General features: G+C 38.9%; 3 protein-coding genes, 1 long non-coding RNA gene, 1 other non-coding gene and 1 pseudogene across 11 annotated transcripts; 4 read left to right on the plus strand and 2 right to left on the minus strand.

Moving 5' to 3' along the window:
• The first annotated feature begins 32540 nt into the window (after nt 1–32540).
• FBXO40 (F-box protein 40) lies at nt 32541–56229 on the plus strand. 2 transcript variants are annotated; one of them, XM_032334824.1, is made up of 6 exons: nt 32541–32747; nt 32860–32967; nt 48755–48787; nt 49650–51563; nt 51877–51983; nt 54106–54284. In XM_032334824.1, the coding sequence occupies exons 3-6, from the start codon at nt 48785–48787 to the stop codon at nt 54182–54184; spliced, it is 2103 nt and encodes a 700-aa protein (XP_032190715.1). In that variant the 5' UTR covers nt 32541–32747; nt 32860–32967; nt 48755–48784; the 3' UTR covers nt 54185–54284. The 2 variants fall into 2 exon arrangements, with proteins under 2 accessions (XP_032190715.1, XP_032190705.1); XM_032334814.1 differs by lacking the exon at nt 51877–51983 and having other exon boundaries at nt 32543–32747; nt 54106–56229.
• A 2123-nt stretch (nt 56230–58352) lies between these two features.
• On the minus strand, nt 58353–84546 carry HCLS1 (hematopoietic cell-specific Lyn substrate 1). The gene is made up of 14 exons (XM_032334828.1): nt 84407–84546; nt 81426–81509; nt 80743–80816; nt 69453–69582; nt 67109–67219; nt 65350–65404; nt 62782–62892; nt 62050–62105; nt 61428–61497; nt 60599–60810; nt 60088–60192; nt 59356–59566; nt 59148–59216; nt 58353–58945 (listed from the first exon to the last, which is right to left on the minus strand). The coding sequence occupies exons 2-14, from the start codon at nt 81507–81509 to the stop codon at nt 58809–58811; spliced, it is 1425 nt and encodes a 474-aa protein (XP_032190719.1). The 5' UTR covers nt 84407–84546; the 3' UTR covers nt 58353–58808.
• A 2340-nt stretch (nt 84547–86886) lies between these two features.
• Nucleotides 86887–207197, minus strand: GOLGB1 (golgin B1). 6 transcript variants are annotated; one of them, XM_032334831.1, is made up of 22 exons: nt 206993–207197; nt 186100–186194; nt 185192–185344; nt 184830–184982; nt 171804–171932; nt 169066–169191; nt 166755–166877; nt 165566–165679; nt 145526–145928; nt 144185–144294; nt 128188–128296; nt 125280–125353; nt 117227–122415; nt 114466–116380; nt 104737–104915; nt 98113–98278; nt 97775–97912; nt 91908–92051; nt 90701–90798; nt 90062–90196; nt 88563–88668; nt 86887–88289 (listed from the first exon to the last, which is right to left on the minus strand). In XM_032334831.1, exons 2-22 carry the CDS (start codon nt 186190–186192, stop codon nt 88155–88157), a joined length of 9792 nt encoding a protein of 3263 aa, XP_032190722.1. In that variant the 5' UTR covers nt 186193–186194; nt 206993–207197; the 3' UTR covers nt 86887–88154. The 6 variants fall into 6 exon arrangements, with proteins under 6 accessions (XP_032190722.1, XP_032190720.1, XP_032190724.1 ...); XM_032334829.1 differs by lacking the exon at nt 206993–207197 and adding an exon at nt 206442–206956; XM_032334833.1 differs by lacking the exons at nt 171804–171932; nt 206993–207197 and adding an exon at nt 206442–206956.
• LOC116585513 lies at nt 92047–101859 on the plus strand. Its single transcript, XR_004283675.1, has 3 exons — nt 92047–92315; nt 92800–92942; nt 101489–101859. It is a non-coding gene; the product is annotated as an uncharacterized LOC116585513 (long non-coding RNA).
• LOC116581738 lies at nt 153904–154037 on the plus strand. The gene has a single exon (XR_004282206.1). It is a non-coding gene; the product is annotated as a small nucleolar RNA SNORA70 (small nucleolar RNA).
• Nucleotides 154002–154463, plus strand: LOC116585496 (annotated as a pseudogene).
• Nucleotides 207198–224016: the final 16819 nt, after the last annotated feature.

A 224016-nucleotide genomic window follows, 5' to 3' on the forward strand; every position in this document is an offset into this window, starting at 1 on the left:
TGTTAAATTGATCTTTAGGTATTTTTTAAATTGCATTTGGTTAACATACAGTGCAATATTGGCTTTAGTGTAGAATTCAGTGATTTATCACTTAGAATACCCAGTGCTCGGGGCGCCTGGGTGGCTCAGTGGGTTAAGCCACTGCCTTCGGCTCAGGTCGTGATCTCAGGGTCCTGGGATCGAGTCCCACATCGGGCTCTCTGCTCGGCGGGGAGCCTGCTTCCCTCTCTCTCTCTCTCTCTCTGCCAGCCTCTCTACCTACCTGTGATCTCTCTCTGTCAAATAAATAAATAGAATCTTAAAAAAAAAAAAATACCCAGTGCTCATCACAAGTGTTTTCCTTAATACTCATCATTCATTAGCCCACCCCCCACCGACCTCCCTCCATCAACTCTCAGTTTATTCTCTATTGTTCAGAGTTTCTCACAGCTTGTTTTCCTCCTTTTTCTCTTTTTCCCCTCCCATATATTTGTTTTCTTTCTTAAATTCAACATAGGAGTGAAATCAAATGGTATTGTTTTTCTGACTTTTTTACTTAGCATAATACACTCTAGCTCCATCCATGTCATTGCAAATGGTAAAATTTCATTTTTTTAAGACTAAGTAATATTCCATTGCAAATACATACCACCTCTTCTTTATCCATTCATCAGTGGAAGGACACTTGGGCTCTATCTTTATTTTTGAAACAGCACTATTAGTTTTATCATCGATTTACTATCTCTGATATGGTTAGGCTATTTCTCAGCCTAACCAACTCAAAATAACTTGTTAGATTTACATTCCTCTTTTTCCCTTAAATCCTTAACTACTGAGTTTTTTGCACTTCTTTGCAATTCTAACACCTCCTAGGAAGTTCGGCAAGAAGTGTGCTTGGGCAAGGAGCGCCTAGGGCACAGATTATGGAAATAGCTGGGGGACTAAAATGACTTCTCCAATCCCCAAATCTTCCTCTTATCTTTCTTTTTCCTAAGACCCCCTAACTCTTTCTGCTTACAAAATGTATTATTTGTTTACATTTTTATAGAACGATCTCCTTACCAGAATGTAAGCTTAATGAGGGCAGGAACTTAGCCATCTTCTCTGTTTATTTCCAGCATTTTGTGCAATGTGTGACACATAGTAAACACTCAAAATATTTGTGGAATAGATGAATGACAAGTATGTCAAGCATTTTGCTGCATTCTGAAATATAGTAATGAAAGAAAGACATGGTCTCCTCTCTTTCACATCTTAATTCATCACTCTCTTCTCTGAAATTTTTCAGTTTTGTTATTTGCTTTGGAAAATAGAGGTTTCATCTCAGGAAGCCTTTATTGAATGTGCTATATTCTTTGAGAGGTAAATATTAACTGCTCATAGAAAGGACATCAATTGTAGCATTTGAGAAGGATTCTTAAACTTTGAATCTCCTGGAGTTTGATAGGTTTGATCCTACTCTCTCTTCAGTCTGCTTTTCCTTCTTCTTCCTCCCTGGCATGAGGAAGGGAATTACTATGAAGACCTTTAAGAAGCCTCCATCAAGTGAGAAGGGGGTAATCAATCAATTAATAAGAGCTATTATTTATTATTTTATCTGTCTCCTTCCAGACCTACTCTCTTCGTGGGGCATCGAGTGCTCCTCTGAGGTAGCCACTACTTTAATTATTCTGTTTAATTGTTTGGTGACATTAATTGCTTTTTTAAAAAGGTTTGTTATTTAAATTCAATTTAATTAACATATACTATATTATCAGTTTCAGAGGTAGAATTCAGTTATTCATCAGTTGCATACAACTTTAAGCTAAGAACCACTCTGAGAGGTAAGCAACTTGCCCCATGGAGCCTAGATGCGTACATTCTGGCCCTTTTCTATATTTTCACTCTCTTTTTCCTTCTTTATCTGCAGCCCCCCAACTTATTAATTTTGGGTAATTTTGATTCCTGGAGGAAATGCCAAAATTCTTTTTACATCTTTGCCTTCTATTATTTCTCTGTGCTTGAACAAGGACTTGTCAAGTAAGACTTGACAGGGAAGAGTCTTAGATCTCTGCCCAGCCCAAGAAGAGAAAGAGCAAAAATAAAGCCTTCTTGGGACTGAGGAAGAATGAGCCATTGAGATTTTCCCAAACAGGACCTACTCAGGGGATAAGGTTGTAACCCCAGGTACCAGACAATTTCACATTCTCTCAACACATGCTTTGTGCTTCCACCCCTGCCAACCATTTTCCTCTTGCTAACTTCTGAAACTTCTTACTAACTTGCTAACTTTCTGAAAAAATTTTGCCATGATTCTGTAGGGCCTCAGCACCCAGCACATCCTTTTCCCCTCAGTGCTATAGCGCAACCCTAAAGTCCTACTTCTACATAGATTGGCCTCTGTCTGCAGTGGAAATATCTGTATTTTTCCTATCTGGCCAAGAAAGGGGGGCAGAGCAAAGGAAGAAGGAGCTGTCTGAGGGCTTGGATGGTCCCAGCTCCGGGTCCACTCAAGATAAAGCCCAGAAAGAGCCAGGCAGACTGGAAATGGGAGAGAAGTGGAAAAATAGGAGAAATTTTGAGTGTGGTGTTTGGATAAATTGTGAGATTTCTCTGTACTGTGTTCTTTTTAGAACATCTGTCAATTGTTTTCCCTTTTCCTAAATCTTTTCCTTCCTATTGTCCATTGTTTCTTTTTTGTGCTTTACTTAGGGTGTGTTTCTTTTGTCATATGGTGAGTTTCCATCTTCTTTCTTCATTAGGATGCAGAAGGTGAATCTTGTCTTTTATTTCTAAATCTATGGTTAGGCTAAGACCTATGCTCTCTGGGCTAGCTGATGGGAGGGGTGGGAAGGGTCAGGTCAATAATACTATATTACATATTTTAAAAGTTGCTATGAGAGTAAATCTTAAAGTTGTCACCACAAGAACAAAATTGTTACTATTTATGGTGATAGATATTAACTAGATTTAATATGCAATATGTACAAATATCAAATCATTATTTCATAAACCTGAAGCTAATATTATAGGTCAATGATAACTCAACAAAATAAATAAATAAATTGGGGAGGGAGTTAATGATAGATGGGTGAATAAAAGAATAAGCGGATGAATGAATAAGACTTCACTCCATTTAAGGAAGATGGTGGTGGGGTGGGTAGATTAAACACCACAGAGAAAACAAATTAAGGGTCAATAAAAACATCAGCCAGAGTGATAAAATATATATATATATATAAAGATTTTAGCATTGTAGCTAAACAAGCTACAGTTCAGAAAGTTAAGGAAGATAACAACAGTTGAAAAACTGTAAAGAACAGAATGAAGTCCAATATAAATCTAATGAAAATTCGCAAAGAGGCTAGTAGAGATAGAGGAAGAAAGACAACATGCAAAGATATCATTGAAAAAAAAGGGACTATGCAAAGAGATAATGGCTCAGAACTCTCCATACTTGAAGAAATTCAATGTGTTTAGATTGAAAACTTATAGCAAGACATGGACAATATAAATAAAAACAAACCTTACCTAGGCACTGAGAGGTAAACACATAGACTATGGACAAAGCACAAATCTTTTTAAAGCAACTAGAGAGTAGAGAAAGATCACCTATAAAGGAATAAAAATTTGACTGCCAGTGGACTTCTCAAATAAATGAGTTTAGACTCACCTAACTTATCATGCAGGATTGACGATGATATTTTCAGTCCGAGAACATTTGAAAATGTTTACAATTAATAGACCACCACTAAAAAACTTACTAATGACTGTACTTCAGGAAGAATAAAACTGTGTCCAAGAGAACAATGGAGGATGAAAGAAGCAATGGTGACCAACGAACATGATAAACATGTGGGTAAATCTAAATAAGTATTTATGACAAAAAATAATGATGACTACTTTCAGGGGCAATAAAAAATTTGACCAAAAATAGAAAAAATAACATGAAAGATTGAAGGTATGGGATTCATTGTCAAAAATCGAAAGAGCATCATATTTGGGAGCCGTACAGAGAAACGAATTAATTTTGAATTTTTAAAATCAAGTATGTATGTGAATGAATTAATGGTTACTTTAAACCTTACATGTAATTACATACCATTTTAAGAAGGGGGGAGGGAAGAAAGTGTAACCATGTCAACAGAAGGCAGGAAAAACGAAAAAACAACAACAAAAAAACACAAAGATAAGGAAGCAGAAACCAGTCCAAACATGTTACACATCATGATCCTATCAAATGTAAGCAGATTTAGTCCACATTAAAATTCTCAGATTCAGATTGCTGTATTAAAGAGATACAACTGTCCTTTTAAACAAGGAAATAAGGAAGTATAAAAGAAAAGAGATGGTGGTATTAAAAGAACCCAGGAGTCAAAAGTAGAGAGTTTACGTATAAAAAGAATAATGACTATTTCCAGCAACAATTATATTAGTCTCTAAGCACACTATTATTGAATGAATAAATGACTAAATAAATGAATGAGAGGTGGGAGCTTAGAGTTATATGGGTGGTGCAAGGGTCTGATTGTATCAAAAATTACATTTAATTTCATCATGAGGACACACTAAAAAAATTCAATTTCCAGAGAGAGCATCAAGCCGGCTTGAAAATGGGCTCTCCAAAGGAATTCATGATAGGTAAGCAGGGGAATGGAAGGAAGAACGAACACTAGGATCCAGAATGTGGGGTTTAACTGGTTCAGAAGGATTCAAAAGATCAAAGGAGAAAGATTAAAGGTTGCAAATCCCTCAGCCCCATTCCCATTGGAGGGAGATAACAGAGAGAAGGTTGTAAATTGAGAGCAGAAGTCAGATCAGGAGGTCTGATGACCTCATGAAGTCAGTGGGTGAATGTAAAAGATTCCTGTGACCGAGGGTATCTGCTTTCGCAGGGCTCCCATCCTTTCCTGAGCTAGGCTGGCCTGGCTTTTGCAAATCCTCATGAGAATATCCATCACAACAAGCTGCATCATGACAGCAATTTTGGTGTTTTGTTCACTACAGAATCACCAGACTTAGACAATGACCACTTGTAGGGGACAGGTAATAAATATTTGCTGAGTATATGCAGTGCCCCGCTAGCACATCTTTTTTGTGCTCTCCATAGCCCTGACCTGGGAAAACACCTGAGTCCTTTTGAAATATACACTTCTTTGTTTAATACACTAGTTTAAGGGACGCCTGGGTGGCTCAGTTGGTTAAGCAGCTGCCTTCGGCTCAGGTCATGATCCCAGTGTCCTGGGATCGAGTCCCACATCGGGCTCCTTGCTCCGCAGGGAGCCTGCTTCTCCCTCTGACTCTGCCTGCCATTCTGCCTGTGCTCGCTCTTGCTCTCTCTCTCTCTCTCTCTGACAAATAAATAAATAAAATCTTAAAAAAAAAATACACTAGTTTAAGCTATAGATTTCTCAATGCCTTTCCAGGAACAGTGGGCAGGGGTTTAAATGGTGGATATGGGAGTTGGGAAGACCCGATTCACTCCCAGTTATGCTGCTTTAGCTGGTAAAACTTTAAGACCCTAATTCTCTTCATTTATAAGAAGATGTTAACAATTGTATTTTACCCCCATGTGTTTGTTTAGAATTCAGTGAATCACACATATGAAGCACTTAAACATCTGATACACAGAAAGCATCTCCAAATGTTATTACCATTTTTATGACATTATATTGAATAACAGTCTAATGTTATTATTGCATGTTACTGCCTAATTGTATTACTGCATTTACTCTGAGGATTATATTAAAGAACTGATGCTTAGCTAAGTTTAATTTCCCTTCAATTAAATGTCAGTCTTCAGCCCATCCTCTATTATTGCTTTTCAAACATTTAGTGCCAAACTCTTTACATTCTCAAAAATTATTGAGGACTCCAAAGAGTTTTCGTTGCTGTAGGTTATATCTACAAGACATTTACCACTTTAGAAATTAAACTGAGAAATTAAAAAATACTAATTTCAGAATAAAATGATAAGCAAATTACAAGTTATATTTTCCACAAAAAAAAGTAAGAAGAATGTTATTGTTTTACATTATAGTAACTTTGGCTAAATAGAAGACAGAATTCTCTTCTGCTTTTTTCTATTTTTTGAAATATAGTTCACATACAATGTTATATTAGTTTTAGGTGTACAACATAGTGATTCAACAGTTCTATGCATTGCTTATTGCTCACTGCAATAAGTGTAGTCACCATACAATGTTATTACAATGTAATTGACTATATTCCCTATGTTGTACTTTTCATGTTCATGAAGTTTATACTTCTTAATTTCCTTCACCTTTTTTGCCCATCCCCCCACCCACTTCCCCTCTGACAACCACCAACTCTCTGATGCTTTTGCATTTACCTTTTATGACATATTGTTTTGTTGAAACTAACTCTATGTACATCATTTTGAAATCTGGCTTTATGCAGTTATGTTAGAAAAGAAAGAAGTATTCTAAAAATCTTGGTAATTATTGTAGATATTCTTCGAAACTACCAGACAATCTCAACAAGTGGTAAGTGGTAAATTTTTTAAAAAAATAGTTACTATGTGATACTTGAAATTGTATCATTGAAGTTTGCATAACCTATCATAGTAAAATCCATTGGTCTGCACTGTCATTTGAATGGATCTGTTACCCATGCATGTTTTTGTAACAGCACATACTGGTTATTTGTAAAATATTGGTTTACAAATAATCAGAGTTATGAAGTTCTCCTATTTTATATGTATGTATCTTTTTTTTTTTTTTTTTGAGAGAGAGAGAGAGAGAGTAGGTGGTGGGGGCAGAACAAGAGGGAGAGGATCTTTCATTTATTATTTTTTCAGTGTTCCAAGATTCATTGTTTATGTACCACACCCAGTGCTCCATACAATAGATGCCCTCCTTAATACCCACCCCCAGGCTCAAGTAAGCCCCTATCCCATCCCTCCAAAACCCTCTGTTTCTCAGAGTCCACAGTCTCTCATGATTTGTCTCCTTCTCTGATTGGAGGAAATCAGAGGAGAGGGAAAGAATCTTAAACAGGCTTCATGCCCAATGCAGAACCCCATGCAGAGCTCCATCTCATGACCTGATCCAGATCAAGAGTCAGACACTTAATGGATTAAGCCACCCAGACACCCCAAATATAAGGTTGTTTTTTGATTGGGGGCAGGGGCAGAAGGAGAGGAAAAAGTCTTAAGCAGGTCTCCATGCCCATCCCTGAGATCACAACCATGTGAGCCCCAGCTCACAAGCCTGAGATCATGACTTGAGCTGAAATCAAGAGTCAGATGTTTAACTGACTGAGCCACCCAGGTGGCTTCTTCACCCAGGTGAAGTTCTTCTAAATGTATCCCACTGTACATTTGTGATAAAATGGCAGTTAAAAAGAAAAGTTAATATTTGTTTATTTAATTTATTAAAATTAATTAGATAAGTAAAATAAAGATTAATTAATTGAATATTTAATATTTAATAAAATCTTAATATTATTATATTGTTTAATCTTGGGAACCCCCTGAAAAGATCTCAGGGATGCCCACAAGCCTTCAGAACACGCTGGGAACTGTTGCCCTAGGTTATCCAACCTTTCATAGTAACTGCCTCTCTCTCTTACTCCATCTCTCCCTCCTCCCTTCCTTCCCTCTTTTGTAAACCCCTTCCAAGCAAAAGCAAAATTAATCTGTATTCTCTTCCCACTGACACATCACCTCCTCATAGCCAATTGTTTCCAAAGGTGAAATAAAGGGACAATAAAGCAGGAATGGCAAAATAAATGGGTAAATAAAATCGTAATTGCTTTTAAAAAGAAAAGCACATAGTACTAAGAAAGAGCTAAGGGAATACCATGAGGATGTTTGTTAAGAGAAATCAGCTTCTACATGTTCCTGTTATTTAAACTGAGAAACGACAGGCAGTGGGTTATGAGTTGGTGTTAAGTAGGAGATAATGGTGAGATGAGCAGGTATAAACACCTGGAAACAGGCAGCTCATGACTTACTCAAAGAGTTGGAGGAAACCTAAGGTGTCCAGAACACAGCAAAGAAGGGGGGGAACTCAGCAGGTACCATTTTCAAGGCCAAGACAAGAATACGAATGGAGACCCACATAACACATATCTAAGTATTTAAAAATTGTAAATTGAACTATCAAACTGTTAGGTAAAATATGGTCTACTTGCCCACCTTGACAGATATATCTTCCTGGAAGTTGAGATTCAAATTCTGAATTCTTGAGTTCTCCGAAATTCCACAGAACATGGCAGTGGAAGGAGAGGTAGCCCCACCCCCTCCACCCTTATACTCCATCCTGCACCTCTGTCTGCATGTCTAGGTCCAGGCTCTGTTGATACCCCTTGGGCCAGGGAGGGGTGCACATTGACAGCATGTTCTCCCCTAAGGGGAATGAATTCAGGGAAGGGGCTGTGCAGGCTCAAGGCCAGGTGTTAGAAAATCACATGGTCCTTAGTACATGGAGTATGATTTAGGAGTGGGCATATATTTTAGATGGTCATGACACTTTTGAATTGCAGACTCTATGCCCAGTGGGGGAGCACATACAAAAAAACAAAAGAGAGGTCCATTTAGAGGCTTGCTAAGTCTTATTTACATACCAGTAATATCCGCATCATCTGGGAGCTTGTTAGAAATGCAGGATCTGGGGCACCTGGGTGGCTCAGTAGGTTAAGACGCTGCCTTCGACTCAGGTCATGATCTCGGGGTCCTGGGATCGAGTCCCGCATCGGGCTCTCTACTCAGCAGGGAGCCTGCTTCCTCCTCTCTCTCTCTCTGCCTGCCTCTCTGCCTACTTGTGATCTCTCTCTGTCAAATAAATAAATAAAATCTTTAAAAAAAAAAAAAAAGGAAAGAAATGCAGGATCTTAAGCCTTACCCCAAATCTGTTGAATCAGAATCTGTATTTTAACAAGATCCCTGGGTGATTGTATGCCTATGAAAGTTTGAGAGGTGCAGAATTCAATGAAGGAACTCAAGACAAGGGCTGGTTTTTTTTGTTTTGCTTTGTTTTGTTTTTACCAGAACTACAAGAGGCACTGCCCATTCCTTAAGTCTCCCTAGGCCAGGCCACTGAGGATGTGGGATTTGTCCCACCTGTACTGGGGAGTCGTAGAAGAGTTCTAGCAGTACAGTTACATAGTCTGAACTACTTTTCTAAATAATAGCAATTCTCATTTCTTGAGCATTCCATTGCAACAAGCTTTGTAGTTTACAGATAAACTTTTAGTGACTCTTCACCACAGCCTTATGAGGTAGATGTTATTATTATATTTCAATTGGTGAAACAGGCTTAGGCACGTGAAGTCATTTATCTTTAAATTCACAGAGGTAGGTGAGTGACCTGGGATTGAGCCCAGTGGCCTTCAATATACTGCATCCCAAGAAGTGAATGAGTTCATTACTTTCTACTCCCTGATTAACTGTATTCCACAAACTTAACAATTCAGCCCTCTGGTGCCCAGATGAACAGAGGAAGCCCTGTTCCCAGACCCACCCTTTTTATCTACATGAATGATTACAGCACTGACATGATAGTGCAAGCAAAGTTAATCACAGTGACTCTTCCTTCCAGGCTGACCCCCTTTCCTGGGGGCCCACAGCAGTCCTCGAAGTAGGGATAGTTCCAACAGCCAAAAGAATCCCAAGTGCTTCCGGCTCAAGCTGAATCCCATTGTCCAGGATGGATTAACTAATAACACACAAAAATAGGATGCATTAATCTGGGTCCTCTAAGAAGCACAGGTAGGGTTAAACCTGCGAGGATTTTATTAAGGGAAATGTCTGTGGGATAAAATGGGGAAAGTTGGAAGAGCTGTCAGACCACAACACAAATCTAGTGAAGGAGAAGGGAAGACTGGGTAGAAGCATCATAGACCACCCACCATGCAGTCTAAATTGAGTAATGTTGTTGGTGAAATCTGAGAAAGCTTTATGTATTGTACCAATGTCATTTTCCTGGTATTGATAGTGTACTGCCATTATGCAAGCGTCACCATTGGGAGAGGTTGGATGAAAGATAAACAGGACTACCTTGTACATGTTTTGTTTGTTGTTGTTGTTGTTTGCAACTTCTGTGCTCCTGAAATAATTTCAAAATTAAAAATTAAAAAAGGGGCGCCTGGGTGGCTCAGTGGGTTAAAGCCTCTGCCTTCGGCTCAGGTCATGATCCCAGAGTCCTGGGATCGAGCCCCGCATCGGGCTCTCTGCTCCTCGGGGAGCCTGATTCCCCCTCTCTCTCTCTGCCTGCCTCTCTGCCTACTTGTGATCTCTGTCTGTCAAATAAGTAAATAAAATATTTTTTAAAAAAAACACTAGAAAATATGATAATTTTTTTATTTCAGTATTTGTATGTATTTTGAATAACTTAAGAAGAGAAAATTAATCTATTATATTTAACCAGATATTTACCATTTCTGTGGCCCCTCCTTCATTCCTGAAGTTCCAATGTTCCCTTTGTACCATTTCCCTTCAGTCTGAAGAACTTCCTTTAACAGGACTACCGGCCAGAGTCTCATATTTCCCTTGATCTGAGAAGGTCCTCATTTTACCTTTGTTCTTTTTTTTTTTTTTAAGATTTTATTTATTTATTTTTCAGGGGGAGAGAGAGAGAGAGCGAACATTCAAGCACATAACCAGGCAGAGGGAGAAGCAGGCTCCCTGTTGAGCAAGGAAACTGACGCAGGACATGATCTCAGGACCCTGGGATCAAGGCCTGAGCCAAAGGCAGACACTTAATTGACTGAGCCACCCAGGCATCCCTAAAATAAATTTTTATGTAAAATATTCAATAGTGTGAAAAATACGGCAAAAATTTGAAGTTCTTCTTCAAACTCAAGTCCCATACTCTTCCCTAGAGAGTACTGTTAAACTACAGCACAAAAGTGTTTGAAGGCCTTTTCTGTATAGTTTATTGTGTTGTTCAAACTTTTTTCATAATTGCCCCTTCAGAGACATCTGTAGTACAAACACATCTGTAGTACTTTTCTGTGATATACAATGTAAATCGCTTTCCAGCTGAGGTAGAATCTCCTGGGGTTAACCTCATTTGTAAGAGATTGTCAGCACAAACCCAAGTCCCTTGAAAACATTGTTTCCTGGGGAATGAATTACTTCATCAGTATCCCTTTTCTCATATAGGTTTTCCTTCTCAGATGTCAGCACTCCTGATAAACAGAATGGCCTCCAAAATCCCCAGGCAGACCCTTTTATCAACATGAACGATTCCAGCATGAACTTGATACTACCAGACACAGGTGGTCCCAGTGACTGTAATCCTCCCTTGCCCTCCCTCCTCCACTGTTGCTCACTTCACATGGGGCCTATAGCTGTATTTTACATTTGTTTTAAAACAGCCACCAGCGTGGCTCAGTCCATTAAGCATCTGCCTTAGCTCAAGTCATGATCTTGAGGTCTTGGGATCTAGCCCTGCATTGGGCTCCCCACTGAACAGGGAGTCTACTTCTCCCTCTCCCTCTATTCCTCCCTCAACCCCACTCATGTGCGCTCTCTCTCTCAAATAAATAAATAAAATCTTTAAAATATGTGTGTGTGTGTGTGTGTGTGTAAAATGCAGCCACTCATTGTTATTCTTCTTTTCAAAAACCTATTCAAAAACATCTCCATTGTGTAAGAGAAAGTTATAAATTTCATAATCAAGGTCAAGGGTCTTTAGCCCACACTTGACTAAATTAGGATAGATAAACCAAAAACACAAGATACAGAACAAGTGGGAATGTTTTTCTAGGAGAGGGACCAATGCAGAAAAGGACTGAAAGCCCCTTTTCTAAAACAGAGTATGACTCTGACATCAATTCTTATGGGTGGGAAAAACCATGTCAAGAAATTCTCCAGACACCAGATGGGCCTCCTACAATTCATTCTCTACCCAAAGACAGTATCACTCAGATTCCACAAATTAAGGGCTCAACCTCACAAGACTGCCCCTACTTCAGATGCCAGTCAAAAGTCCAGGTTATCACCCCTCCTTTGAACAACTGACTCCAAGTCAGAGGTTCCTATGACTACCTCTTGGGATTCAATTAATTTGCTAGAGTGGTTCCCAGAACTCAGGAAACCAGTTGACTCACAAGATTATTACCACTTAATTACAAAGGATATTAAAGGATACAAATTAATAGCCAGATGACAAGATATATAGGGCAAGGTTCCAAACAGAGGAGCTTCTGTCTGCTTGGAATCTATATGGGCCTGGCTCAGCATCATGTTATTGCATCTGGTTCACCAACCTGGAGGCTATCCAAATGTTGTACTTTTGGTTTTTATGGAGACCTCATTACATAGGCATGATTGATCAAAACATTGCCCACAGGTGATTAATTCAACCTCCAACTCCTCTCCCATCTCCCCAGATCAAGGGTAGGCTGAAACTTCTAACCCTCTAAGCAGGATTGGTTCCCTTGTCAAGCACACCTGTCTCCATTTTAGGTGATTTCCAACAGGTACCTTATTAACATAAATTCAATTACGGTTGAAAGGGGCGTTTATAAATATCAAGACACCCATTTCACCCTTATGACTGCAGAAATTTCAATAACTGAGGACAAAAGACCAAATAACTATAACAAAAGATGTTCCCATCACTCTTATTAATTAGGAAATTCCAAGGGCTTGGGGATCTGTGAGCCAGGCACCATGGGCAAAGGCTAAAATATATATTTATTATAAATCACAATATCACACAGGAATATTGTGGTCCACCATTGTGGGCAAATGTGAAAAAAACTCATTTACAGAGTGGTAGTATATTAATATAAAGAGACTTCTTTTTCATAAGTTGTATCTTACTGAATTCTGAAATCTGTATTTGTTGTATTTTTTTTTAATTTTTAATTTTTTTTTTTAATTGTTGATGCAATAGCATTTACTTTATTTTTTTTTAATTTTTAATTTCCAGCATAACAGTATTCATTATTTTTGCACCACACCCCGTGCTCCATGCAATCCGTGCCCTCTATAATACCCACCACCTGGTACCCCAACCTCCCATCCCCCGTCCCTTCAAAACCCTCAGATTGTTTTTCAGAGTCCATAGTCTCTCATGGTTCACCTCCCCTTCCAATTTCCCCCAACTCCCTTCTCCACTCTAAGTCCCCATGTCCTCCATGCTATTTATTATGCTCCACAAATAAGTGAAACCATATGATAGTTGACTCTCTCTGCTTGACTTATTTCACTCAGCATAATCTCTTCCAGTCCCGTCCATGTTGCTACAAAAGTTGGGTATTCATCCTTTCTGATGGAGGCATAATACTCTATCCCCAGGGGTACAGGTCTGTGAATCACCAGGTTTACACACTTCACAGCACTCACCAAAGCACATACCCTCCCCAATGTCCATAATCCCACCCCCTTCTCCCAAACCCCCTCCCCCCAGCAACCCTCAGTTTGTTTTGTGAGATTAAGAGTCACTTATGGTTTGTCTCCCTCCCAATCCCATCTTGTTTCATTGATTCTTCTCCTACCCACTTAAGCCCCCATGTTGCATCACCACTTCCTCATATCAGGGAGATCATATGATAGTTGTCTTTCTCTGCTTGACTTATTTCGCTAAGCATGATACGCTCTAGTTCCATCCATGTTGTCGCAAATGGCAAGATTTCATTTCTTTTGATGGCTGCATAGTATTCCATTGTGTATATATACCACTTCTTCTTGATCCATTCATCTGTTGATGGACATCTAGGTTCTTTCCATAGTTTGGCTATTGTGGACATTGCTGCTATAAACATTCGGGTGCATGTGCCCCTTTGGATCACTACGTTTGTATCCTTAGGGTAAATACCCAATAGTGCAATTGCTGGGTCATAGGGCAGTTCTATTTTCAACATTTTGAGGAACCTCCATGCTGTTTTCCAGAGTGGCTGCACCAGCTTGCATTCCCACCAACAGTGTAGGAGGGTTCCCCTTTCTCCGCATCCTCGCCAGCATCTGTCATTTCCTGACTTGTTGATTTTAGCCATTCTGACTGGTGTGAGGTGATATCTCATTGTGGTTTTGATTTGTATTTCCCTGATGCTGAGTGATATGGAGCACTTTTTCATGTGTCTGTTGGCCATCTGGATGTCTTCTTTGCAGAAATGTCTGTTCATGTCCTCTGCCCATTTCTTGATTGGATTATTTGTTCCTTGGGTGTTGAGTTTGCTAAGTTCTTTATAAATTCTGGACACTAGTCCTTTATCTGATAGGTTGCTTGCAAATATCTTCTCCCATTCTGTCAGTTGTCTTTTGATTTTGTTAACTGTTTCCTTTGCTGTGCAAAAGCTTTTGATCTTGATGAAATCCCAATAGTTCATTTTTGCCCTTGCTTCCCTTGCCTTTTGCGTTGTTCCTAGGAAGATGTTGCTGCGGTTGAGGTCAAAGAGGTTGCTGCCTGTGTTCTCCTCAAGGATTTTGATGGATTCCTTTCGCACATTGAGGTCCTTCATCCATTTTGAGTCTATTTTTGTGTGTGGTGTAAGGAAATGGTCCAATTTCATTTTTCTGCATGTGGCTGTCCAATTTTCCCAGCACCATTTATTGAAGAGGCTGTCTTTTTGCCATTGGACATTCTTTCCTGCTTTGTCGAAGATTAGTTGACCATAGAGTTGAGGGTCTATTTCTGGGCTCTCTATTCTGTTCCATTGATCTATGTGTCTGTTTTTGTGCCAGTACCATGCTGTCTTGATGACGACAGCTTTGTAATAGAGCTTGAAGTCCGGAATTGTGATGCCACCAACGTTGGCTTTCTTTTTCAATATCCCTTTGGCTATTCGAGGTCTTTTCTGGTTCCATATAAATTTTAGAATTATTTGTTCCATTTCTTTTAAAAACATGGATGGTACTTTGATAGGAATTGCATTAAATGTGTAGATTGCTTTAGGTAGCATAGACATTTTCACAATATTTATTCTTCCAATCCAGGAGCATGGAACATTTTTCCATTTCGTTGTGTCTTCCTCAATTTCTTTCATGAGTACTTTATAGTTTTCTGAGTATAGATTCTGTGTCTCTTTGGTTAGGTTTATTCCTAGGTATCTTATGGTTTTGGGTGCAATTGTAAATGGGATTGACTCCTTAATCTCTCTTTCTTCTGTCTTGCTGTTGGTGTAGAGAAATGCAACTGATTTCTGTGCATTGATTTTATATCCTGACACTTTACTGAATTCCTGTATAAGTTCTAGCAGTTTTGGAGTGGAGTCTTTTGGGTTTTCCACATATAGTATCATATCATCTGCGAAGAGTGATAATTTGACTTCTTCTTTGCCGATTTGGATGCCTTTAATTTCCTTTTGTTGTCTGATTGCTGAGGCTAGGACCTCTAGTACTATGTTGAATAGCAGTGGTGATAATGGACATCCCTGCCGTGTTCCTGACCTTAGCGGAAAAGCTTTCAGTTTTTCTCCATTGAGAATGATATTTGCGGTGGGTTTTTCATAGATGGCTTTGATGATATTGAGGTATGTGCCCTCTATCCCTACACTTTGAAGAGTTTTGATCAGGAAGGGATGCTGTACTTTGTCAAATGCTTTTTCAGCATCTATTGAGAGTATCATATGGTTCTTGTTCTTTCTTTTATTGATGTGTTGCATCACATTGACTGATTTGCGGATGTTGAACCAACCTTGCAGCCCTGGAATAAATCCCACTTGGTCGTGGTGAATAATCTTTTTAATGTACTGTTGAATCCTATTGGCTAGTATTTTGTTGAGTATTTTCGCATCTGTGTTCATCAAGGATATCGGTCTATAGCTCTCTTTTTTGGTGGGATCCTTGTCTGGTTTTAGGATCAAGGTGATGCTGGCCTCATAAAATGAGTTTGGAAGTTTTCCTTCCATTTCTATTTTTTGGAACAGTTTCAGGAGAATAGGAATTAGTTCTTCTTTAAATGTTTGGTAGAATTCCCCCGGGAAGCCGTCTGGCCCTGGGCTTTTGTTCGTTTGGAGATTTTTAATGACTGTTTCAATCTCCTTACTGGTTATGGGTCTGTTCAGGCTTTCTATTTCTTCCTGGTTCAGTTGTGGTAGTTTATATGTTTCTAGGAATGCATCCATTTCTTCCAGATTGTCAAATTTGTTGGCGTAGAGTTGCTCATAGTATGTTCTTATAATAGTTTGTATTTCTTTGGTGTTAGTTGTGATCTCTCCTCTTTCATTCATGATTTTATTTATTTGGGTCCTTTCTCTTTTCTTTTTGATAAGTCTGGCCAGGGGTTTATCAATTTTATTAATTCTTTCAAAGAACCAGCTCCTAGTTTTGTTGATTTGTTCTATTGTTTTTTTGGTTTCTATTTCATTGATTTCTGCTCTGATCTTTATGATTTCTTTTCTCCTGCTGGGCTTAGGGTTTCTTTCTTGTTCTTTCTCCAGCTCCTTTAGGTGTAGGGTTAGGTTGTGTACCTGAGACCTTTCTTGTTTCTTGAGAAAGGCTTGTACCGCTATATATTTTCCTCTCAGGACTGCCTTTGTTGTGTCCCACAGATTTTGAACCGTTGTATTTTCATTATCATTTGTTTCCATGATTTTTTTCAATTCTTCTTTAATTTCCCGGTTGACCCATTCATTCTTTAGAAGGATGCTGTTTAGTCTCCATGTATTTGGGTTCTTTCCAAACTTCCTTTTGTGGTTGAGTTCTAGCTTTAGAGCATTGTGGTCTGAAAATATGCAGGGAATGATCCCAATCTTTTGATACCGGTTGAGTCCTGATTTAGGACCGAGGATGTGATCTATTCTGGAGAATGTTCCATGTGCACTAGAGAAGAATGTGTATTCTGTTGCTTTGGGATGAAATATTCTGAATATATCTGTGATGTCCATCTGGTCCAGTGTGTCGTTTAAGGCCTTTATTTCCTTGCTGATCTTTTGCTTGGATGATCTGTCCATTTCAGTGAGGGGAGTGTTAAAGTCCCCTACTATTATTGTATTATTGTTGATGTGTTTCTTTGATTTTGTTATTAATTGGTTTATATAGTTGGCTGCTCCCACGTTGGGGGCATAGATATTTAAAATTGTTAAATCTTCTTGTTGGACAGACCCTTTGAGTATGATGTAGTGTCCTTCCTCATCTCTTATTATAGCCTTTGGCTTAAAATCTAATTGATCTGATATAAGGATTGCCACTCCTGCTTTCTTCTGATGTCCATTAGCATGGTAAATTCTTTTCCACCCCCTCACTTTAAATCTGGAGGTGTCTTCGGGCTTAAAATGAGTTTCTTGGAGGCAACATATAGATGGGTTTTGTTTTTTTATCCATTCTGATACCCTGTGTCTTTTGATAGGGGCATTTAGCCCATTAACATCAGGGTAACTATTGAGAGATATGAATTTAGTGCCATTGTATTGCCTGTAAGTTGACTGTTACTGTATATGGTCTCTGTTCCTTTCTGATCTACCACTTGTAGGCTCTCTCTTTGCTTAGAGGACCCCTTTCAATATTTCCTGTAGAGCTGGTTTGGTATTTGCAAATTCTTTCAGTTTTTGTTTGTCCTGGAAGCTTTTAATCTCTCCTTCTATTTTCAATGATAGCCTAGCTGGATATAGTATTCTTGGCTGCATGTTTTTCTCGTTTAGTGCTCTGAAAATATCATGCCAGCTCTTTCTGGCCTGCCAGGTCTCTGTGGATAAGTCAGCTGCCAATCTAATATTTTTACCATTGTATGTTACAGACTTCTTTTCCCAGGCTGCTTTCAGGATTTTCTCTTTGTCACTGAGACTTGTAAATTTTACTATTAGGTGACGGGGTGTGGGCCTATTCCTATTGATTTTGAGGGGCGTTCTCTGAACCTCCTGAATTTTGATGCTCGTTCCCTTTGCCATATTGGGGAAATTCTCCCCAATAATTCTCTCCAGTATACCTTCTGCTCCCCTCTCTCTTTCTTCTTCTTCTGGAATCCCAATTATTCTAATGTTGTTTCGTCTTATGGTGTCACTTATCTCTCGAATTCTCCCCTCGTGGTCCAGTAGCTGTTTGTCCCTCTTTTGCTCAGCTTCTTTATTCTCTGTCATTTGGTCTTCTAGATCACTAATTCTTTCTTCTGCCTCATTTATCCTAGCAGTGAGAGCCTCCATTTTTTATTGCACTTCATTAATAGCTTTTTTTATTTCAACTTGGTTAGATTTTAGTTCTTTTATTTCTCCAGAAAGGGCTTTTATATCTCTCGAGAGGGTTTCTCTCATATCTTCCATGCCTTTTTCGAGCCCGGCTAGAACCTTGAGAATTGTCATTCTGAACTCTAGATCTGACATATTACCAATGTCTGTATTGATTAGGTCCCTAGCCTTCAGTACTGCCTCTTGTTCTTTTTTTTGTGTTGAATTTTTCCGTCTTGTCATTTTGTCCAGATAAGAGTATATGAAGGGGCAAGTAAAATACTAAAAGGGTGGCAACAACCCCAGGAAAAAATGCTTTAACCAAATTAGAAGAGATCCAAAATCGTGAGGGGGGAGAAAGGGGATAAAAAGAGGTTCAAAAAGGAAGAAAGAAAAAAAAAGAAAAAAAAAAGAAAAAAGAAAAGAATTTTAAAAAAAAGGAAAACACCTAAGAAAAATGTAAAAAAGAAAAAATATATATATTAGATAAACTAGTAAAAAATCGTTAAAAAAGAAAAAGGTAACAGTTAAAAAAAAAAAAAATTTTACCCGAAGGCGAGAAAAGAAAAAAACAAAAAAATGAAAAAGAAAAAAATTAAATTAACTGCAAGACTAAAAAAAAAATCACAGGGAAAAAGCCATGAGTTCCGTGCTTGGCTTTCTCCTCCTCTGGAATTCTGCTGCTCTCCTTGGTATTGAAACCGCACTCCTTGGTAGGTGAACTTGGTCTTGGCTGGATTTCTTGTTGATCTTCTGGGGGAGGGGCCTGTTGTAGTGATTCTCAAGTGTCTTTGCCCCAGGCGGAATTACACCGCCCTTACCCGGGGCCGGGGTGAGTAATCCGCTCGGGTTTGCTTTCAGGAGCTTTTGTCCCCCGAGCGCTTTCCGTAGAGTTCCGGAGGATGGGAATACAAATGGCGGCCTCCTGGTCTCCGGCCGGAGGAGCCGAGAGCCCAGGGCCGCACTCCTCAGTGCGCCCTCAGAGAACAGCGCCCAGTTACTCCCGTCTGCCTGACCTCCGGCCGCGCTCCGAGCTTGCGACCAGTTCAAGGTAACACCGAGCTGTGAGCTTACTGTCGGCTCTGTCTCTGTAGCCGGCTTTCCCGTTCCAATACCCGCAAGGTCTGCGACACTCAGACACCCCTGATCCTTCTGTGACCCTGCGGGACCTGAGGCCACGCTAAACCCGCGTGGGCTTCGCCCCGGTTTAGCCTCTGGAGCGATGTCCCTCAGCGGAACAGACTTTTAAAAGTCCTGATTTTGTGGACCGTTGCTCCGCCGCTTGCCGGGAGCCGGCCCCTCCCCCCGGGGTCTATCTTCCCGTCGCTTTGGATTTACTTCTCCGCCGGTCCTACCTTTCAAAAAGTGGTTGTTTTTCTGTTTCCAGAATTGCTGTTCTTCTTCTCTTCGATCTGCCGATGGATTTTCAGGTGTTTGCAATCTTTAGATGAGCTATCTAGCTGATCTCCAGCTAGCTGAAGCAGTCTCAGCCTGCTACTTCTCCGCCATCTTGACTCCTCCTCTATTTTTTAATTTTTTATAAACATATAATATATTTTTATCCCCAGGGGTACAGGTCTGTGAATCACCAGGTTTACACACTTCACAGCACTCACATAGCACATACCCTCCCCAATGTCCATAACCCCACCCCCCTCCCCCCAGCAACCCTCAGTTTGTTTTGTGAGATTAAGAGTCACTTATGGTTTGTCTCCCTCCCAATCCCATCTTGTTTCATTTATTCTTCTCCTACCCACTTAAGCCCCCATGTTGCATCACCACTTCCTCATATCAGGGAGATCATATGATAGTTGTCTTTCTCTGCTTGACTTATTTCGCTAAGCATGATACACTCTAGTTCCATTCACGTTGTCGCAAATGGCAAGATTTCATTTCTTTTGATGGCTGCATAGTATTCCATTGTGTATATATACCACTTCTTCTTGATCCATTCATCTGTTGATGGACATCTAGGCTCTTTCCATAGTTTGGCTATTGTGGACATTGCTGCTATAAACATTCAGGTGCACGTGCCCTTTCGGATCACTACGTTTGTATCTTTAGGGTAAATATCCAGTAGTGCAATTGCTGGGTCATACGGCAGTTCTATTTTCAACATTTTGAGGAACCTCCATGCTGTTTTCCAGAGTGGTTGCACCAGCTTGCATTCCCACCAGTGGAGGAGGGTTCCCCTTTCTCCACATCCTCTCCAGCATCTGTCATTTCCTGACTTGTTAATTTTAGCCATTCTGACTGGTGTGAGGTGATATCTCATTGTGGTTTTGATTTGTATTTCCCTGATGCCGAGTGATATGGAGCACTTTTTCATGTGTCTGTTGGCCATCTGGATGTCTTCTTTGCAGAAATGTCTGTTCATGTCCTCTGCCCACTTCTTGATTGGATTATTTGTTCCTTGGGTGTTGAGTTTGCTAAGTTCTTTATAGATTTTGGACACTAGTCCTTTATCTGATAGGTTGCTTGCAAATATCTTCTCCCATTCTGTCAGTTGTCTTTTGGTTTTGTTAACTGTTTCCTTTGCTGTGCAAAAGCTTTTGATCTTGATAAAATCCCAATAGTTCATTTTTGCCCTTGCTTCCCTTGCCTTTGGCGATGTTCCTAGGAAGATGTTGCTGTGGCTGAGGTCGAAGACGTTGCTGCCTGTGTTCTCCTCAAGGATTTTGATGGATTCCTTTCTCACACTGAGGTCCTGCATCCATTTTGAGTCTATTTTTGTGTATGGTGTAAGGAAAAGGTCCAATTTCATTTTTTTGCATGTGGCTGTCCAATTTTCCCAACACCACTTATTGAACATGCTGTCTTTTTTCCATTGGACATTCTTTCCTGCTTTGTCGAAGGTTAGTTGACCATAGAGTTGAGGGTCTATTTCTGGGCTCTCTATTCTGTTCCATTGATCTATGTGTCTGTTTTTGTGCCAGTACCATGCTGCCTTGATGATGACAGCTTTGTAATAGAGCTTAAAGTCCGGAATTGTGATGCCACCAACTTTGGCTTTCTATTTCAATATCCCTTTGGCTATTCGAGGTCTTTTCTGGTTCCATATAAATTTTAGAATTATTTGTTCCATTTCTTTTAAAAACATGGATGGTTCTTTGATAGGAATTGCATTAAATGTGTAGACTGCTTTAGGTAGCATAGACATTTTCACAATATTTATTCTTCCAATCCAGGAGCATGGAACATTTTTCCATTTCTTTGTGTCTTCCTCAATTTCTTTCATGAGTACTTTATAGTTTTCTGAGTATAGATTCTGTGCCTCTTTGGTTAGGTTTATTCCTAGGTATCGTATGGTTTGGGGTGCAATTGTAAATGGGATTGACTCCTTAATCTCTCTTTCTTCTGTCTTGTTGTTGGTGTAGAGAAATGCAACTGATTTCAGTGCATTGATTTTATATCCTGACACTTTACTGAATTCCTATACAAGTTCTAGCAGTTTTGGAGTGGAGTCTTTTGGGTTTTCCACATATAGTATCGTATCATCTGCGAAGAGTGATACTTTGACTTCTTCTTTGTCGATTTGGATGCCTTTAATTTCCTTTTGTTGCCTGATTGCTGAGGCTAGGACTTCTAGTACTATGTTGAATAGCAGTGGTGATAATGGACATCCCTGCCGTGTTCCTGACCTTAGCGGAAAAGCTTTCAGTTTTTCTCCATTGAGAATGGTATTTGCAGTGGGTTTTTCATAAATGGTAATATGAGGTATATGCTATATATTGATAATATTGAGGTATGTGCCCTCTATCCCTACACTTTGAAGAGTTTTGATCAGGAAGGGATGCTGTACTTTGTCAAATGCTTTTTCAGCATCTATTGAGAGTATCATATGGTTCTTGTTCTTTCTTTTATTGATGTGTTGTATCACATTGACTGATTTGCGGATGTTGAACCAACCTTGAAGCCCTGGAATAAATCCCACTTGGTCTTGGTGAAGAATCCTTTTAATGTACTGTTGAATCCTATTGGCTAGTATTTTGTTGAGTATTTTCGCATCTGTGTTCATCAAGGATATTGGTCTATAGCTCTCTTTTTTGATGGGATCCTTGTCTGGTTTTGGGATCAAGGTGATGCTGGCCTCATAAAATGAGTTTGGAAGTTCTCCTTCCATTTCTATTTTTTGGAACAGTTTCAGGAGAATAGGAATTAGTTCTTCTTTAAATGTTTGGTAGAATTCCCCTGGGAAGCCGTCAGGCCCTGGGCTTTTGTTTGTTTGGAGATTTTTAATGACTGTTTCAGTCTCCTTACTGGTTATGGGTCTGTTCAGGCTTTCTATTTCTTCCTGGTTCAGTTGTGGTAGTTTAAATGTTTCTAGGAATGCATCCATTTCTTCCAGATTGTCAAATTTGTTGGCGTAGAGTTGCTCATAGTATGTTCTTATAATAGTTTGTATTTCTTTGGTGTTAGTTGTGATCTCTCCTCTTTCATTCATGATTTTATTTATTTGGGTCCTTTCTCTTTTCTTCTTGATAAGTCTGGCCAGGGGTTTATCAATTTTATTAATTCTTTCAAAGAACCAGCTCCTAGTTTTGTTGATTTGTTCTATTGTTTTTTTGGTTTCTATTTCATTGATTTCTGCTCTGATCTTTATGATTTCTCTTCTCCTGCTGGGCTTAGGGTTTCTTTCTTGTTCTTTCTCCAGCTTCTTTAGGTGTAGGTACCAGTCCTACCTTTCAGAAAGTGGTTGTTTTTCTGTTTCTAGAATTGCTGTTCTTCTTTTCGATCTGCTGATGGATTTTCAGGTGTTTGCAATCTTTAGATAAGCTATCTAGCTGATTTCCTGCTAGCTGAAGTAGTCTCAGCCTGCTACTTCTCCGCCATCTTGACTCCTCTCCCCTGTATTTGTTTTTATTCAGTAAAGTATCCTAAAGATTTTTTTGTATTCATAATATCTACCTTTTAAAAAATATGACTGTACAAAAATTATTTGAGTTTCTATATACAATGAACAATATGAAAAGGAAATTTAGGAAAATAATTCCACTTACAATAGCATCAAGAAGGATAAAATACTAAGGAATAAACTTAACCAAGGAAGCAAAAGACTTGTAAATTAAAAACTACAAAATGTTGCTGAAAGAGATTAGAGTACATAAATACATGGAAAGAAATCCTGTGAGCATGGGTTAGAAGGCTTCATATTGTTAAGATATCGATACTACCCAAACAAACCTACAAATTTAATGCAATCCCTATCAAAAGTCCAAAGTATGTTTTTCAGAAATATAAAAATCCATCCTAAAACTCATCTGGACTCCCAAGAGACCATAAATAGCCAATACAATCTTGAAAAAGAACAAAGTTGAAGGACAAAGTCTCAGATTCCCTGAGTTCTTTCTTTCTCTTTTTTCTTCCAAGTTTTTATTTAAATTTAAGTTAGTTAACATATAGTGTAGTATGGGTTTCAGGAGTAGAATTTTGTGATTCATCACTCACTTATAACACCCAGTGTTCATAACAACAAGTGCTGTCCTTAACGCATATCACCCATTTAGTCCACTCCCCCTTCCACCTCCCCTCCACCAAACTTCAGTTCATTCTCTATAGTTGAGTCTCCTATGATTTGCCTCCCTCTGTTTTTGTCTTACTTTATTTTTCCTTCCCTTCCCCTATGTTCATCTTAAATTTCTTAAATTCCACATAAGAGTGAAATCGTACAGCTTCAAAACAAAATACAATGATCAAAACAGTGTGGTACTGACATAAAGACAGATATACCCCAATAAAAAAGAATAGAAAGCCTAGAAATTTGGTCTCACATGTATATGGTCAGCTGATTTTTGACAAGAATGCCAAGACTACTGACTGGGGAAAGCACAGTCTCTTCGATAAATGATGCTGAGAAAAGTGGATAGCCATTTGCAAAAGAATGAATGTGGACTCTTACCTTACCATATATAAAAATTAACTCAAAATGGATCAAAGATCTATATGTAAGAGGTAAAACTATAATGAAAACTAAATGAAAAACTGTGAACCAAATGACAGAATCAAAGTAAAAGGGCAATCTATGGAATTGGTGAAGATATTTGCAAATCATATCTCTAGTAAGAGGTTAATATCCAGAATATGTAAAGAACTCCTACAACTCAACAACAACAATAGCAACAACAGCAAAATCTGATAATAAAAGAACATTTCTCCAAAAAGATATATTAATGGCCAACCAGCAAATGAAAAGTATTCTCAACATAGCTAATCATTAGGCAAATGCAAATCAAAACCACAAGATACCACCTCATACCAATTAGGATGGCAACTATCAAAAAACAAAGGAAAAATAACAAGTGCTGACAAGGATGTGGAGAAATTGGAAACTTTGTATACTGTTGGTGGGAATGTAAAATGGTGCAGCCACTATAGGAAACAGTATGGTTATATCTCAAAAATTAAAAATAGAATTACCATATGATCCAGAAATTCTACCCAAAAGAATTGAAAATGGGGTTACAAAGAGCTATTTGCACACCCATGTTCATAGCAGAATTATCCACAATAGCCAAAAAGTAGAAGCAACCCAAGTTTCCATCAGTAGATAAATGGATTTTTTTAAATGTGGTATATACATATAATGAAATATTATTTAGTCTTAGAAAGAAGGAAATTCTGATACATGCTATAACATGGATGAAATGTGAAGACATTATGCTACATGAAATATACCAGTCACAAAAATACAAATGCTATATGATTTCACTTATATGAAGTATAGAAGTATATAGAGTAGTCAGATTCATACAAACAGAATATAGAATAATGGCTGTCAAGAGCTGGGGGAGGGACAAATGGGGAGTTGTTATTTAATGGTTCCAAGTTTCAGTTTTATAAGATGAAAACAGTCTGGAGATTGGTTTCACCACAGTATGAATGTATTTAACACTCTGTACACTAAAAAATTATTATGATAGAAAATTATATATTATGTATATTTCACCACAATTTAAAAAATGTAAATGATTGGGTACTATTCAAAGTTATGGATATACAGAAGAATATTTCACCAGTCTTCTATTGATGAAGATTTTCAATTCCTGGTGGTAAATTTCTGGGCTTAATGGTATAAAATATATTAAAATGAAAGCTAAATTACTAAATTTCTTTTCAAATTTTGTACCACTTTACACTTCCACTAATAATAAATAATGGCATGCATTTTCTCACTTATCAATAAAGCATGACACATAGTTAAAAGTTTTGCCAGTCTTTTGGGAGAAAAATTAATTCATTATTGTGTTAATTTACACATTATGAATCACTCAGTAAAGTTGAACATTTGTCACCATTTTAAACATTTTTACTTTTCTTTCTAGACATTATTTTTTCATAAATTTGACCCAAATTTATAAAGGAATTTGTGGTTTTTTCTCATTATTTTTGAACAACTTTTTTTTTTTTAGAAAGGGAAGATAGCTGGAGAAAGGCAAAGAGGAAGAGAGAGAATCTTAAGCAGGCTCCACATCCAACGTGTAGCCCAACTCAGGACTTGATCTCAGAACCCTGAGATCATGACCTCAGCTGAAATCAAGAGTCTGTCGCTTAACCTGTTGAGCCACCCAGGAGGCATTTTTTTTAAATAGGTATATGAATCCTTCCACATATATTACAACTCTCTCTAGTCTGGTGCAATTTATTTTAACCATTTAAGGTTTTTGTTCTTTTATTATTTCAGTATAAACCTTAAGAAATAAACTTGAATCTGTCTGTAATTGCTTTCAAGTTTCATGAGTTAGAATGTAATTTAATTTCTTGTGGTCAATTGTTCTATTCCTACTGCCTGGAAATGCCATCTTTCCATCTATGTTAGTGTTTTTTCTCTATACTCTATTCTGTTGTAGTGCTAAATTAGATTTTTTGGCACCAATACTGCTCCATTCCATATATTACATATTTAGAGTATGTTAAATGACCATCTAGCCCATTCTGCTTCCTTTTAAAAATAAAAATTAGAAGAAATTTCTCAGATACCTTTAGATAATTTTTTTTAAGATTTTATTTACTTATTTGACAGAGATCACAACTAGGCAGAGAGGCAGGCATTGAGAGAGAGGGAAGCAGGCTCCCCACAGAGCAGAGAGCCCAACACAGGGCTCGATCCCAGAACCCTGAGATCAGGGTCCAAGCCAAAGGCAGAGGACCAACACACTGAGCCACCCAGACATCCCTCTTTAGATATTTCTGTTCTCAATTTTGAAACCATCTTATCAAGCTCCATAAAAAATTTTTTTCTTTTTTTCTTTTTAAAGATTTTATTTATTTAATTGACAGAGAGAGAAATCACAAGTACACAGAGAGGCAGGCAGAGAGAGAGACAGGAGGAAGCAGGCTCCCTGCTAAGCAGAGAGCCCAATGCAGGACTCGATCCCATAACCTGGGGATCATGACCTAAGTCGAAGGCAGAGGCTTTAACCCACTGAGCCACTCAGGTGCCCCTCCATAAAAATTTCTATTAAGATGTTGATTAGGGGGTGCCTGGGTGGCTCAGTTGGTTAAGGAACTGACTCTCCATTTTGGCTCAGGTCTGTGATCTCAGGATTGTGGGATCCAGCCCATGAGGAGCTCCACACTCAGCAGGGAGTCTGCTTGAAATTTTCTCTCCCTTTCCTCTGCCCCTCCCCTGCCCCCTAAAATAAATAAATATTAAAAAAGAAAAAAATATGTTGATTAGGGACCTTTCCTGGGTATGCTCCAAGCCAGCAGTTCTCCACTCACGCTGGCATCCAGTGAGGTGTGCCACACAGTGGTGCCAATGGAACAGACCTGGGCAGCCATGTTGGCCAGGCTAGGACTGGGGTTGCTGCTTCTGGCACTGCTCCTGCCCACCCAGATTTATTCAAATCAAACAACTGTTGTAACACTTTCAAGTAACTCCTCCCAGAATATCTGGACTGCCCCAAATCCAGCTAATACCACTACCATAGCAACTGGTGGTACTCTTCAATCAACAGCTAGTCTCTTGTGATCTCATTCACCCTTCTACATCTCTACTTTTAAGAGACTCAGGACAAGAACATCTATACTTCCCCATCTTCTAATCCCAATCCAAATGGCATCTAGATATCCAGTGTGATAAGGAAAACACAAGTCTTCACTGAATCTGCTAATTCTACTCCTTATTTTATTGACACAGAAAATGTTGAGGAACCCAAATTCGATTGGTTCGGAGAACATGTGAAGGGTCTACTGTCTAGATGATAAGTGTCTATTAAATCTACCATAGTTTCATGTACACAATTAAGAGACAACATCCAAGATTAGTTAAGACATGATTTCTTTAAATGTGGCTTAAAAAGTATGGACACATTGGGCCCCTGGGTGGTTCAATCAGTTAAGCATTTGCCTTCAGCTCAGGTCATGATCCCAGGGTCCTGGGATGGAGCCCCACATCGGGCTCTCTGCTCAGCGGGGAGTCTGCTTTGCCTTCTCACTCTCCCTCTGTGTTCTCCCTCCTTCTCTCTCAAATAAATAAAAATCTTCCAAAAGAAAAAACCATTGACATGTAAAATTCTACCTTGAAAATAAGAATAGAGTTCACCTTACCTAGATATAAAGGATGGGATATAAACAGATTCAGTTTTCATTTGGTTCATTAAATCTTTAAAACCATAAAACAGATAACACAAAAAGCTTCCATGATTCTATTTATACATATATTAGAAGGAACTTCCAGGTGTTACTGTAAATCCTCAGTGTGTTGTTTCAGCAGTCCTAGCTTAATAACCTATGTACTCTAGATAAAGTTTTACATTGTTAAGCTATCCCTGTTTCTTAGGACTGAAGTCTTTCTTCTGAGGCTTTGGATTTAACATAGCACTTGATTTTTTATTTTTATTTTTTTATTTTATTTTTTTTAAAGATTTTATTTCTTTATTTGTCCGAGAGAAAGAGAAGGAGAACACAAGCAGGCAGAGTGGCAGGCAAAGGCAAAGAGAAGCAGGCTCTCCACTGAACAGAGAGCCTGATGTGGGACTCGATCCTAGGACCCTGGGATAATGACCTGAGCTGAAGGCAGCGGCTTAACCAACTGAGCCACCCAGGTGTCCCTTGGTTTTTTATATAGTAATTGATATGTGCCAGGGCAATGATGGATTGGAATCTATACCAGACTGAAGCATTATGAGTAGATTTTGCTTATATACTTATCACCTATTCTTACTCAACTAGAGTGCGAGATTCATTTAGCTAAACTGAGAGTAGAACCACATAGACCTCAGCTAATTTCAAAATCCTCTTTATTTCCACAAATGTTAAATACTTTTCACAGTTTAAAAAACTATCTTTTTTGGGGCACCTATGTGGTTCAGTTGGTTAAGGGTCTGCCTTCAGCTCAGGTCATGAACCCATGGTCCCAAGATCTAGCCCCACATTAGGCTTCCTGCTCAGCTAGAGCCCGTTTCTCCTTCTCCTCCCCACTTGTAATCTCTTACTATCCCTCTCTCTCTCTTTCTCAAATAAATAAAATATTTTTAAAAAATAAAAATGAAAAATGATCTGTTTTGAATGTAAAGTTGACAAATCTTGAAATTAAAAAGGCAAAATACGTATAGGAGCCAAAATTGTAAATAAAATATTTGGGAAGTGAAGACTAGAAGCTTACCTTAAGTTCAAAAAATCTTTTATATTCTTTCTGCAAATACTTTAAAAACAAACAAACAAACAAAAACCTGGTTCAGAATTGTCATATTTGGACACTTTCTATTAGTATTTTTAGATAGTTAGAACCCAGTCCTAAGCCTAAAGTGGGCTTGAGTCGGAAAAGTAAATACTTTCACAACTGCCTAGATACATAGAAAGCTTTTTAAAACTAGACATTCTCAGTCTTTTGTTCACATGGCCATACACTAATGCATAGATGTTCCAATATTTAATATAGCCACAGTAGTCTTGATAACCAAAGTCATTTTTTCCCATCTTTAGGAACCTATACTGGAACAACCATATTCAGCAAATTTCTAGCTACTGTGTGTGTGAATGAATATTCTATTAGATTTCATTCCTGAATGCTATACACCTATTTTAGATTGTATATTGTGTTTGTGTATTTATGCTTGGGTTCATTGTAATTTCTCATGTTTTGGAATTGACTTGATTTGAACACAAACTGTAAATAAAAAGAAATGGTTGAAAGAGCAAAAAAGGATGTTGAGAGAAGGGGGGTGGGGTTATGGACATTGGGGAGGGTATGTGCTTTGGTGAGTGCTGTGAAGTGTGTAAACCTGGCGATTCACAGACCTGTACCCCTGGCGATAAAAATATATGTTTATAAAAAATAAAAAATTATTTAAAAAAAGGATTAACTGAAGTTGTACAGTTATTTGGAAGGGGAGATTAACATTTTTCTAGTATTTAGTAATTTATCTCAAGAATAAAATATGCTTTCCTTTTTTAATTAAATTTTAGTTAACATATAGTGTAACATTAGTTTTGGAAGTAGAATTTACTGACTCATCACTTATATATAACACCCACCATCCCTGGCAACAAGTGCCCTCCTTAATTCCCATCAACCATTTAACTCATCCTTCCGCCCACCTCCCCTCCAGCAAAACCTCAGTTTTTTTCTCTATAGTTAAGACTTTGTTTTCTGGTTTGCCTCTCTCTCTCTTCTTCCCCCTATGTTCATCTGTTTCGCATTCTGTATATTTTCAGGATCTTATACATAGGATCTTTTAAAATGCAATGTTGACATTTCATTTCTTATTTACTTTAAAACACATTTAATGGTTGCATCTTAATCTTATATTCTTCCAGCATACTGAAATGGTTTAAACAATGTTTTTTTTTCCAGTGGATTTTTCAAAATGTACTTTTTTCTTTTTTACAAATGACACTTTTTTTTTTTGTTATACTACTTATTTTTTATTCATATTTTGTTCCATTTGCTAAGTACAACAGTACAATGTTGCACAGTACCTATGTTAGAGGACATTTTTGCCTTTATTTACTTTAATAGCTATGCTCTTACTGTCTTTTCATTAAGTATTTATCCTTTTTGAAGCAGAGCTCTTTCGGTCAATGAAATACCTTCTATTCATACCTTGACCAAAGTTTTATCAGAAATGACTGTTGGAATGCAAGTTGGCGCAGCCACTTTGGAAAATAGTGTGGAGGTTCCTCAAAAAATCAAAATAGAGCTAACCTATGATCCAGCAATTACACTACTGGGTATTTACCCCAAAGATACAGATGTACTGAAAAGAAGGGCCATATGCACCCCAGTCTTCATAGTAGCAATGTCCATAATAGCCAAACTCTGGAAAGAGCCCAGATGCCCTTCAACAGACAAATGGATAAAGAAGATGTGGTCCATAGGTACAATGGAATATTACTCAGCCACAAGAAAGGAAAAATCCCAGTTTTTGCATCAACATGGATGGGACTGGAAGAGATTATGCTGAGTGAAATAAGTCAAGCAGAGAAAGTCAGTTACATATGGTTTCACTTACTTGCAGAACATAAGAAAGAGCATGGAGGACATTAAGAGAAGGAAGTGAAAAATGAAGGAGGGGGGAAATCGGAGGAGAACAACCATGAGAAACTGTAGACGCTGAGAAACAAATTAAGGGTTTTAGAGGGGAGGCATGTGGGGTGATGGGTTGGCCCAATGATAGGTATTAAGGAGGGCACAGACTGCATGGAACACTGGGTGTTACACGTAAACGGTGAATCTTGGAACACTACATCAAAAACTAATGACGTACTGTATGGTGACTAAAATAACATAATAAAAAATAATTTTAAAATATCAACAGCACCATTTACTACTAATAAAAATAAGACTACCAAATCCTTTCAAAAAAAGAAAGAAAAGAAATGACTGTTTAATTTTTTAAATTTTCTGTCATATTTTGATCATGAAAATTTTCTGTTAATGTAGCTGATTATCTTAATAAAATCCTATTCTTTAAAACACCGAAAAGAGGGGCACCTGGGTGGCTCAGTGGGTTAAGCTTCTGCCTTTGGCTCAGGTCATGATCTCAGGGTCCTGGGATGGAGCCCAACATCAGGCTTTCTGCTCAGTGGGGGGCCTGCTTCCCCCTCTCTGCCTGCCTCTCTGCCTACTTGTGATCTCTCTGTCAAATAAATAAATAAAATCTTTTTAAAAAATACAGAAAAGAACAATGAATACTGTAACAAATGCCCATAAGGTCACTGCAAAAAAAACAAAACAAAACAAAAACAAAACAAAACAAAAAAAAACCTTTTAACATATTAACACATTTTTCCAGGTGCTTTTTCCAACTTTATGCTCCAAGTAAATCACACAAGAAATATCTCTGTTCACAGATGGCATGATTTTATATATAGAAAATCCTAAGGAATCCATTAAAAAAAACCTATTAGAACTAATAAAGAAGCTCAGCAAAGTTTCAGGACACAAGATCAACATGTAAAATTTTTATAATTTTCCATTGCTAGTTGCTCACCTCAAATAAGCTTACCTACATAGACATATATGCATGGAAGAATCTGGGAAAAAGGGAATTCAGTGTTTGTTAACTGCTCTAGAATTCAGTACCTGTTTTCAGGACACAGGTGCATATATTCAAATAACAACACTGGTGAACACTTGGTATGTGCTGGGCACCATTCGTGTGCTTTCCATGTATTAAAGCATTAATGTGTTAGCTTATCAACACATAGTCACAGAGAGTATTATCATTCCCTTCTCACAACTGAGAAAACTGAGGTAGAGAGTAGTTAAGTAACTTGGTCACATACATAGATAGGCAAAGCCAAGATTATGTATTTTCTTTCCTCAAAAGAGAGCTGAAAGAGTTTCTTTGAAGAGGAGGTAAGGAAGAGCACCAGACTCAGAGCTACAAGAACCGAGTCAGGTGCTTGGGTGGTGCAGTCGGTTAAGCATGAGACTGTTGGTTTCCACGCAGGTTGCAAGTGTCAGGGTTCTGAGACCTGGTACTGGTATTGGCTCTGTGCTCAGCAGGGAATCTGCTTGGGATTCTCTCTCTCCCTCTGCCTGCCCTCCACTCTCTCTCCCTGTCTCTTTTTCTCTCTCTCCCTGTCTCTGAAATAAATAAATCTTAAGAAGGAAAGAAAGAAAGAAAGATAGATAGAAAGAAAGAAGAGATAAATAACTGAGTCTTTCCTCTCGCTCCTCCCCTAGCTAGCTGTGTGACCTTGGATGGACAATTTATTTCTCTAAAACTCTGGCTCTTCATCTACTGAAAGAAAAAAAAAAAAAAAAAAAGGAAGTTGGACTAAGTGAAAGCTAAGGCTCCCACTAGTTCTTATTCTCTTACACCGGACTTACGTTGTGCCTGATTTCTGATTTACAAATCTTTCCTCTTTCCCAGACACGAGGGGAAAGAAGAGGGCCCGGAGAGGACAGCCACTTACTTGTCATGACAAGAAATAGGAGAAACAGAAACAGGACCGCATGTCGCTTGCACAAGTTGCTGCTTCAGCCAGTGATGGGTTTAGGTGAAAAGCACGGTTATAATTAGAGCAGCCTGAATGCTCCACCAGCCACAGTGAGCACAGCTGGATCTGCTGACTGCACGCACACGAGTCTGAGAGGCCACTCTGGCCTTGAAAATGATCCTTTTTAAATGGATTTTCCCCCTTCCTCAAGGGAGAGACAGCCTATTGATATAAAAGCTCACTTCCCTTCCAGCTTCCTCCTGCTAAACGCTGCCCCAATGGAGACCAAGTGTTGATAAATAGGGGGGAAAGAAAAAAAAATCGTAAGCTGAGCCTGGTCACATTGCCCCCTTGTGATATAGTTTTATTTTTAACTTCGAAACACTTGAACTATTTCTGCTGAAGTTTTCTCTGCTTCCCCTGCTTCCTCAACAGAACTCTGTCCTCTGCTGCAGCAGATGCACCCCAGCCACTTCCTGCGATCCCAGCCACACAGTCAAGGGACAAGGTGCAGCAGATGCTGACTCAGCCCGTGCAATCAAGGTAAGCTTTTCAAAGGGGAACAGGTGAACCAAGGGGGCGTTTGGAGTGGTGAACATGGAGATAGAGGCTGGGCTGTGCATCACCTTTTTGCTCTGAGCAAGAAGATGGTTAAGCAAATTAGTTACCTGTGGTGGGGAAAGCGGTTGGCTCTGAGAATAAGACCCAGCCATATGGAAACTCTTGTTTTAAATCTAAAATGTTGGAGCAGGAAAAAATTACCTGCTTTCAGGCAGCTTACGTTCTTTCTTTTACAACCAACAGAACGGGGCTATGTGAGAACTCTAAAGCTACACAGTAGTAATGGGGGCTTGGGGAGGGCAGAGGAGGTGGTGAGGAGGTAGGTGGAAAGGCTAGAACCCAGGATTTCTATTTTTTAAACTCCAAATGCTGTGATCTTTTCATGGATATGCATTGACTGTGTTAACTGCAAGTCATTCTTGCGTGCACACCATTTTATGTCCCTTAAATTCCAACCCCCGTGTCACGCTTCTGGTTAACGGGGCACAGTTATATTCACTGCATGCACTGTTTACACTTAGTCTGTAGAGCATAAGATCTGTTTTTCTCTAACAATATTCCCTAAATGCGGTTCTCTCCTTCCCAAATCTCTGGACTCCAAAAGGCACCCAGAGAATAGAAGTGCAAATATTTTACAAATTGAAAAACTTACACAGGCTTTTGCATGAAAACCAAAAATTATTACAGGCTTGAAGCTTGTACATCCAGAGGGAAAAAAAGAAAATGATTAATGATACTTGAGGTATTGAAAGCTTTAAAATGTAGGTTATTTCTAGTTTTTAAAATAACTGCATAGTGTTGCATGCACAAATAAATTGTCAGGGATAAGTGAGCAGTATTTATTTTCTTGTTTTCCTTTGGGCCTCGCTTTAATGTTTATAGTTCAGCTAAGGACATCCTAGGAAGTAGCCTTTGCAGCAAAAGGGATTCTGTACACTCTGAACTTTGCGGTCTACAAGCCACCAATGCCAAGTAAAAGGAGACCTACCCAGATACCCTAACTCCTGGATTCCTTCCTTCCTGCCTCTATAACCTCCAGACATATCCCATAACTGTGCTGTAGATGTCTAGGTTATACTTAGGCTGGTTTGCTAGGCACAGTTCATTAGGTATAATTGCCTAACTTCATTTAATTTTGTCAGGGTTTCCATGGCACCAAGGTCTTCAAGGTATATGCTGGGATGCTGTCCTAGTGAGACTGGGGCATGTTGATTTAGGAGAGCCAAGCAGACAGGCTGACTCACAGCTACCCCTAGACAATCTGGCTAATTAGCACTTTCTTGGCCAATACAAAATATTAATTTAAAATACTGATACTAATAACAGAAGCACCATATATGAGAATTAACTAGGATATAATGAAAATGTTGGAATCATTGCCTAGAAGCCCAAGATTATGGACCCAGATGTGGAAATTATCATCAGCCAACTGCTTGTATTAAAATCTCGAGCAAAGGGATTGTTTTAGTATTTTACTTTATACATTTTCTTTCCTTAGAACTAAATATCATCATAGCAGGGGAACAATTTAACAATATATAATTAAAGTAACTAATTAATTGGCTGGGAAACAGATTAAGAGCTAAAGAATATCTCTGATCTTTAACTTTTGACCTTGTCACTTCCACTGAAGTTAAAGCTCAGGAATAAATAATTATCACCAGGGCCAACCACATGAGGAGGCAAAATAGTTAGTTGCTGACATCATGTGAAGGTTACTGAAAGGGTCCCTTGCCTAAAAATATCTCCCTGACATCAATCCTGTTTGCCTACTAATTTTAAAATTATAGTAAAGAATGTTAAAGCTATTATCTGTTAATCCCATTCTCTTTTGCTTGTGTCAGTGATTTAAATATATTTGCTATATGCCTTCTCATGACCTTGTTGGCCAGTGACACTCAGGCTCCACCTCTTCCTCATTCTTCCAGGCTCTGCCCTATTTTGCCCTTGGTACCATCTAAGCTGCCCCCCATGCCCTTGGCCACCACCCCTACACAGGTAGCTCTGTGTGGCATGTGGTTTCCAAAGAATTCTCACTATTACATCAAGGTGAGAAGCAAAGGCAAGACACTTTACCTATCTGCGCCTCAGTTTCTCTTGCAGTAAATGAAGAGGTTAAACTAGACACTTTCCTTTCCAAGGGAGGTCCTTTGACCATCAACTCTGCCTGGAGCGTGTTATGGATGGGAAGACTCTCAGACCACACTCCCATTCTGCCAGATTAGAATCTGCATTTTAAAGAGATTGCCCAGGTGATTCCTATATATACATTGAAGATTCAGGAGCTCCAGAGCAGAGGATCTGTGGTTATGCACCTGACCCAGACTTCTGATTAATGACTGCAAGCGTTTCGAACAAGTGCTATAACCTCCTGAAAACAATTCTGTCTATAATAGACAATTATAACTTGAACCCGAAGAAGTCTTTTCCATTCAGTTACTGCTCCATTCACCTAATAACATGGAAAACATTTCTCTTTCTTCCTTAAAAAAAAAAAAAAAAAAAAAAAGCCCAGGGGGTTGCCTAGGTGGTTCAGTGGGTTAAGGTTTGGAGTCCTGATTTCTACTCAGGTCATGATATCAGGGTCATAGGATTGAGCCCCACGTCCAGGTCCAGCTCATGCTGAGCATGAAGCCTACTTGGGATTCTCTCTCTCCTTCTCCCTCTACCCACCCAACCACACTCGAATGCATGTGCTTTCTCTCTCTCTAAAAAAAAAAAAAGCTCCAAATTAGCATACATTTGACATCATTACACTTTCCTCCTAAATTTGTTTCAAACTGGTCTCACAGCTCTCTCAAAATGCTTCTTTCTTTAGGGTTCTATTCAGTTTCATTCATTTCCATGCTATTGAATAAACATTCAGTGCTAGGAGCACCTTAGATATACTCACTCTCTCAGTCTCTCAGAAACTATTTTGTACATTCTTTGGGGAGCATTTTTGTTCTCCCTTGATATTCCAGTCAGATCTCTTTTCCTGCCTGAACACACTCTCCTGGCTGGGTAATTTCTGCTTCATTTATGGCCTTCATCCCTGAGCATACCATCCCAGCAACTTCTCTTTGGAGGAACTGATTCTGCAGCCCATCACAAAAAAGAAGCCAATTTCAACCGACACCTTCTTTTTTTTTCCTTAATGAACAGAATAATGTATGTAGGGAAACAATAAAAATGACAAATCTGCACCTAGGAAACAAAGATGCCTCAATCTGCCTCTGTGGCATCTGAAGGATCCTCCAGCCTGGATGCAGTACTATTTGAGTTCCTGGGAGCTGAAGGAATGAATGTGGTGAATACAAGGTGCCCAAGGGGGTGAGTTCAGGGGGACTCACACTCTTAAAGGAGTAATAATTTTCTTAAATGGGGTTTAAAGATTATTAACCTGGCAGTGGAATATAAGATACAATGGAGTGAGGGAGAACTGGACATGGAAAGGCCAGCCCAAACCTGCATGAGTGATGCAATGGGAAGACAAAAAGACTCGGACGTGGAAGTGACCATGAGAATGACCTTCCTCTTAGGGGAAGGATGAACAACTGAGTGACCCTTTCCCTACTTTGTCTCATTTGTCATAATCCTATGGGTTGTTATGAACTGCACTTCATGGATGAATAAATTAGCTCTAGGGAGATTAACTTGTCCAAAATTACATAGCTAACACATGAGAGTGTTCGTTAGTTTACTTTATATTGGAAGAGTCAGATAAGGTCTCTTATGGAGGTAACGTATCAGCTGAAATCTGAAGAGCAAGAAGGAGCCCGTAACACAAAAAGGAAGGGGTGAATTTTGGTAGAAAGAACAAGCATAAAGGCCCTACACAGGAATAAGTGACAATGCTGGAGCAAAGTGCTCAAGGGTAAGGTGAGGTAGAGGAGGCCAGCAGTGGACCACATCGGAGGGGACACTCATGCAGGGCCTTGTGGACCAAGATAAGGAGTCAGAGTTTATTCCTTGTGATGGGAATCCACTGGAGATTCTAAGTGGGAATAGTGACCTCGTGTTAAAATTGTGGAACTCTTTCTCAAACTCCACATATGACTGGAATCATAGGGCATTTGTCTTTTTCTGACTGACTTATTTTGCTTAGCATAATACAATCTAACTCCATCCACCTATTTCATATGGCAGGATTTCATTTTTTGATGACTGAGTAATATTCCATTGTGTATATATATTTACCACATCTTCTTTACCCAATTATAAGTTGATGGACATTTGAGCTCTAAAGGAGAAAAAAAAAAAAGGAGAGAAGGAAACAAGCCGTAAGAGACTCTTAATGATAGAGAATAAACCGAGGGTTGATGGTGGGAAGTGGATAGGGGATGGACTAGATAGATGGGTGATGGGTATTAAAGAGGGCACTTGTTTTGATGAGCACTGGGTGTTGTATATAAATGATGAATCACTGAACTCTACTCCTGAAACCAATATTGCACTGTATGTTAACTAAAATTTTTTTTTAAAAAGTTATTGAAATCACTCCTTCTTCTGGTAAATATAGATTACAGAGCATCAGATGGGAGGGGTGAGACTAATTATAGTCTTTTGCACCAGAGTGGATAAGGAATGATGGTGCTTGGACGCAGGCAGTGGTGGTAGAGATGGAAAGAAATGGACAGAAGTGCCCAATGCCCTTTTGGAACTTACCCCAAGGCCTTCCTACCTAACTTATTCCAATGTAGGGCCCTGTGCTAGTTCTTTTGTGATTGGGAGCACGAAATCGACCAGCTTCTAGCTCAGTGGTTCTTAAACTTGAGTTTATGACAGCATCAGTTGGATGTAGTTGTTCTGATTCAATAGCTCTGATTTGGTAGGGCCCAATAATTTATATTTCTAACCCAGTTCCTGGGTAATACTGACATTGTGGGTCAGGTTACCACACTTTAAAGGCCATTGTTCTAGCTGACTCTCCTTTTCATATTAACTTACTCCTTTCTGAGTGATCAACAGAGCACCACAACCTGCATCAAATGTTCCTCCTTTGCCAGGTTCTTAATTATCCTCTATTTCTGTAAAGAAATATCCATCCTTTAAAGTCATGTACCTGGTCTTTCCATCTATTCATATTCCACTTAAACTGCATCCAGTGCAACCAGTAAAATCTAGGTCTATGTAGATTTTTTTTTAATGCTGAAGTCTAAATTATATTATTTTGACTGCTATCTCCTCCATTCAGGGAAGCTTTAAGACATATTTTGGGGAGAGTGTTTTACAGGTTTTGACCATAGACTTGGTTGAAGTTGATTTTTAAGAGGAGGGGATATATTGCCTTTTCAGACAGGAAGTAAGAATTTAAAGATGAACATAGGAGCAAAGAAACTAAAGGAGGAAATAGCACCTGGATAAAAATATATGGTTTCAGGCATAGAATTTTGTCAACTTTTTCCACAGTGAAGAATTTCTATAATGTACATGCTTTAATTTAATAGATTTTCCAGTTTAAACTTCAGAATATGTATTATATTATAGATTTTAATCCTAAAAACTTCACTTTCATATGGGTACTACCTCCAACGCAAAGCCATGGGATCTGGATACTTTTCATATTTCCTCTATCCAGATGGGGCACAATATGGGATGTGGCCCAGAGGAGAACAACAACAAAAAAAATCATCATGGGGATGAAGGTGCTTTCTGTGAATTTCCTATGAATGAAGAATATCTAGCTCCTCTATAATCTTGAAATATTATAGATGTATATACCTTTCTGTGCCCAGCTGGAGGAAGAGAAGCTCTCCTCTGATGGGCTCTAGTCACGGGCTTGCTTTCTTCCCAAATCACAGGGATAGACCACATGTCTCTGTGGGTCTCTGAGGGATGCAGCATGATATACCAAAGAGTACAGGGTTTTAAACCAGATAAACTTGGGCATCTTTGTGTTCCACTGTAAATGGAAAGGCTAATAGCCAGGTCTCATGGCCATCATGAGGATTAAATGAGATGTTATGTAAAGAACACGGTAGGAACTAAAATCTTACTACTCTTTCTCCCTGACATCCAAAATGTATAAAAATCACTCAATCTAGGACAGTCAGACAAACACTGTGGAGGATAAGGATCCAGTCCTTACACTGAAGTGGAGATTAGGAGAACAAGGCATCCTGTGTCACAAGATAACTGTAATTTGATCATCTTGGAGCAAGACCAAGTGGCTACAACCTAATATGATCAACCAAGTATCTATGTTTGTGTGGGACTAAGAGGTTTCCTGGGATCTGGAACTTTCAGAACTAAAACTAAGAGAGTCCCAGGCAAACCAGAACGATGGCCATACTGCTTACTCAGCAATAATTAGACAATAAAGAATTTGGATTGTCCTTTATCTCAGTGGGAACAAATTCCTGTGGATATACAACAGAAGGTTCAGATATGAGTCTTTATGCCTCCTAAGAGTGGTCTCCACTTACCGTGTCTTTCTGCTCAGCACATGTCCTCTCTCAAAGTCACTTATTTGATGTATCTCCAGAGCCTGGCAGAAGATCTTTAAATAGCATCATTAAAAACAAACAAACGTAAGAAACAGCATCTTTGTTGCCTATGTGCATTGTTTTTCTTTTCTCTTAAAGGAATATTTTCAAATAACTTCGAAGATGTGGAGAGCAACAGGGCTCCACCACAAATGTTTCCAACTTCAATAGCACTGTTCACAAGAACCTTTCTTTGTAATGCTGAAGGATAAGAACTGATTGGTCTTGGAGTTCTTCACCACTGTCCCTCAAGCCAGACATATCCCTGCAGCTGGGACAGAGTTCTCTCTACACAAACAGAACACACAGAACTAGCTAGACCTGCTTTTCCCTTCCCAGAAACTATCTCAACTTTGTGGCAGAACCAGGCTGGCAAATAAGAAGTTGGACTTTCCTGCTGCTGGTAGCTTCTTTCATGTAGCCGTATTCTATTTGCAACCTAACTCTTCTTTCTCACTTAAAACCCAGTGCGGGGGTATGCCTGGGTGGCTCAGTGGATTAAGGCCTCTGCCTTTGGCTCAGGTCATGATCTCAGGGTCCTGGGATTGAGCCCCAAATTGGGCTCTCTGCTCAGCAGGGAGCCTGCTTCCCTTCTCTCTCTCTGCCTGCCTGTTTGTGATCTCTCTCTCTCTCTTTCTCTCTGTCTGTGAAATAAATAAATAAAATATTAAAAACAAAACAAAACCAGTAGGGGAGTCTGAATCATCCAGAATCCATCTTTATTCATGAATGTCTTTTATGCATAGAAAGCAGATGAGCACATTCTCCCAGCCAGGGCACAGGCCCTGCTAATATTGGAACATGTGTTTAATGGCTTTCCTCTCCCCTCTAAGCAAATACCACATTTTGAATGGCAAGTGTCCCATTGCACAACTAAAATGCCACATTTGTTCTGACAAGAGCTCTTTGGGAAACTGCCATGAGCAATGGCATTGTTAGCATTGTTCTTAATCTTGAGGCAGCATTCAAGGTTATTGCTCACCCTTTCCATTACATCAGGACACATGGTCCTGACTCTTCACTCTCTGGTCTCTCCTTCTCTGGCTTTACTTCTCCTTACTGTCATAGTGGTCATATTCAGCTATGTACTTCATGGCTCAGATGCCTATTCCATGTTCTTCTTTCCCCGGTTATGGCTTCCTCTCTCACTTTTAAGTGACTCATTCTCAAATCTGCATCTTCCCATTCTACCCGCCTCTTTCCATCCACATGATCTGTCATCACCTTAAGCAAACTTGTATTAAACTTATGGGGCTCATCTCCCCCCCTAAAAAAACTGATTCCTTCTTCTGACTTCTATTTTTCTCAGAACTAAATGATTCAAAATCTTGGCATCAAATCTGACTCCTCTTTTTTTTTGCCATATCCAGCTGGAAAAAAAAAAATTCTGTGAGTCCCTTGCCATGCCTGCCCCCGGCCTCATCCTGCATAGCTCCACTACCATCAGTCCAACCCGCGCAGCTTCATTGCACTCTCCACGAAGCAGTTTCTTGCTCTGTCCTTCCATGCCATCACTCCACAGTATTAAATGGTCCTTTATTGAGCACCAAATAATTCCATATGTGTTAGCCTCATATTTACAAATTTTCACAGCAAGTCCTCAGTGGACTTTTCCTCCCACGTGTGATCAATCTGGGATATAGCAGAAGCCTAACTGAATGTTCAGTTTTATGTTAGAAGGTCCAGGAGCTAGACTCCTGCGTCCAAAAGATGTCATCTTTCCCTATCTTATTCTGCTCTGTCTCAGTACTGCCCTCACAGCCCTCCCCTCTGCCCAATTCCCTCTCTGGATTTAACACCTTCATTTATCTTTTCCCGGGCCCTGAATCTGCTTGTTGTTCTCTCTTGTAACTTCTTACGTGCCTCCTGATTCAAGCTCTTAGGGATGTAGGGCTATCTGCCACAATCCCTCTTTCACACTCAGTAGTTCCAGTACGTAAGAATCAGTTGGGTAATGTGTTAAGGACATGAATTCCAGACATCCCTCATGCAGAGATGCAGTCAGCCTAGCAGTGCTGTCGGATAGAACTTTCTATGCAGATGGAAATGCTCTATGCGTGTTGTCCAATAGAGTAGCTACTAACCATATGTGACACCTGAAACTTGAAAGGTAGCTAGTATGACCAAGAAACTGAATTATTAATTTATTTCATTTTTATTAAATTTAAATAGCCATAGTGGCTGCCATTTTTATAGTGCAGATTTATAGATTTAACACACATGACAGCTGATTCTACTGAGCACAGGTGTTTAAGAACTACTTAAATAAGCAGTCCAGGTGATGTTTATTCTCCCTTACTAGCACACTGCAGATAGTCAGCAAATGTTTGTTGAAGGAATGGGTGAACAAACGAATACAAGAACAAATCAGAATATGATTTCCTTGAGACATAAGGCTGTCTCTTCTGGAAAAAGTAGTTGAGGGGACTTTTCCAAATTGAAAGAGTTTAAGAAGACTTACCAACCAAATGTAATAAATTGACATTAAATGTATTCTGGCTCAAAAGTTAAAATTTTTTTTAAAAATATAAAAGACTCATATGGATTTAGGAAGGACAAGATGGCGGGGAAGTAGGAGGAGGCACCTTTTCAACCTGTACCCTAAAGTGAGCTGATTACCTACCAAAGAACTCTGATCACCCATGAAATCAGCCTGAGATCAGAATTATACGCGTCTGGATCTCTACAGGGGCAGGAGACGCCAGTGGGCAGGTAAAGCAGAGTGGGAACGTCAAACTGATATCAGAAGATAAACAAAAGGGGGAGGGAGCCACCAGAGGCGACTGATTGGAAAGTAATACCCCTAATACAAGAGGGCCCTGCATCTGGGGACCAGCATTAACTTGGAGACTGGTTGAAAGCACTCCAAAAGAGCAAAGGATCAGGATCGCGGGGGGGGGGGGGGGGGGGGGGGGGTGGCTAGGGACAGGGGCTTAAGTCCCCAGACCCAGGACAGCCTCCCCTGGCACTGAGCCAGAGAGAGTGCATTGGAGAAACCAGGTCTTGGTCCCTGAGCCGCCAGCATGCCCAAGAACACATGGGGTCCAGCTCCTGTGAGGGGCTGGGAGCCTCACGAGAGGGCAGAACGCCCAGCCGTGATAACAGAGCCTGAGATGCGCATGCTCCTCACCCTCCCCTGAGAGAGGAGCTCGAAGGCCCAGCCTGGTGCTCTAGGACCCAAGCCACTGTATCAGAGCCTGAGACACACGCACGACCCACACTCTCCCCTGGGAGAGGTGCGTGCAAGCCTGGCGCTCTTAGACGCAGAAAGACCAGGCACTCCCAGCCCGGTCCAGCGGGAAAATCTCAGTGTGCAGTCACTGCTTGGAACCTCTCTGGCAGTCTGGAGCTGCCCAGACAGCATCTGCTGCCATGGTTTTAGGTACAAGCAGAAGATCCTGCATCTCCAGGGTCCCCGACTCAGAACCTGCTCTGCCAGTGGCCAAGGGGGAATTTATATGGGCTCTGCAGCACCCATAGGAGAGCAGACTGAGGCTTCTCTCTGAAAGAGAGGTCAGAGTGCAGTTTGATTTCCTCTAAACCTACAAAAACCATCAAAAGCAGTCAAGGCGAGAGGAAAAAAAAAATGTGAACATGAAAACCTCCAGAGAACAAAAGCCTGAAAAAATCGGTTTCTTCAGAGCCCACCCCCTTGAGGGGGGCAGGAGGACTTAACTCAGGGAACATCATTGACTGAAAACCCATCTGGCAGGCCCCTCCCCAAGAAAACTAACCAGGAAAGAAAAAAAAAGACTACAAGAGAACAACCACCACTACTTCATAGGAAAATCTTTATTTTTAACTCGTTCCCACTGGTTCAATTTTAACTCGTTCCCATTCTGGTTCTTTCTTTCTTTATTTATTTATATAGATAATTTTTTAACCTATTTACCATCACAGTGAGATGTCCAGTACATCAAATTCCATAATAACCTTCTAACCTGAACTTTTTGATACATACACCTGTGTTTTTCTTTTCCATTTCTATTTAAAAAAATTTTTTTTTAATTTTAGTTTAGTTTAGTTTATTCCTTTTTTATTTTTATTTTCTAATATTCATATAGCGTTAAACTTCAAGGTAATCCCCTTTCCCCAATCAATGCTACGCCTATAGGTAAACCAATTTTTAATCCCCCTTTATCTTAGGAAAGTTGAGTCCTTTAACAAAGATATCAAGATACATCCAGGAAGAATCAAAACAACCTTCCTCACCCACACTGAGAATTTATAACCACCCTCCCATCTTTTTCTTTCACCAGTGTTTCTGTTTTTGTGTTCGTCCTGATAGTATATAAATCTTACACTTGGGGTTCTTTTTGATGAGGTTCTTCCTTTATTTGCTTATATATTTATTTTTTCTCTTGTCATATACTTTTATCAGTCTTTTTGTTTGTCTGGTTTTGTTTGTATACTTCATAAATCTTACCTTGGGGCCCATTTGGGCTGAACCTTCTCTTTTATCTTCCCTTTTTTTCCCCTGTATCTCTCTCTCTCTTTTTTTCTTTTCCTTTTCTTTTTTCTCTCATTTGGGTGGGGAATCCTGATTGCTCAGAAGCATTCCAGGGAACACCTTGACTGCACCATGGTTGATACATCCAGCTACATCCGTTCAGTCATCTCTCACCAAAATGACTAGGAGGAGGAATGCCCAACAGAAGGAAAATACAGAGGATGGGCCTTCTGCAACAGAGCTAACGGCTATCAACATAGACAATATGTCGGAAAGAAAATTCAGGCTAACAATTATCCAGGCAATAGCTAGGTTGGAGAAAGCCATGGATGACCAAACAGAATTGATTAGGGTAGAACTGAAAGCTACCAGGGATGAGGTTCACAATGCTCTCAATGAGTTCCAATCTAATCTAAATTCTCTCAAAGCTAGGGTAACTGAGACAGAAGATAGAATTAGTGATCTGGAGGACAAACAGATAGAGAGAAAGGATCAGGAGGAAGCCTGGAACAAACAGCTTAGAAGCCATGAAAACAGAATCAGAGAAATAAATGATGCCATGAAACGTTCCAATGTCAGAATTATTGGAATCCCTGAAGGGGAGGAGAAAGAAAGAAGTCTAGAAGATATAGTGGAACAAGTTCTTCATGAAAATTTTCACAATCTCGCAAATGGAACCAGCGTTCATGTGCTAAAGGCTGAATGGTCTCCACCCAAGATTATAGATTCCAAAAAAACATCAAGGCACCTGATTGTCAAATTGAGTAATCATAATTGTAGATACAATCTCTTGAAAGCCGCTAGGACAAAGAGGCTCCTTACTTACAGAGGAAAGCCCATCAGAATAACATCAGACCTGTCCACAGAGACCTGGCAAGCCAGAAAGGGCTGGCAAGATATATTCAGGGCACTAAATGAGAAGAACATGCAGCCAAGAATACTTTATCCAGCAAGACTGACATTCAAAATGGATGGAGAGATAAAGAGTTTCCCAGACTGACAAGGCTTAAAAGACTATGCAACCACCAAGGCAACACTGCAGGAAATATTAAGGGGGGTTCTATAAAAGAGGAAATACCCAAAGAATAGCATTGAACAGAAATATAGAGACAATCTACAGAAAGAAAGACTTCAAAGGTAACACGATGTCAATAAAAACGTATCTATCAATAATCACTCTCAATGTGAATGACCTAAACGTGCCCATAAAACGACAGGGCCCATCCATATGTTGTCTACAAGAGACCTATTTTGAACCTAAAGATACACCCAGACTGAAAGTGAAAGGATGGAGAAGCATCTTTCATGCCAATGGGCCTCAAAAGAAGGCTGGGGTAGCAATTCTCATATCAGATAAATTAGATTTTAAACTAAAGACTGTAGTCAGAGATACAGAAGGACACTACATCATTCTTAAAGGGACTATCCACCAAGATGACCTAACAATTGTAAATATCTATGCCTCCAATATGGGAGCAGCCAATTACATAAGAAAACTGTTAATCAAGATAAAGAGTCATATTGATTTGAATACATTAATAATAGGAGATCTTAATCTTAACATGCCCCTCTCAGAAATAGACAGATCATCAAAGCAGAAAATCAATAAAGAAACAAGAGCATTGAATGACACATTGGACCAGATGGACCGCATAGATATATACAGAACATTCCACCTAAAACAACAGAATACTCATTCTTCTCAGGTGCACATGGAACCTTTTCAAGAATAGACCACATACTGGGTCACAAATCAGGACTCAACCGATACCAAAAGACTGAGATTATTCCCTGCATATTCTCAGATCACAATGCTTTGAAACTGGAGCTCAATCACAAGGAAAAGTTCAGAAGGAACTCAAACACCTGGAAGCTAAACGCCACCTTGCTTAAGAATGCTTGGATCAACCAGGAGATCAAAGAAGAACTGAAACAATTCATGGAAACCAATGAGAATGAAGACACTTCAGTCCAAAACCTATGGGATACAGCAAAGGCGGTCCTAAGGGGGAAATATATAGCCATCCAAGCCTCCCTCAAAAAATTGAAAAATCCAGAACACAGCAGCTGTCTTTACACCTTGAAGAACTGGAGAATCAGCAACAAATCAAACCAACCCCACACATAAGAAGGGAAATAATCAAGATTAGAGCAGAGATCAATGAGGTAGAAACCAGAGATACAGTAGAACGTATCAATGAAACTAGAAGCTGGTTTTTTGAAAGAATCGATAAGATCGATAAACCATTGGCCACACTAATCCAAAAGAAAAGAGAGAAAGCCCAAATTCATAGAATTATGAATGAAAAGGGAGAGATCACAACGAACACCAAGGAAGTAGAAACAATCATCAGAAGTTATTATCAACAGTTATATGCCAATAAACTAAGCAACCTAGATGAAATGGATGCATTCCTGGAAAACTATAAACTCCCAAAATTGAACCAGGAAGAAATTGACAACTTGAATAGACCGATATCTAGTAACGAGATTGAAGCAGTGATCAAAAACCTCCCAAAAAACAAGATCCCAGGACCTGACAGATTCCCTTGGGAATTCTATCAAACTTTCAAAGAAGAAATAATGCCTATTCTCCTGAAGCTGTTTCAAAAAATTGAAGCTGAAGGAAAACTTTCAGACTCTTTCTATTTAGCCAGCATTACCCTGATCCCCAAACCAGGCAAAGACCCTACCAAAAAGGAGAATTTCAGACCAATATCCCTGATGAATATGGATGCTAAGATTCTCAACAAGATCCTAGCAAACAGGATCCAACAGCACATTAAAAAGATTATCCACCATGACCAGGTGGGATTCATCCCTGGGCTATAAGGATGGTTCAACATTTGCAAATCAATCAATGTGATAGAACAAATTAATAAGAGAAGAGAGAAGCCTCTCAATCGATGCAGAAAAAGCATTTGACAAAATCCAGCATCCGTTCCTGATTAAAATGCTTCAAAGTATAGGGATAGAGGGAACATTCCTGAACTGCATAAAATCTATCTATAAAAGACCCACAGCAAATATCATCCTCAATGGGAAAAAGCTGACAGCCTTCCCCTTGAGATCAGGAACACAACAAGGATGCCCACTCTCACCACTCTTGTTCAACATAGTATTACAAGTCCTAAAAATATAAAATAATTTTTTGGCATTTTGGGGACAATTCGATAAATTTGAACACAGGTAGCATATTATACAATATTAGGAAATATCTTTTAGTTTTCCTAGGTGAGATAATGTTATTGAGGTTACAAAGGAAAATGTCTTTAATCTTAGGAAATACATGCTGAAATACTTAGGGATGAGGTGTCATTATAACAGCAACTTATTTTTAAGTGGTTTGACAAAAACTCTGTGTGCGTGCACGTGTGTGTGTGTGTGTGTGTGTGTGTGCGTGTGTGTAGAAAGAGGGAGAGAGAGAAATCAAAAGTGGCAAAATGTTAACTTTTGGATCTAGGTAGGATACATGGGTATTCATTGTATACATTCTTTCACCTTTCTTATGTATTAAAAATTCTTTAGAAAGTTGAAGGAAAAATCATCCACAATGAACGGACAGATTCTAAAGTAAAATAAAATAAAATTTCAAAATACTGCATTTTCTGACTTTTGGGTGCTCACACCAGCTCACCCAGCCACCCCACCCCTCTCCATCCCAGACTGACACAAGGCTGACCTTATGCTACAAATTCCCTAGACCAGGTGATGCATGCTGGCAAGCTACACAGATCCTATGTAACTTGCGTACATGTTTTTCCTTGGCTCAAATAGAGGGTTTTCTTTAGAAAAATTAAGTTAGTTGCCAACTTGAAAATTCCAAGAATTTCTATGTTGAGACATTATATAACAAAAATTTTGCAATATAATTAAATATAAAATACTTATTTCATAATAGCAAACATGCATAGGTGATGTTTATAAGACAAGTACCATTGTAAGAGTTTCAGGTATATAAATCATTTACTCCTCACAACAGCACTATGAGATAAGTATTATTATTGTAATCTGTTTACAGATGAGGAAAATGATGAACAAGGGCATTAAGGAACTTTTTCAGTTTTACAACTACTGATTCCTAGTGCTGGGTTAAATCTTATATAATCTGCCTCCTAACCACTATACTATATGACCACTCACAAAACTCTGCATCTCCAGTTTCTCTGGAAAAATCAGATGATCTGGTAACATATTCCCACATGGGACCAAATGACCAGAGCCAAGGAGCTAGATTCTCCTGAAGGCAGGGCAACTTCTCTTCTGCTTGCTAGAATCCCATCCGGCCCTCTTCTGGGTCCTTGAGGTCTGACCCCTGCTCTAGCCATGGCACACCTAAATTTACCATGTTGAAGGACAGATGGTAGATATATCACAGATACTTGTACACTGCCCCAGACCAACCTGGATATCAGGTTGTAGGCATGAAGCTCTAGTGGGAGAGAAAGCTAGAAGGTTAACCTGGGCCAGAAGAGCATGTGGCAGTGATAGGATGTATGGATGGGTGGAATGTCAGGATAAGTGTTGATAAACAATGGAGAATATTACAAGAAACAGAAGGTACATATCCCATGACTGTTAAGATGCCCATCAGAAGGCAGTGTAGGTCAGTGAGAAGAGTGTGGGCTAGCACGGCCCAGGATCCCATTGCTTAGCAGCTCTATCACCTTGGACAAGTTACTTAACTTCTCCAGCTTCCATTTTCTGGACTATAAAGTGGGGCAATGACATTTTATCTCCAGGTGGTGAAAGGATTTAAATAAGAGTATGCAAAGTCTCTATGACTCCTGTTCATATATATAACAAAAATACTTTTCTTAGTAATCATTAATATTTTCATGTTTTTCCCTAGATTTACAAAGCAAGAAGAAACTAGGAAGCTATGGTAAGTACCAGGTGATTATTGGATCTTCATCTTTCAAGGGTCCAGATATGGCTGGCTTCATCTGACCTGTAGCCCAAACAGCTGGCAAATTTGCCCTTATGGTTGATGATATTTATTGACTTTGGGCCAAACCAGAGATGATAGAGCAGAATCTAGAAGAAATTGACATGGAGTAGGGGAAAACCAGGGAGCTGAGAAAGATTTGTGAGCAAAGATTTTTAGTAAAACTTTAAAAATGAAAAGCCCAAATATCTAGCAATACACAAGTGGCTGACAATTCCTTCCTTCAGCAAACTGAGTACCTATGATGGTCCAGGTGCTGGGGATGCAGATGTGAACAAAACTAGACATGGCCCATGTCTTCCCAGCACTGGATAGATAGCTGGTTAAATGAATGACAGCACACTCACTCTGGAATGTTACGCTATCATTAAGAAGACGGTTTGCAAACAATCGATAAAACAGTGTGATCTCATGTTATAATAGAGAGTTACAAAGCAGGGTGCAGAACTGTATTTATAGTATTAACTGGGTCATATAAATCACCCCTAATCTATAACTCAAAACAATTATCAACAGTGTAGTCCATTATATTCAGGTTTTTCTTTTTCTATTCTAAACACATCTACTATATTTATAGAATAAACTATTAGAAAATGAAGAGTGTTGGTAGTTGTTATTCTTGGGTTGTGGGATTATGAGTGCTTTTTGCTTTCTTCTCTATGATTTTCTAGATTGTCCAAGGTTTCTATAACAAGGATGTATAAAGAGGAAATAAGTCAATTAAAACACAGTCACAGTCATGCATAGGACTTCTCTTCCGCATTTATTTTCTCTTTCTCCTTGCTGTTGGTTTCTCTAGGGCAGGGCACGCAGGCCTCTACCTGGGCAGCACAGACATTGTGAGAAATGCTTCAACCGTCACTGCCACATTCCTGTGGAGCCTGATGTCTCCTGTCTGGTGATAAACTGTCACCTGTCCTGTGGTGCCACCTTCCACATGTGCAAAGAGGCAGAGCATGAGCTCCTCTGCCCTCTGGAGGAGGTTCCATGCCTCAACTCTGAATATGGCTGTCCGCTTTCCATGTCTCGCCATAAGCTGGCCAAGCACTTACAAGTGTGCCCCGCCAGTGTGGTCTGCTGCTCCATGGAGTGGAATCGCTGGCCGAATGTGGACTCTGAAACAATCCTTCATGAGAACATCATGAAAGAGACCCCCAGTGAGGAGTGTTTGGACACAGCTCTTGCCCTCCAGGACCAGAAGGTCCTCTTTAGATCTTTGAAAATGGTAGAACTTTTCCCAGAAACTAGAGAGCCCACTGAAGAGGAGCCTACTATGAATGGTGAAGCTAACTGGGAGGAAATGGGAGGAGCAGTGGGTGGAGCAGAAGCCAGTTTGGTACCACATGGAGGCCTATCAGCAACTAATGGAGAGATGGTAGAACTGAGTCAAGAAGAACGAGAGGTGTTAGCCAAAACCAAAGAAGGGATGGACCTGGCCAAGTTTGACAAGTGGGAAAATATATTCAGCAAAGAGCATGCAGCCTCTGCTTTAACAAGCTCATCAGTAGGCTGTGAGAGTAAGAATGGGCACAACCCAGGGAAAGAACAGTTTTCTAGCGACAATAACATGGGAGGAGAGGAGACTTTCAAAGAGAAAGAACCACAGGAAAAACAGAAGCAGCAGGACTTTCATGCAGCTCTGGAAACAACAGGGCTCGCGCCTTGGCAAGATGGTGTTCTGGAAAGACTGAAAACAGCTGTGGATGCAAAGGACTACAATATGTACCTGGTGCACAATGGGAGGATGCTTATTCACTTTGGTCAGATGCCTGCTTGCACGCCTAAGGAGAGAGACTTTGTTTATGGCAACCTTGAGGCTCAGGAAGTGAAGACTGTTTACACCTTCAAAGTTCCTGTGAGCTACTGTGGGAAGCGGGCTCGTGTTGGAGATGCCATGTCGAGTTGTAAGCCAAGTGAACACAAGGCAGTAGACACTTCAGATTTAGGGATCACGGTGGAGGACCTACCCAAATCAGATCTCATTAAGACCACCCTCTTGTGTGCTTTAGAAAGAGAACTTAAAGGTCATGTCATCTCTGAATCCAGGAGCATTGATGGACTGTTCATGGATTTTGCTACACAGACATACAATTTTGAGCCAGAACAATTTTCCTCTGGGACAGTGCTGGCTGACCTCCTAACCAATGCCAACCCAGGAGGGCTCCATGTGGAACTCCACAGTGAGTGTGTGACCAGGAGACACAACAAGAGCAGCTCTGCCTTCACTTTCACTTGCAACAAATTCTTCAGGAGGGATGAATTCCCCCTACATTTCAAGAATGTCCACACAGACATTCAATCATGTCTCAATGGCTGGTTCCAGCATCGATGCCCTCTTGCCTACTTGGGGTGTACTTTTATTCAAAACCATTTCCGTCCCCCTGGGCAAAAGGCAAAAGTGATCTATAGTCAGGAGCTTAAGACCTTTGCCATCAAGCCAGAGGTTGCCTCAGAGCTGAGTGAGAGAAAGAAGAACAACCATCTCTCAGGTCATGGAGGAAAAAGCCAGAATTGTCTAACCAGTCTGCCCCTGGAGGTTTTGCAGTACATTGCTGGGTTCTTGGACAGCATCAGCCTGTCCCAGCTTTCCCAGGTGTCTGTGCTGATGAGAAATATCTGTGCTACTTTGTTACAAGAGAGAGGGATGGTCCTCCTGCAGTGGAAGAAGAAGAGGTATTCTCATGGAGGCACCTCCTGGAGAGTCCACAGAGAGGCAAGTAAACCCTCATTCATTCATTCATTGAACAACTATTTAGTAAGAGGAAAATAAGTTTGTCTCAAATGATATTTGAGCCAAATATCATTTCTGTGTGGCAAGCAATGTACTAGGCACTGGCATTGCACTAGGTTCCTGGGAAGAAGACATAATCCTTGAACTCAAGGAGGTCATTCTGATGGAGAAGATAGACCTATAGACATATAAATGACAATACAGATAGTCATACCTGTTTATCTTTGTGTATATGTCCTGGGTAACTTCTGTTTGCTCACGTGATTCATTCTCCAGCCCTGTCCACTATGATCAGTCCCCCAGGAGTGATTTCTACAGACTGCCTCAATCAACAACCTTGCCCTCCAGCTTCCAGCTGGGCAAATCTACTGCGAGTGTGTCATTGGAAATGGAGGGAGAAGAGTGAGTTGACAAATCTATTCTTCTGGCTTCCTCCCTGCATGCATTCTCCCCTCCTCCCCTCCATGACGCTAGCACTGGCCATGTCCCTCTACTGAAGATGACTACATCGAGTGACTCTCTCCACACAATTACTCATTCTTGGTTCCAATGACCTCCTTTCTTCTTCCCTTTCAGGCCCAGGGTGTTACACTCTAGATTGTTACTAGCCTGGGTACTGCATTATATCTGTGGCTTACCCACACCCTGCCCAGACATTTGCATATCGTTATTTTTTTTAATTTTCTTCAATTTACCCAATTTAAGTGTGCCATCTGTTTCCTGCCTTGGAGTCTGATACAGTATGCCAACAAATTCTCCATAGTCCCGTATCAACTAATTTAAAAAACAACAAACTGTTTTTGCCTTTGTTAAAGACATTTTGAAATTCTAAAATAATCTGGTCCACCTGGTTCAAATATCTATTTACTTTCTCAAAAATCTCTGCTATATAAATCAAAGAGTCATTCTCTTTGGAAAAATCTTATTCCTTTTTCCTAATCTTACTGAACTGCATCATAACTTCTATCAGCTTATATCATACAAAAGTGAAACTCCTAATTCATTACTTATGAGATGCCCTTGGCATCTTTCCCATGGTAAATATGTGGTAATATGAGATACAAATTGATGATACCCATTTAGATCAATAATTCCATAATCACACTATAGAATTTCTTCCCAAAATGTGGGTGTGTGCAGAATGGCACTGGAGAGTTAGAGTTGTTTACACCTATTTTCACTGATTATGTCTAAAACATCTTATATGTTTTCCATTATTTATTCCCTGAGCAATCTTCTTCAAAAAATAATTGTCAGACTCTCCTTCATGTAGCCAGGCCTGCATCCATGTGTTAAACACTGACTGCCACCCATCCACATGTTAGGGATAAACATGAATAAGACTGAGATCCTGCCCTCAGGAACTGTATGGTCTAGAACTATCTAATATCTTCCTCTATAAAATCAGATGCAAATAATTTACATATTAGAAATTTCATTATTTTTTGGCTCATGTTTGTTCCCTATTCAGTAATTGCTGACCACTCCTGAATATCATTTGAGACAAACTAATTTTCCTTTAGAAAGGAAAAAAGAAGAAGAAAAAAAAAAAAAAGAAAGGAAAAAAGAGAATTTTAGTTGGAGCTCAAGAATGCTTATATTAAAATGCCTTTTTTTTTTTTAAGTGAAAACAGAAATAGTTCTAAGATCCCTGGAAACACTTTTCTTATATTGGAACAATTATAATAAACTGAGGGTAAAGTGTCAAGTTGAAAGGGTATCAAGTTATGTCTACCCTGACAGCCGGATTTTAAGATTAGTGACTTTGCCACCACATCCTAGGTGGAAGGGCAAAAAGGGGTTTTTGTACCAGACACTTGGATTTCTCCTGAGGTTTCTGTTCTAGTGTGGCTCTTCTTAGTTAGGATACTTTTAGTTTTAAGCAACAGAAAACCAACTTAAAACAGCATCAATAATAAAGGGAACTGTCGTCCAAAGGCAATGACTCAGGTAAAGTTTGATCTGGCAGCTCAAAAATGCCCCCAAATGACCTATTTATTTTCTATTTCTTACCTCTACTTCCTCTCTTACGGCTCCATTCTAAAACACAGCTCTCCCTTGGTGGTCCCTGGGGGCTGCCAGCAGCTCCTAAGACTGAAGTTCCCCAGCTGAAGTAGAGAGGGGAAAAAGGGAACCCACTTCTTGATATCTCTAGCAAAAGTCCTAGGGTAGGGCGCCTGGGTGGCTCAGTTGGTTAAGCGACTGCCTTTGACTCATGTCTTGATTTGAACCATGTGTCTTTGTAGAGCAGATAGCTGTCCCTGTTGGGAGGGGGTGGGTGTGGGTCTACAGCAGAGTGCTGTAGGCATTCCCACATAATTATATGGCTGGCTGGGAAGATAATCAATTGGAAGGGTGATCTAGGACTTGGATATTGACGAAAGAGTTAGCAAATGTCTGCAGCAGCTAAACCCTCTCTGGAAGCTAAGAACGTGAAGAACTGAAGGTCTGACACTCTTTAGATAAAGCCAGCCTAAGGGTATTGCCCCAGTGTTCACTTTTGAACTTCCATATTTCCTAACAGATCTGGCAATTCAGCAGCCTCTTCTCCAAAATCAAGAGCTGGGAGTTTAATGAAGTTGCCTCCATGGCTGAACACCTGAAGGCCTGTCCTTTCAACGTTGTAGAGCATAAGACGGACCCAATTCTTTTGACCAGCATGTGTCAGCTCCAGGAGCAGGCCCGAGAGAGCTTAGTTACCACCTTTAGAGACAGACCACGAGGTAGACACACCTGCTAAAGATTCAGATGCCACCGTTCTTGGATTTACTGAAAGTAGGACAGAGTGATTTTGAGGACTTCCTTCTGTAAACTGCATATGTGCTTACCTAGGTGTGTTGAAGCATGCACTGCCCTAAACCTGAGCAAGTGCACAAGGTCTGAGAATTTCTGAAGCCACGGCTTGTACACTTGCTATAAGAGCCATACTGATAACTTATTTCCTCCCCCCACCCCTTTCTTTCCCCTATAACAAATCAGTTTGAGGAGAAAATAGGTAACTTGAGGCCATTTGAAAGATGAGCCCAAGTCTTAGGAAATGAGAGAGCAGTGAAATTCCAGAACCAGCATGGGCCTGTGCTTTTGTGGAGAACATTTTAGTTGATGAGCACTTTCAAATTTAGAGGGTAGGCTATGCAGGGGTGGAAGCTGAGGTGCATCCCAGGGCACCCAGGGTGAAAGGCACACGTTTGACGGTTCTGGAGCTGGGGTTATCTTGACAGTTAAGTCCAGGTATTCTTTTTGTCACTCCACCAGCCCAGGAAGTCCAAGCACAGCACAGCCCAATAAAATGGAGACCTTGGCTGAGCACAACAGCATCAAGGGCACCGCAGGCCAAAGAATGAGAGGCAGAAATGAGGTCACGGAGTTCACTGTGGAGAATCTTGGCAATATACAGGAGAGCCTTGCAAAATGAGGAAGAGTTCAAAGGAGACACTGTATTAATGGAGAAAATTAGCACTAAAAGCCACAAGCCTACTTTTAAACATGTCAAAAGTGAACTAAGAGTCCAGGTTATTTTCTTCTTAGGATTATACTCTAGGTCTGGATTTGGGATAGCATAGGCACCAGCCTGAGCTAGCCGAGATGACCGCAAGACACTAATACCAATTCCAGTGTCAGACAAGAGTGCATGCCCAGAGAGACCTCTCCTTTGGCAAAGTCCAGACAAGGCCCACTACAGTTCCTGTGGCACCAGACACCCGGTCCCAGACACCCAGTCCCAGACACCACTCAAGTACCTGGTCAGGGGCCATGGGAAGGAACACAGCTGAACATAGTAGATCCCTGTAATTGCTCCTACCTATTGTTGTTCATGACTCTAGTCTATCAGAAATGGGTGATAACATTGGTCTTGGGTAACAGTGAATACTCATGAAAACAAGAGTAAAATACATAATAGAATCTGCCATCCCCTAAAGCAGGGTTTCTCAGAACTACTGACACTTTGAACTGAATAATTCTTTGTTGTAAGGGACTGTCCTGTGTGTTGTAGAATATTTAGCAGCATCCTTGGCCTCTCTCCAATAGATACTTGTAGCACCCGCACTGCTGTAAAAACCAAAAGTGCTTCCGGACATTGCCAAATATTCTCTGGGAGCGAAACCACTCTGGGTTGAAAGTCACCCTAAACAATGTCATACCAGTGCCAATAACTTAGGGTAATATTTTTGGCACAGTAAAACTTTACATAATGATCTACAGTGGTTGTGATTTTATGTAGCTCTTCTTTATTTACTAGATAAGTTTTAGACAGATGTGACTTTAAGCTGGGAACTAGATGGAGCTGATTGATTGGTGTGCCTTTATGTCCTTAAGTCATGTACAAAAAACATATCCTTTCAGCTTTCTCCAGATGTAGCAGAAACAGGGCATATTGAACTATTTATCTTGGGTTTCTTTCCCTCTCACCTGAATCAGCGCCATTTTCCCAGCGGTCCTGAAGAAAGTGAGAAAGAGGGGAAAGGAGGACAGATATTATGGGGAAGCAGAGAACAAAGAATTTCGATAACAAAAAGAGTCTAGTCAATCTGGATGCTTATTGTTGACTGGGTCTCTCTCTCTCTCTGAACATGGAACAGAGCTGGTATAGATGAAGTAGAGGACACTTGTGAGAAGAGTCACAAGCAAGTCTGAGCAAGTCTCAGAGTAGAAACCTGCTCATCTTTTCATTATCATGCACCACAACTTACTAGTTGGTAATGTAACTCTATGTTTCTTAATCCATTTTGCTTGGTTTATATTTCATATCTGTATATAAGTCACCATTTTCTAAAAATACAACTACAGTGTGAGTTATGATTTTATTCAGTAAAGATGAGTAACTTAAAACAACTGAACACTGAAGTGGAAAAAGGGAAAAGTTCTTCAGGTATCAGTTCCATGTGTTTTGAATCTAGCTCCTTCCTATCTGGAGAAAGAAAGCTCCTATAGTCCACTCTGGGTTTCTTCTTTTATTAGACAAAGAGAGAAAGGGGAGCTATTGACCAAGGGAGATGAAAATCAGGGGCTGCTCTTGGGCAGATGAGAATTAAAGAGAAAGGAAGAGAGTAGAGTATTTTCCTTTACAACCTGGGCAGGTCCCACAGAACAGCCAGGAGACTGCCCGTATGGCTCTGTGGGCTGCTCACTTGCAGTTCATCTTTATTTTCCTAGTTGTTGCCTTTGGAGCAATATTGATCAACATCATCAAACACATTTGTTAAGATATTTAATTGAATATGTTGCAGGAAACCAGGATACTACAAGTGTCGACGGGTCTACACAAACAAGCACATTTTATGGTGAGAAGGCAGTGGGAGCAAAAAGGAAGCCTCTTAGAGAGACTGTAGATCAGACAGAAAAATGACTGGATTCACGAGATGAGGCCGTGGTGAGTAGCATGCGTGCCAGAACTACCTGACAGAGGCAAGACAGCTAGACATGGCCTCAGATTAAGAAGAAGCTGAGGGGAGTGAAAAGGAATAGGGATAGGAGATTGGACAGGGTGGTGTCTATGAACAGACCCTTAATGAGTAGCGCCACAAAGAATGTAATCCAGAGTAGAGATCAGCCAGATGTGGAGGGCGAAGTCTGTAGCACTGAAACAGAAAGGATGTTTCTGTCTTCTAATGAAAGGAAAATTGAAAAGCAATGTGGGGCTTGGAGATGTAGCCAGAAAACCACTTTGAGAGTCTGGTCTCTGTGTGATATCAAGTCAAACTGAAGTGAAGAATGAGATTGTGAATATCTCTGAAGACTTGCCTCTGGATGCTGGAAATCCCAATGTCTCTAGAAGCAGAAATAAAAGCTGTTTTGCAATCTAGATGGCTACCTGGGTGAGTCTTGTAAGTTAGGTCTGAAGACAGATTTGTGAATCCCTGGCACACAGGTCATTGTGGAAACAAAGGAGTGTGTATCCTGAAGAAAAACCAAGAACCAGACTGAGGGATGCAGTGCTCTAGTCATGTGAGGAGCTCACCAACTTTACAAAGTCCTAGAGCAAGTCTGGATCTCAATCACTAATCCTAGCTCCCCCTGGATTCCACTGTTTTCTTTATCTTTGCTCCAAATCCCTGACTTTTATTCTGATTTTGCCCGTGATCTCCTATCAGACCTTGCTGAACCCAGTAGGCTGGGGCCTCTCATTCTTTCTCAACCCCATCATTTGTTTGGTGATTTGCTTTTTGTCTACCACTAGCTATCCAAACGGATTCATCCTTTTTCTTATCAGCCTTGGCTCTGGACCATATAGAATGTTCTTAAGTTTCCTCTGTCTGCCTTCTATTTGGTTATCAGTTTCAGTCAACTAGCTACAAGGGAGCCTGAATGTTCTCTAGTAGAAGCCACTGTCTCTGACCCTAAATCCTCTTAACACCTTATTGGAGTCTGTGGTCCTTTAGCTTTAGTCTCTTTTTATTGGCCAAATCTCCCTTTTCCTCCTTTCAATCCCACAATTTGGGTTTCTTCCTCAAGAGTCATGTCCTAAAAGAATATAGTCATTATTCCCAGGAAGAAAGTGGAGAGCCTCTTATAACTGCTAAAGCCAAAAAAGTTGAACTGCTTTACTGTGGACTCTTCTTGGCCCCCTGGCATCCTATCTTACTGCCATTTTCCAGGTCATTGTGTTTTGGATTGGGTTTAAATACAGTCTAAGGAAAAGGCCCAACCCTTGATATCCAGGGTACAGGGCAGATAAGAGAAAGCCTTATAGATATGCCTGAAAGAGGGAAGAATTGGAGCCATGAGAGTAGAGGCACAGAGGGCTGCATAAAAAGTACTATTTACCTCATCAAAGAAATGAATCATAGTCCCATTTTATTTCTGATTTAAGACTGAACAGAGAGAAGATTTAAAAAAAAAAAATCTCTGCAGAAACATAGAGTGGGTTAATAGCACAGCCAGGCAAACCAGGCAATTTAGATGTACCTTCCCATGTAAGCAAACCAGGAGGCTCAGAGCTCACAAACAGAGCAAGGAAACACTTGGGGTACTGGAGGAAGCATTCACGGGGAAGGAGGAAGGACCACAAGATAAACATCCATGAGTCCATCTCAGGTAGCAAGGACACTGAGTGGAAGGAGACCCCTTCCTCACACTGTCTCTGCCGCAACCCCTAGTGGAGAGGGAGAGGAAAGTCTGTCTAAAATATCAGGCAACTCATGACTCTTGCAGGAGGAATGGGGCATGAGTGGAGGCAGAACCATTTTGGCCATGGGAAGTCACAGTGCAGAAGACAGGGAGGGCCAGTTACTGAAGGAGCTTGACATAGTTTGCAGGAAAGAGTCCAAAGTGGCCATGGCAACGTCCCCGCCACCAGCCCTCGTCCACCATCTCAATGTCAGTGATGATATCATCAGGATCAAAGGAAATCTCGTCACTTCCCTCTGGGGAGGCAATTGATGGAATATTAGTATGGTCAAACAGTAATCCTTCCATTCCTGTGCCCACTATAAACCTCAGGGAGGGAAAGGGTTGTTCTTCTTGATGCCAAGGCTGGTCCCTTACTGACCCCCAGAATCCATCTCCCTCTCTCCTACCTAGAAAGGGCCTCCAGGCATAAGACCCCTGAGTCAACTCCAAACTTACCTCCTTGGTAATCATACAAGGCAATAGCTGAGATCCCTGCTCCAGTCCCAGCTGGGTGGCTAGATGATTCTGCATAATGAGAAATATAAACATGGTCTCACCAACATGGAGAAGGAAAACAGGTCCTTCCAGAGAATGGGGCAATTCTTCCTCTTGCCCTACCCCAGACTAGACCCAATTCAGGAGCTGTTTCTCCCCCACCACTCACCAGCCAGAGTGGAGGGACAAGAAGGATTCTCAATTTCAAGCACATCTTCATAGTCCCCATCTGGTTCACCATCCTGCTCCTGTCTATCCATTTCTCCAACATCCTCATAGTCATTTTCAGGCTCAGGCTCAGGCTCTGCTTCATACACTGGCTCTTCTTCCACCTGCAGGCCTTCCAGAGTCCTGGGAGGCAACGCTGGGGGCTCTTCTTCCTGAGAAGAGAGGGTGTGGATCAAAGCAACTTCCACCCACCAGGAGCTGCCTCTCTAAAACCTCCAGTGGAGGACTGCTAACTAAGGCTTCCATGTATCACCATCCTACCACTTCTACCCTCTATCCTTACCTCCATCTAATAACCTCTCCTAGAAAACCCAGTCTTTTATCCATCTTCATTCCTTGACCTCCTCCCATACCCACCTACTCAAAACACCTACCAAGAGGTGACAGGAGGAAAATGTAAAAGGAGTGAGGAGAAGGAAATGGAAAACAAGTCTGATTCGTTGAACGATCAGGAAAAAATTGAAGCAAAAATACATTTTGGGGAATACCACAGGCAGGATGCCCAACTGTCCTGGTCTGGCCGGGGCTGCATGACCCCCAGAATGCAAGACTTTCCGTGCTAAGACCAGGATGGTACCAGACAAACCAGGATGGTTGGTCACTTCATATGGCCCACCTTCCTAGGACACGAGGAGATGGGAAAGGAGCAGACAATCTTTGGGAGTCCACTTACCTCTGGGGGATTCTGCCTCAAGGGCGGGGCAGGCACTGGGTGTTCCTTACTGGTTCTCACAGGCCCAGGCTCTGATGATGGACAGCTCCCTGCTGGAGGCCAGGCCTGGGGAGAATAAAGCATCTCTCTTGTAAGTATCTAAACCTCCCTCTTTTATCTTATATTGACCAGGAACACCTCTTCCTGTCTCTGCCAATCCAAATCAACCACCCCCCAAGGTGGGCTCCAATCTGAAGTGATAGCTCCTTCCTCTTGTTCCTGCAACAATGACAAGCTGCACAGTCAAATATGCAAATCTTGATGTATGTAAATCTGGGATTTTCCTCCCCTAACATTTTGGTATATATGAGGCCCAATCATTCAGACTGAAATCTTCCTGAAGACACAAAGATTTTAGACTGCCTGACACCAGGGAGGCCTGTGCCTTATTTTCCATCAATGATTTGGACTCCTTAGGCTCACATCTGGGCAAGGAATCCTGGATGTGAATCCCAGAAGGCCAAGCACTCACCTCTGAAGAGATTTTCTTGGGCACCGGGGCTGGCACTTCTGGCTCTCCCACAGTGTCCACTGGCTGCTTGGCCTCATGGCTCATCTTTATCAGGGCCTTTCTCTCCTGTTGCTGCCTGGCTATCTGCTGTGCCTTTTCTTCTTCCTCCCGCTTCCTCTTCTCCTCAGCCATAGACTCAAATTTTGCCTTCAACCCACGGGCACCACTAGAAGCTGCAGACACGGGCAAGAAGAATTAGGATTGTCTTGGGTCACAGGTAGGGGTGGGGGTTGGCACTCAAAGGAAGAAAGGGAATTGGTTAAATATCCAAGCAGAGAGCAGATGGAGAGGAACTCATGAGAGGAAAGGTAAAGAGGTACTAATGGGGGAACAAGGGGATTACAGAAGGAGGATGGAGCCCTGAAGCCCAAATTTCCATGTAGTCAGGCCATGCAATCTCAGACTATTGTCCTTTCTAAGTTATAAACCTTGCTCCCCTAACTACCATCATTTCCTCTCTACGTTCCTTAAATGTGTATGCCTTCTGACAACCAGCCACCCTCTCTTGCCATATCCCAAGCTCTTGTCCTTCTGTATTCTTCCCAAATGGCTCCCTATCCCTCCCTCCCTGTGATCTCTGCTTACAATTCCTTTCCAATGTCACTCTGTCTCTCTATACACTTAACCTGTTTTGTTTTTTTTTTTTTAGGAGTATGAATCTGGAAATATATGGGCAGGCTCAAGTCTATCTCAGCTAGTCTAGGCATGGGAGGAGGTAGTCTAGGCATAAGAAAGAATGAGAAGGGAGAGGTGGTTGAGGAACACAGAGAAAAGAATTGTTAAGACTCACCAGCTTCAATGGGTGTCGTCTTTTTATAAGCTGTGGTTGGAGCCTCCATTTCATTGAAGCCAACAGCGCTCTGCAGGGAGGAGAAGAGTATCCATGGTGTGGGGAGGAGAAGGGAATGGTAACGACCCAAATCAGTATTGGGGTTTGGGGCCTCCATAGGAGGTATCCCTGACCATTTGATGCTCAGTAGTTAAATAGGGTATGATGATATTGTTATTTTGTGGCAGAGAGCAGGATAAAGAAGTTCTAAACCGGTGGGCTCAGCTCCCCTTTTTGAAAGGTCAGTGTACCTTGAGTCTCACAACTCTAAGTCCAGTTGCCTAGAATGCAGCAGGGCCCCAGCCAGTGCATGGAGAAGAACTGATGTGAATGGAGTGAAGAGAGATTATAGATTGAATTAAGCAATGCCTAGCAATAAATGAAATTTCAAACATCACCTAGCCCTGAAGTTTATGTGTTTGTCTCTCTCTGACCCCCTCCATTCTCCTTAGTTAAAGCTCAGGCTGCAGAAGACTTGTCCATGAGATGCTGAAGGCAGTCAGTGGGGAGTATAGGAAGACAGCTCAGGACACTTAGCAGTTTAGGGACCTATTCTCAAGACATTGGTGTGCTGGTGCTTTACCTTATCCACTCGGTCCTTCTGGATTCCATACTGACCACCAAAGCCCTTGGCATAATCTACAGGACAAAAGTTTTGAGAGTCACAAGAAGAGTTAAAATGCTAGGGATGTGTAGGTAGAGGAATCATGGGAAGAAAGACCAGAAGACAGAAATGTGGAAAACAGATGGATGAGGAGGTATGAGAATCAGAGGACAGACAGAGGCATGGATGGGAAGCGGCAGAAAAGGATTGAGAGAGAATGGACGGGAGGGAGATGTGAAGAGCAAAAGAGAAAAAGAGAGAAGTGACAGAAAAGGAAGGAGTATAAAGGAAGAAATGGGAAAAAAACAATGAGAGCCCTTCAGCCATCCCCTATGTGTCCCAGGGAAGAGAGAGACCTCTCTGTCCTTGTGAGGCTGAGTGGCCCATGAGACACATAGCCATATCACCCCCGTGTCATTACCCATCCTGTCTGTCTTTACCCTTTACTCAATAATTCCTTCTCTTTGGTTTCCTCTGTCCCGCTCCTAATCTTGCTGTTTTCCCCTCTACCTTCCTGGTTTCTCCCCACCCCCTCACATATATATACTTACCCGTTATCCCACCCCCTCACATATATATACTTACCCGTTATCCCACCACCTCCACTGCACGTCTGTACCTCTGTATTCTGGGTCCTCTGTGCCAGCTTTCAGAAAGGAAGGAGAGCTCTCTGCTACTGTGTGATCTCCTTCCTCTCCAACTGCAACTCACCTCTCTGAGACTCGTGTTTCTCTGTTTCTCCTTTGTAGTCATATCCCACAGCGGCCTTGTCCTTCTTGTCCTTCTCTATCCCATAGCGGCCTCCAAAGCCATGAGAGTAATCTATGGTGGAAAGAGTAGTCATGAGAGCCCACTCTCATCCCACAGGAAGGTGTGGAAGAGGAAGGAATGGGCGCAGAGGGATAGGGGCCTGGGAAGGCAGAAGGCTAGAATCTAGGTGGATTAAAGAGAAAGTATCCTAAGCCATCTTTTGTAAACTTTAATTCAACATTGTTCACTCCTTTCCTCTCCTTTACTTCCATCCCAAGAAGAGGAGACCATTTCAATTTTCTCCCTTCTTCAAGGAAGGGGAAGGTATAGAGAATGTAAGGACAGATTTTTAGGCGGAAAAAGGAAGATACATACAAAATTTATGCTTATCCCTACTCCCATATAAACACTTAGAAATGTCTGCTAAAATAGAACAATCTTTCTTTTTGTTAATAGTGAAGCTCAAGAGACAAGAAAAAAAAAAAAATCCTGGCTCCAGAAGTAGAGATGAGGGTAATTACGAGCTGACTCAGAAAACCCAGGGGTGTTTTAAGTCCCAAATTTATTGTCTGTGGATTAGGAAATAGGGTCATGTGCTCTTACACAAAAACAGGGGGCTGGAGAATAAGAAATGGCAGTCTACCCATTCTTATAAAAGAGTTCTAGAAAAATTCTACTCATTTGTGTGGGGAAATGGTGAGGGGGGTTGTAGTCTGTTAAGCATTTGGTAGGGGGAGATTTTATCAATGAGACTCAGAAACTCCAGACCTACCCTGAGTAGGTAGAATGCAAATATCCAGTTTATACCACTTATATTTCACAGGAATTCTAAGCTGAGAAATTAATTCTGATCTAGAAAAATACATACCACAGAAAGAATATGTAACAGAAAGATGGCAGGAATATGAGACAGAGTAGACCTCAATATAAAATGCATTGTAAGAGACAAGAGAGATATAACACAATAAGAGAACAAATCACCATTAATGAGGGATATGTATGCTGATATAACCTATTAACAGAATCACAACTCATGAAACAAAAACTGACAGAAACAGGAAGAGAAATAGAAAAATCTGAGATCCTAGATAAAAAATTTTGATACTCCTCTTACATTAATTGATAGAATGTTGAGACAAAAAGAATCTAAAATTATATAAGGCCCAGACAACATTAGCAACTAACAAGACCTAAATGACATTTACAGAACATTATATCCCCAAACTGCAGAATATCTTTTTTTTCGTGCACATAGAACATTCACCAAGATAGTCCATATGGTTGGGGCACCTGGATAACTGAGCTGGTTAAGCATCTAACAATGGATTTCAGCTCAGGTCATGATTCTTAGGATCATGATATCAGGCCCTGCAACTGGCTCTGTACTGGGCATGGAGCCTACTTACTACACTCTCTCCCTTTCCCTCTGCCCCTTACCCCTGCACTCTCTTGCTGAAATCAATCAATCTTTTAAAAAATCAAAATAAAAAATAGAGAGACATCCAAATGAGAATGAGAATTTCCAATATAACACCATAATGTGTTCTAGAAGAAGGAATAAAAGACAGAAGAGGAGAGGCACTATCCAAAGAAAACACGCCTGAGACTTTCCATAATGGAAGTATTTCTCAGGGTGAAGAGGATAGATAAGTCTCATGTAGGATAAGAGAAATAGATCCAACCCCTAGATATATCCTGGTGATATTTGAGAATATCAGAGACAAAAAGAAAGTCTTTCATGAAAAAAAAAAAATAGAACAGAGAGATAAGACATGTTACCTACAAAGGAATGATGGTTAGACGACCTAAGAGTAGTTTAAAAAGAGGACGAAAAAAGTGCCAAAGAGGATGAAATAATACCTTCAAAGTGTTCAAAGTGATGAAGGGAAAATAACAATGAAGAATGGAACAAAATGTATTTTTCAGACAAAGTCTGGGAGTTCTTTCATAGGTTCTCACAGAAAGCATTATCAAAGGATATAGTTTAATAAGAAGGAAACAGAAGAAAGGAGCAAATAATGAGATACAGTGATGCTCCAGGAACTTGACAAATACATTGGTCAATTTAAATAAGTATCCACTAAATAATAATAATGATTCATTTTTGTGGGGTTTAAAAACACATGGAGGGGTGTCTGGATGGCTCAGGGTCCTGGGATCAAGCCCCTCATCGGGCTCCCTGCTCAGAGAGGAGCCTCCTCCCTCTCCCTTTACCCCTCACCAACCCCCACCCTTACCCGCCCCCCCCACCCCCCGGCTCATGCTCCACCCCCACCCCCACTCGTGGTCCTCCCTTATGCTCCTCCCACCCCTGCTCCTCTCCTCACCCCACTTATGCTCTCTCTCTCTCTCTCCCTCTCTCTCTCTTTCACTCTCAAATAACTAAAATCTTTTTAAATACATAAATAAATAAAACAAACTGTGGAACTACATCGTGGAACTAGAGGGAGTTGATGACAGCTGTTGGGAGGTGAAGTCTGAGCAGAACTGGTAAGTCAGGTTGCTAAGGCTGAAGAGCAGGGTCCTTGCCTTTCTGAGATGCATGCTTCTCCACTTCGCCTTTGTAATCAAAGCCAACTGCTGACTACAGAGAAAACCAGAGTGCATTAGTTAGAACTGGAGCTGACAGTTTTTCCCCTCTCTCACATACTCTTACCCCTAGCTCAGGCCAGAGGCTAGTTTCTAAGAGCTCAGGACTGAGAATGGGGGTTTAACCTAGAAACAGATGAGCACTCTGGCCTGACAGGCTGGTGTAGTGCCAGTGTGCTACAGAGCAATGAACATGGGCTTTGTATGTTCATCAGCTCCAGATTCAAACCCCAACCCCAAACTTCCCTATTTACAGTTGTTTAATTTTAGGCATATTCTTTATATTACTTAGCCTCAGTCTCCTCAAATATGAACTAAAAATAGGTAAACCTGCCTCATTAACATCAACTATAAAATGGGAGAAATGATCCCTCCTTATTTGGGATATTGTGAATACTAAATGGGGCAAGGTGTATAAAGGATTTGCATTGTGTCACTCAGTAAATTAGTCCTTTCTTCCAAACTCTCATGAAACTAAAATGAGGTAAGAGCTAGAAAAGTGCCCTGTAAGTAATATTATCCCATTCCTAATTGATTATACTATGCCTCTTCTCTTTCCCTAAGTGGCAGCAGAAACCCAGAGATGTGTTTTGATGGGACAGAGGCAACTGGGAGATCCTAGCTACTCCAGGACCGGATATGTTGGCCAATACCCAACATCACCACACAGCTGCATTCCCATCTAGCTCAGTACCTATGGGTGTCTAAGCAAGACAAGATTTCACATCTCAAGAGCTCTTAATATATATTGTTTCATAATTTACAGGACACTATGATTGTTTAGGTGATTCAGTCTGTGGCTCCTGAGGCAGATGAAAGAAAGAATGATGACAGATAGGCAATGGCAAGATGGAAGGTTAGAGAACATTCCATGTTCCATACTCTATTACTGCCTTGAAAAATTAACTTCTTTCTTTTTCCTTTTCCTTATAGCAATTTTGAACTTTTCTCCCCAACCCCCTAAAATGCTTGAAGGATTCAGGCCCACCTAATTAACGAGGGCAGGTAAAAAGAAAATCTCAGCTAGCTGTGAAGGAAATGTCCTGTCCGTATGCAGCTTCAAGGGAAAAGACACTATTCTGCACCATAAAAAACAAGCTCAAAGAGTCTGATCTGGGGCACCTGGGTGGTGCTGTTAGTTGGGCAATCTCCTCTTTTTAAAACTACTTTTTTTTGTACAAAGGAGTCTTTAAAACCGCTGGACGTTAGGGATTTGGTGCTAAATCCTGTGAAAAGTAACCTTTACCTTTTAAAAACATTATAACCCTAGTTATCTGTTTTACTTGATTGTTCACTGCTGTGGTAATAATACTTAAACTAACATCTCTCTTCTTCTGAAAGGCATAAAAAATTACAACGTTTTGATGTTTGAATAAAAAAAGAGCTTTGAAATTTCCCTCTTCTTTCTTCATGTGTACAGACAGGTATAATAAAAATCAGTGGTTTGACAGATTTCTTATCTAAATAGAGTTTGAGAATCTTTGTCTCCTTTAAATTAACACTATCACCCTAGCATGTGGTCTCCCAAAATGGCACCAAGGAACTTGTTAAGGAAGTTCATGGGAGCTATCCTCATGACAGACCTTCCTGAGTCCATTACCCTGTCTTTACATAGGAGAAGCATAGACCCACGTTCAACGGTGTGTGAGTACTCTAAGTCTCACATGATTTGAGCTGCATAGCACAGGGAGAGACTTACCTTGTCTGCCCTGTCCTTCTCAACTCCATATTTGCCCCCAAAGCCTTTGGCAGCATCAGTCTGAGAAGAGTGCTTCTCTACCTCAGCAACATACTCATGGCCCACAGCACTCTAAGAAAAACCAGATGGAATGAATGAAAGATAAAAATGACCATATAAAATGAAATGATATCATAAAAGACTCTTAACTATAGCGAACAAACTGAGGGTCGCTGGAGGGGAGGTATGTGGTGGGATGGGGTAACTGGGTGGTGGGCATTAAGGAGGGCATGTGATGTAATGAGCAGCAGTGTTGCATAAAACTGATGAATCACTACATTCTACCCCAGAAACTAATAACTACACTATATCTGATCTAACTTGAATTTAAACAAAATTCTGGAAAAAAAAAAAAAGAAATTGTACAGTCATGGGTTGGGATGTAAGAATACCAGAAATTCTATTCTGGGTCAGTCTCACAGCCTCCAGCAGTGTATCACACAAGCACTATGTGATACAAGGAGAGCAAGTTCACTTTTTCTGGAGGCTCGCACATCCTAAGTCTTCTTCAATACTATTAGGAATCCATTCAGGAAACTCCTATAGGATGTACTGGGAACCCCAAAGATAGAGACGAGGTAGACAGAGAGCATTTAAATCAGAAACAGAAAGGAAAGCTAAAAAAAAAAGGGGGAGGATTAATGGGTCAAAATAGAATGAGGCAGTTACTGAAGAGAGATCAAAGGGAACTGACTTAATGCTGCAGCCAATTGCATATTTCACGAAAAGAACCAAATGATTTTGTTCTGAATGCCTGGATGTCCATCAAATTTCAGAAGAGCCAGCGGAGCCCTGATATTTAACAGTGACTGACTCTCCACCAAAGGGGGTTGACCGACAATAATGCAAGTAGCCCCAGAGGGCATATAACTTCCCTATTCTCTTCCACTTTTTATTCCAGCTATTGTTTTACTTTCCATTTGGTTTTGAAAACTCTCTCACTCTTCCAATATTTAGATATGGATACTTTAATAATCTGGGACTTGAGTAGTACTTCAAACCAAATAATGGTATCTTGCAGGGTCTCAAGAAATTGAAAATTTTCTCCTTCTTCCTGTATTTCCAAGCTCATGCTAGGATAAACATTATCAATACAGAGACTGATGTAAAACACTGCCCTGTTTGAGATTCTGGGAACTCACTTTACAGTATTTTGAGGTCTGTATAGGTCAAATTTGCTTGTGAATTTAAGAGTGAATGAATGTTTATCTATTTTAGTTTTTTCCTAGGAATTTTGTGGAGATTATAAGCCTGTGTTGCATTTTACACAATGACAAAACAAAACACTTCCTGAAGGTGAAAGAACAGCTTTCACTGGATAGATCTTTTTCCCCTTGAAGATAAACGGTTTTTTGTTATAGGCATATATCTCTATCTTTGAGGTTAGAAAAATCAATGGAAATTATAATTTATAATACAATCATTTTTATCATACTTTTATAGTAGCTAATGGATAAAGGAAAACAATATTCATACTTGAAGGCATCTAATAAACTAATTCACATCAACATTTTTCACATGTGTATATTATATAAGGTATAAGGTATAATATATATGCAAAAAGAACACAAAGTACACAGTAAAGAAAATAATAAGAGAAGTTGCAACATCAACATAATATACAAACGCTTAAAAGCAGTAAATGATTTAAAACATATTTTTTCCTTCTCCAATGGTGACCCTGTCTCCTTAGTCTAGAAGTTACAGTACCACTGGGCCTACCATGGGCCACCCCTTTTAAATTTTTGAATCCCGTTTTCCACTTTTATCTTTTTAAAAAAATGTTTTTTAATATTTTATTTATTTATTTGACAGAGAGAGACCACAAGTAGGCAGAGAGGCAGGCAGAGAGAGAAAGAGGGAAGCAGGCTCCCTGCCGAGCAAAGAGCCTGATGTGCGGCTCGATCCCAGGACCCTGAAATCATGACCTGAGCTGAAGGCAGAGGCTTAACCCACTGAGCCACCCAGGTGCCTCTCCTCTTCTATTTTAAAGTACAAATAACACTGGACTTTTTTTTTTTAAGATTTTATTTATTTATTTGACAGAGAGAGATCACAAGTAGGCAGAGAGGCAGGCAGAGAGAGAGAGAGGAGGAAGCAGGCTCCCTGCTGAGCAGAGAGTCCGATGCGGGACTCGATCCCAGGACCCTGAGATCATGACCTGAGCCGAAGGCAGCGGCTTAACCCACTGAGCCACCCAGGCGCCCCAACACTGGACTTTTGAACAAGTTTTAAACCATAATACCAATAAAAAAAAAATCAATCTATCTTTTGTCTTTAAGCAAATACCTTCCTTTCAACTTACCTTGTCCATGCGGTCTCTTTCCACCCCAAATCGACCTCCATATCCATGGGATGCTTTGGGCCCTGATTCCATCTCCTTCTTCTTGAGACTATCATGCTCCTCTGACACTTTGTTCCTCAGCTGGTGGATGCTGGAAGTAACCACATCACAGAGACTCATCTAGCAGAAAAGCCAAAGAATTCTCTTTCCCAGAAAAATAGAAGTCTCGAGGTATGTTGTTCATTTTTAGCAATAATCTGAGCCCCCAAAGTATATCAGTACTTGGTCTGGGAATAAGAGATAAGACCATAGCCTGATTTAAATTCTCCATCAGCCAATAATATTTCCTACAGTCTGTTATTTTGCCCACTAAATAACCTACTGATATGTTCCTCATTTTTCATGCTCCTGAATATTAGAGGATAGTGACACCAATTATATTCTTGAAACTGGGAAGTTATTTTCCTTCTGGCATTAGATATTCTCTCTCAAGAAGCACAAAAATATTTATATACCCTCTTACCCACACATTCTTGTCCCGAGAGTCTACTGCAAAGAAATAATTTTAAACATAGCAAGGCTTAATGTCTAACACTATGCACTGAAACACTGTATCTAATAGCAAAATTAAGAAACAATTTATATGGCCAATACTCAGAGAATAGTTAAGTAAATCACAATATTACCTCCCAATGGCATACTAGGAAGTCATTAACAATGATGATTAGGAAAAATGTAGCTTTGAGAGATTTATCTATACATTAAATATTTTATGTATATTCTTGTCAAAAATGAATGCCCTTCACCTCTGTTCCCAAATCTGATAATTCTTAAAGCTAAAATCTAGTAAAACAAACAAAAAGCAGAATCAGATAAATACAGAGAACAAACTGATGGTTGCCAGAGGGGATGTGGGTTGGGGAAAATGGCTGAAGGGGAGATGCAGGCTTCCAGTTATGGAATAAGTATGTCACAAGAATAATAGTCACTGGGTGTTATATGCAACTAATGAATTGTTGAACACTACATAAAAAACTAATGATGTACTGCATGTTGCCTAACTGAATATAGTAATAATTTAAAAGGAATAATATTCACAGCATAAGGAATATCGTCGATGATATTGCAATAGTGATGTAATGCAGGGCGCCTGGGTGGCTCAGTAGGTTGAAGCCTCTGCCTTCGGCTCAGGTCATGATCCCAGGGTCCTGGGATTGAGCCCCGCATCTGGCTCTCTGCTCAGCAGGGAGCCTGCTTCCTCCTCTCTCTCTCTCTGGCTGCCTCTCTGCCAACTTGTGATCTCTGTCAAATAAATAAATAAAATCTTTAAAAAAAAATAAAATAAAATCATGTTAAAAAAATAGTGATGTAATGGGACAGACACTAGCTACAATTGGGATGAATGTAGCGTAATGTATAAACTTGTCAAATCACTAAGTTGTACACCTGAAGCTAATTTAACATTATGTATCAACTATACCCAAATGAAAAAAAAGCTAATTAAAACCAATCCGTTCATCTTTTGATGGACAGCTGGGCTATTTCCACATTTGGGGTACTGTGGACATTGCTGCTATAAACATTGGGGTGCATGTGCCCCTCAAATCACTATATTTGTATCCTTTATTTTTTTAAGAGATTTATTTATTTATTTATTTATTTGACAGAGAAAGAGAGAACACACACAAGAGCATGCACACAAGCAGGGGGAGCAGCAGGCAGAGGGAGAAGGAGAAGCAGTCTTTCTGCAGAGCAGGGAGCCTGATGTGGGGCTCAATCCCAGGACCTTGGAATCATGACCTGAGCTGAAGGCAGATGCTTAACCAACTGAGCCATCCAGGTACCCCATGTTTGTATCCTTTAGATAAATACAGAGTAGTGCAATTGCTGGGTTGTAGGGTAGTTCTATTTTTAACTTTTTGTGTATATATATATACACACATACATACATATATACATACATACATACATACCACATCTTTTTTACCCACTTAAACTGTTGGGGGGAATCTAAACTGGTGCACACACTCAGGAAAACAGTATGGAGTTTCCTCAAAAAGGAATATTACTTAGCCATCAAAACTAATGAAATCTTGCCATTTGCAACAACATGGATGGAACTAGAGGGTATTATGCTAAGTGAAATAAGTCAGTCAGAGAAAGACAAATATCCTATGATTTCATTCATATGCAGAATTTAAGAAACAAAAGAGATGAACATAGGGGAAGGGAAGGTAAAATAAAATAAGATAAAAACAGAGTGGGAAGAAAACCATAAGAGACTCTTAATTATAGAGAACAAATGGAGGGCTGCTGGAGGGGAGGTGGGTTGGGGGAAGGGCCAGTTGGTGATGGGCATTAAATAGGGCACTTCATGTGATGAGCACTGGGTATTATATGCAACTGATGAATCACTAAATTCTACCCCTGAAACTAATAATACACTCTGTATTAACTAAATTGATTTTAAATAAAAAATTAAAATGAAAAAAGTAACTGTACCAGAAATAAGTAAAATATAACGCCATTATCAGAGACTTAAAAAAAAAAAAAACGAATTAAATTCACTCTTATCACCTGCACTGAAAGGAGGCATTCTCCTTCTTACTTCACTTTCATCTTCTCATGAGGGTAGAGAGCATCTCTGCATACCTCTTTGCCCTGAGGATATGAAGTACTAGCTCAGCACTAGCACTAGTATCAATGAGTGACAATCAGGACTGATACTTAGGACACCTATAAGGGGTTCTTAGAAATATTTGGGCAAGAGAATCCTTAATTAAAAAAGTTGACTTCCTGCAGCAAGATATAGAGGTTTAGAGAACTGAGGCAGTGGTGTTACTGGGACTTCACTAGCTTCAGAAAACCAGATATATTGGTCACAGGCAGAATAGCCAACCTATAGCAGAAATTCTCCTCTTTCATGGGAGAATAGATCCATCTGGTGGCCTTGGAGTATAAGCCCACCAAGTCTTTTAAAAAAGCCTTCTCGGCTTTAGTCACAGTTAATTTTAGAAAGCTGGCTTTGAACCAAATGAAATAAGCCAAGTGCTGGAAGAACCATCTGTTCCCGTGCCTGCTCTAAACCCTCTGGCAGCAGTGGAGGCAGAGATCCTGTGTTGCTAGTTCAACAACACTGACACTTTAGAAATGTCTGTGTCAAAAAAGCAGTTGGCTCCAAGAACATGTAAATAGCTGTTATTTCCCAACCAAAATATTCAGATGAAGAATGAAGAAATGGGACCAAGAATTACTTTCAAATGAAGAAAAATGTGCAGTTTTAATGACTCCAAAGATTGCCACATGGGTCATAACTATATTATAGTTAAGACAAGTTTTTAAAAGGGATTTAAAGATCAGATTCAGGGGCACCTGGGTGGCTCAGTGGGTTAGGCCTCTGCCTTCCACTCAGGTCATGATTTCAGGGTCTTGGGATTCAGCCTGGCATCAGGCTTTCTGCTCAGCAGGGAGCCTGCTTCCCCCCATCTCTGCCTGCCTCCCTGCCTACTTGTGATCTCTCTCTCTCTGTCAAATAAATAAATAAAATCTTTATAAAAAAGTAAATAAAAATGAGATTCAGGAATTTCCACCTCATAGATGACAGCAAGGCTAGTTAGAGGATCATGCCAATAGATAATACAATTTAAATAAAAATGTTGGGGCCAAAGAAGACCAACTTCATATCAAATTCTGTACAATATAACTGAAGCCACTCTAAATAGGTCTTATATATTGCTCCTTCACTCAGTAAATATTAAATATTAATTAAACCTTTGACTGTAAGGCACTCCACTATGAAGATAGTGGCCGTTGGAAGAGATACAAAAAAGATACAAAAAGTTATAATCCAATGTGCCAAGTGGCATACATAAGAAACTTTTGACACATTAACTCTCAGATGCCTATTTTAAATTTTAAAGTACCTTGGAATTGATAAAGCAATGCAGTTTATGGGAACCAAGTGAAATCCAAGGTCTTAAAGATGAACTAAGAGAAGGAACCGATCTTTTTGTTCCTGTTACAAAAGTAAAAGCAAAAAGGTGAGTCACACAGACTAAGATTTTATCCACAGATGATATGTTCATAGATGTAGAAAATCCTAAAGGATCTACAAAATGTGCTAATAGAAATACTAAGTACATTTGGCAAATTCATAGGACACAAGGTCACTATCAAAATCAATTTCACTTCTACATACAGGCATAACTCATTTTAGGAGCACTTCACTTTATTTGCACTTTGCAGGTATTGTGTTTTTAACAAATTGAAGATTTGTGGCAACACTACATTAAGCACGTCCATTGTACCATTTTCCCAACACCATTTGCTCATTTCTTGTCTCTGTGCCACATTGTGTATTTTGCACAATATTTCAGAGTTTTCATTATTATTATACTTGCTATGGTGATCCGTGATCAGTGATCTCTGATGTTACTATTCTAATTGTTCTGGGGCATCACAGACTGCACCCATTTAAGATGGTAAATTTAATTCATAAATGGTGCTTGCTCCACCAACCAGTCATTTCCCTATCTCTCTCCGTTTTCTCAGCCTCCCTATTCATGAGACACAACAGTGTTGAAGTCAAGCCAATTAATAACCTTACAATGGCCTCTAAGTGTTCAGGTGAAAGGAAGAATCACATGTCTCTCCCTTTAAATCAAAAGCCAGATATGATTAAGCATCGTGAGGAAGGCATGTCAAAAGCCAAGATGGGCCCAAAGCTAGGCCTCTTGTACCAAACAGCCAAGTTGTGAATACAAAGGAAAAGCTTGTAAAGGAAATTAAAAGTCTACTCTGGTGAAAATATGAATGATAAGACAGTGGAACAGCCTTATTGCTAATTTGGAGAAAGTCTGAGTGGTCTGGATAGAAGACCAAACCAACCACAACATTCACTTAAGCCAAAGCCTAATCCAGAGCAGGGCCCTAACTTTCCTCAATTCTAGGAAGGCTGAGAGAGATGAGAAAGCTGCAGAAGAAAAGTTGGAAGCTAGCAGAGGTGGGTTCATGAAGTTTAAGGAAAGAAGCCATCTCCATAACATAAAAGTGCAAGGGGAAGCAGCAGGTCCTGATGGAGAAGCTCAAGCAAGCTCTCCCAAAAATCTAGCTCAGATAATTCATCATGGTGGCTACATTAAACAGGAGATTTTCAGTGTGGACAACACAGCCTTCTATTGGCAGAATATGGCATCTAGGACTTTCACAGCTTGAGAGAAGAAGTCAGTGCTTGGCTTCAGAGCTTCAAATGACAAGTTGACTCTCTTGTTAGGAGGTAAGGCAACTGATGATTTTAAGCTGAAGCCAGTGTTCATTTACCATTCTGAAAATCCCAGAGCCCATAAGAATTATGCTAAATCAATTCTGCTGTGCTCTCTAAATGGAACAACAAAGCCCAGATGATAGCATGTCTGTTTACAACGTGGTTTATTGAATATTTTAAGTCCACTGTTGAGACCTACTGCTCAGAAAGAAAGATTCTTTTCAAAATATCACTGCTCATTAACAAAGCACCTGGTCACCCAAGAGTTTTGATGGAGATTACATGATTAATGTCATTTTCATGTCTGCTGACACAACATCAATTCTGCTGCCCATGGATCAAAGAGTAATTTCATCTTTCAAGTCTTATAATTTAAGAAATACATCTCATGAGACTATTGCTGCCATAGATAGTGTTTCCACTGGTGGATCTGGGCAAAGTACACTGAAAACCTGGAAAGGATTAAGAACACTCATAATTCACAGGGAGAGATAAAAATATCAACATTAATAGGAGTTTAGAGGAAGTTGCATCCAGCCCTCATGGACGATTTTGAGGGGTTCAAGACCCCAGTGGAGGAAGTAAGTGCAGTTGTGGGGGAAACAGCAAGAGAACTAGAATTAGAAGTGGAGCCTGAAGATGCAACTGAATGGCTGCAACCTCATGATACAACTTCAGTGGGTGAAGAGTTCCTTCTTATGGACAAGCAAAGAAAATGGTTTCTTGAATTGGAATGTACCCCCAGTGAAGATGCTGTGAAGACTGTTGAAATAACAACAAGGATTTAGAATATTAAATAAACTTACATGATAAAGCAGTGGCAGGTTTTGAGAGGACTGACTCCAGTTTTGAAAGAACCTCTACTGTGGGTAAAATGCTATCAAACAGTATTGCATGCTACAATGATGACAGGAGTCGATCAATGTAGCAAACTTCCAATTTTGGCACAGAAAATTTTGCCACAGAAATGGCCACAGTGACCCAACTTTAGCAGCCACTACCTTGATCAGTCAGAAACCATCAACATGAAGGAAGACCCTCCACCAGCAAAAAAAAATTATGACTCACAGAATGTTCAGATGATGCTTAGCATTTTTTAGCAATAAAATGTTTTTAAAGTATGTACATATTTTTTAAAAAACATAATGCTACTGTACGTCAATAGGCTATAGTATAACTTTTATATGCACTGAGAAATTTGAAAAAAAGTTCATTTGACTTGCTTTATTATGATATATACTTTATTGTAAGGATCTGAAACCAAACCTGCAATATCACTGAAGTGATATGTATCATGATATGTAGTCTTCACTGAATGAAGACTACAGTAGCCATGGACATTTGGAAACAATTAAAAGTTAAAAATAAATACCCCTTATCATCACATGGAATCACATGAAGTATTTTAGCCTCAATTTAACAAAATACGTCCAAGACCCGAACATGGAAAAATATTTCTAAAAAAATTAAAGAAGATTTAAATAAATACATGTTCATGGGTAGGAAAATTCAAGATCATTAAACTAACAATTTTCTCTAAAATGATCTACAGATTCAATGCAATTTCAAGTAAAATATGAACAGGACTTTTTAATAGTAATTGACTAGTTTATTCTAAAATGTATGTAGAAATGTAAAGTCCTGGTAGAGTGAAAAGTTTTTTTTTTAAAGGAGACAAATTTAGAGGATGATGTGACTTTATAAAGTATCATAAAGCCCCAATAATCAGTGCTGTATGATTCAAGACTGACATATAGATTAAAAAAAAAAAAAAAGTCTGGAAATAGACCTGTATATATATGGTCAAAGATGCTAGGTAAGTGAATGAAGAAAGAGCACCCTTTTTGGGGGGGTGGGGAGAGGCAGAAGGAGAGGGAGAGAGAGAATCTTAAGCAGGCTCCATGTCCAGGATGAGCCCCAAATGAGGATCTATCTCATGACCTTTAGATCATGACCTGAGCTGAAATCAAGAGTCAGACACTTAACCAACTGAGTACCCAGATGTCCCCAAAGACTGTTCTTTAGAAAGAACAGTCTTTTCATGATGTTGGAACAATAAAATAACCATGCAAAAAAAAAAACCAAACAAACAAAACAAAACGAAAAAAAAACTCAATCTTTGCCTCACACTGTACACAAAAGCTAATTTGTAAGAGACCATAGATTTAAATGTAAAAGCTAAACTTATAAATCTTTTAGAACAAAATATAAGAGAAATTTTTCATGATTTGAAGGAGTAGGCAAAAGTTTCTTAGATATATAAAGTGCTAGTCAAAATATTTTTTCAAAATTAGACTTCATTAGAATTAATACCTTCTGATCTTCAAAAGATGCCATTAATAAAATGAAAAGGTGAGTTTTAAGCTGGAAGAAAATATTTGTAAAATACATATCTCAAAAAAGACATATCCAGAATATATAAAGAACCATTAAAGCTCCATAACAATACAAATGATCGACTTTAAAAGTGAGGAAAAGATTTGAACAGACACTTTAGATGAAGATATATGAAGATACACAAATGACATATTGCAAGATGCTCAACAAAATCAGGCATCAAAAAAATACAAATTAAAATCACCACATACTGACAAGAGTGGTAAAAATTAAATATACTAATAATACCAAGTATAGACAAGGATGCAGAGCAATTAAAATCCATTCATTATTGGTAGGAATAAAAAATGGTAAATTCCTTTCAGAAAATAGTTTGGTAATTTCTTAAAAAAATAAATACACACTTATCATATAACTCAGCAATTCTACTCCAAGTTATTTCCCAAGAGAAATAAAAATATATGTCAACAAAAGATTTGGACCCAAATGTTCATGACAGCTTTATTTGTAATAGTTCCAAATTATCAACAATCCAGATGTCCATCAGAAGGGTAATGGATAGGGGCGCCTGGGTTGGGTTGAGCCTTGCCCTTGATCTCAGGGTCCTGGGATCAAGCCTGGCATCAGGCTTTCTGCTCAGCAGGGAACCTGCTTCCCCCACCCCCACCCCTCCTCTCTGCCTGCCTCTCTGCCTACTTGTGATCTCTGTCAAGTAAATATAGATAAAATCTTAAAAAAAAAAAAAAAGAAGAAGAAGAAGAAGGGTAATGGTTAAATCAAACTATAGTATATCCATACAATGGGAAACTGCTTGACAGTAAAAAGGAACAAAAGAAAGTTTATACACAGAGAGGGAGGCAAACCCTCTTTTAAGAGACTCTTAACTCTAGGAAACAAACAGGGATGCTTGAGGGGAGGTGGGTGGGGGGATGGGGTAATTGGTTCATGGGCATTAAGGAAGGCACTTAGACTGAGCACTGGGTGTTGTAAGCAATTGATGAATCACTAAATTCTACTCCTGAAACTAATAATATGCTGTATGTTAACTAAATTGAATTTAAATAAAAATCTTTAAAAAAAAAGACTGATAATTAAATACCATGGATAGATCTCAAAAAATTATGCTGAGTGAAAGAAGACAGACACAAAAGAATACATTCTGTATTGCTGCATTTATATAAAATTCTGGAACAAGCAAGACTAAGATATAGTGACAAGAAGCAGCTCAGTGTTTACATCCAGACAAGAATGGACATGGGATATACTGACTGCAAAGACGCTCATGAGCAAGAGAGAGCGACACTGACAGAAAGAAGCTGGAGAAAAGGACTAGAGCCCTTGAAACACTAGGTTGCTTGGAGTTGCCTGGCCTAGGACTTCGCTATACAATAAATAAGGAATGGAAACTATTTGAGCTCTTCACTGAGCTATTCATTTGAGCTATTCACTGAATTACCAAGCCACTCCCCAAACTAAGTATACTTTAGGCAGTCTTTAAAAAGAAAGATTATGGTGTGGGGGAAGGTAGTGAGATTAGTGAGAACCACAATCACTTCCTTTTCCTGTTCTGAGTGATCTCAACTCTGCAGCTACTGTTCTTCTCTCCAACTTCCCCCTCCTTTCCAAAGCCCATAGCGATTCCCATTTAACCTTAAAAATTGGCTTAGCCCCCACTAGCCAGAGAGAATCCCAGAATATTAGAGACTTAGTGAGGTCTTCAAGAGGTCTTTTTGATCCCAGTGGGAAAACTGAGAATCAGAGAGAAAAAGGGCCCTGTCCACTGTCACCTGCTAGGAAATAGCAGGGAGAGGGCTTTTACATCTTGGTAGCATGGGTAAATGGGAGGGGAGTGGGTTTTTGTGTAAATGTCTCCACCATTCATGCTATCATAGAAATCCAGTTAGGCTAATAAGGTAACATCCAAGGTCACTACATTTTACAATTCCAAGGGTCAGCAGTTAGGGTAATGGATATACTGAATTGTGTAACTCAACAGTCCATGTAAATACTACTTAGGGAGAAGAAAGACTTTTTTTTTTTTTTACAAGTTTATGCTAGGTTTTTAGAAAGAAAATCTGATTTAAACTGATCTATTTAACAAGAAAGAGAAAGATTATTGAGCTGTTTCAGAGGTGCTAAATACTGCACTAGAAAGTTGATACATGTTAGCCCACTGAATTCTAACCATACTCTTCAGGGTAGCCATTATCATCCCCATTTGATAAATAAACTGAGATTTGGAGACATTTATGTCTAAATTCACATCATTTGTAGCTACTGGGTTATCCATTGAACCTAACTCTAATTTGATAGCCAAACTCAAGTTCTTTCTAAAAGATCATGGCAAAAATTTAAAAGTCCTCCTTAAAATGTTCTGCTTCTACTATGCGTAAGACAGGCACTGGTTGAGGAAATGTACAAGGAGCATTTGTACCTCCTCTTAACTGTTCTCAGGATACTAGGGCTGAGTAGCCTTTACTCAGGAAAACTCAGGAAAGGATCTTTTTTTTTTTTCCTTTAATCTATGAGCAAAGGAGCATCAAGAAACTTCCTGCATGGCTGTGCTCCATTTTTTTTTTTTTTTCATCTTTCCAAGTGCTTCCAGAATTGCCTGGTTTATTTAAGAACAATATTCATTATCTTTACATAAGATAAATTGTTATGTCTGATCAAACAACAATGCATAGTATTGAATATTATCAAATTAAATATAACACAAGGCAAGTTTTCATTGTGTGTTGTTTGTGTAACGTGGTATCCACTGAAATCTAGGGGGAAAAGAGGTAATAACAATGTTGTTAGAGTGTGTGTGGGTACCTAAAATGGAGTTTTAAGTGGTATTAATTTTGCCAATTTGTGTGTGATTATTAATTTTTGCTTTTTAATTTTTGCTCTTGTTATGCTGTTTATTGTGTCTACTTTGCTACTCATATTTGACATTCTGATACAATCCAAAGCAGACAGCTCTGTTTAGATGATCCTGAGCAATGCATGGAGGAGAAGAGGGTAACTTTCAATGTGAATATATAATATGTATCACAGAAACCCTTGGATATGTTCCTTTTCTCTTACAGTATGAGTGTTGGTTTGCTTTTATTTCTGATAAAATATTGGGTTATGATTTTTAAGACCCCTGAACACATAACTAAAATAGCTTAATCAACAAGTTTTCCAAGTGTCACATTTCTTCATATTACCATTAATGGTTTCCAGCTTCTGTCAAGTAGCCAAATTCAAATTTTTATTTTAAAAATCACCCAGGCCAGGTACAGGACCTAATATTGTCCTCTTCTTACGATATATATTCAGTTATTTATCTTGATGTTTTACTGAATCCTTCTTGGCCCATCTGAAGTCACCTACATTCTAGACACACATTTATATTTATGAGGCTATACAGTAATACAACTTCAGTATACGAGCTACTTCCTCTCTGAATCCCTTATAATAGACCCACTGGGGAAAATAGCATAGTTGTCAGAAATAAGAGAGAGAAGAGGTTGGGGGGGATAAAAGGAAAGACATGAAACAGAAATACACAATCATAGATAGGGACACACAGGGACAGACTTGAGAAAAAAAAAATGCAAAGACACATAGACATTAACTTCCTCCTCTCCTCTTTATTTCCTCACTTTCCCCTAAGTTTCCAAGTTTTCCTCAAGCTTTTCCCACACCCTTTTCCTGTTCCCCAGTCCTTTTGGCACCTACTTGATATGCTCTGTGCGTCCAGAGCCCTCAATGGTCTTGGCTCCCCACCGTTGCTCCTTCTCAGAGATGTCATTCTGCAAAAGACAGCATTCAGCAGTAAGTGATGGCAAGAGATGGGCCACATTGAGAAAGGATGTGCAGCTGACACACATGCCCTCCAGGTCTCCTACATCTGCTGCCTCCTCTTTACTTTTTGTAAAAGTAAACTCAGGGTCTTTACTTAAGGTCTTTACTCAGACTTCTCCCTATATTTGCCCGACCCTGCCCCCTGCCATGTTAGAATTAAACTGGTGGGCTCTGAAATCTTCCTTTCCGCTCCCTTCAGGTCAGCTACGACTACTGAATCCCCACAAATTACACAGGTCTAGCTCATATCCTGGCTCACAGGCCAAAGGAGACCCAGGTTAACCTGCACCTCACCTTCACCATAGCTTGTCATAGCCCCTCAATCACAATGTCAAACTCCTCTGCCCCGTCCCCTCCCATTTTCAAATCAACTATCATGCATCTCCCACTCATGACAGCCAAATTGTCCTACCAGTCAGTTCCACAATTAGCACTATTTCAGTCCCAGATTCTAAACCCCCTGAAAGATGACAGAATGGCCCAGATGCCTTTCCCTCATTGCCCCACCTCCACCTTTTATTGATTTTCCAAGCAAGCAAAGCTATTCCCAAACTCACCACAAAGTCAGGGTCTGTATCCCAGTCATCACCCTGGGTCTCCACGGAAACAGATACATCATGCCCTACTACAGACTTCCACATCTGAGGGTGAAAGAGATGGGAATAATTAGGGGAATAAATCAAGAGGAGAGAAAACAAGAAAGCTGAAGTCAATGATAGAACAGTCCAATGGTTTTGCTCTTTTTTTCTTAGAATAAAATAGAACCTGAGGCAAAGCTGATGGAAGTTTTAGGAAAATACTTTTGCTCAGTTACAGGAGTGGGGAGGATGATTTATTCAAGATAAACTAACATGATCTAGGCCTACAGAGTCTGGAGAGAAGTCATCATGGGTATCGGTAATGATAACTAATGTTAAACGTAGGTAATAGGGCATCTGGGTGGCTCAGTTGGTTGAGCAACTGCCTTTGGCTCAGGTCATGATCCCAGACCTCCAGGATCAAGTACCGCATCAGGCTCCCAGCTCCTTGGGGAGTCTGCTTCTCCCTCTGACCTTCTCCTCTTTCATGCTCTCTCTCTCTCTTTCTCCCTCAAATAAATAAATAAAATCTTTTTTTAAAAAATGTAGGTAATAGAGGTAATGTTAAATAAGTGCTGGGATCATTCATTCGTGTCAGAAGGCTAGCTGGGCAGTGGCTTGAAGTGGCAATCAATGAGAGGTACTAGGGTATCCCTAGAATTATGGCACCATCCCACTCAGTTTTCTTTTTCCTTTTTTTTTTTTTTTTTTAAGATTTTATTTACCCAATTGACAGAGAGAGAGATCAGAAGTAGGCAAAGAGACAGGCAGAGAAAGAGGGGGAAGCAGGCTCCCCACTGCCCAGAGAGCCCGACATGGGCCTTGATCCCAGGACCCTGAGATCATGACCTGAGCCAAAGGCAGAGGCCTAAACCATTGAGCCACCCAGGTGCCCCCCAACTCAGGTTTCTATACATGACTCCTGTTACAGGTGTGTATTGGTCCAGCTGTGAATAGAGTGAATACCTACACTCCTCTCTACTACCTGCATAATTCTATTGAGAAAAATTCCAACTCCAGTGCAAGTTGCTATCCCATCTCAACTCTAAGAGCAGCTACTGAACAGGTGCATGAGGTTAGTAGGGCAGTCAGCTGAAACTCCTACCCTGAATAACTTATAGGGAAGCATTATTTTCTGGGAATGAATCACCTATTCTTTAATTTTTAAAAACAGTTCAATTATATTTCTAAGGAAGATAGCTGGCTCAAAAAATAACAGGCAATGAATCCTTTATTTTGAATATTAGAAGTTATTAGATTTTTATTAACTAAGTAAATAATAAAGAAATATTTAGAGAACACTAGTATGAAATGGGAGCCAAATTGTCATTCTACTGTGTTTCCATTGGCCCTGCCAATTATGCATGAGGAGTGGCAAGTTGCTCTGCATCTGTGGGATCCTGGATCTTTGTGTGAAGATGAAACAATGGACAATGCTTATCTGCTTGGGGGACACTGAGACTTCTTGACCCTGACACCACTTACTAGCTGGCAACTCCCCTAGTCATCCTTCCCTGGACTCCTCATTCCACTGGTATCTTTTCCTATGCTCTTCACTGTCTCCTAAATGAGTTCCTCTTAACAACTGCTCCTGGGCCTCCATAGTGCCTCCAATATAGGCCCTCAGAGCCTCTGATTTTCCTTTCTACTTGAAAACTACATATTTCTCCCACTCTGAAAATCCCCTTGGAAACTAGGCCAAGGAAATTGTGGGGGAAGATTGGTTAAAGAGATGCAAAAAGGATAGTGGAGATAATGGAGAAATAGTGACTGAATCAGCTGCACTGTGGGATGAGTCCCTGCCCAAAACAGCTCTGCCTTCCCCTGTGGGGCAACAATTATGGAAGCAAGAGCAGGTAGCTCCTGGGCTGCTTTTTGAGAAAATGACTTCCCACAGAAAACTGGAAAGGAGAAGTTTCTGAAATACTCATAATCAAAAAGGAAGCAATGAGGACTGATGGTCCTCTCCTCTTTCCAGCTCTTCCTCTGAAGCCTCAGCCTAACTTACCCAAAAGACCTTTCATCCTCATGTATTTTTGAGACAAAGGGAAGTTTCTGATACAAAGACTATTTGGTGTCCTTGAGTTTCCCTCCAGAAATAGGAAAGCAAAGGCACTCTTAGAGGTAGAGGACTGGGGAATAACTTGGTGAGGAATGGGACCCAGGATTGCCGACAATCAAGGGCCTCCTCACAAGGCTGCCTGACAGCATCAGTAAAGTACATGGACCTTGAGTCAGGTCCCCCCAGCTCTGTTACTAAGCCCCTGTGGAAACAGGGGAAAGGGAATGACCTAGGGTATGTATTTACTTGTCAGGTACCAGGGTAAGCAATTAAAAGTATTAATTTGGCAAATCATTGAACATCTCTGATGTTCAGTTTTCCCCAAAGGAAAATAAATGGAAGAGGTTAACCTAGCTAATCCACCCAGTCCTCTTCATTTCTGACATTCTGGGATTATGTAATCCTACAATCACAGAAACTAGCCCTAATCGAGCCATCATGCCTGCACTGGGCCTCCATCTGCAGTGGTGCTCAGACCGGCATACCCTAGCAACTACTTCCTGCTCTGTCACAATGTCTCCTCTATGAGTTTTGTCTCTCTGCGAGACCATATGCTCTCCAAGGACAGAGACTTTGTCTTTACCTCCTGTGGTCTTCCTCCCACCCCAGTGCCTAGCAGCAAGAGGCCTTAGGAGGAGGCTGTAGACTGTCAGCAGAAACTAGGGAGTCCTGAATGGCTGCTGAATCCTGTACCAGACCCCCATTTCTGTTTCCAAGACGTTAATTACCCGGACATTAATTACCCACAACCACTCACCCCCAGGCCTCTGGCCATAAGAGCTTAAGAGCCTATTAGCAATGACTTCATCTCTCACTGAGGACTAAGAGCCAGGTAGGTCCCTCTTAATTCAGCTCTTACCCTGTGCTCCCCGACTTTCTCACTGCTCAGAATACCCACCTCCAGTAGTGCGAGTGTTTGCTCTAAGATCTCAGCCTTTCACGTCGTCACTGGGCTCCCTCTCTGTGCTGCCACTTCAGAGCAAGAGACACTGAGCTGCTGCTTCAGTTCCGTATTCAGGTTTTCTGTCATTTCCTGATACCCTGTCCTCACAGCTACTTCCTGAAGTTTGAGTCAGTTCCTTCTGCTTAGGCACTTAAAAAAAAAAAAAAAGGTTTAAATGCTTGTGGCCTAGTCTTTTGCAAGGCTCTGAGAGTCACAGGGAAGTTATAAAAAATGCTGCTCTTAGAGTTTATATCTGGCCAAGGAAGCAAAACTTTCAACCAGAAAACACAGGAAAGAAGGTGCAGAGGAGCTTTCATGTCCTGAATAGGTGGGCAGTTATATATTGCATGGTAAAGAAATTTGTGGTAAAAGTAATTTCGTGTGGGGTAATCAAGAAAAGCTTAATGGGAAAAGTTATTTTTATGTGGATTTTGAAGGGTAAGATTAAAAAAAACTCACTTCTACATTACCTATAGAACTTAAAACTGGGATTTGCACAGATAGATAGTCAAATAAACATTGACCAGTTGAATGATGGAAGAGAATAAGTCACAGGGGAAAGGCAAGACAGAAAATTTTAGATTGTTTAGGGGGTAGTGAGGAATCTGGGTTAACTAGTAGAAAAGATTTAGTTCTAGTTAGCAGAAGCAAGTCTGAAAAAACGAGATAGTATCAGATGTTGGAAGGTCTTTGTGGCATTTTGTATCACTGTTCAAGATTTGCTGCTCCTGCCTTCCCTCTTAAAATTTTATTTTTTTGACAGAGAGAGATCACAAGTAGGCAGAGAGACAGGCAGAGAAAGAGGGAAGCAGGCTCCCTGCTAAGCAGAGAGCCCAATGCGGGGCTCGATCCCAGGACCCCGGGATCATGACCTGAGCCAAAGGCAGAGGATGAACCCACCCAGCCACCCAGCTGTCCCCTGCCTTCCCTCTTAAAGTCAGACTTGCTCAGGTGACTTATTCTGGCCAATTAAGTGTGAGAAGTGAAATACATCACTTTCCGGTGGAGACTTTAAAACCAGTGCAAGCTTTGCCATGCTCTTGTGCCCACTGTTCTCCAAGGCAAACTGCAATTCTTGAATGGCTCCTCTGGCAGCCTGGGTCACCAATTGAGGGTCCCCAGCTGAGAATGACAACACAAATAGACCAAACAGTAATCTTTGCTGGGTTAGCTACTAAAAATTGGGAGTGTTTGTTACTGTATTGGACCTAATCTCTCCTAACCCTGATATGGAATTCTGATCTGATATGTTCAGTTTTAACTTCCCAATGGACTCAAGCAGAGACTAGATAAAAGTGGTCTAAGATACAGTGGACATGATCTCTGTATTAGAAATAATAAGACATTAGTCATTTCTTAAGGATTCTCTGCCAGTTTGGTGGGGGTGGTGGTAGTTTATTTCATCTCTCCTACTTCAGGACCTAATTATTATGGCAGCACCAAATTTTTTTATTTTAAGGAAAACTTTACTTTAAGGAACAATTTGTACAGGGGGATAAGACCTTTTTAGAAGATTTAGAATCCTGATTCAGTGTCAAAAATGGGAATAATCGGGGACAACTGGGTGGCTCAGTTGGTTAAGCTGCTGCCTTCGGCTCAGGTCATGATCCCGAGGTCCTAAGATCGAGTCCCGCATTGGGCTCCTTGCTTGGCGGAGAGCCTGCTTCTCTCACTGCCTCTGCCTGCCTCTCTGCCTGCTTGTGTGTACTCTCTCTCTCTCTGGCAAAAAAAATAAAATCTTTAAAAAATGGGAATAATCAGACCAGATATTGTGACCCACCACCTTCCAGATACAATTCTCTAGAGAAACCATAGAATTTAACCAGAGATGACATGGAGAAACCCTATCTCTCTTTAGCAAATGTCCCAAGTTCATTTCTAATGAGACAGCGAGGTGTACAACAGAAATAGCACGGGCTTTGAAGCCAGAAAACCTTAGTGCAATTCACTTACTGTACTTCAATAAAGTAAGTTAGCTCTTCCTAAGCAGCAACTTAATATAAAAATAATAGTAATGCTGATTCTGCTATATACCTTATTAGACTTCCCTCCCTCCACTCCCACTCAGAGGGATCCTTAGGGGCTTAATATTTTCAGTATACACAGATAAACATTCTCTCAGGCCCAGGCATGAACAGTATGAATCTCAGGCCCTGAGGCCCAGTTTGTTTGGCTCATATTAGAATGAATTTCCTCATTCCACTTCATCACCCTGAGGTCTAGGGGCTAAGACTAGAATGACAACATGCAGCCATTAACTAGTGCTGGCCAGGGAGAAGGCAGCCTCAATAGGGAGAGTTTACTAACCCTGAATACATTCCTGGCTGCCCCACCCCGCATTCCCCTATCTACTACTTTCCTTCCCCAGCAGGCAAGCACTTGTACACGAGCACCCCTGTATACATCCATTCATACACATGTACACATCACCACAATTTTTGATTCTGAAAATAATTTTATTATTTTACAGTTGTTCAGGAGAGTTCCTGGGTTGCTATGACCAAGAATTTGGTCACCACAGAACAAAGGATCACAGCAGATCAATCAGTCCACCAGTTTTCACTCTTCTTTGGATGGTAAGAGCAGGCAGGGAACACATCATGTGCATAATAAGAAAATAACCAGCAGGAAAGGGTGGGGGAAGGGGAGGCAAGGAACAGGCATAAAAGGAATTCAGTCCTGGCTGCCATTCTCAGGCTTAGATTTAGAAATTTTTTCTTTTCTATATTCACCCTCCACTTTCCTCAGCTCTCTGTTACCACAGAGGGCAGATGACCACAGGCTGAGAAACTGGAATAACTGTCCCCAGTAGCAGAGTACCTGGGTACTACCAGAAGCCAGGCATGGTCATCAGACCAGTCAGATCCCCCCAGTGGCAGGCAGTGTCTCACCTAGGTCTAGCTCCAAGTATACTGCTTTAGGGCTCACATTTGAGGCACGCCCTGACGACACAGGAATGACAAGAAGCTGATTCCCACTGTCCATAGCCAGTTCTTCCTTTCAATGAAGGGAAAGGCAGGGCCATTTACTACCTCAGTACACATGGGATCAAGGGCATACCCGATAGGATATTATCCTAATAGTCCAGGACCATAGCTCTAACTCCAGTTATGTCTGAACAGCCAGGGAAGGAGAGCTGTCCTACCCCGTGATCTGGGAGCCAAAACCCCTGGGGAGTTCTTCAGCTCACACCCTATTTTGCAAGAGACCTAACCAGCCATTCCATGAGTGACTACTGTTCCCCAGAATTTCATTTATGGCAGGTCCACCTTCCCTCTGAAGCAAGAGGAAATGCAAGGTAAATGAAGCAAAGAAAGTACCAATGGAAATGATACTGGACCATAGATTATTAGGTTTATTAGAACCACCTTCTAAGCTGAGAGACATTCCTCAGCATTTTTTACAGGACCACAAAAAATCAGGGCCCTGCAAAATCTGAACAAATCCCGGGCTCAGCGACCAACTGTGTGGCCTCCTCAGATTACGCGGAAGTGTTGAGGCCTGGGCAGTAGAAGCAAGCAGACTCGCCGGTCCCTGCAGCTCTACCTTGCGCTCACATCCACCTCTGTCTGTGCAGGCACTTTCTGTGGAGGGCTCGGGAGAGGACCTGTGAGTGGGAAGTCCGTTCCACTACTACTGACAGTTTTGATGTTAGAGGAATTCCAAGTTCGGAGGGGAGAGGTCAAAAAGGTGAGAATTCAGTTTATAGATGGCCTGTGAAACACAGAATGAGCAGGACGTGAATCATCAGGAAGTAGATGGCGGCTAGCAGGGGCACTCGGGTCCGGGAATGACAGAGTGAACGCAGGACCCGCTTCCATCCAGCACCACTCCGGGTCTGAAAGAAAAATCTGAAAGTCAGAGAGTCTTCTCCTACGGAGATATGTCCCTTTCTCTCCTCCAAACACTGGAGCTAAAGAGGTATCCCGAGAGAAAGTCCCCGCAAGGTCACTTGGCCAGTTCCACTAGGTTCTGCCAACCTTCTATACCTTTCCTCTCTGAGATCCATCAGTGCCTGGACTTTCACCTTCCTTTTCCTTGGCCCCTTGCCCTCACGCAGCCAGCCCTTTGTGACAGTATAGTCTCCTCTCTTTATTTCTCCCCTTCTTACCCTTCGACAAGTGCTGCTCGTAAGATCAATTAGCAGTGCCTGCTCCTGAGTGCCGCAGGAGCCAATGATGGGAGACCGAGCAGAATCCCAGTCATTGTGCTCCAACCTGTGTTGAGAAAGGAAAGAGTCATGGCTTGGTTCACAGCACAAGCAGCTGCTCAGATGAACCTTTCCCCGTCATCTTGCCATGTGATGCAGCCCAAGAGACCTGCAGCAAAGGCTGCTCCCACAGCTCCTGTCCCCACACAAGCAGGGCGCAGGCTGAGTGGTTTCTTTCAGCAGCAGTAAAAGGTAAGGATACCTACTAGGAATGGATGCCTATTACATAAGAGATGCTGGATTGGGTGCTGTGCATACATTTAACCCTCAGGTTTGACGCTGGTGTTACTATCTTCAAGGTAAGGCTTAACGAGGTAAAAGGTCTTGCCTGTGGTGGCGCAGAAAGTAAGGTTAGAGCCAGAATTTAAAACCCAGATTTGTCTCTAATCCTCATGTTCTTTTTTTCCAATATACCAGAGAAACATACATTAAATTCTTTTTCATTTACTAAAGGCTGGTAGGCAAAGGCATCCAAGAAAGATTTTTGTGGGGTTCTTGGAATTAAACTGAATGGCAGCCTCTACTGTTTTCTTCTTCATTTTTGGCTGATTTGTTTAATAGTGGAACTTCTCCACTTAATGAAGCAGCTGCCCTATCCACTCAATGGTTTCTCACAAAAACACAAACTGTATCAAAGGGGCTGCAGGTAACACAGCACATCTGATCAAACATTTGCCTGTAGAGATGTACTTTTTAATTGTGCTAGGGAGGGTGGAACTCTTCACTCCTCCACATAAAGGAAGGGATGTCCATTAGCCTAACACTCCTGGCCTCTCTTTGCAGGTCACAGAGTTTTCTCCTGGAGAGAAAGAACACCTTAATCTGATTTGTGAGTCTGGAAGGAGAAACTGAGAGAACACAGCCTCGCTCCCTCCTGCCAGTTTCCCTTTGAGAGCCAGGCTGACCGCACAGCACACCTTCTGTGTCTGGTCCTCTGGATGGTAAGCTTTTGGGGGGTAGCCATGACCAGGGACAGCACATCTGGCATGATGTGGTCAGTATGTCAACTATACGATACCTAGCCTATAGGCTAGGCCAAGGACAAATGAAATGTCTATAAATATTGGTTAGAATATTTGGCTGCTTTTAAATAAGTTCACTAAGTTGCACATACACTGCAGAGTCCATGTGACTGAAGCTCTAACACAAGAACGGCAGTATGGGGCCCAGGTAGGCAGCCCGTGATTGTCTGCCTACATTTGCATTCTGCACCAGGGCCAAAGAGGACACCACAGAGGGGCTAAGGCTGGACTAATGTGGCTTGTCTTGACCCCAAACACGCTGCAGCACTCATCTCAAAATGAGAATTAGATCCTAATGACTCTCAAGCCTGGTCCCTGTACACAGTGTAATCAGAATGGATCAGAAGTGAACAGAGGCTATCCCCCGCAGCACTTTACCGCCGGATCTGCTCCTCGGCCACGGAAAGGGCAGTCTCAGCAGCCACTCTTTGGTCCCGTTCTTCTTCTAGCAGCTTCCTCAGTTCGTTCATCTCCTGTTTAGTGTTGCATAGCTGCTGCTGGGCTTCCGAAAAACTTCAAATGAAAGGACAAAAACAGCGTCAGTAGACGGCAGGACACAGTTTCTGATACAAGAGATTCCAAGTGTTCATAAGGTTATAAGGCAGAAAAATGTCTAGAAGTTTGTACCAACACAAAAAACAGAAAAAGGAAAGGATTTTAAAAAGGAACATTTTAAAAGTGTAACTGTTGAAATAAGCTGCAGAAAATGCCTTAAGAGATTTTAGGGATTGATGGAATATCTTTCATTTGAATACCATAGGATTAATGGTGTGTGTGTGTGTGTGTGTGTGTGTGTGTCTGTCTGTCTGTCTGTCTGTGTGCTGGTGCATTGCTTTTGCTTTATATACTCTTCAACTTTACAAATTTATTAAATTGTTACTATTTAATCCTCACATCAATCCTGTAAGGTGATAAGAAGACATATTAAATCCACACACTGGGCTCCAGGTCCATCTAGACGGTGGCCCATTTCTGTACACAGAGTGCACGTGTCAAGGCTGTGGGCCGCTCCCCTACCTTAGCTGTGGCTCCCTCGGTTCTTCAGGATCATTCTTCCTGTGAGCTCCATTCTTTTCCTGGGGAGCTCCTGGAGCAACATCCATATTCAGTGGCCCCTAGGAGAGTAAGTTTAGTCATTCGGTGATGAAAGCACTTAAGAAACTGCGTGGGCAAAATGAGAACACACTGAAGACCTGAGTGAATGAGACACCTCAGAGAGGAACAGTTCCACGTGTCATCCTCTTCAAGTGCAGAGTTAGAAATGAGAATTTTCTGCTCTAGGAGATTAACCTCCAACCTCAAACTCTAGATTAGATTTGGTCCCCAGATTCTCATTTTTTAATCTCTCCTCTTAAAAGCTGAAAGGCTTACCACTTAAAAGCTTATCTGCTTTCTTCTGGCAGAGGATCATGCATTTTCTAGAAGCTGCTGTGATCCTTCCCTTGTTCGATTCCCTCTCCCAAACCACCTCCTCCTTCCCTGGCCTATTCATCTCTACAACAATTCTCACTCCCAGTCTCCTGCTCTACCGTGTCAACAGCCCCGCCTCTTTTGTTTCCCAGGGCCAAATCTTCCTACAGCTTTCTTTCTTTCTTTTTTTTTTTTTAAAGATTTGTTTATTTGAAAGACAACGCAAGTAGGCAGAGAAGCAGGCAGAGAGAAAGGAGGAAGCAGGCTCCCTGTGTTTGTCTTGACCCGAAACACGCTGCAGCACACCTAATTAATCAGCCTACAGCACCAGCCTCTTCTGTGCTGCTCTTTATGTTTTACCATTGTGCTCAATCTCTTAACACCTGCTGAGCAGAGAGATCTATGTGGGGCTCGATCCCAGGACCCTGGGATCATGACCTAAGCCAAAGGCAGTGGCTTTAACCCACTGAGCACCCAGGTGCCCCTTCCTATAGCTTTCTTATGTCCTAAAGCAAAATCCACACTTTTGGAACTCAGAGTTCCAAAAGCCTCAGTCACCATTGTTTCCCATTCACTTTTTGATTTCTCTTCCACCATTTCACTGATGTTTTTCCTCCTCATCCCCCTTCACTCTTTGATTTTTCTAGGCCTTATTCCCATCTCAGCAAATGCTCTCCTCTTCTCTCTGACTTTCCTCCATCACACCTAATTAATCAGCCTACAGCACCAGCCTCTTCTGTGCTGCTCTTTATGTTTTACCATTGTGCTCAATCTCTTAACACCTTCCCCAGCCTCTCGCCAGCTTCTTGCTCACCATTTGCAGCTCCTGGACCTGCTTCTCCAAGACCACGCAGTGATTAAAAAGCTCAGTATAGTGCTGCTGGTTCTCACGAAGACTCTGACTGGTATCGCAGAGCTGAATTGAAAGGGTATTTTTCTCTTCGAGCAGTTGAGAGAACTGAAACAGAGGAAACAAGCAGTGCTTCAGAAGATGCTCCTGAATTTCAAATTTCTAATTGTTTTTAATATAAGACCTTTATTTCAATAATGGTAACACCAGCATTGTGTGTTCCTTCTAAGTGAGGAAATTCAGAATTTCCAACCAAAGGGGAAAACAATTCTGGAGGAGTAGTAGGAAACTTTATTTGTGGTGTGTAGTACACCGACTGGGAAACCAGAAGACAGAACACCACAAGCAATCCAAGGGCACAAACTATCCTAGGTATGTAAAAGGAGAAAGCATGGGTCCAAGATGAAGTTCCTAACAAAGGACTATCATCCTTAGAAGTCTATATGAGACAGACCTGTCACCTAGAAATTCGTACAGCCTTAGTACTGGGCGGACTCTTCAATACTATAGAATTACAAGTTACCAGGAAAGTAGAAAAAGAAATTGCAGTATGTGGGTGGGGGGAGGGGAAACAGAAGAAACCCTAAATCACCTGTGTATGTGTAAGAAACTACACTGAGTGCAGCACACAGTGTAGACACACACTCTCAGGTGTAAATACTGTAATCACTCAAAACAGGACCGACCTTTACTACCTGAGTAACATCAGGGTTTGTCACTTCCTGACTAAGCAGCCCAGGCCATCTCTCACCATGTCAAAAACAGAAGATTTTTTTTTTATATTGAGTGAAAAATTTACCCACTGTAGCTCCTACCCAGTGATCTGAATTCAGTCCTCTAATGAAATCACTTGTAGGCGGTCAAGTTTCAAGTTCTAGTTATGATTAACATCTGGAAACATTAACAACCATAGAGATGTCTCTCCGAAGTACCTACTACAGGACTGTATGCATTATGTGAAGGGGAACTGGTGTAACTGGATGCATGTTCAATCTTTTTGTAAGTATTCTGGGTTAATATTTGTGTAAAAAAGTTGATGTAGGTTGCTGGAGGGGAGATGGGTGGGGATGGGGTAACTGGGTGATGGGCATTAAGGAGGGCACTGATGTAATGAACACTGAGTGTTCAATGCAACTAGTGATGAATCTCTAAATTCTACCTCTGAAACAAATAATACACTATATGTTCACTGACTTGAATTAAAAAAATTTTTTTAAAAAGTTGACTCAATGTTCAGAGAGAAGAAGATACATTTTTCTGGATACTCTGACTGACTGGGAAGGACATTTGATGTATACAGAAAACTAGAATAAGAAATCCCCATGGGGGGGCACCTGGATGGCTCAGTGGGTTAAGCCTTCAGCTTGGGTTGTGATCTCAGGGTCCTGGGATCGAGCCCCGCATTGGACTCTCTGCTCGGCAGAGAGCCTGCTTCCCTCTCTCTCTGCCTGCCTCTCTGCCTACTTGTGATCTCTGTCTGTCAAATGAATAAATAAAATTTTTATTAAAAAAGAAGAAGAAGAAGAAGAAATCCCCATGCTCAGTGAGTTAAGCCTCTGCCTTTGACTCAGGTCATGATCCCAGGGGCCTGGGGCATTGGCTCCCTGCGCAGGGGGGAGTCTGTTTCTCTCTCTCTCTCTGCCCCTCCCTCATGCTCCTGCTCTCTCTCTCTCTTTCTCTCTCTCTCTCACTGAAGTAAATAAAAATTTTCAAGAAAAAAAAAAAAGAAATACACATGGGATAACAAAAATATATGCACAGCCGAATAAAAAATCAGAATGAATAAACTTAACTTCTGAAGAAAAATTGACAAACAAAACAAATGACAAATGAAAAAGAAAGGAGCAGTGACCTGTCCAACATCATGTGGCTAACAGATGACAGACCAGGGGTCAAGCATGGTTCTTGCTTCCAAGTTTAGAGCTCTACCTACTCCGAGATGGCATCCCAACTGAAGCAGGTAATGGGTTTTTTTTTTTTTTTTAAAGATTTTATTTATTTATTTGACAGAGAGAAATCACAAGTAGATGGAGAGGCAGGCAGAGAGAGAGAGAGGGAAGCAGGCTCCCTGCTGAGCAGAGAGCCCGATGCGGGACTCGATCCCAGGACCCTGAGATCATGACATGAGCCGAAGGCAGCGGCTTAACCCACTGAGCCACCCAGGCGCCCCAGGTAATGGGTTTTGGACGGGAGTATGAGCAGTTAGTAAAGAAAAGAATATAAATGTTTGAGGAGCAATACTAATCTTAAGACAGGTAGATGACAACTACTGGGTTTTGAGAGAGTAATATGATCTCCTAACAAACAAAAGTTAATTTTCCTGGCCACCAAATGGTACCAAAAAACCAAAAATAAACAACCCCAAAACAAAAGCAAAAACAATCTCTCAGTATTGAAAAATACAACACTATTTTTCTTTTACAAATCTAGAGGAGAAAGGATAGCTCTGTAAAGCTCATTGGAAGCAAAATCCCCTTAACTGGAGAAATCTAATTGCTTATAAGCCACCCTCATACAAGCCACCTTTTATACTATTTGCATTACTCTGTTTCGGATTAGACAGATCCTAATAGTTCAGGTGTTGGCAAACAATGATCCAGGGTCTGCTACATTTTTTTGGAAACAAGGTTTTATTGGAATATGATCGCTCTATTTGTTTATGCACCGCCTACGGCCGCTTTTGTGACACAACCACAAAGCTGAAAGTAGTAAAAGTGGCGGCATAGCCTATAGACCAAAAATATTTACCATCGGGCCTTTAAGGGAGAGTTTGCTGACTTCAGTTCTAGCTCATGAACTGTTGTGCTTCATCATATCTACACTTGAAAACAGAATAGGAGGGACTAACCTAGACTGCATTATATCAATAGTCACTCCTTTTCCGTTTTTAAGTTTTAGGTTACAAGTTTTTAAGTCTGTATTACATACAGACCTCCAACCATGCTGGCAGAAATATTTATACACAGTCTGAGCATCCACAGAAAGAATAAGGGCGTGGTTTGGAGAGGAACATTATATGCTAATAGTCCATCTATAAGAATCCCACTCTACAACCCAAGAAGCAATTCTCCTAATTAGCTGGGACCCATTTAGAGTGAGGCTCTAAGCTCGTTAGATGATATGCTCCATGAGGGGCTGCTATGTATACTAACATATGGCCAAGCTCACAGAAGGCAAATAATAGTTATTTGCTTGATGAATGAATGAATGAATGGATGACTCTAGTGATAGAGATGCCTAAAGAACTCTTTCACACCCAGAATCACAGTGACCCAAAGTAGTATTCATATACTTTAAATATATATATCTCAAAAAAGCTGTTAAAGAAAACATAACTTTATGACCCAGAACCTAATATATAAATACATAAAACTAAAAGCTTCCCAAAACTAGACTCTTTACTATACATTACATAATTCCTACATATTTCTAATCTCTTTTATTTTGTTTTGTAAAAACATTACTTGAACTACTTGCAACAGTCCCAAACTAGAAAAACCCCGAAGTCCTTTAACAGCAAAATAGAGAAACTATGGTATATGCCTACAATGCAATGTTATATAGCATGAGAATGGAAAAAAATCATACTATCTACAAAACCATGGATGCATCTCACAATATAAATGAAGTGACGTAAGACAGAAGATATGATTCCAAGCATCTGTAGTTCTAACAGTGTAGTAGTAAATAGAAAAGGACATGAAGGACTTCTGGAGTTCTGGTATGTTCTGATTCTTTTTTTTTTTTTTAATATGTTCTGATTCTTGATCTAGGTGCCTTCACTTTGTGAAAATATGCTGTGTATTTATGATTTGTAGGCTTTTTACGTTTTACTTCAATAAAACATTTACATTAAAAGATTTTTAGTTTCTACCCACTAAAATGACCTCCTCATCTACTAATAGCCCTAAATCTCAGGTTAAAAGAGATTAATTATTAAAAGACAAATGCCCAGAGTAATTTACAGTGATTTTCAGGAGAGAAAATGTAACAAAGCTGAGATAGGATCTAATTATGGAAAGAATGAGAACTGTATAGAAGCTGCTCTGGGGCCCCTTGAAAACTCCCAGACAATTATCCCAATAAAGGGTCTACAGTTTTATCTGTTCATTTGGATCAACAAACCTATTTTTAAAAATATAAATTTTTCTGCCAAAGTTAATGGTGTTTATCAGCTTCTGATACTTCAATGTGAATTAGCTAAATTTAACATCTAATACCTTCTACATAAGCTAGGTACCATGCTTTTCCAAATATGTTATCATATTTATCTCAGAATGACCTCTTCCTAATACCTTGGCAAATTACTTAATACCTCTGGGCTTTAGTTTCCCTATCTGTGATACAGCCTACCTATCTTTACCATTTTTGGATCACAGATCCCTGGTGAACTGATGAGATCTCATGATGATAAACTTAAAACACACACACCCCCGTACACACAATTTGTATATAAATTTTTGGACATTCATAGCTTTCCTAACAGCCAATTTTTGTACTCTAGAGCCTAAATGACCTTTTAAATCCCTTTTCATTCTAACAGAATATTAATATAATGTAATAATATATTATATATACCTATAGATATAATAATATAGTAACATAGCTGGGTTCCTCTGAAGAAGGTAGAACTAGGGAGGTGCCACTCCAGAATACTTTGGTCAGAGAGCAACAGGGAGTATAATCATTTGTAAGTGGGTAGGGGAGGAGAGGCAGTGAAGGAAGAAGAGAAGCCAGAGAATGAATGAGGAGAGAGAATAGAGATGTGAGAAGGCATCCAAGAATAATTTTCTTTAATCATGCTTTGGTGAGATTGGCTCTAGGGACGAGATGGCAAAGTGGCTCTTCCATACAGAAATACATCCCGGGGGTATTACACGTAACTGGTGAATTGTTGAACACTACATCTGAAACTAATGTTGTATTAAGTGTTGGCTAATTTAATTTAAATTAAAAAAAAAAAAAAACGTTAAGAATAAAAAATTTAAGGGATGCCTGGGTGGCTCAGTTGGTTAAACATCTGCCTTCACCTCAGGTCTAGATCCCAGGGTCCTGGCATCAAGTCCCCCACTGGGCTCCTTCCTCAACAGAGAGCCTGCTTCTCTCTCTGAGGCAGAGAGAACTTGTATGCTCTCTCTTTCTGACAATTAAATAAAAAATATTTTTAAAAATCTTTAAGAAATTTTTCTTAAAAATTAGAAAGGAAAGGAAAAGTAAAGGAAAGGAAAGGAAGGGGGGAAAAAAGAAAGACAGACAGACATCCCATCTATCCCACTATGCTTCCTTAGAGTGTGTGGACGGGCATGGCTAGGATTTGGGAAAAAGATGGCTTCTTTAGTTAAAGAACATTAGACACCAGTGAGGAAGCCTACAAACGAAGTGAAATGAAGAACAGACCTCTCACTTCTATCCCTGCTATCTAATCACATCTGAAAAGCTTTCTTCCTCCTTCCTGAGACATTTTGCTGTTGCACACTGGTGAGAAACAAGAGGAAAGTGTTGGGAGGATTTGTAGGGAGACACCTTAATATTACTAACAAGGAGTACAATGCTGGGGAACAAGTCTTCCTAAAAGAGTTGGATTTTTCTTTTTATTCTTACTGAATAGATTTCGTCAAATCATTCCCAAGGATGCTCCAAGGGTGCGGAAAAGGAAATAGCCCTCTGTCCAATGCCTTGGGGTGAGCAACCCAGACTCCCAAGAAAAGCAAATCTTCCGTATCCTGATATATGCTACAGCTCCAAATTAGGCTTAATCTGTTTCTACTTACCTCCTGGCTTCTGGTCATGGAAATAAGAAACTGAATTCCAGTCTAGCAGGAAACACTCACCTTGCTGTTTAGTTGCTGAATTCTTAATTCTTTCTGGTGAATTTCCTTTAGGCTGTCATTGAGCTGAGTCCTAAGAAGTTCCATCTCATAAACTAGGTTTTGTGATCCATCTAGAGATGCTGATGTCTCTGGGGATGCCTGCCAGGGTACAAACACTGATGAAATTCCCTCCTAATGCTGTTCATGCTTAATCCCTTCCCTCCATGAACTCTGTCCACCTCACAGAAGTCACAAGACAGCTTGCCTAAGAGTGGCAGCTGGACATTTAGCTTGCAGGAAGCTGATGCTTCCTGGGTGGTGGTTACCTCTGAGTAGTAACCAGCACTGAAATTACCCACCTGTCTTTGGTACTGTACTTTGAGGGCCTCACTCTGGGAGGAAGGAGATCTCAATTCCCTCATAAGATTCTGCAGATGACTGAGCTGCTGATCTTTATCTGAGAGAGCCATAAGGTACTGCTCCTTCATTCTCCTCTCCTGGGTTTCCCAGGAGCTCTTTTCCATCCTACAAAACACATAAAATAATCAAAGGCAAAAAAATACTTGTGATACAGAGATGAATAATTACATATTCAAAACAGTATTATGGGCTGTAGAAATTTAGTAAAAAAAAAACATATCACCAGAGAAAAATTTTATTATAAATTGAATTGTAGAGCAAGATGATGAAGTTGAACTAATAAGAGGATTTCAACTGGCAGGACTGAAGATAATTTCATGGAAAAGCATTCCAGGTTCTCGGAACATACTAAACAAAAGACACAAAAATGAATATATAGACAGACATACTGAATTTTGGAATTGTACCAGACAGTATATAAAGTGGATAAGGTAGGAAATAAGGATAGAGAAGTGAGGTTGGATCATGTGGGGTAATGAGTAGCATGCTAAATAAATCTTATTCTGTAAGCAATGGGAAACCACTTTAATTCTTCAGAAAGTTAGTGCCAGATGCAGACTAACATCATAGTTACAAAAATGCAATGCTACCCAGAGCAACTTACAGTGTTGAAGGAACTGGGTTCAAACAATGGATCTATCATAAACGAGGCATGAGACCCTGAGTAAAACTTCTTAATCTCTCTGAATCTCACTGGTAAAATGGGAATAAACTATTGATTCCTTAGGATTATTCTAAGGATTAAATGAAACACTGTATGTTACACACCAAACACAGAGCCCGACATATCATAATCACCCAAAAAATATGAGCTGCTGATATATTCTATTTGTATTCACCAAATTTGGCCAAGAGGGAGGCTTCTGTTTGACCCCAGCTCATTTTTTTGTAGCACTAGGTAAAACTGTGTCTCTGCCACATTTTTTAGTTCTACTTCTCTCTCCACTCTGTCTAAAAGAACTCATTAGGATTGTAATCAAATTCCTGCAGTATCTCTTCACTTTGAATAGTACCCATGTCTCTATTTTTTCCAACAGTACAAGGTTTTGTTTGAATTGCATCTGATTTGTCTTTCACTCTAGAAATGAGGCAAAACAGTCCCTTCTTTTCTAAATGGCATATACTTGTTATGAAATAACCCTGCTTTGCTAAGTCAGTTGGATTACAGCCAAAACTTTTGTCAAAGAGAGCCCAAACTTAGAAACTAAAAAAAAATTGTATTACAAGTAATTACATGTAATTGTAATTTGTAATGTAAGTGTATTATAAAATGTAAATGTATTTACATGTATTACACGTAAAAGGCAAAGGATTTTCAACACTTCCTTTGATATTTGTCTGTGAAAAATGAGCAAGAACAATTAGAGTGGAATGCAGAAGAAAGATCATAATTTTCCATAAAAGCTTCAAGCTGCCATTTTTCTGGAAGGTGGTTAGGGTATGGAAAGAGATGCTCACTGGAAAATAGGGCCTAAGGAACAAAGCTGATTACCTCATAGAATTCAGCCATAAAGGGATATAACTCATTTACTCTGCTTATGTAACACAGTACAGGAACCAGAGCAGAATAAGCAAACCAGTAGCTAAAGGGGTTAGAGAAAGGTTATGGTATAAATCCAGGCTCTCCTAATAAGTCAACCCTGAGGCTAATAGCCAACCAAAGCTTGAACAAGATGTTCCAGCTTTTTCATGTTTGAAAAGTTAATTTCCCCAAAGTAGATCAAGAACAGAAGACTGAGGTCCTAAAGATATTCAGCTAAAGAAACTGGTCCTAAGCCATAAGAGACTTTTTTTTTTTTAAAGATTTTATGTGACAGAGAGATCACAAGTCGAGAGAGAGAGAGAGAGAGAGAGAGAGAGAGAGAGAGAGGAGGAAGCAGGCTCCCTGCCTAGCAGAGAGCCCGATGCGGGACTCCAACCCAGGACCCTGAGATCATGACCTGAGCTGAAGGCAGAGGTTTAACCCACCGAGCCACCCAGACAGCCCGCATAAGAGACTCTTATTCCCAAAAAATAAACTGAGGGTTGTTGGGTTGGGGGTTGGGAGAGGATGGTTGGGTTATGGACATCGGGGAAGGTATGTGCTATGGTGAGTGCTGTGTAGTGTAAACCTGGCAATTCACAGACCTGTACCCCTAGGGCTAATAATACATTGTATGTTAATAAAATTTTTTTTTTAATTTTTTATTTTTTATAAACATATATTTTTATCCCCAGGGGTACAGGTCTGTGAATCGCCAGGTTTACATACGTCACAGCACTCATAAAAAAAAAATTTTTTTTTTTAAGATTTTATTTATTTATTTATATATATTTTTTTTAATAAAAGATTTTATTTATGTATTTGACAGAGATTACAAGTAGGCAGAGAGGCAGGTAGAGAGAGGGGGGGAAAGCAGGCTCCCTGCTGAGCAGAGAGCCCAATGCGGGGCTCGATCCCAGGGTCCTGGGATCATGACCTGAGCCGAAGGCAGAGGCTTTAACCCACTGAGCCACCCAGGCGCCCCTAAGATTTTATTTATTTATTTGACAGAGAGAGATCACAAGTAGGCAGAGAGGCAGGCAGAGAGAGAGAGGAGGAAGCAGGCTCCCTGCTGAGCAGAGAGCCCGATGTGGGACTCGATCCCAGGACCCTGAGATCATGACCTGAACCGAAGGCAGTGGCTTAACCCACTGAGCCACCGAGGCGCCCCCCAATTTTTTTTTTTTTTAAAGATTTTATTTATTCATTTGACAGAGAGAGATCACAAGTAGGCAGAGAGGCAGGCAGAGAGAGAGAGAGGAGGAAGCAGGCTCCCTGCCGAGCAGAGAGCCCGATGCGGGACTCGATCCCAGGACCCTGAGATCATGACCTGAGCCGAAGGCAGCGGCTTAACCCACTGAGCCACCCAGGCGCCCTCATAAAAATTTTTTTAATTTTAAAAAAAGAACTAAAATATTGACTTTTGGAAACATGAAAGGTTTTGTTTCTATAAGGTCTATTAACCCTTTGCAATGTGTTTATTTCTTGTATAAGAAATCTTGGAATTAAAATTTATTCCATTTGAAAAAAAAAAAAAAAAAGAAACTGGTCTTAAAGTCAGGGAATCAAACCTGTGTCCTCATTTTCTTCTTCCTTCTAAACATGAAGTAAAGTATCTTCCTCTCCATCCCCTTAAAATTTACTTCTACTCGAGATGTAATTAATTACTTTTCTTTAAAATTGCTCAAATGTGAGATGAAGAGAGAAAAGCTAATAGAAAGGTAAATAGGGATAGAAGGGAGGTAAAAACATCAATAGCCTAGAAATCATTTTTTTCTCTTCTCTCTGCCCAGTGATAATGAAATGCCCTTCTCCACAACCCTCCAGTGGTATCAATGGAGCCCATGTATGGACCTTGGTCATCTAGTCTCACCTAACAGTAATGACGCACTGCTTCCCCCTCAATTGCAGTTGTCAGTGGAATACAGGTGGGGAGCCTGGACTTCTGCCTCTTCCTGGCAATATCAAGGCACCTCTTCCCCTGCAGCATCAATGAATGCTGAGTAGGGAGCCCAATGGACTTCACCGACCATCTAGTAGTAAAGTATCAGTGGAAACCTACTAAAGCAGAGGATTTAAGACTTAAGAGTCTTATATAAAATGTTCAGGATACAACTGAAAATCACTCATCATACTAAGAACCAGGGAAGTCATGACTTGATAGAGAAAAGAAAATCTACAGATAACACTGAAATGAAAGAGATGCTGAATTATATGTTAGAGAATTATATAAGGATTTTAAAGCAGCCACCACAAAAATGCTTCAACAAGCAATTACTAACACATTGAAAACAGAGAAAGCTTCACATTTCTCCAAAGAAGATACAGAGATAGACAACAGACACATGAAATATGTTCAGCCCCATAATCTTCAGAGAAATGCGAATCAAAACCCCAATAAGGTATCACCTCACAGCAGTCAGAATCATAAAAGACAAGAAATACTAAGTGTTGGTGAGGATGTGGAGAGAAAGGAACCTTCAGGCACCGTTGCTGGGAATGTAAATTGGTGTTGCCACTATGGAAAACAGTATGAAGGTTCCTCAAAAAATTAAAAATAGAATACATACAACCCAGTAATTCCACTACTGGGTATTTTCACAAAGAAAATCAAACACTAATGCAAAAAGATATATGCATCCTTATGTTCACATTATACAGCATTATTATTCACACATATTCAGCATTATTTATAATAGCCAAGATACAGAAGCAACTCAAGTGTCCATTAGTAGATGAATGGATAAAAAAGATCTGGTGTGGGCGCCTGGGTGGCTCAGTGGGTTAAGCCGCTGCCTTCGGCTCAGGTCATGATCCCAGGGTCCTGGGATGGAGCCCCTTGTCAGGCTCTCTGCTCGGCAGGGAACCTGCTTCCCTTCCTCTCTCTCTGCCTGCCTCTCTGCCGACTTGTGATCTCTGTTTGTCAAATAAATAAATAAAATCTCTAAAAAAAAAAAAAACACATGCACGCACACATATGAAAATACTACTCAACTAAAAAAAGAAAGAAGTTTTGCTGTTCACAACATGGATGGGCCTAGAGGGTATTATGCTAAGTTAAATAAGTCAGAAAAAGGCAAATACCATATGATTTCACTTATATGTGGAATCTGAAAAACAAAGAACAAATAAACAAAAAAAGAAGTGGACTCATAAATACGTGAACAAACTGGTGATTGCTAGAGGAGAGGGGGGTTGGAGGATGGGGAAAATAGATGAGAGGATTAAGAGGGACAAACTTTCAGTTATAAAATAAATAAATCACAGGAATGAAAAGTTCACCATAGGAAATATACTAAATAATATTGTAATTACTTTGTATGGTGACAGATGATAACTACACTTATTATGGTAAGCACTGCATAATGCATACAATTGTTGAATCACTATGTTGTACAGATGAAACTTATGTTACTATTATTCAATTTAAAAAAATAGAGAAAACCTCAGTGAAGAAATAGAAGATATAAAGAACTGGATGGAAATTTTAGAACTGAAAGTGATGCAGAATCAAGAATCAGTGAATTTGAAGACAGAACAACAGAAATTATTGAATCTGCTTAAAGAGAAAAATAATCATTAAACTGGATTTCATTAAAATTAAAAAGACCTTATTGAGAAGAATGAAAAGATAAACTGCAAACTGGGAGAAAATATTTATAAACCATCTATCTTACAGAGAACTTATATCTAGAGCATATAAAGAACCCTCAAAACTCAATAGCAAAAAATTAACAACCCAAATAAAAAATAGATAAAACACATGAACAAACATTTCATCAAAAGGGACATATGGGGCGCCTGGGTGGCTCAGTGGGTTAAGCCGCTGCCTTCGGCTCAGGTCATGATCTCAGGATCCTGGGATCGAGTCCCGCATCGGGATCTCTGCTCAGCAGGGAGCCTGCTTCCCTCTCTCTCTCTCTGCCTGCCTATCTGTCTATTGTGAACTCTCTCTGTCAAATAAATAAATAAATAAATAAATAAATAAATAAAGGGACATATGGATGCCAAATAAGCAATTAAAAAATGTTCAACATTATTAGCCATTATGTTAATTAAAACCACAATGAGATGGCATGACACACCTATTAAAAAATTAAAATATAGTTACAATATCAAATGCTCACAAGGATATAGCATTTGATATTGAAACTGGATCACTCACATATTGCTGGCAGGAGTATAAAATGGTACGGGCATTCTGGAATATAATTTTACAGTTTCTTGACAACCTAAACAGATACTTACCGTACAACCTAGCATTTGTACTCCTGGACAACTATCTCAGAGAAACAGAAATTTACTGTCTACATAAAAACCTATACACAAATGTTTATAGCAGCTTTATTAATAATAACAAAATCAGAACTAACACTCATGGGTGAATGGTTAAAGTAGTACATTACACTATGAAACACTGTTCATCAATAAAAAAAAAAGAACTACTGATATATGAACAATGTCAATGGACCTCAAGGGCATTATGATGAGTGAATAAAGGTAATTTCAAAAGGTTACATATTGTAGGATTCTACTTAAAACACTGTAATTTAACTAACTGGAATTTAAGTAAAAACTCAAAAAAAATTCTCAAAAATGGCAAAATGATAGAGATGGAGAACAAATTAGTGGTGGTCAGAGTCAGGGACACTAGCATGGGGAATAAGATTATGACTATAAATTAGTACCACAAGGGATATTATTTGTGAAAATGGAGCACTTGTGTATCTTGGCTGTCATGATGATTACAAATGTATTTACACATATGAAAAAGTATACAAACACACACATATACTTGAGTGAAGGTAAAACTGATGAAATCTGAAGAAGGTCTTTGAATTGCACCCATGTAATTTCCTGATCTGGGTATACTATAGTAATGTAAGATGTTAGAATTGGTGGAAACTACATGAAAGGTACACAGGAGCTCTCTGTATTATTTTTGCAACTTCTTATAAAACTATAATTATTTTATAATTAAAAAAAAAAAAAAAAAAAAGAAACCTAAAAGAAAAGGGTCAAAAAGCAGGGATGATCATACCTGAGCTGATGCAGCTCATGCTGCCAGGAGAGATTTTCCTGCCTTAGCTCTTCTTGCATTATCTGAAAATTTTTTGTCTTATCTTGATACTCCTGAAGTCGAGCCTTCAGTGGACGTAATTCAGTGATTTCTTGGTTAATCTGTAAGTACTGTTGCTGCAGATTCTTCAATTCCTTCAGCTTTAACCAAAGGAAAAGTAAAAGGGTGATTCAGCACCTCTCATTTACCAAGCTTTAACTCATCAACAGCTCCCTACAGAGTCAGTCAGACACCACAACATACGGTCAGCACCTGACAAGTTCATTAACATATATTTGCAACACAAATCTCTAAAACGGTAAACTAAAGAGAGCCACCATCAAGGCTACAGGGTCTGACCATTCCTGCAACTTGTACCCTAGGCCCCTCCTCCCAAGGTCTTAGGTTGACTCTAGATCTAAAGCTCAGACATAGGACAGACTTAAAGGACCTACAGTTTCTTTGTAGGTATTAACTCCCCAGAACAAGAAATGTAAAGACAACTTGACTTTGTATTTAGCTCTGTGCCCTATTTAGGCTCTTAAACTTTCTCATATGGGTATCAACCTTAATTTAGCTTAGCTGATGTTGACTATAAAAAGAAGGTAGTGATGCCCAGGTTCAGTGGTTTAAGAGCACTTACTTAGGCTTTGGGGTCCAACATCCTGCCCACATAGGCTAGGTGACCTGGCACATATTCCTTACACCCCTAAGCCTTAATTTCCCATACCTATAAAATTTCCCTTATCTTAATTTCCCTTACCTCCCTTATGGTACTTAGATTATGAGAACTAAATGAGAAAATTAATGGCGATGGTGGTGATGCTAATAACGATGATGATGATACAATGATGATGGACTTGCCTTTAATCAACAAAATTGCCTATCTACATTCCAGGTGCATCTTCAAATTGTTTATCCCCAGCACTCATTAAAAGCTTGGTAGTAAGAAATAAATGTTAGGACATCTGGATTAAAAGGGGGCCTTGAACACACATCTCCTTCACCCACTCTTGGAAACATCATTAAAGCTACAATAAAGGCATCATTTTATAAGCATAATACACAAGAACAGGAAGAACAAGAGAGGAGTCAGCAGCAACAAAATTAATTTTGGAAGCTGAAAAGCAGATGCATAAGTAGTAACTGACTTAACAGATCTGGGAAAGCCAAATCTTAAGCTGGCAGTAAGGAAAGCCAAGAACCAACAGAACTTACTCTGCAGAATCTTCAAAAGGCTCAGGAATTAACAGCACCAGGTACCTCTGGAGAAGATGGTGATGGGGGTAGGGAGAAGGTGGTAGCTGAAATAAGGAGGATTAGATGAAAGCTGCTTAAAAAACAACTGCATCCCTAAATACTCTCCTCAGTTGCACATCTTTTGTTAACTCTGACAACTAGAGTTTTATTCTTTGGAGAAGGCAAAAGTCGTCTCTGGACCATTAGATACCAGGCACAACTGAAGGTAAAGGTACTGCTTTAAAACAACAGTGATCAAGTAAATATATGCCTCCTAAATTCTTGAACCCTTCCCCTACTTAAGATGGATAGTGCTGGCACCCAGGCCTTTACCATCCATGCATGAAATGATAAGTCTTCTTTAGAAACTCAAACCAGCCTAAGAGGAACTAAAGATACCAAGACTGGGACTACCCAGAGAAAGCTCAGCAACATCACTCTGCAATCACCAACCTCACAGTTGGTAAGCCCCATTCACAAGATTTTTAGACCCTACCCTTAAACATGAAGAGTAAATCAAGGGTTAACGCTCACCAGAGAATGGCTATCACTAAGGCTAGGATGAAAAGAACTAGAAAAAAAGTCATTCAAAAGAGCTTAGCAGGGGAAAGAATTTAATATACTTGAAGACTTAAGAGAGACTATTAGAAATCAGAAACATTGTAGCAGAAAAAAATATTAAAGAAAATTTCATTATAAGAAAACATCAAAGAACAAAACTGCCACCACTATTTTTGGAAAGGTAAGAAAAAGAAAAAAAGAAATCCTTAGAAATTAAGAACATGATAGCAAAAATGAAAACCTCAATATGGGGCTCTAAAGATAAAGGTGAGAAAATCTTCCCAGAGTACAGCCAAAAGACTAGGAAAGATAACAAAATTATACAACCAAACCAGAAGGTCCTAAATCTAAATAACTGGCTTTTCAGGGGGCGGGGTACAACAGAGAAAAAGGATGGGGAAAAATTGGTAAAACATAATTCAAAAGAATCTCCCAAAACTGATGAATATGACTTCTTAGATTCAAAGGATTAGACAAAATGATGAATGAAAATAGACCCACATCAAATTACATTGTCATAAAATTTCAGAATACATAGGACTAAAAACTTCTATACATTTCCAGAAAAAGATGAGAGAAAAGGAGACAGAGAGAGAAAAAGAGATAAAGAAACGGATCAGATTTAAAGATTAGGGAACAAAACAGCTTTAGACTCCTGCACCACAATGTAAACTAAAAGGTAACAGACCGAAGTCTTCACAGTTTTGAAGGGGAATTATTTTCAGCCTAGAATTCTATACCCAGCCAAACTACCAATCAACTATGAGAGATGAAAAGACACTTTCAAGAAATTTACCTCCCCTGCATCTTTTCTTAGGGAGCTACTAAATGATTTCTTTCAACAAAATGACACAAAACCAAGAAGAAGAAGATGTGGAATAGAAGAAACAGGAGATCTAACAGAGGACAGATGTAAAGGGAGCTATCCTAGGATGAAAACAGTATCCTGGTTCACGTAAGAATAAGAAAGCGACTCCAAATTTTCTTCATAAATACAAAATTGATAGGAATAAACATCTTAAGAGGACATGTGAATAAATGGCAATAAACCTGGAGTTAAATTACATTGATGAATACAAAGAAAACAAAATAACAACAAAAAGAGTATTAACTCTAAGGGGGAAAAAGATGCTGAGGAAAATAAAAATAACATGTCTCAGCTCTCATTTGTAGTCCTAAAAATGTAAACATTGATATAAACATAAATATTAAACTAACCAAAATTTAAATTACATCAGAATGGGGAAGAGACTGTATATTGAGTAGGTGCATATACACTGTAGAAGGGGAGAAAAAAGAGAACTAAACCCTGTTAGCATAAAAGAAAGTCAATAGCTAATGCAAAGAATGAAAACCCAAGATGCATTATAAGCATGATACGTAGACACTGAGAAAACACCAAAACAATAAGAGAGTTCAAAGTAAACTGCCTTGGGAGAAAGAGAAAGAGTTGGAGTACAGGTGTTGTTTGTTTTTCTCATCAAACATGCAGAATTCAGTGACATGCTGAATTTAGTGACATATATATAACTTTATTCTTTAAACAATAGACTTTTTATGCACTAAATGTATTCTTTATTCCCTCCTCTAATCCAGATACTCTAAATGTTAATCTTAAAATAGACCAGATCATCAGAAAGCTGTGTGTCTGGGACTGCATTTTAACCATCTGTATAAGTATCTTTAGGAAATTATACAAAGTTCTTTTGCTAAGCAGTTACAGCAAGGAACAGCTAAACTAAACCCTATAAAACACTTATATTTACTGTAGAGAAGTAAAGGATGTTTTACAACTTCATATAGTCTTCTCTATGGAAACACAGAAGGAATTTCTTGCAGGCCTCAATACTCAATAACTATTCTTACATTAAACAAACAGCTTTTCTTTCTTCCCTTCCCCTAAAATATGGACACTGCAATTCATGTATAGGGCTCTTTAATTCCTCATTTCTGATGGCTGCCAGAAAACTGGGAAAAGAACTGATGACCTAACTGAACAACAGGAATACAAAGATTTTAAGAGAATATTATGAAAAATTATATGTCTACAAATTGGACAACCTAGAAGAAATGGATAAATTCGTAGAAACATGTAACCTACCAAAACTGAAGCAGGAAGACATAGAAAATTTGAACACACTGATAATCAGCAAAGAAATTGAATCGGTAATCAACAAACTCCCCAAAAACAAGACATCTTCACAAATGAATTCTACCAAACATCTGAAGCAAAGTTAATCCTGTTCATCTCAAACTACTCCAAAACATAGAAGTGGAAGGAAAGCTCCCAAAGTCATTGGTTAGCATTACCCTATTCCATAATCAGATAAAAACTCTGCTAAAAAATAGAGAGCTACAGTCAACAAGTCTTGATGAACATAAGATGCAAAAATCCTCAACAAAATATTGCCAAACTAAATCCAACAATAGATTTAAAAAATCATTCACCATGATCCAGTAGGATTTACTCCTGGGATGCAGGGTGGTTCAATTTTCACAAATGAATCAACATGATACACCACTTTAATAAAAGAAATTATAAGAACCATATGATCTTTTCAATAAATGAAGAAGTATTTGCAAAGTACAGCATCCATTCATGATAAAAGCCCTCAACAAAGTAGGTTTAGAGGGAATATACCTCAACATAATAAGGCCTTATATAAAAACCCACAGCTAACAACATACTCAGTGGGAAAAATTGAGAGCTTTTCCCCTGAGGGCAGGAACCATGCAAGAATTTTCTCTCTCACCACTTTTATTTAACATGGTACTCGAAGTACTAGCCACAGCATCAGATAAGAAAAAGAAAAGGCATCCAAACTGGTAAGAAAGAAAACTCAATATTTTGAAAACTGTAAAGACATGACCAAGAACTGAAAAATGAATTCACTAAGTTCACAGGATACAAAAACCAATACACAGAAATCTGTTGCATGTCTATATACTTAATGAACCAACAGAAAGAGATATTAATAAAACAATCCCATTTACAACTACAACCAAAAATGGTAAAATGCTAAGAATAAAATTAACCAAAGAGGTGAAAAACCTGTACTCTGAAATCTATAAAATCTATAAAACACTGGTGACAGAAAAAAACAAAATGGAAAGGTACTACATGCTCATGGATTGGGAGAGCAAATATTATTAAAATGTCTATTTTATAATCAAATACAGTCCCTATAAAAATGCCAATAACATTTTTCACAAAATAAAACAAAAAATCCTAAAATTTGTGTGCAACCACTAAAGACCCCAAACAGCCAAAGCAATCTTGAAAAAGAACAAAACTGGAGGTATCACTATCTCAGAGTTCAAGCTATACTACAAAGCTGTAATAATCAAAACAGTATGGCACTGACATAAAAACATATAGCTCACTGGAATAGAACAGAAAGTCCAGAAACAAACCCACGATTATAGGTCAATTAATATAAGACAAATGAGGCAAAAACATGCAGTGGGAAAAAAGTTTCTTCAACAAATAGGAATGGAATGGGAAACTGGACAGCTACATGCAAAAGAATGAAACTGGACAACTTTTCTTACACCATACGCAAAAATAAGTCCTAAATGGACTTAAGACCTAATTGTGAGACCTGAAACCATAAAAATCCTAGAAGACAACAAAGGCAGTAATTTCTTTGACACTGGCCCTGGCAACGTTTTTCTAGATATGTCTCCCAGGTCAAGGGAGACAAAGGCAAAAATAAACCATTGGGACTACATCAAAATAAACAGCTTCTGAACAGCCAAAAAAAAAAAAAAAAAACAATCAACAAAAAAAGACAACCTACTGAATGGGAGAACATATTTGTAACTGATATATCCACTAAAGGATCAGTATCTAAAATACACAAAAGGGGCGCCTGGGTGGCTCAGTGGGTTAAAGCCTCTGCCTTCGGCTCAGGTCATGATCTCAGGGTCCTGGGATCGAGCCCCACATGAGGCTCTCTGCTCAGCAGGGAGCCTGCTTCCTCCTCTCTCTCTCTGCCTGCCTTTCTGCCTACTTGTCATCTCTGTCTGTCAAATAAATAAAATCTTAAAAAATAAATAAATAAATAAATAAATAAAATACACAAAAAACTTACAAAACTCAACACCCCCCAAAAAAAAAAATCCAATTTAAAAATGGGCAGAAGACATGAACAGACCCTTTTTTCCAAAAAAAACATACAGATGGCCAACAGATAGGTGAAAAAATACACAACATTACTAATCACTGGAAAAACGCAAATCAAAACCACAATGAGGTATCATCTCACACCTGTCAGAATGGCTAAAATAAAAAACAAGAGAAACAACAAGTGTTGGCAAAGACATGGAGGAAAAGGAACACTTGTGCACTGTTGATGAGAATGCAACTAGATGCAACTGGTGCATCCACTGTGGAAAACAGTATAGAGGGTCCTCAAAAAATTAAAAATAGAGTTACCATGTGATCCAGTAATTCTACTACTGGGTATTAAACCCCAAAATACAAAAAAACTAATTAGATATATGCATTCCTATGTTTATAGCAGTATTATTTACAATAGCTAAACTACAGAAGCAACCCAAGTGTCCATTGACAGATGAATGGATAAAGATGTGGTGCACATATACATAATGGAATATTACCCATCCGTAAAAAAGAATGAAATCTCACTATTTGCAACAACTTGTATGGGTCTAGAGTGTATGATAGTAAGTGAAATAAGTCAGTCATAGAAAGACAAATACCATATAATTTTCATCATAGGTGGAACTTAAGAAACAAAACAAATGAACAAAGAAAAAAAGAGGCAAAAAACCAGACTCTCTATAAATATAGAGTACAAAGTGATGGTTACCAGAGGGGAGGTGGCTGCGGAATGGGGTAAAAACAGGTGAAGGAGACTGAGAGTACACTTACCTGATGAGCACTGAGTAATGTACAGAATTCCTGAATCACTATATTGTATACCTGAAACTGTCACACTGTACATTAATTATATTGGAATTTGAAAGCAAATTTTAAAAAAGAACAAAATGTGTATAGATAAATGCGGTTCTGGAGATTTGCTTTCTACCCTTTAGATAGAAATTGCCTAAGTACCTATTTGATTATGGGAAAGTCCTAAGGAAGTTCAAACAGATACAAAAACTACAGAATGTTTTCAGAGTTGTTTTTGACACTGTAGTAGACTCCCCAGGGCTAATTCTCTGCACCTGGGACCCTCAGACTTGGAGAAACTCCCCCCTGAATAACTAAGTAAAGAAGAGAATCAAAGTAAGCTAAATCCTTTTCAGATCTCAATCATTTCTGGGATGGTCCTGATGGGAAGGAAGTGTAGTGTAGGCAGAGATGATAAACTGCTGGCCTAAGCTGCATGTTCAAACTGATAGTGGTTGACATAAGAAAGCTCCCGTATTTATCATACATGCAGCCAGTAATTGAGAGACTATAAACTTCAATGCCCATGACACAGACTGAGAACAAGTTATGTGGAAAAGAGCTGATGGCCAGTTAACAATACATTCCAAAAGTATGCAGAAGGGCCTCAGCAGACTGTAGTGGACCTCATATGTAGTATCACCAAGTCAGAGTGACAGGCCTTCATGTGATTTATAACCCTGCCTTGGCTTTCATTTACGGCAGATGTTAAGAGCCAATGTTTCTACAACTCCCCTATATGACAGTTTTACAAAATGGAAAAAAAAAAAAAACCAACCCCACAGTGTTTTCAATAACAACAACAACAGAGAATGGTCACCAATGGTTGATTATCTACCACATAATTAATTCCTCCTATGTTAAAATCATAGGGAATACAAAGAAGTGTAAGACATGACACTTACACACACAGACATATAGACATATACACATCAGGACAATATGAGACAAATGAAAGTACTAGAGAAGTACAGAAGGTAACAGATATTTAAGAGGTCTGGAAATGTAACCAGAAAGTTTGAGCTCCAGGGCGATGTTTAATAGTGGGAAATATCTTCCCAAAAAAGGAAAATAGAGAGGACATTTTGGTTCAGAGGATGGTAATGTGGAAGTACTAGGTAGGATTACTGCATAATAAGTAGATCAGTTTGGCTGCAATGAAGGGTATGAGTAGGGCAGCAGTAACAAGGAAGGATGGAAAGAAGGACCTAACCAAATTATAGGGTCTCAAATACCAGACTAAAAGGTTTGAATCCCAAGCCTATTCTAGAGATAATACAACTTTTAAAGGTTTTTGAGCAGTACAGTAATAAGAAAGCAAAGCTTCAGATTTATTCAGCAATGGTATATAAAAATATACTGGAAAATGACAAATTGGAAGAAGCAGTACCACACAGTTAAACGTACAGTGTTAAGAACTCATCCTAAATGATGATGGAAAGGAAAAGAGATGATTGAGGCCCATTATGAATAAAGTGACAGACCTTGATGATAAATGAAATAAAATCATAGCCAGCTATGAGCCTTACAGAACAGAGGAACATTACTATGGGTTATAGAAATATGTAAGTAAAAATATGCTGACCTGGCTTGAAAATATCCAGCAGATAAAAATGTGGAATGGGGACTAAGAAATAGAAAAGGCTGAGAGATAGCAAGGGTTGAGAGATAACAAGTTTTGTCCCCAGTGTTTAGAACAGATAAGAAGAGTAAATCAACTGACAAAATGAAACCTTGTCAATTCAAAATCTAACCTAATAGCTTTTAGGAAAAAGATTTTGACTTTGAAGATAATCGAGCCCTAGATAGCTATAAAATACTACATCTTTGAAGTATATCCTGTTCTGATGAAAATCTCTTACATTTGCATTCCGAAAGCAACAACAAAAACAAAAAAGGGTTAGCTCCCAGGACAAAGTCAGCTGAACTGAAACTATTTTAAGACATAAATAAAAACATATACATTATACTGCTGTCAAAACCGCAGCTGAAAAGAGGGGTTTTATTCAGATTACAAAAGTGAAAAAGGTATCTATAAATACAGGATATCAAATGTAATATGAATGAACACATTGCCTACAATGAAAAAGAAAATTAGAACAAGAATTTGTAGTTAGGAGCAATGATCTTTTTTATTGAGGCTGTTCTTAAAAACTAGAATTTTCATATTCTGGACATGGGTCACTTTTTAATGGAATATCCAGCCTTTTGAACCTCATTTTATTTCCTATTTGGCCTAAGTACATGGTCTTAAAAGAGTTAAGAACTGTCATGAAAGTGAAGATAGTAACCTCACAAAGTAGAACTTGGCCTGGCTTATAATAATTCCAGTTTTGCTTCTGAATCTTGATACCCCGGAGGTTCTTAGAAAAAAAGACCTGAACTAAGCTACTGGATCCTTCTAAAAGCAAAATTTTAGCATGAGAGATCCTCCTTATCTTTCTCTCAGATTGAAAAAAAGCTGGGTACTGAACTTCTTTATTTATTTATTTTGAACTTCTTTAGATTAACTCTTTATATATTTAACTTTTTTGTGACAAATTAGGGTTGAGTTATACATGAGATAAGCTGAGTCCTCTCTATAATTCTACCAGATGACCTAAGACTAAACTCTTATTGTAAGAAGGCCCTGAATGACTCCTATACCTTAATTCAATTAAACTGTGACACATTCTGGAAACATCGACATGTGTGTACAAAATACATAAAACAACCTCCATGTCTTTTAGTCCTTTTATAACGTGGAGAGTTTTGTGCAAAGAAAATCTGTAATTATTTTTAAATGGTACTGGCAGAATTAAAGTAATTTAAATAATGTTTGTGTGTCTCTCTAAGACCAAATAAAACCTGTGGGATGTATAATACTGTTCCAGAATGCCCAGATAATATATATATGCAAGAACGTGCTCATCTTTTCCTACAGAAGTGAAAAATTTTTAAAGAAAAGCTCAAAAACTCTCAAATGAAGATCAGAAAGAGAACCAGACACTCACTAGTCGGTCTCTGTCATTTTGGAGTGATGACATAGCTTTCTTTAAACTCTGGACTTCAGCCGGGTTGGTTGCAGGCTGGGCTGCAGACCTCTGCTTCCCCTCCTCTGACTTGCGGAATTTCTCCAGTTCATTCAACAGGTGATCTCTCTCATTCTGTAGACTGGCCATAGCCTTGGAAAAGGACTGCACTTGGTTGTAAGAATCTTCTAGTTGTGAGGACAAGTGAAGCAGTTGCTCATCTTTGGACAGAAGCTGTTGGTTAAGTTTCTCGAGGCGAGGCAAGCTGGTATCCTCAGTGGAGTTCACAGAAAGGGCACCTTTCGAAACAGGAGCATCTCTTCTCCTGCTTAGGAGCCCCTGTTCTTCTCTCAGCTCTGTCAGCTCCTTCAGACTGGCATCGTATTTCCTTTTCAGTTCATCAAGCTCCTCATTGGCACGATCTCTGCTGTTTTGTAGGGAATTCATAGACCTTCCAAAAGACTGGATTTGTGCTGTGAGGTCTTTATTTTCTTTGGTGACTGAGAGTAATTTCTGTTCCATCTCCACCAGATCTCTTGCCAGCTCTGCCACTCTCTCCTCTGCGGTTTCTGTTTCGTTTCGCATTATCCCTGCATCATGATGAAGATGTTTCAATTCTTTCTTCAGTTTATCTTCAATTTCACCCACCTTCTTGGCAGCCTCCTTCTGAACACGAACCAATTCCTCTTCCAGTTCTGTAATTCTCTTCTGAGAGGAGAAAACGATAGTACTTAACCTCTGTACTTCTTCTTCTTTTACTTTAAGTTGGGCCTGAAATATTCCTAAAGTTCCTTCTTCTTGCAAGGCTGTCAATTGTCTCTTTAGTTGGGATACAGACACATTTAAGCTCTCAATCTCTTTAGACAAACCTTGTTTCTCCTCCTCTAGAGCAAGAGAGGACCTTCGCAGATCCTCCTTTGCTTCCTCAGACTCCTTCAGCTTTTCTTCCAATCTGACACATTCACTTTTCAGCTCCTTATTCTGCTGAAGTTGAGCGTCAAGGAGCTGCTTTTGCTGGCAGTCCTTTCTTGATATCACTTGGTTCAGGTCTTCTCTATATTGGATTAGTTCTGCATCTAGTTTGGCATTCTCAGAATTGAGATCATCCATATGACTCCGCAAGCATCGAATTTCTTCTTTAAGCTTGTTATTCTCAGCAGCAGCGTCTTGGATGAGTTGATCTTTTTCCAAGATGACAGAGAGATGTCGCTCTTCCAGCTGCTGGTAGTCACCTACGATGCGGTCTCTGTCATCCTGGAGAGAAGACATGGATTTAACAAAGGAATTCAACTGAGCCTTCTGCTGCAAGTTTTCCTTTTTGATGGCTTTCAGTGCCTCCATAAGCTGGTTGGTTTTGTCAACAGCCTTTTTGTTCTCCTCTTCTAGGACAACATTCTCCTCTTCCTCCTGCAACAACAGGTTTTCTAATTCTTTAATTTCTTTATTATGTTGCTGATGTAGTTCAGCAACAGCTACTTGGACTGCCTGTTCCTTGGCAGAAAGCAAGCTTATAATCTTCTGCTCTTTCATGTTTATTTCTTCATGCAGCCTGCTGGTCAGTTCTCTGGAGGCCTGAAGATCTGTCTCTAGCTGTTCATAACTGAACTTACAATTCTGGATATCAGCCTCTTGCCGCTTTATGATTCCTTCTAAGTTTTCTTTGTTTTCCTTACATTTTTCTAAAGAGTTATTTAAATCAGCTGACTGGTCTCTGAGAATCTTAAGTTCTGATTCCAACTTAACTAATTCATTCTGAGAACTGTGGTATAGTTGTCGAGTCTCTTCTAGCTGGGACAAAAGTTCTTTGTTTTCCCCCTGCAGAGTCTCACAGACCTTCTGTTGAAGCTGAACCTCTGTCTGGGCCTTGGACTCCCAAATCTGCTTGTCATGTTCAAGCCTGGAAAAAAAAGAGAGAAGGTCATTAATCACAGATTTCAAGGGAACACTATTTGATGCCTAAGGGACATATACAACATTACTCAGATTTAAAGATGAAGCAGTATTCATAATTAAAGGTGCTCATCCTTTCAACGAAGAGGTATTAGTTCTACTGGATGTTCTGCATTGAAGATATATTGCATCTAAGGTTATTTAAGTCCTAAAACTCCAAAGCCATGTTGCTTATTTTAGTGACGTGACTTTGCACACCCTAGAAAGCAGTACTTTCTATTATTTTGCTTTACTTTGCTCCAGAAAAGCTCAAGTGTAGCTCCTTAAAGGAATAATCTTGGTATGACAATGAGGAAACCTGTCTCAAAGAAGAAAAATCCTAATAAAAGTGGAGGAGTTCCCAGTATGGGGGTCACCATCAGCTCCTGAATTTGAAAAATGATATAAAATTGATGTTAGAGGACAATAACTCTCATGCAGTATGAATTGATGTTGAATATGGGAAAGAGAAAAGAGGACATCATTTATAAGGCTATAACAATCATTTGGCAGTACCGCAGTAAAAATCCAGACATAGTAGTGGAAATGAAAATGAAAAGAAAGGGAGAAATAAAAGAGTTCTCCCAATAGAAAGATGGGAAGAGAAGCAGACATAGATTTTCCATCTTAATATTAGCCAAAAGTCACTGACAAAAAAGGAGAGAGTCAGAAGTGAGACAGAATACAGGGAAAATTTCTAGTGAAATTTAAACCAAAATTAGTCCCATAATATTAATAGGCATAAAAATAGTTTAAATAGAGGCCTTCTTTACCTTCAGTTACATTTAGAAGAGCAAAAAAGTTCCACATTTACCTGGAAATATTGATCTTCAATTCCTCCATGTGGATGGACATCTGCCTAAGTTGATCCTTTAGAACACTGCAGTTCTCCTCTTTGAGTCTAATTTCTTCTTCTTTGGTTTGAATAGCATCACTGAATTTCCTCTCCCATTTCTTGGCTTCATCTATCACCCTGTCTCGATCATCCTGAAGGGAAGACATGCTCTTTGTGAAAGCTGCAAGCTGGGCCACGGTACTGTCCAAGTTTTCCTGAAGTTGCTTAACTTCCTTGTCTTTCTTGTTCAAAGTCATCTGAATCTCTCCAAATGTCTCTTCCAAGTGGACTTTTTCTCTATGCAAAGCATCCAGTTTCTCTTGCATGTTCTTCTTCTCTTTCAGGTGTTTCTCTTCTACCTGCTCCAGTCTTCGCTCCAAATCTTCATCCTTTTGTTTCATTTGGCTTTTAACTGATTCTTTGTTTGACTGAAGTTCCTTTTTCAACTTAAGATTGTCTGCTAGGACCCTTGCTGCTTCACTCTGAGTATCATCTAGCAGAACTTTGAAGCTAGCCAATTCTGCTTCTGCCTTCTTGCGGTGTTCGGTGGCCTGAGCCAGATTTTCTTTGGTTATTTCCAAATCTTTTTGAGACTCGGTCTGAACAAATTCTAAGGCCTTAACAGTTCTCTCCAGAGCACTGATTTTCTCTTGGTACCTGATGCAGTCCTTCTGCAGCTGCTTTACTTCCTGCTGTTTTTCTTTTAAGAGTTCCTGTAGTTCCTTCGCATGGCTTTTATTGCCAGGTCCCTTCTGAGCACCTTGAATTTTCTCCAAATATTCCTTTCGTATTTCTGATTCCACCTTGGTTTTCTCTTTGACTAACTGCTGCTTTTCTTCTTCCAATTCACTCACACATTTTTTAAGGTTCTGCATTTCAGATTCTAGTAGCTCATTTTTTATTTGGGCATCTGTAACATCCTGATAGTAATTCCCAATGCTTCCATTAAGTTCTGCTAACTGATTCATAAGCCTTTCTTCCAAATCATCTTTCTCTTCTTCTGCTGTCTCCTTTAGCTTGGTAACTCTGGCAAGTTCTTCTCGTATTTGCTGATTTGATAGGTTTATTTTGGTTACTTCTTCCTGAAGCATTTTTAGTTCGCCATCCTTCGCTGATATTTGACTCCGTAAAGTACTTCTCTCATTTTCTAAAGTTTGGCTAAATTCCCTTTCTTTCTGCTTCTCTTCCTCTAACTCAGCAATTCTTTCTTTGAGCTGATCAATCTGCTGAAGATAGTTATTAATTTCATCATGTGAGCTGACATTCTCACCTTCATCAGGCTTCTTGGCACTGTTCTCTGACAAAATGGATTCTGAATCTTCCGGCCCAGTGTTCATGTCCCGAGAGTCTTGCTCATTAGACTCACCTGGGACAGACTGTGTTGCCCCTTCAATGATACTCCTTTGGTTATCCTGTTTCTCAGTGGCCTTTAGGCTACCTTCTATGGACACAACACTTTCTACTTGATGCTTTAAATCTTGAACCTCTTCACTTAGAGAGTCCTTCTCAGTCATTAAAGCCTCAAACTCTTTAGAAAGGGTTTTATACTCTGTTTTGACCCTTTCTAGTTCCTCTTTCAAGTTGGAATTGGAAGAAAGGAGTGCCTCCATAACATCATTAGATGCACCTCCTCCAGACTGTACCTCTGCTCTAAGCCGGTCATTCTCTTCTTCCAGTTCTAGGATTTTCTGCTGTTTAGATTTGGCAAACTTTCTCATCTTTTCCTTCATTTCCTCCATTTCCTGTTCAGTTTCCTGCAACTGCTTTTCTGCTTCTTTCTTGTTTGCTTCTGTGCTTCTTAACTTTCCATAAAGTTCTTGTTTCTCCTGCCTCACAGTTTCCACGACATGCTGAATCCTTTCTGCCTCATTACTGACATTCTCATAAGACTGCAGAAGAACTTCATACTCTTTTTGTAACTCTTTGTGTTTCTCTTGCCACTCAGTGCTTTCTGCAATCTTAGAACATTTCAAAGATTCGATTTCCTTCACTAACTTTTCCTTATCTTCGGTAAGATCCTCCAGAGCTAATTTCAAACTTTCACAAGAGCCATTGAGACTTTGATTTTCCATTAAAGATCTGTCCATTTCTGTAATGAGCTTGTCTCTTTCTTCCTGAAGAGCAGCTAACTTCCCTAAGAACATATCTTTTTCTTTATTTTGAGTAGAGACTTGGCTTTCCATGTCTGCCAGAGACTTAGTGAGATGTTCAATGGTATCTCTTGCCACAGACAACTCCTCTTGGAGACCTTTGTTTTCTTTTAGTGCTTCTTTTCGGGAAATAAGGGCAGCTTGTAGTTTTCTCTGTATTTGTTGCTTTGCTTTACTTTCTTCTCCAGTCTCTTCTGGTTTTTGCTTCATTTCACAAAGTTCCACCTGTAACTGCTTTATCCTCTCATCATGTTCGTTGGCTTGCATTTCCAGCTGGGTGCGCAGAGCCTTGATTAAATCCTCTTGTTCCATTATCTCTGTCTGTACTTTTGTAAGCACCTCCTCTTTCTCATTAAGCTGTCCAGAAAGGTTTCTAACTTCTTCTTCCTTTTTGACTATGAGTTTTTGCAGTTCATCTAGTTCAGGCTGCAATTCTCTTAGATGTTCTAATCCAGCAATTTCTAGCTGACTGCTTTCCAATTTCTGCCTCAGGCTTTCTGCATAGGCTTCAGCTTCAAGGGACACTGTCCTTAGACTTTGGATTTCCAAACTTTGTTTATTTATCTGCTCTTGTAACTGAAATACCTCTTCTGATTTTTTAGTAAGCTCATTTGTTGCAGAACTAACCTTCAATTCCAACTCCTCTTTCTCCACCTCTATTTCTTTCAGCTGGGTCTTAATCTGGGCAACATAATTACTGCTCTGCAGAGCATCTCCATCTCTTGGATGAGAAAGAAGGTCAGACTCTGAAACAAGTTGAGGAGGTTGCTGCTCTGTGGTTTTGAATAAAGGCTCTTTTAAACTTGGAATGGGAGAGCCTGGATCCTGCTGGTCAATACCCAGGAGTTTTCTGTCTATAGACTCCTTTACTTGAATCTGGAGTTGTCTCAGCTGGTCTCCAATGTTCTCATTTTCCTTGCTCTGCTCATCGAACCGTTCTTGTAAGCGATTATACTCATCCTTCTGGTGCTTCAGCTCCTCCCTAAGATGTCTTTCTTTCTCCTGTGCCTTTTGTAGAATAGCCTTTCGAGAGGTTAACACTTCCTGTAGCTTCTTTTGAAGTTGTTCCTTTTCTTTTTCTAAGTCCAGTATCTTTTCTTCCAGTTCTGGTTTCCAGTGCTCTCCACTACCTGCACCAGGTGGACTGATCGCCACTGTTTCTTTTACAGGCGCTGCTGAGTCTCCATCACCTACATCCTTGTTACCTGTGGTTAATTTTTGGATAACTGCTTGGTTTTCAATGATTTCTGCTTGCAGCGAATCTATCTGGTTTGTCTTCTCTTGCAAGTTTTGATTCATCTGTTTGATCACAGCCTGTAACTGTTCTTCAGCTGCTACCTTTTCTTCTAAATCCTTCCTTATAAGCTCTAATTCCACCTCTTTCTCAGATATTGTCTGCTTTAAAGAAATTTCTACTTCGTGGCACTTAGCAGTCACACATTTTTCTGAGTCTTTTTTGCTTTCTTTATCTTCCTTCATTTCCCTCTTCTCACGCTCACTGAGTGGGATCTCATTCATAGATTCATCTTTCACTTTGGCCAATTCCTCTTCTAATCTACTGACTTTCTGTAGGAGCTCCTTTCTGTTAATAAGAGCTGCCTGGAGCTTTCTCTTTCTCTGTTCACTTTCTTTCTTCACAAGGTCTAATTCATGCTGAAGCTCTTCTTTACTTAGGAGCCCCACTGGGCTCAGCTCATCATAATTCTGTTTAAGGCCAGAAAGAACTTCTTTATCTTCTTCCACCTGCTCTTTTTTTGCCTCTTCAGCTCTCGATAATAAGTTCAGCTGTTCCTTAAGAGTCTTAATTTCAATCCCAAGAGAAAACTTCTCTTCATTAAGCTGGACCATTTTCTCAGTCATACTAAAGCTAATTTCTGTCACTTGCTGATCCTTCTCCAGGATGGTTTGTTGCAGGGTTTCCACATCTCTTTTTTTCTCCGATAAGAGTTGATCCATTTTTGCTATTTCAAGTTCCTTCTGTGAAAGAGCCTGGGAAAGTTCTTCCATCTTATTTGAGATATCTTTCACATGTTCTACTCCTTCAAGCACTTCATTTTCCTTCTTCTGCAGCTGGCTTTGCAGGCTTTTCACCAGTGTACTCTGCTCAGAAAACTGAAGCTGTATGTCATCCAGTTCATTCTGTAAAACTTCAATCTTCACATCTTTAGATTTGGCTTCTATACTTAGACTGTGGATCTGTTCAGTAAGCAAATTGTGATGATTCGTCTGACTTTCATAGTCAAGTCTTCTTTGCCTTTCTGCTTCTGCAAGGTTCACTTCCAGTTGTTGTACCTGAGCCCTCAGTTCTGTTACCACACTAAGTTCCTTTACTTGAGAAAGAAGCTGGTCTCTTTCTTCAGACAAAGCAGTGAATGCACTGTTGGTGTTTTCAGCTTTTTTCCTAAACTCTTCAATCAACTGGGTGAGGTTGCTGATTTCCTTAGCTTTCTCATCTAAATTTTCTTCATAGATTTCTTCTGCTTTATGAAAGTTTATCTCAAGCTCCGAAATTTGCCTTTTTAGCCTTTCCAATTCATCCTGGTGACACTGACAAATTCCTTGTACAGCAGAAGGGGGTTTATCAACCTCATCCTGCCTGGTTGATTTTAATTCCATCCCTGTGTCGTTCAAAGATATTTCCTCAGATGTTCTATTTTGATATTTACTACTCATCTGCTCTTCTTTTTCAACTGTTGGAAGACTGCTTTCTTCACATGGCATTGAGGGAAAATGTTGTCCTGTATCTTCAGGCAGTATTTTCATGCTAACTGTGGGTATTCCTTCACTCTCTGTCTGCTTCATTTCTTTCTGGTCAGGGACCTCAGGGGCCCCCTCAGCTTTTTTTCCCTGGAGCTGCAACTTAAGAAATGCAATCTCTTCTTGAGCTTCTTTCATTTCCAACAATAAAACTGACAGTTCTTTATGTTTCTGAGAAAATGTGTTGTCTAGGACATCCTGTCCACTCTCCTGGGCAGAAGGGCTGCTCCTATGGAGCGTGGTAATATCAACCATGTTGATCTATTTTTAAAAAAAGAAAGGAAAAGCCTCAATCAGATAGATGTCTTAGAAGAAAAAGTCTACTAAAAACTCCTATTTCATGCATTTTTTCAAATCTACAACTTACTAGTCTAAACTTCCTACCATAAAACTGCTAAATCCTTTTAAAATCAGTTTTTCCTTCCCAAATTGGACCTCTGAGAGTACCCTGTCAATCTTATACTGAGGCCAAGCCACAGTCATCAGACCTTATGGTAACTGGGAACTCCTTTACCAGATATCCCTTACTTGAGAAACTATTTTCTTTGTATTAAAACTCCTACGTGTTTCTTTTAAGAACCACTTAAAAATAAAAGGGAGGCAGGAAATGCATTAAATATTGTTTCATCCCAAACCAAGGAGGAAGTTATCATTCTTTTTCCTAAGCTATCTACTGAAATGGAAACTATTAAATAAGATAGCTATTACCAGATAAGTAGATTATCAAACAAGTAGGTTAAGATAAATTACCACTATCAAATAATCAAAAAGGAGTTCTGTAGAGGGTTGGGTATGAAATTACAGGCTTGTTTGACGAAATACTATTATTATTACAAAGATAACTGTGTTAGACTGCTCAACCCATATATATTATTTCTATAACTGTCTTCCGGGGAAACAGAATCAGTTAATCTCCTGATAAATTTCATTAGAATTTTACTAAATGAATTTGGGTTCAGTGTACACAATAAAATCTCCATCTTTGCCAATAACACCATTTTTTTTCCCAGAAAAAAATTTCAATTTGATATGAGAAAAAAAAAAAAAACCCACCAAGAGTACATTTTCTGCAGCCCAACTGCCTGAATTCACATCTTAGCTCCGCCATATATTAGCAAAAGCTGGCACACAGCAAATATTCAAGGAGTATTTGCTACTATGTTGATAGCATTCTCAGCCACTGAACAAAAAACATTCATCATTTTTAAAGTTATTTAAGAAAGATTATCATTTTTCATGATCATTATTCTTAATCATTTAAAATTCTTTGCTCTCTGCATTATCCATACTCAAATTTCTGAAGACTAAAACTAAACACCCTATTTAAACACATAGAAAAAATTCCTTTATAATTTCTTCAAGTCACATTCCAATTTTATCCATCCCTATATACATTAAAGACCTGATACAGTCAAGGTATCACTCCTGCCAGAAGACTTCAATATGATTCCTTTTTTGTTCTCTCTCTCACCTTAAGTATCCTTATTTCCTCTTTTTGTCATGCCACTTCACTCACTCTACTCCTTCCCTTGGTCACACCCTCTGCTGCTCCCTAGGATATCTATAAAATTCAATCAACTTTTTGGCTCAAGTGAAAAAAAAAAAAAATCAATGTTATCCACAATGAGAGAACAGAGAACCAAAGAACTTTCCCAAAACCAAAAGTAGCTTTTCCCAGCTACTGCCATTACTTTTTCGGCTAATACTAGTCCCCTTTCAGCTGAGCTTACACATTCTATGAACATTTTCTACTCACTTTCTCTTACCCCAAAGGATCATCCTAGGCACAAACACAATTTCTGTGTGTGTGTTTCCCCCCCTTTCTTTTTCATTGTTCTCTGTTTATTTGTTCTCCCTTCTGGTATTTTCTTTTTCTTAAGAGATTACCATCTTTCTTATCTGTTCCTCTTTTTTTTATCTAAGTTATCTTGCTTTCACTAGATACTACTGCTAAGCATCTTAAAAAATTAAGCACCTGCTTGCACAAACAAGATTCATTTTCCTCTGCCAGTATCCATATAATGCTACAACTTTCAAAATTTAGTTTCCTTTTGCCAAGTAGCCCCATCAAAAGATAATGAATATAAGTGTAGTGGTTAATTTTACTGTCAAGTTGGCTAGGGCATACTAAATACTTGGTCAAACATTATTCCTGATGCTTCTGTGAAGATTTTTTTTTTAGGTGAGATTAATATTTAAATCAGTGGAGTTTGAGTAGATTACCCCTCCATAATACAATTAGACCTCATCCAATCAGCTGAAGGCTTTAACAACAACAACAACAACAACAACAACAACAAAAAGACAGAGCACTTCCAGAGGGAATTCTGTCATCAGACTGCCTTCAGACTTGAAACTATCAATCTTCCCTAGGTCCCCAGCCTATTGGCTCACCTACCCTATAGATTTTGGATTTTCCAGCTTCCACAACTATATGAACCAATTCCCTTAAAATAAATCTTTCTCTACATATATACATACTCCCTATTTTGTCTCTCTGAAGAACTCTAATAATTAAGCAGATGCTATTTATTTATTTATTTTGCAGATACTTCTGTTAAAAAGTTACATTATTCCTCAAGGCCATTTATGACTCTATTATGGACTTCTTGATTGGAAGAATAAAGCTAATTAAACACAATACAGCTAACAATAATCTTAAATCAACAGAATATTAAAGAGCCACATATTTCTTACAGTAATTTTCAGGTTATTAAAAGCACCAATCTCCAAAAATTACCTTTTTAATATAACCCGAAATGAACCTATGCCAATTTAGTAGAGGGGAACTAGAGATTTTATCTAATCTCACTGAGAAACTTTTCTGAGATGGGAAAGAATTTGAGATAAATAATAACCCAGTTTGAGAAATGGATTAGAAAATTCCAAATAAATGGCTACTGTGCTTGTACTTTGCTTCAGGACAAATTTTAAAAATCCAAATATTCACAAATAAATGAGACTAAATGGGAAATAATAACCATTATGACTTTTTAAAATAGATCTCACTTTCTAGGTATTGTAATGCTTGCTCAACATTAGAAAACTGCAGAAATGCTTACATTTGAAGTTAACTCCTCTTGATCTCGTTCACATTCTGGTTATTTTAAGAACATATCACTTACCTCACTGACTTCTCTATCTGCCTCTCCACTTCTATTCTGAGCCTCCAAGAGAGTAATCTGAGAAGATAGTTTTTCTGAAAGTCACAAAATAAATATCCTTAGATGATTTATGTAGAGTGTTTGAGAAAACAGAGGCATGCTTGTGTGTGAGGTTATTTGAGATACATGAAATAATCAAGAGGAAAGAAATAAAATATTTTGTGAAGATAAAAGATTTATGTGGCAAAGAAGTGGCAAGAGAAGATGAGATATAAGACAGAATAGTGAAAATAAGATAGAATGGTTAATTAGTCTGAGTGAGATATATAAATAGTGAAGGGCTTTAAAGGAGAAGGATGCCACAGCATGTAAGTAGCAGCTATTTCTGTGGCATAATTTGGGCCTTGTAGGGGAATAAATTTGCCTTGGTTTATCCATAATCCTACTCTTTTCATAATATGCATCTTACATTAGTGGTGTGTGGGTGGCTCAGTTGGTTAACCAGCCAAGTCTCAATTTCAGCTCAGATCATGATGTCAGGGTTCTAGGATTGAGCCCTGCATTGGGCTCTGCGCTAAGTGGGGAGTCTGCTTAAGGATCTCTCTCCATCTTCTTTTTCCCTTCCCCTGCTCACACACACTCTTTCCCTCTCTCTAAACTAAATAAATCTTAAAAAATATATATATATACACATTTTACATTAATATAGTACTTAAATGTCTTCAATGTTCTTTCACATATATTCAAAAGACAGCAAATTTTAGCACTAGAAAAGAGCTAGCCAATCTCCTCAGTGACCATCTAAGGAAACAAAGAATGACCTGACCTACAGCTAGTTCACAGAGAGCTGGGCTCATAATCCGGTCTTCCAAGTTCTACCCCATGATCTATTGTCATGCACATGCACACACATACACACACATAAAGGGGAAGTAGTACCTTGGAGGATAGAAAACTTACTGATAATATGCCCCCAAGAAGTTTATACTCTTTCAGAGAAGCTAAGACAGATATATTAAAGGGAAAAAAGCATATTTTATTCTACATCTAGTTGTCTTAACATGACTTACATGGGCTCTCAGGAGTTGACCCCACCTATTCTACAACCTCTTCTGCACTGCCCCTTTTTTGTTCACTCTGCTCCCAAAATACTGGTCTTATTTCTGTCTGCAAACACATCAAGTTTATTCAGACCTCATGGTATCTGCCCTTTTTTTCCTCTGCTTGGAATGCTCTTTGCTTAGCCTGTTCGCATGGCTATTCCCATCACAGGTTTCAAGTTAACAGAGAGGCCTACCTTGACCATTCTAAATCTTCTTTCCTCTTCCCCCAGGCATACCTGCACCTATCTATTTTATTTTTATCCTAATACTTATCACTCTCTGAAATGTTCTTATTAATATACCTGTTTATGGCCTATCTTCCCCTCTATTATGTTCAGGGCAGTGTCCATGGCAGATTACTGTGCATAGAATAGATACCATGGAAATCTGCTAAATCAATGAATGACAATTCATGAAACAAATGAATTCAAGACAGTATATAATGTGTTCAGACAGCTCACAAGATTATTTGAAGAGGTACAGTCATAGAAATGGAAGTTTCCATAGAAATAGAAGTACAAAAGGTGAGTTGAATAGAATATGACACATAAAGCAAAAGTAACCTGAGACCAAACACAAAAACTAGTATGAAAAATCTTAACGCTATTGATCCCTGCAGGAAAAAGCAAACTATAATGAGCTACATGACTGACAGGCATTGTCTGCAAAATTGCAAAGTAAACAGCATGGATAAGGTCTCAAAGAAATATTTTAAGTGCTGTTGAATAATGAGCAGAATTTGTGGTGGTGTTTATTTATCAGCAATGGTGGGAATGGTCTAATAAAAATATATAATCCATAGTATTTAGAGTTAAATAGAACTGAAAGATAGTTAAGGTGAAATACTGTCTTTAGAGTTTAAGAAATGGTACAAATTCATTTTCACTCATAGAAGATAAAGCACAATAGTCCAGTTTATCAAGAATAAAATAGATTATTAACGCACTATTAACTACATGTTACTAAATGCACTGAGGTTCTTGTAAGGTAAATGATAAATGGAAGGAAGTATTTTTACCAACTATTCACACACAGTCTACCAGAATAAAATGCTAACTTAACTTCAATCCAACAAAACTTTATTTGGCAGCCACTATTTGCCAGGAACTATACTAGTTCTTGATAAAAAGTAAAGCAGAGATGAAAAAGAAAAAGGGTTCTTACACTTGAAAGGCTTGTACTTTATCTCTGAAGAGCTTACAGAATAAAATATAAACATTAACAGATGATTTTAATACAATGTTAAAGAAATGCAAGAATGTTATAGAGGTACAAAAATTTAACCCAACTGACAGGGATCAGGGTCAAATTCCTGAAAAAGATAATATCCTAGTTAAGGCCTGAAAAATGAGTGAGAATTAGCCTGGCTAAAAGCATAGGGTTCTAAGCGGTATAGAGCATGAGCAAAACCCAAAATGTTTTCTACTTTTGGACTTTTATTTATACCGATCTCTGTTACCTCATCCCCAAAATTTATTACTAGGAATGTCCTTTCTTTTTTCATTTTGCCTATTTAAAAATTTGTCATCTTATTAAGGTCCTCTTCAAGCCATGCTCTTGAAAATACTCCTTGACTACTCCAAAATAAATATAATACAGATATCCTACAGCATTTATAGCCCATAATGCAAAATGCTACACTTACATAAATACTGGTATGGTGCTTTAATTGTTTACTGTCTATTAATCCTATCTTCAATAACTACCAGCTGTGCTAAAATCTTTATTGTCATAGAATCAGAAAATCTACATGTTATATATGTGATAAAAGTAGAGGCACATGTGGGTTAAAAACACAGAGAATTATTGTTTTCATTTATACATACCATTCTCAGCTTTCAGCTCTTCCACTTCTATAGAACTAAAAGCTCTCTTTTCATTCTCTAGTTCTACCACTTGCTTCGGCAAAAAGCCAATCTTCTCCTCAGTGACTGCCTAAGTTATAGAAAGACAACAAATTAATGATTCTCAGTGAAAAGCTTCACAGTAATGCCGAGAGAGTCTCTGGCATTTTTGTCTTCTCTAAGTTCTCTACCATGAAAATATATTAAAAATTGCATCTACTTTTCTGCATCTTTAAAGTAATGCTTTTTATCAGAAGACAGAAAATCTTTCATACACACTTCTAGTTCAGTGGCTTTCAAATTTAAAAATGGACCCTGGATTACAAAGAAATCTCAAGTCTGTTGCATAAGAAAAAAGATTTTCAGGTCCATTAAGTAATATTATGAAGTTTAATTAATGGCACTTAATAATAAGGTCACTCTAGTATAGGAGACTAAACATGAAGAGAGACTCCCAAAGAAGAACATGAACAAAGGTTAACATGTAAACTTTAAGAAAGGAAGAAGAGCTGTAACCATTTTTGTTTTTTCCAAGAATAATAAAAATTATCTTGTGCTTCATTTATGCATACATATTAGTTTGGTTTTCCTACAACACATCTTTAGTTGTAGGTCATTTTGTATGTTTTCTTCTCCAAGAGGATTATTCTATGCAATTCTTCATAAAAGTGTAGAATTTTTGAGCCTTGAGGGTCTTTATAGCTCACTCAGTCCTAAATCTTCATTTGATGGTTAAAGAAATGACAAAAGATGAGTTTAAGGAATTATGACTTTTATCCTGAAGGTTCTCAGTCTGTAGTACACAGAGCAAGTAAAACACTGATAGAAAAGCCACAGAATGAGAACTTGGAAAATGGGGAGACAGACTTTGGGAGAACCACAGCTGCCAGACTATGAGAAGCAAAATTAAAGCAAGGAGAAAAAACTCTAGCAGAGGGAGCCTTAAATTCTATGTGTAAACTTAGCCCAATCTCTGGCTGAAGAATGAACTATACATTTGCAGGGCTGACTCAAAACAGAAGAGTTAAGGCAAAAATAATTGAGTTTTGAATGCTACCCATGACAGGCCAGAGTTTGTGGTTTGAATCCAATTACTGGCTTCCAAAAAGTAATCAGGACTCTTCAGAGTTTTAGAAAGAAGAGAATCTTATGAACAAAACATTCACAATATTCAGGTTATGATACAAAATCACTCATCACACCAAGAAACAAGGAAATATCACCTATTTTCAAGAAAAAACATAATCAACAAACACCAAGCACAAAATGATGCAGATTTTAGAACTAGAAAAAAAGAATTTTAAAGAAGCTATTTTAAGTATGCTCAGGACATAAAGGAAAATATAGTCATAATGAATGAAAAGATAGGAAATCTTAGTAGTATAAACTACAAAAGAATGAGCTACCCAGAAATTCTAGAACTAAAAAACAGAACACCTGGGGTGCTTGGGGGGCTCAGTAGGTTAAAGTCTCTGCCTTTGGCTCAGGTCATGATCCCAGGGTCCTGGGATCGAGCCCCGCATTAGGCTCTCTGCTCAGCAGGGAGCCTGCTTCCTCCTCTCTCTGCGCCTGCCTCTTTGCTTACTTGTGATCTGTCTGTCAAATAAATAAAAATAAAATCTTAAAAAAAAAAAAAAAACAGAACACCTGAAATGAAATACTCAGTCGGTAAGCTTAATAGTAGAATCTAATGAAAGAAGAAAGTCTTAGTGAACTTTAAGACAGATCAACAGAAATTATCCAATCTGAAGTTTGAAAGAAAAAAGAAAGTGAACAGAGCCTCAGGAACTTGTGAAAAAAAATAAAAGGTTCAATATACTTGTAATTGGAGTACCATAGGAGAGCAAGGACATAATGGAGAGAAAAATATTACTTGAAGAAATAATGGCAAAAATTCTCCCCCATATAAGTTTATATATATAAGAAATCCAACAAAAGCTTGGTGAGAATATTACAAAGAAAACCCCAATTAAGTATGTCACAGACAAAGATAAGGAGAAAAGCCTTAAAATCATGCAAGAAAAAAAATACTTTATAGGGAGGGGAACAATAATTTGAATAATTGGACCAACTGCTGGGAGAAAAATGTAGGCCAGGAAAGAGTAAAACAGAATCTTTAAAGTCCTGAATTCTGTCCATCCAGAATTATATATCTAGTATAAAATATCATTCAGGAATAAAACCAAAATAAAGACATTTTTAGATAAGAGAAAACGGAGAATTTTTTCACCAATAGACTTTCATTACAAAGATACAACAGGGCATTTTAGAGGCCAAAGGAAAATATTATCAGATAGAAATGTGATTATCAGAAAGGAAAGTGCATCACAAATAGTAAACATATTGGCAAATATAAAGGTCAACATTTTCCTCTTAAGTTCTTTCAAATACATATGACTGTTTAAAATATAAATGTTAAAATTGTGTTATGGGACTTCTTTCATTAATATAAAATATACAGGACCTACAGCATAAAGAACAGGAAAATGATTTATGATGACAAGGTCTCTACATTTTAGGTGAAATTGTCAAGTAATTACTCTAAGAAGACAGAATAGTTAAAAATGTATATCATACTTCCTAGAACAACCACTTAGCAACATTTTTGTAAAAAGATATAAAAATCCAATAGAAGACTTATGTTTCTGCCAGAGAATAAAATGGAACAGATTTATCCGCCCACCTGAAACAAACACACAAAAAAAAGATAAAATAATGAAACAATAATTTTCAAAATACTTGGGATCAGGCAACTAAGGAGAGTGATCCCTAAGAGTTGGGAAAGAATGAGGTGAGCCTACACCTGACCAAGCTTAATGCATTAGGCCAATTTCCAGGCTGTGACCCAAGAAGTGAGAACCTAGGCAGAGCCTAGCTGAATCCTTGAGTTGAGGATGGAAATCAAGGTATGTGAAGTTCAGAAAAGGGCACCAGACAGGAGAGAGCTGCATACAGAAAAAACCCTGGAGGTCTGCAGACGATCCCCAACAAGTATCTGGTAGGGTACAGAGCAGGACATGGATGTGAGGAAATCATACAAGGCTATCAGAACTATACAAAACCGTCTGAAGAGATTAGAAAACAACACTTGGTGCTTGCACAGGACCTGGAGGAGTGCTTATTCCCACAGCCAAATGTGGAAAACAGACTTTGCAAGGTATCAAGTAGCACACTCAGTGAGGTACCTTATCAAGCAATGACTGACTGAGTACTGATAGAGACCTGCCTAATAAATCAAAGAAGCAAGACCCAAAAGGATCAAATTTTTTTCAAGTAACTTAACCGCATCCCATTAATATTTATGTGAATACAAATATACACAGTACCCAGAGCATATGGCAACCAATCGAAGAGCATTAGGTATGCACAGAGCGAAATATAAGCAACAATGAAGGGAATAATCAACTGAAACTGACCCAGGACTGACACAGATGTTAGAATTAAAAGATAAGGACTTTACAGACAAGGAAAGATAAATACTGTATGATTTCACTTTTATGTGGAATCTAAAACACAAAATAAACAAGTAAAAAGCAGAAAGAGACCCATAAATATGGTGAAAAAAAGAGATGGTTGCCAGGGGTGGGGGGAGGGGCAGGAATGGGCAAAATGGGTGAAGGGGAGTGGGAGGTACTGGCTTCCAGTTATGGAATGAGTAAGTTACATGGACGAAAGCAGCAGCTTGGGGAATATAGTAAGGTATTATAATAGCATGTATGGTGAGCTTTGCAAAATGTAAAGAATTCTTGAATCACCATGCTGTACACTTGAAACTAATGTTAACACTGTGTGTCAACTATATTTCAATGAAATATAAATGGGTGGCTCAGTTAATTAAGCATCTGACTCTTGGTCAGCTCTGGTCTTGATGTGAGGGTTGCAACTTCAAGCCTGACATGCCCAGCATGGAGCCTACTTAAAATAAATAAATTAATAAATTAATTTAAAAAGTTTTAACTGCATTCTGTATATGCGAAAAGATCAAATAAAACCACAGAATATATATTTTTAAAGCCCAAGGACACTTCTAGAGAAGAGAATCTCAATGTTTCAGTTAAATAAAACATGAGATGGGATTAATAACAAATTGGACATTAAGGGAGAAAAGATAAGTGAACCTGAAGACATGAAATAGGAACTAAAATGAAAGAAAAAAAGAATCCAAAACCATTAAAACAGCATCAGTGGGTTCTGGAAAAACTTCAAATAATCTAATATATGTCTGAATGAAATCCCCAAAGGAGGGGAGAGAATCAGAAGAACTTATTTGAGTGGTTTATGGCAGAAAATTTTCCAAACTGATAAAAACTATGAACACAAAGATTTAAAAGGCTCCATGAACTGCAAGCACAAAAAATATGAAGAAAACTACGCTAAGGTACAGCCTAAACCAGTTATAAAAATCCTAAAAGCCAGGAAAAAAAAAAGAAGACAAGGATGATAGCAGATTTCTTGTCAAAAGCAAAATGCAGGGGAGGAGTCAAGATGGCAGAGAAGTAGCAGGATGAGACTACATCAGCTGGCAGGAGATCAGCTAGATAGCTTATCTAAAGATTGCAAACACCTGCAAATCCATCAGCAGATCTAAGAGAAGAACAGCAATTCTGGAAAGAGAAAAACAACCACTTTCTGAAAGGTAGGACTGGCGGAGAAGTGAATCCAAAGCAACGGGAAGATAGACCCCGGGGGGAGGGGCCGGCTCCCGGCAAGCGGCAGAGCAACGGAGCACAAAATCAGGACTTTTAAAAGTCTGTTCCGCTGAGGGACATCGCTCCAGAGGCTAAACCGGGAAAAAGCCCAAGCGGGGTCAGCGTGGCCTCAGGTCCCGCAGGGTCACAGAAGGATCGGGGGTGTCTGAGTGTCGCAGAGCTTGTGGGTATTGAAACGGGAAAGCCGGCTACAGAGACAGAGCCTACAGTAAACTCACAGCTCGATGTTACCTTGAACCGGCCACAGGCTTGGTGAGCTCGGAGCGCGGCCGGAGGTCAGGCAGATGGGAGTTACTGGGCGCTGTTCTCTGAGGGCGCACTGAGGAGTGGGGCCCTGGGCTCTTGGCTCCTCCAGGCCGGAGATCAGGAGGCCGCAATTTGTATTCCCGTCCTCCGGAACTCTACGGAAAGCGCTCAGGGAACAAAAGCTCCTGAAAGCAAACCCGAGCGGATTATTCAGCCCAGCACCTGGTAAGGGCAGTGCAATTCCGCCTGGGGCAAAGACACTTGAGAATCACTACACCAGGCCCCTCCCCAGAAGATCAACAAGAAATGCAGCCAAGACAAAGTTCACCTACCAAGGAGTGCGGTTTCAATACCAAGGAGAGCAGCAGAATTCCAGAGGAGGAGACAGCAAAGCACAGAATTCATGGCTTTCTCCCTGTGATTTTCTTTTTTTTTTTTTTTTCCCCTGTGATTTTTTTAGTCTTGCAGTTAATTTAATTTTTTTCTTTTTCATTTTTTTTCTCTTCTTCTGCTAAAATTTTTTTTAACTTTTACCCTTTTCTTTTTTAACATTTTTTAACTAGTTTATCTAATATATATATTTTTTCCTTTTTATATTTTTCTTTGTTTTCTTTTTTTAAATTCTTTTCTTTTCTTTTTTTTTCTTTCTTTTTCTTTCTTTCTTTTTGAACCTTTTTTTATCACCTTTCTCCCCCCTCACGATTTGGGATCTCTTCTGATTTGGTTAAAGCATATTGTCCTGGGGTTGTTGCCACCCTTTTAGTATTTTACTTGCTCCTTCATATACTCTTATCTGGACAAAATGACAAGGCGGAAAAATTCACCACAAAAAAAAAGAACAAGAGGCTAGGGACCTAATCAATACAGACATTGGTAATATGTCAGATCTAGAGTTCAGAATGACAATTCTCAAGGTTCTAGCCGGGCTCGAAAAAGGCATGGAAGATATTAGAGAAAACCTCTCGGGAGATATAAAAGCCCTTTCTGGAGAAATAAAAGAACTAAAATCTAACCAAGTTGAAATCAAAAAAGCTATTAATGAGGTGCAATAAAAAATGGAGGCTCTCACTGCTAGGATAAATGAGGCAGAAGAAAGAATTAGTGAAATAGAAGACCAAATGATAGAGAATAAAGAAGCTGAGCAAAAGAGGGACAAACAGCTACTGGACCACGAGGGGAGAATTCGAGAGATAAGTGACACCATAAGACGAAACAACATTAGAATAATTGGGATTCCAGAAGAAGAAGAAAGAGAGAGGGAGCAGAAGGTATACTGGAGAGAATTATTGGGGAGAATTTCCGCAATATGGCAAAGGGAACGAGCATCAAAATTCAGGAGGTTCAGAGAACGCCTCTCAAAATCAATAAGAATAGGCCCACACCCCGTCACCTAATAGTAAAATTTACAAGTCTCAGTGACAAAGAGAAAATCCTGAAAGCAGCCCGGGAAAAGAAGTCTGTAACATACAATGGTAAAAATATTAGATTGGCAGCTGACTTATCCACAGAGACCTGGCAGGCCAGAAAGAGCTGGCATGATATTTTCAGAGCACTAAACAAGAAAAACATGCAGCCAAGAATACTATATCCAGCTAGGCTATCATTGAAAATAGAAGGAGAGATTAAAAGCTTCCAGGACAAACAAAAACTGAAAGAATTTGCAAACACCAAACCAGCTCTACAGGAAATATTGAAAGGGGTCCTCTAAGCAAAGAGAGAGCCTACAAGTGGTAGATCAGTAAGGAACAGAGACAATATACAGTAACAGTCACCTTACAGGCAATACAATGGCACTAAATTCATATCTCTCAATAGTTACCCTGAATGTTAATGGGCTAAATTCCCCAATCAAAAGACACAGGGTATCAGAATGGATAAAAAACCAAAACCCATCTATATGTTGCCTCCAAGAAACTCATTTTAAGCCTGAAGACACCTCCAGATTTAAAGTGAGGGGGTGGAAAAAATTTACCATGCTAATGGACATCAGAAGAAAGCAGGAGTAGCAATCCTTATATCAGATCAATTAGATTTTAAGCCAAAGACTATAATAAGAGATGGGGAAGGACACTATATCATACTCAAAGGGTCTGTCCAACAATAAGCTCCAACAATTTAAAATATCTATGCCCCCAACATGGGAGCAGCCAACTATATAAACCAATTAATAACAAAATCAAAGAAACACATCAACAATAATACAATAATAGTAGCGGACTTTAACACTCCCCTCACTGAAATGGACAGATCATCCAAGCAAAAGATCAGCAAGGAAATAAAGGCCTTAAACGACACACTGGACCAGATGGACATCACAGATATATTCAGAACATTTCATCCCAAAGCAACAGAATACACATTCTTCTAGTGCACATGGAACATTCTCCAGAATAGATCACATCCTCGGTCCTAAATCAGGACTCAACCAGTATCAAAAGATTGGGATCGTTCCCTTCATATTTTCAGACCACAATGCTCTGAAGCTAGAACTCAACCACAAGAGGAAGTTTGGAAAGAACCCAAATACATGGAGACTAAACAGCATCCTTCTAAAGAATGAATGGGTCAACCGGGAAATTAAGGAAGAATTGAAAAAAATCATGGAAACAAATGATAATGAAAATCCAACGGTTCAAAATCTGTGGGACACAACAAAGGCAGTCCTGAGAGGAAAATATATAGCAGTACAAGCCTTCCTCAAGAAACAAGAAAGGTCTCAGGTACACAACCTAACCCTACACCTAAAGGAGCTGGAGAAAGAACAAGAAAGAAACCCTAAGCCCAGCAGGAGAAGAGAAATCATAAAGATCAGAGCAGAAATCAATGAAATAGAAACCAAAAAAACAATAGAGCAAATCAACGAAACTAGGAGCTGGTTCTTTGAAAGAATTAATAAAATTGATAAACCCCTGGCTAGACTTATCAAAAAGAAAAGAGAAAGGACCCAAATAAATAAAATCATGAATGAAAGAGGAGAGATCACAACTAACACCAAAGAAATACAAACTATTATAAGAACATACTATGAGCAACTCTACGCCAACAAATTTGACAATCTGGAAGAAATGGATGCATTCCTAGAAACATATAAACTACCACAACTGAACCAGGAAGAAATAGAAAGCCTGAACAGACCCATAACCAGTAAGGAGATTGAAACAGTCATTAAAAATCTCCAAACGAACAAAAGCCCAGGGCCAGACGGCTTCCCGGGGGAATTCTACCAAACATTTAAAGAAGAACTAATTCCTATTCTCCTGAAACTGTTCCAAAAAATAGAAATGGAAGGAAAACTTCCAAACTCATTTTATGAGGCCAGCATCACCTTGATCCCAAAACCAGACAAGGACCCCATCAAAAAAGAGAGCTATAGACCAATATTCTTGATGAACACAGATGCGAAAATTCTCACCAAAATACTAGCCAATAGGATTCAACAGTACATTAAAAAGATTATTCACCACGACCAAGTGGGATTTATTCCAGGGCTACAAGGTTGGTTCAACATCCGCAAATCAGTCAATGTGATACAACACATCAATAAAAGAAAGAACAAGAACCATATGATACTCTCAATAGATGCTGAAAAAGCATTTGACAAAGTACAGCATCCCTTCCTGATCAAAACTCTTCAAAGTGTAGGGACAGAGGGCACATACCTCAATATCATCAAAGCCATCTATGAAAAACCCATCGCAAATATCGTTCTCAATGGAGAAAAACTGAAAGCTTTTCCGCTAAGGTCAGGAACATGGCAAGGATGTCCATTATCACCACTGCTATTCAACATAGTACCAGAAGTCCTAGCCTCCGCAATCAGACAACAAAAGGAAATTAAAGGCATACAAATGGCAAAGAAGAAGTCAAATTATCACTCTTTGCAGATGATATGATACTATATGTGGAAAACCCAAAAGACTCCACTCCAAAACTGCTAGAACTTATACAGGAATTCAGTAAAGTGTCAGGATATAAAATCAATGCACAGAAATCAGCTGCATTTCTCTACACCAACAACAAGACAGAAGAAAGAGAAATTAAGGAGTCAACCCCATTTACAATTGCACCCCAAACCATAAGATACCTAGGAATAAACCTAACCAAAGAGGCAGAATCTATACTCAGAAAACTATAAAGTACTCACGAAAGAAATTGAGGAAGACACAAAGAATGGAAAAATGTTCCATGCTCATGGATTGGAAGAATAAATATTGTGAAAATGTCTATGCTACCTAAAGCAATCTACACATTTAATGCAATTCCTATCAAAGTACCATCCATCTTTTTCAAAGAAATGGAACAAATAATTCTAAAGTTTATATGGAACCAGAAAAGACCTCGAATAGCCAAAGGGATATTGAAAAAGAAAGCCAAAGTTGGTGGCATCACAATTCCGGACTTCAAGCTCTATTACAAAGCTGTCATCATCAAGACAGCATGGTACTGGCACAAAAACAGACACATAGATCAATGGAACAGAATAGAGAGCCCAGAAATAGACCCTCAACTCTATGGTCAACTAATCTTCGACAAAGCAGGAAAGAATGTCCAATGGAAAAAAGAGCCTCTTCAATAAATGGTGTTGGGAAAATTGGACAGCCACATGCAGAAAAATGAAATTGGACCATTTCCTTACACCACACACAAAAATAGACTCAAAATGGATGAAGGACCTCAATGTGAGAAAGGAATCCATCAAAATCCTTGAGCAGAACAGAGGCAGCAACCTCTTCGACCTCAACCGCAGCAACATCTTCCTAGGAACATCGCCAAAGGCAAGGGAAGCAAGGGCAAAAATGAACTATTGGGATTTCATCAAGATCAAAAGCTTTTGCACAGCAAAGGAAACAGTTAACAAAATCAAAAGACAACTGACAGAATGGGAGAAGATATTTGCAAATGACATATCAGATAAAGGACTAGTGTCCAGAATCTATAAAGAACTTAGCAAACTCAACACCCAAAGAACAAATAATCCAATCAAGAAATGGGCAGAGGACATGAACAGACATTTCTGCAAAGAAGACATCCAGATGGCCAACAGACACATGAAAAAGTGCTCCATATCACTCGGCATCAGGGAAATACAAATCAAAACCACAATGAGATATCACCTCACACCAGTCAGAATGGCTAAAATCAACAAGTCAGGAAATGACAGATGCTGGCGAGGATGCGGAGAAAGGGGAACCCTCCTACACTGTTGGTGGGAATGCAAGCTGGTGCAGCCACTCTGGAAAACAGCATGGAGGTTCCTCAAAATGTTGAAAATAGAACTGCCCTATGACCCAGCAATTGCACTACTGGGTATTTACCCTATAGATACAAGCGTAGTGATCCAAAGGGGCACCTGCACCCGAATGTTTATAGCAGCAATGTCCACAATAGCCAAACTATGGAAAGAACCTAGATGTCCATCAACAGCTGAATATATACACAATGGAATACTATGCAGCCATCAAAAGAAATGAAATCTTGCCATTTGTGACAACGTGGATGGAACTAGAGCGTATCATGCTTAGCGAAATAAGTGAAGCGGAGAAAGACAACTATCATATGATCTCCCTGATATAAGGAAGTGGTGATGCAACATGGGGGCTTAAGTGGGTAGGAGAAGAATCAATGAAACAAGATGGGATTGGGAGGGAGACAAACCATAAGTGACTCTTAATCTTACAAAACAAACTGAGGGTTGCTGGGGGGAGGGGGGTTGGGAGAAGGGGGGGTGGGGTTATGGACATTGGGGAGGGTATGTGCTTTGGTGAGTGCTGATTCACAGACCTGTACCCCTGGGGATAAAAATACATGTTTATAAAAAAAAAAAAAAAAAAGCAAAATGCAAGAAAAAAGACAGTAGGGTAGTAGGCTTGAAGCACTGAAAAAAAAAAAAACCAAACAAAAAACGATCAATGTAGATCTCTGTAGTCAGCAAAAATATCTTCAACAATGGAGAGATAAAGATGTCTTGAGACATATAAGAGCTTTAAGAACTCATCACCAGCAGACCTGCACCATCATGCACATGTACACACAGGCACGAACACATATGCAAGTTAAAGGACATCCTTCAGGCAAAAAGAAAACAATATCAGATGGAAATATGAAACTGTACCAGGGTTCAGCAACTTTTGAGGCCTTCTACATGTTTTTAGAAGTAAAGTTTTATTGGAAGGCAGTCACAACAATTGTTTACCTTTATGTTTGTTCTTGCTCTATAATGGCAGAGTTGAATAGCTCAAAAAAGACTATATTGGCCCCAAAAGCCCAAATATTTTCTATTCAACCTTTTGCAGAAATAGACTGCCAATCCCTGATCTACCCTAAATAATAACAAGTACCAGAAATGGTGACTGTATTGACAGTTAAATATTTTACTGTCTTTAAAAAATAATCGAATAAATAACCACTTAAGTAACTATTTATTTGTACATGTTATACTTTTGTATTTTTTGTTTATAATATATATGTGAGTAAACAATAGTAACATAAATACCAGAAGTGAAGAAATGCAAGGATGTGAGTATAAAGTTCTTATTCTATACATGAAGCAGCATAGTATTATTTGAAGGTAAACTATGATACAGACTACAATCCATAATGTGACCACTAGAATAACAAAACAAAGAATTTAGCTAATAACCTGCAAGAAGAGAAAAAAAATCATAACAAACACTCACCCTATTTTTTTAAAAAAAGATAAAACAGTTGGTAAGAAAGAAAACAAAAAGAAAAGTGAGAGACTTTTTAAAATTAAATCACTAATGTTCATGTAAATGGTCTGAACACTCCAACTTACAGGGCAGAAACTGACAGACTGACTTGGTAAAAAGCAGAATAAAATTCTGTGCTGCATACAAGCAATGCATTTTAATACAAAAACACAAACAGATTAAAAATAACAGAATGAAAAAAAGATGTATCTTTGACACCAGTAAAAAGAAAAGTCAGGTGCCTGGTTAGATCAGTCAGCTTCTCCCTTTGCCCCTTGCCCTGCCTGTGCTCTCGCTCTCTCACTCTCAAATAAATAAAATCTTGGGGAAAAAAAAAAAAAGTTCAGTAGCTATATTAATATCAAACAAAAGGACATTTCAAAGCAAAGAGTGTCACAAATGTCACCAGGGATATAAAGAGGGTCATTTCATAATGACAAACAGGTCACTTAATTAAGACCTAAAATTCCTAAATGTTTAAGCCATAGTAACAGCTTGAAAATATATGATATAAAACCTGACAGAACAGGAGAAATAGAAGTCCACAACTACTGATATTTTAATATTGAGAGAACGAGCAGAAAAATAAGGATGTAGTATATTTGAATAACATTATCAACCAACCTTACATGATTGACATTTATAGAACCCTCCAGCCCGTAACAGCAAAGTATTCATTATTTTCAAGTACACAAGGAACATTTGCCAAAAAAGACAACATTCTGGGCCATAAAAGTCTCAATCAATTCTAAAAGGTTCAAGTCATTTGAAGTATGTTCTGACCACAAAAGAATTAAAATAAAAATTAGTAATAGAAAGAGTTCTGGGCACATCACCCTCAAATATCTGGAAACTAAATAACCCAAGGCAAAGAAAAAATCAAATAGGAAATCAGTATTCTGAACTAAGTGAAAATGTAAACACAACAGAATTTGTGGGATATGCCAAAGAAGATCATAGGGAGAAATTTATAGTACAAAACACCTATGTCAGAAATACGAAAGTTCTCAAACCAGGGGGCTCAGCCTCGACCTTAAGAAGCTAAGGAAAAAAAAAAAAAGAAGAAGAAGAAGAAGCAGCTAAGAAAAGGGGAAATCAAATCCAAAGTAAAAAAAAAAAAAAAAAAAGGAAACAATAAAGATTAAAGTAGATATCAATAAAATAGAAAACAGAAAACAACAGAGAATCAATGAAACCAAAGCTGGTTTTCTGAGATCACTAAAGTCAGTAAACCTTTGGGCAGTCTAACCTGTGTAAGAAAAAAACACAAATTACAAATATCAGGAATAAAAGAGCTGACTTCACCATAGTTCTACAGATATTAAAAGGGATAATAAGGGACTATTGTGGACAGCTTTATTCCTATAAATATGACACTTTAGATAAATGGACAAATTCCCTACAAGATATAAAACATGGACAAATTCCCTACAAGATATAAAACACCAAGCTCAGTAAAAAAACAAAACAAAACAAACAAACAAAAAAAACCCAGATAACCTGAATAACCATATAGCTACAAATGGAATTAGTAAAGAAAAATGCACCCACAAAGATAACTCTAGGACTAGATGGTTTCATTGGTGAATATCCACAAAGCATTTAAGGAGAAAATAGCACCCAGTCTACACAAAATATTCCCCAAAAAACTGAAGAGAAAGAATACTTCTCAATTCATTCTAAAGACTAGCATTACTCATACGGCAAAACCAGATAAAGAAATTACAAAAAACTACAACAGACAAACATTCCTCATGCACACAGATGCAAAACTTTAAAACAAAATTTTAACAAATGTAATTCAACAAAATAGAAGGATAATATGTCATTACCAAGTGAGGCTTATCCCTGTAACTCTCATACACTAGTGGTGGGAATGGAAAATGGTACAACCACTTTGCAAACAGTCTGGCAGGATCTTAAAACCTCCCCAAAACCTATATGATCCAAGCATTGCACTAGCAGATATTTACTGATAGCAAAGAGAGCAGAGGTCCAAACAAATATTTGTAAAAGAATATTCACAGAAGCTTTATTTATGATCGCCAAAAACTGTCAACAATCCAAATAAACTTTGATCCTTACCTTACACCACACACAAAAATTTATGTTAGGTTCAGAGACTTAACTGGGAAAATTAAAAACCATAAAGCTTGTGGAAGGACACAAGAGAAAATTCTTCATGACATGGCATTAAGCAAAGGTTTCATAGTTAGGACACAGAAAAATGACATCCATAAAAAACTGATAAATAATAGACTTCATCAAAATTATAAAATGTCTGCTAATTAAAAGACATCATGAAGAATGTGAGTAGGAGGCAAGCTATAGTGTGGAAGAAAACAGTCACCAAACAGATCTGAAAACAAACTGGCATTTAGGATATATAAAGAAGCCCTACTACTTGATCCTTAAAAGACAAAGAACTTGATTTTTTATGCAGAGGAATGACTTGAAAAGACACTTCATCAAAAGAAGACATACAAATGGCTAAGAATCTCAAGAAAAAATGTTCAACATCATTTGTCCTCAGAGAAATGAAAATTAAAACTATGAGATACCACCATGTACCCATTAGAATGGCTAAAGTTTTTTAAACTAACAATATCAAATCTTGGAGAAGATGTCAAACAACTAGAATTCTCAGGTATCTTAGGTGGGAATATAAAATAATACAACTTTGGGAAATGATCTGCCAGTTTCTTATAAAACTAAATACATACTCTCTGGGCCAGCAATTCTTCAACTAGTATTTAATGAAAACATGTCCACACAAATACTTGTATAAGAATGCTTTTAGCAGCTTAATTCATAATGGCCAAAACATGAAAAAGCCCAGGTATTCATCAACAAGAAATTACAGCACAATCATGCAAAGGAAAATGCAGTATATTCACAAAACGGAGTACTTCTCAGCAATATAAAACAGCACATCATGATAAATGCAACAATTTGGATGAAACTCAAAACATGCTGAGTGTAAGAAGCTTTACACAAAAAAGAGCATATATATTGTGTGATTACATTTACATGATGTTGTAAAAAGGCAAAATTAATCCATGGTGAAAAAACAGAACATTGGTCAGTTCTAGAAGGTTAGGATGTGATTGGCTGTGAAAGCGTATGAGGATACTTTGTAGGGCGATAGTGATATATCTTGACGGGGATTTGGATAACACAGGTATATGCATTTGACAAAACTCAGTGAAAGGTATATTTAATATTTGTACATTTCATGTTTTATAAAATTTACTTCAAAGAAAAAGAACTATTAATAAATATTACAATTTAGTCAATGATATATGCATGCTGAAAAAGGTACTCATGTCTACAACTTGTTGCGAAACACAAAAAAATAAGATGAATTGATGGACGGATAAATGGATAGATATTTAATAAAGCAAATATAGTAAAATGTTGACAGAATATCTAGATAGTGGGTATAGAGATGTTCAGTATCAAATTCTTTCAACTTTTTTTGCAATTACTGAAAACTGTTTTTAAACACTGGAGGAAAAAGTTGTGATTTTGAGAATAGAAGAGATTGGAAAGTCTAGATGCTAGAAACGAGGGAGCAAAAATTTTTTATCAATGCACAGTACTGCCCAGGGACCATGGAACTCTGCAAGTCATAATGTATGTCAGTTTTGTCCATCTTACAAGGGACACGAATAAATCCAGCTATCCTAGCTTGACACTAGCCAATTAAGATCATCAAACAAATCTCTTTGTTCTGATAATCATGCTGAATAAGCAGCCTTCTGGTGATTATAATCTAGCTTCCCATGGAGATTTTTAGAGAAGGAAAAGAGAATATACTGGCCAAACAACAGCTAACTGGCAATTAAAGCTTTTACTGTTAATTAATTAATGGGAGGATTATGATTTCTATAATAGATTTTAAAGTCTGGTTAGACTGAATTATGTGCATTAAAGTGGATCAAATCTCGGTCTACCAAAAACAAAACTGACTTCTCAGCTGAGAAAACTGATTACAAGATCAAAAACAATGATTTGTTTTCAATACAGAATTTTAAGACCTTAGAATCAGAAAGGCTCCTGAGATCATGGTGCTTGTTATCTATTATTTTTTCTCATTAATCATTGTTGAGACACAAATTAATGTTTTTCATGACTGCTTTCAAATGGAATCAACTCCAAAAAAGCACCTTATCAGGCATAAAAGACATAACATTTTCTGGATTAAAGCAAGCTTATATTACTTTCTGGAATATATTCTCATTAAAGCACCCAAGTATGATACAGCAGATATTAACAGACCATACTCATTATTAGAAGTATACATTTAATTACCTGTGTATCCTCAGTATCTGGGAGAGAAGTCTGAGATGCTGTTTCATGTTTTTGCAATGTTGGTCTGCTTAGAAATTGGCTAATTTCTTTGGATTTTTGCTGGAGTTGATCTAAGGAAAAGAAAGTAAATAAATAGAAATGATCTCTGCTGCAAGTCTGAAACTTGGTAAGCTATTACCTTATAGAGATACCACCACATGCTAGTCACTCTTAATTAAAACTATGATACCAATGACAACATGTTTTTAACAACAGGTTTTAACGGTTTAAATGCTCTGAAGGACCAAAGGCCATCTCAGTAAACCTCTTTCTTAAAAGGTCAAATAAATGGTCTTAGAATTTTTCACAAAGTCATTTTTCCTTTCCCCCTTGAAAATGCCTTTAGTATTTTTAAATTTTATTTTCTTCACTCTTCAATGAAGCATTATGAATCCCACTAAGATAATATAGCAGAACTCTAAACATGTACATAGTCCAGTTAAGAGGACAATGTGCTCATTTAATACACTGTTTCCCCATACTGTCCCCAAATGCTTTCTGGTTAATGTTTAGGTCCTCAATAGAGATCTTCAACGTAAGCCTTTCTGAAATCTTTCCTTTAAACATTCTATCAGAATTAAATTAAATTAGAGGCATGTATTACTTTATTTTTTTAAATTTATTTATGTATTTGAGAGAGAGAGAGACCAAGAGAGAAAGCATGTGCACTCTGGGGGGGGAGGCACAGAGGGAGAAGAGAGAGAAAATCCCAAACAGATGCCACGAGGCCATACTGAGCGTGGAGCCCAGTGTGGGACTCAATCCCACAACCCATGAGATCAGAGCCTGAGTTGAAACCAAGAGTCAGATGCTTAACCAACTGAGCAACCCAGGTGCACCTGTATTACTTTTCATTAAACCTTCTTAAAGGATAAAAGTTTTCCTTAAAAAGAGTTTATCACTTATCAGTATTTAGATCCATCTTTAGAAGTAAGGATGACTCCATTCAATTCAGTCTCCTGACCTATGTACCTAGATCTACCCTGAGTTTTCCAAAAATCAATTCAAATCCTACTCATTTCAGTCACTGACCCCTTCAGATGGAGGTCACTTTTCACATAGCATTCTTTCTAATCTAGGAGACATTATAATTACCGTAATGATGATTATAATATTAAGCCAGATTATACCTTCAGCCAGAAAGAGGACAAATGACAATGAGTTCAGAAAAGATGAATTCTTAATTCTTCTACTTATTCAATTGACATGAGCAAATAATGTCATTAACAGATCCCAGAAATTTGTAAATAGGAGCCACTCAGGTGCTAAACAAGAGGACTTGAAAGGCAATCAAATACTGACCTTCCAGTTGTTGAATGGTCTGGGCTGAATGAACTGCCTGTTCACTCTTATCTTGGACAAGCTTTGAATTTTCCTCCTTTAGAGCATCACAAGCAGAGTGTAGTTCTTGCTCAGTCTTTTGAAGACTCAAAATGTGAGAGATCTTCTCTTCCATTTCTGCTTTGTGCTTCTGTTCCAAAGCACTGTACCGAGACTGTAGTTCAGCCTGAGCTTGGCCTGCTTGCTCAAGCTGTTCCAGAAGATGATGCATTTCTTCCTGGAGGTTATGGAAGGCTAATTTTCTCTCTGCCACCTCAAGTTGCATCTTTTCCATCAGAATCTTGGACTCTTGTCTTTCTGTTTCCACAGTGCTCCTTAAAGTATTATGCTCAGCTTCCATCTGCTGTAATTGCTGAGAGAGAATCTAAGAAAAAAAGGCAAATCCTCATGAGCCATAAATTCATTCTTTCATAAGCACAGTGAAGTGCCTCTTCTGCGTGAAGCCTGGGGCAAGACACCCAGGACCGAACCTACAATTGCGTAAGACCCTGTTTTCACTTCTTCACACTTTTAACAATTTATATTCCCACATACTTATTTGTGCCATTATCTCTTACTTCCTATCTCTCCCATTACAAAATAAGTTCAATAAGGGAAGGGACTTTGTTTTATCATCATTGTTCTCTAGCATCTAGCATAGTATATGTCATACTGAGTAGCTGTTGCTCAATAAATAGTGAATGAATGTAGTTCCTGCCCTCATGGAACTCAGAGTTCAGTTGGACAGTCATATTTAACCAGCTAATTATAATTCAAAAATCGTAGAGGCCTTGTAAAGAGATACTTACAAGGTATTAGCAGGAGCAGAGAAGAAGGGAAGTTTGCCAAAAGTCACATAGCTATAACTATTTATATAGTAACTATCTAGTAAGAGGCATAATTTGAACCCAACTGTCTGATGACAGCTAAATAAGGGCCTTGGGATCAGGATATAGGTCTTATTAGGATGGGAGATACGGGAAAACGTTTCTGTGGAAGAAATTCCTCAAAGACAGTTGAAAATCAAGGATATGACTGCCCTTCTCCAGCAGCATGCAGCACCCAGATGAGCAGAGAATGGGGGCTGCAGCACCAATTCCATGTTAGTACTTGGCTTCTTGGATGTGATGAGACAAAAACACAGGGAATTCAAGGGCTGATGAAAGACTAGTCCAAATGGTCAAACATGAGACAACAGCAGCCGGGGAAAGGAGAGAGGCCAAGAAAGAACTAACATACCAAAGGAACAAAGTGAAAGGATCAAGGGACCTTAATGAGAATGAAGGTCAAGACGGACTGAGAAAGGGAACGACAGGATGGGATACAGCCTGGGATGGGATACTTGAGCTTAAGATTTTGGAGTATCAGTGTCTGATCACTTTGGATTTGGGGAATACTGCATGGTGAATTACTTCACACCAACAGAGAATCAACAAAAACAAACAAGGGATAGTACATAAAGCACAAGAACCAATCAAGATAGTAAAGGAGCAAAACGACAGGAAGGAAAACTCACTAGAGGAGGACAGAATGACATTCTAGAGGAACTAGGACCCTTGACCTAAAAGCACAAAGAAAAACAGTCACAATGAAAGGTGTGAAATACGATATCTGTTTTTCTCATCACTGTATCACCACCAATTAAGCAGAGGATATTTGTTGAAAGGATAAATAAATGGCATCAATGCTCAGAAGACATGATTTTATACATGCTACCTGGAAACTACAGTGGAAATGGGGGGTGGAAGGCACCTGGGGGGCTCAATCAGACTCTTGGTTTTGGCTCAGTTCATGATCTCAGAGGTGTGAGATCAAGCCCCATGTCAAACTCTGCCCTGGGAGTGGAGACTACTTAAGATTCTCTATCTCTGGAGGGGGCAAGATGACAGAGAAGTAGGAGACCCCATTTCAACCAGTCCCCTAAAATAAGATAATTATCTACCAGAACACTCTGAACACCCACGAAAGCAGCCCGAGATGTAGGATTATACACTTCTGGATCTCTACAGGGCAGAAGACACCAGTGGAGAGGTAAAGCAGAGTGGGAACGATTGGACTAATATAGGAGGATAAACAGAAGGGGAGGGAGCCACCAGAAGCAACCCATTTGAAAGTAATACCCCAATATAAAAGTGTCCTGTGATGGGGACCAGCACTGACTTAGAGTCTGGTTAAAAGCACCCAAAAAGAGTAAAAGATCTTAAGGGGCAACTGGGGTTATCGGGCAGTACAGGCACAGCCTAAGCCCACAGTCCCAGAACAGCCACCGCCAGCAACCATCCATGCCAGAGAGAGTACAGCGGAGCCCCCAGGGTTGCAGGGATTGCACCACGCTTCAGCTGGGCACACTCCTGCCCCCACATGAGGGAGTCTGGTGACAGTGCCAGCCTGTGCTCCCTAGAATTTTTGCACCCTCTGCAACTGGGGTCTGACCCACTCCCTGCCAGTGCCCGAGAGAGCTCCATGCAGGCGCTAGACAGCAGTCTCTAGGACCAGACAATGGTCTGGACTCTCCCAGCCAGGGCTGAAGGAACTCAGTGCAATCTCTGTGGTGAGAGCCTGAGGTCTGGACCCCAGATAGTAGTCCCAGTGAAGGCAGCCACCAGAAGTGGGCTCCCTGGACTAATATCGCTCATGGTTTTAGGGGCACAGGGGTGCAGAGACAAGTGGGCACTGCAGGCAACCCGAGACAGTGTTTGGGGATGTGGTCTGCCTGTGGGAGGCTGCACGGCTCAGCGGAGTTTGCAGAGGAGGAGTCTGTGTGTTCTGGACCACCTTCTCTCTGAGACGGAGGTCTGGGTACAGTTTGCTTTCCAACAAACCTCCAAAAAGCCTGCAAAAAGCCGCAAAGAAAAAAAAACCCTCCAGAGAATAAAAGCCTGAAAAACTGGTTTCCACAGAGCCCAGCCCCTTGACAGGGGGCAGGAGGACTCAACCCAAGCAAGACTGACTGAAAAACAACGCAGCAGTCCCCTACCCCAGAAAGCCAGCCAAAAGAACAAGAGGACAACCACCACAGGGTCACCATAAAACTGTAAAATGCCAATAAGGGGGGAAACAATATACTGAGCTACCAGTATTGCGCCAAAAACCTGTATATTTCACAGAAACAACTTTTATTTTTAATTCGTTCTCATTATTCTTGTTCTTTTTTTAACCTACTTACCATTACAATAGAGGTTCAGTATAACATATACTATAATAACCTTTTAACTTGAGCTTTTTTCATACATATACCTCTGTTTTCTTTTCTGTTCTATTTTTTTTAATATACATATAGATATAAGCTTCAAGGTAATCTTCGTTCCCTAATCAATACTACTCCTATATATAAACCAGTTTTACTCTCCCTTTATCTCTGGAAAATTGAGCCCTTTAACAAAGATATCAAGATACCCTCAGGAGGAATCAAAATAACCTTCCTTGCCCACATTGAGGATTTATAACCACCCTGCCATCTTTGTTTTCTGTCAGTATTTCTGTTTATTTGTTTTTTTTTTTTTTTAAGATTTTATTTATTTATTTGTAAGAGACAGAGGGAGAGAGAGCAAGCGAGCACAGGCAGACAAAGAGGCAGGCAGAGGCAGAGGGAGAAGCAGGCTCCCCGCCGAGCAAGGAGCCCGATGTGGGACTCGATCCCAGGACCCTGGGATCATGACCTGAGCCAAAGGCAGCTGCTTAACCAACTGAGCCACCCAGGCGTCCCATGTGTATTTGTTTTTGTTCTGGTAGTATATAAATCTGATCCTTGGAGTTCATTTTTTCTGGGTTCTTTTTTTTTTTCTTTTCTTGTCACTTACTTTTCACAGTCTTTTCGTTTGTCCATTTTTGTTTGTATACCTAATAAATCTTACCTTTGGGGCCCATTCTGGCTGGGCCTTCTTTTTTTTTTTTTTTTCTGTCTCTCTCTTTCTCTTTCTCTTTTTTTCTTTTTTCTTTCTTTTTGGTGATGACTTATGATTGCTCAGAAGTATTCCAGGGTGCACCTTGCCTGGATGACGGCTGATATATTCAGCTACACATCCCCTCAACTACATCTCACCAAAATGACTAGGAGGAGGAACACCCAACAGAAGAAAAATTCAGAGACTGTGCCCTCTCCATTAGAACTACTGGATATGGACATAAACAGTATGTCAGAATGGGAATTTAGGGTAAGAGTTAACAAGGCAATTGCTAGGTTGGAGAAAACTGTTAGTGACTAACAGTTGCTAAGGGCAGAAGTGAAAGCTACCTGGAGAAGAAGTTAAAAATGATATCAATGAGGAAAAGGAGTCAAAATGGTGGAGAAGTAGCAGGTTAAGACGACATCAGGTAGCAGGAGATCAGCTAGATAGTTATCAAACCACTCTGAACACCTACAAATCCAACAGGAGATCGAAGAGAAGAAGAGCAGCAATTCTAGAAACAGAAAATCGACCACTTTCTGAAAGGTAAGATCAGCGGAGAAGTGAATCCAAAGCGACCGGAAGATAGACCGTGGAAAGAGGGGCCGGCTCCCAGCAAGCGGCAGAGCAACAGAGCACAAAATCAGAACTTTTAAAAGTCTGCTCCACTGAGGGACATCGCTCCAGAGGCTAAGCTGGGGTGAAGCCCATGCAGGGACAGTGCAGCCTCAGGTCCCGCAGGGTCACAGAAGGATTGGGAGTGTCTGAGTGTCTTAAATACCTGAACTCACAGGTATTTAAGCAGGGAAGCCGGCTACAGAGACAAGAGCCGAGGAGTGAACTCTCAAGTGAGGGTTACCTTAAATTGAGATCTGTGGTACTGGCCACTGCTCTGTGAGCAGGGACCCCACAAGATTCAGGGAGAGCCCCCCGCCCCCGGAAGAGCAAAGGGATCTGAGGGGTTTGAAGACTCCAGGCGGGGCTGTGTGCCAAAGACAGAGATGCTTGGTCACAGGCTGGGTTAGCTGGAAGCGCAGCCAGAGGCCAGGGAGATGGGACTGATTGAGCACTTTTCTCTGAGGGCTCACTGAGGACTGGGACCCCGAGCTCTCGGCTCCTCCAGGCCGGAGATTGGGAGGCTGCCATTTTCATTCCCGTCCTCCAGAGCTCTATGGAAAGCGTTCAGGGAACAAAAGCTCCCAAAAGCGAACCCAAGCGGATTACTTAGCCTGGCCTCTGGTAAGGGTGGTGCAATTCCGCCTGGGGCAAAGACATTTGAGAATCACTACAACAGGCCCCTCCCCCCGAAGATCAGCAAGAAATCCAGCCAAGACCAAGTTCACTTACCAAGGAGAACAGCAGAATCCAGAAGAGGAGAAAGCAAAGCATGGAATTCATGGCTTTCTCCCCATGATTTTTTAGCCTTGCAAAGTTAATTAATTTTTCTTATTTTTTTCGTCTGCTAAAAATTTTTTTTAACTTTTACCCTTTCCTCTTTCAAAGTTTTTTAACTAGTTTATCCTAATACCTTTCATAAAAAAAAAAAAAAATTTTTTTTGAACCTTCATTATTATAGTCATATTTTATCCTTCATTTTATCTAACTTTATTTTTTGTATACACATAGGGTTTTTTCTTCCAAAAAATTTTGGGATACAACTTCTTCTAGTAGGTCAAAATATACCCTCAACCTAGCACACGGCTTTGTTGTAGTCTCCAGCCTGAGCAAATTCTCCACATTTTCTTTTTCTTTATTCTCCCAACCAACTTATCTTATCAACATCTTTTTAGAATTTTTTTTTTCAATTTTCATCTTTATAGCCATATTCCATCCCTTCATTGTCTTTACCCTTATATATGTTTTTCATTCTTTAAATTGTGGGAGGAAGATTCTTTTAAGAGACCAAAATACTCCCCAAATTAAATGGGTGACCCTGTTCTATTCACCAGTCTAATATATATATATATATATATACTTTTTTATATTTTTTCTTTTTGAAATTTTTTTTTCCTTAACATCTTTTTACCCCCTTTCTTCCCCCCACAATTTGGGGTCCCTTCTGATTTGGTTAAAGCACATTTTCCTGGGGTCTTTGCCACCCTTTTAGTATTTTATCTGCTCCTTCATATATTCTTACCTGGATAAAATGACAAGGCAGAAAAACTCACCACAAAATAAAGAACAAGAGGCAGTACCGAAGGCTAGGAACCTAATCAATATGGATATTGGTAATATGTCAGATCTAGAGTTCAGAATGACGATTTTCAAGCTGTTAGCTGGGCTCAAAAAAAGCATGGAAGATATTAGAGAAATACTGTCTAGAGAAAGAAAAGCCCTTTCTGGAGAAATAAAAGAACTAAAATCAAACCAAGCAGAAATCAAAAAACCTATTATTGAGGTGCAAACAAAAATGGAGGCTCTTACTGCTAGGATAAATGAGGCAGAAGAGAGAAATAGTGATATAGAAGACCAAATGACAGAGAATAAAGAAGCTGAGCAAAAGAGAGACAAACAACTACTGGACCACAAGGGGAGAATTCGAGAGATAAGTGATACCATAAGACGAAACAACATTAGAATAATTGGGATTCCAGAAGAAGAAGAAAGAGAGGGGGGAGGAGAAGATATATTGGAGAGAATTATTATAGAGAATTTCCATAATACGGCACAGGGAACCAGCATCAAAATCCAGGAGGCACAGAGAACCCCCTTCCAAATCAGTAAGAATAGGTCCACACCCTGTTATCTAATAGTAAAATTTACAAGTCTTAGGGACAAAGAGAAAAACCTGAAAGCAGCCTGGGACAGGAAGTCTGTAACATGCAACAGTAAAAAATATTAGACTGGCAGCAGACTTATCCACAGAGACCTGGCAGGACAGAAAGAACTGGCATGATATATTCAGAGCACTAAACAAGAAAAACACAGAGCCAAGAATACTATATCCAGCTAGGCTATCACTGAACATACAAGGAGAGATAAAAAGCTTCCAGGACAAACAAAAACTAAAAGAATTTGTAAACACCAAACCAGCTCTACAGGAAATATTGAAAGGGTCCTCTAAGCAAAGAGAGAGCCTAAAAGTAGTAGACCAGAAAAGAACAGAGACAATAGACAGTAACAGTCATCTTACAGGCAATACAATGGCACTAAATTCATGTCTGTCAATAGTTACCCTGAATGTAAATAGGCTAAATGCCACAGTCAAAAGACACAGAGTATCAGAATGGATTTTTTAAAAAAAAGTATCAATATGCTGTCTACAAGAAACCCATTTCAGACCCAAAGACACCTCCAGATTTAATGTCCATGCTAATGGACATCAAAAGAAAGCTGGGGTGGCAATCCTTATATCAGATCAATTAGATTTTAAGCCAAAGACTATAATAAGAGATGAGGAAGGACACCATATCATACTCAAAGGGTCTGCCCAACAAGAAGATCTAACAATTGTAAATATCTATGCCCCTAACATGGGAGAAGCCAACTATAAAAACCAAATAACAAAATCAAAGAAACACATTGACAATAATACAATAATAGCAGAGGACTTTAACACTCCCCTCACTGAAATGGACAGATTATCCAAACAAAAGATCAACAAGGAAATAAAGGCCTTAAATGACACACTGGACCAGATGGACATCACAGATATATTTAGAACATTCCATCCCAATGCAACAGAATATACATTCTTCTCTAGTGCACATGGGAACATTCTCCAGAATACATCACATCCTGGGTCATAAATCAGGTCTCAACCAGTATCAAAAGACTGGGATGATTCTTTGCATATTTTCAGACAACGATGCTCTGAAGCTAGAACTCAAGAGGAAAGTTGGAAAGAACCCAAATACATGGAACTAAAGAGCATCCTTCTAAAGAATGAATGGGTCAACCAAGAAATTAAAGAAGAATTGAAAAAAATTCATGGAAACAACTGATAATGAAAACGTAACGGTCCAAAAACCGTGGGACACAGCAAAGGCAGTCCTGAGAGGAAAATATATAGCAGTACAAGCCTTTCTCTAGAAACAAGAAAGGTCTCAAATACACAACCTACCCCTACCCCTAAAGGAGCTGAAGAAAGAACAACAGAGAAAGCCTAAACCCAGCAGAAGAAGAGAAATAATAAGGATCAGAGCAGAAATCAAGGAAATGGAAACAAACAAACAAAAAAACCCAATAGAACAAATTAACGAAACTAGGAGCTGGTTCTTTGAAAGAATTAATAAGATTGATAAAACCCTGGCCAGACTTATCAAAAAGAAAAGAGAAAGGACCCAAATAAATAAAATCATGAAGGTAAGAGGAGAGATCACAACCAGCACCAAAGAAATACAAACAATTATAAGAACATATTATAAGCAACTATACGCCAGCAAATTTCACAATCTGGAAGAAATGGAGAAATTCCTAGAGACATATAAACTATCACAACTGAACCAGGAAGAAATAGAATACCTGAACAGTCTGCAGCCAATTAAGCTGACTGTGTTCTTTGTCTGTGGGGGCCCAGTGTGCCATGGCTGCAAACAGTAGCCTCCTCGGTAGTGCATGCAGCCTGTTGATTGTATGGGTTGCCCTAAGGGACCTTGGAGACAGCCCTTTTGGTGGATGCTGGGGTCTGACCTCATGGCTATCTCCAATTTAGGCTGCAGACAGGTATGCGGGGTGCCTTTGGAAAGCCCCAGGGCACAGTAGCCAGGGTCCACATTGGCCAAGTCATCATGTCCATCCGTACCAAGCTGCAGAACAAGGAGCATGAGATTGATGCCCTACGCAGGGCCAAGTTCAAGTTCCCTGGCCACCAGAAGATCCACATGGAAACAACTGATAATGAAAACGTAATGCGGATGAATTTGAAGACATGGTGGCTGAAAAGCGGCTTATCCCAGATGGCTGTGGGGTCAAATACATCCCTAACCGTGGTCCCTTGGACAAATGGAGGGCTCTGCACTCATGAGAACCTTAGCACTACCCCTTCCCGTCATATTCATGCCCACCAATAAACCCAACTTCCTGTCAAAAAAGAAAAAAAAACAAAAGAAAACCTGAACAGACCCATAACCATTAAGGAGATTGAACCGGTCATCAAAAATCTCCAAACAAACAAGAGGCCAGGGCCAGACAGCTTCCCAGGGGAATTCTACCAAACATTTAAAGAAGAATACATACCTATTCTGCTGAACTGTTCAAAAAATATAAATGGAAGGAAAACTTCCAAACTGATTTTATGAGGCCAGAATTACCTTGATCCCAAAACCAGACAAGGATCCCATCAAAAAAGAGAATTACAGACCAATGTCCTTGATGAACACAGATGTGAAAATTCTCACCAATATACTAGCCAATAGGATCCAACAGTACACTAAAAGGATTATTCACCATGACCAAGTGGGATTTATCCTGGGCTGCAAGTTTGGTTCAATATCCTCAAATCAATCAATGTGATAAAATAAATTAATAAAAGAAAGAACAAGAACTATATGATACTCTCAATAGATGCTGAAAAAGCTTTTGACAAAGTACAGCATCCTTTCTTGATCAAAACTCTTTATAGTGTAGGGATAAAGAGTACATACCTCAATATCATCAAAGCCATCTATGAAAAACCCACTGTGAATATCATTCTCAATGGAGAAAAACTGAGAGCTTTTCTACTAAGGCCAGGAACATGGCAGAGATGTCCATTATCACCACTGCTATTCAACATAGTACTAGAAGTCCTAGCCTCAACAGTCAGACAACAAAAAGAAATTAAAGCATCCGAATTGGCAAAGAAGAAGTCAAACTCTCCCTCTTTGCAGATGATATGACAGTATATGTGGAAAACCCAAAAGACTCCACTCCAAATCTGCCAGAACGTGTACAGGAATTCAGTAAAGTGTCAGAATATAAAATCAATGCACAGAAATCAGTTGCATTTCTATACACCAACAACAAGACAGAAGAAAAAGAAATAAGGAGTCAATCCCATTTACAATTGTACCCAAAACCATACGATACCTAGGAATAAACCTAACCAAAGAGGCAAAGAATCTATACTCAGAAAACTATAAAGTACTCATGAAAGAAATTGAGGAAGACACAAAGAAATGGAAAAATGTTCCATGCTCATGGGTTAGAAGAGCAAATATTGTGAAAATGTCTATGCTACCTAAAGCAATCCACACGTTTAATGCAATCCCTATCAAAATGCCATCCATTTTTTTCAAAGAAATGGAGCAAATAATCCTAAAATTTATGTGGAACCAGAAAAGACCTCAAATAGCCAGAGGAATAATGAAAAAGAAAGCCAAAGTTGGTGGTATCACAATTCCAGACTTCAAGCTCTATTACAAAGCTGTATTCATCAAGTCAGTATGGTACTGGAACAAAAACAGACAAAGAGCTCAATGGAAAATAACAGAGAGCCCAGAAATAGACCCTCAACTCTATGGTCAACTAATCTTCGACAAAGCAGGAAAGAATGTTCAAAGGAAAAAAGACAGTCTCTTCAACAAATGCTGTTGGGAAAATTGGACAGCCACATGCAGAAAAATGAAACTGGCCCATTTCCTTACACCACACATGAACATAAGACTCAAAATGGATGAAAGACCTTAATGTGAGAAAGGAACCCATCAAAATCCTTGAGAACACAGGCAGCAACCTCTTTGACCTCAGCCACAACAACTTCTTCCTAGGAACATTGCTGAAGGCAAGGGAAGCAAGGGCAAAAATGAACTATTGGGACCTCATCAAAATCAAGAGCTTTTGCACAGCAAAGGAAACAGTTAACAAAACCAAAAGACAAATGACAGAATGGGAGAAGATATTTGCAAACAACCTATCAGATAAAGGGCTAGTATCTAAAATCTATAAAGAGCTTAGCAAACTCAACACCCAAAGAACAAATAATCCAATCAAGAAATGGGCAGAGGACATGAACAGACATTTCTGCAAAGAAACATCCAGATGGCCAACAGACACATGAAAAAGTGCTCCACATCACTTGGCATCAGGGAAATACAAATCAAAACCACAATGAGATATCACCTCACAGCAGTCACAATGGCTAAAATTAGTAAGTCAGGCAATGACAGATGCTGGCAAGGATGTGGAGAAAGGGGAACCCTCCTACACTGTTGGTGAGAATGAAAGCAGGTGCAACCACTCTGGAAAACAGTATGGAGGTTTCTCAAAAAGTTGAAAATAGAGCTACCCTATGACGCAGCAATTGCACTACTGGGTATTTACCCTAAAGCTACAAATGTAGTGATCCGAAGGGGCACGTGCACCTGAATGTTTATAGCAGCAATGTCCACTATAGCCAAACTATGGAAAGAACCTAGATGTCCATCGACAGATGAATGGATAAAGATGTGGTAATATGTGCGATGACGTGGATGGGACTAGAGGGTATCATGCTTAGAGAAATAAGTCAATCGGAGAAAGACAACTATCATATGATCTCCCTGATATGAGAAGTGGAGATGCAACATGGGGGGTTAAGGGGGTAGGAGAAGAATGAATGAAACAAGATGGGATTGGGAGGGAGACAAACCATAAGTGACTCTTTTTTTTTTTTTTTTAAAGATTTTATTTATTTATTTGACAGAGATTACAAGTAGGCAGAGAGGCAGGCAGAGAGAGAAGGAAGCAGGCTTCCTGCAGAGCAGAGAGCCCGATGCGGGGCTCGATCCCAGGACCCCAGGACCATGCCCTGAGCCGCAGGCAGAGGCTTAACCCACTGAGCCACCCAGGTGCCCCCCATAAGTGACTCTTAATCTCACAAAACAAGCTGAGGGCTGCTGGGGGGAGGGGGTTTGGGAGAGGGGGGTGGGGTTATGGACATTGAGGAGGGTATGTGCTATGGTGAGTGCTGTGAAGTGTGTAAACCTGGCGATTCACAAACCTGTACCCCTGGGGATAAAAATACATTATATGTTTATAAAAAATTAAAAAATAAAAAACAAAACAGGAATATGAAAAAAAAAAGATGTGGTAAATACATACAATGGAATACTATGCAGCCATCAAAAGAAATGAAACCTTATTATTTGTGAAGACGTGGATGGAACTAGAGGGTATTATGCTGAGCGAAGTAAGTTAATCAGAGAAAGACAACTATCATACACCATCTCCCTGATATGAGGATGTGGAGAGGCAATGTGGAGGATTTGGGGGGTAGGAAAAGAATAAATGAAACAAGATGGGATTGGGAGGGAGACAAACCATAAGAGACTTAATCTCACAAAACAAACTGAAATTTGCCAGGGGAGTGGGTAGGGAGAGGGTGATTAGGTTATGGGAATTAGGCAGGGTATGTGCTACGGTGAGTGCTGTGAAGTGTATAAACCTGGCGATTCACAGACCTGTACCCCTGGGGCTAGTAATACATTATATGTTAATAAAAAAATTCAAAAATTTAAAAAAAAAACAGTATAACAAGCATCAATGTATCCCACACCCAGGAAAAAAAAAACTACTAATTTTTTTTTAAATGCTATCAATGAGATCCAATCTAACCTAAATACTCTAACAGCTAGGGTAACTGAGGCAGAAGATAGAATTAATGTTCTAGAGGACAAACTGATAGAGAAAAAGGATGAGGAGGAGGCCTGGAACAAACAGTTTAGAAGCCATGAAAACAGAATTAGGAAATTAAATGATGCCATGAAACGTTCCAACATCAAAATTACTGGTATCCCTGAGGGGGAGAAGAAGGAAAGAAGACTAGAAGATATAGTTTAACAAATTTTCCATGAAAATTTTTCCAATCTGGGGAATGGAACTACTGTTTGTGTCCTAGGGGTAGAAAGAATACCCCCAAAGATCAACAAATCTAGAAAGACTTGAGGCACTTGACTATAAGACTGACGAATCATAATTTTAGACAAGAGCTTTTGAGAGGAAATCGGGGAAGAGATTCCTTACATAAAGAGGAAGGCCCATCAGAATAACATCAGACCTGTCCACAGAAACCTGGAAAGCCAGAAAAGGCTGGCAAGACATATTCAGGGCACTTAATTAGAAGAACATGCAGCCAAGCATACTTTATTCAGCAAGGCTGACATTCAAAATGGATGGAGAGATAAAGAGTTTCCAAGACCAGCAGGGTTTAAAAGAGTATGTGACCACCAAGCTGGCACTGCAAGAAATAGTAACCGGGGCTCTATAAAAGAAGAAAGAACCCAAGAGTGTCATAGAACAGAAATTTGCAGAGATAATCTACAGAAACAAGGACTTCACAGGCAACGTGATGACAATAAAAACATATCTTTCAATCATCACTCTCAACGTGAACAGCCTAAATACTCCCATAAAACAGCACAGTGTTGCAGACTGGATAAAACAGGACCCGTCCATATTTGCCTGTAAGAGACCCATCTGGAACCTAAGGATACATCCAGACTGAAAGTGAAGGGATGGAGAAGCATCTTTCATACCAAAGGGCCTCAAAAGAAAGCTGGGGTAGTGATTCTCATATCAGATAAATTAGATTTTAAACTAAAAACTATAGTCAGAAATAAAGAAGGACACTACATCATTCTTAAAGAGTCTATCCACCAAGACGATCTAACAATTGTAAATATTTATGTCCCCAATACAGGAGCAGCCTACTACATAAGACAACTGTTAATCAAAATAGTCATATTGATATGAATACATTAATACTAGGGGATCTTACCACATCACTCTCACTAACAGATCATCAAAGCAGAAAATCAATAAAGGAACAAAAGCACTGAATGACACATTGGACCAGATGGACTTCATAGATATATACAGAACATTCCACCCTAAAACAACAGAATACTCATTCTTCTCACGTGCACATGGAACTTTCTCCAGAACAGACCACATGCTAGATCACAAATCAGGGCTCAACCGATATCAAAAGACTGAGATTATTCCCTGTATATTCTCAGACCATAATGCTTTGAAATTGGAATTTAACCATAAGAAGGCTTAAAAGGAATTCAAACTCCAAGGTAAAGACCACCCTGCTTAAGATGCTTTTGATCACCCAGGAAATCAAAGAACTTAATTCCTGGAAACCAATGAGAATGAAGACACTTCAGTCCAAAACCTATGGGATATGGCAAAGGCGGTCCTAAGGGGGAAATACATAGCCATCCAAGCCTTCCTCAAAAAAACTAAAAAATCCAGAACACAGAAGCTATCTCTACACCTTCAAGAACTGGAGAACCAACAACAAATTAAGCCCACACCACAAACAAGAAGGGAACTAATCAAGATTAGAGAAGAGATCAATGAGATAGAAACTAGAGATACAGTAGAACATATCAACAAAACTAGAAGCTGGTTTTTTGAAAGATCATTAAGATCGATAAACCATTGGCCAAACTAATCCAAAAGAAAAGAGTGAGGATCCAAATTAATAAAATTATGAGTGAAAAGGGAGAGATCACAACTAACACCAAGGAATTGGAAACAATCATCAGAAATTCTCATCAATGGTTATACACCAGTAAGTTAAGCAACCTACAAGAAATGGGTGCATTCCTGGAAAACGATAAACTTCCAAAACTGAATCAGGAAGAAACTGACAACTGGAATAGACCAATATCTAGTAAATAGAGTGAAGCAGTGATCAAAAACCTGCCAAAACACAAGAGCCCAGGACCTGATGGATTCCCTGGAGAATTATAACAAGCATTCAAAGAAGAAATAATGCCTATTCTCTTGAAGGTGTTTCAAAAAATAGATACAGAAGGAAAACTTCCAGACTCTTTTTATGAAGTCAGCATTACCGTGATCCCAGAACCAGGCAAAGTCCCCACCAAAAAGGAGAATTTCAATACCCCTGATATTGAAATATCCAATATCCCAAATAACCAATATCCCTGATAAATATGGATGCCAAGATTCTCGACAAGATCCTAGGAAATAGAATTCAACAGTACATTAAAAAGATTGTCCACCATGACCAGGTGGGATTCAATCTTGGGCTACAAGGATGGTTCAACATTCTCAAACCAATCAGTGTGATAGAACAAATCAATAAGAAAAGAGAGAAGAACCACATTGGTCCTCTCAATTGATGCAGAAAAAGTATTTGACAAAATCCAGCATCCATTCCTGATTAAAACGCTTCAAAGTATAGGGATAGAGGGAACATTCCTGAACTTCATAAAATCTATCTATGAAAGACCCACAGCAAATACCATCCTCAATGGGAAAAAGCTCACAGCCTTCCCGTTGAGATCAGGAACACAACAAGGAGTGTTGAACACTCTTGTTCAACATAGTATTAGAAGCCCTAGCAACAGCAATCAGACAACAAAGAGAAATAAAAGGTATTCAAATTGGTAAAGAAGTAGTCAAACTCTCTCTTTGCAGATGACATGATTCTTTATATGGAAAACCCAAAAGACTCCACCTCCAAATTACTAGAACTCATATAACAATTCAGAATGTGGCAGGATACAAAGTCAATGTGCAGAAATCAGTGGCTTCCTTATACACTAGCAATGAAAATACAGAAAGGGAAATTAGAGAATTGACTTCATTTACTATAGCACCAAGAACCATAAGATACCTGGGAATAAACCTAACCAAAGAGGTAAAGGATCTGTACTCGAGGAACTACAGAACACTCATCAAAGAAACTGAAGAAGACACAAAAAGATAGAAGACCATTCCATGCTCTTGGATCAGAAGAATAAACATTGTTAAAATGTCTATACCGCCTAGAGCAATCTATACTTTTAGTGCCATTCCGATCAAAATTCCACTGGTAATTTTCAAAGAGCTGGAGCAAATAATCCAAAAATTTGTATGGAATCAGAAGAGACCCCGAATCGCTAAGGAAATGCTGAAAAACAAAAATAAAACTGGGGGCGTCATGTTACCTGATTTCAAGTTTTACTACAAAGCTGTGATCACCAAGACAGCATGGTACTGGCATAAAAATAGACACATAGACCAGTGGAACAGAGTAGAGAGCCCAGATATGGACCCTCAACTCTATGGTCAAATAATCCTTGACAAAACAGGAAAAAATATACAGTGGGGAAAAAAGACAATCTCTTCAATAAATGATGCTGGGAAAACTGGACAGCTATTTGTAGAAGAATGAAACTAGACCATTCTCTTACACCGTACACAAAGATAAACTCAAAACAGATAAAAGACCTCAACATGAGACAGGAATCATCAGAATCCTAGAGGAGAATATAGGCAGTAACCTCTTTGATATCAGCCACAGCAACTTCTTTCAAGATATGTCTCCAAAGGCAAAGGAAACAAAAGCAAAAATGAACTTTTGGGACTTCATCAAAATCAAAAGCTTCTGTAAAGCCAAGGAAACAGTCAACAAAACAAAGAGGCAAGATATTTGCAAATGACAGCACAGACAAAAGGTTGATATCCAGGATCTATAAAGAACTCCTCAAACTCAACACACACAAAACAGACAATCATATCAAAAAATGGGCAGAAGATATGAACAGACACTTCTCCAATGAAGACATACAAATGGCTATCAGACACATGAAAAAATGTTCATCATCACTAGCCATCAGGGAGATTCAAATTAAAGCCACATTGAGATACCACCTTACACCAGTTAGAATGGCCAAAATTAGCAAGACAGGAAACAACATGTGTTGGAGGGGATGTGGAGAAAGGGGAACCCTCTTACACTGTTGGTGGGAATGCAAGTTGGTGCAGCCACGTTGGAGAACAGTGTGGAGATTCCTCAAGAAAATAAAAATAGAGCTTCCCTATGACCCTGCAATTGCCCTACTGGGTATTCACCCCAAAGATATAGATGTCGTGAAAAGAAGGGCCATCTGTACCCCAGTGTTTACAGCAGCAATGGCCACGGTCGCCAAACCGTGGAAAGAACCAAGATGCCCTTCAACAGACAAATGGATAAGGAAGATGTGGTCCATATACACTATGGAGTATTATGCCTCCATCAGAAATGATGAATACCCAACTTTTGTAGCAACATGGACGGGACTGGAAGAGATTATGCTGAGTGAAATAAGTCAAGCAGAGAGAGTCAATTATCACATGGTTTCACTTATTTGTGGAGCATAACAAATAGCATGGAGGACAAGGGGAGTTAGAGAGGAGAAGGGAGTTGAGGGAAATCAAAAGGGGAGGTGAACCATGAGAGACTATGGACTCTGAAAAACAATCTGAGGGGGCTGAAGGGGCGGGGGTGGGAGGTTGGGGGAACCAGGTGGTGGGTACTGGAGAGAGCACGTATTGCATGGAGCACTGGGTGTGGTGCAAAAACAATGAATACTGTTACGCTGAACACAAATTTTAAAAATTAAAAAAAAAAAAGATTGTCCACCATGACCAGGTGGGATTCATCCATGGGATATAAGGGTGGTTCAACATTCACAAATCAATCAATGTGATAGAATAAATCAATAAGAGAAGAGAGAAGAATCACATGGTCCTCTCAATTGACAAGATAAAGCATCTGTTCTGATTAAAATGCTTCAAAGTATAGGGATAGAGAAAACATTCCTCACCTTCATTAAATCTACGAAAAACCCACAGCAAATATATTCTCAATGGGGAAAAGCAGACAGTCTTCCTTTGAGATCAGTAACACGACAAGGATGTCCACTCTTGCCACTGTTGTTCAACATAGTACTAGAGGTCCTAGCAACAGCAATCACACAACAAAAATAAAAGGTATTCAAATAAGCAAGAAGAAGTCAAACTCTCTCTCTTCGCAGATGACATGATACTTTATATGAAAAACCTAAATGACTCCACCCCCAAACTACTAGACCTCATACAACAATTCAGTAATGTGGCAGGATACAAAATCAATGTCCAGCAATCAGTTGCTATCTTATACACTAACAATGAAAATATAGAAAGGGGAATTAGAGAATTGATTCCATTTACTATAGCACCAAGAACCATAACATACCTGGGAATAAACTTAACCAAAGAGGTAAAGGATCTGTACTCAAGTAACTACAGAACACTCATGAAAGAAATTGAAAAAGACATAAAAAGATAGAAGAGCATTCCATGCTCATAGATTGGAAGTATAGACATATTAACAATATGTCTATACTAACATTGTTAATATGTCTATACTGCCTAGGGCAATCTATACTTTCAAAGCCATCTCAATCAAAATTCCACTGCCATTTTTTAAAGAGCTGGAACAAACAATCCTAAAATTTATATGGTACCAGAAGATACCCCGAGTTGCTAAGGAAATGTTGAAAAAGAAAAACAAAACTGGGGGCATCACATTGCCTGATTTCAAGCTTTACTGCAAAACTGTGATCACCAAGACAGCATGGTACTGGCATAAAAATAAACACATAGACCAGTGGAACAGAGTAGAGAGCCCAGATATGGACCCTCAACTCTATGGTCAAATAATCTTCCACAAAGCAGGAAAAAATACACAGTGGAAAAAAGACAGTCTCTTCAATAAATGGTGCTGGGAAAATTGGACAGCTATGTATAGAAGAATGAAACTCAACCATTCTCTTACACCATACACAAAGATAAATCGAAATGGATAAAAGACCTCAATGTGAGGCAGGAATTTATCAAAATCCTAGAGCAGAACATAGGCAGTAACCTCTTTGACATTGGCCACAGCAACTTCTTTCAAGACATGTCTTCAAAGGCAAAGAAAACAAAAGCGAAAATGAACCTGTGGGACTTCATCAAAATCAAAAGCTTCTGCACAGCAAAGGAAACAGTCAACAAAACAAAGAGGCAACCCACAGAATGGGAGAAGATAATCACAAATAACACTACAGACAAACGGCTGATACACAAGATCTATAAAAAACTCCTCAAACTCAGCACACACAAAACAGATAACCATGTCAAAAAATGGACAGAAGACATGAACAGACACTTCTCCAAAGAAGACATACAAAGGGTAACACACACATGAAAAAATGTTCATCATTAGCAATCAGGGAGATTCAAATCAAAACCACATTGAGATACCACCTGACACCAGTTAGAATGGCCAAAATTAACAAAACAGTAAACAACAAGTGTTGGAGGGGATGTGGAGAAAGGGGAACCCTCTTACACTGTTGGTGGGAATGCAAGTTGGTGCAGCCACTTTGGAAAACAGTGCGGAGATTCCTTTAGAAATTAAAAATAGAACTACCCTATGACCCTGCAATTGCACTACTGGGTATTTACCCCAAAGATTCAGATGTAGTGAAAAGAAGGGCCATATGCACCCTAGTGTTCATAGCAGCAATGTCCACACTAGCCATCAGAGAGATTCAAATCAAAACCACATTGAGATACCACCTTACACCAGTAAGAGTGGCCAAAATTAACAAGACGGTAAACAGCAAGTTTTGGGAGAGGATGTGGAGAAAGGGGAACCCTCTTACACTGTTGGTGGGAATGCAAGTTGGTGCAGCCACTTTGTCTGTCAAATAAATAAATAAAATCTTTTTAAAAAATGAAAAATAGAGCTTCCCTATGACCCTACAATTGCATTACTGGGTATTTACCCCAAAGATACAGATGTAGTAAAAGGAAGGGTCATCTGTACCCCAATGTTCATAGCAGCAATGGCCACAATTGCCAAACTGTGGAAAGAACCAAGATGCCCTTCAATGGACAAATGGAAAAAGAAGATATGGTCCATATATACAATGGAGTATTATGCCTCTATCAGAAAGGATGAATACCCAATTTTTGTATCAACATGCACGAGACTGGAAGAGATTAAGCTGAGTGAAATAAATCAAGCAGAGAGAGTCAAATATCATATGGTTTCACTTACTCGTGGAGTATAAGGAATAACACAGAGGACATTGAGAGATGGAGAGGAGAAGTGAGTTGGGAGAAGCAGGAGTGGGAGACAAACAATGAGAGACTGTGGACGCTAAGAAACAAACTGAGGGTTTTGGAGGGTGGTGGGGTGAGGGGATGGGGGAGCCTGGTGGTGGGTATTAAGGAGGGCACGTATTGCATGGAGCACTGGGCGTGGTGCATAAACAATTAATTTTGTAACACTGAAAAAAAAAAAAAGATTCTCTCTCTTCCCCTCTGCCCTTTCCCAACACCCAAAAATAAATAAGTAAATAAAAACAAGGTGAAAATGAATACTCCACTCCCAAGGCAGGCAGTAAAGATCACAAGGTAGTACCTGGTTTTTCTGTTCAGCAGTAGTCAGCTCCTGTTGCAGCAAGCCCACGACCTGATCACGGCCCAATAAGGCTTCTTCATGCTCTTCAAGCTTCCTCTGCAGCACCTTTAATTTCTGAGAAGGAAATGTCTTAGATACAGTGTGCTACACCAATGAGCACCGTTATCTGTTTACCTTTCAAAAGATTGTGTAGATTTGTGTATTTAAGAGTTCTGAATGTTGAGGATGGCAGATTAAAGAGTGGGACACCAGCATGCCATGCTCCCCATCCAGCAGCAAAAAAAAGAATCTCCAAAAATGACTTCTCCAGTAGAGTGACAATAGCTAAACTGAGACACAAGCAAGCCCCTGAATTAGGGAGTCTTTTTAACTATTCAAGAAAATGATACAACCACTTTTAAAACTATATAGAGTCAATGTCCTACACCTCAGTAACATAAGTGCATGTATATCTCACTCACCAACGAAAGCATTCTATGCAGGCAAGAACCTTCTCTTCTAGCTTTCATGCATAGGACATGCACTCGATAAACATTTGTTGGATAAATAAATCAATAATACATGTACACATTAATATTCCAGTTCAAAAAGTGTATTCTGAAGGATTACTTAGAATATGGAAGAAGTTTTCACTCAAAAACAATTAAATGGATCAACCATGAAAACCACTAGAGCACTTCTGGTTACCACACTACACTACACACACATAAAAATAAATACCTTGGAGTTAGTAGATGATAAAAACAATGAAGCCAATTTCCAAAGTATACTCAATTATTTTTTTAAGAATAATCCATTTAATAAAAGACTTTATGTTTCAAAATCACTACTTTTCATTTAATTTTTTGAAAGTTTAAAACTAGCTTCATTGATTTGAAGCTTTGGATCAGGTGTTTAATGAAGCTACAATTGGCAAACTGAAGAGAAACTGATTTCTGACTACCACATACATTTGCAAATTAAAGCCAGCTTTTGAGTACCAACAACCTGGTTAGAGGCATAAAAGGCAAGGTAAGGACAAGAAAAAATAAATATTAATATGCAACAGATGACAAAATCACCAAAAAGAAGCCAATTAAGGAGCACACTAAGACCAAGTGGAGAGCAGTATGTAAGGGTAGAAAAGTGGCTGTGATCATTTTAAATGTTAACCAAATGACAGTCATTCTACTAAGTTTTAGCAACACACCTGTTGCATCTCTGTTTCCACATCTGCCTGGGTTACTAACTGAAGAAGCTCATCTTCATGAAGACGAACTTGTGTTTCAAAGCGGGCATCTTTCTCTCGGACCACCTGCTGCATGGAACTCAACTAAAGACACACACCAAAGAAACTATACATGTTACACTCCCCGAATATTGCACAAACAAAACTCACACCCTATTCTTCCAAGACGAACACTAAGAACTGATAGGCAATAGATTTTAATCAAATTTTTAATGTCAAGGATGAGAATGCTGGAAGAGAGATAGGTATGCCTAACAGCAACTTCCCAATGTAAGAGAAATCCTATTATCAAACTCAGAAATCAGCCCAAATATAAATTCTGATTAAAAATTATATTTGCATGGTTATTAGAAATGCTTAAATATACAAGAGGTATATTTTTCAAAAGTTCTGCAGAGATTAGAATATTAAAACTACAAAGTGAAATTAGATTTCTGTGAAGTCCTAGGCATGTTAATAGCACACACATTCAGTGAAATTGTCATGCCCTGTAAGGCAAACTTCAAGCTAAAAGATCTTTTATTCAAAATTCTCTACAACTGGAATAAATCCCATTTGATCATGGTGAATGATTTTTCTTAATGTATTGTTGGTTCATTTTGGTAGTATTTTACTGAGAATTTCTGCATCCATATTCATCAAGAATGTTAGCTAGTCTTCAAAGAACTGCTTCTACCAAAGAACTTCATGTATTTCCAAATCCACACCACTTCCCAGACAGCTATTTTCAGCTGTCATTACTTGCTAGTTTCTAGATCATCCTCACTTGTAACTGGCTCTTAACAGAATAAAATGGAAGTAAGTTGACTATGAGCTATTTAGTACCACTGTTTTAGTTTAGTTTTGTTTTGAGGATGTGGATGTCTGTAGATGAATGCCTGCTTATTTACTTCCTTAAGATCTGTAATTGAGCATGCTGACCTGATCTTAACCTGCCCATTTTGTATTGGTCCTTCAACTACTGCTAATTTCTCAATTTGTGACATCTTGAATGGCTCTCCTTCTAAGTAGGAAAAAAAAATCCTCATAATTGTTTTGATTCTCTGAATTCAGACATTACTATGAATTTGGAATCCTGTGTTGTAAATGTACAGGCACTGGTGTCCCTCATTTGCCAAATGCATCTCACATCCTTCCCTATAAATGTACCATATTCGTTTTTCTCTCTGTGATTTTGCTCAGACCATTTCCCACAAATGGAATATGTTCAACCATCTTATTGAGATTATTATCTATCCATCACAGTTTTGCCTAAATCCTAAGTTTTTCATGTACCTTCCTTGGTTGTCACACTCATGGTAACCTCTTTGACCTCTTAAAATACTTTACATTTGTGTTGATGCTTACTATTCACTTACTCTGAATGGCTTACATTATGATGGACCTGTTAATATATTTATATTCTTGGCTTTCCATGTTTTAGGCTGCTCGTAAAAATCACATTTTGTATTTCTCTATCATACATTGTATATAGTTTTTGTACATAAAAAGGATACAATAAAAGCTAATAGATAAAAGTAAGGATTTCAAGATACACTATTTAACTGTATACACAGCAGCAGGCCATCCATGGACAGAAAACATCATTAATACCATAAGTTACCAAAAAATGAAACACACTCAATGGAAAAGACTAACTATCATGCAAAGATACTTCACAGGGAAAAAAGTTTCACAAGTCAAAAACTTTCTCAAAGGAAAAATGCAGAGGTGGGTGATCACAGTGGAAATTTAGAAAAATAGACAGAAGGAGTTGAGAATGCCAGTTCAAACTGTCTGATCCTGGTATCAGAAATAAATATGAGGAATATTACATATTAGTGCCATATAACACTGAATCACGTAACCTATACCACTTTCTCATTATATGCCCACTTAAGTAATCTTCTGATTATAATTTAACCTCCTATTAAGGTTTTACTATAGGGAAAGAATGGACGTAATCATTTGTATTTCTTTTGGTTTATCTACCAGTCTCTTTCAAACAATGTGAATCCATTCCCAAGAGACTGAATTTCTGTGTGCTATTAAAACCAACTTTCAGGCTTGTATAACTAAGAAACAGCCATAAAACAGGCTATGGCAAATTCATCAAGGTAAATGACACTTCTAATTTCTTCTACTATTATACGCTTCTAATTTCTACTGCAACATTCTAGCTACTATACTTTTATATACTGAGGTTTTAAAAAATGACTATCTGAATTGGCTTGTCACCATTAGACTTTCATGATTCTTTATTCTAATGCTCATGAGGTACCTTCCAACCTACCTGAGCCGCTTGCTCTGCCTGTGTCTGACTGAGCTGGGCTTTCAGAGAGCTAATGATTTCCTCCTTCTCTTGGAGCTGTTGTTTCATCATTAAAAATTCTTCCGTCTCTGTTGAACTCTTATCAAACTGGAGACACAGAAGGAAAAAAGTATGTATTTAAACAAAAGAATTAGCACTCCTAATTCTTTGACCTCCCTTTCTCAACCGCCCAAAATACCTACCAATATCCTTCTAATTTGCACTTAATACAAAAAAGAACTGCATGTGCTGGGGTTTTTTAAAAGTAATTATCAGAATTATTTGTCAGAGGAAAACAAAAGCAACAGCAGCTCTTTTTCAACTTATCTGAATCCTCACATAGAAACAGTACAACTAAATAGTAAAACCAAAAACCCGCAGACAATATTTATAATAAAATTCAGAAGGCTGTCCCCCAAACCCCCAAATACAAGCAGGTCGAGTAAACCACCAAAAGGCAGAAGACCTGCATGGCATTAGCATCTATGCAAGAGGAAGCAGGCAGCAACAGAGCAACATTACTGGCCGGGAGAACAGGAAAACCCCGAAATAGCCAACAAGTTCTTACTGGAAAGCAGTTGGCCAATCTTAGAACAGCAGCTTAAACTGGCAGGGCTCCCCCATTCTCCAATACTGGGTAAATGCAAGGGGTCCAAGTAAGTAGGACTAAAAGGCTAGAGCAACTTAGGTCCTCTGAATTCTCAAAACTGCCTCATCAGGGCTCTCTTCTAAGACATGGACCAGAAATAAGAAGAAACTTCCAGAAGTGAAATAAAAATTATGCAGAATAGAGATAACAGAAACAGAAGAAAAAGGTCTGTACACATGCTGTATAATTCATTATCAAGCCTCCAGAAGGCTTGAAATATGACTAATGCAAATGAGGAGTTTAATTATTAATATTATTTAATTTTAGTTAATTAAACTGTAAATTATTTTCCCATTAAATATAACTATATTTCACCTTATTGCATAACGTATAGTACTCTTAAATTGTTATACAAGTAACAAGTGTGCATGATCTTCTTAATATTACAAGAAACACATTGCCTAACTAGTAAGTGTCAGTGGATTCATTCAGTTTGAAAGATTTTTTCCTACACACTCATGTATCATTGTAATGTATTTATTTGGATACTTCATGCAGACAGCATGAGTCACAGTGGATACTTATGCAGATCTTAAGAAAAATGATGTTTCAGCCCTCAGTTCAGTTATTAGAAAGCTTTTACATAATGTCTGGAACAACTTAAGTGTATTAATCTATTTTCTCAACCAGACATTTTCTGAAATCTAAACAGAGAAGTATTATTTCCAATGAGAATTTATTAATCCAAATTGAGATACAATGTAAAAATACACACCAAATTTCAGACAGTGCAAAAAAAAATAAAATAACTCAAAAATAATCATTTTATTAATCTCAAAATATATTTTGAATATATTGGACACATGAAATACATTGTTAAAATTAATTTTACCTGTTTCTGCTATAAAATTTTAAATTCTACCTGTGGCTTACATTATATTACTATTGCACAATGTTGGTATAGGCCAAAGTGAAGGAGAGGAGAAAGAAAACCAGGAAATACAGCTGCCAAATATTTGGACACAATACAAAAAGAACAACAAAAGAAAGAGGTCTGTTAAGTAAAGAAAAGCTTTCCTGAACCAAGGCTACTTCCAGAAGTTTAGAAAAATTAATTGCCCACAAAAGTAAGGAATATAAAAGGGTCAAGGTCAAATTTCATACAAAATTACTATAAAAAAAAAAGCTAAGGTGCAAAATAATATATAGATAATAACCGACCAGAGGCATGTTCAAAAAAACAAATCAAAACTATACTCTATCTCAAAATGTATTTAAAAATTTAAGAAAATTGTACAAGATACAGAAAAATAGCATAATCAGAATAAGAAAAATCAGAAATGAGGTGACTGAAATTAGGAAAAATTTGATATATATATGAAAAAATTTTCAGAAAAAGAAGTTTAAGCAAGAAGGAACACAAAAGTAAATAAACACAAAACAGAAAGACTAAGGTGAAGGACAAATAAAGAAGAAACTTTAAAATGACAAAAGAAATAAAAAGGAATTGAGAGTAATTAAAAAATACTAAAGATAATCAAAGAAGGAACACACAGATAATAGAAGTCCCTAGATAAGAAAACAGACCAAATACCACAAACTATATAATTTTTTTAAATTAATATATAATGTATTATTAGCCCAGGGGTACAGGTCTGTGAATCATCAGGCTTACACATTTCACAGCACTTACCATAGCACATACCCTCCTCAATGTCCATAATCCAGCCACCCTCTCCCTACCCACCTTCCCCAAACCCCCACAACCCTCAGTTTGTTTTGTGAGATTAAGAATCTCTTATGGTTTCTCTCCCTCCTGATCCCATCTTGTTTCATTTTTTTCTTTCCCTAACAAAAAATTCTTCTGAAATAAAAATATGTGAAACCATGTATTAAAGCGCATACTGGATCTTCACAAACCTCAACCAAGAATGGCAAACACTCAATTACTAGACTTAGGTAGGAAGGAAAGGAAGTTGATCAGAGAAGGAAAGGGAAGAAGAAAGTAAACTGATACATACATAGGTAAATATACACTGGCCATCTAGAAAAATGTATTTGTCATAGAATAATCCACTGGGTTTTAGCAATTCACCAACTTAATGACTAAGAGGTGACTTAACACCCCTACCTGTGTGGTTTGCTCTGCCTGTGCCTGGGAAAGTTGGACTTGCAAACAGCTAATTAGTTCCTCCTTCTCCTGGAGTTTATGTTTTATCTTTTCTACTTCTGTCTCTTCTTCCGTAGAACTCTTATCATGCTGAAAATGAAGGAGATAAAGTCATTTATTTAAAAGAACTATAGGGGCGCCTGGGTGGCTCAGTGGGTTAAAGCCTCTGCCTTCGGCTCAGGTCATGATCTCGGGGTCCTGGGATCAAGCCCTGCATCGGGCTTCTCTACTCAGCAGAGACCCTGCTTCCCTTCCTCTCTCTCTGCCTGCCTCTCTGCCTACTTGTGATCTCTGTCAGATGAATAAAAAAAAAAACCTTTAATAAATAAATAAATATGAATAAATAAATAAATAGATGAGCTATAATTATTACATATTCGATCTTTTGCTCTAACTTGCCCCATAATCACTTGATTATAGTTTTATAAATGGGAGCAAGAAATAACACCTGACCTAACAACCAGGAAGGAATGTTAAGAGTCTTCCCATTTTAGTATGGCCAAGTAGCTACTCTTAGATTCATCCTCCCTCAGATAACAGCTATCAACTCTGGACATGACAGAAAAATAGCTACTTGAAAATTCAAGAGGACAACCAAAATCTAGAAGATACTGGAAGGCAGTCAATACTTGGAAGAAATGACATCAAGTTTCCCTTTTTTATGGTTTTTAGTCTGAGAACTAAACCAGTCAGCACCACACAGGACTAAAACTTAATAGAAAACTTAGTCCCACTGCCTTGAAGAACCAGAGGACAGAATTCAGGAAAGCACAGGTGCTGTTAAGTGAGGAGCAAAACATCATAAAAGACTTCCTAAGAGGAAATCCAAAACTTTCAAGTCTACTGTTTTCCCCAAAAGCTCTTCCTCAGACTGAACCAGACTCTCCCTCCCTACTAAATTCACCACACTCAAATCAATCAATTCTGCTTCTTAGAACTACACAAAATAATTTTATACTTTCTCCTACATAACTGAGGATTATTACGGATTATTAAGCATCTGAGGATTGCCCTAATCTCTTCAACTATACTTTTCAGAAAATGTGTAGCTCTATAATGGATATACAAGAGTGTAAAGCTGCTATGACTGAAACATAGAAATCATTTGATTCGGCCATCTTACTTAACAAAGGGAAGAAATGAAGCTCTAAGTGTTAATTTGTTTAAGGTCCCATGCCTTAAAAAAAAAAAGCAGAGTATAAAATAGATAATTTAAGAGGAGGAGGGAAGATGGTAGAAGAGTAGAGGACCCTCATTTCATCTGGTCCCTTAACTTCAGCTAGATAGCTATCAAATCATTCTGAACACCTATGAATTCAATCTGAGATCTAAGAAAAGAATGGCTGCAATTCTATAAGTAGAAAATCTACCACTTTTTGTAAGGTAGGAGAAGAGAAATGAATGGGTACATACCAGAAGATAAACTGATGGGGAGGGAGTCTGAGGAAGCCAACTACCAGAAAGTGATATAGCAGCAGAGTACAAAATCGCAACTTTTAGAAGTGAGGGACATCCTGCAGGTAATATGCTCAGATGGCAAAGTGGGACACAATCCTAGATGGGACAGTATGGCCTCAGGATCCTGGTGTCACAGAATGAACGGACTTTTGTGGGTGCAACAGAGTTCCCAAGCACTGGAGCAGGGAAGCTGACTACAATTAGCAAGCCCCAGAGTGGCCTCTCAGCTTGGTGTTCCCATAAACCAGAACCGTGCCACTGTGGATCAACCACTCTCCCAGCAGGGATGCAGCAAGCAGCAAAACCATAATGAGACCCTGCTTCTTCCCCAGGGAGAAACAGGACAGGTACAGGCATGATGAGGCAACCGCTCCCTGAGCAGGGGCCCAGAAGAGCAGCCAGCCAGGTCTGACCAGCACCCTCTTCCCTGGGAGGATTGGTGCAGGGGTGTACCACAAGAATCTGTAGTTTGGTACACACAATAGGGATTGACTGCTTTTCCATGAGGTTGTGCTGAAGAGTGGGGCCCTGATCTTTAGCTCCGGGGCTGGAGATTAGGGTGCCACCATTTTTTTTTTCACCCTCTAAAGCAGCACAAAGAACCTGAAGGGTTGCTTAGCAACCCTAAGCAGCTTACACTGAAACCAGCCCCGTGACAAGGGGCAGTGCAACTGCCCAAGCAAAGACACCTGAGAATCAGTACAAAAGGTCCTTCCCCCAGTGGACCAGGAGGAACACTAGGTTAAAACCAAGTTTATGGATCACACAAAACTGAAAAACTCCTGCACTAGGGGAAAACAGTATATAGAACTCAAGGGTTTTCTTCTCACAATTCTTTAGTCTTTCAGTTTAAAATTTTCCTTTTCTTTTCTTTTTTCCCTTACAACTAGCTTATTTTATCAACTCTCTTTAAATCTTTTTTTGATTTTCATTTTACATTTACATTTTATGGATTTATTCTTCATTTTTTACCTCCTTTCACTACATTCAATTTTATTTCAGTATATATATGTTTTTCTTTATTTGCAATTTTGGGATAAAGTTTCTTCTAACAAAGAGTTCAAAATATACCCAGGACCAAGTGTATCAGCCTGTTCTGTCTACCTGTTTGATTATAATCTTTTTTCCCTTTTTATTTATTTTTTCTTTTTTGGTTTCTAATCTCTTCTGATATGCTTAGTGTATATTTTGCTGGGGTCATCATTGCTATTTTTATTTTTTATTTCTTTTTTGTTCTCTTGTTCACCTATTCTTCTCTGGATAAACAGACCAGAAGGAAAAACTGTGAGAAAAAAAGAACAAGGGGCAGTAATCACTGCCAGAGGCTTTATAAATATGGATATTGGTAAGATGTTGGCGACAGAATTCAGAACAATGATTATAAAGATACCAGCTGGGCTTGAAAAAAGCATAGAAGACACTAGAGAATCCCTTTCTGGAGAAATAAAAGAACTAAGATCTAATCAGGTTGAAATAAAAAACAGAATTGATGAGATACAATCAACAATAGAAACTCTTACTGCCAGGATAAATGAGGCAGAAGAGAGAATAAGTGATATAGAAGATAAAATTATGGAGAATAAAGAAACCAAGAAAAAGTGAGAAAAACAGTTACTGGACCATGAAGGGAGGATTTGAAAGATCAGAAATATCATAAAGCAAAACAGCATTAGAATTATTGGCATTCTAGAGGAAGAAGGGAGAGCAAGAGGGGCAGAAGGGATACTGGAGCAAATTAGAGCAGCAAAATTCCCTAAACTGGGGAAAGAAACAGGCATCCAAGTCCAGGAGACACAGAGAACCCCCCTCAAAATCAATAAAAATAGGTCAACACCCCAACATATAATAGTGAAACTTGCAAATCTCAGACACAGAGAGAAAATCCTGAAAACAGCTAGGGGACAAGAGATCTATAACCTACAAGGGTAGAAACATCAGACTGGCAGAAGACCTATCCACAGAGACCTGGAAGGCCAGAAAGGACTGGCATGATATATTCAGGGTGCTAAATGGGAAAAATATTCAGCCAAGAATACTTTCCAGGGCTAGGATGTCATTCAAAATAGAAGGAGATATAAAAAGCTTCCAGGACAAACAGAAACTAAAAGAATTTGTGATCACCAAACCAGCCCTATATGAAATATTACAAGGGAACTTTAAGCAAAGACAGAACCCAAAAGTAACACAGACCAGAAAGGAACAGAGACAATATACAGAAACAGTGATTTTAAAGGTAATACAATGGCACTAAATTCGTATCTTTCAAGTTACTCTGAATGTAAATGTAAATAGTCCAATCAAAAGACACAGGGTATCAAGCTGGATAAAAAAGCAAGACCTATCCATATGCTATCTACAAGAGACTAATTTTAGACCCAAAGACACCTCCAGATTTAAAGTGAGGGGGTAGAAAACCATTTATCATGCTAATGGACATCAAAAGAAAGCTGGAGTAGCAATCCTTATATCAAACTAGATTTTAAACCAAAGACTATAATAAGAGATGAAGAAGGACACTCTTCATAATTAAGGGACTATCCAACTAAAAGACCTAACAATGGTAAATATTTATGCCCCTAACATGGGAGTAGCCAATTAAATGAGCCAATTAATAACAAAACTGAAGAAACAAATCGACAATAATATAGTAATAGTAAGGGACTTTAACAACCCCCTCAATGAAATGGACAAATCATTTAAGCAGAAGAAGGAAATAGGACTTTGATGACCACTGGACCAGATAGACTTCACAGATATATTCAGAGCATTTCATCCGAAAGCAGCAGAACGCACATTCTTCTCAAGTGTACATGGAACATTCTCCAGAATAGATCACACACTGGGTCACAAAACAGATCTCAATGAGTACCAAAAGACTGGGATTATACTCTGTATATTTTCAGACCACAATGCTTTGAAACTGGAACTCAATCACAAGAACAACTCTGGAAAGAACTCTAATACATGGAGGCTAATGAGCATCCTACTAAAGAATGAATGGATCAACCAGGAAATTAAGAATTTTTAAAAATTCATGGAAACAATTGAAAATGAAAACAACTATTCAAAACCTTTGGGATGCAACAAAGGCAATCCTAAGAGGGAAGTATACAGCAATACAAGCATTTCTCAAGCAACAAGAAAGTCTTAAATACACAACCTAACCTTACACCTAAAGAAGCTGGAGAAAAAACATCAATTAAAGCCTAAACCCAGCAGGAGAAGAGAACTAATAAAGATAAGAAATCAATGAAATACAAACTAGAAGAACAGCAGAACAGATCAATGAAACCAGGAGCTGGTTCTTTTTGAAAAAATTAGTAAGATTGATAAACCCCTGGCCAGACTTATCAAAAAGAAAAGAGAAAGGACCCAAATAAATAAAATCATGAATGAAAGAGGATAAAACACAGCCAACATCAGAGAAACACAAACAACTGTAAGAACATATTATGAGCAACTATATGCCAACAAATTAGGCAATCTGGAAGAAAGAGATGCATTCCTAGAGACATATAAACTACCAAAACTCCCAAAACTGAATGAGGAAAATAACAGAAAACCCGAACAGACCCATAACCAGCAAGAAAGCTAAAACAGTAATCAAAAATTTCCCAACAGGGGTGCCTAGATGGCTCCGTGGGTTAAAGCCTCTGCCTTCAGCTCAGGTCATGATCCCAGGGTCCTGGGATAAAACCCCGCATTGGGCTCTCTGCTCAGCCGGGAGCCTGCTTCCTCCTCTCTCTCTCTGCCTGTCTCTCTGCCTATTTGTAATCTCTGTCTGTCAAATAAATAAATAAAATCTTTAAAAAGAAAAAAACATTTCCCAACAAAGAAGACTCCAGGGCCAGATGGCTTCCCAAGGAAATTCTACCAAACATTTAAAGAACTAATACCTATTCTTCTGAAGCCGTTTCAAAAAACTGAATGGAAGGAAAACTTCAAAGTCATTCTATGAGGCCAGCATTACTTTGATCCCAAAACCAGACAAAGACCCCACCAAACAGGAGAATCACAGACCAATCTATCTTACGAACATGGATGTAAAAATTCTCACCAAAATACTAGCCAATAGGATCCAACAGTATCTTAAAAGGATTATTCACCACAACCAACTGGGATTTATTCTTGGGCTGCAAGGGTAGTCAACATCCACAAATGTGATATACTACATAAATAAAAGCACTAGAACCATATGATTCCCCTCAATAGATGCAGAAAAAGTATTCAACATCCACAAATGTGATATACTACATAAATAAAAGCACTAGAACCATATGATTCCCCTCAATAGATGCAGAAAAAGTACAGGTTCCTTTCTCAAAACTCTTCACAATGTAGGGACAGAGGGAACATACTTCAATATCATAAAAGCCATATATGAGTAGCCCACAGTAAGTATCACTCTCAATGGGGAAAAACAGAGCTTTTCCCCTGTCAGGAACACAGCAGGGATGTCCACTATCACCATAGCTATTCAACATAGTACTAGAAGTCCTAGCCTAAGCGATCAGACAACAAAAAGAAATTAAAGCATCTGAATCAGCAAAGAAGTCAAACTCTCACCCTTTGCAGATGATATGATACTCAATGTGGAAAACCCAAAAGATTCCACCCCAAAATTTCTAGAACTCATACAGGAATTCAAAAAAGTGGCAGGATATAAAATCAATACACAGAAATCAGTTGCATTTTGATATACTAACAACAAGACAGAAGAAACAGAAATTAAGAAATTGATCCCACTCACAATTGTAACTAAAACCGTAAGATACCTAGGAATAAACCTAACCAAAAAGGTAAACCATCTGTACTCTAAAAACTACAGAACATTTATGAAAGAAATTGAGGAAGACACAGAGAAATGGAAAAACATTCCATGCTCATGGACTGGAATAATGAATATTGTTAAAATATCTACATTACCCAGAGCAATCTGCACATTCAATGCAATTCTTATCACTATATCATTGACATTCGTTTCCACAGAATGAATAATCCTAAAATTTGTATGGAACCAGAAAAGACCCCAAACAGCTAGGGGAATGTTGAAAAAAGAAAACCTGGTGGTATCACAATGTTGGACTTCAAGTTAAATTACAAAGCTGTTATCATTAAGATAGTACAGTAGTGGCACAAAAACAGACACATAGATCAGTGGAACAGATTGGAGAACCCAGAAATGGACCCTCACCTCCATGGTCAACTAATCGTCGACAAGCAGGGAAGAATATCCAATGGAAAAAGGACAGTCCCTTGAATAAATGGTGCTGGGAAAACTGGACAGCCACATGTAGAAGAATGAAACCAGACCATATTCTTATTCCATACACAAAGACAAACTCAAAATAGATGAAAGACCTAAATGTGAGACAGGAATCCATCAAATCCTAGAGAATACAGGTAACAACCTCTTCAACCTTGGCTGGAGCAACTTCTTGCCAAACACGTCTCCAAAGGCAAGCAAAACTAAAGCAAAAATGAACTACTGGGACTTGAAATCAAGTTAAAAGCTTCTGCACAGCAAAGGAAACAGTCACCAAAACTAAAAGTCAATGTATGACATGGGAAAAGATATTTGCAAATGATATATCAGATAAAGGGCTAGTACCCAAGATCTAAAAAGAACTTACCAAACTCAACACCCAAAAAACCAAATAATCCAGTCAAGAAATAAGCAGACAATATGAACAGACATTTCTCCAAAGAAGACATACAAACGGCTAATAGACACATGAAAAAAATGCTCCACATCACTTGGCATCAGAGAAACAGAAATCAAAACCATAATGAAATACTACTTCACACCAGTCAGAACGGCTAAAATTAATAAGTCAGGAAATGACAGGTGCTGGCAAGGATGCAGAGAATGGGGAATCCTTCTACACTGTTGGTGGGAATGCAAGATGGTGCAGTCACTCTGGAAAAGAGTATGGAGGTTCCTCAAAAAGTTGAAAACAGAGCTACCCTACGATCCAGCAATTGCACTACTGGGTTTTACCCCAAAGATACAAATGTAGTGATCCAAAGGGGCACCTGCACCCCAATGTTTACAGCAGCAATGTGCACAATGCTCAAACTATGGAAAGAGCTGAGATGTCCATTGGCAGATGAATGGATAAAGATGTGGTGTATATATATACAATGGAATATTACTCTGGTACCCAAAGAAAAAAGAGAAATATTGCCATTTGTAGTGATGTGGATGGAACTAGAGGGTACTATGCTAAGCAAAATAACTCAATCAGAGAAAGAAATTATCATAAGATCTCACTGATATATGGAATTTGAGAAACAAGGCAGAGGATGTTGGGGAAAGGAGGTAAAACCGAATGGGAAGTAATGAGAGAGGGAGACAAACCATGGAAGATTCCTTTTTTTTTTTTTTTTAAATAAAGATTTTATCTATTTATTTGTCAGAGAGAGAGAGAGAGAGAGAGCACAGGCAGGGAGAGTGGCAGGCAGAGAGAGAGCAGTCTCCCCACTGAGCAAGGAACAACTGATGAATTACTGAACTCTACATCTGAAACTAACGATGTAGAGTATGTTGGTTAATTGAACTTAAATTTAAAAACAAGTTAATAAAATAAAATGAAATAGGTAATTTAAAAATCACAGTAGGGGGACAGTTAGAAGAAACAAAGCAATATGGGGATAGGCTGGTACCATAGCTATAAGAACAAATTACCAGAGGAAAAACCAAGAAGTAAGAAAAGAATCAAGATTAACAAGTTATTTGAGAGGAATGAAAAAGCTTCTAAAATAAGCCTTGAGAAGTTAAATAAAGCTATTGAAGTAGGAAAGTAATGTCTTCTGAACATTAGACCCAGAAAGGAAAGACTAATCAGGGTACCAGGAAAGTAACCAGTTATCCCAGTATTGTGCCTACAGAATCAATTACAACCTTATTTCCCAAGAACTAAAAACACTACTAAGAATAGTAGTGAATGAGCATTAATGAGGGCCCATGATGTGATGAACACTGGGTGTGACATGCAACTGATGAATTACTAAATTCTACATCTGAAACTAATGATATACTGTATTTTGGCTAACTGAATTTAAATTTAAAAAAAAAAAGAATAGTTTGGCAACCATGGCCATTGCTGCTATAAACATTGGGGTACAGATCGCCAAACTGTGGAAAGAACCGAGATGCCCCTCAATGGACGAATGGATAAGGAAGATGTGGTCCATATACACTATGGAGTATTATGCCTCCATCAGAAAGGATGAATACCCAACTTTTGTAGCAACATGGACGGGACTGGAAGAGATTATGCTGAGTGAAATAAGTCAAGCAGAGAGAGTCAATTATCATATGGTTTCACTTATTTGTGGAGCATAACAAAAAGCATGGAGGACATGGGGAGTTAGAGAAGAGAAGGGAGTTGGGGGAAATTGGAAGGGGAGGGGAACCATGAGAGACTATGGACTCTGAAAAACAATCTGAGGGTTTTAAAGGGATCGGGGGTGGGAGGTCGGGGTACCAGGTGGTGGGTATTATATAGAGGGCACAGATTGCATGGAGCACTGGGTGTGGTGCAAGAATAATGAATACTGTTATGCTGAAAATAAATAAAAAATAAATTTTAAAAAAAGAATACTAGTGAATCAAAGAGCAAAACAAGGTATAATTTTAAAAATAAAAATAAACAGATTTCTTATATAGAGTTAAGTCTAGGCCAACTGCAGTGTGCACATGTGATATGCCAGCCTCCATATATTCTATACAAACTTCAAAAAATTGAAGATTCTTACATAAAATTATGAATGAAAAGGGAGAGATCACAACGAACACCAAGGAAGTAGAAACAATCATCGGAAGTTATTATCAACAGTTATATGCCAATAAGCTAAGCAACCTAGATGAAATGGATGCATTCCTGGAAAACTATAAACTCCCAAAATTGAATCAGGAAGAAATTGACAACCTGAATAGACCAATATCTAGTAACGAGATTGAAGCGGTGATCAAAAACCTCCCAAAAAACAAGCGCCCAGGACCTGATGGATTCCCTGGGGAATTCTACCAAACTTTCAAAGAAGAAATAACACCTATTCTCCTGAAGCTGTTTCAAAAAATTGAAGCAGAAGGAAAACTTCCTGACTCCTTCTATGAAGCCAGCATTACCCTGATCCCCAAACCAGGCAAAGACCCTACCAAAAAGGAGAATTTCAGACCAATATCACTGATGAATATGGATGCTAAGATTCTCAACAAGATCCTAGCAAACAGGATCCAACAGCACATTAAAAAGATTATCCACCATGACCAGGTGGGATTCATCCCTGGGCTACAAGGATGGTTCAACATTCGCAAATCAATCAATGGGATAGAACAAATTAATAAGAGAGGAGAGAAGAACCACATGGTCCTCTCAATTGATGCAGAAAAAGCATTTGACAAAATCCAGCATCTGTTCCTGATTAAAACGCTTCAAAGTATAGGGATAGAGGGAACATTCCTGAACTTCATCAAATCTATCTATAAAAGACCCACAGCAAATATCATCCTCAATGGGAAAAAGCTTGCGTCCTTCCCGTTGAGATCAGGAACATGACAAGGATGCCCACTCTCACCACTCTTGTTCAACATGGTATTAGAAGTCCTAGCAACAGCAATCAGACAACAAAGGGAAATAAAAGGTATCCAATTGGTAATAAAGAAGTCAAACTCTCTCTCTTTGCAGATGACATGATTCTTTATATGGAAAACCCAAAAGACTCCACCCCCAAACTACTAGAACTCATACAGCAATTCAGCAACGTGGCAGGATACAAAGTCAATGTGCAGAAATCAGTGGCTTCCTTATACACTAACAATGAAAATGCAGAAAGGGAAATTAGAGAATCGATTCCATTTACTATAGCACCAAGAACCATAAGATACCTGGGAATAAACCTAACCAAAGAGGTAAAGGATCTGTACTCAAGGAACTACAGAACACTCATGAAAGAAATTGAAGAAGACACAAAAAGATGGAAGACCGTTCCATGCTCTTGAATTGGAAGAATAAACATTGTTAAAATGTCTATACTGCCTAGAGCAATCTATACCTTTAATGCTATTCCGATCAAAATTCCACCGGTATTCTTCAAAGAGCTGGAGCAAATTATCCTAAAATTTGTATGGAATCAGAAGAGACCCCGAATCGCTAAGGAAATGTTGAAAAACAAAAATAAAATGGGGGGGCATCACGTTACCTGATTTCAAGCTTTACTACAAAGCTGTGATCACCAAGACAGCATAGTACTGGCATAAAAACAGACACAGAGACCAGTGGAACAGAGTAGAGAGCCCAGATATGGACCCTCAACTCTATGGTCAAATAATCTTCAGCAAAACAGGAAAAAATATACAGTGGAAAAAAGACAGTCTCTTCAATAAATGGTGCTGGGAAAACTGGACAGCTGTATGTAGAAGAATGAAACTAGACCATTCTCTTACACCGTACACAAAGATAAACTCAAAATGGATAAAAGACCTCAGGGTGAGACAGGAATCCATCAGAATCCTAGAGGAGAACATAGGCAGTAATCTCTTTGATATCAGCCACAGCAACTTCTTTCAAGATATGTCTCCAAAGGCAAAGGAAACAAAAGCGAAGATGAACTTTTGGGACTTCATCAAAATCAAAAGCTTCTGCACAGCAAAGGAAACAGTCAACAAAACAAAGAGGCAACCCACGGAATGGGAGAAGATATTTGCAAATGACAGCACAGACAAAAGGTTGATATCCAGGATCTATAATGAACTCCTCAAACTCAACACACACAAAACAGACAATCATATCAAAAAATGGGCAGAAGATATGGACAGACACTTCTCCAATAGACATACAAATGGCTATCAGACACATGAAAAAATGGTCATCATCACTAGCCATCAGGGAGATTCAAATTAAAACCACATTGAGGGGCGCCTGGGTGGCTCAGTGGGTTAAAGCCTCTGCCTTCAGCTCGGGTCATGATCCCAGGGTCCTGGGATCGAGCCCCATGTCGGGCTCTCTGCTCAGTGGGGAGCCTGCTTCCCTTCCTCTCTCTGTCTGCCTCTCTGTCTACTTGTAATCTCTGTCAAATAAATAAATAAATTCTTTAAAAAAAAAAAAAAAAAAACCACATTGAGATACCACCTTACACCAGTTAGAATGCCCAAAATTAGCAAGACAGGAAACAACATGTGTTGGAGGGGATGTGGAGAAATGGGAACCCTCTTACACTGTTGGTGGGAATGCAAGTTGGCGCAGCCTCTTTGGAGAACAGTGTGGAGATTCCTCAAGAAATTAATAATAGAACTTCCCTATAACCCTGCCATTGCACTCCTGGGTATTTACCCCAAAGATACAGATGTTGTGAAAAGAAGGGCCATCTGTACCCCAATGTTTACAGCAGCAATGGCCACGGTCCCCAAACTGTGGAAAGAACCAAGATGCCCTACAACGGATGAATGGATAAGGAAGATGTGGTCCATATACACTATGGAGTATTATGCCTCCATCTAAAGGACGAATACCCAACTTTTGTAGCAACATGGACCGGACTGGAAGAGATTATGCTGAGTGAAATAAGTCAAGCAGAGAGAGTCAATTATCATATGGTTTCACTTATTTGTGGAGCATAACAAATAGCATGGAGGACATGGGGAGTTAGAAAGAAGGGGGTTGGGGTAAATTGGAAGGGGAGGTGAATCATGAGACACTATGGACTCTGAAAAACAATCTGAGGGGTTTGAAGTGGCAGGAGGGTGGGAGGTCGGGGTACCAGCTGGTGGGTATTATAGAGGGCACGGACTGCATGAAGCACTGGGTGTGGTGAAAAAATAATGATACTGTTATGCTGAAAATAAATAAATGAAAAAAAAATTGAAGATTCTTGTTCACCAAATGGCTGACTAATGTGAATATTTGGGATTTAACTGTACAGGAAACTAATGAAAATAAGTACTGGGACAATACTCTATTTCTCAAAAGGCACCACTTTCAGTACTCCTGACTCCAACCTCGACCTTAAATTATTTTGCTGATGGCAGTCATAAACCTAGAAAGTACCCCTTACAACAGGAATCCAAGGCAATCTAGTTGATTCAGTTACAGTGGATGAACCTTTAATCCGTTACCATGTGGCTATATGAGGACACAGAATATTCTGTGTCAAGTCACTGGATTAAAGAACTGAAGCTGCAGAAACCTTAACAGACCACACAGTTTAATCTTCTAATCAAAGATGAAATTCCTGCGTAAAGAATGTGCCTCTCCTATTCAAATGCCTCACTGCAGTATTTCTTGGTCCCGTTAGCCTTTTTCAATTCTCTGAAAGCCTAGGTCACATTTCATGTCTACATTTTCTGTTGGCCTTGTATTCTGTGTGTGTGTGGCCTAGAGCCCAGCTAGAGTGCAAGCTCGATAAGAAAGGACAGCATTTAGTGCTGTACTACTTTAGCCTCATAAATTTTTGTGATTTGTAAAGATCTGCTATCATGGGAGACTTTTCCACTCAGAAAATGTGTAGTATATCCCATTACCATACCTTGGAGACTTGCTCCTCTGACTGAGGTTCTGTAGGCAAAACAGTCCCTCCTTGTGCCTTCATTTCTTCTATGTGTTTATTCAAAGAAGTTAATTTGGCCTTAGCATGAAGTTTTAGTTTTTTTATTTTGTTATCAGCAGCTTTTCTTTCTTCCTGTCAGAGAACAATGACAGTAAATATATAAATGTTTATTCATCATGTACCTAATACATAACAAAAGTATTCTTAGGAGCCATCATTTTACAGTATTAGGGAAATAAGAATCACATTCTCCAATAATCTAAGTGGGAAAAAAAATCTAAGCAAATATTGTGTCTATCTTTTATCCAATGCTTGGCAAGAAAAGAGAAAAACCACAGTACCTGTAGAACTTCATCTTTTTGCTGCAATTGAATGTCCTTCTCTCTAATGATTTCTTTTAGCTCCACCACCAACTGCTCAGCATAAGCCAGGCGCTCCAGAACATCCTCTTGTGTCCTATCATTAAATTCCATGTCAGATTCTTGGGGTAATGCCTAGTATTTAGATAAAAAGTTGCCAGTGCATCAGAGAAAGAGTATTAGTGTCCAAAAAAGAGTTTCTTCATTCCAACTTCATCTTATCTTTTGCCCATCTCATTTCCATACTTAAGAAATCTTTCCAACTCTGATCTAATAATACTTATTATCACACCCATTAAAATCATTATTTTGTAAATGTGAAACATTTCACAAAACAAAACATAATCTCATTTATGGTATTATCCTAATTTTACCAAAGAGAAAAATAAAAGGAAGCAAAGATAACAAACTATTAAGTGGAGGAGCCCAAAATTTAAATTTAAAGGAGCAGGTGAATAAAATTATCTTAACCACTAGGCAGTACTGCTTGTCTTTCAGAAAACTAAAGGACTTCTTTTGATTCCTCATGTGGCTATCAAAAAACATAATACAAGCTGTAAGAGAAGTGTTGATAAATTTACAATAGCAAACATATTTTCAAATCTGAAAGGTGCCCCAGTTCTGCCACTTATTATTCAAACCTTTCCCAGGGAACAGGACATATATCTGAGAAGTTAAAACAATTCATCCAGGATTTGATTCCATTCACTGTGACTCACAGACTACAAAATTACAGGAGAAGGATCATTATAAAGTATCAATACTTTTCTTAATCCTCTCTTCCACCTAGCAAAATGGAGGCTGCTCAAAACCTTCTATCTTAAATTCTTTCCCTCAGAAGAACATGGAATATATGTCTCATCAGTTTAATTCAGAACAGAGCTACTCACAGGGTCTAGGGAAGCCCTCATATTCTCATCAGTGTCCTCTCCTGATAATTCATGCAAAACAACATTTGCTAATCCTGATAATCGGCTCAGCATTTCTGCAAGAAAAAAAAAAAAACACAGCAATCACTATAATGGATACAGACTTCTCATGCACTGTAACTATATCATCTATAAGTGAAATAAACTGTATAGGTGATATATATTAGACACAGAAAATAGCATGATGTCTTTAAAAATACATCTGAGTATGTACAGTGTAACATAGTGTTCTTTTTGGTGGCAACTGCACTGCACTTCAATTACCACCAACATTTTCTAAATAAAATAAATAAAATACAGATATGTAGTTGTTTAGTGGCAAATAACATTTTTGAAGTTATCTTTAATCCCTTTTCTTTCATCATAACTTCATTTACAAACATGAACTTCTAACATTTCCTCCCCGGCCAGCACGTTATTTTCTCCTCCTTTGCCAAAAATTCATGCATATTATGCTGCAAAATTCTTCTTTTTATGCACCCCCCCATGAACTCCATCCATTCTTTCAGGAGGGTTTCCTGATAAACTATATGGTTTTGCTAAAATTTAAATATAATATTTAAATATAATAAAATATTAATATTCAAACAGCATTAAACTCATATATTAGCAGAGAAGGAAAAGGAAAAGGAATTTACATCAGCAACCTATGCTCCTTCTGTATGAAATTAGAAAAAGAAGAGAGAAATAAAACAAATAAAAGCAGATAAAAAAGAAACTAAGGTTAGAGCAGAAACCAATAAAACTGAAAAGAGAAAAACAGAGAAAAATCAATAAAACCAAAAGTTGGTTCTTAGAGAATGGGTTCAAACTTAAATGACCTAAAACGTAACACAGACAACTACATCAAGGAGAAGTTACATACAAACCTAATGGTAACCTTATATCAAAATCCACTAACAAATGTGCAAAGAATAAAGAGAAAGAAATCCAAATGTGTCACTAAAGAAAATCAGCAAACCATAACAGAGAAAGACAAGAAAGGATCAGAGAAAAGCTCCAGAAACGACCACACAAGTAATAAAATGGCAATAAATACGTATCAACCATTATTCTGAATGTAAATGGACTAAATGCTCCAACCAAAAGATACAAGGTGATAGACTGATGAAAAAAAATCCATCTATATGCTGCCAATAAGAGACTCACTTCAGACCTAAAGACACAAGCAGATTCAAAGTAAGGAAGTGAAGAAATACTTATCAAGCAAATGGATATCAAAAGAAAGCTAGACCAGCTTGCATTCCCACCAACAGTGTAGGAGGGTTCCCCTTTCTCCGCATCCTCGCCAGCATCTGTCATTTCCTGACTTGTTGATTTTAGCCATTCTGACTGGTGTGAGGTGATATCTCATTGTGGTTTTGATTTGTATTTCCCTGATGCCGAGTGATATGCAGCCATCAAAAGAAATGAAATCTTGCCATTTGCGACAACATGGATGGAACTAGAGCGTATCATGCTTAGCGAAATAAGTCAAGCAGAGAAAGACAACTATCATATGATCTCCCTGATATGAGGAAGTGGTGATGCAACATGGGGGCTTAAGTGGGTAGGAGAAGAATCAATGAAACAAGATGGGATTGGGAGGGAGACAAACCATAAGTGACTCTTAATCTCACAAAACAAACTGAGGGTTGCTGGGGGGAGGGGGTTTGGGAGAAGGGGGTGGGATTATGGACATTGGGGAGGGTATGTGCTTTGGTGAGTGCTGTGAAGTGTGTAAACCTGGTGATTCACAGACCTGTACCCCTGGGGATAAAAATATATGTTTATAAAAAATAAAAAAAATTAATTAAAAAAAAAAAAAAGAAAGCTAGAGTGGAATAGTTATATCAGATAAATGGGCGTTTAAAACAAAGACTGTAGCAGAAGACAATGAATAGCTCTGTATAATAATAAAGGAGACAATCCAACAAGAAGACATAACAACTGTAAATATTTATACACCCACCCAGGAGCACCCAAATACATAAAACAATGACAAACATAAAGGAACTAATCCATAATAATACAGTAATAGCAGGGGACCTTAACAACCCACTTACATCAAAGGACAGATCATCCAAACAGAAAATCAAGAAGGAAACAATGCCTTTAAATGACACACTGGAACTGTGTGTGTGTAAATGGATGATGGGCATAAGGAGGGCACCTGTATGCTATATGCAAGTGATTAATCACTAAATTCTAACCCTGAAACTAATACTGCACTATATATTAACTAACTTGAATTTAAATAAAATCTTGAAAGCAAAAAAAATCTTGAGAAGAAACAAACAAACAAACATATACCATACAAAAAAATAAATTCAAAGTGAAATAAAGATTTAAATGTGAGACCTGAAACCATAAAAATCCTAGAAGAGACACAGGCAGTAACCTCTTTGACATTGGCCATAGCAACCTGAGAGATACCTCCTGAGACAAGGGAGAATAAGCAAAAATAAATATTTAATAAATATTTTTTTTTGACTACATCAAAATAAAAATTTCTGCACAGCAAAGGAAACATCAACAAAACTAAATGGCAACTTGCAGAATGGGAAAAGATACTTGCAAATGACATATCCAATAAAGGGTTAATATCCAAAATATATGAAGAACTTACAAAATCCAACACCTAAAAACCAAATAATCCGATTAAAAAATGGGCAGAAGACATGAACAGACATTTCCCCAAAGAAGACATACAAATGGCCAACAGACACATGAAAAGATGTTCATCATTACTTACCATAAGAGAAATGCAAATCAAAACCACAATGAGATATCAGGTGTCAGAAGAGTTAAAAATCAACAACACAAGAAACAACAGGTGTTGTCAAGGATGTGGAGAAAAAGGAAACTGCTTGCACTATTGGTGGAATACTAACTCATGCAGCCACTCTGGAAAAGAGTATGGAGGTTCCTCAAAAAGTTAAAAATAGAACTACCTACAATCCAGCAACTGCACTACTAAGTATTTACCCAAAGGATAAAAAACACTAATTCAAATGGATACATGTACTCCTTTTTTTATTTGCAATAGCCAAGATATGAAAGCTGCCCAAGTGTCCTTCAATCAATAAATGGATGAAAAAGATGTGAGATATATATATCTAGATAGATATATATATAATATGAGATATATTATATTATATATATAGATCTATAGATCTATAGATATATCTCATATTATATGTATCTATATATATTATATATATATTATATATAGATCTGTAGATATATCTCATATTATATATATATATAATATATCAATCAATAAATGGATGAAAAAGATGTGAGATATATATATCTAGATATATATATAATATAGATATATCTCATATTATATATATAATATATATATATCAATCAATAATGGATGAAAAAGATGTGAGATACATATATCTAGATATATATATATAATATGAGATATATCTATATAGATCTATAGATCTATATAGATATATATAGATTTATATATATAAATATATATAGATATATCTCATATTTTATATATATGTATCTAGATATATGTATCTCACATCTTTTTCATCCATTTATTGACAAGAGGACATTTATTGATTGAAGGACACTTCAATATTCATATTCAATAACAGAATATTATTCAGTCATAAAAAAAGAATGGAATCTTGCCATTTGTAATGACATGGTTGGAGAGCTAGGAAGTATAATACTAAATGAAATAAGTCAGTCAGATAAAGACAAATACCATATGGTATCACTCATATGTAGAATTTAAGAAAAAGGTGAGCAGAGGAGAAAAAGAGAGAGAGAGCAAGAAACAGACTCTTAATCATAGAGAACAAACTGATGGTTACCAGAGTTGAGGTGCGGGGTGATGGGTTACTAGGGGATGGGGATTAAGGAGTATACTTGTTGTGATAAGTACTGGGTGATATAAGGAACTATTTAGTCCCTATATTGTACACCTGAAACTAATATAACACTACATGTTAGCTAAGTGGAATTAAAATAATTTTAAGATGGTTTTTTTGAGGGCACCTGGGTGGCTCAGTGGGTTTAAGCCGCTGCCTTCGGCTCAGGTCATGATCTCAGGGTCCTGGGATCGAGTCCTGCATCGGGCTCTCTGCTCAGCAGGGAGCCTGCTTCCCTCTCTCTCTGCCTGCCTCTCCGACTACTTGTGATTTCTCTCTGTCAAATAAATAAATAAAATCTTTAAAAAAAAAAAAAAGATGGTTTTTTGAAAAGATCAAAAAAAACTGATAAAGCTCTAGCCAGGCTGATCAAGGAAAAACAAAGAAGACACAAACTATCAATACCAATTATGAGAAAGGAAAAATCACTATAGATCTAATATACATTAAAATATTACAACATACATTAAAATACTATAACACTACAAATTAATTCTATTCCCATAAATTCAAATTCTTTAAAAGATACAAGCTAACAAAACTCATTAAAGAAAAGACAACGTAAATACACACACACACACACACACACACACATATACACACCAATTCCTATGTCCCTTATTTATTATTTATTTATTCACTCATTCAGATTATGTCAATAGCTAGTCCATAAACTCTTTGAAAGTGAAAGTATTAATACTTCATAGGAAAAATTAAAAAAGAACTATACTGTACATAGCACTATTATAGGTAATCATGCTAAATTTTATGTTTAATGATAAAATGTTGTTTGGTCTTTAAAAGCCTCAGCAGGGAGAAATACAAGAGCTCTTGCACAAAATAAGTACCTGAATAAAACCAATTTCTGCTAAAGTTTTCTTCTACTCTGAGTAGTAATAATGTTTAGGGCAATCGTGGTCCTTAACTAAGAAAGAAGTAGTGGAGAGTTTGTTTCTATAACAGGTTATCCTGAATAATCTAACTAGCATATAACATTTGGGAAAGATGTATGAAACAGGAAAGAAAACCACTCCTCAAAGGGCAACATAGGACCATGTATTAGTATATATGTAACTACTAAGAAGATAACACAGGCTCACATTTAAGTAAATGGGATCATATGTAACCACTCAAGCTGTGAGACTCATAACTATAGTTAGTTTAAAAAAAAAAAATCACAATCCACCATTACACAGACTAAACTTTCTTTTCAACTCTAGAGACTGAATTTTCTATAGTAATCATTAATGAAGGAAATGAACACTAAAACTAAAGTCTTTATTAGGCACAGAGATTTGTACTAATCAAAGAAAGTCATAGCAGAACCTAATTTATCAAACAAATTCACTTCATCTTCAGATTTTTCAGACCACATTAGGAACAAGCACATACAAACACACACACACACACACACACACACAATCAGCCAACTGATGGGACTCTGAGAAGATGGGTGTAGGAGACAGCACTGATTGTGGATCTTCCTGAATTCCCACATAAAAACTGACAAAGCAGATAACAAAGCCAAAAACCTATATACAGCTTCCACAAAAAAACAAAAACTATGTTGCAAAATTTCCCACAAACTCTAAAATAAACGCGATATAGACAAACCACCAGCAGCCACAAGATCTGCATGTCAGTTGCTGTCCATATGGAAGGAAGAGGGAAGTGAAGGGGGATGGCAGAATGTTCCACCCCAAATATGCCATCTGGACATAAAGATTATTTTGAGCTAAAGGTCACTGAAAAACAGCAGGAATAAAAAGATGCTCTGACCACCCCTTTTTCTTCCTGAAAGCAAGATATAAAACCCCACATGAAAGATGTCCTGGGAAAGTAACATTCTTATCTGCAGGGATGGAGACTTGAGGCTGAGAGGAATCTGTAAAAACAAATCTTGTCTGTGAATCCTTATCTTCCTAGTCACTTCTCCATGAGTAACCACCCCTTAGGCTTGTATCATTATCACAATTTATAGTTCTCTGTCCAACTCAATATATGTGTTCTACTCTAACTGCTTCTTTTGGTCTTCATATCCTTATGAGTGCTCCAGTGTCACTTAAAATTTATACTTAATAAATCTGTATGCTTTCCCTGTTAACCTGTCCTATGTAAATTTAATTCTCAGGCCCAGTGAAAAACCTTAAAGGTACAGAGGTAAAATAATGCTCCCCTATAGAAGCTGTAAGAAGTGACAGACAGGATACCAAGAGAACCACAAAGGAACTAGTGGATATTCACTGGAAAATGTGCTGAGCCAATTAAAGAACAGCAAATGAAAAAGAGGTATATCCTTTCTCCAACAGCACCTAAATGCAAGGAACCTGCAAGGTCTGAAATGGCTAAAGAGTCTGGGCCCCATGAACTCTCAAAAATGAAGAGTCAGGGTTCTCTTTCAGAACAGGGTCTCTACTGAGGATGGAATCAAAATTCATTAAGACAGAGTCAAGGGGCGCCTGGGTGGCTCAGTTGGTTGGACGACTGCCTTCGGCTCAGGTCATGATCCTGGAGTCCCGGGATCGAGTCCCGCATCGGGCTCCCAGCTCTTTGGGGAGTCTGCTTCTCCCTCTGATCTTCTCCTTGCTCATGTTCTCTCTCACTGTCTCTCTCTCAAATAAATAAATGGAATCTTTAAAAAAAAAAAAAAAAAAAAAAAGACAGAGTCAACAGAGAACAAAGGAAGACCCAGATAAAGAGAGTTGGGATAGTGGAAAAAGAGCCTGGAAATCTCAGAAATCCAATGGCTGCATTTTGAACCAACATTGGAAAACAATGTAAAAGGGAGCTCTGCAAAGTAAGCAAAGCTATCCAAAATAAATTTCCTTCTAAAAATTCAGCAACATTAAATTAACATAAAAATGAGCACCTGAAAAGTAACGCAATTTCCATACAAAGTTATTATAAGAAAAAGAGCAAAATAATATCCATACAGAAAATGGAAGCATCTCAAAGAGCCATGCTCAAAATAACTCAGAACTACAACCTACTAAATCAACCAAAAGGACTAAAAGGCATTAAAAATGATATAAGACATGAAAAGCCATACATCAGATGTTGAAAAAATCAAGACAACAGCAAGAGAAGAAAGGAACAAAGGAACCACAAAATAGAAACTATTCTAAAAAAACTGAAGAGGAAATACTTTCAAATTCATTTTATGAGAACAGCATCACCTGAATACTGAATCCAGAGAAGGACACTGCAAGGAAATTATAGGCCAGTATCCCTGATTAAATAAATGCAAAAACCCTCAACAAAATACTAGCATACCCAATTCAACATCAAATTAAAAGGATGATACACCATGTCAAGTAGAAGTATTCCTAAGATGCAAGGATGGTTCAACATCCACAAATCAACAAACGTGGTGCACTACATTAACAGAATGAAGAATAAATATCACATGATCATCTCAATGGATGCAGAAAAAGCATTTAAAAAATTTAACACCCTCTCATAGAGAAGCCTCAGTCTGGCTGCAGTGCAATTGCACTACTGGGTATTTACCCCAAAGATACAGATGTAATGAAAAGAAGGGCCATCTGTACCCCAATGTTTATAGCAGCAATGGCCACGGTCGCCAAACTGTGTTAAGAACCAAGATGCCCTTCCAAAGGACAAATGGATAAGGAAGATGTGGTCCATATACACTATGGAATATTATGCCTCCATCAGAAAGGATGAATACCCAACTTTTGTAGCAGCATGGATGGGATTGGAAGAGATTATGCGGAGTGAATTAAGTCAAGCAGAGAGAGTCAATGATCATATGGTTTCACTTATTTATGGAGCATAACAAATAGCATGGAGGACAAGGGGAGATGGAGAGGAGAAGGGAGTTGAGGGAAATTGGAAGGTTCTCTCATGAACCATGAGAAACTATGGACTCTGAAAAACAATCTGAGGGTTTTGAAGGGGTGGGGGGTGGGAGGTTGGGGGAACCAGGTGGTGGGTATTAGGGCACGGATTGCATGGAGCACTGGGTGTGGTGCAAAAAACAATGAATACTGTTACGCTGAAAAAAATAAATTAATTAAAAAAAAAGAAGAAGTCCTAGCCAGATCAATTAGGCAAGGAAAAAAATAAAAGGCATCCAAATCAGAAATAAGTAAAATTGTCTCTGTTTGCAGATAACATGATTTTACATGCAGGAAACCCTAAAGACTCCACCAAAAAATTATAACGACTAGAGGTGCCTGGGTGGCTCAGTTCTTTGGGCGTCCAACTCTTGATTTTGGCTCAGGTCATAATCTCAGGAGTGTGGGATCAAGCCCTGCGTCAGGCTCAGCACTCAACATGGAGTTTGCTTGAGTTTCTCTCCATCTGCCCTTCCCCTTGCTTATCCCTTTTCTCTCTCTCTCTTCAATATATATCTTTTTTAAAAATTATTACAACTAATAAATGAATTCAATAAAGTTTCAGAATGCAAAATCAATATATAAAAATTATTATGTTCCTTTATACCAACAACAAGCTATCCCTCCCAAATTAAGAAAATAATCCCACTTATCTTCACAGTTTAAAAAAAAAAAAGTACTTAGGAATACATTTAACTAAGGAAGTAAAAGATCTATACACTGAAAATTATAACACATTGAAGAAAGGAATTCAGAAAAAACATAAAAATGGAAAGATATTCATAGTCACAGACCTAAAGAACATTATTAAAAATCCATACCACACTCAAAGCAATCTACAGATTCAATGCAATCCCTATTAAAATTCCAATGCCTTTTTTTTTTTCACAAAATTTTTTTTAAAAGTCTAAATCATATGGAACCACAAAAAACCCAGAACGGACAAAGCAATCTCGAGCAAAAGCAAAGCTGGAGGCAACATGCTTTTGGTTTCAAAATATACCAAAACTAGATGGGTGATGAGTATTAAGGAGGGCACTTGTTATGATGAGCCCTGGGTGTTGTATGTAAGTGATTAATCACTGAATTCTGCTCCAGAAACCAATATTATCCTGTATGTTAACTACCTAAAATTTAAATTTAATAAATTGGGGAAAAATATATACCATAAAGCTATGGTAATCAAAACATTAAGATATTTGCATAAAACAGTCATAGAGACTAATGGAACAGTATAAAGAGCCCAGAAATAAATCCATATATTTATAGCCAATTGATCTTCAAAAAAGGTGCCAAGAACACACAATGGGGAAAGGACAGTCCCTTTAATAAACAGTGCTGACAAAACTGGTATCCACGTGCAGAAGAACAAAACTGGACCCTTATCTCACACCACATAAAAAAATCAACTCAAACTGTATTAAAGACTTAAACGCAAGACCTGAAATTATAAAACTAGTAGAAGAAAGCATGGGGGAAAGCTTCTTGACATAATTTCTTGGAAACAACCTGAAAAGTACAAACAAAAGCAAAATAAGACAAATGAGATTGTTTCAAACTAAAAAGCCGCACAGCACAGGAAACAAGACAATAAAGAGGCAACCTACAGAATAGGAGAAAATATTTGCAAACATCTGATAAAGGATTAATATCCAAAATACACAAGAAACTCAACTCAATAGCAAGAAAACAACCTTATTTTAAAATGGGCAAAGGAACTGGACAGACATTTCTCCAAAATGTCTGAAAATAAATGGCCAAAATATACATGAAAAAATGCTCAACACCAAAAATCATCAGGGAAATATAAATCAAAACTACAATATCACATCATACCTGTTAGAATGGCTATTATCAAAAAGACAACAGATAACAAGCATTGGCCAGGATGTGGAGAAAAAAAAAAGAACCCTTGTACACTGTTGGTGGGAATATAAGTTGATACAGCTATTATAGAAAACAGTCTGGAGGTTCCTCAAAAAATTAAACACAGAACTACCATATGATCCAGCAATCCCACTTCTGGATATATATCCAAAGGAAAAGAAAGCAGTATCTTAAAGAGATATCTGCAATTTCATGTTCATTGCAGCATTACTTACAATAGCTAAAATATAGAATCACCTAAGTGTCCATTGACAGATGAACAGATGAAGAAAATATGTTGCATATACACAATGGAATATCACCCTAAAAAAAAATGAAATCCTGTCATTTATGAGAACATGGATGAACCTGGAGGACATTATGCTAAGTGAAATAAATGCCAACTCAGAAAGACAAATACTGCATGATCTCACTTATGCTGGAATCTGAAAAAGTCAAATTTGTAGAAGCAGACAGTAAAATGGCGGTTGCCAGGGAAAAGTGGGTGAGGGAAATAAAAAGATGTTTGTCAAAGTATACAAACTTTCACTTACACAGAAAGAACAAATTCTGGGGATCTGCTGTATAGCACAGTGACTACAGTTCATAACACTGCATTGAATACCTGAAATTTGCTGAGACAGTACATCTTAAATGTTCTCACCACACACACAAAAGGGGAATTTTGTGAGGTGATAGGTATTTTCCATTTTTTAAGTAACTTGATTGAGGTAATCATTTAACAATGTACATGTAGAAAGAAACATTACATTGTACATCTTAAATATATACATTGTCAATTATACCTGAATAAAGCTCAAAAATAACTGACAATATCTACTTCTAATATTAAAACATTCTTAACAAAAATTAATAGCTAACTGTAAATTTTATACAACATCTAACAGCGCAGCAGAGCATAAACAGTAGGTATATGATAGATATGTATCAAATTTACTTGCAAACTTTGCTGAACACATGCATGTTTTCCTTGGTTTGAAATAAAACAGAAAAACCCAGAAATGAAGAGGAAACTCAAGAAGTAACGGAAAGTTTAAAAAATAATTTTGGCAATGAATATGAAACTAAAAAAATTTTTTAAAGTAAAATGAATAATCATAATAAATCATGCCTTAAGAAAAGTAGAAAATGGGGCACCTTGGTGGCTCAGTCATTAAGCATCTGCCTTTGGCTCAGGTCATGATCCCAGAGTCCTGGGATCAAGTCCCACATTGGGCTCCCTGCTCAGCGAGAAGCCTGCTTCTCCCTCTCCCACTTTCCCTGCTTGTGTTCCCTCTCTCACTGTGTCTCTCTGTCAAATAAATTTTTTTTAAAAATTAAAAGAAAAATAGAAAGTTAAAGAATAATTTTACAGGGGTGCCTGGGTGGCTCGGTGGGTTAAGCCTCTGCCTTCAGCTCAGATCATGATCTCGGGGTTCTGGGATCAAGTCCTATATCGAGCTTTCTGCTCGGCGGGGAGCCTGCTTCCATCTCTCTCTCTCTCTCTGCCAGCCTCTCTGCCTACTTGTGATCTCTCTCTGTCAAATAAATAAATTAAAAATCTTTAAAAAAAAAAAAAGCTAAAAAATAAAGAATAATTTTACAAATCAAAAAGAAATTACCTATAAGCTAAACATGCAACTACCTTATGACCCAGCAATTTTATCTCAGAGAATTCACACAATAACCTATACATTAGTGCCCATAACAGCTTCGGTTCTAAAAACCCAAAATTGTAATCAGCAAAGAAGTCCTTCAACAAGAAAATGATTAAAGATACACAGCAAAGAATACTACACAGCAATAAAAAGGAACAAACTACTAATACATCCACTAATTTAGATATGTCTCCAATTATGTTGAATTTAAAAAAGAGAGCCAATTTTCCAAAAGTAACGTATTATATAGTCCTATTCCTATATAATATTTTTGGAATCACAGAATTTTAGAAATGGAAGACAGATTAGTGGTTGCCAATACTTAGGGAGGGGTTGGAGGTAGGAGGGTAGAAAGGCGGCGGCTAAAGTTATAAAAAAGCAACACAAGAGGTCTTTGTGGTGTTGGAACAGATCAGTATCTTAACTGTGGTGGTGGATACATGAACCTACACAAGCAATAAAATTGTATAGAACTTACACACACACTAACATGCAGAGACAAATATACAAATAAAACAAGGTATGTACTAATGTTGGTATCCTCATTGTGATATTATTCAACAGTTTTCTAAAACTTTAACCATTAAGGGAAACAAAACAAACTGTACAAGGGATCTCTGTTTTATTTTATTACGACTGCATATGACTCTATGATTATCTCAATTTTTAAAAGGAAAGAGAAAGAAAAAGAAATGTACTACACACAATGTGATGCCCTATAATTTGATCCTGGAATAGTTAATGGAGAAAATACGGAGTTTAGCTATTAATCAATCCTGGTTTCTCAGTTTTGACAAATGCACTTTGCTAATGTAACATGTTAACATTAGGGAATAAGGGTCAGAAGCATACTGAACTCTAAACTATTTTTATAATAAACCTAAAATTATTCCTAATAACTTATTTTTTTTTATTTTTTTAAAGTTAGACCATAAAAAAGGAATCAGGAGAAAGTGGTAAAGATTGATGAGTCAAATTCCCTGAAGAAGAAAAACAAAGTTACAGAAAAACACACACCAAAAAAAAAAAAAAAAAAAAGCCCTAAAAAATACTTACCTGAAATTTTAAATTCCTAAAGTCTGAAGCTACATATTGAAAAAGCCCACCATGTAGTAGAGAGTAACAACCCAGAATGATCAACAAGACATTCCAGTAAAATTAATGGACTTAAAAATAATCCTTTGTGATTCAGGCCAAAAGATCATGTGTAAAATTTTTTAAAAAGAAAGAAGACCACCCTCAGACTTTTTAACAGCAATGTGTTTTCCAGAAAAAAACTGGAGTTACAGATTTGAGATATTCAAGGAAAGAAAATGTGAGCCAAGGATTTTATTTTCAGCAAAAATGACCTTCAGATATAAAAAACAGAGAGAATGTTAAAAGCAAGCAAGAAAATTCATGATAAAATTTCCCATGAGCCTTTCCTAAGGCATCTATTAAAGAGAAGGCTTGAGACAACCAAAATGACTAAAAAAAAACATCATTATGGGGTCCCTGGGTGGCTCAGTCAGTTAAGCATCAGTTTTTGGGTCAGGTCATGATTCCAGGTTCCTGGGATACAGCCCTGCACCTGGCTCCCTTCTCAGTGGAAAGTCTGCTTCTCCCTCACCCTCTCGTTCTGTTCATGCTCTCTCGCTCTCTCTTCCAAATAAATAACTTTAAAAAAAAAAAGAATCATCATCATAAAGACTGGTGGTAAGCACTAAATACATAGTTAATTGTAGAACTAAGACTGAGATGGAGAGAACATAATATTTAATGATTATATGCTCTGACAATACATATGGCTACTGTAAAGAAAAACTGGGAGGAATGTGAATAACATATCCAAAAAGAAAAAAAAAAACCTTTTAGAACTGTTTGCAATAACCAAAATTAGTGGTGGTATATCAGTACAGTTATTCCTTGACAACTGTGTATGTGTCATGTGGAACTGAAGTAAATGAGCAACTAACAGGCATAGTAATTCTATCAGATTTTCAGTATGAAAAAAGGAAATACAGGTTGGGGCACCTGGGTGGCTCAGTCGTTAAGCGTCTGCCTTTGGCTCAGGTCATGATGACAGGGTCCTGGGATCTAGCCCCGCATCAGGTTCCTTGCTCAGTAGGAAGCCTGCTTCTCCCTCTCCCCTCCCCCTGCTTGTGTTCCCTCTCTCACTGTCTCTCTGTCAAATAAATAAATAAAATCCAAAAAAAAAAAAAAAAAAAAAAGGAAATACAGGTATAAAACAGAAGAAATTAAGAACCTCAAGATAAAAGCTGATCTTGAATTTGGATTGAAAGTATCAGTATGAACTTACAAGGTATTTTTACTTTAGTACTTCTATTTTCCTAGCTCTGTCCACCGAAAAGCCTTAAAAATAAGGACAAACTGAGAAGCAATGAACATCTCTAGTGCCAGATTGGCACCTTGCAATGCTATTTCCCGTTATATTTTCTTTTTTCTTAAATAGCAGAGCTTCTTAGAGAAAGAGCTACCAGTTCTGCAGTAGGAAATGTACAAAATGAGCCTGAAACATCTTGTGATACAAAATAGCAAGAAGCTATCAAAAATTAACTAGAGTCAGATGGGATCCCGGAGAGAGACAAACCATAAGAGACTCTTAATCTCACAACACAAACTGGGGGGTGGGGGGTGCAGGTAGCGAGAGGGTGGTGGGGTTATTTACATTGGGGAAGGTATGTGCTATGGTGAGTGCTGTGAAGTATGTAAACCTGGCAATTCACAGACCTGTACCCTTGGGGCTAATAATACATTAAATATTAATAAAAAAAATAAAAAGTTTTTTTTTAATTTTTTTAAAAAAATTAACTGGAGTCATGTCAAGAGACCTGGATGCCAAACTGGGTTGGTTCTCACAGGCCAAAGGAATAAGTGAGTTTCTAAGAAGAGTAAGAATTGCAATATATTGAAACCCATGAAAAATATTTAATTCGACAAGTTCATAATATTAAACTAGCCACCATCTAAACTAAGTATCTTGAAAACTACCCAAGTCAAGGATTTATCTGGTCTTTTCTATTTGAACTTTACAATTCAGGAACTAAATATAAATAAGATGATCCATCTCCATATAAAATTATTCCAGCTGGGACGCCTGGGTGGCTCAGTTGGTTAAGCAGCTGCCTTCGGCTCAGGTCATGATCCCAGCGTCCTGGGATCGAGTCCCACATCGGGCTCCTTGCTCCTCGGGGAGCCTGCTTCTCCCTCTGACTCTGTCTTCCACTCTGTCTGCCTGTGCTCGCTCTCGCTCACTCTCTCTCTGACAAATAAATAAATAAAATCTTTTTAAAAATAAATAAATAAATAAAATAAAATTGTTCCAGCTAATAAATGGAAACAAAATGGTAGAACTGGAATATTTAGTCTATTATTTTGCATCTCCTTTTGAATCCATGAATGTAGACATTGAGCATCAACAAATGATAATAACAACAAAAAAAATATCTTGAACCTTCTGATAAAAGACTATACCACAACCCATAGTTTTGATGGAGATCAAACCTCAGTCTGCAGAAGCCTCTGGATCCAGATGCTAATTTGCAAGAAATGCAAAGGACATAGGAATATGCTGAATTGCCCCATGAAAGTGAAATTCTCGAAGTGTGGGAAACTCCATAGGTTAAAAAAATCCAAGTTCTTCAACAGAAATTATAGGGAAAAGACTTAATATATAACAAGTTAAAAGGTGGGGGGGGACAAGATTCACATTTGATGATAAAACTAGAGAGAAACCACAAGGAAATGATTTCTATGAGAAGAAGGAGAACATGGAGGAGTTTCTTGGATGACTAACAAAGTTAGATTTCTTGAGCTCAGAGTTATGACAAGAATGCCTACTTCCTAATAATTCATCAAACTATATACTTTTTAGTGTGTTTTTTTGTACTTGAGTTTTGTTTTACAATAAAAAGGTCTTTTTAAAAAAATCAATTAATAGCTAGAGCTGTCCATAAGCGAGTTACTGGACTTAACCCCTGGACTGGTCACAAACCATGACCTATAAATACCTTAATCACTGGCCATTTTCCATAATTTTCACTTCAAATTCTCCAACCAACCTCCATCTCTCCTCTATCATAGCCATGCTATTTGCACCCACACTTTCTGCTCTAAGGAGTCTGGATCTTACTGCTACTGCTACTACCTTTAGAGCTAAATAGAAAATTACTGAGATTTCAGACATTGTGACAATGTCTGCAACCATTTTAAAACCATAGGCCCTTTAGAGAAATGTGAAACATATGCACATATGTACACATCCAAGGTGGTATGACCTAAATAAAAACTTTCATATCTCCCCATTAGCCCAGAACATTGTTATGGTTATGTAATTTCAATTGGGAAAGTATTTTTTTTTTCATTTTCCAAACACAATTAAAATCCTGAATGTTTTCTCAAACTAAAACTCCATCTTCCTCTCCCCCGCACCACTGGTATCCACCACTACCATGTGTGAGATTCTCATTCATCCTCCCTAGGAGAGTGTGTCTTCACCAGAATCCTATCAAAAATTACTGCACATGGACATAGGACAACAATAATAGTAATGGTAACAATTACCAAGCAATATGTACCACTTTACATACATTTCTCTATAATACTCACAAAATACACAAGATCAGTATTATCATCATTGCCATTTTAAGATAAGGAAAACTGACAGAGAAATTAATACATTTCAAAATCTGTCTGCTAAATAAGCATTACTGAGTAAGATAAAAAGCTCTTCGAATCAAAAGTGGGTTACTTTTCTCACATAACAGTTTAAAACCATGTATATCTGAGGCAAGATCACTATTAAGATGTACCATTTCAGGTCAAAGTAAAAGGAGTTTCTCATAGATTGATTCAATAATCCAAGAGATCCATGAGAAGGTAGGTAGTATAGTGGAAAAAGCACCAAATCAGGAGCCAGGAACTGAGTTTTCGGTTCTGGCTCCAAAAGAAAGAGGCTATACTCTGCTGGGTAAGTTATTTTACAGTTTCCTTATCTTCAAATGAAGAAGACTGACAAGAAGCACTCTAATGAACAGTATTATGACTCCATGATTCAAGAGTTATTTGTATAGCTGTTGACATAAAAGGAATAATATGGAAATGTAATTGGGAAAGGCATCTCAAGCACAGCTAAGTGCTTTAGGTTGTTCAAAGGTAGAGAACTTGAGGGCAAGAGACACTAATTAGTCATGCTTAAGCGAAATGAAGGAGGATGGATCTCTCCCTCTTTTTAGGCTCACTATAGGGCAGATATGAACAAAAGCATATATAAAAATTAGTAAAGGGAAAAACACTCATGTTCACAGTAAGAAATTTATGTAAGGAATATATGTGACTGTTGGACAAAAAATGCTCTTGCTACTGTTTTATAAAGCACCAGAACCATGAGTACCAACTTGGGAAAAGGAATAATAGAGGGCTTCAGGCAATGGCCAACCTCCAATAAAACACTTAGGCAAATAAAACAATCTTCCAAAGTCATTGCTGGCCACACCTTCCACAAATGCTGCCACAGGATCTCAGCACTTGTATGTTGAGGTGGCACCTGGAATTTCATAAGTATTATTTTCTCACAGTCTTCACTTCTTGCTATATATAATTATTCTCAAAATACCCACTTAGCATGGAGCATAATGCCAGGAGCCACAAAAATATGAAAAGAAATATAAGGCATGCCTCTAAGCACAGAGAACTTAGTACAAAGGCTTTGGAAAATAAAGGCAGTAACTGAAGACAGTGCATGTCTGGGAGCTCATCTATTTGCTTTGGAATTTAAATCACGTTTTCCCAAAGAAACAACACAGAAAATGGTGAGATCTCTAAGCCACTCCTCTAATTTATTTAATGCGTACTTGGTTAAGCCTCAGTAGTTTTCCTTAATTCTCAACATGATTCTCAATCAGTTTGAGGATCTAAGAGGATATGATATGATGCTAGATAGCAGGGGAAAAGCATATCCAATATTATGACATAATTTTACAATTACAAAATGAAAAGATAATATTTATTCATTAATAAATTTAGAAGTAAATGGTGGTTAATAATTTATATACACAGCACTATGCACTAAGTACTGTTTCAATAGCTTTACATATAAAAACTTAATCTATCTCATTACTTTTTTTTATTATTAAAACAAACCCAACAAGGATGTACTATCAATATCTCCTGTTTTAAGCTGAGTAAACTATAACATAAAGGAGATTAATTTGACTAGTCACAAAGCTCCATAAAGCTTCTAGGTCGGAAGAGATAAACAAAAGATACCTATTTTCTCAGTAACCTCATCACCCAACATTATTCACTGGGGCCAGCCCAGTGAATAATGATCACCTAAATAGAGCTGGGGCCATGAGAGCACTCATATACTTACAAATACTTATACTTCTACAAGTACTCTTTTTTGAGCAGTACATAAACTAAAATAAAATGATTCAGAGTTGTATGGCCCAAAGAATCCCACGTTTATACCATAGATACATTCACACAAGGGCACAAGGATATATGTACATGTTTGTGATGTCTAATACTGAATACAACCTGATGTCCATCAATAGGGGACACACTAAATACATTTCGATATTTCTACAGGGAATGCTGCATAGCCTTTTAAAAGAATGAGGTAGGGGCGCCTGCGTGGCTCAGTGGGTTAAGCCGCTGCCTTCGGCTCAGGTCATGATCTCAGAGTCCTGGGATCGAGTCCCGCATCGGGCTCTCTGCTCGGCAGAGAGCCTGCTTCCCTCTCTCTCTCTCTGCCTGCCTCTCCATCTACTTGTGATTTCTCTCTGTCAAATAAATAAATAAAATCTTTAAAAAAAATTTTAAAAAAAAGAATTAAAAAAAAAAAAGAATGAGGTAGGTTAGGGATGTCTGAGTGGCTCAGTTGGTTAAGTGCCTGCCTTCAGCTCAAGTCACGATCCCAGGGTCCCAGGATCGAGTCCTGCATTCCCCTGCCTGGTTGTCCCTCTGCCTGCTACTCCCCCAGCTTGTGCACGTGCTCTCTTTCTCTCTCTCTCTCTTTCTCCCTGACACATAAATAAATAAAATCTTTTTAAAAAGTAAATAAAAGGGATGATATTAAAAAAAGAATGTGGTAGTTTAATACTTATGGATAGAGGAAAATACAGTATTAAGTGGCAAAAGAAAGGTGGAGAACAGTATGTGTATCATGATCCCACTTGTGGGAGAGAAAAAGGAGGAGGATATATGTGCTTGAGTATGATCAGAAAGTTTCTTTTTTTTTTTTTTTTAAAGATTTTATTTATTTATTTGACAGAGAGAAATCACAAGTAGATGGAGAGGCAGGCAGAGAGAGAGAGAGAGAGGGAAGCAGGCTCCCTGCTGAGCAGAGAGCCGGATGCGGGACTCGATCCCAGGACCCCGAGATCACGACCCGAGCCGAAGGCAGTGGCCTAACCCACTGAGCCACCCAGGCGCCCTGATCAGAAAGTTTCTTAAGAAGAAACAAGAAATTATCTATAGCGCTTTACTTCAGCAAAGAGAATAAGAAAAAAGGTCAGTAGCTAGAGAAGAGAGAGATTTTTGTTATTATATTTTTTTATTGAATTTCATTTTACCAAAAATACATATTGCTGGTTTTTACATGGCTTAATTAAAAATATAGTGTTATTGAGCCTAGCCTCTTTTTTATGTAGTGGTTCCTAACAAAAGACTGGTATGTAATGATCAGTGATGAGATAAGTTCCAAATGATTTATTCCTTATACTTTTTTTAACCAAAAGAAGTTTATGATGATTTATTATTTTTATAAATTAGTAAAATCAATATCCCTTTAATTAATCCATTAATGCAAAGGGGGGGGAAGGAGGGGCCTTTAAGAGTCAAACAGAAGGAAAAAAAAATGATCACCTAAAGATGGTTTTTATGGGGACACCTGGGTGGCTCAGTGGGTTAAAGCCTCTGCCTTTGGCTCAGGTCATGATCCCAGGGTCCTGGGATCCAGCCCTGCATCATCGGGCTCTCTGCTCAGCGGGGAGCTTGCTTCCTCCTCTCTCTCTGCCTGCCTCTCTGCCTACTTGTGATCTCTGTCTGGCAAATAAATAAAATCTTTAAAAAAAAAAAAAAGATGGTTTTTATGGTTTTTAGGAGGTTCTATCCCAGAAGAATGGAGGTCCAAAAAAAAAAAAGGTTCTCCCATCCAGCCTGAAGGTCCTTAGATATGTAAACAACCTTATGTGGTTCCCAAATTGGGTTGGGAGTGTCCTAGAGAGTGGGCAAGAATTTACTTTCCATCCTTTTAAATGTGTTTTTCTTTATGTTCACTGTGCTGTGCACACTGCTATCCATAATTAAATATAATATATTTGGAATATACTTGCTTAAAAATGTTTTATTGATAGGGTGTGTAAAAATGTTTGTGAATTACTGGATATGGTTAAACAAATGTAATGCAGTGAGGAGGAAAGCATTAGATGTTCACTCCACGGTCAAGGGATGAAAACTAAAAGCTGAGAAACGATCAGTGTATAATATTTGCAACTTTCTAGTTCTCTTCAACTTTTCCTATATCTATTCCATGACCAAATCCTGCCATTTCCAACCTAACATTTACTGGGTTTGACTAGTCATAGTTATTCTGACCATACAAATTTAATTATGTTTCTGGAAAGGCCTCCTAGACTCTCTGTACAGAGTATTCCACTGCCATCTTGCAAAGAACTTTAAGGTCCTTTAAAAGCTCGGAAAGCTTCTAACAATCGCCAAAAGTGAAAGTACTTATGCAGTGACTTTAAATATCTCTGTCCCACACTTAAACTGTCCTTTCCCCATAGACCAACTGGAACTCTTTAAATAAGTCAGACAAATATATTCCTCATTTGTCAAGGGACTCACCCTCCCCTTCCCCCTACACAGCACTCTCGTTAAGCAGATAAATATCGTGCACACCACCAAATCAAGTTCTTTTTCCTCCAGAACTTTCTTCCTCTAACTGCCTGCCCACCTCTGATTCCTGGGATTTTAGTGCTGATGGCATCGCCAAGATCATTCCTCTCCCCGAATCACCAGCAATTCATTACCAGGATCGTTTGACATGCACCCTTTTTGTGTTGTAGCTCCACTGTTTCTGTGATCTCCGCCTTCAGGAGCTTTGATTCCTTCGGGTCTCGCCTCTCTTTCCCGACACGAAGTTTGTTTAGGGCCTGAACGCAGGGGCCGGGCAGGTTCTCTCCGACGTCAGCTACTGCGTAACTAGGGCGGCCTAAAGAGGCCGCTCACCGAACGAGGCCGAGCGGACAGGACTGACCCGAGAGCCCCTCCGTCGCCCTCGGAGAAGAAACGTCCTGGGCCGGGGGCTGACCGCGCATATGTGCCTCGAGGCCGCGCAGGGGTGCCTCGAGGCCGCGCAGGGAGATCCCGAAGCCCTTCGACGGGGCCAGTTTGCTTGTGAGCAACTAGAAGTAGGCCTGGTAGGTGAGAGGAGGCGTGTGTAGGGCCGGATCCCGGACTGAATCAGGAAGAAGAAGGGCAGGGAAGCGACCCGAGAGGGGCCGCTTCGGCAGCTCCGGCGCAGGGGTGACCGTTAAAAAGACTCAAGGAAGGGAAGAGTTGGCAAGTATCCCTCACTCACCTGGAAGAGGCTGCGGCCGGAGGCACCAGCTGCCCCGTTCCAAATTTAAGCCACGTCAGCTCGGGAATCCCGTCCGCGACACCTACCACCGCCGCGCCCCGTCAAGGGACTCAACCACTCGCAGTTGGGACGGAAGATGGGATTGGGGAATGAACCAATCCCGGCTACCGGCGGAGCGTTACCAGGGAGACCAGGCACGCCTTGTTTGTAACTAACCCATCAACAATGACGGAAACCAATCAACGCCAGGAAATTCTCTGCTTCCTCAAAGAAAGAGCCAATGGTCTCTAAACAGTGGAGGAGGGGCGGAGTCAAACGTGAGCAAGTGTTCCGGAAGGAGATCGGCTGGAGAACCGGAAATGCCGGGAGGGCGGGCTTTCTGCGGTAGGTCAGGTGTTAAGCAGTGTGAAGGGGACAAGTTGTTCGCTCCAGTGCCCTTGCGTTGCTGGTGGGGACTCTCCTAGATTACAGCTTGGGCTTTTGCGGAGCCCCGTACTGCGAGTACCAGGTGTCATAGGATTGTTGAATGAGCTTTAGAAGGGAGAGGGGATATGGATTTTGCTCTTAGAATCGTAAAATATCAAGAACCCCAAAATAGGTGGTCTAATGTGATTTTTTTCATTTTACTGACAAAAAATAAGAACGGGAATAAAGGGAGTCACCAAAGATAAATGGTGACGTGGAGATTAGAACTCGGACTAGAACCTGGCAGCTTCATGAAAGAGAATCTGAGATGTCTCTAAGGACACGAGTGGGAGAATAGGGAATACTACTAGAAAAGTGCCTCCGAGGGAGTGACGTTTGAGCTGGGACTTAAGCAGAAGGTGAGATTTGAGGTCCCAGGTCTGCAATGGGAGTCAGTGAGAAGCTCCAGTAATTGTCACCGAAATCATGCATGCTCTCCTTAAGGCCTAAGGAAAGAGGGGAAAGCCAGCTCCCTTGACTTCAGGTACTCTTCACAATGAGACCATTAGTTTGAATTTATTGCTAGCCCACTATATGCATCCTCACGCTAATGTTTACATAACTCTTTGAGATTCAAACATCAGCTCACTAAGGCCTACCCTGACTACTCACCTTTCATAGCAATCCCCTGTATGCACTATACCCTTTCTCTGCTTATTTTTTCCCTAAGCACTTTGCCATCTTTATTTCATTTATCTTTATTTTCTCTCTCCTCACTAAATTATTCCTTCCACAGAACAGGAATTTTTGTCTCTTGATCTCAACTGTATCTCCCTCCAGGTCCAAGAACAGTATGCAGTAGAGCACTCAGTATCTTTGGAATCCTTGAAGTAGGTATGATTATCATCATCTTACACTGGACAAAATAAGGCTTGAAACGATTAAGTAATTTGCATAAATTCACATAATGAGGGCCAGAGCCAGGATTTGAAGTTATTCAATGCCGAAGCTGCCATCCTTCATCAGTACATTGTATTCTCTTATCCCTGATTGTACCCACCCAGGAAAGCCTGGATCAGTGCAACCACCAGTCTTCGCCCCTACCCAAATTTGGAGTGCAGAATGCTGCAGGAGAAAATCTGACATAAGGGAGATGGTTACTTCTACACATTCAGTTTCCAATTTCACTCCATCCTCAGCACACCCCCAAATCTTTGGTGTGTTTTCAGCTTCCTCTCCCAATTCCCACAACAGTTACTCAAACCTTTAACATCCTCTTCACATTCCCAGCAGATGTACTTAATTTTTATCTCAGAGGAAATAGGAACCATACACAAACATTGTCTTTCTCCAAATTCCTTGTTTCCACATTCAGCCTTAGAACAGATCTTCCAGGTTTTTTTTTTTAAGATTATTTATTTATTCATTTGACAGAGGCCACAAGTAGGCAGAGAGGCAGGCAGAGGCAGAGAGAGAGGGAAATAGGCTCCCTGCTGAGCAGAGAGCCCAACATGGGGCTCGATCCCAGGACCCAGAGGCTTTAACCCACTGAGCCACCCAGGCGCCCCCAGATCTTCAGTTTTAACAGAATGAAATTTTCTTACGGGAGATTAGAAATTGTCTGTCTAGTAAGTATGTCTTCTTAAGGCCCTGCCTTTCATTCTTGGGTCAGCACAGAGTGGTCATTCAGTGAGAATTACAGTGATCACTAGGCATATGAAGGAATAATAATGCTGGGTGGAGGTTTAAGAGCTGAACTGAGGGCACTGAAGGACTGGAAGTCATTTAGAATGCAATTTAATGAAAGCAGTTTGGGCCTTGAGAAAATGATCAAGATAATAAAAGATAACTAGGAGTTGACCCATCAGGTAAAAGAGAACAGAGCAGTGGAGGCAAATGGAGCAGCATGTGCAGGACTATTTGAAGAACAACATGAGTAACATGAACAGGTAGACAAGGAGTAGGTCATGAAGTGACCCCTTCAGGGTTTGGATATTATTCTGAACTCTAGAGCAGTTAGGGACTACAGAAATCACAGAAGCCTATCATCACTCATTTACTTGTCCCTTACAGAGTGAGCACTCCTCAATTAAGAGTTCAGTGATAACAATTTGGGGGACAGGAAATTTCACATCCTCTCTGATTTACTATTACCCAATTCCCTCTTGGTCTTCTGTTTTCCACTTTTTTTCCTCCTCATTCTCACCTTTCCTTATGCCAAATAAAAATTTATCCCAAAACCTTCAGGCAGCCTTATTTATTAATGTATTCTTCGTACCTAAGGTAGTATCTTCAACAGAGTACGTGTTCAATAAATAATTGTTAAATGAATAAATGTTTAAATTCATAAGAATCTGATGTATAAGTATGCCAATATATCTTAAAATATGAAAGAAATAAAAATTTCTTGAGAAACATAGGATAAATAAATGTATATACAAAAAAAATAAAATTGGGATACCTGGGTGGCTCAGTTGGTTAAGAGTCTCCCTTTGGCTCAGATCATGATCTCAGGGTACTGGGATCAAGCCCCCCTCACCCAATCAGGCTCCCTGCTCAGTGGAGTCTGTTTCTCCCTGGAGCGCACGCACGCGCACTTTCTCTCTCTCTCTCTCTCTCTCTCACACACACACACACACATAAACAAATTTTTTAAACAATCCTGTCTGGGGGACAATAATTTTAAAAACATATAAAATCACACAATTATATCAGTAGATGAAAAAATTTGACACAGACAGCCCTTCATACCAAAAAAAAAAACCAACCCTTCAGAAAACTAGGAATAGAAGGGCACTGCCTCAACCTGATGGAGAACATCTACAAAAAACTCACAGCTAATATCATTCTTACTGGTTAAAAAAAAAAAAAAAAATTCCCCCCTAAGATTGGGAACAAGGCAAGTACATCCTCTATCACCACTCCTATTTAACATTTTACGGGAATTTCTATGTAATGTAAGACAAGATATACAGATTGGGAAGAAGTAAAACTATCTTTGTTTGTAGAACATGATTATATATGTAGAAAATCCCCTAATAAACTAAGAAAAAATAAAAAGCAAAAACAATAAAACCCACACCTGGAGTCCCGGGATCGAGTCCCACATTGGGCTCCCAGCTCAACTTACTATAGATCTATAGTAATCAAGACAGTGTGGTAATGGAGAAAGAATACATCAACAGAACAGGTAAGAGAAACCCAAAATAGACCCATGCAAATACAGTCAACTGAGCTTTGATGGAGGAAAAGCAATTCAGTGAAGAAGTGTCTTTTCAAAAAATGGTACTAGAACAATTAGACACCCATATAAAAAAATGAATATAGAAACAGACTTACACCTTTCACAAAAATTAACTCAAATGGACCACAGACTTAAATGTAAAATGTAAAGCTATAAGAATTTTAGAATATAGGACCTTGGATTTGGCAATGACTTTTTAGGTACAACACCAAAAGCATGGGCTATGGGAGGCTGTGTGTGTGTGTGTGTGTGTCTTGGGGGGTGGTGATCTGATAAGTTGGACTTGTTTAAAATGAAAATCTTCTGAAAGGCTCTGCCAAGAGAATGAAAAGACAAACCACAGATTAGGAGGAACACCTATCGAGTAAAGGACTAATATCCAAAATATACAAATAACTAAGAAAACAATCCAATTAAAAAGTAAACAAAGCATCTAAACAGCCACCTCATCAAAGAAGATATATAGATGGAAAATAAGCCTATAAAAAGATGTTGAACATCATGTCACTAGGGAATTGCAAATTAAAATAACAATGAGATATCACCACATACTTATTAGACATGCAAAAATTTAGAACACTGACAACATCAAATGCTGGTGAGGATGTGGAGCAGCAGGAGCTCTCATTAATTGTTCATGGGAATGCAAAAATGGTACAGTACTTTGGAAGACAATTTGGCAGTTTCCTTATAAAGCTAAACATAGACTTAACATACTATCCAGCAAACATGCTCCTATGTATTTACTCATATTGGTGAAAACTTACATCTACATAAAAACCTTTACATAAATGTTTACAGAAGCTCTATTTATAATTTCCCAAACCTAGAAATAACAAAGATGTCCTTCAATAGGTGAGTGGATAAACTGTGGTATATCCACACAATGGAATATCTTTCACTAACTTTTAAAAAATGAGCTATTAAGCCACAAAAAGACATGAGGAAACTTAAATGTGTATTTCTAAGTGAAAGAAGCCAGTCTTAAAAGGTTATATATTGTATGATCCAACAGTATGACAATCTTAAAAAGGTAAAATTAGAGATACTAAAAAGATCAGTGGTTTGCCAGGGGTTTGGAGGGGCAGGAAGGAATTAACATGTGGAGCACAGGAGGATTTTTTTTAAAAGATTTTATTTATCTATTTGACAGAGAGAGATCACAAGTAGACAGAGAGGCAGGCAGAGAGAGAGAGAGAGAGAGAGAGAGAGAGAGAGAGAAGCAGGCTCCCTGCTGAGCAGAGAGCCCGATGTGGGACTCGATCCCAGGACCCTGGGATCATGACCTGAGCTGAAGGCAGCGGCTTAACCCAGTGAGCCACCCAGGCGCCCCCACAGGAGGATTTTTTAAGGGAGTGAAGCTATTCTGTATGCTACATCATGGTGGTTACATGACATTCCCATGTCAAAATCGATAGAATTATGTAAGATAAAGAGTGAACTTTAAACAATGAACTTTAGTTAATAATGTATTGATATTTGCTCATCAGTTGCAAAAAAGGTCCCACACTAACGCAAGATGTTAATAAAAAGAGAAATTGCTGGGTGATGGGAAGATGGGGGTAAGTATATGAAACCATATATCCGTTCAATTTTTTCTATACACCTAAAATTACTAAAAATAAAGAAGTGTGTGTGTACACATATTTTCAAATTTGGCTTTTAAAAAAAGTAGAAAACCCTGACAGCCCATTACCATACAGAAAATATTGAGAAGTTGTTAATTTTTTCTTGAACTAAGTATACTTTTTCAGCCCAGACAGTTTCACAGGGAAACACTTTTGGAATTTTCAATGAATGGATACTTCCTATGCTAGATAATCTACACGGAATATAGAAATGGGATGCTTCCTAGCTAATTTTTAAAAACTAGCATGATTCATATATATACAATGGAATATCACTCAATCATAAAAAAGATGTGATCTCACCATCCGTGACAACGTGAATGGACCTAGACGGCATCATGTTAAGTGAAATAAGTCAGAGAAAGATAAATACTGTATGAGTTCACTTTTATGTGGAATCTAAAACAAAAGAAATGAAATTATACTTATTAGTATAAATAATAGTAATAGTAATAAATAATAGTAGCCAAAGCTACTATTTACAAACACAAAAGTGCTAGAATACAGGCTATTTTCAAGGGAGCTTCCTGGGGTCTTTGAAGAAAAAGGGGGTCAAAGCCACAGTGGGCCATCAAGTGCTGATCCAAAAGAAAGGCCACTAGAACTAAGAGCCACAGAGCCAGAACAGCCTTTCCAGAGGCCAACATGAGCCAGTGTTTAGAACATTTTCTGCAGTCTCTCCAAGATCTTCTAACTGAGGCTAATTAGCAAGAGAATGTGGCTGAGTACCAGCTGCAGCTGTTTAGGGCAGAGGCACCCAGCAGCCTGCATCAACAGCTGAAACAGCTCCTGATAGATGATGTATGAATCTATCACGAAGCTGGTCTCTCTGAGTTATATTTAAATGCAGCCATCAAATAAAATCCTCATTAATCAGGATTCCCTAGGGGAGAAGTAAAGTCTAAATTATGAGATTTGAATTTTGGATGAAAATATCTGCTTATACTTGCCCTGCAGAGCACGGGGCAACTTTCCTCTACATTAGCAAAAATTGATTACATTCCCCTACATTAGCAAAAACCCCAGAAAGATCCAGAATATACTGAACACCCATACTGAAAACCCAAGAAAAGATAATTCCTCTGAATTTCTTAGCACTCATAGATCAAAAGTCATGGGTGTTTCCTCTGGGAAGTACAGGTATTCCTGCTCATGCTTCTTTTTTTTTTTTTTTAGTAGAACCTCTGTACATGATGATTGCATCTGTAGCAGATGGGAACTGGTGTCCCATCTATGCTGAGGACAGTGGGATTGCTCCTCTGTGAAATATTTTGGATCTGTTCTGGTATCCCGAGGAGGCCAGTATGATATGACATCGATTTCAGACCATTTGTCTCTATATCTTTGTCAGTAGTCATTCTTCACACAACTTCACACAAATTGATTCCTAGCAACAGATACCAGAGATGGCTCTCTACAGGAATCAGGACTTCTGTTCTGACTTTCCTCCTGGGAATGTTGGCACTCTTGACAAGGCACCAGACCCTGGGGAGAGCTGGTTTTAGGAAAACTGAGAACAGATCTGATGACTTTTGTTTCATCATCTGTACTCCTTAAAACTTGGATTGTTCAGCAATGCTTAATTTGTATTTTCTCTTCCTACTCCAGGCTTTGGTCTCCACAGGTCAATCTTGCATAACATCTATCTTTTTTTTTTTAAAGATTTTATTTATTTATTTGACAGACAGAGATCACAAGCAGGCAGAGAGGCAGGCAGAGAGAGGCAAGCAGAGAGAGAGGTAGAAGCAGGCTTCCCGCTGAGCAGAGAGCCCGATGCGGGGCTCGATCCCAGGACCCTGAGACCATGACCTGAGCCCAAAGCAGAGGCTTTAACCCACTGAGCCACCCAGGCGCCTCTCATCTATCTTTGAGGATGGAAGAGATTGAGATTTGGGACCTGTTCTATGTGTGGAGCTGCAGGTGCCTCCTTCCTCCTGCTGGATGAGCTCTGAGATGAGGAACAAGGATGGAAGGTTGAGCCTTGGAAGGGTTATAAGTATAGAATGTGCTGGTGTTCCTCGTTCTAGTCTTCTCCGAGACACCAGAGATGCCTGAGGGATGCAGAAGCTTGCCAGTTTCTTTTCCTACAAAGGTGAAGGTCCCAATGTCTATCTTTCAGCTCTAGCTAAACATCTTCAACCAGTCCCAGTTTGCCTAAATGTGGGCAGGAATAAGCAAGAACCCTGCAGGAACTCTGGCACATGGAAGAGCAGAAGAGATAAAGAGACCAACCATCCTTACCCTGGAGATGGAAAGGTTGTCTCCCAGCCATAGTCTGGCTGGAAGCTGCTCTTTGGGCAGCTGAGGAAGTAATCACTATTAAAACTTCCATTGTGTCGGCAGGATCTAGAGATACTAGAGCTATTTGACTCAAAGGAAAGGCCTGAATAGTCCAGGCTCCTGAAGAATTGATTGAGTATTTTAACTTTAAGAGTATTCCCCCACCGAATCAGCAGACAGGGTACTTCAGGGAATATGTAGTGCCAGGCAGAAAACCTTGAAAGACATGGTAAGCAAAAGGTGGGGAATGTCTCAACATGGGCTTGTTCTCTCCAAGGTATGAAGTCAGGTATTTTGTGGAGGAGGAGCAGCATTCATGCCACAAGAAGTCAGATAACATTTCTGTATGAATTGTTATTGAGCATTTACAAATATTTGAGGAAGTCATATGGGGGGGGGGGAAATGGTGACGTTTTTCTCCACCTAGAGCCAAGGGCATGAGGAATCTGAAATCAAGTGTGGAAAATTCCTAGGAGGTGTAACCACAAAGCTCTTATTCAACACTCATTCAACAAATATTTCCTAAGTACAGACCATGTGCCAGGCAGGAACGGATGTGGCTTATTTTTGATCTAGGATCTAGGAATACATTTCAGGTCTCTAAGCAAGCTTTGTGACGTGGACTTCTCCAGGTCATCAGTTTGAAGGATCTTATCATGTATTTTAGTGGATGTCGTAGGATCCTCTTTTGGAGAACCCCCCAATACTATAAAATTTCCTCAGGATACAGCTATACTTAATGAATTATGTTAACACCAAGAGGTCACTGGAACTGGAGTTACATATCAAACTGATATCTCTGACATGTTTCCTAGGTACTTCCAAGGACTCTATCACTAAAACATCACCAAGATTAACAAAGTCACCCCACCGTTGCAGATATAACTAATAAATGTGAAGCTTTTCATATACAGCAATATCATAAGAAAATTTATGGACCTCTTAATTATCTCTAAATTGTCCTAGGTATGTCCTACTCAATAAACTCCCCCTTGATTTTTTTATCAGATTTTTTTTTTTTTCTGACAGAGAGAGATCACAAGTAGGCAGAGAGGCAGGCAGAGAGAGAGAGAGAGGAGGAAGCAGGCTCCCCGCCGAGCAGAGAGCCCGATGCGGGACTCGATCCCAGGACCCCGAGATCACGACCCGAGCCGAAGGCAGCGGCTTAACCCACTGAGCCACCCAGGCGATTTCTTAACAATTCATGGATTTCATCCATTTATTACTTAACAGTACTAAGCACCCTGTTCAGGAATGTGTATTCAATCTGGAACCCAAATCAAATTATTAAGAAGTTTTGTATAAACAGCAATTAACAGCTTCCCTTCTGATCCCTGAAAGAAATGTAGCCCTAGCCTTTGTCTTCTGCCTTATTTCTCTCAGCCCTCAAGATTACCAACCTTCTCATTCACTTTCCTTGCATACATTTTAATTAGGCCAATGGACAAAAGAAATACAGACTGATTAATATGAATGCAGGATTTGGCTGCATAATTTATAGATGCAGTAATAAGACATCTCACAGGACTCCCATGGGGACACAGGTGTTGAGTCTCTGTTCCCTGAGAGACTCTTTTCCATTAAGATACTGACTTCCTCTTTATGCCTGTGTAGTGCTGAGAGTTGCACATTCTAGAGAGAGCTTGCCCCAACTCTCTTCTATGTGTTGTGTGGGCATTCTATGAAACTAACTTACTCATTCTATATTTATTACTTTAGTTTTAATTTAATTTTTATTAATCTTTCTATTCTGCTTATTGTTTATTCTTGAGACTGTATTACATGAACACCCAGAGCACTTAACTTGGATCTCCTAATGTGTGCTAAATAAATCTAGACTCAACAAATTGTTACTGAGTGCCTCCTTCATAATAAGTTGGTTGGATACTTGGTATTTTTATATTCCCCCTACCTAGAATACTGCATTTCTACTCTAACTGGTCAGTTCATTCTTCAGTTCACTTCAAGGGGCTTCTTCTGGTCATCTCGAAGACTAAGTTAGTGATCTCAGGTTCACATCACTCCCTGCAAAATGATCATCCTCATACTTTAAATCATTTACTTGTTTAATGTTATCTCTACACAAGCTCCATTACCAGATACTGTACCTGTCTTTTGTACTTAGCACATCCTCTTTTATATCATAAATGCTTAAAGATATTCATTGAATAAACAGCTGCATCTTAGGGTTAAACATCTGATGTAATAGACATTTAGCCAAATGCTGAGAACTCCATTATTTAACAGTTACTAATTGAGCACTTCAAAGTGCATAATGCATAGTTGAGAGACTAAAAAAAATATACGAGGCATCATTCTATAAGCTCTCAAGAGGGTTTCCATAAAGTGGATGGGCCATTTTCATGCATAGTTGGCTTTTGAATGTCCTCGTTTTTAATGTCCAGCTTCCAAAAGGAGAAAAAGAAAAAATAAGAGGAGGGTAAAAAGGGGTGCCAACCCTTTAAGTCACCAGTAAGTCACTTCAACCAGAGGGGGAGTGACCTGCAACAATGGGAGTAAGTGCAACAACAATGACCATTCTGTTTTTTGTCAGCACCTCTGCAGCAATCATTGACCAAAGCACAGATCACCAGTATTTGGAGGACAGGGTCCTTCTTGCTCACCCTGACTCAGACTAATTGTATGCAACCTGCTCCAGAAACGTGTAAAGCCACCTACCAGAGTGCCAGGGTGTCAGGGTGGGGAGCGGAAGTGGAGGGAAAGGAAGCTGCTCCTTGTACTTAGAGCTGAAATTGACTAAAATTTACTGCAATTTATCTTCCAGACCTCCTCCTAGAAGTTAAGAAACTTCCATAGACTCAGGAGTTCCAAGACAGTTACATGACACATATTATGCCAGTGTAATTTTTGTCTAGGTGAGTGGATAGATTCCGGGTGCTTACTACTCCAACATCTTTGAATCTTCGCTATATAATTTATTCTTATGGTACAATTAGTTAATAAGATTCCTGAAAACTTAATAATCAGCTTCGGTAAAAACCAGTAAGAGAAGGCTCCAGCAAACTACTATTTATTTCTCCTGATGTTTACCATATTAGTATCGAAACATAATAAAAAAGAATAAACAATTATTAAATATTATTAATATAAATATCAATATCATTAAATAAAATATTAAAGTATGTATTTAATGATGCATTTAAAAGTATAATAATAAATACTTTTGTTAACATAAAAATATTTTTATGAATATAAGTATGTTTTCCCAATGAAAGTTTTGAAGAAAAGAGGGGTACTTTTTTACATTTTTGCAAAGCTCTTTAAAATTTGGCTTAAGAGAAGAAATTGGATTCTTATATCTGCTTCTGTATTCAATCTGTTGTCATATGCTGTTTTGTTCAAAGCATTTGAAGAAAATACAGCCTCAGGTCATTAGAAAATAGAGGAACATTTTAAATAGCCTTTCAGCAAATTGTGGATATTCTTCTTTGTATACCAAAACTCAACAAGTAGTAGTTTCTCAACCCTGGCTGCAAATTAGAATCACTTGAAGGGCTTTTTAAAAACGCTGATGGTTGGTACTCACCCTAGGGTAATTAAATTAGAGGTGGGCCACAACAATTGAATTTTTAAAAGCAGCCTAGGTCAGCACTTCTTAAAATTTAACGTAAATATGAATTACCTAAGGATTTTATTCAAATGCAGATTTTAGGTGGGGGGAGTCAATATAGCATTTGATCTTGGATGGAATGGTTGTTACTTTAAATTACTAAGTTTTGGAGTAGTTTGTGATATAGTAATGAATGACATTGAAATTGATAGCTAGATATGGGATACTGCCATGAGAAAAACCAACAATATGTGGCACTAGCTTTGTGACCAGGCAGCAGGGATAGGCTGGAAAAATTGCAAGGAGACTGGAAAACTGGCAACTTATATTATATAGTAGTAAAATTATTTATTTATAAACCTATCACCTGCAAAAATTTGGTAGAGTGAAAATTTATCTGACAAACTTTTGAATTTAGATAAATGAATTCACCTAAATAAGACTTTCAGGAAAAAATACCCTACAAAGTTAGGATATAAGAAAATAATGAACTAAGGAAAGAATATGCCAGTTTAGAGGGGCCAAGACAGGTTTAAAAAACATTTCTCATCTCCCACCTACACTTTTGGTAAAAATTCTCAAAGTCAAAACCTAGATGATTTATTTACATTTAGTATATTATTGATATAGTTAGGTTTAAATCTATTACTTTGCTAGTTATTTAATGATTCTATTTTAACTGCCCTATCTTATAAGTTATACCTCTTCTTTTATTGTTCCTGTAGCTGCTTTAGGGTTTGCAGTGCATATACACAACTTATCATAGTCAACCTAAAAATAATATTATCTCTCTTCATGTATAATTTTAAAACCTTAACAATTATATTTCCTTCAACTTTTTTTGGCCTACTACTATCCCACAATTTACTTCCACATAAGTTACAACACAAATACATGTTATGCCCGAGTTTTCACGTCTGAGAGACCACCAAGGAGCTAACATCAATGTAATCACACGAGGGTTTATTTGACAAGCTTAAGCTTGGGCCCAAGTGAGGCGACACAGTAGAGTGGGAACTTGGACCTAGAGGTGACATGCTTAAGCTTGGGCCCACGTATACCCGATGCAGTGGAGTACGTACTTGGACCCAAACTAGATTACAGTTTTTAAAGGCAGAGTAGGGGTGGACTCAGCGGTGGGTGAGGACAAAGGGGATATTCAGAAGGGCTATCAGGGTAAAGAAGACTGTCAAGATATTGGAGGCCTGGTTATTATCAAGCCAAGGCCATTTTTCCCTCTAAAGAGGCACTAACATGAAGACAGTTGGGAGTTTCCTGGTGGAATGTCACATTCCTCCTATCAAGTGTCCTTTTTAGTGAGATTTAGCACTGGGACATTTGTAAACTGAGGAAGACTCCTGTCTTGCAGGATTGTGATTTCTACAAGTTAACTATTTGTTCACATATACTACCGAGGGGAGGGCAGCGGGTAGAGAGGGGGTGCAAGGTGCCAGCTTTTGCTTTGTCAAGATGGCTGTACTTATGTCAGGGCTAGACTCGAGGTGGGTACAGCCTTGTTTTTCTTGGCCTCCGCATACACTGTTACTGGGGTGCCTGGGTTAGCTTTTGATCCTGGGGTCCATGGGATCAAGCCCCAGGTCAGGCTCCCTGCTCAGCCAGAAGTCTGCTTCTCCCTCTGCCCCTCCCCTCCTCACTCTTTTGCTATTTCTTTCAAATAAAATAAAAAAAATCTTTAAAAAATACATTGTTACTAATTTGACAATTTTACTTTGATTAAACATTTTATTTTATTTTATTTTATTTTATTATTTTTAAAGATTTTATTTATTTATTTGACAGAGAGAAATCACAAGTAGATGGAGAGGCAGGCAGAGAGAGAGAGAGGGAAGCAGGCTCTCTGCTGAGCAGAGAGCCCGATGCGGGACTCGATCCCAGGACTCTGAGATCATGACCTGAGCCGAGGCAGCGGCTTAACCCACTGAGCCACCCAGGCGCCCCTGATTAAACATTTTATATTTTACTTTTATTTTTACTATTTTCCTCATTCTTTATTTCTTTGAGATCTAATTTCTATTTTATATCTTATTCCTTCTGTCTGAAGAACTTCCTTTAGCATTTCTTATAGTATAGGTCCAGTGCCAATGAATATAATCAGCTTTGTTTTTCTGGAAAGAAAAATCTTTACTTTGCCTTCCATTTTTGAAAGATATTCTTGATGTATATGGAATCCTCAGTTGATAATTTTTTCTTTCAGCATTCTAAAGATGTTATTCCATTGTATTCTGGCTTACACGATTTTTGATAAGTTTTTGAAAGTCTTAAATTTGTTCCTTGGCACATCATTTTTCTTTCTTCTGTATTTTTTTTTTCTGTTTTCATGATTTTCTCTCTATTTTTGATTTGAAGCAATGTGAAGTGTGTTTTAAAATTGTTATATAATTTCCTGTTATTTATCCTGCTTGAGATCTCTGGGATTGGATCTGTAGTTTCATTAATTTGAAAAAAATTCTTGGCCATTTTTACTTCAACTATTTCTGCCTTATTTCTCTTTATTCCTGGTACTCTAGTTATCTATGTCATAGTATTTGATATTGTTTCACGTTTCTTGAAGGCTCTCTTCTCTTCCTTCCCCAACCCCTTCTTTATTCTTTTTCTTTTGTCTTGTTTCTGTTTGGAAATTTACTATTGATCCATTGTCAAATTCCTCTTTTCTTTGCTCAGTTCTGGTCTGCTAATGAACTTCTCAAAGGAATTCTTAACTGCTAATACTGTCCTTTTTCTAGCATTTCACTGATCTTTCTTTTTAAAATCATTTCTAACTCTGTGAATCTCCCCATCTATGGATATTGTCAACTTTTGAGTTATATCTTTTAACATATTAACAGTAGTTTTTGAGGTCTGTGATTTCCAATGTTTAAGTCATCTCTGAATCTTTATCTCTTATAAAAAGGTTATTTTCTACCCTAGTTTTTTTGTGTGCCCCAATTTTTGATTTAATGTCAGACATGCATAAAATAGAAAAGACTAAGGTAGATACTACTTATGCCTGGATAAGAGTACAACTCTTCTTAGATCAGACAGTAAGTGTGGGGATGTTTTATAATGAGGAATTTGTTTACTCTTTGCCCCATGTTGTGGGGTGGGGCTTCTAAACCCTTGTAATTTCCTGAGTGATAGAAGCATTTTGTTTTCTGTTAGGCCACTGGACCACACATGAGTTTATGCTAAAGACTCAGAATAGGGGGCAAATCATGTCAGAAAGATCAACTATGTGATTAGAGGGTTGAGGCTTTGAGCCACATATCAGCCTGACCTCCCAACCTTTTAGGAGGTGAGGGAGGGCTGGAGATGAATTTCAGTCACCTGGTCAATGATTCAGACAATCACCCTATTTAATGAAACCACTGTAAGAACTCAGAATATTAGACTTCTGAGGAAGATGGTGGAGTAGGAGGACCCTAAACTTGCCTTGTCCCACAAATACAACTAAGTAATACTATTCATATTAATGTAAATAACCCAGAAAATAACCCAAAGGCTGGCAGAACAAACTCCACAACTAAATATAGAGAAGAGGCCACATCAAAGTGGGTAGGAAGGGTGGAGTTATGATGGAGAGCTAAACCCAGTGGGTCCACCACAGGAGGAAGGGAACTATGGGTACACAGAAGGTAAAAAACAGACTATCACACCGAGGAGTCTGTGCAAGGAAGAAAATCCTCATAGCACTTGGCTTTAAAAATTAGAAAGGCTGAATTTCAGGAGTTCTTACAACCAGGGAGACATAAAGCCTGGACCATTAAGAAATCAGCTCCCTTCTGGGAGAGCCCAGAGGGCGATAGAAAGCGGAGTCCCCACCTTTAAAACAGCCCATGGGGATATAGCATAGAAACAGCCTTTGAAAAACACTCCGGGGCACATGGGAGATACTTATTGATCTCAGACTTTACTGAGGAACTTAGCCAAGAACAAACCAGCTGGCAGGCACCATTTCCCTCACCCAACTACCCCACCAGTGTAACCACATGGTCACCTGCAGGAACCAGCCTTTTTTTTTTTTTTTATCTTCAATATACCACAGACTTAAAATTATTTTTTAATTGCTTTTTAAAATATTTTTGTTTAATTATTTAATTATTTTTTAAATTGCTGTTACCTTGTGTTTAGAGTGGGATCTGGGAAGCTTGAAGGTTTTTCAGTGTTCTAACTCCGCCCTCTACTTTTAGCTATCCCTATATGCCTTTGCCACAGAGGTTTCTCTCCATGCTGGTGATAAACTGCCATTCTTATTACCAAATAATAAACACTTACTATTTGGTGCTAGGCTAATTTTTGGGACATGGGTATTGTATTGTCTTGATCTAGCTTAAATCTTAAGCAGATTTCTTCTTCCTGTGATTGAAGGTGGGGCTTTGTCAGGATTCCTATTCTTCTACCCCATGGCAGTCATTATCTGTGGTGGTCTTTGGCAGGCAAGTTTCCTCCCCAGCATTAGCAGACATCTGCTTTTTATTGTGTAGGATTTCTGGGACTATGATGATTTCTTGTCACTCTTTCAGGAGAGGAATTTTGTTTCCATCCCTCCTGTAGCATGTGTCTGTGGCTAGAGTGTTTCCTATTCCATGATCAGAAACAGACAGTTTTTATTTCTCTTTCTTCCTTAAATGCAGTGTAATTTTCTCTGGGCCTTGAGGTTAAGAGGGCTTACTGCCCTGCTCTAGGGGCCTAAGGCTTTTAAGAGAAGGGTTTGGGAAAGCAGGCAGGACTTCGATCATGTCACCCAGTACCAGCCTATCACATTTGCCAGCACCTCAAATGGTGTCTCTTCAGCCCCGCTACCCTGCTTAACTGGTTTCTTATCCAGCTACCTTTGTCTCCTGTGCTCTACTAAAGATGAAATAGCTGAGACATCTGAGTGACTCAGGTGGTTAAGCGGTTGCCTTTGGCTCAGGTCATGATCCCAGGGTCCTGGGATCAAGTCCCACATCGAGCTCCTTGCTCAGTGAGGAGCCTGCTTTTTCTTCTTCCTCCGCCTGCTGCTCCCTTGCTTATGCTCTCTCTGACAAATAAATAAATAAAATCTTAAAAAAAAAAAAAAAGATTTCATTTCACAGATACTGAGTTCCATCTCAATTTACTTGGCTGTTTTGAGGCCTCAACTATGAGACAGGCTGAGGAAAAATTATTTTTGTAGATTATCTGGCATTTTTTTTTAACATGGGAACAACACTGTCACATAGCTTTCTACATTCTCAGTGAAACCAGAACTTCCATCTGATTATCAGAGATGAATTATAGACATTTCTTTCCCAACTATTAATAATAACTACATTAGGATACTAACTAGAATTTTACTAAACTTAATTTTGAAGGACTGGACATTATACTACTTGGTCTTTCCATCCAGAAATACTGGTACTTTCACTCATTTATTAAAAAAAGTACCCTCCAGGTTCCTTATGGTATTGAGTCCATGATTTGTTAATTGTATTTAACTTAAAATCCACATTGTTACAAACACAAATAAAAGTAGCTTCTGAAAAAAAAAAAAAAGGCAGCAACTTTTGGTATTAAAACACAATTAAAGATGGAGCACCTGGGTGGCTCACTTGGTTAAGCATCTGCCTTTGGCTCGAATCATGATCCCACGGTCCTGGGATTGAGCCCAGAATTGGGCTCCCTTCTCATTAGGAAGCCTATTTCTTCCTCTCCTGCTTCTCCTGCTTGTGTTCCCTCTCTTGCTATCTCTCTCTCTGTCAAATAAATAAATAAAATCTTAAAAAAAAAAAATTAAAGATAAAAAGGAAAAATCAGAAAGTATTAGGTTGGAACCAAATAAGTATGTAGGTACCTAGAATCATAACAGAACTTAAGCATTATATTTAGCTTTGAGATTTATAGGAGATAAAACAAAGGGAACCAATGAGTTATATAA

The sequence above is a fragment of the Mustela erminea genome, chromosome 1 (genome assembly GCF_009829155.1).
Source record: "Mustela erminea isolate mMusErm1 chromosome 1, mMusErm1.Pri, whole genome shotgun sequence".
Classification (NCBI taxonomy): Eukaryota; Metazoa; Chordata; class Mammalia; order Carnivora; family Mustelidae; genus Mustela; species Mustela erminea.

Excerpts from the sequence above, each read along its gene's own strand:
- FBXO40 (XM_032334814.1), top strand. Across the intron at positions 51,564-54,105 it reads CCTGGAGAGTCCACAGAGAG|ATCTGGCAATTCAGCAGCCT; the intron begins GCAAGTAAACCC and ends ATTTCCTAACAG.
- GOLGB1 (XM_032334829.1), bottom strand. Across the intron at positions 171,933-184,829 it reads CAGAGGAGCAAGTCTCCAAG|CATGATAAGAGTTCTACGGA; the intron begins GTATGGTAATGG and ends CTTCATTTTCAG. Across the intron at positions 90,799-91,907 it reads AGGTCCAGGAGCTGCAAATG|GGGCCACTGAATATGGATGT; the intron begins GTGAGCAAGAAG and ends TTACTCTCCTAG.
- HCLS1 (XM_032334828.1), bottom strand. The coding sequence starts at position 81,509 with ATGTGGAAGTCTGTAGTAGGGCATGATGTATCTGTTTCCGTGGAGACC. Across the intron at positions 80,817-81,425 it reads ATACAGACCCTGACTTTGTG|AATGACATCTCTGAGAAGGA; the intron begins GTGAGTTTGGGA and ends TGTCTTTTGCAG. Across the intron at positions 62,893-65,349 it reads GAAGCATGCATCTCAGAAAG|ATTACTCTCATGGCTTTGGA; the intron begins GCAAGGACCCTG and ends TTTCCACCATAG.